General features: G+C 42.9%; 3 protein-coding genes across 5 annotated transcripts; 2 read left to right on the top strand and 1 right to left on the bottom strand.

The window, feature by feature from the left end:
• Positions 1-38112: 38112 nt before the first annotated feature.
• phactr4a (phosphatase and actin regulator 4a) lies at positions 38113-97561 on the top strand. Of its 3 annotated transcripts, XM_079523341.1 has the most exons (16): positions 38113-38474; positions 48093-48129; positions 72963-73133; positions 73707-73787; positions 74942-76129; positions 78006-78389; positions 83413-83547; positions 84992-85311; positions 86168-86409; positions 86920-87209; positions 88037-88199; positions 88474-88529; positions 91217-91278; positions 92166-92303; positions 94475-94551; positions 95276-97560. In XM_079523341.1, the coding sequence occupies exons 2-16, from the start codon at positions 48117-48119 to the stop codon at positions 95289-95291; spliced, it is 3336 nt and encodes a 1111-aa protein (XP_079379467.1). In that variant the 5' UTR covers positions 38113-38474; positions 48093-48116; the 3' UTR covers positions 95292-97560. The 3 variants fall into 3 exon arrangements, with proteins under 3 accessions (XP_079379467.1, XP_079379466.1, XP_079379468.1); XM_079523340.1 differs by lacking the exons at positions 38113-38474; positions 48093-48129 and adding an exon at positions 57751-58037 and having other exon boundaries at positions 95276-97561; XM_079523342.1 differs by lacking the exons at positions 38113-38474; positions 48093-48129; positions 83413-83547 and adding an exon at positions 57751-58037.
• Positions 97562-105791: 8230 nt separating this feature from the next.
• Positions 105792-160057, bottom strand: LOC306937970 (beta-1,4 N-acetylgalactosaminyltransferase 1-like; the record flags this gene model as incomplete). The annotated part of the gene is made up of 3 exons (XM_079521993.1): positions 105792-105797; positions 105979-107504; positions 159949-160057. 3 exons carry the CDS (start codon positions 160055-160057, stop codon positions 105792-105794), a joined length of 1641 nt encoding a protein of 546 aa, XP_079378119.1.
• A 60990-nt stretch (positions 160058-221047) lies between these two features.
• Positions 221048-221716, top strand: LOC306937969 (charged multivesicular body protein 2a-like; the record flags this gene model as incomplete). The annotated part of the gene is made up of 1 exon (XM_079521992.1): positions 221048-221716. The coding sequence occupies one exon, from the start codon at positions 221048-221050 to the stop codon at positions 221714-221716; it is 669 nt and encodes a 222-aa protein (XP_079378118.1).
• Positions 221717-265000: the final 43284 nt, after the last annotated feature.

Genomic DNA, 265000 nt, shown 5'->3' with positions numbered 1-265000 from the left:
TCATTACGTCAGACAGGCTATATAAGACCTTACACCACTCAGTTCACACGGGTGTGATTTTTTTGGAAACGAATGCCCTATCATGCCACAGCACCACACCAAAGCACAAAAGTAGCAGATCCGCAAGCTTGAAACGTGGCGCGAAGTGACACATTTTGAACTTGTAGATCTGCTACTTTTGCTGTTTTTGCAAATCAACAAAAGTATAGCTGATCTACAAGCTTGCACACATGTTGCAGTGCGATGCATTGTGAACTTCTTTTGAAAATAAATATCCATCTATACTGTCATGCCTGTGGGTTTTTATAAATAGTATACCGGTAGTAGTATAGTATGTACTTGGAACGATGCAAGGTGGAAATGCATGCACCACCCAGTTATTACGTCTGACAGTCTGTGTCCCTTTTATGTCCATAATGGAGTTCTTTGTCAGGCCTGCCCAAATATGGAGTCTATGCAGATGTCAGAACATCATTGTGATGTCAGAACAGGCCAGCTCCATATGGAGATATGTTGTGATAAGGTCCAGGGCCCAGGCAGAGGTTTTTGTGCTGGTTCTGGACAACTGGCTATCCGACGGACTCGACACCAGGCACTTCACTCCCTGTGGGGGTGTGGAACGCGCGTGTCGGATTTGAAGTCGGTGTGGCGAACGGATCTCGAGTTACGTGGATTTTAGACGTACGTAGTACACGTACGTCTATACTACACATGAGACTTGGTGCATTTATAGATAGATTGAACCAACGGAAAGTTGACTAAATAATAAAACCATGGATCCATTGGAACACAGGTTCTCTTCATCCCATGATATACAAAGTTGCCACCTGACTGCGACCACACACACACACACACACACACACACACACACACACACACACACACACACACACACACACACACACACACACACACACACACACACACACACACACACACACACACACACACACACACACACACACACACACACACACACACACACACACACACACACACACACACACACACACACACCAGCAGAGTACAGTATCGCCTAATTATGGCGATTTATGGTTAGTGCGAGTGAGAGAATGAAGGCCACTTGTGGAATGTATGGCCGGCTGCCAGGAGTCAGCCACCAGCATTGTGTAACAATGACACTGACCCCCCCCCCCCCCTCCCTATAGAGAGGGAGAGACAAGGTACCGTCACCCTGGCGGGAGGGAGGGGCCAGCCGTGTGACATCACACACTGGAGGAGTATATAAGGAGGACTGTCAATGGTCTGGAACATATTGAAGCACCTGTTGATCTCAGCTCTCTAAAAGGACCTGGCTGTATACACCGACTGACTGCTCTCTGCGTCTCCGTGTGTGTTTCATATTTGAACCTGCCAAACCAATTGGATCTCGTCTGTACATCATATATCTGCATCATGTCTGTGTTCACATGTAACGTCTTGGCTGTCTTCGTCACACTGTGTGTGGTCCTGCAAGAGGGTGAGCTATACTTTTATTTTATGTTAATACATTTTGATTTATAATGCTCTTTAGCTACGAAGAAAATTGCAGAGTAAAAACATTGGCATAAAAAATGCATAACAAACACTGACAGAAAGAACTGCCAATGCTAAAAAATGAGTAAAAAACTAAAAACAGACAGACAACTTCAGTTTGTGCCTAAATTATTATTATATTAATAATAATAATATTATTATTGTTGTTATTATACTTACTAAGACCTATTCATACTCCAGTATTAGGTGATAAGGTGACCACTGAAAACTACAACATGATGCCACGCCGTGGTGATAAGCAACTCACCCGGACACATCTCTTTTTGTTTTTACTAACCACTGTTTCGGTGGTCACTTTATCATCTAAAAAAAACTGGTGTAGGAATAGGCCTTTAGTAGCCTATGTCAAAATATGAAGACAGTACTCTAATCTCTACTTTTAAATAATGACAAATTGTAAAATTAATTTACAGTAGTATACTGAGCAACTTTATTACTTTGATTATTTTGAGAATGTGTCTTGTAAAATTACAGGATCAGTATTTTGAGATTAGCGATTATTTTGAGAAGGTGCCCTGCAAAATCTGTATTCATCACATTATTGGAAAAACGGCTTCATATTGACCCACTTATTTAATTAAAGAAAGGTTCATAAGATAACCACTTGCAGTGGTGATATTTGTGATGGCACTGTGTGCAGTCTGACTATGTATCATATAGTGAACCATTAGTGTGTCAGTATAGAAGCACGCTGTGTGCAGCAGCGGTACTGTACAGGGAGCTGCTGTCAATATTTGACCTACTCTCTGACAGTGGCAGACAAAGTGTTCAACCCCAGTATACGTGAGTCAATGTATAGATACTGTCTTGGTCAAATAGTACTCCACTACAAGTGAAAGTTTGCTCTGTCAAAATGTGTATTTGAGTTACACTACTTGCGTAGTAATTCAAAAGTACATGCTTGGAAAAAGTACAAATTTACATTTATTTGTTCCCCCCGGTGCATTGCTGACTGTTTTGAGATTTAGATATTTAAAATAATTGAATACTTTCCAGAATTTCAACAAATATCAAAAATAGCAGATATACAAGCTCACAACAACATGAGCTTGTAGATTGGCTCAATATTCCATAATGTACTTTTTCCCTTCTAATGGAGAAGAGTCAAAAGTATTCTACAATATTTCTCTGTGAAACGTCATGGACACAACATTCGAACACAAAAGTAAAGATATCAACATTTACTCATAAGTTGCGTTGTTACTATCCAGTATCCACTACTGATGAACACCGAGTTAACAATGCTTTGAGTGGGTGACACCTGCTCAAAGCATTGTGGGTCAAATATTGGGAGTGGGTCAAATATTGACACCTGCCAGGTGTCAATATTTGACCCACTCCCTGGCCTACTGCAGCATTTCAATACAATAGCTTCATGTCCACCTGTCAAGTATGCACAGCGTCTGATAAGCCCGCCAGCGTGCTCATTAAATAGGCTTAATGACTATCAACACATCCAATCTTATTATGCAGCCCGCACGCTATTTAACTTGGATTACTTTCCATAATGAATCACGAGCAAATCCCCGTGAACCAAGTGGGTGTCTGCCACTGGTAGATCCGATCTGTTCATATTTGCATAATGATAATCGTTAATTCCACAGTCATGCTAACCTATGCCAAGTTATTACTTGACACTTTTTAAATTATGGTATTGAATTAGTTGGCACTTTCTTTTTTTAAACTTTGATGCCTTGTATGTTTTCAGGGTTTGGACTTCCCTTATCTAGCCAGCCGGACCTCCCGCCTGTCCCGTCATCGTCGCCGTCGTCGTCTCCACAGCGCCACCGTCTGGTCAGGACCAAGCGCTGCTCGTGCTACAGTTGGCTGGACAAGGAGTGCATCTACTTCTGTCACCTGGACATTATCTGGGTCAACACCCCTAGGTGAGTTTGAATACGAGATAGATTCACACATCAAGCTTGAGTGTTATAGAGTTTTAGTCATTACATTCCCAAAAGCAGAGTTGACCGGAGTCCACCCAGAGACAATACGGGATCCTCTTTTTCTTTTTCTTAATAAAGAAATAAAAAATAGCCCATCTATACACATCTGTAGATGTGTTACTTTTGCCACCCGTTCAGCCAGGGGACGCTATAGGATCCATGTCGTTAATGCACCTTGAGAAAAAAGCTTGTATTATAAATAACACCACTCTTTTTTTCTCTCCGCAGTAAAATCCTCCCGTACGGTTTGGGGAGCCCGCTGTCTCGCCGGCGCCGCTCCGTCGACGACCGATGTCAGTGCACCAACCCGGCCGATCCAAGCTGCTCCTCCTTCTGCTATGACAGGTGAGCTCCCCCCCAAAAAATGCCCTTCCTCCCCTCCCTTCTTGTCAACACGTTCCTCCCTCAGAAGATAGATGGTATCGAACTAGTGTCTGTGTCTCGTTCCGGCATCAGCCATGTGTGAAGGGCCTGTATCAGGGCCAGGAGGAGATGGTTCAAATTGAAATAGAAAGAGGAGGAAGGCTTATTGTGTCTGCAGTAAATGCAGTATCTGGGTAGACGTGGGAAGAAATGCTTACATTTTCTGGAAGGCGTAAGAGGTCATACAGGTTTATTGGTCATGCTGCCATTTTTGTTTTGCCACTATAGAGCGTCGCAGTCCCGCCCCCTATCATGGACCAGGAAATGATTCTCTGTTCATTTTCCTCATAGACATTTCAGAAAGTATTTATTTAAAGACGTTTACGCCGCGGACAAAGCCAACTCGAGTCGTGACAAATCATGACAACAAACACCATTTTTTGGGCCGAACAAATAATTAGAAAGAAGAAAAAAACGGCAGGTTACAGCACTTTTTTTGTTGTTTTTCTTCTTTGTAATTATTTGTTTGGTCCAAAATATTGTTTGTGTTGTCATGAGTTGTCACGACTCGAGTTGGCTTTGTCCGCGGCGTAACCGTCTTTAAATAAATACTTGAAATGTCTATGAGGAAAATGCATTGGGATTCATTTCCTGGGCCATGGTAGGGGGCGGGACTGCAACGCTCTATAGGCAGTTACTTTTAACTTTTAATTGATAATTATGAAACCAAGGGTGCATGGGGAATTACTCACTGTCGCAAAACCTATTCCCATTTCTCTGTAAATTCCTTTGCAGTAATGTCTTTGTACAGTGACCTCTTTGAAGTGACTTAATGTCACTTCACAAATTCCTTGCAAATTGGGCAATCATAAGTTGACATTATAGCCTCAGGCGACATGACAACTGAATGCAGAGCAAATTGCTAGTTTTGCAGAAATTTGGGAAGTTCCCAGGTTTTGGTTTGTGTTTGTTAACATGTTTATGTTATGTGTTCTATTCACAGCTCACAGAATCCCAGCATTGTTGTGGTGGAGCCCTCGGCAGACACAGAATCCAACCTACTGCTGGCCTCTCTCAGGTAAAACCATCGACATGTCTTAATCACCCTTAACCACATGAGTCGGTTGAACAATGGCATGGATGAACCACTTTCAGCATGATTACAAGCAAAACATCTATAAGCTCACAACGCCTCATTTCTCGATGCGTTGTGAGCTTGTCCAGGGGATCGGCTATTTCCGCTATCCGGCGCATGACAAAGTGTATAGGGTTTAAGTGGTGAAGCTCAATGCTTCAACGTAATCTCTCATGGTGTTGAGTTTTAAAGGTAATTTGTAGAGCTAGTGAGCTAACTCTCCCGTTCCCGGTTTCTTTTCATTACAGATCGGTAGTCAAATCCAACATGGCGACTTCACACAGCGTCTTCCAGGACATGGCCATCCACGGCCGCTAGGCTGCAGCACGGGAGTAGGAAGTAGAGACCTGAGTGCACGTCCGACGTTATAATTTTCCATAAGACGTTTTTTGGGCTGATGGTCTCCACAGCAGAATAAGCTCAGCGACCCAAACCCACAACATCACAACCAGCCAAGTAGCAACAAGTGCAATATTCAAAGGGAAGGGTGTGGTAGTAGACCATGTTTGACCACCTGGATTCGAACCCTCGTCTCTCACATGGGGAACCAAAAACACCTACGTACCAACCGCTTGGGCAAAGTGGGTGCAGCAGTGGACCAAACCTACAGAGAGGCCTCTGGCGGTGTTGAGTGTGTGTGGGGATGAAGAGAATGAAGGACAGGTCTGAAATAACTAGGAGTGATTCTCTGAAGTGAATACATACGGGACTGGATCACTCCATCTAAAGAGGGACCCCTCCGCCACCAAAAATCTGATATTGTCTTAAATGACATAAAGAAGGACAGTTTTTGAACAACAAGTTTATAGAACTTTTCACCATGACATGCCATGTTGAAAGGGGTTAAGGTCCAATGCATTGTCCATCCTTAAGACAATGTTCTGAATGAATGGACATTTTTCTTTGATACACCATTGAGCCACCTTGAGGAATTATGGCTTGTACTGCATATGAATGTATCGTTTATCTGTTTACCCAAATGACCTTGATGCTGTTTTTTTTATACGAGTTGTTTGCTATTGCTAGTTTGATTTACGGTTATCTCTTAACAACATATGTATTATATGATTTGGATTAAATATTCCTCTGTATCAGAGCTGATTTTCACTGTCCTAAAATTAGGATAAATGCAGTCTTATCATGTCAATTATCATGCAAAATTGCAGCTTAACACTTAGGCCACTAGCATTTATTGAAAAATTAGGATCTAATTCACGCCAGCATTTTTTTAATTTGAGCTCTTATTTGAAAAGCCGCCATTTCCGCTCCACAAACAGTAGTCCTAAGTTAGGAGTTTTCACACAGCTGGGCGGGCCTTGTTTACATTCTGAATCCTGACCAGAGCTCCGGAGAGCTCTAGATCATCAGCTCTGTGCCGTCAAAGAAACGCTGTTTTGACCAAAAATGCCATCTGGGACAAGGAATAGGAGATACAGGCGATTGAAAGAAATGGATAGAATGGATTCTTATGGCGACGACGATCTAAGATGGGCGATCCAGTGCTGTGCTAACAACACAGCTAGCTAACCGGCTAACGTGAGTAGCATTTTGGCTCGAGCAATCGAACGTGCTATAAAAGCTCAATTGCCGAAGGCCGTCGGCAATGGCGTTAAGCGTCAGTATCAAAATTAGGCTTCAATTGACTTTAATCGTCGGCAATGGCACGCTAAGTGTTAACAATTGAATGAAGAGGACCATCCTAAGCCTTCACCTCCAGCAAACAATTTGTTCTATTTATGTTTTTCAAGATTTACACTACTAATGTCACGCTACTCACGCACAAATGCTTATACAATCAATCGCACAAGGACATGCAGCATACTTTAAGATAACTGTGCTACAGTAAGGTCCATTGTGTTGAGGAATTGCAAGGCTCCAGTTTAATGTTATGATTGAAGTAAAGCCAGTATGTTTTTGAATGAGCTCGCCAAAAAAGTAGCAATTGTTCTTTTTTTCTACACTATACTCATGTCTGTTTTAAACAATTAGGAAAATATCATAATACTGCATGGTCTTCTGTTATGAAATTAAAATATAGACCACTTTTGTCGGTGGCCTGCAAATATTGTGATCATTAATTTATGGATTCACACCAGCTCCTCTGTGTTGCACAAGTCAATAGGAATTGTTGTCCGCTCACAAACGCAGATATTTCATTGTCAAATCCATCATCTTGAAAATGCTGTATATTTAATGTGCATAATAATTGCTGGGATTCTGTTGTCCTGCTGACATCATTAGAGTGATGACATCATCATAGTGATGTCATTCACCCGCACCGTTTACCAGCCACAGGCAACAAGGGAGTTTACCGTTAAATGTTGTTATTATTGTAAAATACATGCTTTTTTATTTATTGTCTAATTTATTCAGGAATATATTTATGTTTGTGTGAATGTCCAACTTGATGACGTGAGAATAAATAATAATAAAGAATAATTCACAATTTCATATTATTGTTCAGTTGGTTTAATTATTTATTTTCCATCTCTTTATATTTCCATGCGGTCATTCCCAATGTTCTGGTCATTTACAATGACAGTCAATGAAAAAGGTGGGTACATGTGTTTGGTCCGACGATTCATTGATCCGATACCCCTAACCCCTAACCTAACCATAACCGCAAGCACGGGAGCAGGCGCTAGTCCGAGGTGCGGACGCATATCGAACCAATGCTCCGTCGGACCATAGTATGCCTCCCAAAGAGGGTTACTACTCCTCTAGAATGTGATTATGAGGTGGTGTAGTTGACGTGTTCAGTAGCTACTGAGTCTGTCTAAAACTATGACGAAAAATGTCCATCGACTATCGACTTTTTTCACTGGTGAAAACTAAATAAAAATTAAATAAAAACGAATCTATGCCTAAAACTGAGATTATAAATGACAATGTCGTCAACAAATAAAAACTAGACTAAAATGTTCAGGAGGCAGTGGAGAAAAGACGTAATTTTATGTTTGCTGAAAATAGCTGGTCTACAAGCTCACAACGTGTCGAGCTGTGGTGCGTTGTAAGCTTGTATATCGGCTATTTTCAGTATGCAAACAATTGTAAAATCAGCCAAGCCCTCCAAAATACATTTTAGTTTTTAGTTTTTTTATTAACCGTAAATTAGCCGTAGATTTAGTCATCTAAAATCTTATTAAATATAAGATTTTAGATCAAACTAAAAATCAAACCTAAACCTTTTCAGATGACTAAAATATGACAAAAACTAAACAGAATATTATTCAAAAGACTATGACAATAAAACAAAATCAAAATGTGCCGGCAAAAAAGCAACACCGGTGGGCTGCCCCCTCAAAAGTGAAAAGTATACTGTCACCATTTGCTGCCTGTCTGGTGGGTGAAGATAAGGATGACTGAAGCAGACCTGATTTAAACAATGCCCCATTTAAACTAATTCAGAGCTGGGTGTGCGCACACCTGTGCATGGAACTAAATTCAATGCACACAGGATGAATCAGCCATCCATCTGAGCTCACCAGCACTCAAAGAATATCTCTTTCATGACTCACGACAGATATGACAGATTGTTTTATATTATTGTGGTGTGGTAACTATAGTGGTGGTTATATAAGATGGCATGGCAAGCGGGTGATGCAGGTGAATGGAGCTTTCTGCTGTTGTACAGAATTAAAGACAACCTGTAACACCCGGATTAATTTCTACTTGCAAAAAAGAGATTTCAACCTTACTACTACTTTTTTACTACTAGGAAATGATGTAAAAAAAAAAGTTTTTTGCAAATTTTATGCACATTTATAATAATTATTAAAATAATAATACATTAATAATTTACATTTGGGGGATATCTTTCACAATAATAAATAAAACATGTTCTAGACATTCTAATGATCACAAAAAAACATATATTAGTTATTTTACTTACTTTTATCAGGGTTAAAGGTCAAAGGTCATAGGTAAAAATTGTTCAAAAGTCCAGAGATTTTTAATTTGTGTGAATTTCAGCCTCTGTGGGGGGTATTTATATGCAAATATCATGACCAATGTATAATATATATTGGTTCCACCAATCCAGAGCCCATTCATAGACACAACTATTTGGGTCACACTTTGTCACACTTAGGTTTTGTAGCAAGTTGTAGCAAATGTAGAAATATTAGACATTAACTGTTATTTGAAAATGTTTATCTGTAGCCTATTTGGCATTTATAAGTACATGTAAATATAAAATAAGAAATAACATACATACAATTAATACATATTTAACCCTTTAGGTCCAGTTGATCTAAAAGGGCTCTGTTTTAAGTTTGAGATTGAATCAAATAAACACCACCAATAGTTGACAGACAGATCCAAGTTATTAACTTTCTTGGCTCAATTGAGCAAGTATTTGTTTAGTAATTGAGTAAAATGTAAAAAAAAAAAAATAATAATCACAACTGACCGCTCTCCACTACCCAGAGGTCTCAGGGGTCCACTGTACCGGTTAGCATAAAGAAATTAGGTTAGCAGTATAGCAGGCTACATGTGGCAGGAGCTCAATCTTCCAAATGGATCTCTTTGTTTGCAGTGTAATACTGAGAGGTTATCTTCATAACTTCTCTGCGTCTCTGCGTCTCCTTGTTGTTCAAAAGCTGATGTTGACTCTAGATATGCTGTTCCTCCAGAGGCAGGTTGCTGTTAAACTGTGTGTGTGTGTGTGTGTGTGTGTGTGTGTGTGTGTGTGTGTGTGTGTGTGCGTGCGTGCGTGCGTGCACACTGTTCCGGCATTGGACCCTGGACTCAACCACACAAATTATTATCTTTAAATTATGTAGGTATTATTCAATGAATGAATAATAAGAAGATAAGAAACATGTACAATGTTGTAGAATACAAGGTAAACATTGCAGGAATCTTGAAGTTACACTATGCAGGTACTTTTCTACCACATTTATTATTATTATTACCAGTAAGACGCGCTGAGGGCGAGAAGCGAACGAGGTCGCGTGTACGCATCCGCCTGGGTGAGGGCAGACTGCTGCTGGGCTGGTCTTTAGCATGGGGGGTCAGATCAACATAAGGAATGAATTCTGTACTGGCCATATATGGAGCATGTCTTGAGTGTACATGGGTCAGATCAACATTATGGAATGTCAGAACAGGTCAGCTCCATATATGGAGACAGGGCCAGTGTCTTGAGTTTACAGGGTTTGATGAGGGCCCAGGTAGGGCCTTAATTTTCTGGCCTGTTGAATGGACAGGTATCAGTCAAAAGGGAGACATCGAAGAGGAAGGACAGGTGGGAAAGTATCAACATATTGAATGTCAGAACAGGTCAGCTCCATAGAGATCTAAGGGTTTGAGGTTTTAGGTCAGATGTAGAGTTGCTGGCCGTCTCCATATATGCAGATCTAGGTGATGATCCCGTCTTCTACATGTATGGCTATCAAGGGTTTGAGGAGGTCAGTGTCGTGATCTTCATATATGGAGATGGCCATATATGGAGCGTCGACCATGTATGGTGGCGTGACGTGTCACGAGGCGTAACGGGCTGACAGCCATACAGTATATATGGTGGCGTGACCTGACGGACGGACGGACGGACCTTGTTTTAATGTGTCAGTGTGCAAGGCAAGCCTCTTCTGTTTTTTGTGGACTTCAATACTGCTCTCTATTATGACTCTATTATCAGACACTACACCACTTAAAATGTGCTTTTATTTGACCTACAGTGGGTTACCGGCCTAATATAATTTACTTTTTCAGTGTTGCAATTGCCCCCCAAATTGTAGCAGTCTGACTAATTATTATTATTAGTTAGAACATATTATAACTTATATGAAACCTATATAAATAAAGTTTATATAAACCGTTAAAAGCGGGAAAGCAATCCATGTCATTTCAGATTTTTGTGTTGGCTATTCAAAAATAGCAGATGTAGGCTACAAGCTGTGTACTTGTACATGATCTATGTTTTCACATATTTGAGAAATCTTGAAAGTGTGAGAACTATGATTTAGAAGTCAAAGTCGACCTCAAGTCTTAAATGGTTACAACTTAAAAGATGACTAAAGTAAATACTATAGGTATGTTTCCAGATTAAGCACCAAGGAGGTGCATGAGAATGTAAATAAAATAATGATACAAACAATTAAGACTATACGGTATTTCAAGTAGCCTGTGAGTTATGAGAGAAACCTTTATTTATTTATTTTCCAATTGACCGGATACTTCCCTAAACATTGTTAAAGTTTGCCTGCTGGACTCTTCAAGTCGGTGGTACTTTTCCACCATGGCTTCTGTGTTACATAAAAAGCAGGCTGTAATTGTACAGCAGCAGAACAGTCAAAACAATGAAGTGCATAATCTTTGTTTCTTTGTTTGTTTATTGGGCAGGGAAGGAGAGGGGGGGCTATGGCAGGAAGAACAGAATGCACCTGGGGTCCCTGCTTATTGGAACTGATGCCATTGTAGCGTCAGACCGTAACTTTCATGTCCGCAAAAGCATCAACATATTAAAATGATAAACGGTACAGTTACTGTAGCCTATGTAAGTGCTTTTATCCAAAGCGCTTTATATTCACACACTGACGGCAGACAAGGCACAACGCAGCGGTTCTATTCTTGTATTCGTTTTTACTGAGGTTAAGGGAGAAAGGGAGAAATAGGCTGATTCATGTACCCTGAATCAGCCTATAATCCTGTCCCAACATACATGTTGGCCTTGAAATGTTTCATAGATGCCCCCTGTTCTCCATTTGCCCCACCCCTCCCACAGTAAAATGCAGTTGGAATCGCGCTAGTTGTCTTCATTCTAATGCAGGGAACTTAGTAAGTCCAAACTCGCTCGCAAGCTAGCAGAGAGACCAAATACAACCACCACACACACAGTAATATTGTATTAACATTCTAAATCAGTGCTTCTCAAAGTAGGGTCTACCGGGGGTCCTTGGGTGGGTTCCAGGGGGTCCCCAGCTAAATGAGTTAATATAGCATCAAAATCCGGGGGCACGGTGGTGCAGTCGTCAGCCCTGTCGCCTCACAGCTAGAAGGTCCATGGGTTAGATTCCCGCTGGGGGCGTGTTCTCTCCTCCGTGTCATCAGCACCCATACCCTACCTAGGTCAGGGGTTCTCAACGTTTTTGGCTGGGGACCCCCGGAAATGCTTTGGCAATGTCTCTCGACCCCCGCCCCGCCCCCCCTTCCCACCCCCAATACAAACTGACTGCAAAAATAACTGAGGTACTTTATACCTCATACTTTAAATGCTTAGTATGAGGTATAAAGTACAGCGGCCTTGTGTTCCTAAAACAGAAAGATTGGGTATTGGGAAAGACTGACGTTATGTATCTTTCAGGACCTTTCACTGCTTTGTCTCAACCATTACTCTATGGCTCTGGTCTCAGCCACCGCGGTAGATATTTTGACATTCGTTTTTTGTTTTTTTGGAATGTTGCCACTACTGTTGGAGCAGCCATAAACTACACAGGTTCATCCTAATGTTCTGGGCATCTTTGTAACGTTAGTGTTAGTAAAAAGCAGGTAAAAGAGTAACGTTTGAGGCAGACTAACATCAGTAACTTTTCCATTCACTGTAGTAGAAGAGGTGTGGGTTTAAACCGCAGATATGTCGTCTCAGCCTACAGGAAATACGTTGCCTGCGACCATATGAGACCCGTTTATGAATCGGTCTATATAGCAGGGGTTCCTAACCTTTCTATTACCACAGACCGGCTGCCAGTTGATGAAATGTTCGCGGACGTGCATCATCGTATTAGAACACGGAAGACAGTTGACTATGGCCTCAAGTAGCCTACCTGCTGGTATCTAACTATAAATGCGCCACGTGTCTGTGTGTGTGTCTGTGTGTGTGCGTGTGTATGGTTGTAATGCACGTAACTCGAGAACCGTTTGCCCCACCGACTTCAAATTTGATACACACGTTCCACACCACCACAGGGAGTGCAATGTCCGGCCTTGAGTCAGTGGCATGCACCGTTGTCCAGAAGCACCACAAAAGGCTCTGGTCAGGCTCTGCCAGTGGACCTAATGGACCCTCACCGGTGCAATTTCCAGCCTCTGCCTCAGCCAATTGATTGCCATGGCAACCCTAACCAATCCACTTTCCACAGACGGTTTGCACTCTTCAGACACAGGCAGACGTCTGAAGAGTGCAAACTTCCCCCCCCCCCCACCCTCCCCCAGAAAAAACATATTAATTTGGGGGACCTTGACATGGCAAATGTTTGAGAACTGACCGCTTAAAATGAAATGTTATTCACAAAGAAACTTACTGATTTCATCTTTATACTGTAGGCACACAGCAGCAGCGGTGCTTGCGTACACTAATGAGTGCGAATAGCTGACTAAGTGCGTGGAAAGGCAAAACAGGATGCTTTTCCCACATTCCTTCCTTTCGCATTCCTTTCATGTCTTTAACACAAGAGAGAACACGAAGAGAAGAAAAAAGAAAAGGAACTAATCCGAAGGAAAAAACAGGCGCACGTCGTCTCCTTGTGAGAGGCACTGATATGAGCTGGATGCACAATGAGATTGTGTGGGAGGCCTAATCACACGCTGGCTTGTCAAAGCATTAGTTCATTGTTTTTACTCCCTTTTTTATTTGTGCCCATGATGTTGTTTTCCCCCGTGCACCACTCCTCCTCTCAGCTATGAGCTGATGGTAAATGATGACTGCACAGCTGTGACTGTAACTGTTTTTTTTAAATGATCATTATTACCGTATGTGCAGTGGTGGACAGCAACAAAGTACATTTACTTGAGTACTTTTTTTTTTGTATCTGTACATGATCATATTTTTGCATACTTCATGGCTGACTTTTACTGCACTACATTTCAAGGACAAATCTTGCACCTTTGACTACACTACATTTCTAGGAAGGGAAAATGGCACATGAATATGAATTAACCACGTAGTGTAAAGCCCTATTTCAAATAGTGAAAATAACAGATCTACAAGCTCAAAAATGTCTAAATTCCAATACAGCAATGTTATAAAACGTGTACATTGTCATTTGTATCTTTTGAATACTCAAGTATTTAAAAAAAAAAAGACTCCAGTACTTTAACTCAAGTGACTAAGGCCTCACTCACACGGTCGCAACAGATTGCTGTATGCTTGTTGTATACAAAGGGTGTGACACAGCTTGCCCCAATGCATTTCCAATGGGAGTCACATGGTTTGACACAACATTTGTGTTGTATGAGGGGGAGGGGCGCTGTCGAAACACAGCCGAAAGCCATACAAAAGCCTGTAGTCCAAAATGTGGACTACAAACCATGTGACTTCCATTGGAAATGCATTGGGGCGGCCATGACACTCACAACATTCATACAACAAGCATGCATCAATGTTTTAAAGGTCTGAGTGAGGCCTTAGCAATATTCACTTGTAGTTGAGTAATGTACTTTGACTCAATTAAGTGCTAGCTTGAGCACTTTGTCCACCACAATGTGCTCCTGTGCATTGCAGTGTGTACTGTTTCACATCAGTGGCGCCAGTAGCAGTACATCAATGCAATAAACCCGTCTAAAAGGGATTATTTACAGCTCTGTAGTTCATCTTGGTTCATCACCTCTTTAGACAGACTCCACCTCACCCCCCTTAGCACTCATCTCATCTCTGCAGACCTTCTTCCAGATAGATGCAAGTTTATATGCAGAGTATGTATTGTATGTATTGTTTTTTTTTTATTGTTAAGTTGGTTAATTGTTTCACTGGTATCCTATAGTTTATGTACAATATTGCTTTTTATTTACAAATAATATGTTGTTTAGAAAGATGCACCTGGTATCCTATAGTTTCAGATGTAATGTTATTTAGATTTAGATTGCATGTTGTTTAGACCAGTGGTGGGTGCCCACAAGACTTTTGGGGGTCCCCAGATGACATTAAAGTGACAATTTGAGGACTTGAAGACCTTTATAATACCTAAAAAAGAAAAGAAAAAAATAACATGACTGCGTCAAAAGTAATTGACAAACTAAAACTGGTCAAACTGGTCAAATTGTCAAATAATAAAAAGAGGCAAACATTGTGAAACTAGTTGATCTACAAGCTTATCGAATAGTGGAACCGAGTCAAACTAAATGTAATGCCTCAACTCCAACAATTCCAAGTGCTTGTGAGGTGTGGTGGTCCCCAGTTCAAATAGAATTATGCTGTGGGGTTCTCTTAATTGTGTAGACTTCTTTAATGCAAATGTTTAATAATAATGTAACTATTGAGAGGTCCATTTGGTTTAATTTTACACTCTCAAGAGTTAAAGATCTACAGTAAGGGTCCATTTGGTCATTTAGCTTGGGACCACCTGGAATCCCTTCAAGGACCACTGGTGGTCCCCGACTCCCCGGACCGCTGGTTGAGTACCACTGGTTTAGACGGATGCTAGATTAAATGTTTATCTGGCAGGCCTACAGTGTATAGTTCATTTGAGACACTGTTCTCTCTTCCCTCTACTTGTGTGACTACATTCACCTGGTTGTTTATTGGCTACAGTTCATGTTTACTCTGCTTTAGCCGATCTCGCACTTGCGAGCTGCATCTGGTTAAGAGCATCTGATAAATGCCAAAGTTGTAACTTGGAAATTAAGCAGCCAGCTGACACTGTGTAATGCAAAGCTGTGATAGTCAACCAGTAATAACACCTCAAGACCAATGACGGCCAGATTCAACTGTGTGTTGTGTTCTGTGTGTTGTATGTGCATAGTCAGCCTTGGAGCTGCGCGCATGCATGCTCACATGTGATTACAGTAAAAAAAAAAGCTGGTCAGCCTATCTGTACATTCCTGCTCTTCCTGGTTTTGTTTGTGGGGGGACTGGAGGTGATTTGCTTTGTGGGACGTACGGATCGTTTAGGTATATTTTAGGATAAAATTCACCTTTTGCATTTTTGAAAGAATTTGTTTGGGTCATTTTCAAGTCACTGTGCTTTCGGCTGGGCTAGGCAGAACAGAAGCAAGGGCCAAAGGTCAAGCAGTAAAAGTCAAGTTGGCTCAGTGATAGAAGCCCTCAGCAATGTTTGTCCAGTTTCACTCCCTTCCATAGCACCACAAACAAAAAAATGCAATTACTCTGCCACAATGCCATGCATTCCTGATGGCTTGTTCACCAAGTCCAAAGGTGTTCGGCTCCTCAACCGAAACCACAAAAGTCATCATTCCACTCACCCCACACTGGATCACGGTGTCAACATCAAGACCACTGGGAAAATTAGCCAGACGATGCCAATGACCTTAATCTGACTCCGGCGAGTCTCTCAGACATTCCTTTGCTTTAATCCGTAAACAGACATCCTTATTCCTGCAGCCATGTGACGACATGCCCATACGAGATGGCATTCTTGCCATTATATGCTTTAGATCGCCATCACAGCTCGTCCTGTTGTGTGGGCACACGTACGCCGAGATGTGCCGATAGATATGGCTCTACTGTGCCATAGTGCAGTGGTGGAAAAAGTACTCCCATGTTTTACCTAAGTAAAAGTATCATAAGGCTGCAATGTAGAAAAGTTCGGAATTCAAAATGTACTTAACAGCATAAAAGTATGTACTGTACATCAAAATGTACTTAAAGTACCAAAAGTAGAAAGTACTCATTGTGCTGAATGTCCCATTTCACAAGTTTTCAAATGTATAAAAGTCTTTTGAAAATTGTATACTATTTTCTATTTTCAAAAGGCCGAAATGAGGTGGTTAATGTAATTATCAAAATCTACAAAGTAACTAGTAACTAAAGTTTTCAAATAAATGTAGCGAGTAAAAGATGATCCCAGATGTAGTGGAGTAGAAGTACAAGTATTGGAAATTGGAAATACTCAAGTACAAATACCTCAACATTGTACTTAAGTAAATGTAGGCTACTTAGTTACCTTCCACCATTGAATAGGGCGCCGGGCGGCCCCCACCGTGCCGTATAGTGTAAACAGTCTGTGAGAGCTCTGTAAACAGTGACAGTCTTTTTCGCCCACACACACACCGCAAGATGACGATCTTGATTTGCCATTCAAATGGCGATGTCCTTCTGCTATCACACACACCACTGCAGCCATGCTGGTAGAACAATGGACGGTACGCAGAGGGGACAGCGTACGTGTGGAGCCGCACCGTAGGGGACACTAGTGTATGTGTGCAGGTCCGCTGTGTGGCCACCCTGGGTTGACCGTGAAAACATTGCCCCCAGTAAATTAAATATGCTTGTCAGGGCATTATTATAGTTATGGGTAACATTGATAGTCATGTAGTCAAGTTGACCCAGTCTTTCCAAAGGAATGTCATTCAGCTCGGAGCTCTCTCAACCTGCTACCACAATTGATATACTGTATACGTCTCACGGTCTCAGCAATACGTCTCAGCAATGAATCGTCTAACATAATGATCATAGTGAAGTGACAAAAATCATTAGAATGGTTGTCCTGACTTAAGACCTAACTTGCAACTCCTTGGGTCCAAACGGTTGCAAGGAGTTGCGTGGTGACCCTTTGGTGTGGTTTGGCCGTTTGGGCCGTTGAATTCCATGCATGATTCACTTGGGACGACGTGGGTCAACGTGCATTCGTGCAACAGGACATATCACACCGCTGGGACAACACTAAAACCGTCTCGACCCTTTGATGTGGTTAGGGCTTTAAAGCGGCATGTAACTTATTTTTATATGAATATAACGTAATTTTGTGAGTATAGCCTATAATACAATATAACTTATACACAGGGCTGCACATAATTATTTTGGGCTAGTTCTCAATTAAAGGAGCACCTGGACATTCAAGTTGGTGCGACGGACGGACGTCTCTACACTGCCACAATGTTATGCTGCCCACACAGCCAGATGCAAAAGATACAAAGATGCTAAACTACAGTCACAAACAGTGTGGACGTTAAGCAGCAGGAGGTTTGTTAGCATCACTGAAACGTCCTACACAGATAAAATGAATTACTCACCTACTGCTGCAGGTTCCATGTTTAAATAAAGTAATTCCAGTGTTGTTCAAGTGACAGATGCATGGTTTTCACATTGTAAATATGGTTGCGTGGTTTAGCGACTAACACTATGACAGGAGCACCGTAAACTTTGGGAAAGTGTCATAGTAGCTTGTTTACAACTGAAACAGACTTCCTGTGCTCTGACTTCCTCTTCAAAATAAGAGTCACATGTAAAGATTAGTCAACACTAGTTTTATTTCTAAGTCTACTTACAGGACATAACATCATATTTGAGTTCCTTTTGAATACCTGTCAGATTCTCTACATATAACTATCGCAGCTCTTGGTGCGCAAATGCGCCTTGCATCCTCTGATCTACCGCGCAGAAACATTTTGATGACGCATGCGCACTGGCGCACCAGTTGTGTGCAGGCCTGCTTATACAAACCTGCATGGAAGAGTATGTTAATACTATATCACTTATTTGCGTGGCTGTATTCTGTCTCCCTGCTCTTCATTTAGATAATTTCAAAGAAAATGTCTCACCTAGACACAGGATATGACACAAAGTTTGACAGGGGCGTGCATAGACAGCACCTGACCTTTTGCCCTCTGGACAGCAATGTGCCCTTTTGAAAGTTTGTTTTTTGAACAGTTTTATTTTTGTTTTGTACAGTACAGTACAGTATGTGGCCCATGGTGACATTGATCAATTCTGGATTAAAAGCATCAAATATTATTTATGCCACAAAATCTATAAATCTCACACTATTAAGGCAGACGGCGGGTCCACACGCTGCACAAGGTGCCCTTTTTTCTCTTGAGCACCTGCCCCTCAAAATGTCTGTGCATGGCGCACGCCACTGATATTTTGACCTAAAAAGGTCAAGATTCAATTTATCCCCCGAGCAAGTGGCAGGCTCTAGCTCAATGGTAAAAATGTCAGCACTTCAAATCTGGGATAGCAGAGGAAAGTGACATTTAGGGCTGCCATTATACTGTAGAAATCAGGCTTTCTCAAACTGTGGTGCGCGCACCCCCAGTGTAGATGATCTTCTTTTTTGGATTCATTGAATAATCGAGAAGCATGTTTTTCATATGAACGAATCACACAGCAAAATTCGAATACGTATTTATTTATAGTCGAATTAAGCCCTGTTTATCTCATGCAAAAAATGCTAAAATAGCTACCAATCTACAATACTTATTTTTTGGCTATTTATATTCTTATTAATTTAATTTAATTTAATTTAATTTAGGGATGCAACGATATATCCGCCATATATTGGTAATTTGGTATCGGCCGGTATTTACAGTTATCGGTCAACATCGGTATATATCAGCAAAAAATCTATGGTGTTTGTGATATGAAATGTAATGTAATGTAATTTCCATATCGGCGACGGTGAATAATCGGTGATAATTAAATTAACCAATTTGAAATGATTAGTTTTAACTTCTGCACAGCTCCATCCATGACCTTTGCACGGAAGGCAGCGAGCTTCTTTGTATACTTTGGAAGGTGTGCAGTCTACCACAGACTCTCGTTGATTTGCAGTTTCCTCCAAAGGCCTTTTTCATAGTGTGTGAAAAAAAAGTAATCAACAGCCTGTATCACCAGAGGCTGTGAACCATGCTTTCTTTGGAAAGCTCTCCGAGGACATTGAACTTCTGTCGCAGAAACCTCGAATCTCCACAGCATTGTTTTTTTGTTTTGTTTTTTGGAATTCCCTACTACTTCAATATACTACTTCAATCATCATACAAGAGTGGCGTACAAAAGCTGTGACAATAGCCAAGCTACAAGCTCCCAATGTGAGCATGTAGATCGGACATTCACTATTGTAAAGTCTTTTTTAGAATGATAATTAAAAAGGAACGGTTTTGGACATACAAGGCCTGGCAAAATAGGATTTAGATTTTGTTGACTAAAATCATATGATATTCAGTCGACTACAACTATAGACTACGGTAACACTAAATAATTTCAGGTGACTAAAATGTGAAACTAAATGAAATTCTATTCAAAAGATGATGACTAAAACAAAATCAAAATTTGCTGTCAATATCAACACTGCTTCAGAGGAGGGCGAGGCTGCAAGGTCAGACATGTCTTCCTGTTTCTTTTATTTGTGTGTTATTTTTTGTGAGGGCAGCAGTTCACCCATCACAGGGCAGGAACCTGGCAGAAAGGCTCGTATCAAGTCCCAGGTTTTGTTTTGTCTGGTGTGTGAGTGTTATTATAATCAATACCTTATCATAATTAATTGATCGTATCACTGAGAGCGGCTTCCTATGAGATATTGCCCTTTGTGTTGACGCCTGTGAGCATGCGGCTGACTCACTGTTATCTTCTGGTGGGACCATTAACTACTAGATATGTATAGGGACGCCATTCATTGGCTCTTTTGCAGGAAAAAGTCTGTTTCCCATTGGTAGATTTCACTTTTATTTAACCAGTAATAAAACCACATCAAACTAACGTCTCTTTTACGGGTGTGAACTGGCCAAGAGGCATGCATATTGCATATAACACAGCTTTGCAATAATAAATTCATAATCCAAATGTACAGACATAACCGATTAACCAATGAAAAGTATCAACACAAGCTTGTGATAAAATAATAACTATACTGAATCCATTCTCCTAAAAAAAGTAACAGTGTTGGATATGGCCTAGATGGTTTCCACCCAACAGTGACAATATGCTTTATATTTACTCTTTGAGTGCGAGGACCTCGGTTCTAATCTGAACACCATCTCGTCTCTCCTCCTCTCTCTGTCCATGTTTACCTGTCTCTCTACATGACCTGCTTGCCATAAAGCATTGCCAAAAATAAACAAAAGGAGAGAGAAATAGTCTTCGAGTACACAACGTGGCAGCGTTGTTTGATTTAGACTTAGACGTGTGTACATTGCTCGAGGAGGGTGTACTTCTACAGAGAGATAATGATCAAATCCCGCCTTCGCACCTTAAGGTGACATTTCTCTTTTTCGGAGAAAAGTGAATAATGTTTACACTACTCTTCCCAGAATGTTGAGATGGTTGTTGTTCTTTCCCCCTTGGCGCTACTAAGGCACTCGGCGACGGGTAAACAGAAAGTGAATTATAGCTAACCGTCAGCTGCTTATCATGATTTGTGTTTGACTGAACTATATGATAAATTACAGTATCATTTTAATAATCTTATTGACACCCAGAGTGAAAAAACTAAAACAAAACATGCTGCTCAAGTATGAAAGTTACATACTTGTGTACATACTTGCACTTGCGTACTCAAACATATGAATTACATGAAAGTATGTTTTCCCCTTTTTATATAAATGCATTCATTGATTTATTACATAATGACATTTAAAATATATCAAATGTACTGTAGTGAAAATATCCGTAACACAGGCTCACAACACGTCGCATCGCTCAAGTGGTTCATTAATAATGTAGGCCTACGTTTTTCCCTACCTAGAAATGTAGAGGAGTCAAAAGTACAATATTTGTCTTTGAGATGTAGTGGCGACAACGTTGTGAGTATACAAAAATGTAGTAAAGTAAAGTGTAGATACCCAATGAAATAATTTACTGTACAGAAAATACTGAATGTACAATAGCACTTAAATGTACTTTTTAGTTGCTGTCCACTAGCTGATTGTATTGACACATGCAGTGAAAAGAAAAAGGAGGGAAACAAGTTTCAGAAGTGAGGAAACAGCCATTTGTCTGGGGGTTTCCTCCATACCGGTCATAGCTGCAGTTCAGCCAGGTGTAACCAAAGTCACGGCTATGACCAAAGAATGCTATTTTGATAAACCAGGATGCCAATGACATCATTTGTTACAGAAAAGGTAGGGGGGGCATACCATAGCTATGAAACTAGAGTAATATTATAATAGGCATGCATGTGTTAGTCCGACATCCCGTTAGTCCGACATATGGCCGGTTAAGACTCACCTAGGTTATGGTTTGGGGGTAGGCCTAGCTCCATATAGGCCTATAGGGTTAATAATGTCAGATTATTGGGACGTCGGACTAACGCTATATACGCATCCATGCACAGCAGCCATATTAGAAAGACAGTGTGTGAGAGAGAGAGAGAGAGAGAGAGAGAGAGAGAGAGAGAGTTAATTGGAAAAAAGAAAAGCAAATTTTGCCACGTTTTCCATCCATTGATAAAATGCGATTCTTGGGAACTTTTGCCAGTAAAGTGAGACATTGACATTTATTTTACTTTTTGACGTTCTTTTAGGCTATACAAAAATATTTTTATAGTCTGTTATATAAATAGGCGTATGTTGACTTGACAGAGACTGGTTAGGTTTAGTTTTCAAGCACAGGGACGAGGGAGCCCTCCGACTTTTGTGAATGGCCGCGATGACCGCGAATTTACATTTAGGCCGTGTTGATGTTGTTTCTATTGTTGACTATAGTCTCCCCTCTTCCTTTCCGAGGTGTTTTGGAAAAATATATTCACCGATAACTTCCATGATCAACACACTGTTTGGTGCAGATAGGGGGCCTGTGTGACATCCCTCATCCATTGTCCATCCATTAGGCAATATGAATATAGTATTATTATGTACGTGGATCATTTTACAATATTGGCAATAAATATAATACAAATCATTGGGATTTCAAGCATATTGTAACATCGTTATGCAATACATAAATCCACTGTATTGTTGTTATCGTGGAGGAGATGTGTAGTCAACAGATTTCTGTAGTCAACAGATTGTATTTATTTCACACCTGCTGAGGGTGTGGTCTCTCCTGAACTGATGAAGCCAGACTCTAAATTAAGGACAGGACTCATGATGACTCATATCTCTGCTCCTCATAGACGTGTGTGGAGAACATCCAAGTATTTAAGCTCTATAGCGTTTAATGGCCTACATGCATATATTACAGATCATTACACATTTAATTTGATTTAATTACACGGCCATTTATGATGATACCGCTGAGGCCCTTTATTTGTGCCACAGCGTCAACCAGAACTTAACACCATTAAGCAGTTAATGGTCTGGTCTCATGTTATCATCAGATAGACGTTGACATTACCATGACCCTCAGCGTGAAACGTGTGTTGAGCTCATGTTCTGCGACATTAGCGGTTAATCTCTCATTTTAATACCATCAGGATTCCCCTAGCTCCGGCCGGCCGGTCGGTATGTTTGTATTTCCTTGTTGTACACTGATAACGCCTCACCAGTGGTGGAAGAAGAAGTATTAAAATGTTTTGATTAAATACATGTAGCGATATACTATACATTGGTGTAGAAATTACTCAAATTATACTGCAGTAGTCATATTATATGCAATAAAGTACATAGCCTGATTTAAAACACACATTTTCAGATCAAAATGTACTTACTGTACCAAAGTAGAACTGGTCACACATTTTGACAGATTTGATCCAAAGAATAAAATAGGGCTTAAGTGGTTAATGTATGTTTTGTATTAATAATTGAAATCTGCAAAGTAACTAAGGTAGCGATGAATTGAATACACAGTATGGAAACAAGCCCTGGGCTTATTTGGGTTATCCTTTTAGCATTCCTTTGAATACATCTGTACCACCGTGCCTTTTTTTCCCTCCTTTTTTGTTGTTAACTGTTAATAAAATATGCAATCAATCAATTAAGCAATCAATGCATAGTAACCAAAGATGCCAAATAATTCTAGTGGTAAAAAGTACGATATTTGCCTCAAAGATGTAGCAGAGTTAAAGTATTTAAACTATTGACAAATGCCAAATGGACATACTCGAGTAAAGAAAAGGTACCTCAGAAATGTACATGCAGTACTTAAGTAAATGTACTTATAGTTACAATCCACCACTGGGCCTCACACCTTCCTTAAGCCGTCATGTCAAACGTTTGGGTGGAATGTACGCCGCGACAAATGACGCTATTCATACAGTGCAACAAAAGAGAGACAAATTCCACTTGACGCCTCGATGGGCCAATGCTTTGATGATGCATGAGGGTGAACTTATCTGATGCCTGCTGCAGAATGTTTATCCTCTTAACTAACATTCCATTACGGACAGAGTAGAGAGGGGGACTGGATAACATCAACCTTCACTCCTGACACCAAATATCTCCTCTATTTTGGCAGCCGGGAGGAACGCCACCCAAAAATACTCAACGGCTTCCATGCGAGGCATTGTTTTATTGTCTTGCCGGTGGATTTATCTGACGTTTTCCAGACTCTCTGGGTGTCCATTTATAGACTTTTTTCAGAATCTATCCCCTGAATAGAAAAAGGCCCATCCTTGCCTCAAACAACCCATTTATCTAGGTTCCATGATGCTACGGTGGGGGGCCACAGGATACAGGTCAACTTCCAGGTTTTATCGAGAAGGAAAAGCCGGGAGTCGGACCACCAGTCTGTGTTCATCACTCACAAAAAGTGAGGGGGGTTGGAATACTGGCTATGCCCTAGGTTTCAATGGTGGAAAATGTACTCATCCTGGTTTATCACTCAGTATCAATAGAGAAATACTCAGGCTCAAGTAAAAGTCCGGAATTAAAATGTACTTGAGTAAAGTACAAAAGTATTGGTATAAAAATGTACTAAATGTACAAAAAGTAAAAGTACTCATTATGTAGAATGTCCCATTTCACATGTTTTCAAATGTATAAAATTCACTTGAAAATAGCAGATTTACAAGATCACAATGTGTCCCAACGCGACACTCGCAATGTGTTGTATTGCGACGCATTGTGAGCTTGTAGATCGGCTATTTTCAAATTGCCAAAATAAATGTCTGTTTTGTAATAATAATCAAAATCTACAAAGTAACTACTAGTAACTAAAGTTTTCAAATAAATGTCATGGAGAAAAAGTAGGCCTACAATATTTGGATCCGAGATGTAGTGTGGAGTAGTAAATGTAATTAGTTACTTTCCACCACTGCTAGCTTTACAGTTTAACCCACTGCTGATGTTGCTATACTGCTGTTATGCAAACTCTTCACCAGGCAGCAGGCTCCTTCTTATCTTGGTTTTTCATTAATGTTATTGTTATGTTGCACAGTATTTACTATACTGACCTACTTGTATGCTGCTGCTTGTGTCTGTACTCTGTATGAATAGTGGCGAATTAGTGCAGTGTGGATAGAGGTGGACATGATGGTCGTGAAAATGATGCCATTTAACATGGGACGCTTGGGTGAGAGACCATGGAGTAACAGCTAACATGTTTGTTTGTAGGCCTACTCTAAAGGCCCACGTATACTCCAGTGTCAGGTGATAAAACAGAGAGATGTGTTGGGGTGAGCGGTGAGTCGCTTACCACTGCGGCGGGGCGTCATGTTGTAGTTTTCCCCAACCACCGCGGTGAGTAGGTAGGTATTATCACCTACCTACACCAGCACGTCGCCCTTAAGTCACTTCACAAAATGGTAAATTGGTGCATTTATGTATACTAGACCTGTACGTGCCCGTTGGCCACCAGCCTACTTGAGAGCGATGCAACTTGGGAACCTAATAAATACCCACTGTCAACTTGTCATAGCACCCGTTTTAACTATCTGTCTGTGTCCCACATGGAGATCTCTGTATTTGCCTGTCTGCCTGTGTGTGAAGTGTGCAAACTGACTGTGAAAAGTGGAGTGGTTAAGTAATCAATTTGCAGGTGTGGGGTTGCCATGGCAATCAATTGGCTGAGGCAGAGGCTGGGAATTGCACAGGTGAGGGGATTTAGGCTGATTAGGCCCACTGGCAGAGCTGACCAGAGCCTTTTGGGGTGGTTCTGGAGAACCGTGGGTCCGACCGACTCGATACCGGGCACTGCACTCCCTGTGGAGGGGTGGAACGCGTGTGTCGAATGTGAAGTCGGTGGGGGCAAACGGTTCTCGAGTTACGTGCATTACAACCATACACACACACAAGCACGCACGCACGCAGACACACAGAGACGTGGCGCATTTATAGTAGGATAGTGGGTCATTCCGACCTCCCATTATAGTCAAACAAAATTTGTTAGAGTGAGTTTAGGTTATAAGGATAGGGTTTGTTAATTTGTACGCTTTAGAGTGCGCTTTAAAAAAGTTTAGATTAACCCATAATTCATTCACACACATACTGTATTCCACACACGTGGGAGCCACTTTCAAAACGGACGACAGTCACCTAAATGGGGACAGTAGCAATTTCGCTTACTGCATTTGAATGGAACGCACAAGCAATGATCCGCCGCGGCTCTGTGTCCATGTCTGCTACCAGAATGATGAATCAGATGTCACTACGTGCTGTAAAATGGTCGCTGCTATAATAAATCTCACAGGTGTGCAAATGTTGTGTCAACCATGTCTATCCATCATCGTCAGAGAGTGTTTGTTATTAGCCCCACTCATTCCTGGTTCCCACACGCCGACACACTGACTGGCTCATATTCCAGTCCGACGCTCTTGTCTCAGTCTGTAAGTCCATGTTCAGACCATGTGTCATAATTACAGCAACGGAAGGATTCCATTGATACTGTGTTGAGAGCAAACACTATACTATATGTGACACACGTGACCTTTATATGAATGTGTTTACCCCACATAGCTTGGTACATTTCCTCGAACCTTGTTCAACATTTGGAAAACATACCAGAAAGTCTGCTGTTGACAGTGGTGGAGGAAGGTAACTAAGTACTTTTACTTAAAGTACTGTGCTTATAGCCAACCCATTTAAACCTGAGGCCAATTCTAAAAAAATCCTACGTTTTCTAAAACCGTTTTTTCGAAAAACGTATGATGCTATATCAGTGGTGCTCAAAAAATGTTTTTCATGTAAATTTGGCCGTGGACCTCCATCTCAAAATATTGAATTGAAGGCACCCCCAAAAACAAAGATTTGAGTTAAAAATGTTCGCTTCAAGGTATATTCAAAGATTTGCACACCATGCTAACGATAAAATAAAATAAAAAGATCTACAGTACATGAGCTCATATAGTGCAGCACAAAGTGGCACGCTATGAGCTTATATCTGCTATTTTTTAATAGCCAAAGTATAAAATAATAGTGGTTCAAATTAATGTGATGCTATATCAAGTAAAATGATGAATCCAATCCGGACTTTTGCTTTTAACAGACTATGGCCTGACTCACACCTTCGCAACAGATTGATGTATGCTTGTTGTATGAGACTTATTGACTGATGCAAGCTCACAATGCATTTCCAATGGGAGTCACATGGTTTGACACAACATTTGTGTTGTATGAGGGGTGGGGGGCAGTAGAAACACAGCCGAAAGCCATACAACACAAATGTTGTGTCAAACCATGTGACTTCCATTGGAAATGCATTGGGGCAAGATGTAAACATACCCTTTCATACATCTAGCATGCATCAATGTTGTATGCTAGATGTAAAGGTGTGAGTCGCCCCATAGTCTGTGCTTCTACTTTTAAGAACTGTACGTATGCAGTGGTGGGAAAAAAACCTCACATATCTTACTTAAGTCAAATGATCAATACTGCATTGTAGAAGTACTCTGTTACAAGTACAAGTGGGTGTGAGCTTGTAGATCGGCTATTTTCAAATGTCTGAAATGTATAGGGCTGAAGAGGTTTAATGTACTGTCTTGTATGTTTTGTAATAATAATCAAAATGTACAAACTTGTAACTTGAGTTTTCAAATAATTGTAGTGGAGTAAATGTATAATAGCCTACTTGCCTCTGAGATATAGTCGAGTATAAAGTACTGAAAACTGGAAATACTCCAGTAAAGTAAAAAATACCTCAGAATTGTACTTAAGTAAAGTACTTGAGTAATTGTACTTAGTTGCTTACACACCTCTGTGTAAAGTATGTGACAGGCATGACCTTCATCCTAATGGGTTTTCCCCACACAGTTGGCTCTGTACTTTTCCTCAAACCTTTAACAAGTGTATTAAAGATACAACTTTACTTACAGTAAGTCTATACTGTTTGTTGACCCACCAGGTCATAAAGCCTGCACAGTCTAGACTCTAGTTCTATGGAACTTTCCTATCTTCCTACCATGGATTTCGGTTTCCTGCACAAGTGCTGACATTTTTACCATTGAGCTAATAGACTAGAGTCTGCCTGCTTGCTCAGGGGATGAATTGAATCTTGACCATCAGGTCAAGGTTGAGTCAGACCCTTTGTCTAGGTGAGACATGACCTTTGACACAATCTAAATGTCTCAGTAGAAGAGCAGATGAGACTTAAATGCAACTACCCCAATTGCATATTGTATTAACAAACTCCATTGGACAAAAATAAATTGTATTCATAAAAAAAAGAAAGTTACACGCAGTAGTCAACATATGAGTTGGGACACCAAGTGTGGTCACATGAGGAAGGTTAGGTAAAGGTGATTGCTCATTGCTCATTGCTCATTGATAACTGAAAAAATAAAAATGTACAAACTATTATAAACTATTAACACATGAAATGTTCTTCTATTATAAGGTTCTGGCTACAGATGTAGGTTATATTATTTTCCAGAGAGTATGTTGATGATGAGGAATCAGAAATGGACCATCTACATTGTAGATGGTCCATTTCTGATTCCTCATCAGAAAAAGTGTGGGCACCCCTGATCTACAAGCTCACAATTGCGTTGCGTTGCGACATGTTTTGAGCTTGTATATGGGCTCTTTTTCGCCAAATGTTTCGCCCCAGGAGGAGGCTATATGGGTTCATTATAAATAGTCATTATCTGGTAAAATGGTATGGAACTCATTCAACTCAAAGGGTGAGTTTCTGGTACTTTGTATAGAGTTCAGTGCGGGCCGTTCCTTCAGTCAGTCTGGGATCCTGCTCATGCATTGTGCCAGCATTACAGACTATTATGGGCTTTGTGTCCCGAAATATCACATAAAAATGTCTGTTTCTTTTAACAAAGAGCCACATCCCCACCCACCCATGGATGCACGTGCACACGCACGCACACAGTGTTGATTTTGACAGAAAATTTGTTTTTTTTTACTTTTAGTCATATATAGTCTGATTTAGTTTTTGTCATATTTTAGTCATCTGGAATGTTTGCTTTTAGTCTAGCCTTGTTCGAGTTATAAAAGGTAGTCAACGAACATTTTTCGTCATAGTTTTATAGTCCTCGAAATCAACACTGACGCGCATGCACGCACGCACGCATGCATGCACGCGCGCAGCCGCGCACACACTAGTCTCTCTCTTTCTTTCTCTGTAATCTGTAGGCAGAGCTTTAACGAGGCAGTGAGGGTATGTGGGCAATAAAGTACACATATTGTAATGCCTTGTTTTGTTTGGATGAAATGAGGTTTTTGTTGAATTGATGATGAAGATTATGCATTTATCTTGTTGTGTCTTGATATATTCTGTGTTATTGTATATGATGTGTTGTCGTGAAAGTAAGTAGCCTTGCCGAGCCATGAGGCCCATAGGGCAGGAGCCTATCTCCTGTTTCTGTAGCGTGAGGCAGCTTGATGTACAAGTACACCCCCTGGACATGCCGCTAGTATGTCGCAGGGACTTACCCCCAATCCAACCCTTGATGCTGAGTGTCAAGCAGGGAGGCACTGGGTCCCATTTTTAGAGTCTTTGGTATGACCCGGCCGGGGATCAAACGCCGACCTCCCAGTCTCAGGGCGGACACTCTAACCACAAGGCCACTGAGCTGGTCGTGTTGTCGTGTAAACAGAACTATAAAAATCACACCTGTATGAAGTGAGCGGTGTAACTATACAATTATTTATAGTCACTGTACTGTACTGTGTTCTGTATACTGTATTGTAGTGTACTGTGCTCTCTACTGTACTTTGATTATTTTTGGAAGAAATCGTCAAGAAATGACAGTTGACAGAAATTACGCGTTTTCAGATTTTTAGCTGTGTTTTTCCGTCGGTTTTCCCAAAAACGCATCCAGTGTGCAACCACCTTTACCGTGTGGGGGACTGGGGGTCCCCGGGGGGTCCCTGGAATATTCAGACTCACAGGAACGTGCCCACTGCCCAGGGTGCCGGCCCGGTTCTGGCAAGCCGCCCTGTGTCCGAAACGGTCCATAAATTACAGAGTTACCATGTGGGGGTCCCCGGGGGGGTCTGGAACATCCAGACCATACAGACGCGCCCAGGGCTCATACTGTAGTGTACCATGTGCCACTTTACTCTGTGCTGTTCTCTAATGGTCACTTTAGGTGTTGCAGCTGTCCGTCCTCTGACAGACCCGTACAGGGACACGTACTGTATAGTATAGGGACATACAGGGACATACACACAATTACACAGGGGCACACATAGCTGCGTAATGGAGCTGATTGCCACACACATGGAATTCCATATTGTTGTTCTCTGCGAGAGCTCCACAATGGAAATAAATGCTGGACATTGTTTAATCCTCAAATGCTTTTTTACCTTTAATTGATGATTTGTGATTTAAACTAAAGTAAACTAAACTAAACTAAACTAAACTAAACTAAACTAAACTAAACTAAACTAAACTAAACTAAATTTACATAAGTTCATAATTACAAGACTCAGCGAGTGGATAACGGTGTGCCTCAATAAATAAGGTCAGGTTCAAGTTCAAAATGTTAGTTCTACCTTGTTAACAGGTACATATAAGGGTAAATAAATATTGATTTTGTTTGCATCCGCAGACATTGTGAGCAATAAACAATAAATGTAAATATTAAATTTACAATACAGTGTCAGTTTAAAGTAGCAGCAGTACACACTAGCAAATAAAATAGCACATGTTATAGAGGCTCTTTTGCATGATAACAAGACAGGTGTACCTTGACATTTTGACTCGTCCTTTGACGTGCCTTGGGGACGAAACGTTGCCAACCACAGTCGCTGGACGTATTCAATATATCGCCCACTTCACTCACAACAATACAAATGAATCCCGTCATCTCCACAGCTGAAACAGCTATAGCCAAATACACTGCTATATTGTATGTTAAATGTTATTGTTAGTCAAATGGGAATCAAAGACAATCCACTACAAAAACAATAGTTACATCACGGTACCACCTGTACAGATAAGGCTTTTGAATATCAGGTTGTGGACAGTGGCTTAAATGTTTTTTTTTTGTTTGTTTGTTTTCTAAAATGTGTTAAATGTCTTTCTTTCTTTCTTTCTTTCTTTCTTTTTTATTAGCTGATCTACAAGCTCACAAAGCATCACACTGTGACACGTGAGCTTGTAGATCAGCTATTTTCACTATTATTTTAAATAAGTTAAATGGTTAATTCATAGTTTCTTTTCCTTCCCCTTCCTAGAAACAAGTATAGACTGTATAGTGGAGTCAAAAGTACAATATATACAATTCCATGCCAGCCTAAATAGACCGCTATAGTATTATTAGTCAAATGGGACTCAAAGACAATCCCACTCCAAAAACACATCACGGCACCACCCGTACAGATAAGACCTTTCTGAATGTCAAGCAGTGGACAGTGGCTCCATTGTGGTTGATGTCACTGTAGTCTAATCTGCTCACACATGGATGCTATTGTCATTTGGCTCCATAAGGTCATTGTGTGAGTCATCCACTGTCACTTTTTTTGGAGAGGGCGGGGGGGGGGGGGGGGGGGGTACCTTTACTTCAATACTTCTACGGCAATACACATCGCAAATATTGCACTTTTCTATTCCCCCTACATTTATTTAATTTAATTGCATGTTACTTTGTAAGTTTTGATAATTAATGGTTGTGAGCTTTTATATCAGCTATTTCTGTATGTCCAATAATATGATACTGTATCATTTGAAATATTCTGAATAATGAATTATAATGGTAAATGGTGCATTTATATAGCATATAATGCACATAGACTGTGCATTACATTCATTCATACACTGATGGCAGAGGAAACCATGCAAGGCACCAACCTGCTCATCTGGAGAAATTAGGGGTTCAGAGTCTTGCTCAAGGACACTTCAACACTAACTCTGGGGGAGCCCGGGATCGAACTGGGAACCTTGCGGTTGCCATGTGGCCACTGCACCAGCCACTCTATACCCCTGAGCCGCTGCCACTCCATCAAATTGTTATGCTAATAGCTTTGTACTTAAGTAAGATTTTGAATGCAGGGCTTTAACTTGTAGCAAAGCATTTTTAAACAGTGGTTTTGCTACTTTTACTCAGTCCAAAAGTTCTTCCATTGCATTTATGGAAGTACTGTCACTTAGCTCCATGAAGGTCACTGTTGTTGTGAGTGAGTCACACAGTGTCAGGTTATTTTGGAGGCCATGGTAAAGGCTTATCTAAAGTTTCAATGGAACTACGTATGATAATGGTCACATAAACCACCGTTCTGTCCAACAACCATGAGTATTGTTTCCACCATCTGTCTGTCTGAGGTCCACTCTGATGAGGGCGCAGTAGCTTCAGCTGCAGGGTTTTCCCTAGTACTAAATTTAGCTAACTTGCCCTTGTCACCATCAGTGCTCATCCACATCAACCCCGCCCCCCCCCACCCCTTTGTTGTTGTTCAAATTGTGTGTTCTCAAATACTGTTGAAACGAGAAATCTATCCGTTTTCTTCAGTTAATGAGATATCATAGTGTGCTGAGTGCTGTTGACCATGTTGTAATTATTTTAATGTGGCTGTTGAAATTCAGACAAAATCTATTATTTTTTTCATGTGGTTTCTAAAGTCACCTATTGAAGCTGAGCACTGACTTTTAAGCACAGACTTTCATATTAGTTCCAAAACAAGTTTTGTTCATATAGAATTTAAGGATTGAATGACTTATGTATGTCAGCAGGATTTATAGGAAAAAGATAATTGCAATTATCTTCAGTAGACTTTACTTAGACTATTGTTCAAAATAGTGCTGTTCGAGTCCTAATTAACAAAGAAAGTGAAATACGCCAGTTCTTAGATCTTTACACTCTGGCTCCATATGTCAAATAACTTATATCATCGCTGTCGTGCAGAACCCTCTTATCTCCAAATTTTAACTATTTGTGTTTTTTTTTTTGCTTTGTTTTGTAAATGAACGCCTTATTTGATCATACTGTACTACAGCAACACACAAAAGTAGAAGATCCACAAGCTCAAAACACATTTTGAGGTTGAATGCTGAGTGAAAAGTAACAGTTTTGGACATAATTATGAGGTTTCAACCCGAGATATTTCCACATAGGCTACTACTATTTGGTTTATAAAGCAGGTTTAGGGGCCGAAATACATTTCTGATATTGTACGTTGCAAACAATCCAGACCTTCCTGTTCTGTTCTTTGACTATAAAGAAGTGTCTATTTGTACGTCTCTAAATGTTTTGATGAATTGAACATGGTGGACCCTCTTGTAAAGAAGAAAAAGTGTAATGCTTAATTGCGTCGTCCACTCACAGTTAACAGTCTTTGTATTGAGTTTGTGCTTGAAATGTACTGTAATTCTGCAAACTGTTAATAAATATTTCAATCAATCAATCAAAAAAGCCTCTCAGGTCATCTGGGACAGGTCTGCTCTATTGTCAGAATCAGAACTAAATGTGGAGACACAGCGTTTTATTCCTTTCCTTTCCTTTCCTTTCCTTTCCTTTCCTTTCCTTTCCTTTCCTTTCCTTTCCTTTCCTTTCCTTTCCTTTCCTTTCCTTTCCTTTCCTTTCCTTTCCTTTCCTTTCCTTTCCTTTCCTTTCCTTTCCTTTCCTTGTCTGTCTGTCTGTCTGTCTGTCTGTCTGTCTGTCTGTCTGTATTCACATTTATTTTGTGGCAATTATGACTCAAAACGACTATATTGGTATCAGGGAGTGTCTGCCAGACGGACTGACTATTTATAGAGGTGAAGACATGGGCGTGGTCAATCACACATTAGACATATTGTCTAACATATTGAATATCAAGCATTATTTATAGAACAACAGTATGGCCTTTTCAGGCTTTCTGTTTCCTTTCTTTGTCCTCTGTTTCAACGTTTTAGACGAGGGTTTTCCGATTGTTCCATACGGGATCACAAGGTTACTGTAAGTGGTCCAATCGTACTTTACAATTGAAAATCTTCTGTGGAACAAACCATCTTGTTGTATCCCTTGTTGATGTTAGTTTACTGTACTATGAAGATAATATCTTGGTCACTTGTTCTCATGTTTTGTTTTGTAGATTTGTTTTAGATTTGTTAAGAATGTGATTTATGTAGATACTACTAGCATGTTGTTTAGGCAGATGCTATAGATTCATTGTTTACTTGGTATCCCAGGCAATACATTGTTATCTACACCAGGCCAGCGATGATGTTTTCATCCCTGTCTGTCTCATGGGGATACTATAACAGGCCGCTTCACGATTTTGGCCAAAACGCACATACATTGGTTCACATTATGTTTGGAGTCATGCGATCAAGATGTCTTTTTTTAACTTTTATTTAACCAGTAAAAACCACATTGAAACTAAATTCTCTTTTACAAGAACTGGCCAAGAGATGAGGAAAAATAAGTAACACAGCTCTGTCTCAATCAATCAATCAATCAATCAATCAATCAATCAATCAATTAATTAATCAATCAATCAATCAATCAATCAATCAATCAAAATAAATGGTTAAACTGATTTCCATGCTATATTTGCAAATTTCGCTGGGGACCCCCTAGAACCCCCTCAAGGACGCCTGGGGGTTCCGGGACCCCGGGGCCCACTTTGAGAACCACTGGTTTCCACACACATTTGCACTCAAGGGAGGGAGCACAATCATGACATGTTTGATCCTTTTAGACAGATTATGTACAAATATTATGTTCACGTGTATGCATTTCTGTCAATAGAAAAACATAAATCAATCCAGTTTTGAAAGGCTTTGGCGTCCAGAGGTGACAGATACAGTAGCTATTATTAGAATATTGGGTGAGACTGAGAACCTCGCTTATTATGACTGTCGGAGCAGACTGGGTGCATGGAAAGGTCAGACAAGTGTGAGACCAGCTATTATGAGCTCCCGTTCTATGATACAATACAAGCACTGCAGTGTAAAATACCCGGTGTTTATTTAGCCCTTACGGGTCGATTTGGTTCCATTTGTGCAATCTCAGAGTCACACAATGGATAACTTAATTTAACGCTGAGGAGTTTAGCGTGTTAGCAGAGTTGTGCCCTTTAGAGTGGGAGTGAATCAGGGCAGATATAGTTCTCACAGCACCAGTGTTGCATGGCATGAGTGTGTGTGTGTGTGTGTGTGTGTGTGTGTGTGTGTGTGTGTGTGTGTGTGTGTGTGTGTGTGTGTGTGTGTGTGTGTGTGTGTGTGTGTGTGTGTGTGTGTGTGTGTGTGTGTGTTTGCGTGCATGCACATGCATGTGTGTGTGATTTACTGCCTAATGTTAAACAAAGGAAACATTAAACTTATTGCAGTAAGATGACTTGAAGCGCCTGGTTATCAGCTCTGGCATCAATAGGTTCTTAGACAACAGCAGTGGCAAATGCTTGGCAAAATGCCAACATTCAGACTCTGAAACCAACAATTCTGATGATAATGGCACTGACACACCATGCACCCTCCTTGTGAAGTGCCTCAGTAAAAAGACCCCAGCCTGGCCACAACAGCTGCCAATCAGACTTAGTGACATTCCTGGTTCAGATTCTCGATAACTCCATACTGAGCTTCATAGTGCATCTTGCAAACTATCATTGAATGACATGACATGTTTCATGACATGACATGACATGACATGTTTCTGGACAAAATGTACAGTACGTTCTTTCTTTCTTTCTTTCTTTCTTTCTTTCTTTCTTTCTTTAAGCCAGTGGTATAGTCTTAAGAACTGGTGTGTGATTATGGTCTTTGGAGTGGGTACTGAGCAGACTGAGTTTGGAACATATTGGAGTTTATTGAGGGTTTTGGAGGTGATGCCATAGAGGAGGTTTAGTAGGTCTAAATAATAATACAATGGCATCCTTGACAGGGGACAGTGCTGCAGGCTTGTGGTTGACATCGTTGTCAATTTTTTTATTTTTGCCACGGTTTTCCCTATACTTTATACTTCTACCTCTTGCCCTAATGTTTAATTTACCCTTCTACAATTATTTGACAGCACATAATAGCCTACTTTAGCCACGGTCATATGTGTAGGTCTACACAAACACATAAAAAAACATCACAGGTCTGTAACTCTGGGAGTGTACACATTGTTTAATTTGTATGCTCTCAGAGTTATGGGGGTCCTTGAAAATAAAATATTTGAGAACAACTAGTACAAGGCCAAGTCTAGCCACTGACACGTTTGGGACATATTGATGATTGAACAATTCTTTGTTTCAGTTCCCCCCCCCCCCCCCCCCCCCTCTCTCTTTGGGAAGTAGGTTAATAATCCCATTCTAACAGTCCAGTTTAAAGTAAAATGTGTTATTCAGTGAGATGTTTTTCAATCACATAGAAACAGAATAATATACAGTATACACTGACATACATTTTCAGAGCAAGAACATTTTAAATGGGTGTGGGATCCTGGCTATTAGATAGGGGGCGCTGCATGGCCCAACAAGGTAGGACAACGACTGGTTCTGAATAACATTACTGGTGACAGTGTCTTAATAGCCCAGTAGGTGGCAGAACATGAACCTATAAGGCAATTATAACTGACAGTTATAAGAACTATTCGCCCCTGTCTCTCAGGGCGGACACTCGGAGCACAAGGCCACTGAGCTTGTATGAGGCAAAGTAGACTTGAGACTTTTTAGTGTGGTAAAGGGCAACCAGACTAGTTTTAAATGTGATTGTAAATGTGTGTGTGTGTGTGTGTGTGTGTGTGTGTGTGTGTGTGTGTGTGTGTGTGTGTGTGTGTGTGTGTGTGTGTGTGTGTGTGTGTGTGTGTGTGTGTGTGTGTGTGTTTGCGTGCATGCACGTGCATGTGTGTGTGATTTACTGCCTAATGAAATGTTAAACAAAGGAAACATTAAACTTATTGCAGTAAGATGACTTGAAGTGCCTGGTTATCAGCTAAATGGTAAATAAATGGTGAATGGTGCATTTACTGAATAGTCTATAGCACCTTTATCCAAGTGTGTGTGTGTGTGTGTGTGTGTGTGTGTGTGTGTGTGTGTGTGTGTGTGTGTGTGTGTGTGTGCGTGCGCGCGCGCGCGCCAGACTATTACTCAACCATGAGTGGAAAGTTAATCTGCCAAATTTGTACTTGAGTCAAAATACTGGGATACTTGCTTTTAATTTAACTTTAATTTATCTATTCTGTTATGAAATTTTGAACATTTCTAAAGAATTTTCAGAAATGTTCAAAGATATTTTTGTACAATGAAAATACACGATCAACCAGCTCAAACACAGAAAATAGAGATGTTTGTTTATTTGTATTAGGTTGGGTCCCGCGCTAGAAATGTAGTGGAGTCAAACGTACAATATTTGTTTTAAATGTAGTGGAGTGAAGTAATGTGTAATAATGTATCAATCATAGCTACATCAACCCAATCTGGGAACCCATCTGCAAAACAAAGGAAAGAATAATCTTTTGTACAAACATGTAGTTCACCAAAGTGACCAGCAGAGGTCAACGTAGTCAAGCTTTTGTAAACTTTAGCAGGCAGTCACTTTAGGAAAGAGCTCAGGCTTTTCAGACAGTTCATTCATGCTCTGAGCATGAATGACGCTCATGATGACAGTGCAGTTCACTGGCTCAGTAAAATGCATTACACGGGCCTAAACTAATTTACACCTTTCTACTGCACATTCATCTAGGATAATTATATATTTATGGAATGTATAATTCAATTACATTTTGGGTTTCCCCTATACTTTATACTTCTACCTCTTGCCCTAATGTTTAATTTGCCCTTCTACAATAGCCTACTTTGCCGATTTAGATGATGGTAAATGGGTGTAATGATAATAGATTGAGCCAGAGCTACTCAACAAGTAATTAAACTCCTTATAATCAGCCCCACCCCACCTTTACCAGTTGCAACAATACAATGATGATTGCATTAGTAATTACATGCAATACATACAATACAATTGCGGAATTTGCGGAGCGAAGTGAGTGCATACTTTAGCAGGCCTGCCCTACTGTGAGTATATTTAGACGCCAATTATTTCGTTAATTCGCCCGACCCCCAAATAAATGAATGCGGGACTTTTACCTGTAACAAAGTATTTCAAGTTGTTACTTTAAGTTAAAAACTTACCTCACATCTTAGTCATGACAACCAAACAAGCCAATTACAGCGTGGCCGTCCCTCCAGGATATGGAATGTACGTTGCTACATGGCTCTCTGTTACTGGTGGTGGTGGGGCTTTGCAGCAGGTGTGGACAGTGCGCATGCGTAGCAGCAGAGCACTTTAATCCCAGGCAGTGAGTGTAGTGGAGTTGCTGCGCTAACCTGCTGCTGCAGCAACATACATACAGCACACATTAGTTTGTTTACCAAGTTAATTCACCGAAACACCGCTTTAACGGCCGTTTTACCAACCCACCGCTGCTTTTTGTCTGACATTAGTCCTTGCTCGGTAGCGTAAAGTTAGTTTTAGAGGCGTATTTTGGACGTTTAAAGTAAACACAGAAGGCAGAAGTTGGTTGTGATTGCAGTGAACAGGAGGCGGAGATCCGTGTGTGAAGCGACGTTCAAATGTCAAGAAGCAACTGTGTGGTCTCTTACATCTGACCTGAGACCTGTTGTCTACAATACCAGTGAGTGTGATGTGTTTATCTGATGTTTATTGCCATTAAACTACTGTTATGACCTGGATAAAGTAAGGCTATTAAAATGCCTAAATCCGACACTGGCTGACTTGCAATGGTTAGCCACCTGTTGCTGCTATGGCTCTATGTTAGCAACTATCTAGGATTAGCAGCTATGGCCAGGGAAAATAGCTGATGTACAAGCTCGCGCATATCAGCTATTTCCCTGATTTGATATCAGCTATATTTCATATTTTAGTGTAGATGTAGCATTTGGATCAATTACTATCATAGAGGTATTTTATCGAGTCTGACGTGATGATAGATATGCCAAATGTCAAAATGGATAAAAAAAATACATCTATGATAGTCTTGATCCAAGGTTAGTGTAGAGGGAAAACCATGTAGAAGAGAGCCCAGTTAAGAGCCATGGGGAACTTTCCAAGTGGCTCCAGTAGTCCTTGTCATTGACATTTTGTCTTTGCTAGCTACAATGCTACCACACATTATGAATGCTGATGTTTAAACTTAAGTCATAATGGCCCATAAAGTGATCACAATAACACGTCAATGTCAAATGCAGTGTCATTCGTGACAAGGAATAACCAACTGTCCGGTTACAACCTCCAAAGCCTGCATTTTAGAGTGTTTGTCTTTGTTTATTTATTTACACATTAAACCTGAACCTGTTGTTCGTTCCCACACTGTTAGGAAGTAGGTCAATGTTGAGAGTGAGACGAGATCACAGGGAACCAGTTTTTAGATACTAACCAATTTATTAATGAATCAATGGTTTTTGATTACACACAATTTATTTTTGCATACACACATGAACCTGTTCATCTGTAATACTCATGTAGAGTAGATACTGTAAATCTATGACTAGTTAGGTAAGTGTAGTTACATGATATGAGATCACAAGAAACCAGTCTTAGATGGGAAACTATTCAACTTGAAACAAGGACCACCGGACCACTCAAGTGGTCCTTGTTTCAAGCTCAATGCAGGTTCCTCATCTAATCTGGTTTCATTCACAACTTGTCTGGGGAAAACCGAGTCAAATTGAATAATTTAAAGTGAATACATCAATTTACATGGACCGTGGGAAAATGGACACTCCTGCTTCCTTCCTTGGTCATGCTTTGTTTTGAGAGCACTGAGAATGTTTGAACTTGAAAATGTCAGTTTTGTTTGCACTCTTCTTTGAGGTGCCAGCCTGTGCCTATAGTCGGTTGTGGCAAGTTTTGTTCAAGGTGTTTTTTGTTTTAGTTATGTAGCATTTTAATTTGCCTCCAAGCAAAGCGAATTCCCCACGCATTCCAATGCACTTGCAGCTACTTGTTTCAGCAGGTACCTTAGCGCAGCTATTTAGTAGAAGCACGCCCCATAGAACAACAGAGGTACTGAGGTGTGTGTGTGTGTGTGTGTGTGAGTGTGTGTGTGTGTGTGTGTGTGTGACTGTACCTGTGAGGGCCAAATGTCCCCACAAGTATAGTAATTTGAGAAATACAGTAGACATTGTGAGGACTCTTTTTCTGGTCCTCACAAGATAGATGCTAGTTTTATGCTAAAGGAAAGTTAGGAGTTAGAATTACACTTTGGAAAAGATTCTAAGTTGGGGTTAATGTTATGCCTCATTTACATTTATACATAGTTGTACATAGTATTTGGCTGGTGTCCTGCACCAAATACATGTTACATGTGACTGGGGTTGTCCCGATCCGATCACGTGATCTGACATCAGGGCCGATCACATCATTTTCAAATGATCGGGAATCTGATCGGAAGCAAAAAAAACATGATTCGGACATCCGTAGTTATCAATATTATATACATATCAAGATATTAGACTGGATATTGTCTGTGATTTTGTACTATTGTGACTGTGATTGTGTCAGATACTCAAAATCAAACGAGGATCGGGAGCAAAAAAACGTGATTGGGACATCCCTAACTTCGACATGTTGTGACTCCGGAGCTTGTAAATCTGCTGTTTTCAGTTTAGGGTTAAAAATGGCATTCATGAAATTGCCTATGACGTCGATGTCCTCACAACTGTAGTAATACAAACATGTGTGTGTGTAGAAGAAAGTCAAACACAGCTGCTGCTTTATTGTATTGACTCTAGAATGTCTAGATAGACCCCATCGAAATCGGCTCAGTTGTTATATTGTGGTTTATATACAAATTAACTTACATTCCTCAGATGCCTTCCTTAGAACTGGTGTCTGTGTGTTTATACACACAGACACCAGTATGTGTGTTCTACAGTAACAGGATGGAATCAATCTATTCTAAGAACTAAAAAACATCGCTAGGATGCAACTGGGACGTATTCTCAGTGATGTATCCCAAGGTCCTCGGGGTTTCGGGTCTTCCAACATCATACCCCTCACTCGGGTGACCCAGCCGGGGTGATCAAGTCCCGACTTACGTCCCAGTAGCTACCCTCGATCAGTCCCTTAGGGAAAAACCAGGGACCAGGGATCAATTCTGATCTATATTACAAATCGTTGCTGGCGGGCAGATAACTATTATTTACATTTTGACTTTTTTTTTCTTGTTTTCTTTTTTTGTAAATTAATGCCCTAAGTTGACCATACTACAGCACCACACAAGCATCAAAAGTAGCAGATTCACAAGCTTAAAATACGTGCGACACGTTTCCGAGCTTGTCGATCGGCTACATTTGATGGTTTTGAATTTGAATCCTGAAATGTAACAGTTTTGGACGTGATGAGGTTCAACCTGACAGAGACGAAATACTCTTACATATAGGTTATTGATTTGTATAAAGACCATAGGGAATGTTTGAGAGAAATTCAAAAACACAGGCAGGCCACCATGTATCAACACAGGTTTACTGTTAATTCCCTTTTTGTTTTTGCACAGTCTCAATGTAGTTCAAGTTGTCACAGGAAAGGGAAGAAGTATAGAGATAGAACAAGATTGCGGAACAAGTTCCATTAACATTTTTCTGCGTGTGCTTGTATAAGTTGGTGACAAATACAACCTCTTGATAGAAAGAAATAACACAGAAAACAAGGATTCCTGATATGTATAGAGTTAAAAATGCATCTGCATACTGATACTGTATACAAGCAAGTCAGATATTGCAGATATTCATGGCAAGCATTAGCGGTAGCTAATACAGTAGATACTGCTTTCAGCAAAACAATAAATCTCAACATTTACACCAGCAGTTCTGAAAGTGGTCCTGGAGTGGATTCCAGGGGGTCGCCAGCTAAATGAATGAATACAAAGGTTAAACAAAAAACACTTTAATAACCCTATACATTAGCTAATTGAAAATAACCAATATACAAGCTCACAATGTGTCGGAGAACGACACTTTGTGAGCTTGTTTTACAAAAAAAATCTAACGGCACAAATGTTGTATTTCCAGAAGGTGGTCCACCCACGGCCAAAATTCAAATACGTATCAATGTATGTCCTTGACATGAAAAGGTTTGAGAACTTCTGATATAGATAGCTGAATGCAGCTATGTGGGTCTTCAATTGAGAGAGAATGTAGAGGCTGTGTTGTCACTGTCCTATTACAGGCCTGGTGATGACAGCCGGCTCATTGAGACCTTTAGATGCTGCTATTTTCCCAAAACAAACCCCAACTTGCTTCTTTGTTTAGAGAATGCCAGGCCTGCAGAATGGAGCCTGTACAATGGATGATTGTATCCACCCCCCACTCCAACCCATCCCGTCCTGCAGTACTCTGTCTTTTTGTCCCGGGTGTGTATTGAGCTCCATTAATGAGCTCTTTGGGGTGTGCTGAATGAATAAGCAGGGCTGGTTGTCTATTATGCATTGCATAATGAGTGCTATGCCTGCTTGTGTACGTGTTGTCTAAATAATTTTCTAATCTCTACCTACGAGTGAGACAACCACTTAAGCCAGGGGTGTCAAACGTAATAAGTCTTAAGTCATATACTGCTGTCAGGCAGAAGTACTAATATCTCGTATTCCCTTCTTGTCGTTTTTGCATTTCAAGGACTCCTACAGTGATGTAAATAGGTTTTCAATGTAATGAGTCCCGGGATGCAGGGATGGTCTTTTGGATGAGGGACATTTGATGAGTCTCACTTCAACGACGTTAGGAGTCATACTTTTGACATTTTTACAAATTGCAGCATTTAACTCCCATTTCATTTTATATGGTTATAATGTGGTTATTTTCATGTAGAAAACAGAAGAAGAAATTATATAAAGATAGCAAAATAAAGTAGAATAAATAACTGTACAGTAGTAGAGTAGTGCATCCCATGGATGCAGAGGTCGTAAACTGTGTTTTGGGATGCAAAATGCACCCTATTTTAATCTCTGCTCCTATAGAATGTTTTTATCACATCTTCATCTTCCAACCTGTATGTAGGATAGTGACTCACCGACTTTGGTTCCCACAAAAACAAGTCTTTTTTTGGTCCCATTTCCGAACCCACTTTTGGGGTTCTGAACCAATTAATGCAGTGTAACACTCTGAAAACAGAACCGGTTCAACCTCGGTGGAAAACGGGCCAGGTCCAGGGACATTCTTGACAGCGTTCCAAATGGATGGATTGTTAAAGGGATATTTTACATTAAAAAATAGTTTGGGTAATTTTATCATCTACTCTATTCTCTATTGTGAACACCCCAGATAAACCAATGTAACTTCAAACTCCATTTTAACCATAAGTTGCTCGATACTGAATTGAGAAACTTAAAAACTGTGTTCACAAAAGCCTGAGTAGATGATAAAATGACAGTTTTTTTTAAAGTGAAATGTCCCTTTAACAGGTCTGTAATCTTGAGTTGAGAGTGTACAAATGGAACCAGATATGGACCCGTAAGGTTCCATCTGTACGCTCTTGTCTCTATCGGAGTCCTTGAAATGTAAAGGTTTGAGAACCAATCCACTGACTGACTAGTCAATATCCAATTGCGTATGAGCTACCGGTGCTATGCAAGTAATGCAGGGTGGAGGTCTTGTCCTGTCTGGCGTGCACTCTTTCCAGCCGGTGCACCGCTGTGATCATTTTGCATTATAGTGAGTTCAGGTAAAGGGCACAATCGTGAGGTTGTTGTTACTTTTTCTAAGCAAATCTGAAACTGGGGAGGGGAATAGAATGTAGAGGTCTAATTCAAAAGTTATGTTTTATGCACGCATCCATCCATATGTTTCTGTGCAGGGCGAAGACCACATGATGAGAAGAAAGCAGAGCCTCCACATTTGTTTTACTATGCAGACAGCATACTGACTGAGTTTGGACAAGACATTGTTGTTTATTTTGCTGTTTGCTTGTTCGCATAGCATAGCTATTTGGAGCATCCAGCTATTTGTGCAGACCGTTATTTCATATTTGAGTGGTGGTTACCAAACCTTCTAGCTCGAGATGGACCCAAAAGAGAAATTTGATGTCTCCCTGGGCCCGGCGACAGAAACTAGTGAAAATACAAGCTTGAACTAATTGATGAGAACCTTTTGATAAAAGAAGAAAATAATTATATGCGTCAATAGTGATTCATACAAATGTGGGTCCTCCTGACCCACGTTTTGGGAACCACTGTATTGGAGGAATCTGCTGGGTCAATTTGTCATAGTGGCAGATTTATGCAAATCAGTCTTCCTCCTGACTAACATATTCGTAAATTCAAAGAATATAGGCCATGGCAATTCGTCGTCTGAAAAATAAATAAATTCGTTTTCTGTCAGTGTGCGGGCTAGATGCACTTTTACCATTTTAAATGTACAGTGGACACCAATGTACATGAAAGGTAATAGGTATGCCGCGTCTCATTCACTTGCATTGTAATGAAAGTACATAAATGTCATGGCCCGATCACCCTACCAAACCTGAATATCTGGCTTCCTTTTAGCCGCGTATGTCTTTGTGCTGCACTCTGCTCTTATAAGAGAGAGTCATGTCAGGGTACTGAATGAAAGTCGAACGTGAACATGGAAACCAGACCTGGTCAAAAAGCTAGTGGACGTTGACTGACTCAGCCTTTGAACATTCAGTGAAATTGTGTCAGGACCAGGTGTGTTTGTATTGCTAATATAGTAAAATTTGAGAAATAGACATTGCAAGAACAATTTTCCTGTTCCTCGCAAGAGACATGGTTGTTTTTATGGTTAAAGCAAGATTTGCACTACTGTTTGGCTTAGAGTTAGGATTAGACATTTAGAGGTTAAATGTTTAGGGGTTAGGTTTGTAGGGTTTGGAGTTATGTCAGATTTTTCATTTTTGTTAGCCAACTAACTCCTATAACTAAATAAATAGCCAATTTAGATAGCAAATCTACAAGCTCACCAAGCGGTCATGCTGCAATGTGTTGAGAACTCGTAGATCTGCTAAATCAAGGCTCAAAATGTGTGTGTGTGTGTGTGTGTGTGAGAGAGAGAGACTGTGTGAGTTGTACACATAGCTTGTTGACATGGTGTCCTCAGGGCATAAACGTTGCATTGTGGGGCCAATGTCTCGGGTGCTCCAGTTTACTCTTCTTGTGTTTTGTGCTTGTACGTGTGCGTGCACAACAGTTAGGGTGTACATTAACCCTGCTCTGTGTTTGCTCTCGTGGCTGGCCAGTGGGCTTGTTGTTGTCTGTTGTTACTTAGAATGAAATAGGGCTGCAAATATCGATTTTTCTTTTGCGATTATTCTTTCCATTAGTTTTTTGGTTCATAAATATTAGTCAAGAAGTGTGTTTTTAAGATATTTTTGTAAATTTGTTGTACATCAATGAATCGCTTAACTACTATTAAGCGTTACTTTGTCAAACAATGGTGTTGTGCAAAATAGTGAAAATCACCGATCTACAAGCTAAAAAAAACGTGCACGTTTTTCACTATTTATTAATATCTTTTTGCCTAGATCAATTATTAATCAATTTATTTCAGAAAATAGTTGTTTTCTTTGGCGGTTAATTGGCATGTTGTTGTCCTTCAGAGAACAGAGTGCCAGCCTACCTCTGCCTCCTGAAAGAAGAGCAACTAGACATCTGAGAAGTGAGCCACACTGGAGCTCACCTTTTATGCAGTGAATAATTTAACCACATCAAGCGTCCATATTCTGGGGGCGAAAATAGCTGATCTACAAGCTCACCATTGCGTCACAATGCAACACGGTGTGATCTTGTAGATCTGCTTAATTTCCCTACATTTAGTGTAACGTGATATACATGTGAACAACATTCAAAATGTTATGTGATCCATCCATCTGAATCTTTGGCAGCCGTTTAGATACTGATTTGACAAGGGGTTCAAAGATGGGTGACTGTCACTTAAAAACGCAATCTGGGAAATGAATGGTCCTCTCCCACCACATCCATAAACCTCCTCTTTGGCCTTCCTCTTCTCAGTTTACCTGGCAGCTCCATTTTCAGCATCCTTCTCCCAAGTATCCCTCATCCCTCCTCTGCACATGTCCAAATCATCTCAACCTCGCCTCCCTTTTTAAAAATCTCCAAACCTTCTGAACCCCGGCTGAGCACCCCTCTTCACACGAGTGTGATTTGTTTCACAGAATGTTCACTATATATGTTCAATATATTCGTGAGCATGAGAAATGACAGTTAATCCTGCCACTCATATTTGGAAGGTGTTTTGTTTTTATTTATTTTTTGCTTTATTTTGTATTTTTTGATCATGCGACATGCGTGTCATATCGGCAAACCTAACCTAATTCATTGGCATCATTTAGAGATGGGCCTAATCTGCAGAGCAATTCATATTATAATAATCCATTTAGCTCTTTCAGACTTTTGGGCACTATGCTGAGGTGAGTCTTCCTGTAGGGTGAATTAAAAATTCCATTCAAGCTGCCACTGCAATGTAAACACTTGTAAAGGACCAGGGGACCTTTGGTCAGACCAAACATTACAAAGTGTGAACCGATACTGGACTGGCATGATTCCCCACCCCTGTTTTGCATCATCCTGGGTTTTACCGCCCCTACAGTCTGCACAGCCAATAGCAAACGGTGGTATCTTTTGAATTCCTACTAGTAAGATCAGGGAGCAACACGTGTAGCGTCCGTTTATGCTTATCGTCATGAGTCACTTGAGTTTGGGTACTATGAACTCTCTAAGATCCCACCACTAGACTTTACTCAACAAGGCTATCTTTACCTGTAAAGTAGTGTATTGATTATTTTCTTAGCGATTGTTCTATCGATAATTCTTTCGATTAATATAATCTTTGAGAACCATGTTTCTTTTCCCTCCAGTATATTTTGTTGTTGCTGTGCAGAAACCTCCCCAGATTTCTTCCCTGTAAATTAATGCCCTACATTGCCCTTCATTATAATGTAGTGTCACAAAACGCTATTTTTACATTAGAATCCTGAAAAGTAACAGTTCTGCACACATGAGGTTTCCACCCGACAGCAGCGATATATCAACAAATACGTCTGCTAGCCTTGTCCTCATTGGAGACAACCTGAATGTGCCCAAAGACGTGCGCTCGTTCCCACAGCTGAAAGTTAACCCGGCTGATGTTAAAACCAGGAAAACGGTATTTAGAGCTGAAACCGTGCTTGACCTTGTGACCCCCATCATGTCAAGACAGGGACACTGTGTTTCCTGGAGCCTTTCAACTTACTGCTTGCTCTCTCAGGTGTATCACCTGGTGTCTGACCTGCCACGGGGGTCTTTCCACATGGCACTGTAGCAACTTAACTCTTAACTTTTCTCAACCTTTTTTCCATTTCATTGTTGGTTTCTGGGCGCCCAGAAACCTCGTATCTCCATGTTCAACTTTTTAGGATGCAATGCGATGTGTTGTGACTTGTGAGCTTGTAGATTTGCTATTTTTACTAGTATTTTTAAAATATTTTTTAAAATGATAATAATAAAAGGAATAGTTCTGGACATACAAGGTCTCCACCTGACCGGCAATGTCCACTGAGAACCCCATTTACTAAACTATTTATGTCTGGGACACCAATCTACACTGTACAATCCTCAGTGTTCATTTAATCTCTCAACTCCAGGGCTCCAGGGGTCAACTCCAGGGGTCCTAATTGGATGATCAATTTTGATTTTGATTATTAAAGTTGATTCCAATTCCATCCATGGCCCAGCAAAATATCTTTTGCACTATGCTAAATAGGACAGACTTGATGTCTGCACATTGCTTTTAGATTAATCAATGTACAATTATATCATAGCTGAGTAAGCAGACACAATCAGTTTGTCTCTGCAGCTCTCTGTGTTAGCTATTAACTAGACTGTGTCTGATTGGACTGGATAGCTCCTCATCCATTCACACTGTATCAGAGTATTCTACACTCTGTTGATGAATTGGTGTGTGTGTGTGTGTGTGTGTGTGTGTGTGTGTGTGTGTGTGTGTGTGTGTGTGTGTGTGTGTGTGTGTGTGTGTGTGTGTGTGTGTGTGTGTGTGTGTGTGTGTGTGTGTGTGTGTCACTTTGCTACAGATAATACATAAAGATATTAATTAATACATAGGCCCACTTTATACATTTTATAATTTATACACATTCTAAAGCATTTTTTATGCCTTGTTAAAAGCACTTTTGATTCATAAAATGTAACTATACAATTGCATGTGCCTCGGCTTTGTCATGGTTTCATTGAGACTTTCATTGATGGTTAAATTTTGTTTGTTTCATTCAGGAGCTGACTGGACGGGACCCTGGGATGGAAAACCGTGGTAAGATAGCTGTACTTTTAATTCAATATACTGTACCAGTGGTTCTCAAAGTGAGTTAATCGTATAGAATCAAACTTTGAGTTCAAAGGTGCTGAAAACTGTCTATATAGTATATTGTGAATGATACATTACTATATACAGTAGTTTGTTTGTGCAGTAACATGGATCTCCCTGTCTCTCCAGCATATATATATATATATATATATATATATATATATATATCAAAAAGGGAAAAACCTTCCAAGGAAGGGACTGCACACTCCAGGGAACAAAGACGGACAACTTACTGCATCAACTTATTTATTAGCAGTGCTAATAGTGCTAATAAATAAGTTGATGCAGTAAGTTGTCCGTCTTTGTTCCCTGGAGTGTGCAGTCCCTTCCTTGGAAGGTTTTTCCCTTTTTGATGTCTATGCCTGCTAACTAGACTTGCACCTCCCACGGGTCTTGTTGGATGTGCAGGAGTCCTTTTTCGTATCATTATATATATATATATATAAAACGAAATACACTCCAAGCAGTTATTTGGACAATTGTGCACAACCCAGCGCTGCAGGGCAGGCTCCCAACTCGTTAAGAGAGGAATTAATTAAACTAAGCCTGCCTGATAAACTTCATCTGGCATGATTCCAACAGTCCTCATTAACGATAAGGCAATTTAGCTTGATGCATTATGGAGCAGATTAGAGCTCAGAGTGGATTCTAAAGTGGTTGACAAAATGCTATCTCTTTGCAGTGTAGGGCAGTGGCTCTCATTTGCATGTCAAAGACCCCCAGATTGATATGTAGGCTATGTATTTTTGTCGCGGATCCCACTTGGAATTTATTTAGTGTCAAGGACCCTCAATTTTGTTGTTAAAATGTTCAATATAAATGTTTTTTTATTTTTGAGGAGCGGTAGCCCCCTCCTATATTCAGCTTTTAATGTAGATTAGTCTGGTTGTGATTGGATCTCCCTGCCCCCGAAGTTGTTTATCACCAGAGGCATTTAAAAAAATCCGTCCCAAATGCAGATTCCACACAGAGATGCCAGACTAACATCTACGGCTACTAGTACTACGCAGTGATATGAGTCTGTTCATGCCTGGCTCATTTGTTATTGCCTAGTGACTTGTTTTTTTAAATATTTTTTATTTTTTAATCACAAGAAAATGTAATTTAGGAAAACAAATCAAACTGGATTAAGACACTCCAGAAGTCATTTGATATAAACCTTCCGGGTGAAATGATTAAGCAATATCACTTTTTGTATTTTATTGTAGTGACGCGTTGTTAGTCTTTATGGGGCTATTTCGAGTTCTAATGAGCTTCTTGTCATAGTATCACCATGGGAGCAGAAAGCGGTGAGTCAGTCATTGGCCTTGGTGTTTACGTTATGGACTTGGTTTTGTTCTAAGGGGTTGGCTTAGTGTTGAAATTATGGAGTTGTAATCTTAAGGGATTGGCTGTGTGATAAAACCCAGTGTTTCTCCCAAGTGTGTGGCTTTGAGGTTAGGTTTTTTAGGCATAGTTATACTTAGATTAAGGGTAGAGTTAAGGTTTTTACTGAGGCTAAGGTTAGGGTTGGTTTAGGCATAGTTTTACAGTGTGTGTGTAACCACGCCCACCGAAGCGAAACGACAAAGAAAAAGGTCTTCCGAGGTGTTGACACAGCAGGCTATCTGATTGGGCCTCTCCCAGAGGACACACCTGTAGGTTAGTGAGGCCTCCCGGTGTTCTGTTCCCCTCTGAGACACACACACACACACACACACACACACACACACACACACACACACACACACACACACACTGCCACACACTGCCACACAGCCTCCAGTCTCATTTCAACACAGTAGATCGGAACACCGGACCTCACTCAACTCACGTGGCTCACTCACTGGATGCTGTTACTTGTTCAGTTGGTCTTCTGGTGACATCTCTGGATAAAAAAAGACCTGTAATGGCCGTACAGTCTGAACATACGAGTGAGTAAAGGAACCGTTTTCTCATTACATTACAATTCATTTTAATCTGTGGGTGAATTGACTATATAATGACTGACTAGTGAAACATCATTTGTTTGTATTCTAGTATCACACTGTGAACTGAAGTGAGATGGTGATTGATTAGTGAAGTTGTACTGTGTCTTTAACCCAATCTTGGGGCTCAAAGAGTTGATTAAAGTACTTGGTATAGGGCTATCGATGATTTTTTTCTTGTCGGTTATTCTATTGATTACTTTAATTGTACATTACGCCCTAATGAAATTATTAATTTTATGTCAACAAATCGAAGCGAAGAAAATATTAAAATTCAATTTTAATAATCCACTGAATAGGTTGCGTCACATTGTCAGCTTGTATATCTGCTATGTTCGCTATTTTCTTTAAGATATATTCTTTGGGGTCTTTCTGCATTTATTGATATATTATCAGTAGGCTGCAATGGGGAGAGAGAGCTGACACGCAGCAAAGGTCGCCGGGATCGGGAATCGAACCCGCGACACGCTGCTAGGTGGTGCCCAGATGGCTATGCCAACCACCCGTGCCACTGTTCGCTATTTTTGTTTTTTTTCAATAATCAGTTTAATAGATTCACATTTGCAGCCCTGGCCTCCAATAGGATGGACCGACAGTGCTTTTCTAAACAAGGAGGCCATAGTTCAAACAGATTAGATTGCTTGATCTTCTCATCTCTGTCTGGCTCAGTGTGACCGCACGCTTTAAAAATAAACTGTCACTTCCTCTCTAGGATTTATGCCCTTAAACTGATACGTTTCTGGCACTAAAAATGGGACGTTTGAGTCACTCAAAGGCTTTCAGAACCTTGTATTTTGGTTCTGGCTGCATGGGGGCTTAGTCATTCATGATGCTTTTCTATCTCTCGGGGGCTGTCATTTCATTTTGTATGAGGCCACCGCTGTGGTATGTTTCTCTGAGTCATCAGGTTATTTATTTATATTGTGACAGCCTTGCATGTTTGCCCAATTAAGCGGAAGGACATGATAAGACGGAAGCGAAGGAAACTGTGACAAAGTTCTGAGGCACATTTTAAGTTTCTCTCTATCTGCTACACGTTGTACTGTCTTATCTAAAAAAATACTGGTTATAAATAGTGCATTTATATAGCACCTTTATTCAAAGCGCTTTAAAATGTGCATTACATACTCCCATTCACACACCGACGGCGGAGGAAACCATCCAACCTGCTCATCGGGAGAAGTTTAAGGTTCACTGTCTCGCTCAAGGACACTTGGGCACTAACTCTGGGGTAGCCCGGATTCGAATATGGGAACCATTCGCTTCCCAAGCGGCCGCTCTACCTACTGAGCCACTGCCACCCGGTGTAGTTGTAGAACAACAAAAAAATCTTATGTATTCGGGTATGTGTAACTTGATCTCTACATTATTGTGATCTGATGATGATTGACAGCCTGTGGTCACTATTATAATGACATACCTGTCATATTCAGTGGACCGTCCCTGTCTGATGAAGGCCTTTTCAGCTGAAACGTGTTGGTACTGGTACTCGTTTTTTCGTCTTTGCCAGCCAATGATATCATGAAGTTGTCAGTGTTTTCCACAAAGGAAAGGAACTTCCATTTGTTAGCTGAAGCTCTCTATCAGGGTTTCTGTTTACTTATAATGAGCAGCCAACATCCATCTATGTGACAGTGGTTCTAATTATTTTCCATACCCCACAGTCGACCTACAGTCTCGCATTCCACGCATACCCCACTCATTTTGGGGTCTCGTGCCATAGCCCTGGTTGTACACTAGAGGGCACTGTTGTATTGTTAGCCTGCAGCTGTGTCTTTGTCAAGCAGCTTTGTTGATGCTTTGAATGTCTAGGGCTGTCATGATAACACATTCAAGTTGACCATTAATTGTCACACAAATAATTGCAAATAATTGCGATTAATGATTTCATTGTGTATTTCTTTTTTTTAATGTTTTTTTTTTTGTGGCTTTTGCCTTTTATTTTATATTTTTTATGGAGGGACAGACAGTAGGCTGACAGGAAATGGGGGAGAGAGATGTGGAGGATGACTCCCGATCCCCGTCGGGATCGGGAGTCGAACCCGCGGCACACTGCCAGACTGGATTACCAGCCAAGGTGCCTGGACCGCTGAGCCACGGCCCAGGCCATTGTGTTTATTTCTGTTTGCCTTTTAAGCTTCAAAATGCACAAGGCAGAATGCCAGATACATGATTAATAACTTAAATATACCAGTGAGACGCCTGAGGGAGAGAAGCGAGGTCGCGTGCACTGGCCATATATGGATTGTGTCTTGAGTGTACAGGGTGTGATGAGGTCAGATCAACATATGGAATGTCAGAACAGGTCAGCTCCATATATGGAGATCTAAGGGTGGCAGCGGGGGCAGTGTCTTGAGTGTACAGGGTTTGATGAGGGCCTTAATTTTTGGGCCTGTTGAGAGCTCTAGTTTTCGCCGATTGCCGGGCACGGCTGCACTAATCTCTTTGGGGTGGGCTCGTCTAGAGTTTAAATGGACAGGTATCAGTCAAAAGGGAGACATCGAAGAGGAAGGATGGATGGGGAAGGATCAACATATGGAATGTCAGAACAGGTTCATATCCATATACTAATATTGATGACATCAGGGATTTCCATATAGGGAATGTCCACCATATATAGGGACATTCCCATATTCCCCTATATGGGCTTAATATCCCTGATGATGTCATAGTGATGTCACGAGACCTGGGCACAATATATGGGGGCTTTCCCCATGTATGGGGATTTTGAGTGATGAAAAACGCCCCATGTATGGGGATTTTGAGTGACGAAAAACGCACAATTCCATTGTTAATTCAATTATGAAAACTTAATTGATTATCTCAAATAATTGCGATTAGGCAATTATGTAATACTTGTGACAAGCCTGACGTGACAAGACACCAGATTTATGCAACAACATGCTGTGAGTGAGTGTTTAAATGTTTCTTATCTAAAGACAACTTCCCGTTAAATGAATCCATGCTGCTGATTGCTTCGTGCATGTCGAACTCACAGGGACCTGTGCCGTTTAAGCTTGTTTATTGCTATTAAATGCAAATTAGGAAGAGATAAAATCTTTGTCAAAGCCTTTGGTTAAAAAAACAGGAAGTAGAACAGGAAGAATATGATGCAGCGAAAAGATAGCCTGTATCTAAACAAAAATACTGCAAAAAAGCCTAATATGATATTAGTAAAGATTCTAAAGCCCTAACCACACAAATGCAACTCCTTGCAACTCCAGGAGTTGCATTGGTGTGGTTGACCGTAAAACAGTTTTGTCCCAAGGAGTTGCAACTTGTGTGGTTTGGGCTTTACTCAACCAGGAAAAAAAACATTGTATACTCACTGTCTATTCTAAATAGATGCTATTTGCACAAGAAAAGTCTAATGATTCTGGGACTATAGTGTATATATATATAAGTCCAAAATAGATCAATGTTTAATTTTCCTACGACCTATACTTTGTCTGAAGACCATCTGTTGACGAGGCATGAGTAATGTTATGGGTCCCGTTATTCTTTTCAAAAATACATTCCCAAAAAAAAAGTAAATTTTCATGAATTGAAATTGAAAACAAATTCAATGATTTGTTTTGTAATGTCAATGAAGAAAGAAAAATCAAAAGAATGAGAAAAGAAATGTTAAGAAAATAGCCGATCTACATGCGGTGCGAAGTGTTGTGATCTTGTAAACCAGGGGCAACTTTTCTAAGAGGAGATTGCGTGCACACCTTGTAGTTGTACCTGTATTAGACCAGGTGCAGAACATCCAGGCATTGCAGGCAAGAATTAAAACATCTTTACAGTCACACTGGTGACGGTTGTATTAATGACATGAATAAAATGGTCATTCATAAAACTGTTTGGGAGCTTTAGACCTGTGTTGCGAAATCATGGATTTTATATATATCACACCTCATGACACGTCACACCACCATATATGGCTGTCAGTCCATCACACCTCGTGACACGCTCCATATATGGCCGTCTACATATATGAAGATTACGACACTGACCTCATCCAACCCTGGATAGCCATACATGGAGAAGACTGGGTCATCACCTAGATCTGCATATATGGAGCTGGCCAGCAACTCTACATCTGACCTCAAAACCTTAGATCTCCATATATGGAGCTGACCTGTTCTGATATTCCATATGTTGATCCTCCCCACGTGTCCTTCCTCTTCGATGTCTCCCTTTTGACTGATACCTGTCCATTGAAACTCTAGAGACTGTCCCACCAAAAGTTATGGGCGAGACTGAGTTCTCAACAGGCCAGACAATCAAGGCCCGGCCCCAACTGGGCCCTCATCAAACCCTGTACACTCTAGATACGCTCCATATATGGCCAGACCTCATCAAACTCTGTACACTCAAGACACTACCCCCGCTGAAACCCTTAGATCTCCATATATGGAGCTGACCTGTTCTGACATTCCATATGTTGACCTCATCAAACCCTGTAGGCCTACACGGAAGACGCGCTCCATGGACAGTACAGAATTAATTCCATATGTTGATCTGACCCTCCATGCCAAAGCGCCAGCGCTCACCCAGCATTCTACTGTCACCCAGGCAGATGTGTGCATGCGACCTCGCCCTCAGGGCGTATATATATATATATATATATATATATATATATATATATATATATATATATATATACATACATACATACAGTTGGGTGCCACCGATATTGTCCCTTATCATTTGACCCATTTAGGCCTGACCTCAAAATTTAAAAAAATCCTTCTAAATCCTCCAGTTTTCTGAAATAAATATTTTCACGATATTTCAAAAAATAGCAGACCTACAAGCTCGTAGCGCACCACTCGGTGGCGCGCTATGAGCTTGTAGATCTGCTATTTTTCAATAGCTAAATTATAACATAATGTTTAAAACACCAAAAGGGGTTCCCGCCCAAAATGGGTTAACTGTCCTTTTGCGCAGATCACGCAAACCTCAGCAAAAAGAAAAGGACAATATCGATGGCCTCCAACTGTATATATATATAGTGTGTGTATGTTTAAATGTAGGAAACAAAACAAAGGGGAAATTTCTCGTGACCCTTTTATAAAAGTACGTCTGCGACCCAAACATGGCTCGCGACCCACTGTTTAGGAGCGCTAGCCGCTAGTCCCACCCTGAGTGGCATGGGAAACCACAGTGTGTGCATTCTTCCTTTCCTGTTTCCCTCCTTATCTGTCACACCATGCAGGAGAAGGCCACTTTACTCCCACACACTGATTACACCAACACACTGCTTCACAAACAATGGCTCCCGACCCATTTCTAGGTCAAGTAATTATCCGCTATTTCCCCCCGCTACAATTTGTGCTTTTGAAATGATTGTTTCAAAATATTACAAAAAATAAATACATTCACGTAAAGAAATCTGAAAAGTTTCGATACATAAACATCAAATAAATCCATAACATAAATACAAATCCATAAAATTAAATAAGGGAAATAAGCTCACAGCCTGCCACAGTGTGACGTGTTGTCTCTGACTCTCTGTATGTGCGTACGTACGTGCGTGTGTACGTCTGTAATCCATGTAACTCAAATTCGACACACGCGTTCTAGTGCCCGGTGTCGAGTGTGTCGAGCCCGGTGTCGAGTCCGTCCGATAGTCGTTGTCCAGAACCAGCACAAAAGCCTCTGCCCGGGCTCTGGACCCGATCACCCCTATATTTCCATATATGGAGCTGCCCTGTTCTGACATCACAACAGTTCATATTTGGGCATGCTTGACATAGAACTCCATTATATCGGGAATAATGGGACACAGAAAGACGGATACAGAAATCTCCATATATGGGCATAAGACAGATGGGTGGAACGGGTACTGCATAGTCGGGTGGGATCTCCGATCTCCATGGATGCTCTACAGCCGGGCACCGGTCTAGTACATATAGGGCTTAACTGATTCATTCATGAAGGTTTTTTGTAAGTTTCGGTCCCAGACGGGAAACAGTTTTGGGAACCACTGCACTAAACTAACTAAACTAAGTCTCTGATACACATGATACACAAATCACTTGAGATTTATTGCACTGTATCTCATCATGTTGCTCACTGATGTCGTCTGTTGATGGTTGATGCAGCTGACGAAAAAATTGATACAGTACGTCTACCATGGCCTTTTACGCCGCAGCCTTCCATGCCCCTGTCTGTGCAGTGCGATCCACTGGGATTTTCTGCAAGATTAAACATTCAGCCTACGGTTCTGGTCTGTGTCAGTTCAGTGCACTCTCCACAGTACTGCTAATGCCCAGGATGAAAGCACATAAGCCTTCCGCGGACCGTTTGTTATGGAGAAGTCACTGAAATATTGTGTCTGTGTCTTCGATGCTGGACTGTTAACTGAAACTTGTTCAAAGGAACTACTGAGATTTCTTTTACTACTTGAACCTTACTACCATATCCATATTCTGGGGGGGGACGTTAGCCAAAAATAGCAGATCATCAAGCTCACAACGTGTCACGCATTGTGAGCTTGTTGATCGTCTATTTTTAGCTATGAGATTTGGTGTGGAGGGGGTCCAAGTACCGAGCCAACTCTGGTCCAGTTTACTAAGTCTAGACTAGCACTGGGAAAGTGTTGTGAGTATGATGCAGCTAAAATTGTTTAAACGGATCTACTGTATACATGAGAACAGAACAAAACAGAAGCAGATATACAGCAATAGAACAGTAACAAATCTAGAACATAGACCGGCTTGTGCATATAGATATATTCTGGGGTGAATATTTGGTGACAATATCTGATCTACAAGCTCACAAATCACATTGTGAGCTTGCGTAGACAAGCTATTTCCTCAGAGGATAAGTAGAGGGCAAAAAATAGGGGGCCTGACATTGACCCCGAGGAACCTGGTGAACTACAGTATTTATATACAAGGTTTAAGTTGTTAGAGTCATCTCTCAGCACTTAGTGGTTAAAACAAATAAAAGCCTGTTTCGCAGAATGATAGCTACTCGCTGCGTCGCTTTAAACCTGTATGGCCAAGTATGTAAACAAAGCTTACATGCTAACAGTGCTGTTAAGTTTACTCATGCATGCATGTACCAAGAAGCTATGGTTCCTGACAAGTGTCACCAGACACCTCTGTAACGTCACTTCCTCCCCCCCCGCCCCCGGGTGCACTTGAGCACCGCCCAGCGCCGTCTCACCTTGCCCCCGTGTCTCGGGTTTCCTCTCTCCGTTTAGACCCCTCCCCCTTGCCCTTCTTCTGGGAGTCGGCCTGTGTGTGCGTGCGTGCGTAAGTGGGCCTGTGTGAAGCCAGGAACCACGGCATTGGCTAAACCCCTCCACACCGGTTGACCAGGCCCACGGACACTTGTTGCAGCTCTCACCGGCTGTGCACTTTGCCCCTGAAAAAAATGTTTGCCCTGAAGGAATGACAGGCATCTGAGACTGGCCCTTTTTGCCTTATTGCCCTACCTTATTTATGAAGACAGACAGGCAGACATGCAGGAAGGGTGGGACTTAGAGAGAGAGAGAGAGAGAGAGAGAGAGCAAAACACACACAAGCTGAAGGGAGGAAGAGGGGGGGGGGGGGGGGGGGGGGGTGAGAGCGAGAGTACAGACAGCCGGGGAGAGACCAAACGAACGAAGCACACAGTGAGCAGGCAGTTCAGTGTTGGGTTACAGGAGTTCTAACGCTACTTGGAGAGAGAGAGAGAGGAGAGGAGTTAAGGCGCCTTCAGTTCTCCTTCCTCTCCCCGTAGCCTTGCTTCCCCGCTGCGGGGCCTCCCCTCAGGAGAGGTAGGGGCCTGGCAGGGCAGGCAGGCAGGCTGGCAGCGGGGACAGGGGCAGCGCTAGTAGCATGGGACAAAACGTCAGCGCGGAGAGAGCCGTCCAGCAACCTGCACCACACAAACACCTAAACCACACGGGTGAGTCTGCTGCTCCACGGCCCTCCACACGCAGGGCTGAACGCATTCATAATAATAACGAGAGCCGGGTTTTTCAATGACTGCAGTCGGTCATGTATACCTGTGTTGTTCGCGTAGGGAGGGACCAGTCAGCTGACTGTAGACGCAAACTACACAGGTATGACACATGCCTGTGTTGATGGCACAGAAGTGAACGGTCATACTGTGTTGTCCGCGTACAGACGGCCTGTCAGCCTGTGTTGTTGCCTTTGAAGCGAGTGAGTTGTGTGTGTGTGTGTGTGTGTGGGGGGGGGGGGGGGGGGACTGGCGGTTGGTGGTTTGTGTGGCGGATACCTGAGCAGGTGTTTTCATATAAAAGAGACGAGAGCGAGGCGGGCGGGAAGAAGGTGGCAGGCACAGACAGGTGGAAGGAAGAAAGAATGCAGACCGGGCTGATGGAATGTGGTGATTGTGAAACATCTACCCCACGTAGCCCCACATATACTGGCTCTCTGTGTGTGTGTGTGTGTGTGTGTGTGTGTGTGTGTGTGTGTGTTGCACATAACTCTTACCTCCCACTTCTGTACGGGGAGATGTGGGTGCCTGGCACCATGCAACTGCTCACAACATGTGTGGATGTATCTATTCTTTATCATACAGTATGTTGGAAAAGGATGAGGTCATATTGGTTGTTTGTTGTTTACCCAAGCCCCCGTCTGTCTCCTTAGTCTAACAGAGAGAACAAACTATAAACCTGTTTTTAAGTGTGCGTGTGTAAACCTTGAGTTTGGAGAGACACATACACACTCGCACACAAATACTGTACACACACACACCTACATGCTGCTTATTATGCGAAATGCTTAACAGACAAAAGACAGCATAGCAAGTGGATTTATGGATTATGAGTTTGCAATCCACCAAGCTCTGCAACACTCAGCTTTGTTCCTGCTTGGTTTACCCTGTTAAAAAAAAGAAGAAAATGCTAAGCCACATGACACGGTTGCCATTTACAGCAGAATCTTTATGGACTTTGATTTGTTGGCGGCGTCTTGCAGTGGACTTCGCCTGTTATGCTTTAGCAGAAACAAAACCTTGTTAAGCTGTAATTTTCTGGAAAACGTATTTTCTCAACTCCGGCTTCAGGGACCACCAGGGTTGCAAATGGACCTTCTTAAGTCACTCTCTAAATGAAACACTGACACTTTTGCAGTGTGTAGATTGGGGTCCCACTAGGCATGTAACAATTAACATTACAGCTGTAATAGTTTCCATATTGAAAAAAATATTCATATATTTACCATTATTTTGTCCAAAATAATGAAAATAGCAATAGCATAAAGCATATCTACTAGATCAGCTATTCCACTATTAAAGTTAGTACAGTCATTAATTTGTATATTTATTTGCACAGTACAATGTCAAAAGTGTAAAAGCCAAACATCTATATTCATTATGATCCAGTGTTAAAAAAAAAAAGAAAGAAAAAAAGATAATTTCAATTGAGTGACAATTAATCGTCATGCATAATATAATCGTGACACGTCACGGAGATTAAACAGATATTCCTTGAAATTGAAAAAAATGTAAAACACTGCACTGCAGGCCCTTGGGTGTTGGGTTAACAGGTTTAAAGCAGCGACTGTGGCTCAGGAGGTAGAGCAGGTCGTCCAATGATCCATGGGTCGGCGGTTCGAATCCCGGCTCCTCCTGTCTACATGTCGAAGTGTCCTTGGGCAAGACACTGAACCCCAAATTGCTCCCGATATGCTGGTTGGTACCTTGCATGGCTTCCGCCGCAATCGGTGTATGAATGGGTGAATGTAATGCACAATCTATGTAAAGCGCCTTGGATAAAGGCGCTATATAAATGCACCATTTACCATTTACCATTTTGTATTATGATAGTAATCAGTGTTTGTTCAGTAAGACTCCCCCTGTCTCTCCCGCTCTTTAATAAACAGAAAATAAATGTTCAGGGTAGGTGACACAATGTCAGCCAATGATGTAACCATTTATCAGCTTCATTTCTTTGTGCCATCACTCCCGATTTCACTTGTTCAATCTGTGTCCTGTCTGAGTTCTCTACACCAGTGGTTCCCACACTTTTGCATGTCAAGGACCCCCAAATTGACACTAATTACTAGCCCACGGACCCCCATTTGAAAATAAATGCCAGGGACCCCCATGAGAAAAGATGTGTAAGGCTCTAGCAGTGATTCTCAACCAGTTTAATATCAAGGACCCCCCAGTTTGATATGTATTAGGCTTCAGACCCCCCATTTAATGGCATTTCCATCTCTGAGACCCCAATTTATATTGTAAAATCAATGTTTATTTAACTATGAGAGTGTACAAATGGAACCAAATAACGGGTCCATTTGGTTACATTTGTACACTCTAAGAGCTACAGACCCATAAGGGTCCATTTGGTTCCAAACTATCATTCAGCTGGGGGACCCCCTGGAACCCTCTCAAGGACCCCACTTTGGGAACCACTGCTCTACACTGCTTGGATGAAATTGGTATCCTGTCCTAAAAAAATGCATGTTCTGTTTAATAAAGAGCTGGACAAACACACTATAACCATGAGTACTATCAAGAATAAAATAAAGTGTGCCATACTGCCTTCTTTCAACATGTACTCTTCTAGCACAACAAGGGGGTTTCACTGGGCCACATGTTATGCTCTGCACGTCGCAGAATGTATTTTTGCCTCTCGCACCTTGCAGCTGGTGTCAGAGGGCTTGTGGCTGTGGACATGCTTACTGCATGCCATTGGCATGGGTCATCATGTTTGCCACAGGTCACGTGTGCTTTCAAGCAAAAAAGGTACTCACTGAGTCTGACCTGTGGCTGCTTTTGGTTTCAATTTCTGAGGGGTTTAAGGTGTATCTGTTATGGTTTCAATTTCTGAGGGGTTTAAGGTGTATCGGTTATGGTTTCAATTTCTGAGGGGTTTAAGGTGTATCGGTTATGGTTTCAATTTCTGAGGGGTTTAACCCATTTAGGCCTGACGTCGAAATAAAAAAAAAAGGTTCGCTCTGAAAGAATATATACCTATTAAAGATTTGTGCCGCATTTTTATGATTTAAAAAAAATAGCAGACCTACAAGTTCATAGCGTGCCACTCGGTGGCGCGCTATGAGCTTGTAGATCTGCTATTTTTCAATAGCTAAACTTAAGTATAACAGAATGCTTGAAACACCAAAAGGGGTTCCCCACTTCCCGCCCAAAATTGGTCAAGGTGTATCGGTTATGGTTTCAATTTCTGAGGGTTTAAGGTGTATGGGTTAGTCGATTATACAAAATGAATGTTTCGGTAATCAGTAATTTCATAAAAAATAGATTAATAATTGATCTGTATTTTGGGCATACCATTATATGCAAAACAAAGTTTCAAAAGATACAACAAAAAGACAAAAAAATAAGCTGCTCTACAATCTCTCATCACACCCTGTGAGCTTGTAGATCAGCTATTTTGATTCTGAACAGCACCATTGTGCAATGTGCATTGATGTATACTATAAGATCCATGTGGTTAATCAATTCACAATCACGATGTATTTATCGGCAAAGCAATCCTTGGAATAAAGAACAAAATCGTTGCACACAACCCTACTTATTGATTTTGATTTCTGAGGACCTTTTCAAGGGAAACACAAATCCGTCCCATTATTGTCTTTGTCCTTTTCATTTCAATTTCCCAGGACGTGTTGCAGCCTGTATGGAAACTAAACTATCTTGTTGCATTGTTTGATTGCGATTGGTGTGAAGACCTGCTGGAGCCTGTAACGTTAACAGCGTTGTGCCATTGTTTACCCCCATTTAAGTGCTGCTAGGTTCGCTGTTGGGCGGAAACCTTGTATGTCAAAAAACTGCTTTTGCTTGATTCTTGTATTACGAAATTGGGGTGTTAAAAATTACAAAACAAAAACAAAACAAAAGTTTCAAATGAGATGGAAGGTTTCTGCTCGATAGTGGCGATATTCCAACAGGCGGTATCTAGGTTGAAGAATTGGTGTTTAGTATTGTAGCCTGGTGTGTCGCTAGTACTCGCTACCTCTGTCTTTATATAGCTCTCCAGCCCTTTGATGTCAGTCTCACTTTGTCTTTCACAGCTCGATGCGTTTTCTTTTTTCTTTTTAAATCCCACAGTAGTTTTGATATATTCACCACCTCAGATTGTTATGTGCTGTTGCAGTGGTTCGCAAAACATTATCACATGAAGACTATGCATAATTGATGCAATTCGGTCGCGGACCCCCTTTTGGAAAGATTTGGTACCAGGGATGGACCCCCATAAGAGAGGATGTTAGTTGTTAAGATTAGATTAGTACAGTACAGAATTCTACAACTGTCTACACTGTAGGTGGGGAGAGAGAAACCTATGATTTGATTTCATACATTCCCTCATTGGATTACCTTCTAGATGGCGAGATTATAGTGAAGTTGGCCACTTTTAACCAGGTGCCCATATATTGGGCGACAAAAGTCGACAACATAGTGAAAATTGCCGATCTACAAGCTCAAAACACCGCTCACAAAGCCGATCTACAAGCTCACAATCTTGTAGATGCTCTCTATTTTTGGAATAGCCATTATACAAGCTCATAATTAGTGCTTTTAGTGATTAATTGATCGATTAGTGCTGCACGATTAATCGATCTAGATTCAGACACCTATGCAATCTCATTTCTAAATTTGAGCAAGAATCGTGCAGCACTAGTTGGCTGTACATTTCATTTAGTTACTCTTATGTTTTTGCTACAAGATACAGTAGATAGTAAAGAGAGGTTTAATAATAATAATAATAATAATATCTCAAGCTAAACACATTAGAAAGACAGTGAGAAAGGTTAGCTAGGGAAGTCAATATTGAAGAGGTGGGTCTTGAGGGCGGTTTTGAAAGTTTGGAGGGTGGGGGCATCACTGAGTGCCTTAGGGAGGGAATTCCACAGGGTTGGGGTAGCAAAGGCAAAAGCTCTGTCACCCCATGTACGGAGTTTGGTTTTGGGGACGTCGAGGAGGTTTGCGTCACCAGACCTGAGGGAGCGGGAGGGGACATGCAGGCGTTTGAGGAGGTCACAGAGGTAAGGGGGAGACAGGTTGTTTAAGTCAAGAACTTTGGTGTTGTCCGTTTAAAGCCACAGAGGTTGTCTCCAGGTGGCACATTTTGAATGTAGTAATGTTCAGCAACTACAACAGACTAAAGACAATACATATTTTCATAGAAAGAATTAGAATCGTGTGAGAATCGTGATCTCAATAATTCATGTGGAGGAAAATTGAGATTCACATTTGAGCAACAATCGTCTATTTTTAAAACGGGGCTTAAGTTGTCAAACTGTTCCTCATCTTACTGGGAACCCCCATGAAACACCCTCAAGGACCTCGCTTCGAAACAAAGCACTGTTGTAGCACAAGGTGACTAATAACAGCACTACGACCACCACACGCTGGCCCCCCAAGTTCAGCGTCAGCCCACCACGCCTCCCACTTAACGCCCCCCGTGGTGTCTTAAGTGTCTGAACAGCTGCCTGCGTGGTTCCATGCTTCACACACAGTTCACGGGCCGGGCCGGGCCGGGCGCCCCCCTCTTTCCTGCATGGATTATTTGTCAGCAGGCAGTCAGCAGCGGTGTGGGGCGGAGAGGAGGATCAATGAGGATCTGATTTACCTCTCTGAGATGAATGGGGCGAGTAGGAAGGCGTGAAGAACAAGGGTTTACCGAAGAACAGGAACGCAGGGCAGAGAGAGAGAGAGAGACAGTGAGGGAGGGAGGGAGAGAGAGAGCAACAGCCCTTTTTGTCATGTCACCTAAATTAGTGGTTCTCAAACCTTTTAGTGCCAAGGACCCCCAAATTCCTATATATTTGGCAGCGGATCCCCCTATCTGAAAATGTTTTGTGCCTGGGTGACCCCCAGAAGTGAATATTTGTGTTTTAAAAGGAGCTTTCAAGATTTTTCCAAAAATATCACATAAATGGCTAAAGTGGTTAAAATTATTGTGATGCCGTATTAAGAAACTTTACTGGAACCTCCCCAAGGACCCCTAAAACACAAACGCTGTCTGAATATGGAACGATTGTTGATGTTTGAAAGCCAAAGATCCAAGGTTAAAAAAAAAAGACATCTTGAAAAAGCCCACAGGCACTGACTTTTCTTCTGTATAATGCAAAAAAGAAACGTTTAATACCTTTCTGATACGCGTCCTTTCCAGCATGTTACTAGAGACGCCGAGTCTCAAACACACAAAAGGCTTAAAAGTTGCTCCTCGGGCAGCAAGGATTGCTGCTTTTGTGACTCAATTTGAAACACACTGCGAAGCAGTCTGCACGTTTTAAGCTTTGTGTGTGTCCTTGGAAAACGCTGTAAAGGATACATACATAATTTTCTGAAGGTATTCAGAAGGTATTATATATATTTCTGCAGTCAGAGATCTCCCACCTTCATCTTTTAACTTTTTTACACTTGGGTCAGACATTGTTTGTACATTTTACCACATTCTATCACAAGACTTGTGACACTTTTGTTACGTCAAAGACAGAACTGTTTTGTTCTCCCGTGTGTGCTGTAAAATCCTTAGTGTTGAATTAACTCTTTGAGTGTGCACATGTAACCACATGGACCCGTGCATCTCCAGAGTTAAATCTACAGGAGCTTACTGTCATTTTAGATTTACAGTTTTTCAGAAAACTTAGGATTTAGGAACTAATTACATTTATCTCAAATACTGTACTTCACTACACTTTGTTGTAAATGTTTTACTTTACTGAAGTATTTCTGATTTTCAATGCTTTTACTTTTACTCTCAGAGGCAAATATTGTTAATAACTTTAGTTACTTTGTAGACATGTACAGTAACAACAGGGGTTTTACTGTGTATGCTGTCCTGAAATGCTACTTGTGTCCCGACACTGGCTGCTTGTCTTTTACCCTCGTAACCTTGAGAGTGGGTGTCCTCTGACTCCTCTTTGCTCGGGACAGAGGGCTTCTTCTCAGTCAGGTTGTAACATTGCAGAATGGCAACAATATCTCCTCCAAGCGTAGGCTGTTTTGTCGCATTCTGTGCAAAAGAAAACTGTTGAATGGATTGGCACACAACTCTCTGATCTCTGAAACTCATATTTCGTAATGCTTAAACCTGTCTTTATTTGATTTCTGTGTGTGGTGCTTTGCCGCAGGCAGGGCAGGGCAGGCTGGTCTCTCTCTCTCTCTCTCTCTTTCTCTCTCTCTCTCTCTCTCTCTCTCTCATATTGAGGAGTGTTTGTAGTGGTGGTCATGGCGCTTGCCAGGGGCAATATCAGCGCTCCCATCTTCCCTGGCCTCATCTTGCACAGCTTTGCCCTGTCTTGTATCTCCTAACCAAAGCCATCTAATAGAAGAGTTGCGATATTGAGGGGGCAGAAAACCGCACGGTCACGTGGTTCATGTACTCGCACGAGCCCATAGACTCCAATGGGCATTCCGTAAACTTTCGGTTGTCCCTATTAAATTGAAGCCTTCAAATAGGGACAAACCAATAGAAGTCTTAGTCTATGTAGAAGAGCCGCCATTGGACTGGCCCCATGAAGTGAACAGGGTTTGCGTAACTCTGTCTATACTCTATGGCTCTGCTCCTAACCAGCTCTGCCTCTTGTTTTCTGTACTCTCATTTGCATTATACATTTTCCATGCGAGTCGGCACGTCGCCGGCTAGGACCCTCTGCCACCCAAACGCGTTATGCTGCTTTGGTCGTTTGTATTGCTCGCGTTTTAGATTATTGGGCGCACTGCCTGCTCATTAAACTGTGAGAAATGGCCAAAGAGGAATTGCCTTGCTTAAGGGCACAACAAGCATCCTTTATGCGTCTATCTTGTCAAGATGCCAGAGAAGTGATTTCTGGGCTCACAGACTAATATTTTACACAGCTGTCTGACATACTGACAGAGCTGCTGCCTTTTTAAGTTGGAGGCAGTAGAAAGTAAATAAGTACATTTACATTTACTCAAGTAAACCAGTTGATTGCAGTTGTTGCAGTTGCAGTTGTTTGTGTGCAACAGTGAGGACCCCCGACTCCCCAGACCCCACTTTTGAGAACCACTGTACTATACTATACAAGAGATTTGCAGACTTTGGGTTATGCAATATGCACTGTGTTGTACATGCACTGCATTTGTATTGCTTATTGTAAGTACACACACACACACACACACACGCACGCACACACGTAAGCACGCACACACGTAAGCACGCACACGCGTAAGCACACACCCAGCGATTGATGTGACTGTCAGAGGGAATGGGGAGAAAATGTAGATAGTGGAAAGTATTTTATAAAACATTAAAATGCAGTGACGTGAATGAGTGAGTGTGATGACTGCTTGGTTGTAGGAAGTCTGTCATGTCCTGTGGTGATGGATACCTCGTATCTCTATCTGTCAATTTCTTTTTTTTTATGTTTTTTTTTGTGGCTTTCGCCTTTATTTTAAATTTTGTATGAAGGGACAGACAGTAGGCTGACAGGAAATGGGGAGAGAGATGGGGGATGACATGCAGTAAAGGCCGTCGGGATCGGGAGTCGAACCCGCAGCACACTGCCAGACTGGATTACCAGCCAAGGTGCCTGGACCGCTGAGCCACGGCCCAGCAAATCCTTGTTTATTTATCTATTTATTAATTGTTTTGTAAATGAATGACCTACTTCATCATACAAGAGTGTCACACAAATGTAGTGACAATAGCAGCTATTTTCACACTTTTGTAAATGTTTTTAAAAATAATAAGGAAAGAACGTTTTCTTTTTTTTTGTCTTCAGTGACGACTTTTTACTCTGTATTCCTAAAAGGAATTTAGATGAGGTTATATTTCTGTAGATCAGTGATGGGTTCCTTGAGGGGGGTCCAGGCAGGGGGTCCCTAGCTAAATTAGTTAATATAGCATCAAAATCAGTTTAACCACTTTGTCCCTGTAGAAAACTTGAAAATAGAGCTGATCTACAAGCTCACAACACCTCGCTCTCGCTCTCGCTCGCTCTCTCTCTCTCTTTCTCTCGCTCTCGCTCTCTCGCTCCCCCAATGGGGGAGAGAGAGATCAGTGCATCTGCAATGCACTGATCACATTTTATGCACTGTACTCCTGGCTCCAATGAGGCAAAATGTACCTGCTATCATTTCTTTTCTTCTAATAGAGCTCTCTGAGTTATTACTGTCTCTTAAATTGGCATCAGCCTTTCATATAATGCTTCCTCCAAATTGAGGTTTTGTCCAAATGCTTTATTTCTTGCATTTCTTCTGATTTCTTTCACCATTTGCGAAGGAAATGGGATGAGCAAATGGAACGCCTCATCTCATTTTCTTGTTTCATTCGAATAAAAGGTATGACAATAATAAATGTGTAATGGGACAAAGCCAGCAGCTGTTTTTCCCACTGAGCCATTATTTCCAAATCTAAATGTAATCATCAAGCTTTTTCACCATGCCTGGATCAGCTGGATGTCATTTCAACACTACCAGCCACTGTTCACCCCAAAATATTGCCAAATGGCAATTTAATTACGTGTGTGTGTGTGTGTGTGTGTGTGTGTGTGTGTGTGTGTGTGTGTGTGTGTGTGTGTGTGTGTGTGTGTGTGTGTGTGTGTGTGTGTGTGTGTGTGTGTGTGTGTGTGTGTGTGTGTGTGTGTGTGTGTGTGTGTGTGTGTGTGTGTGTGTGTGTGTGTGTGTGTGTGTGTGTGTGTGTGTGTGTGTGTGTGGTATTCTGTTCGGTATTCTGTTCGGTGAGCCGATGACGTAATCAAAATGTAATCATGTCTTTTGTTGTCATCATGTAGCTCTACAACAAAGGTGCGGCCATGACAGCAATGGTATGGAAACTGGTAATATACAACATAAATAATTGGTATATAATACCAATTGTATTATATACAATTATATAGGTCCTCTGGCCTATTCGTATATAATCATCTTATTCGGCTATTCGGTTGGTGCATTCCTACTCACAATGTAATGGATGCATGGCGATGCGTTGATGTAGTGGAGTAGAAGTAAAAGTATTGGAATTTGGAAATCCTCAAGAAAAATAGTACCTCAACATTGTACTTAAGTACCGTACTTAAGGAAATGTACTTTGTTGCTTTTCACCACTGGATAAACAATGTTTATGTACTGTATTCTTTACTGTGTTCTTCAGAAACTAATTGTAAAATAGCTCGAACCAGTGCTGATTATTTCGTTAGGACCCGCTACAGTGGTGTTCGATACGAACTTAACCGGGATGTGGAAACCTCTACTTCAATGCTCTACGAGTTGCTTAGCCATTAGCCAGTTATTCTGTCTCATCTAGAAGACTCGTACCCAAGGTAATACAAGCCATTCAAGGTATATGGGTTGTAAAGCCAGATACCTTGATTCGTATATGTTGACCTGTTGGAGATACCGCGTGCGTTGCCTGGAATCAGGTTTAGAAGCCATGGGAGCCGCCTTTTATGCTGTGCAAGTCTAGTGTTACGATGATGTCACCACAGTGTATATCCATCTTTGTAGTTTCTACATTAATCTGATGTCAGCGCTGCATATCGCTGTTGTCTCCATATATGGAACTCTAAGTGAAAGCCTTCGCAACACTAAGCGTGTTCTTGTTGTGTTGTGCTGCTGTCTTTGCACTTTTCCACAGTGTGGACCTCGCCATACTGGTATTTGTGCTACTTGTACGAGTAGCAACAAACATGCTTGGTTCTTGTTTGTTTGCAAGATAACGTGTTGAGAGAATGGAATGTTTTATCTGGTGTGAGACTTAACTGCAGGTCACATCCTCTCACTATCTAACTCATCACTAAGGCATAGGGCATATAGCAGTGGAGGCCATTTTGTGGTTCCACAAACCAAAAGCCCATTCATTTCAAGTCCTGGTGAATCATGACCATAAAACATTTGATCCTGATATGTTTTTGTATGGCCTTTGGATGGCACCACAGAATGGCTGCTATGACTATAATGTGTAACTTTGCCCTGTGTTTACAGTTATGTACACACTATAACCAGTACCTGTGGTGTACATAATACACACTAACCAGTACCAGTGGTGTACATAACTAAGTACTAAGTTACTCAAGTAGTGTACGTAAGGTATTTTCAATTTCCAATAAAAAAGAAATCGTACCTTCGATTATGCAATTTTCTTTTGGGTCAGCCCAGAGTAATGTAGTAAGAGAGTGGTGACACGCTTTGATCTCGCCGCAAAGCGGGTGCCTATGGGCGATAGTTCCAAACATTGCTCCTATGGCTGGAACTATTCCATTGAGATAGAATGAGCACTTCCACATTCCATTGTTACAATGCGAGTCAACGGGAGTGTCATTACTCTCTTACTAGATTACTCTGGGTCAGCCCTAGCGCATTGTACACGAGATGCAGCCAGCTACCACATGCATGCATGCAAACATTCACACTATTAATCTAATGGACCACAAGGGGTGCGCGTACCACAGTTTGGGATCCGCTGATCTAATGCATACAGGCTGTATTAAGGATACAGACTACTGCATACAGACTGTATGCATTAGGATGTATGTAGAATGTATGTCTGGTGTCAACCTGTACATGTCTGTGTGCAGCGGACCGGTTATGTCAGCTTGTTTCTTCCCCTTTAAACCCCAGCCTTGTGCATGCACACACACACGCATAAGTGTGTGTAACCGCTCGCCCTGGCTGCGACTCATCAGCAAAGAATGTCAGTGTACTGTAGGTTTCACACCCACCACAGCACACACGCTAGTGTTTATTTCGTTGACTATTAATAGTATGACGAAAAATGTTTGTCGACTAACTTTTTTTCACAGATAAGTAAATGGAAAACTAAGCTATGATGACTAAATATACTGACAATTTTGTCAATAAATACAAACTAGACTAAAGGGACTAGTAGAGAAGAGAATCCAGTAGAACTAAAAGACAAGCCATTTTACACTTTGTTGCATGCTGAAAATAGCCGATCTACAAGCTCACAGATCAGCAAGTGTAAAATGAGCCATTATGACGGCATCAAGGCGCGCCAAAATACATTTCAGTCGTCTAAATCAACTGTAGATTTAGTCGACTAAAATCGTATATTTAGTCGACTAAAACATTCCAGGTGACTAAAATGTGACTAAAACTAAAACCATTCAAGAGACTAAGACTATGACTATAGGCTTCACAACAGAGTATCGTGGACCATCGCCCCGCCTGCGAAGACGTGACTCATGGTTTCTGGCAGATACAGTAATAAGCTGCCATCACCATGATACACTGTGCATAATATTACACACATAGTCGCTGTTGAAATATGACTGATACCGTACCTAATATTATAATACAGTGCACCGGTGGTTTTTCAACCAGTGGTCCAGGGACCGCCTGTGGCCCTTTTTTGTGGTTCCAGGTGGTCCCCGTCTAAATGATGGGAGAGTTGGAAACCAAATGGACTCTTTATAGCTCCTACGGTACAAACATCAATACAGCATGGAATTGTGGACAAAATGGTATTCAACGACAACACAATATTCAAAGTTTTGCGTCTGAGATGCTAATTAAATCGCATGGTCTGACAGGTCTGTGCCTGTGGGGCTTAAGTGGTTAAATTCAGTAGGAGAAAGGTTATTGCTATTCTTCTATTAGTGATGGAGTGTTGAATGTAGCACGACATCACCGGCCCTGTGTTTGTGATGGAGATAAAGTGAGTCAGAGCGCGTGCGTGCGTGCGTGCGTGCGTGCGTGCGTGCGTGCGTGCGTGCGTGCGTGCGTGCGTGCGTGCGTGCGTGCGTGCGTGCGTGTCATCTTGAAGATGATAAGTGGATCTTCAAGATTTGTATATGACTACCCTTTAGATATTTGGTTTAGCGATTAGACATAAGAGTTAATTATGCCTGACTTAGTTGCTGGTATCGTGCGCCAAAACAAAATGCTGATCTACAAGCTCACTGGGGCTTGTACCGTAGATCTGCTATTGTTGTATTGTAGGATTATGGTTACAAATTGCACGAAAATAAATGGCATTCTTAAATTCATTGATGGGTATTTATTTATTTATTTGACAGGGACAAAGCTCATTAATCAACATGTCAGTTTTCACCTCAATGTAAATGGGCCAGAGTTAGCCAAAGCTAATTTCCATCTGTAGTCCCTGGGCAGGCTCTTAAAAAATGAATGATAAAAGAAAGACAGTGTATAGTGTGCCAGCACACAACACCATGCGTTGATGCCATGTGTGCAATGTGCCAGCACCCAACACTGTCCGTACAAAAACACAACACAATACAATACAGATAAAAGAAAGACAGAGTGTAGTGTGCCAGCACACGACACCATGCGTTGATGCCATGTGTGCATATGTGCTAGCACCCAACACTATGTCCATACAAAAACACAATACAATACAGATAAAAGAAAGACAGAGTGTATAGTGTGCCAGCACACAACACCATGCGTTGATGCCATGTGTGCATATGTGCTAGCACCCAACACTATGTCCATACACACACACAATACAATACAGTACACTACAGGAACAGATCAACATGGTACAGGGGACAGAACAACTACATAGTGAAGTGAATAATGACACCGGTGAGAATACTAAATAGTGCTGATAGTTACTCATGATTACAGATTACAGGTATAAAAAAAACGTTGATGGGTATAGGAACCTGTGTATGTGTGTGATGTCTGACAGCTGGCGACGCTCAGAGAGGGCAATGAGAACAGGAATTCGGAGCAACCTTCACCCCTTTGCTTCCAGGAGAAACGTAGCACCGTCTCTAGCTTACAGGCTAAGTCCTGTTGTACCCATACACGTGTCCACATGGCCCACCGGACACGACCACTATTATTTCAAAGAGGCCTAATCCCTGGGGAGGGGTCAATGGAAACAAGTGGCTACATTTTCGCTGTGTTTTTGTTCCCCCATGCAGCAGGGTTGTAGTGGGGAAGAGGAGCGCTTTGTTTTTGTTACCGGTTAAACGTCATTGAACCCCCTAGAGCCGGAAATAGCCAAACCACAAGCTCACAACGTGTGGCAAGTTGTGAGTTTGTAGATGTGGACTACCATCCTGTGTGAACCTGACGTGGTGATACTCTTTTGCACATTACTGTCTAATCTCATGTACATACCTGCTGCTATGTGGAACTACCGAAGTGTCCCTTACTGTATGTCTCTAACCTCATGTACATACTGTACCTGCTGGGAAAACAATTTATTTTAATTGTGGAATATTTATTACATTTAAATTAAATTTAAATTAAATTAATTTTAACACAAATCTTGTATGGGGGTCCCTGGCACAAAACATTTTCCGATGGGGTCCATGGCCCAAAGTACTACTATTTGTGTCACATACATTGCTGTATGTGAAATTTGTTCTCCGCATTTGACCCATCTCTTGGAGCGGTGAGCCGCAGCCGTGCCGCTCTCGGGAATCATTTGTGGTTGATTTAACCCCCCCAAACCAACCCTTGATGCTGAGTGCAAAGCAGGGAGGCATTGGGTCCCCTTTTTACAGTCTTTGGTATGGCCCGGCCCAGTTTCAGGGCGGACACTCTAACCACAATGCCACTGAGCCGGTGGTATGAGATTCACAGCCTTACAGAACTCTTAACAGTGGTGATGTACATTGGGGCGACTGTGGCTCAAGAGGTAGAGCAGGTCGTCCAATGATCCATGGGTCGGCGGTTCGAATCCCGGCTCCTCCTGTCTACATGTCGAAGTGTCCTTGGGCAAGACACTGAACCCCAAATTGCTCCCGATGTGCTGGTTGGTACCTTGCATGGCTTCCGCCGCAATCGGTGTATGAATGTGTGTGAATGGGTGAATGTAATGCACAATCTATGTAAAGCGCCTTGGATAAAGGCGCTATATAAATGCACCATTTACCATTTACCATTTAGCCTTCTTTGTCTAACTCCATCTCTCTTATCTTGTGTGTGTTCCAGACGATGAAGTGGACCTGCAGCGCATCTCTACAGGCAGCGACGGGGGGCACTCGGGAGACGGGACGCCTCCGTCCAAACGCAAAGGCAAGTTCTCCAGCCTGGGGCGCATCTTCAAGCCCTGGAAATGGAGGAAGAAGAAGCCCAGCGACAAGTTTGCGGAAACTTCTATAGGTACGTCTGGCCAAGAATTCATTCATTGTGTGTGTGTGTGTGTGTGTGTGTGTGTGTGTGTGTGTGTGTGTGTGTGTGTGTGTGTGTGTGTGTGTGTGTGTGTGTGTGTGTGTGTGTGTGTGTGTGTGTGTGTGTGTGTGTGTGTGTGTGTGTGTGTGTGTGTGTGTGTGTGTGTGTGTGTGTGTGTGTGTGTGTGTGTGTGTGTGTGTGTGTGAGTCAGTCAGTCAGTCAGTCACAGAATGAAGCAGGATAGAGGGGTGTATCCTGCTGTCACTCAGTAATGTGTCCATGAAATGTGACATAGATCACCCTTTTAACTTTAAAAGAGAACTCACTGTGTTTGACAAAACATGGTCGTTGACTACCTTTTTTCCACTAAATACAAAAAAATAAATACAAACTAAGATATGATGACTAAAACTAAATACATTGGAAATGTGTCAGTAAATAAAAAGTAGACTAAAATGTTAGACAGGGACTAGTGGAGAAGAGATCCAGTAGAACTAAAACGGTCATTTCATGTTTGGTTGTGCACGTTTTCTTTTAATCCTTATCTTATGTCATCTCTTGCAGTTTTAGAGAGAAAGATCTCGGTGCGGAAAACCCGCAAAGAGCTAATTGAAAGAGGGGTGCTGAAAGAAATCCCTGAGAATGGTGGGTATATATATACACTGTATTAATAGCAAGGTCGTTATTAATATGAAGTCATGTAATTGTGTACTGCAGGCAGTGGTGGACCAAGCACTCGACTCCAGTACTTGAGTCAATGTATTGATCGATTGATTGAAAATTTTATTAACAGTTTGCAGAATTACAGTACATTTCAAGCACAAACTCAATACAAAGGCTGTTAACTGTGAGTGGACGACCCAATTAAGCATTACACTTGTTTACAACAGGGTCCACCATGTTCAATTCATCAAAACATTTAGAGACGTACAAATAGACACTTCTATATAGACAAAGAACAGTACAGGAATTCATCATAATGGAGGTAAAAAGGGAAAAGAAACATATAGCTACTCCTGGTCAAGTATTACTCACAACTACAGGGGAAAGTTGCTCTGTCAAAGTTGTACTTGAGTTAAACCACTGGAGTATAGTTGCTTTAAAAAATATTATACACTTAAGTATTCAAAAGTACAAATTACAGTAACAAACATTAGCCTTAGCATGTAGCACTTGACCGAGCCTTGGCAACGGTATTCAGACTGAGGCTAGGTTCCATTGTTTACTTGGCATCCTAATAGTTCCTATAGTTTCAGTTTACAGATTATAACTTGATATTATTGTATTGTTTAGACTGATGCTACTGTACGTGCTTGATTTACCTATGATCCTAGATTGATGTAATTACCTGGCTTACTTTAAGTCTATTATTGTAATCATTCACCACTTATAGGTCTGTCACGATTACACATTTAAGATGACTAATTGCGATTAATGATTTAATTGTGTTTTTTGCATTTAAAAACGTTACAATTTGTATTTCTATTTGCCTTTTAGGCTTCGTAATCATAAATTGCACAGGACAGATATGACAAATAGCCTAAATAACAAAGAAATCACTGACACATTTAATCATTTTTATTTTTTAATAATGATTTCTTTCCAAACAATTGTGAAAATAGTTTTCACAATTTCACAATAAAAGTAGTTGATCTACAAGCTTACAACATGCCACAAACTACAAAGTGACATGTTGTAAGACAAATAATTGCGATTAGGCGATTATGTAATAATTGTGACAGGCCTAAATTGTAATCATCCACCACTGACTGCTGGTTTGTGTTTGATGGGGTTGGCAGAAAGCAACGAGACGAACCACGCCAAATCCCAGGCCGTGAGGAATGGACACCCGGTGCCCATGGACGTTGACAGGGTTTCACAGTCGGGCGTGCGGGTGTCCAGGGGCGAGTCGGACATCAGGGCCAACCCCGCCTGGCTGCCCCAGCCGCACGGAGACGAGCGCCGTGGGAGCGGCGGACCCGCAGAATCGGACCGCCGGAGCAGGATGCCCTCCGACGCCTCGGGCCGCAACCGGGCTCCGCTGGACGTGGACTCTCACACCCGGCTTGCTGTCGACGCCGACAGGCGGAGCCGCCTGCCCTCGGACATGGACAGGAGAGGAGGGGGAGGGACTTTACCCAGGGGACATGCCCCCGAGGAGGGCAGACCGCCGCGGAGAGGAGGGGAGGACAGGAGGGAGCCCCGCGATGACAGGGAGGACAGGGGAGGGAGGAAGGACGAACGAGAGGACGGTGAGAGGAGGGAACCGCGGCGAGATGACCGCGAGAGGGAGGACAACAGAGAGTTTAGGGAGAGGCGGGACAGGAGAGACGAGAGGGAGAAGAGAGACGATAGGACAGACAGAGAGGACAGGGAGCGGAGGGACAGAGACGAACGGGAGAGACGGGACAGAGAGGACAGGGACAGGCGGGACAAAGAGGACAAACGAGAGGACAGAGACAGGGAGGACAGGGAGCGGAAGACGGACAGGAGAGAGAACCGGGGAGAAAAAGAGGAGAAGGACAGAGAGGAGCGGGAGAGGAGAGAGGAAAGGGAGAGGAGGGACGGCAGGGGAGGAGGTGGAGAGAGGGAGGACAGAGACCGGGAGAGGAAAGAGAACCGAGGGGAAAAGGATGAGAGGAAAGAGGAGAAGGACGACCGCGAGAGGAGGGACGGGAGAGGAGGAGGAGGAGGAGGAGGAGGAGGAGGAGCAGAGCGGGAGGACAGGGAGCGGAGAGAGGATCAGCGGGACCGGCGGGAGGACAGGGACAGGCGGAACGACAGGGAGCAGCGGCGGGAGGAGCGCGACAAGAGGGAGAAGGAGGAGGCGCGGCGGCCCGTTTCCGAGATGGACATGAGGCCCAGCCTGCAGAAGAGCTCCTCAGAGGACAACAAGAAGGTCCGCCCGGCCTCGGAGGCCGACCGCAGGTGCACCACGCTGCCTCGCTACTCAACTCCTCCCACCGAGGAGCACCGGGGACGCGCAGGTAAGATGTTCACCGCACGGTCGACAATACACCTACTGTACCTAGGGCTTAGACCATTTGGCACCAACAACACTGACATGTTCACCTTCTCCATTCTAATGCTTGGTTTGAACTGCAGCAGATCGTCTTGACCATGTGTGAAAACTGTGAATGCACGAATGCATCGAGTTGCTGCCATGTTATGCGGCTGATTAGAAATGTATCGCAAAAGTAGCGAATTCACAAGCTTCCACCATGCGTTTCAGCCTTGCCGATCTGCTACTTTAGCTAAACTAACAGTTTTGGACATTTTTTTTCCTTCTAAAATAGCTGATCTACAAGATCACAACACACCATAATGGAACGCGTTGTCAGCTTGTAGATTGACTGTTTTAGAGAGAGAGAGAGATTGATTGATTGATTGATTGATTGAAGTATGTATTAACAGTTTGCAGAATAGGTACATTTCAAGCACAACTCAATACAAAAACTGTTAATTGTGGACGATACCATAAAGTATTACACTTGTTTACAATAGGGTCCACCATTTTCAATTCATCAGAGAGAGAGAGAAGCAGAATTTGTTTTCAATTCATCAGTGAGAGAGAGAGAGAGAGAGAGAAGCAGAAAATTGAATTAGGGCCGAAGTGGTTGACATGACCTTTGGATTTCTAGGCTCGCTCGTTAGCTAATTAAGAGCTGATTCTCTTGATAGATTATGTTGTTTCCCAGGGCAGCGGATATAAACAGGAAGTTTATAAAGGTTACAACGGTCAGGAACAGTGCCGTTATTGTTTACACAATTAAACCCTTTACGTGTACTGTAGTCAGCAATGATCTTTCTGCCTGCAGTATCCACCCCCAACGATGTTTACTTTAATTCTTCCACTGGGCCTTGGCAGAAATATACAATTTAATGCTGTTTAAATGTCATAGCACCAATGTCAATAGCCTACTCTATAAACGATGATTTAGATCTGCCACTGAAATGTCCCCAAGCTCGGAGTTTCTCTGCTAATTGCATCGGGTCACGTCAGAGATGGTGGAGAAATGAGCATTGAGCCAGTCATTGATCTCAAGTCAGCCACTGGTATAATCACCAGTCCCATCCCATGCCAAGAATACAATGTCACACGCCCCTAAGGGATGGATAATCATACTTCAGAGTCTAGAGCGGGTTAATTTATTTCATGTAGTGAAAGCTTCCATAAAACGAGATGGAAACGGACAATTAACGGACCGTAGTTCTCAAAAGTGGGCGTGCACTTTAAAATCAGCTTGAGATCCGCTGATTTTAAAATGCCGTTGTGCCATTCAGTCAAAGACCTCAAACGGCAGACTCTTATGAGAAGGGTTTATGTCATGCAGTGGGATAGCTCCCAGGCTGTGAGTCACTGACGGAACAGCAGGAGATAGAAACACACGCGTAGAAGATCAGACAAACCTTCTACTGTACTGTGAGATCCTAGTCTGTGCTTTCACTGCTATCAAAGGCACCAGAATGACAGCTTTACCCTCGTCTTTAAGCTCTGAAAAAAGCTGCTTATTCATACACGGTTAAGCTCAGCTCTGTGTGTTCTGCATTTCTTTGCACTTTTAAAACGTTCCGCTTTGTGCTTCTTGCTCCTTAGAGCTCTGATAAAATTATGGATATTTAGGAGCCAAATGGACCGTTACTGTCACCGCTGAGAGCGTACAGATGGAACCAAATGCACTTATTATCTTGGTCTCAGTCCAAGCTATAAAAAGCTTGTATGAAATGGGGTCCCTTGTCTAATGCATTTCAAACCTAGGGGTCCTTGAAAGAAACAAGTTTCAGAATCACTACCTTACAGAGCCAGTGGAATCCTTACGTTGTTGTGATCTTCTTTGTGTGTGTGTGTGTGTGTGTGTACAGAATCCACTGGCGTCCGCTTCACCCCGACCCCCGACTCCGACGACACGGCACTGCCGCCACAGCAGCGGGACTCCCTGCGGGAGCCTCCTCCCCCGGCCAAGCAGGCCATGATGCCCCCAAAATGGATGACGGACCCTCCCTCCGAGCCGGCCGCCCCCAACAACCCCCCGTCGTCGTCGTCGTCCTCCTCCTCCTCGTCGTCTTCGTCCTCGGCGCCGATAGCGGTGGCCAAACCCCCGAGGACAGTGTCCCTGATCAGCGAGGACCCCCCACCGCGACCCGCAGCCGGCTCGGAGACTCCGCCCCCCGTCCCTCCCCACGCCAAGCAGCCCCCCGTGCCGCCGCCCAAGCCCACCAACCGCTTCAGCAACCCCGCTGTGCTCGGTGAGTTGTCCATATTTTCTTTTTTATTATATTTTTCTTTTTTAAATATATATATATTTTTTGGCTTTCGCCTTTATTTTATATTTTTTATGGAGGGACAGAGAGTAGGCAAAATGGGGTGACATGCAGTAAAGGCCGTCGGGATCGGGAGTCGAACTCGCAGCACACTGCCAGACTGGATTACCAGCCAAGGTGCCTGGACTGAAAATGTTTTATTTCATTTTTTTTCTTTGATTTGACGTGTATTTATTAACCGGTGACGTCCCTTTTAGATATGAGATATTTTTTACAGGGCAGGACATGTTTAGCGTAGCACCTGTACAAAAAGCTTCCAAAAAATATAAACAAACACATACTTAAAATATAAACATTTTAAATAATACAGCGCAGTCCATAATCTTTTCTTCTGGAAGGGCGGTCACAGAACCTTTCCTCAGAAGCCTTGCACATCCTCCAGATGTCCCGATTCTCCAAACTATAGTTGATGACAGAAGGTTGGCCTTTAGTTTGATGAAGATGTGTTCATGTATGTACCGAATCAGATCAAAATGTTGACGAGCAATAGCACCACAGAATCGCCAGTGTGCAGACTGTTCTACATTTTGGCCTTTAGTTTACCACTCAGAATCCCCAGCATCCATGTCCTGGATGCGTGTAGATTCACGTTTAATGTAGGTTTGACAGTCATAGTAATGCTCTGGGTTGTGTATATATAAATAGGACTTCAGTCAAGACCGGCATATGTTGCATTATGATTGAAGCTTCTATAGCAATATGTACGTATGTACATAACAGAATGCAGACATGTGTTCAGCAGTATGGCTTGGTTTGTTGGAGGAGACAGCTGGCTTGCACACAGAAATGAAGGCAGGGAAATGTTTGTTGCCAGATTTTGTGAAAGGAACTGAGCCCAAAAGAAGTGACAACAGTCGCATGATATCAAACACAGGGGTCCCCCCCAGCAAAATTACTTTTACCACGTTCACTTTAAGAGAAGGAGTTTGCCCACTCAATACACACACTTTAGTATCATTAGCACAAGCACACACTGTTTACCTCTCGCCATAAACGTTTACATGTCGGGAGCGACACAGTACAAAGTCACAAATTACATCCACCATGGACAGCTCTCCTGGATTCCGACTTATGGAGGTTTGAAAATCCTGCTCGTAACCGAGGCAAACGGACATCAGATTTAACATCCCATAGCTGGTGGTGACTGAGGCGTTGAATAGCAACCGGATCCGTGTTAAAAGCTGCTGTGGGGGTCAACCATTATATACACAGAGTATACGTTGGGGTCCGTATATAGCAAATGGCAAATAATTAATGTGGGCGCCTGCCGACAAATCCAATAATTTGGGGGGGTCTGACAAGCCCAAATAACCATCTACACTTTAAAAACAAACCCCCCCCAAAAAAACAACTCACGACCAATATGTACAAGCAACCTCAGACCGTGGACATGGCAACAACACAGGCTGCTGGCACAGAGACGTGGAGGCAGGGACATTTGTGCACAGTCACACAACCGTATGCAAGTTAAGCACAGCAACGCTGTAATTTCAGCTACTTAAGAACATCTGTCAGCAAGCCTTCCCCGCATGGCACATATACGGAGAATGACAATTACAGAAAAACGACATGCTTCAGGGTGTTAATTTCTGTGGAATTATACCTCACGTTTGCCAAACTGCAGTTATTCGCATTTTCGTGAAGATGCAGTGCAGTCAGCAACACCAATGAAGTACTTCCAACCCCAAATATTGTAATTTTTGTCCAGAATTTGTAAGTATAAACACTGACTTCGAGGTTGTTTTGTTTTTGTTTGAATTTTCTAAAGTTTTCAGCCTCAATTGAAACACTACAACTGTTCGTTGGCCGACGGATTAGTTGCAGAATCAACGTTATCATCACATCACAGGCTTACGTTACGGGTGTAAAGAAGTGTCTGGAATATTTTTTTCGTACAAGCACCAGTCATCCATTCTCGAATATCCATAATTGTGCATGGATTTGGCACCTTAATTTCTATAGTAAAAAGCAGAAGGCGTACATTCTTATGCAGTAACTTTTTTAATACATTACTTGAGCCTCAAGTAATGTGAGCCTGCCATAATTACATAATCACAGTAATCCTTAATCATATTCCATCATATTCAAGGGCTTTTGGATAGAAATGAGACAGACTCTAGTCACTTTCAGTTAACTGCAGAGGGGAAGTGTGTTTCTGTGACCCGCTGATGGTTGTTGACGTGCGTTGCATCAAGGAAGGTAATTATGTTTCTGCACTGTCAAATAGCCAGCGCTTGTGTAGAGTGTACATAAGATATTAATAGCTTGGGAGGGGCCAGTCTGGCCCCCGGCCCATTGGGTTTCTGACAATGTTGGCCCCCTGAACAATTTAGTTGAGTATCCCTGTAGTAGTTGTTGAAATTACTTTGATTGAAAAGTTTTTAATACAAATAGTTCCAATGGCATCTAAATGTAAGGTTGTAAGTATCGGTGTTGTGAGGATGAGGGGGTACTTGGAAATAGTTCTCCCCTCCGAGGGGTGCCTGGTCCAAAAACGTTTGAGAACCCCTGGTTTAGGAAACAGAAACACAGCACCCAGGGGCTCCTGGCACGGTGTTTCCCATATCACAGATTGGGGTGTGTTTTTTTGTTTTGTTTTTTTGTCACATTCCTCAGCCAATAATGTGACAAATGAAAGTTGACAGGAGCAAAACCAAATTTAAAACATTGACGTTGAACCTGGGACTCATCAGTGATTACACAGTGAGAGTTGTTTTTGAGTTTAAAGTATAATTTTTTAATATAGTTTTGCATTGGTCTCGTACACCGCAGATATTGCATTTTTGGCCCAGGAATAACACAAAAACAGCCAAACAAACAAACACAAAAAACTTGTGGGTGAAACAAGGAAAATAGTAATTTTGGGGCGTGAAGTATTCCTCCAAGAGAGACAGATACAGAGAGAGGGAAAGACAGACAGAGAGAGATCTGAGAAAGACCAACAGAGAGAGCGAGAGAAGGCAGGCATGCTCTGGCTTGTCTCAAACCGTGTTTTGTGCAGCGATGGCACCCCTCCTCGCCCCAGTTCATGAGTCACACTTCACAGCGTATGAAATGAACCGTGAGTGTGAGTGTGAGTGTGAGTGTGAGTGTGAGTGTGAGTGTGAGTGTGAGTGTGAGTGTGTGTGTGTGAGACTGTGTGTGTGTCCTTTAACCCCCCTCCCTGATGTCTGATGTCCTTGTTTACATCCTTGTGCACTCTTCTCATGCACACTCGGTGAAACCCGACTCCCCCCCCCCCCCCCCAACACACACAAACACACACAGTTCACACAGTGTGCCGCTCACACATTTCCAAAGCATTTTGTCATTAGGTGCCCTTCCCATAGATACAGTCTGCATTCCCATGTGGACAATTATGAAAGCTGTGATATATTTTGTTTCAAGCCGAAAACAGCCAATCTACAAGCTCACAACACGTTGCGCTGTGAGTCTGCGACGCCCTGTGAGCTGGTAGATTGGCTGTTTTGGGTGCGCAACACCGGCACCCAACTTGGTATAAATCTCGGGCTTGAGAGCTCAGCTCATTGGCTCCCTGACTGCCTCGGAGATGCTTTCTGTGTATGCCACAGGGAAGGCCCTGTGTTTTTCTGCGTTGTGTAATGCTCTCCTAGGATCACACACTGTGCTGGTACAGTACATTGCAATCTGAGCAGCAGGCTGTGGAACCACAGCTGCCTTGGTCTCTCGGTTTGTATCGACCGAGACTGATGTGTCGGTGTTTAAAATGTATTGACTCCGCAGGGCAGTATTTGATTACGTTTAGTTTTGAAGTGTTATCCAATCATCTACTGCATAATGTTGTACGCCGCTGCTTGTGTTTACACCACAGCAGAATGTAAAGGTGGGTTAAGGTTCTGCAGCCCAAGAGCTTTAAAACTCTGTAACTGTTTTATTAAGTAGAACATAGTAGAACAATAGCTCTGAGGTTTCAAATCTATTGCTCTGCAACTTGTTATTCAGGTAATCAGTTGCTCAATGAGGTAGAGCGGCCACTTGGGAAATCAGAAGGTTCCCTGTTCGATCCCCGGGTCTTCGTGGCTTAGAGTGCAAGTGTCTTTGATAGGGATTCAATGATAACAAAAAACTCACGATAACGATATCACGATAAAATGTAACATTTAAAATAAATGATGTTCAAAATGTTCATGTATTAAATAAATAAACTAAAGTCCAATGTATACTCCGCTAAGGCAGACGAAAAAGGTTCGGCTGGGTCCAGGCGACAATGTGATGTCCTTCAGGGACTCTGTTGCCGCTGAGATGTTGTACTTGTAACCACCACCAGAATCCAGTTCAGCTGTTCCGCATTGTTTTCCTCATCCATTCAGCCCGGCGTCTAGTTCATTCTGTTAGCACTAGCAGGTGAAAAGCTAGGGTAGTTTGCAAGAGACCTCTGAAGTCCCGTTACCATTCATAAACACAACCTGTCACTGAAAGGGAAAAACTCCACATGCGCCCGTCACAAATTCCCCACAGTGCGTTGTGGTCGCAGTATCCAGGTATTAATTTAACCACCTGTTCCACTTGCAGCCCACACACTGCTTTAGTGAGGCTCCACTCGCCACCATCAGCGCATGTGTTATTTTTGGGGGGTGGCTTCGTGAGCTTAAACGAACCGAGCTCACGTCAGCTGTTCTGCTGGTGTGTGTGTGTGTGTGTGTGTGTGTGTGTGTGTGTGTGTGTGTGTGTGTGTGTGTGTGTGTGTGTGTGTGTGTGTGTGTGTGTGTGTGTGTGTGTGTGTGTGTACAATGTAAAGCGCTTTGGAGAAAGGGTGATATACAGTACATGCATTCACAGTACCATTACACTTTGCCATTAGGAGTTATTTTTTAACGTACAAACTCTAGTCAGAGAGTATGCCTGAGGTCTTCCTGTCCTAGCTGGTATACGTCCCAGACAGCACCCCTCCCCTCCCACCCTGACCGTGTGAACTCATCTCTGGCAGCGTCCACATTGAACAGGGCCTGTAAGGGCAGACAGCCCGGCCACTGGACCAGCTGGCGACGCCAGGGCGAGCTGGGTCTCTACCTGTCCCTGCCCGTCTACCTGCGCCACAGGGCCACACCACAGCCCTGCCCAGGTACCACCCAGAGAGAGAGAGAGAGCTGGCATGGTGCCACGTTTGTGCCACCCGCACCCAAACCTAACAACCTCAATCCACCACATCAAGTGGCTTCCATTGCTCCCCCTCCCCCTACTTGTGCATTGCATGTCATAGTAGTATGTGTGGCACAGAACATGACACAACCCACTAACTTGCAAACGTTTGCATGGGAATTAACCTTCATTTTGACAGACCCTGTCGGTCTGGTTTGGTTTGTCCGTTGACGCTCCTCATTGGATGTTAGAGAAAGGCTGAATAGACAAATTATCGTTTCAAAATAGTGTGTTGCTTTCGTGTAATTTTGGAAATGACTAATGCTCCAATGTTGCACGACAGCTTAGGAGTGAGCACAGTGACGCAATGTTGTGTGCATGTCAGGCGCTAATGGAAGAAGTTCAGTTGCGCAATAATACAAAGTCTGCCACACTCTGTCTTAGCAGCCAACATCGAGTGATAGAGGCATTTGCTTGTTGACAGTTTGTTGTGAATATTTTGTAAGATTTACGCTCGTTTTTGTTTTTGCTCCCTTACTCTTCCATCTAATTCACACCCTGAAAAATCATCGCTGTCGGGCAGAAACCTTGTGTCTCCATATTTCAACATCTCACGTTGTTTTATTTTTTTGATAAATGAATGCCCTGCTCTGTTCTACAAGATGTGCAAAAGTAAGCAAAATAGCAGATTTATATGCTTTTGCGAGCAAGAATAGCAGCTCTACTATTTGGTCTTTTTGATAACAATATTTAAGTGAAAGTGTTTGGGTTTTATGGATATTGAACCAATTAAAAGAGCTTGTGATAATAACTACATTGGAACGTCTGGAGAAACAGGTTTTTCCTTACATTTCCTGAAAAGAAACAGATTTGGACATACCAGGTTTCCACCCGACAGCGACGACATGCATTTTGTTCCAACTAAAAACCAAAACAAACTGTGACTCCTTAACTCATGTTTACTGACGCACTTGCAGCTCCAGCGTCTTGGAACTTCCATCACACCACCTCATCATTTGATGTAATTGCTGCTTGTAGTGAATCAGATCTCATCTAATATAAAGAGTTTGATTATTGCTTTTCGGGGTCGAAAGGTAACAAACAAGGTTATTATAGTTCAGGAAGTTTTGTTTTTGTGTGTGTTTGCTAGGTTAGTTTCTTCTTCTTTTTTTACTTAATGAAAAGGCTTAGTTTTTTATCTAGTTGTGTTTTTTTATTTTTTTATTGTAATATGGGGTAGTCAGGGGTGAGGCCATAGAAATGGCAGAAATTGCCTATCTACAAGCTTGTAGGTCTGCAATCTTTTAAGGTTTTGAAAATGCCAAAACTAAGGACATCTATGATTTCAGTTCCTTTTATCCTGTTCTATAAACGCAAAACAGTTATCGTTTATTTATTTCTAATAAACAATGCCCCGATCTTCACAGCGGAGCTGTCCCAGCCTGCCAGTGGCGGTGGCATCGTGGTGGTGGCGGCGCCTGCCAGGCGCTCTCCGCCCACCCCGCCCAAGAGGATGACCCCCGTCACCAAACGCCACACCGCCGTGGACCCGCCCCCCAGCCAGGCCCCGGAATCCCCCACGCCGCCGGCGTCTGACCACGCTCCGGTGGACCAAACACCAGAACTCCTCCAGCCGCCCTCGGCCGCTGACCTTTCGCCTTCGCCCCCATCCCACATCCCTCCGTCCCCTCCCAGGGGTCAGTCGCTGCTGCCTCAGCCCCTCCCATCCTCTGACGCCACTGTGCAAGTAAGTCCGTCTGCCATTATTTCGCGATCGCAATTATTCGAGGTGATCACAATTACAGGTTGCATAATCTTCGGAATCGGTTCCATTCATCTGTAGGAATTCATCTTCTTCGTCTGTTAAGACGATCTACAAGCTCACAAAGGGTTGCTATATGATAAGACGATCTACAAGCTCACAAAGGGTTGCTATATGATTGCCTATTACATTAAAAAAAGTAAAAACGTAGGTATATGTTTGGCCATAACTACATTATTTATTTGGATTACTGGTACTGGTCATTGTCAGTCATTTCTTTGTATATTTCAGTTATTTATCATTTTGTGTGTTTTGCAAAGACTAAAAGGAAAAACAGAAATCTGAAATGTCATTTTTATTATTATGTTCCAAAAACATAATTTAAAGATGGAGTGCCGTGATCCCCCCCCCCCCCATCTAAAACATGATCATTAGGTACTATGATTATAGTAGGAGGAAGATATATATATATATATTTTAAGTGTACAGAAAGTGTTAAAAGGATGTTTTTATGTGACCATACCCACCAGTTCATTAAGTATGCCTGGTTTTCGCCTTAGCACCACCCACCTGAACTTGAGCCTCGCCCACAGCTGTGTGTTATATGATAATGGGGGAGGTGTTATGGTGTCACAAAAATGGTGTATTTTCAAATGGGCCTTCCTTTCAGGAAGAAACCAAAAATGCACAGAGAAGACATAGTATTATTTGAATATTCTAACCACACCTGGGGGTCGATTTGAGCAATGTTAACTCCATAGACACATACAAAACAGAAAAAGTACAAAAATCACAGCACAATTTAATCTAATAAAATGTATTTTTTTTATTTTTTTTGCAGGCCTCTGTTGAAGTGAACCCCCCGACCCCGACAACGGAACCCCCCAGCGCGCCGCCCCCCAGCGCCATCCCGCTCCACATCCTGATCCAGCGGGCGCTAGCCAGCCCCGGCCCGGCGGTGCCCAAACCGGACGGCTCGCAGAGGGCCCACTCCATGCTGTTCGAGTCTCCCGTGGAGATACTGGCCGATGCCGGAGGAGGCTCCCGCTACTCCCTGCCCATCACCATCGAACCGCTCAGACTGTAAGCCTGACGTAAATAACAGATAGCAGATCTATAAGCTCAGAACGCATCGCAGGCTATTTTTGCTATGACAGTATATGCAATGTGGCCCTCTGGAGTGAGTGTGGATCTATAGTGGCCCTCTCCAGTTGCCCATCCCTGGTCTAAAGCACCAAGCGGTTTTAATAATAAGATGATAAGATGAGTATACGCTCCAGACAAATGGAAGAAAATCCAGGACTATCTGAAACTGGACAAAAATCATTTAAGGCACTACTTGAGGATGCAACACATACAGTAGCGACTGTACTTGTTTTTTGTAGCTCCAGTGTATTAGCATTATATGTTCTTTTAATATTATCTAATATCTATACTTCATCTTATGTGAAATTGTGTTATTTGTCGTTTTTTATGTGTATATTGTACTCGGGGCGTCCTTGCAAAAGAGAGCATGCTCTCAATGGTCTTCCCTGATTAAACAAATGACAATACAAAAAATAATAATAAAATGTGTTTGCCTCTCCTCTCAAGGCAAGAAGACGATGACTTTGACATGGAGGAGGAGTTACGGAAGCTCCACCCCCACCAGCCCAGGGCGGCAACGGCAGCCGTTGCGGCGTACCGGGGGGGTCCGCGGGAGCTGGAGCCACGCAGCCGCAGGGGTCTGGTGGAGGACCCCCGGGTCAGCGTCATCCCAGAGGGCGGTGGGGGGCCCGGGGACAGCGAGGAAGACGAGGAGGAGGAGGAGGAGGAGACAGACTCTGACGGGCCCATCCTGTACAGGGACGAGGATGATGATGAGGATGAGGATGTACCCACCGGTAGGTCATTTTATGTTATTGTTTTGTATTTTTTAACTGAAATCCTATCAGGGCAGTCGTTTTCAAACGTTTTCATGTATTTGTCTTATGTATTTGCCAGTGAATCGCCACTGTTCACATGCTTCACACAGACTGCATTCCTTTTGGGCTAAATACTTCAATTCATCATTGAATCACATCACTATAAATGAACGAATATCGTCCATGTATCAAATCGTCAACCATGTATCGAGAATGCGTATCGTATCACCGTCAAATCGCTAACACCCCTAAAGTTACAGGACAGTCCGTTTCAAGGTCAAGGCCAGATTATTTATAGGGGTTGAGGTTCAGAATCCTGCCTGATTTAGTTTCACACCGAAAATATCTTGCAGATCAGCTATTTTAGGGTTAAGGGTTGAAAATGGCAAACATGTTATACAAAAAATGTGTAACCTTTACCTTTTCTGTAACCCCAAAAGTCCCTTTTGTGATATTTTGTCACAATATTATGGCAAGACAGAATTCATCAAGAACAGAACTTTCTAGTATAAACTCATTTATACATTTATACAAGTGTGCAAATGGCTTTTTACTTCCCACATGAAAAAGAATGAACACAAGACAAAATACATGAAAAGGTACAGGGCAAATACATGATACAGGAAGAAGATTAGGGTAAAGAGGCACACCATCTCTGAAGAGGCGAGTAAAGCTATTGCGTTTTCCAGGAAGACACAAAATAGTGCAACCACACTGGCAATTTCGCAGAATTGCAACTTTCTTCTAGTCGCAAGTCACTCTGGGTAAGGAGTGTCTGCTGAATGTGCCTGCATTGTATGTGACAGGTGGTCTCGCTAGCCGCATAAGGAGGAAGGACACGTTGGCGCTGAAGTTGGAGCGAGAGGAGCGGGAACAGCGCGACGCCCAAGAGGACCAGGATAGCAACAGCTGGCAGAGCAGAGAGCAGTGGCTTGCTGTGAGGAACAAGATTGGCAGCGCGCTGACACGGTAAAAAAAAAACACATCTGGAGTTGTACCCCTGTCTGGGGTTTCTAATTTTTCTTGTTCAATTTGAGTTTAGTTTGAATTAGTTTTTAGTTGGGAGAGTGCTTTGGACTGCATCCACAATACTAGATAGACAAATGTAATCTAATTGAATTCATTTAGTTATGTTAAGTTAAGTTAACCATGATAACGTTGCTTGGGATGCTGAACTGTGTGTGTGTGTGTGTGTGTGTGTGTGTGTGTGTTTGTTTGTGCGTGCGTGCGTGCGTGTTTTAAGGAGGTTGAGTCAGAGACCTTCGCCACACGAGTTGGAGCAGAGAAACATCCTTCCATGTAAGACATTCCATCAATCAAAACTTTCTGTCACACTAAAGGTAGCCTTACACTAGCCGATAATCGGGCATTTTTGACGCTCGGGGGGTGCCCGACCACTCAAAGCGCGATCGGGATCGCAAGAATGTTTGATATTTGCTCTGCCCCGCTCCGATTATCCTGTAGTGTGTGGTGCTATCAGATTTCAGATTGAAAAAAATCGGCTAGTGTAAGGCCACCTTAACACATTTATCAATATCAGTGGTAGAAAGTAACTAAGTACATACTTTCTGATGCAAATGTTGTCCAAAAATGTCACATTATGGCGGATAAATTTGGTCTGGCCGATATCAGTCTCATCTTCCTCCCTCATTCCAATCTTCCCTGGCTTACCAAGTCAGTTATGTCTCGTCTATTTATGGAATGTCTTAGAAAAATTGTAATAATTAAAAACAAGATGTAGAAAAGAAATGGACCCATAAAAATGTGACCGCGACCCAACCATGGGTCCCGAATCCGACCCAGTGTTTGGGAACCAGTGCTTTAGTGGGAGCGGTCCAAGGATCCAATCTTGAACATCCTTATCTGCTCACATGATGGGGGTGGGCCGCACTGATCATTTAAAAATGTGTTTGATATCCATCTGGATGATATATCACTACTGGCTGTGTACTTCTGCATGTGATCATGTGAGAGGAGATCACCTGAGGAGCTGTGATCATCAGCTAGGCATGATAATTCCACCAATATTATTTTATAAATCTAATCTAAATATTGTAGTGTGTGCAACTGTGCACATGCGTGTATAAGACTAGGCAAATCGAGTTTATTTGTATGGCACATTTTCAACAAGGAAATTCAATGTGCTTTACATAATATATTAATCAAAGGAACCGCATACACATTAGAATACGATACAAACTAAAGAAGTAAAAGGATGTTAAAATTACAGTGCGGAAGAATAATTTACAAATCTAGAGAGAAGAGAAACTGATAGACTCTTCAGTAATGTGACATGTCCAAAATGGGGATGACATGTTGAAAGTGGTTCATGTGGACTCTATTATGCCCCCTTGTGGTCCGTTTCAGAAATGCACAATAGCTTGTATATGACAATTGACAACACATGTCATGCATGCTGTAGGGCTGGCAAAGAACAACGAAATGCCAGCTGCTGATATACGTTTGTCCCACATCCATAGCCTTAGATATTCACAATGACAGCAATACAATAGGGTTTGATTGATTAATAAATTAAGATTAGTTAGTTATTTGTTTCAGCCCATTTAAAGGAGAATTCCGGACCAGTGCTTTAATTACTGTAATATGATGTTATTATATCCAACAACCAGTGGTAGAGTTGAAAAGACAAAACAAAACAAAACACCATCCATCGTATTTGGTCCTTATGAAAGACAGGTGTGTAGAAAAAAATAACAATAAATAAATAAATCTAAATAAGTGATTTAGCATATGACCCAGCCTGCACGGAGCTCAGAGCTGCAGTGCGCCATGGATGTTATGTAATTTTCCATCTGTACCACTCGTTATTGGATATATCATCACATTAAGGTAAAACAAATGGTTAATATGTAATTGTCCTTAACATACATAGTACTGATGCTAGTGGCCTGAAAAGGTGTAGGCTGAAGCAGAGGCTTATTTTGCCTAATAACACATACAGTTTCAAACATTAAGATTACTGTCAGTGAGAAACTGCCCTGTTGAATGCAACGGTACAGTCCTGCTGGGATTGTTCCAACAATGTGGGGAGCGGGTTAACTGAGCTTACTTGGTACGCAGTCCTTCTGTGAACCATTGGACAGATAAGATGCATAATTTCAGAAAATAATAAGGGGTGTCATAAATAATTTGCCACCATTTCCAAAATAGCGATCTGCTGCTATTGGTGTTTTAGAAAATAATTGAATGTGAAAGTGGTCAATTATATGTATTAACAAGAGCTTGTGACTAAATAATATCTGCAATGGATCCATTAGAATGATTAGATGGATGACAATTTTCAGTTTTGGACATACAAGGTTTTTGCCCGATTGCGGAGTCGATCATCAAAGTAATGAAAGCAAAAAAAATCCATCTGCACCATTTTATCACCATGCTGTCTCACTTTGTCCTCAAAGCACCGGGTCAAAGTGCCGGTGCGAAGCCATGCGTTGAGACAAAGCAAGGCCTTGTGGGGGGAGAGAGAGAGAGAGAGAGAGAGAGAACGCAGGTGGATTAAAAGCACTCATGTTACTACACCACCATGGTATGCAACAGTGGTGGACAATATACTCGAGTATGCAAAAGTACAAATTATGAAGTAGGTTTTCGTTTTGATAGCAATGCAATGTTGTGTTGACATTTAGAGCATTCTCAAAAAAATAAACATCAGAAATGTTCAAAAATAGTGACAAAATGTACATCCTCACAACATGTTGCACCGTGAAACATTGTGAGCTTGTTGATCACTATATTTTATATGGGGTGGTTATTTCATAATAGATTTTTGTAAGTTTAGGTCCCTTCTCAGAAATGTAGTGCAGTCGAAATGATTTGAAATGTAGCAGAGTGAAAGTGAACGCTTGCAAAAACATACCGTACTTATGTTCTGTCCTCCACTGGTATGCGAGCATCAGAAACCTGGCTAAGCTGTGCACTGCAGTGTGTTTTTCTCTCTCTCACGGAATGTCTTCTCTCTCCTCCAGCCAAGAACGAAGACGACCGACGAATGGAGAGAAGTGAGATCAAACGCAGACTCACCAGAAAGGTCAGGATTACACACACACACACACACACACACACACACACACACACACACACACACACACACACACACACACATATCCAAACGCATGTGCACACACACACACACGCATGCATGCTCACACGCACGTTTGTATTACTATACTTATAAATTAATATTTAATTAGGACTGGTTGTCTTAGGTGCTTTCCACACGAACGGCTCGGGCTGTTAGTCCAGACGAGAGCGGTAGAGCTCCGGACACCCAGAGAAAGCTGCGTGTATTGTAGGCTAAATGCATATGTGGCATTGTGGCATAATCATTCAGTAGGCATGCATGGGCATAATCAACTGTAGCTGATGTTTTTCTTTCTTTTCATTACAAATCATTACAATTTTAATGATTTTACATAGGCCTACTAATATTCTCATATATCCTCTTCTGCCAGAAGTATACATAAGCATGAGATTAATAGTGTGCAGATCTTAAAACTCACAACGAGGGGCGGCATGATGCATTGTGAACTTATGAGTTTGACTTTGGAGATTGAATATATATTCGCTGGTGCGCAACACCTCTGAATGTCAGATAATTGCTCGTTTTGATTGATTCCATTCACTTCCTGGCTTACGGCCCGACAAACTTCCTTATTTTCTCTGAATCTACGCTGCCTCCATGCAGATTGATCATACCGCTGATGTTCTGTCCTAATCTCTGACTTCATCATGCATCTCGGTTAGAATATTAACGCTAAAGAGAGATCAGACTTATGCTGGGGGTGCATGGAAGTTTCACCCGGTTCTCCCGGTTTTGGGGGGAAATGAAAGGCGGGGATTTTCAGAATAAAATGTCCCTCATCTGTTAGTGTTAAAGTTCTAACATTGTGTCCCGTCTATCGTCACCATCATCAGTTGTCTCAAAGGCCGACGGTGGCTGAGCTGCAGGAAAGGAAGATCCTGCGTTTCCATGAGTCCGTAGAGGCCACCCACGCTCACGACTATGACCGGCGAGCCGACAAGCCCTGGACCAAGCTCACACCTGCCGACAAGGTGAGACCACACACCACCATGTCATACACTACACACACACGCAAACACATGTAAGCGTAGTGATTCTCAAACTGTGGGTCTACTACCACTACTACCCTCTACTGCCCATTGGCATCACAAGGGTGGTCCCCAACATGTGTTAACATATATAAATTGTCTATTAAAAAATTAAAATGTCTTTGACATGAAAAGGTTTGAGAAGCACTGCCTTAGCGTGTTGTGCTGTGGTCCACCATGAGAGGATTGAAGGTTTGAGAAGCACTGCCTTAGCGTGTTGTGCTGTGGTCCACCATGCGAGGATTGAAGGTTTGAGAAGCACTGCCTTAGTGTGTTGTGCTGTGGTCCACCATGCGAGGATTGAAGGTTTGAGAAGCACTGCCTTAGCGTGTTGTGCTGTGGTCCACCATGCGAGGATTGAAGGTTTGAGAAGCACTGCCTTAGCGTGTTGTGCTGTGGTCCACCATGCGAGGATTGAAGGTTTGAGAAGCACTGCCTTAGTGTGTTGTGCTGTGGTCCACCATGCGAGGATTGAAGGTTTGAGAAGCACTGCCTTAGTGTGTTGTGCTGTGGTCCACCATGCGAGGATTGAAGGTTTGAGAAGCACTGCCTTAGTGTGTTGTGCTGTGGTCCACCATGCGAGGATTGAAGGTTTGAGAAGCACTGCCTTAGTGTGTTGTGCTGTGGTCCACCATGCGAGGATTGAAGGTTTGAGAAGCACTGCCTTAGTGTGTTGTGCTGTGGTCCACCATGCGAGGATTGAAGAATCCCAGAAATGTCAAATGAAGGCAGCATAATGGCTCTGTTGAGTTCTACACCGGGGTATTACCTGCTCCACTGAAGCCTGTTCGACTGCGATGTTGAAACGAAACAAAAATAGTATTGGTTCGGGTGAAAACCTTGTATGTCCTTTTTTGTATGTCCTTGTATGTCCAAATTAACAATTTGAAAATAGCCGAACTACAAGCTCACAACGCGTTGCGATTCGACACGTTGTGAGCTTGTAGATGCCACATGGCATCAACGCATGGTGCTGTGTGCCGGCACACACACTCTGTCTTTCTTTTATCTGTTGTATTGTGTTTTTGTATGGACATAGTGTTGGGTGCTGGCACATATGCACACATGGCATCAACGCATGGTGTTGTGTGCTGGCACACTACACTATGTCTTTCGTTTTATCATTCATTTCTTAAGAGCCTGCCCAGGGACTACAGATGAAATTTAGCTTTGGCTAACTCTGGCCCATTTACATTGATGTGAAAACTGACATGTTGATTAATGAGCTTTGTCCCTGTCAAATAAATAAATAAAATAAATAGATTGGCTTACTTTTGTGTGACACTCTTGGATGATAAAGTGGGGCAATCATTTACAAAAAATACAATTTAAATGTTAAAATAATTGATTTATTTTTATTGATAAGAGGTTTTGTCAAGAAATAACTGCTTCTGTGAGAGCTCTTATGTCTACATGTTTGTTTAGAGATAATGGGTACGGTCGCAAGTCGTGGCTGAAACCTCACAAACCATTTATTTTCAGGAGAAGGAAAGTGTCACAAATTTCACACGAATCACACATCGAAGGGCCTCTGGAAACATGTCCCATGGACGTTGTTGTGTCCTTTGTAGCCTTAATGTCTTACTGTACCACGTGCTGTTTACATTTCTGACTAATAAAGTCTTCAAGAATCTAAATATTCATTTGTCACTTTCCCCATGTACTTAGTACTTACATACATAAGAATGTGAAATACTGTTTCCCCTCAGTCACTTGTGGTGCAACATAAAATATCAAACCCATCTTTCTTTTTTTTTGTATGTTGGCAAATTAAAATTGTATAATTTAAAGAAAGCTGATTAATGTTTTTGTTTGTTTGTTTGTTTATATAATAAAAGATAATGGAAGCACTTTGTTTACTAGTCCCACAGTGAGGGAAATAATATTGGAATCGAGATGCATCGGTAATCGATTTATATTCTAATCGTAGCCCTGGAGATTTCCACCCCTAATACTGTATAGAATCACATCAGTTGCCATTATGAATTCATAATTACTGAACATTGAGTTTATTTGTTGGTTACTTGATCAACTCACTCTGAATCCAGTCATACCAATGAAACAAGCCAACGTTTTGTTTTCCTAACATTTTCTTCATTAATGTCCTCTCTCAGGCTGCCATCCGCAAGGAGCTGAATGAGTTCAAGAGTTCCGAGATGGAAGTTCACGAGGAGAGCAGGATCTACACCAGGTCAGTGTCAAGTGGCTCTTTTACACCTAACCAAGTGAACTGTGTTGTGTTCATGTATTTCATAGCCTAGAGAATCGTTCAAAAGCATCAAATGTAGCAGATCTGCAAGCTCGAAACGTGGTGTGAAGCTACACGTCTTGAGCTTGTAGATCTGCTACTTTAGCTTTTTTTATTTAATTTAATTTTTATTTGTTTTAATCCTTACAAGTAACAGAACAAACAGAAACAGGGAAAAACTCTAAAAAAATGTGTTGTACCCTGCCTATTAGTGAAGTTAGCCCCCCATAAGATAATACATGAATAGAATTGGTGTCATTCTTTAGTGCTGGATTTGTACTACATTGTGTAAAATGTTAAATTTGTGCTGGTATCATTTTATGAGCTTTGCTCAGCCTTGCACCTCCTGGTGGTGGGGTGGAGAATGACGTCATGACCTCATTAAATACCTCCTTTTAAATGTAAATAAATATTTAAAAAACAAAACAAAAAGCACAATTAAGGGGGTGCAAGGCTCAGCAAAGCTCATAAACATAACTTAAAATATATCAAAAATGGTACCAGCACAAATGATACAATTTACAGCACAATGAATCCAGCACTACAAAACATCACCAATGTTTTTTTCATGTGGGGTGCTAACTTCACTGAGGCACGCAAAGCCTGTCTGCCCAGGCCTGACTCCTAAACAACTTTTCACCTTTTTGTTTTGTCCATGGTCCTCCAGATTTCACAGACCGTAGCCATGTGGACACAGAACTCACAGCACTTAAACACTGGAGGGCGACGGTTAATGACGAAACGGGGTGCAGAGGAGGGAATATCTCTTCAATATGACGGAGAAAGAGAAAGAACCAGGGGACTGACTGGACTGGCTGGAGATTTCAGTCCCACTACTGCATCATGGCCTGCAGCCTGTCTGACTCTAGCGGGGGGCGAAAAATAACTACTGCTGAAAACACTGAATGTGGAACCACTGCAACGGACCCAACATGTCGGCTACAACCACCACTGTTGATTCTAGTAAAATAAATAAAAGAGAAAAACCCTCCGGGCTTGCTGTACTGTACTATAAGGAGTTCCAGACTGTTAGGCCAAAACGTTGGGAGGGTTTTTTCTGTTGGTTGTAAACACTGTATTTTTGGACCTTGGCCATACTGGAGGGGGGTGTCCTGTCCTGTCCTGTGCCAACACACTGTGAGTTGGGAGGCATCGATTCCACGACCGCGTTCCTCTGGAAATGTCCCGTTTCGACGCGAGAGAACGGAATGTACATGACACCGGGGCGATGATAAACGTGATGGAGGTCGACAGATCAAACGCCGTCCTCCTCCGTTTATGTTTCTTTTCTCATGTCTTCCGCAGAGGACAACAAAAACAAGGTTCAGACGAGGGCTTTCCCTGCCTTTCTTTTTCTTGATTTTTTTTCTTTCTTTTAACAGGATATACCATATATAAATATATTTTTGTACACTCGAGAATCGGAACATGCACAAGAAATTGGTTGAGGTGATTCTTCAGTTTAGCATCGGTGGTACTTAGACCACATTAAGCCTTTAGAAAGCTTTCAGAAATGGCGAGAGAGAGAATAAAATAAATTGCCGATCTACAAGCTCACAACGTTTGTCGTTCCACGGAGTGTATAGGGCTTGCGTGGTTAATATTGGACACAACTTCTCTGAAATGAGACCATATTACTGTTATTTCACATTGGTACTCCGTATTTCACACTGTTCATGGGCGATTATAAATATCAGTACCGCATCTAAACATGTGTCAGTGTGGGGCGATCACTGGTGCCGGCCTTAATTCTGATGAGAGAAAATATTTTGATATAACAAAATGTGAAATGGTTTGTAACGCGACATTTTACAGTTGCTGGGATATTTCCATGTTAAAACAAAAATGTTCTTCGTTAAAAGAAAAGTTATGAATGACATTCTGAATCATCGCAATGGAGTTTGTTCAGCTCTCATGTCTCTCCAGCTCTATAGTAAACAGAACACCCATGTTCAGGTCGGTCACCACTTTTATCCAATTGGGATAAAATTGGTGAAAATGTGTCTGGTCCATGTTTTTGTTCATCACTTCCCATTTCACTTGTTTGTGTGCTCTCCCTTGATTCGATGAAATTGGTATGCTGACGTGAACGTGGTATTTTCTTTTTTTATTAAAGAGCTGGAGAGACGGGGAGATCCTGTTACGGCACAACGACAATTATTATTAGCAGACTATAGAGCTGTTTAACACTTATTTTGACAGAATATCACTCGCAGCACCTTTTAATTAAAAGTTGTAACCTGTTCTGGATCAAGTGTTCAGCTCTGTGCACAGAACCAACAACAGAGTGTCGATTTGCACCCCGCCACCCCCTTTTGCGTGCATTTTTACTGTGTATTGTCATTATTTAAATGATTTTTCTTGCAGCACATTTTGGTTCATTAATCTGTATCGAAGCACCTTACTTAACTTACTTTTAAGTGGGAGTACAGAAACGTTTAGAATTTCCACAGCTTTGAAATTAATTTAATAAACAAAGTCTACGATTATTTTGTCATTAAAATATTGCGGCAGGAAAAATTATGTTTTTATTTTTCATAATTGTAAGGTACTTTGTAAATGCGAGCCACCCTGCTGGCTGCCACTGTATAGATGAATCAACTTTATATTGTACATCCTCTAACACTGACAAAAAATGTTTTAATTGTAATTTAAGTATTTCACCGTGGTATTTTCTAGTTTTACCAATGTTACACGAAAATAGCTGCAGAAAAGAAATTACTTCACTTTGAAGATGTATAGATGTTTTTTTTTTCTTTTTTTTTCTTTTTTAATATAATACAAAAGATCTTTAAGGCTGACCCACTGTACAAATGAGCTGTTCACTTTTCAAATTAAACGATTCAAATTAAATCTAACTTTTTTGATTTTCATGGGAATGTTTTAGTTATTTAAAAAAAACAATCAACTACTCTGTTTTGTACAAAATGTCATTAATTTAATTTATTTCTGATTCAGTTCAGTCATTAAAGCTGTAATCTGTTAACTTTTTAACTGAATGAAACTTTTAGCTTTAGCTCAAACTTTTCTCAAATCAAGGACCGCCATATTAAATTAATATGCATTTGACGGCCCCCATCAGAAAATATTTTGTGCCAGGCAGTGGCACCACCATAGCCTACAAGATTTGTGTTGATAAAATGTTTCAGAGCATACTAGCTGGTAACCTGACTCCGCCAGACTGGGGGGCCAGCACCAAAAATTTGAGAGGGACCTGTGATGTCATGACATACTTTTAATTTGTGTTTTTAAGTGGTGCAAACCACTTCCTTAAGTGACTATGTGTGTGGGTAGCTGGCTGGCTGGGTATGTCTGAGCACGAAAACAGCATGGTTGTTTTCACCACCTGTGCGCAACCTAACAAACACACAAACGCACATTAACTGTATATATGGTGATTTCAGGTGTGCCAGTACAGTACAGTACAGTGTACTGTACTGGCACAGATAATTACTTTATTGACCTGACGAAGATCTATCAAGAACCCACTAAAGGACCCCTGGGGGTCCCTGAACCTCACTTTCAGATGAGGCATCATTGTTCTCCCTGCTGTCTTTACATTGGTCTCTGTTCAGGTCTTCAGTGTTTGGCCTTTTAAAACGCCCAGAAGGGGGCAGTGCTTCTTCTGAAATTAGATTGAGTCATGATGCTGCCATCAGCTAACCAGGCTAGCCATCAGCACCCAAACACTTAAATCCAATTAACTGCTTTCAAGCCAACAATACACATTATTTAATGTATTGTTCTCTTCTTTTTTTTGAGAGAGAGATGAGAAATGTGCTTTGTCCTAAATGTGCTTTGTCTACCTCCTGCTCTACCTCCTGAGGCTGTGGCTCAGGAGGTAGAGCAGGTCGTCCAATGATCCATGGGTCGGCGGTTCGAATCCCGGCTCCTCCTGTCTACATGTCGAAGTGTCCTTGGGCAAGACACTGAACCCTGCATTGCCTCCAATGAGTCGGTCGGTGTGAGCTTGCCACCATTGGTGTGTGAATGTGGGAAGTGAGGACGCTGGCGTTGACTGTTCGCCGCTTCACCTCCCAATGTATGAATGAATGAACCATTGTAAAAGCGCTTTGAGTAGGCACGTAGTGCATAGAAAAGCGCTATGAAAATGCAATTCATTATTATTATTAAATCTAATTAACCGCTTCCAAGCCAACAATACAAAGAATAGAATTTCCCTTTTTTTCTTAGAAAGAGAGAGAGATGAGAGAAATACTGAGGCTTTGTTATTTTCTTGTGAAATATAATCCGTTGCAGATTCATTTGATATGAAGTAAGCTCCACCAATGGCCTCTGTTCCGTCTCCTTTATGTAGCCAGTCACAGTGAACTGCTGATTAAAAATGTATAGATATAACTACAACACCCCCTTTCAATTAGATGAAACCAATTAGCCATGGTACATTGACTAACGCTAGTGCAGATGTCTAGTCTTTTACACAGCAACATCCTCGATGTTCATTTAACCCCGAGAGCATACAAATGAAACCAAATGGACCTGCAAGGTTTAAACAATTCAAATTAAACCGCACGGGTCCATTTGGTACATTTGTAGATCTCTGGCTTAATACAACATGGATAAATGAACACTTGGGATTTTAGCGTGCATGTTTTTAGAATTCAGAATAAGTTCGGCGAGCGTTCTGATATTTGTGAATTCTATTTTATGCTCATGGATTTGGAACATTGGATCTTTACCCACATATACTTATAGTTATATACTGTTAATGTATAAACGTGTGTTGCATTATCCAGCAATATATGATCAAAATATTATTTACCAAAAAAGTAATTTACATTGAAGGTCATCATGCACCATACTGTATACCTTTGCATGTGGTTGGTACCAGTTGCTACAGTACCTTTACTTTTGCACAGTGATGGAAAGTAACAAAATAATTTACATAATCATCTCCTAGTAATGAATCAAACATCCTAGGATACCCTGGGACTAGTGATGTGAGATTAATCGGCAAACACATCGGTATCGGCCAATTCTAGTTGTTTTTAGATTAATCGGCATCGGTTCGATTAATCAATCAGACCGATTGATTAATCGGTCTGTCTTTACAGATAAACAAGCCCAAAGTAACAGCTTGAACAGATCTACAAGCTCACAATATTAAATGTAAAGGTATTAAAGTTAAATCTGACTTGCCTAAGCCTGCAGTGCAGACTATTTCAGAATGGACAAAATTATTATACATTTTTATAGAATGAGATCATATCGACATCGGTAATATCGGTTATCGGCCATAACAGCAATTCATTATATCGGATATCGATATCGCTATCGGCCACAATGTCTCATCAGCACATCCCTACCTGGGACACATTTATCACTGATGTTCCTGAGATCATTGGCGGGTCTTTCAACATAATTCCTCTTCCCTCAGGTTGTCTCGTGAGACAAACTGTTGCCTCCCACATTTTCCAAATGCTTCCGCCATAGTCTGGAGCAGCAGAAATAATTCCAGGTGGAAGCTGCACGTGGGTGAAATCAGGCGCCACCGGCTTCTGACATATGTATATAGCCTACATAGTAGGGGCGAGGCTTCCCTCACTTTGGGCCAGATTCACAAAGGAAATGTATGACTAGGTGTAAATGAAGTGCGTAAATGAGTGTGTATATTCCTATCTCACGTGTCATTCACAAAAGGTGGTGTAATGGCTTAATTTAAGTGCGTATCGCGGGTGTAGCTCATTTCGCGTCTTTCCCAAGCGTTTCGCCTGGTATAATAGAACATCCACGCCCATTTCACACCATATAAGGCAACAGGAAATATCTCACCTCCGGTGAAAAACAACATATAACAGCCTGAAAAATGCACAGATCTCCAAGCTTACAATGGTGAAGGCGGTGCTCCACGATGCACCGCACCGCAATAAATTGCAAATCAGTTTATTTTGACAGGCGATTCTCCCACAATGTCAACTGACTGAACGTTATAAAGTATAGGCTACTCTCACTAATCTCACTAATGCAACTCTAGTTAATTTATTTATTTAAGTTCAACCTCATGGCAATACTTATATTATAAAAGCACTTTCTATTGAACAATTGGCTCACTCACCTTTGCAGAGGTAAAAAAAAAAGATATCTGATATTTTTTTTTATCAGAGCTGCCCATTGATTAATGAGGGGAAGACTGTCTTTTGATTTGTCTGAATGCCTGGGGAATGGATTTGTTCTGAATCTGCACACGTAGCTAATTCAATTTTCAACCATACGGCGCGTAGCCTATATATATCCTTCATCGTCAGATACAGTAGTTGGCTAGATAGTATGAATGGTTCATTTGATGATGTCGTCAATTATATTAAAATGATTCGTGGGACATTTGGAGTTGCCACTTGGCATGATGGAAGTTCGGTGCTGAGGCATGTCGTTCATGATGAGATCAATATAGTAGCCTACAGTAGCCTATTATAATTAATACCACGAAAAAATGTGGCACATCATTCTGTGCCCAGCGAGGCAGTCGGTGTTTTATCATTTAAGGCATGATTTGGAGAGCGCTGGAGAGCTAGCTGGATTAGAACTTTGACTGGCCCACTTGCAAACACGCCGATGCCATTAATTTGGACTTCTATTTGTTATACTTTATAATTAGCCCTAGTGACTTTCAGTCTGTTTCTGTCAGACCGTCATGTGAACAATAGAATATGCATAGGCCTACAAGCGCAAGCTGGCTATATTTTTTATGTGTTGACCAATGTTGGGCACATAGTCTTGTATATTTTGTTTGAATATTCTATTCTATTCTATTCTATTCTATTCTATATATACTATGATTCAGCATGAAGACTAAAGCATTGTAAATACATATACGCAAGCGTGGATCCCTGTAGGTCAGGGTCGGACTTGACTTGAGAATGGACGTAGTTTACGGCCAAAGTCACGGCCAATTTCAAATGATGAATTCCACGCGTATAACGTATAGGGATGGTCGTAAATGTCCGTAGACTCAAAATATGAGCTTCTTGAATCTGGTCCTTTGAAGGAAGCCACAGGTGTCTTTCTGACCGAAATATCAGTCTGGTAACAGCCTTTCTGACAGAAATACCATCTGATTAATGCATTTCTGATAGAAATACAGTGATATATTTCTTTCTGACAGAAATAGCATTCTGGTAACTGCATTCTGACAGAATTACCAGTCTGGTAACTGCCTTTCTGACAGAAAGGCATCATCTGATTAATGCATTTCTGATACAGTGTGATGAATAGCGATGTATGTCGGACATTACTACCTAACCCTATACCCTAACCTAAACCACGGGTGAGTCTTAACCTGCCACATCGGACTCGATGTTGTTTGCGGTTGGCACAAAAATAGTGGTGCAGGATTCAAACCCTATCTGACTAATGAGCCATATGCTACGAGCTGGCTGCCAGAATGGGCTTTCACTGGGCTGTGGTAGACTATGACAACGCCCAACTCATGTATAGAATGCGCTTACTGGGTGGGACTTTTCTTTCTTTTTACCTCCCATTATTTTCCCTTCCCTCTTTTTCCCATATTTATGGCAGAAGCCGTTGGCGATGTGACTCTTATAGCCCATACAGGTCAATCTACCCAGCAGCACTATGAAGTCATTGAAATCAGTCCCACCTTTAGCTGTGGCTGCAGCATTAAAACGATGAACACATTAACACACTAATGAAATGGACCATTGATTCCGCATAATGAGTAAGAGTAATGCAGGTACTGTATACTTAGATGTCAGTACTTTTTTACAGGAGTACTTTTACTGAAGTGTAGTTTTGAATACATTTAAAATACTTATTCCGCCACAACTCGTTCAGAATGGCTACACGGAACAGATATCAGACATATTGACAGAACGGGTCGTTTAATCCTGCAGAGACTGAGAAGTAATCAGAGTAATCAGAGTGAGTCTCTGTGCTGAACCTACAGGGAACATGGTGCAGCCTGCGGATCCATAACGTCTCATTTTTGAGTGGTGTAAACCACTCCTACAACTGGCTTTTGTGTGCATAAAAAAATGACCATGGTTGCTATGTTCAAAATAATTTCTGACGTAATTAAATCACACCCGGGTGAACTGGATGACCGTAGCAACCGTGGTCATTTTCTCTGCACAAAAAAAGCCAGTTGTGAAATCACATCCGGGTGTGATTTCATTACGTCAGATCAGAGCTGATCAGGCTATATAATACCTTATTACGTCAGACCACAGCTGATCATGCTATATAAAACCTTACACCACTCAGTTCACACGGGTGTGATTTTTGATTAATGAATTCTCACTGGTGGATAAATATTCTGGACGGACCGAATGCAGATAGACATTTACTTTCTTAAAGCCTTTATCGTTGCTGTCGTTGCTGAAACCTCTTATCTCCATATTATACCTTTTGTGTTTTTTCGTAAATCAAAACCCTACTTGATCATTGCGACTGTAGTTGCGACAGTAGGTGGCATTTACTATGAAAACTTGCATTTCCGTGTGTCACGTGACGTCACACCTCCATATATTGTCACGCCTCGTGACATCACGCCTCCATATATGGTCACGCCTTATGACATCACACCTCCCTCTCCATATATGGAGCTGACCTGTTCTGACATTCCATATGTTGATCCTCCCCACCCGTCCTTCCTCTTCGATCTCTCCCTTTTGACTGATACCTGTCCATTCAACCTCTAAACGGGCCCGCCCCAAAGTTATTAGCCCGGCAGCCGGCGAAAACTAGAGTTCTCAACAGGCCCGGCCCTACCTGGGCCCTCATCAAACCCTGTACACTCAAGACACTGCCCCCGCTGCCAACCTTAGATCTCCATATATGGATCTGGCCTCTTCTGACATTCCATAATGTTGATCTGACCTAATCAAACCCGGTACACTCAAGACACGCTCCATATATGGCCAGTACAGAATTGAGAATTCATTCCATGTTGATCTGACCCCCCATGCCAAAGTGCCAGCGCTCGCCCAGCAGATTAGACACTAATGGATAGGAACTCTAGAGAGCAGAGACCATAGTAAAAACATGATGTACTGAAATGCCTTTAATATGTGTGTTGAATATTCATGGCCTCAATGGAGAAATGAAAAAGTTAATTGAAGTAATTCCTCATTTGCAGTACCTCCTCGTTTCATTCATTCCAGTGTGGAATGTGTGGGCTGTACTCGAGGGCATTTTGAGTATCTGTACTTCACTTGAGTATACGTGTAATTCTGGATACTTAATACAAATATTGAAAATCTGCAGTCAATCAAAGCATTCTAGGTATATATATATGTATGCAGATGATACGTGTGCACCAACGCTTGATGTGGCTGTAGCAAATTTGTCGTCCGATTTCACCTCCCTACAGCAAGAATCGAAAAGGTGCGAATTGTTGTTAAACGAAACAACAAAACCAATTAAGGTAATGTTGTTTACTCCACGTGTTATTCGAGCTCCTGGCAATAGCACCACTCTGGATGGAACTCCCATTGAGTGGGTGGAGCGTTACAAATACCTTGGTTTCTGGTTGGAATAAACACCTACATTTTGAATGCCATTTATAGGTTTTCCTGTTCTTCTACCTTAGCCAAACTTGACCCCCTGTACCATGCCGCACTGAGATTCATAACAAACTCACCTTTCAGAACTCATCACTCAATGTACAGTACACTGCATGCTGCAGTGGTCCTCCTCATTGACATCTTGCAGGCTGCATCATTGATACATTTTCGAGTGGTGCAGCCACTCCATTGCCCAGCATTGTGTGTCACTGGCTGACCGGGTCCGTCCGAGCCTAAAACACACACACACACACACACACACACACACACACACACACACACACACACACACACACACACTAAAAGTACAGTACAAGTACAGTACAGCACCACTCAGGTACAAGTACAGTACAGCACCACTCAGTTCAGACGGGTCTGATTTTATTTACAAAGCAATTCTCTGTAATCTCCCTTCCTACATTTCATCCTAATTCAATTTGGTCAAAAACGGTCTAAACCTCAGATTAAAGGTGTGTAGTACCCTCATTTTCAACTGAGGGGGGAACTGAGTGGGGTAAAATATGTATTGCTTTCTTTCCCTGGTCGTGGAACGACCTGCAGACTAGACAAAAATTAGCCTTGAAAGTTCCCTTGAGGCGTTTCAAAAGGATCCCCTCTTATACGTACACATGTTCGGACAGGTAGGCCTACTAGCTTATAGGTTAGGCTCATATATTTATTCACTGTACATTCCTAAAATAATGTAGCACTTTGTAGCACTTATTTTATTTTCAGGTATTCTGGAGGATACACATGGATGTATTACTTCCCACTCATCTCAATGTGTTTTTACTGGTTTAAATAAATAAATAAATAAATAAATAAATAAATAAATAAATAAATAAATAAATAAATAAATAAATAAATAAATAAATAAATAAATAATCCTTTTAAATGCACTCCATTTCTAGGAAGGAAATAATAATAAATATAGCTGCAAGCAGCGATACGGACGGGGTCAAGCCACTCTAGTGGAGTGTTTATGTCTGACGGGAGGGGGGGTCAGACATAAACACAAAGACACATGTTGGAAGCGGTTAGCAATGTCATTGCATAGGCCTAAGCAGTAAACATAACATATTAATCCCTTTTAAATCAACATTAGAAATGCCCTCTCTGGAGCGTGGGTTGTTTAATTTGTAAACAGCACATCAATTAAAAGGGTACATAAGGGAAAAAGGCTGGTTGTAGGTAGTTCCTGCACTTGAATCTGTTCTTGAAGTAGAACAGTTCGTCATGGGCTTTGTCTTCAGACACAACGTAGCGGAACTTCTCATAAGCCTTGTCATCGGGTGTCATTTTGGTCCAGGGAAGTCGGATCTTCGACGCGTGCCCCACGACGACGTCATCGCAGGAGCCGACGTGGAGGGAGCCCAGCCCGTCGACAAAGAACGCCAGATGCCCTCTCCGCGCCAGGCGGGGGTCAAACCCCACCTCCCGCACCTTGTCCGTCCTCGCCATGAAGAAGTTGACGACTCTGGTTTAAATAAATAAATAAATAAATAAATAAATAAATAAATAAATAAATAAATAAATAAATAAATAATCCTTTTAAATGCACTCCATTTCTAGGAAGGAAATAATAATAAATATAGCTGCAAGCAGCGATACGGACGGGGTCAAGCCACTCTAGTGGAGTGTTTATGTCTGACGGGAGGGGGGGTCAGACATAAACACAAAGACACATGTTGGAAGCGGTTAGCAATGTCATTGCATAGGCCTAAGCAGTAAACATAACATATTAATCCCTTTTAAATCAACATTAGAAATGCCCTCTCTGGAGCGTGGGTTGTTTAATTTGTAAACAGCACATCAATTAAAAGGGTACATAAGGGAAAAAGGCTGGTTGTAGGTAGTTCCTGCACTTGAATCTGTTCTTGAAGTAGAACAGTTCGTCATGGGCTTTGTCTTCAGACACAACGTAGCGGAACTTCTCATAAGCCTTGTCATCGGGTGTCATTTTGGTCCAGGGAAGTCGGATCTTCGACGCGTGCCCCACGACGACGTCATCGCAGGAGCCGACGTGGAGGGAGCCCAGCCCGTCGACAAAGAACGCCAGATGCCCTCTCCGCGCCAGGCGGGGGTCAAACCCCACCTCCCGCACCTTGTCCGTCCTCGCCATGAAGAAGTTGACGACTCCGTCGGCCACCACGCAGTTGGGGAAGCCGTCGGCGGCGTGATGGTAGCCTTTCCCGATGCGTAGACAGTCGCCTTCCTCTCCGCCCTCGTCCACCGAGATGGTGTGACGATACGTGGCCGCGAAACCCGACACCTCTCTGACCGCGCCGCCCACCACGTCCAGGGTGGTGTTCTCCAGGATGTCCACCATCTTCTCCAGCTTGGTGCTCGCAGTGAAGAGGAAGTCGTCGTCCACCCAGAGCACGTACTTGGTGCTCACCTGCGACACGGCCAGGTTCCTCCCGGCGAACCAGCCCTTTCCAAACGGCATGGTGTAATGCTCGATGTGAGGCCCGGCGATGGGTTGGGGGTGCTCGTTGTCGTCAGCCACCACTATGGTGACGGTGGGGTAATACGCCCGTATGCTGTCGATGAGATCCCGCAGTTTGTCGTAGCGCAGGAAGGTTTTGGTGGCGATGGTGACGAGGGCGCTGATGTCGTACTCTCCACTGCTGGCTCCGGAGTTGTAAAGCTTTGGGCGCAAGCCGTGTCTGACTTTAATGGTGAAGACGGACCGGTGTCCGTCGGTCTCAAATATAACCGTGTCGGCGGTCCTGGGGTGATACTGGGTGTTGGTGTAGGTGACAAGCTGCAGTTGCCTGTTCAGACCAGAGAGAATGGGACTAGATATCTCCATAGCCTTCTCTCCTGCCCCCGTGACAGTGACTCCATCCACCATGGCAGCCATGTCAAATACGCCCAGCGCTGCCGTCAGTTTAACCGCGTGTCTCGATCCTGGGTTCTCTTTAAGACCCAAACCCGGCACAATGATCGTTCTTAGGGGGCGCACCTCGACCCCCTGGGTGGGGTACTGAAGAGGACTGTTGGCCTCGGCGACAACAAGCAAGTCTGCTGAAGTGTAGGTTCTCCTTTTGAAATCCTCATACTCTTGCAATCGGCGACTTTTCACCTCCTCTGGGTCTTTGTGATTGCCTAAATAGGCACGCTGTAGGTTGTAGGCCAATACGGACGGAAAGAGTAGGTGGGAGAATGGTAGACTGGTCCCCTCGTCTGCAAGACACTTGCACGTATCCTGTGACAATTGACCTGCCACCTTGTCCTTTATGTGATAGGACTCCTTGTAGGTCTTCTCCAGAAGCATCTTCTCCAGAAGCGTCTTCTGAAGCGTCTCCGTGGCGGCCCTCTGTCTTATCCAGATGTCCACTGTGGACTGGCCTGCGGGGACCCACCAGTGTAAGAGGATAAACAGCAACACTCCGCCGACCACACCGAATCCAAGTGCCCTCTTTAATGTTCCACGCAATCGCATGTTTGAACAACAGGTCACAATAGGCACTTACTTCTTACTTAGATTGACAATGCATGACTGTAGTCACTTTATGGAGGGGGAGTTGCATGTCCTCAGCTTAAATAACGTATTTCTCTATATGAATATGAAATATCGATGACATTATTTTCATCTCCAAATTTGGGCAAGTTTTAAATCCTGATCTGAGCCACATTGGCCATCCATCTAATCTAATATTATTATAATAATAAGTAATCCGTGTATAAACTGATCTACCGCTGTGATTGGAGAAAAATCGCCATGTATGGCGCCGAAATTTGAGGACGGAAAAATTACCATGTACTGTATGGCATCGAAGGTGCCATGAGAAGAGCGGTAGAGGACAGAGCCCGGACCCTCCTTCACCTGGGTGGAATATTCACAATATACTCAACCAAATTAGCCGCATTCAGCAAAGGAAAGAAAACAATTAAGAGTCATATCCCCAAACTGGTATGCACTAGTAAAAATTAAAGTTAAGTGTAACCTTTATCCGTCGACCACGCAATCGCCCACATTCCCGGGAGCGGGGGGCACTCCAGAAGGAGGTCAGACCACCACCGATTGGCTCGGCGCTCCCCGCCACCAATGAGCCATTGTTCCAGGCATGCTCACCGCTCACTCCAGAGGCAGCTTCAAGCCCGCGGAATAAGTTTCCCCCACTCCACTAACAAAGCCGGGTTATTCCAGCTGTTCTCCAACACTACTACAGCCACAGCCCACAACAACATCGAGCTGGGTGCCCACCCCACCCAGTGATGATGTCACGCACTGCGCTACACCCATAGATACATGGGTGGAGCGAAAGGCTAGATGGCTCACCCGCGCTCTGGCCAATGGAGAGTGACGTTGCTACGTGGCGGCCATCTTACCGAGGGGCAGCATAACATTGTGGGGCATGTACTTTTTAAATATCCATAACTTGCTCAATTTTCAACCGATTTTCAAACGGTTTGGTTTGTTATAAACGTCAGAGACGTCCGCATACGTATATGCTTTTATACAACATAACGCAGATAAGCGTCCTGAATCATAGCCACGTTGACAGTGTTTGTAATAAACCAACCAGTTTGTAAATCCGGCAAGGGAGTTATGAGTATTTTAGTTTGAGCTGCCATAGAACATACTGTACTGTAGCCCCTCAGCAAGATGGCTGTCGGGTGAACTACGTCAGAGACTCCACCTTGACTCCATCTAGCCTTTATGGCTATACACCATCCAGCGCGGCGACTCCGGATGACATCACCCGCCAATCCGGAGGTCCCAGAGCTGTCCCAGTTCCTCCATTTTCGGACATCATCTTCCCCTAAAACACCCTCTCCGCAATCTTATCCTGCAGCCTGTGCTGCAGCGCAGTAAACCACACCTTCCTCCCCGGCAGTTACTCCTCACTGTAGAGATTCTATGATCCTGCGATCCTGCATCCACACACTTCGATTTGGCTATGCCAACCAAATCCTCAACTCCACCCTCGAATACATGTTCTTTAATGCTAGCCTTCTACGGCTTCCTCAGATACTCAGTCCAAATTCACAGCAGCAAAGTCCAAGTTCAACTCCACTATCCACCCTTTTTGACCTAGCCGTCCATGACAATGACATGCTAGTCTTCACCATCAAAAATCCCAGTACCACCTAACTCCCATCTATCTGTTCCGTATCAACTCTCCAGTCAGTCCCTTTGAACCTCAGAGTATATATTAATAGAGACGGCTCCGAGAGGAAACACTGAAGCGCAATGGACATGGTGGTCGAAAGTGGTATTGCAGTTTCGAGCGGCACCGGGCCATACGTGAACGCGCTGGCTTGCGCCGCGAGCCAATACACAACAACGGCGGCGCTCGTTCATGACACGCTCACACACGCTCGCACGGTACTGGTTCATGTTTTCGGCTCGGCACGTTCACGTATGGCACTCTCTCCCTCTTTCCTGTCCATCTTCACTTGATACTATCAATAAAGGCAAAATAAAAAAAATAAAAATAAAACAGTCCACACCAGACAATCCCAACATGCCCTATATCAGACATGCACCATATTCATTAAGGAAAACAGAACAGTAGCTAGTTGCTACACTGAGAGTCCATGACTGAGAGGTGTACATTGTGTTTAATAAATGGAACTCGGTTTATAAAGTTACCAGTATTCCTTGGTCATTCTACAGTTTCTACTCCACCTTCAAATCCTCACCATTCCCAGCAGAGAACTTTTCAGGCCATTCCTTCCATATCAGCGCCGCATCCACTGACACCAGCCGAGGCCTCCAGGACTCGAGGCCACTGCTCACGCATCGATGTGTTATTTTTCCTGACATGTGGTTTGAACCGTCAAGGTATCCTGTGGTGTCCTGTATGACTAGCCCACTGCGCCATTGGTACCAGCAAATTCACACTGACTCACTGATCTACTTGCAACCTGCCACAATGTATAGTCTTCCTTTGCCTTTGAGTACAAAGGCAACATTGATACAAAAAAAATAAAAAATAAAAAAATAACAGGAAATTTGTCTATAGTTTCTTCTGCTGTTGTTTCTAGACGTTCAAATGTTTATGAACCACAATTGAAACAAGCCTCTGGCTGGCTCTTCTATCATTATCTATTTGGCTTTTTGCACAAAGCAAGCACAGTGGCTCGCTGCATGGGTAAAGAGCCTGCCTGCAGGGAATCAGGAGGCCACAGGTTCAAGTCCCGGCTCCGACTGTGTGTCCCTTAAGACTATGTGACAAGTTTAATGGCTTCAACAGAGAATTGCTGAGAAAACGAATCTTAGTACAGACAACCGAATTTGATATACAAAGTTAATCCTTAGTAATATATAGTATGTCGATTTTTCATGATTTTCATCATTTCTTTTAATCGTCGAAAATCATGAACTATAGTGTAGTTTTTCATGATTTCCATCTTGCTTTCAAATTTGAGAAATTCATAATGGGGGTCAATGGCAGATTTTGGCACGTCAAAAAATCACGTTCACCTAGAAACTTCATTCACACCTTTTATAATTCAGCTTACTGTGGACTCACATGCTGGAACTTTTTACTTTGAAATGATTGAAAAACTTTGGCATGCTACTAGTCCTAAATACTTACACCTAGAAACCCCATTCAAACTTTAAAATGTTTATCTTACGGTGGACATGTTTGTCTGAAAATGAATCTTTGAAATGTAATATATAATAATATATATAATAATATTATTGCTTATATTATAAGCAATAATATTAAACCGTTCAAGCACTGCAGTCACTCATTAAAACTATGTACAGTTGGACAGTTGATTTTATATTGACTATTGTTTACTTTATATGATGTATTTTTTATTACTTTTATTATGATTGTACAGTAATCTTCATTTCAGTGTTAGTGTTACTGTTGTTTTACAATATAATGTATAATGTGACAAGATTATGAAGGGGGGCGGACTAATAAGCTTCTCTCCGGCCCTTATTGAACAAAAATGGTTGTTGTGCTGATGATGGAGTATGGAGTGTTCTGTACTGTTATTTGTTTAAAAACAATAGAGACAAGGTGAGCTTGTAGATATATTTTCAAAGGATTTTCATTTGTATTTGAGCTTGTAGATCGGCTATTTTCAAATTGCCAAAGTGGTACATACAATACTGTAGGTCTGAACTCTGAAGTAACCTGACTCTGCCAGATTGAAGAAGCTTGCTTCACACTCGTTGGTCTGACGTGGTTTTGTAATAATAATCCAAATCTACAACTAATGTTTTCATTTTCAAATAATTATAGTGGAGTCAAACTACAATATTTCCCTTTGAGATGTGCAGTAAATACTGGAAATACTCCTGTTAAGTAAAATCAAAGTACAATCAACATTGTACTTAAAGGGCCATTCCACTCATTTTCAACATTTTACTATGTCATTAATATACCTTAGAGCTGTTGTGTGGAAATAATCAAAAAGTCCCCCCATTCTGTGTTTCCTAGAACTAGAGGTCTGAAGAAAACCATTAACATGGTGAAATACATCTTGATGATGTCATCAAGATGTGTTTCACCATGTTAATGATTTCTTTCATAATTACAGTTCTAGGAAACACAGAATGGGGGGACTTTTTATCATTTCCACACAACACTCTAAGGTATATTAATGACATAGTAAAATGTTGAAAATGGGTGGTTTTCCCCTTTAAGTACAGTACGGAATCTCTCATTTGCTCCTTCCTGCCGTTTTTGCTACACGTCATGCTGAGGTTGGAATCAGACTTTAATGGCTCTGGAAATGTACTGTGAATGAACTGCAGGTCAATACCGGACCTGTTCCAAACACATCATCAGCACACATTACAAACCATTTACAGAACGTAATTCTACAGAGAACCGCAGAGGGAATGGTATAGGATAAATAGTAAGTGGCAAGTGCCAGTGGTGTACTTTTACTCAATCACTGAGTAGTTTCGAGGTAGGCTACTTTTATTTGGCCTGAGCATTTAAAGTATGTTTTATACTTAATACATTTCTGAGGAATACTTTTCACTCCACTGCAATTTGAAAACTTTAGTTTAGTAACTTTTCAGATTTAGATTCTAAATATAAAACATACCGAACCACTTGTCTAACCTATTATAATTTGGCTTTTCAATTTTTTCAATTTTAATTTTTTCACTTTAATGCTTTAAGAATCATTTTGATGCCATTACATTTGTACATTTACTCAAGTGAAACTTCTACCTTATGCTTTAGTAGACTTCTTTTGTTCAACCAATGCAACGGAAGGAAGGACTTAATGGCTAAGTGCTCATTTAGCACTACTCTCAGTAGAGACCAGCGGGTGGCGGATTTAGCCGCGGTTGCCGCGGGTGAACCGCAGTTTAGGGTGGATTAGGGTCAATTCAATATATTATAAATTAATATCGGATAAACCGCGGGTGAAATAATGCTGGAAATAATAAATGAATGGCAGCCATCTATCTATAGGCTTTATAACTTTTAAAACGGAAATAAATTAATGATATCATTATCTATCTATAGTCTTATAGGCCTAATATATTTTTTAAAAGGCACAAAATCTCAGCATGCGTGCGTTAGTAGTATTTTAATATTTTCCATCAGGCACAAATTAGACGCCTATATTGGCTAAGAAGGACCACAACAACGAGTGGGCTGCTAGCTGCTAGGCTAACAGGCAGCTGAGAGTATGAAAGAAACTTACAACTAACTGAAACAGAAGGGAAGAATATAAGTTTGGCGTGGGACTCGGTGCCATGGGACTGCATGGGAGCGAGGGCTGGATATATGCCACATGAAAAGACGTTCGTTGCGATGTGCGAACGTGACTGACTGAACGGACGGCAGCCTTGTTGCCATGGAAATGGGAATATACAACCGTAACTTTGGTGAACTGTCGGCAGTGGTGAGTGACACAACTTATAAATAGCCGATCTACAAGCTCACAACGCGTCGCAGCGAGCCAGCGACGCGTTGTGAGCTTGTAGATTGGCTATCCCTGCAGCGGATTTCGGGTGGTTGCGGATATATAAATTGGATTAATTAATTAATGCGGTCGGATAACGGGCGGATCATTAATATGTACGGGCGGATTAGGGTGACAAAAAAGCTCATCCGCAGTTCTCTAACTCTCAGTCTTCTAAAGCAGACCTTGGGCTGTGTGATTGCGTGTAGTGTCCAACACTGTTACTTTAATTCAAAATAGTAAAAGTAGCAGATGGACAAGCTTTAGTATGATCGCGTAGGCCCTTTTAATTCTTTTTTTAAATAATAGGCCTACCCACATTTGTTTTGACCAATTTCTCCTCCAATGATTTTGATGATTTTAGTTGACTAAATCTTTTGATTTAGTCGACTAAAATGTATTTTTAGTGGGCTGTGATGCTATCGAAATGGCTGATTTTCACTTTAGCTGCATGCCGAAAATAGCAGATCTACTTTGTAGACCAGCTATTTCCAGTTTGTGACACCTGTAACGGACCCAGAGTGGAAAAGCTTTTAATTTGAAAGGTCTTCCGGAAACACAGGACAAACCTACTGGGACCAAATGACTATATTAAAGCCGGCCCAACATCATGAAAATGTACACAATGGAGAAGGAAACAAACGGAGATGGACAAAACTGATATTTAGGCCTATAGACAAAATAAAGTTCCTGGTGTTTATCGCAATGGTGATTAACTGTGCGGTGGGGATGCAGGGAAAATCCGAAAGGATTAAGATGTTGTTGGACGCGGCAAGGAGATTTTTGGACATTGATGACATAAGCGGAGAGGATCTTGATAATACACTAAGGGAAGGATTTGTACCCACTCATCACTGGGTCTGCATGGGTAGAGTGGAATATGTAGCACAAGAAGGGGATCACTATTCCCCTTTTTGAAACCAGTCCCTTGACTTGAAGTGCTCTCGGGAGGTTCCCTTGTCAGGAAGTGCCCCTCCAGCTGAATCAAATTCCCTTGATTAGGGCCTGGGTATAAAAACAGTTTGGAAATGCACTCGCCCCTTCTTGTGCAGAAACAAGGAAGCTTTGAGAAGGAAGAGAAGTGGTCACATGACTGGGCTGCGCGGCTGCGCCATGACACTTCCATGGACACTTTCATGGGAGCCAAACTCACACCGGAAGTGCAATGAATACTAGCCGCAATTTGCAACTCTAGATTGTTTTATAATGGGATGAATCTAGAGTTGCAATACCCTCCATTGACTCCCCACTCATCATTTTGCGTTTGCGATCTGCTCGTCTTAAACGACGTTAAACTCACCAACATTGCAGCTGTAGTCCAAGCTTGAATTATTCTCTTTCAATCTGCAAAGCTTGTTTTTCATAAAAATCCCCCGTAGACATGTTATGAGCTACTTTATGTCAAGAAGAAGAAATGTTGGAGTTTGGAAGCGCTCGTTTTTATTAAGGGGTCGCGCTGCTGCCTCCTGCATTATGTGCAAATGCGAAACAGATGCATGCAGGGACGTTCAGGGACTTACGACGAGCGCTTCCAAACTCCCGCACTTAGAAAAAGAATCACTTGCACAGAATTTCTTGACATAAAGTAGCTCATAACATGTCTACGGGGGATTTTTATGAAAAACAAGCTTTGCAGATTGAGAGAGAATAATTCAAGCTTGGACTACAGCTGCAATGGTGAGTTTAACGTTGTTTAAGACGAGCAGATCGCAAACGCAAAATGATCAGTGGGGAGTCAATGGAGGGTATTGCAACTCTAGATTCATCCCATTATAAAAAAATCTAGAGTTGCAAATTGCGGCTAAATGAATACATGACAGTGAATGGAGCCTTTGTCATATAATCGGTTCAGGAATATAAAAGAAGACATATCACAGGTTGTTTTCTAATCACTTACTTTTCGATGTGCACATGCACAGAGTGCACAGTATATCATTTTATCTGAGGATCTAAACAGCAGCAGGTATCGTTTCTGGCTCCGAAGTATCGTGAGATTTGGCTGCCAGACAGGAAACGGTGGGAAGTATCGCGATACTTGGTACGTTCAGAAAGGTACTTTGTGCTCTTTAGATACCATACCTTACACAGTGTACACATCCAAAAGCAACACAGCAGACAATAATGTGTTACATGTCTTCTGTTATTTTCCAGAAGTGATTACTTTACAAAAGGTCTCCGTCATTCATAAATAATGTTTGTTCATGAGCTGGTCACTGAGCTCTCATTGACTCCAGTGCATTCTGCCAAACTTCCGGGTAGTTTGCCTCCCATGAAAGCATCCATGAGACTCATGGCGCAGCCCAGTCACGTGACCACTTATCTTCCTTCTCAAAGCTTCCTTGTGCAGAAACAGGAAACAGACACCATTCGTTGCCATGGTTACCATCACGCCATTGTGTTACCTGTTATTTTGTTTGTACAGTTATATTGCATTGCATCGTGTATATGTTTGTGTGACATGTGGATTTCATTAATATGGACATTTAAAAGGAATTACAACGTGACTGTCAAAAAGGACATTTCATATACATCCATGGTGTTTATAAATCATTGTGTTAAAAGGTGTTTTGTTTGTGTGGTTTCATTTATAGTTTTTCACGGTGGGGTAAAAACCTCAGTGTGTGCATCAGATGAAGATTGTTTAGGAGTCTATTTATCATTTATTTGTGGTGGTACTTACATTTGTAGGACGCGACTTCCATTCGGACAGAGAGCAGGGCTGCACAAGGCAATCAAGTCTAGATCGGCATAGACTCGCTCTTGAGGGTTTTATAAACCATTTCCACTCAAGGCTGCTTAATTCGGACGGCACTTAATATGGCGTGTGCAGGGCGAGTGGCGAGGAGGCGGTTTCAAAAAGGGCTTATGGGTGGATTGTAAATAGTATTATTATTTTTTTCATTATTAAATGTGGATAAAGAAACCAGTAGGTGGCGGTACTGCACAAATATGTTTGCCAACCGCCAATAAACCCAAAAAGAAGAAGAAGAAGAGTTGAAAATGTTTGTCAGTGACAAAAAGGTATAGTCGACGAACGTTTTTTTTGAGTGGTGCAACCACTCCTAGAACCAGCAATGTCCGTCCGTCCGTCCGTCCGTCCCTTTGTATGTTTAGGGTACCAACAGGGGGTGCTGTTGCACCACTCACTTCAGACAAGGTCTGATTGTTTTTGTTTTTTGTGAACTGATTCTCACTTCATCCACACATAACCGTACGTTGGCTATATGGCCAACGTACGTATATGGCCATCAAAGTACGGTATATGGCCCTCAAAGTGTAGAAGATGCTGCTGCTGCCAAACGAATATAAAAATAATATATATTATAGTAGGCCACTGATGAGGAGTGCGTGAGGTGAGAAATATTAAATATTTATACAACCCTCAGTTGTCTTAAACCACTTAAACCACTTAAAATAAATCAATCCACAAGCTCACAACGCCTCGCGGCATGTTGTGAGATGGAGATAGGCTATTTTCACTACTTTTGTGCGACACTGTGGTATGACAAATAGGGCATCAGATTACCAAATACCTCATGTTGGATTTACGGGGGACTGCCCATAAGTTAGACATCCCGTTAGTCAGACCTGCGTGGCCGGTTACGGTAAAGTGGAACCATGTGTTTGTGGTCTTGACACTCAGTCGGGCACACAGACAGACTTAAGCATGCACTGCATGTCCTGGCTGTCTGCTACAGTATGGGTGGGACTGAGGAGGATCTACTTACCACAGCTTTCATCCTACAGAGCAGGGGTTCTCAACGTTTTTGGCCGGGGACCCCCGGAAATGCTTTGGCAATGTCTCGGGACCCCCGCCCCGCCCCCTCCCAACCCCCAATATAAATTGACTGCTACAATAACCTTAAACCATTTTGGGCGGGAACCCCTTTTGGTGTTTTAAGCATTGTTATAATTTAGCTATTGAAAAATAACAGATCTACAAGCTCATAGCGCGCCACCGAGTGGCGCGCTACGAGCTTGTAGGTCTGCTATTTTTGAAAAATCGTGAAAATAAAATTTAAAAAAAATCTTTATTTTATTTTTTTATTTTTTTTAATAATTTGGGGACTTCCTAAAATAATTTGGCGACCCCCCCGAGGGGTCGCGACCCACGGGTTGAGAACCCCTGCTACAGAGTATCAATGATCCTCTCTATGCTGCATGGGAAGACGTGTCTGACTCAGAACATGGATGTTATTAAATGACTTTTTTTATTATTATTCAGACAGCCAGCATGAGTAAAATGCTCCCAAAAATATTTAGTGTCTGTGACACATCTAGGGGCCACAATCTGCATTCAAAGATGTTCCTAGAAGCTTTGTCATTGGTCGAAAAAAACCTAGTCGGAATGACTAACCAATCAGGAAGTAGACAAGCAAATCGACCAATGACAAAGCTTCTAGGAAAATATTTGAATGCAGATTAGATGTATCACAGAGAGAGAGAGAGATCAAAGCAAGAAACATGCAGCAGTATTGATGTACTGAGATGAGGTCATAGACATAGGGAGAGGTGAAGGATGAATTCTAGGTTTGTTTATTTCTCTCCCTCCACGAGACGGACTGAACAGAGAGGCACGGATCCTCAATGACAAGATTCGAGGTTATTCATTGTTACATCTTGTGAACGGGTATACACAGCACACAGGAGTATAGCACTTGTCTTTGTTCGGCTTTGTTCGACAGCATATAGCACCACAGGTCATAATAATAACAGAACAGTTACAGAAACAGAACAGAAGAGATAAACAAGAGCACAAGGTTTTATAGGCTAAGGATAGAATGCTGTTCTATGTAGAATGTACGTACATTACAATACAGTAGGTCACTGATTGTATCAGCAAGGACATTGTGGTAAGGCAGGGGTTCTCAACGTTTTTGGCCGGGGACCCCCGGAAATGCTTTGGCAATGTCTCAGGAAATTGACTGCTACAATAACCTTAAACCATTTTGGGCGGGAACCCCTTTTGGTGTTTTAAGCATTGTTATAATTTAGCTATTGAAAAATAGCAGATCTACAAGCTCATAGCGCGCCACCGAGTGGCGCGCTACGAGCTTGTAGGTCTGCTATTTTTGAAAAGTCGTGAAAATAAAATAATTTTTTTTTTCCTTTTTTTTTAAAATAATTTGGGGACCCCCTAAAATAATTTGGCGACCCCCCGAGGGGTCGCGACCCACGGGTTGAGAACCCCTGTGGTAAGGAACAGTTTGTTTCCTTTCCTTACAGCACATTCATATACTCTGGTATAGTCCCCCGCCCTCATACTGTGTATATCATGTTCTTTCTTTTGATTTCTTACCGGATATGATTTTTGAGTGGTGCAACCACTCCCTTACGGAGCTATGTGTGTGGGTGGCTGGCTGGGTGGGTGGGTGGGTATGAGCACGAAAACAGCATGGTTGTTTTTCACCACCTGTGCGCAACCTAACACACACGCACGTATTAACTGTATATATGTTTTTGGGTGTGCCAGTACAGTACAGTACCGCCACACGGTAACTCTGTCATTTCTCAACCGTTTCGGAGCTCACTACCTTAGCCTGACTGAGTGAGATTTCTGGGCACTTTTATCTTCTTTCTTCAAAGTAAAGTTTCAGAGTAAAGACCACAGTGGGATTTGAACCCACAACATCTGGATCATGTGGACAGCCACTTAACACATTGAGCTACCTGGCTTTCTGATTTATCTTGTGGTTTCTCCTCTGTATTATCTGATTAACAACCATGATAACACTTAAAGCACTAAAGACACCTTTGATGCACAGCAATTACCAATGAAAATTTCATTGGGGTCACTTTTCAAAGGGGGCCTTGGGATCATGTACAGAGCATTATGCTCTGTACATGATCCCAAGGCCCCATTTGAAAAGTGACACCAAGAAGAACAACTTAAAACTTAAAATCTCAGAGAGCTCAGTGGCACCCTTGTTAAAATGACATCCATGTGAGCCAGAGCTTGAGAGTTCAAATCCAGCTGAGTTCCTCCTACTTTCACTCTGCAGCATGTTTTGGAGAAAAACATCCAGAAGAACACTGGAAAGAGATGGAAAGCTGAGGAGATTCCCAGAGAGCATGGTGGCACTAGGACGGCTGGGGCATACTATAGCATGCTGTTTTTCTACATTTTTGAGGAATTGAAAAAAAGACGAAAATCACTCCGAGACCATGGGCTATAGCCCATTGTCTCGAACGGCATACTATAGCATGCCGTTTTTCATAATTTTTGAGGATTTGGAAAAAAGACGAAAATCACTCCGAGACCATGGGCTATAGCCCATGGTGTCGGAGTGATTTTCGTCTTTTTTTCAAATCCTCGCTTTTCATCATTTATAGCCAATGGTCTCGGACGGCATACTATAGCATGCCGTTTTTCATAATTTTTGAGGATTTGAAAAAGAGACGAAAATCACTCCGAGACCATGGGCTATAGCCCATGGTCTTGGACGGTATACTATAGCATGCCGTTTTTCATCATTTTTGAGGATTTGAAAAAGAGACGAAAATCACTCCGAGACCATGGGCTATAGTCCATGGTCTTGGACCGCATACTATAGCATGCCGTTTTTCATAATTTTTGAGGATTTGAAAAAAAGACGAAAATCACTCCGAGACCATGGGCTATAGCCCATGGTGTCGGAGTGATTTTCGTCTTTTTGCCATTGAACCCCATTATAAATGTCTCAAATTTGAAAGCACTATATTTCTAAAACAATGAAACATTTCAAAGATTCCTTTTCAGGCAAACATTACCACCGTAAGATGAACCTAAATAGGTTTGAATGGGGTTTCTAGGTGTAAGAATGTAGGACTAGTAGCATGCCAAAGTTTGTGCTATTGCCATTGAGAATGCATTGGGCGTTTAAGTTAAATAACTCAGAAACTACAAAACATTTCAAAGTAAAAAGTTCCAGCATGTGTGCCCACAGTAAGCTGAATTTTAAAAAGTGTGAATGGAGTTTCTAGGTTTAAGTGACTTTTTGACGTGCCATAGAGCTGCCATTGAGCCCCGTTATAAATGTCTCAAATTTGAAAGCACTATATTTCTAAAACTATGAAACATTTCAAAGATTCCTTTTCAGGCAAACATGTCCACCATAAGATGAACCTAAATAGGTTGGAATGGGATTTCTCGGTGTAAGAATGTAGGACTAGTAGCATGCCAAAGTTTGTGCTATTGCCATTGAGAATGCATTGGGCGTTTAAGTTAAATAACTCAAACTACAAAACATTTCAAAGTAAAAAGTTCCAGCATGTGTCTCCACAGTAAGATGAATTTTAAAAATCAAACCCGTGTGAACTGAGTGGTGTAAGGTCTTATATAGACTGATCAGCTGTGGTCTGACGTAATGTCTGACGTAATGAAATCACACCCGTGTGAACTGGGTGACCATAGGAACCGTGCTCATTTTTTGGTACGAACAGGCAGACAGACAGACAGACATACACGTAAACTAACAAAGCCAGTTGTAGGAGTGGTTTACACCACTCAAAAAGTGTGAATGGAGTCTCTAGGTGAAAGTGATTTTTTTTTAACTTCAAGCTCCTTTTTTTTTTTACCACAATCACTACCTTAGCCTGACTGAGTGAGATTTCCGGGCACTTTTATCTTCTTCTTTCTTCAAAGTAAAGTTTCAGAGTGAAGACCACAGTGGGATTAGAACCCACGACATCTGGATCATGTGGACAGCCACTTAACACATTGAGCTACCTGGCTTTCTGATTTATCTTGTGGTTTCTCCTCTGTATTATCTGATTAACAACCATGATAACACTTAAAGCACTAAAGACACCTTTGATGCACAGCAATTACCAATGCATTGGTGTCACTTTTCAAATGGGGCCTTTGGATCATGTACAGAGCATTTAATGCTCTGTACATGATCCCAAGGCCCCATTTGAAAAGTGACACCAAGAAGAACAACTTAAAACTTAAAATTGCAGAGAGCTCAGTGGCACCCTTGTTAAGATGATGTCCATGTGAGCCAGAGCTTGAGAGTTCAAATCCAGCTGAGTTCCTCCTACATTCACTCGGCAGCATGTTGTGGAGAAAAACATCCAGAAGAACACTGGAAAGAGATGGAAAGCTGAGGAGATTCCCAGAGAGCATGGTGGCACTCGGAAGGCATACTATAGCATGTCTTTTTCTACATTTTTGAGGAATTGAAAAAAAGACGAAGATCACTCCGAGACCATGGGCTATAGCCCATGGTGTCGGAGTGATTTTCGTCTTTTTTTCAAATCCTCGTTTTTCATCATTTATAGCCCATGGTCTCGGACGGCATACCGTTTTTTATCATTTTTGAGGATTTGAAAAAGAGACGAAAATCACTCCGAGACCATGGGCTATAGTCCAAGGTCATGGACCGCATACTATAGCATGCCGTTTTTCATACGTTTTGAGGATTTGAAAAAAAGACGAAAATCACTCCGACCCCATGGGCTATAGCCCATGGAGTCGGAGTGATTTTCGTGATTTTCATCCCAGAGAGCATGGTGGCACTCGGAAGGCATACTATAGCATGCCTTTTTCTACATTTTTGAGGAATTGAAAAAAAGACGAAGATCACTCCGAGACCATGGACTATAGCCCATGGTGTCTGAGTGATTTTCATCTTTTTTTCAAATCCTCGTCTTTCATCATTTATAGCCCATGGTCTCGGACGGCATACTATAGCATGCCGTTTTTTATCATTTTTGAGGATTTGAAAAAGAGACGAAAATCACTCCGAGACCATGGGCTATAGTCCATGGTCTTGGACCGCATACTATAGCATGCCGTTTTTCATAAGTTTTGAGGATTTGAAAAAAAGACGAAAATCACTCCGACCCCATGGGCTATAGCCCATGGAGTCGGAGTGATTTTCGTGATTTTCATCCCAGAGAGCATGGTGGCACTCGGAAGGCATACTATAGCATGCCTTTTTCTACATTTTTGAGGAATTGAAAAAAAGACGAAGATCACTCCGAGACCATGGACTATAGCCCATGGTGTCGGAGTGATTTTCATCTTTTTTTCAAATCCTCGTCTTTCATCATTTATAGCCCATGGTCTCGGACGGCATACTATAGCATGCCGTTTTTTATCATTTTTGAGGATTTGAAAAAGAGACGAAAATCACTCCGAGACCATGGGCTATAGTCCATGGTCTTGGACCGCATACTATAGCATGCCGTTTTTCATAAGTTTTGAGATTTGAAAAAAAGACGAAAATCACTCTGACCCCATGGGCTATATCCCATGGTGTCGGAGTGATTTTCGTGATTTTCGTCCCAGAGAGCATGGTGGCACTCGGAAGGCATACTATAGCATGCCTTTTTCTACATTTTTGAGGAATTGAAAAAAACACGAAGATCACTCCGAGACCATGGGCTATAGCCCATGGTGTCGGAGTGATTTTCGCCTTTTTTTCAAATCCTCGTCTTTCATCATTTCTAGCCCATGGTCTCGGACGGCATACTATAGCATGCCGTTTTTCATAATTTTTGAGGATTTGAAAAAAAGACGAAAATCACTCCGACCCCATGGAATATAGCCCATGGAGTCGGAGTGATTTTCCTGATTTTCGTCCCAGAGAGCATGGTGGCACTCGGAAGGCATATTATAGCATGCCTTTTTCTACATTTTTGAGGAATTGAAAAAAAGATGAAGATCACTCCGAGACCATGGGCTATAGCCCAACGACCTATCAACCAACACATTCAAAGGCATATCAATCCCATTAATCCGTTTTCTTATCAAGTTGAAGGCATCCCGGATTTTGTTGAGGGTGGGTTGGGTGTTTCACGGTTTCTCATCAACTCCATGTTAAATCACCCAATTACCCCCCAACGGACACTAGCCCTAACCCTAACCCTAACCCTAGTTGTACCAGATTGGTTACCATATGGTACCAGAACAAAACAAACAAGAAAGCAGTGTGAATTGTCTGGAACCAGTGGCGCAATGTGTTAGAACGCTGCCACATGATCGGGAGATGGTGAGTTCAAAACCCACTCAAGTCTTTACTTTCAAGACCGATTTCAGAAGAAGAAAACCAACAAAAAAGCAGTTGAATTGTCCGGAACCAGTGGCGCACTGTGTTAGGACGCTCCCACATTATCGGGAGATGGTGAGTTCAAACCCCACTCAAGTCTTTACTTTCAAGACCGATTTCAGAAGAAGAAAACCAACACAAAAGCAGTGTGAATTGACTGGAACCAGTGGCGCAGTGTGTTAGGACGCTGCCACATGATCGGGAGATGGTGAGTTCAAACCCCACTCAAGTCTTTACTTTCAAGACCGATTTCAGAAGAAGAAAACCAACCACCTATCCACCAACACATTCAAAGCCATATCAATCCCATTAATCCATTTTCTTATCAAGTTGAAGGCATCCCGGATTTTGTTGAGGGTGGGTTGGGTGTTTCACGGTTTCTCATCAACTCCATGTTAAATCACACAATTACCCCCCAACGGACACTAGCCCTAACCCTAACCCTAACCCTAACCCTAACCCTAACCCTAACCCTAGTTGTACCAGATTGGTTACCATATGGTACCAGAACAAAACAAACAAGAAAGCAGTGTGACTTGTCTGGAACCAGTGGCGCAGTGTGTTAGAACGCTGCCACATTATCGGGAGATGGTGAGTTCAAACCCCACTCAAGTCTTTACTTTAGAGGCCGATTTCAGAAGAAGAAAACCAACAAAAAAGCAGTGTGAATTGTCTGGAACCAGTGGCGCAGTTTGTTAGAACGCTCCCACATGACCTGGAGATGGTGAGTTGAACCCCACTCAAGTCTTTACTTTCAAGACCGATTTCAGAAGAAGAAAACCAACAAAAAAACAGTTGAATTGTCCGGAACCAGTGGCGCAGTGTGTTAGGACGCTCCCACATTATCGGGAGATGGTGAGTTCAAACCCCACTCAAGTCTTTACTTTCAAGACCGATTTCAGAAGAAGAAAACCAACAAAAAAGCAGTGTGACTTGTCTGGAACCAGTGGCGCAGTGTGTTAGAACGCTGCCACATTATCGGGAGATGGTGAGTTCAAACCCCACTCAAGTCTTTACTTTAGAGGCCGATTTCAGAAGAAGAAAACCAACAAAAAAGCAGTGTGAATTGTCTGGAACCAGTGGCGCAGTTTGTTAGAACGCTCCCACATGACCTGGAGATGGTGAGTTGAACCCCACTCAAGTCTTTACTTTCAAGACCGATTTCAGAAGAAGAAAACCAACAAAAAAACAGTTGAATTGTCCGGAACCAGTGGCGCAGTGTGTTAGGACGCTCCCACATTATCGGGAGATGGTGAGTTCAAACCCCACTCAAGTCTTTACTTTCAAGACCGATTTCAGAAGAAGAAAACCAACAAAAAAGCAGTGTGACTTGTCTGGAACCAGTGGCGCAGTGTGTTAGAACGCTGCCACATTATCGGGAGATGGTGAGTTCAAACCCCACTCAAGTCTTTACTTTAGAGGCCGATTTCAGAAGAAGAAAACCAACAAAAAAGCAGTGTGAATTGTCTGGAACCAGTGGCACAGTTTGTTAGAACGCTCCCACATGACCTGGAGATGGTGAGTTGAACCCCACTCAAGTCTTTACTTTCAAGACCGATTTCAGAAGAAGAAAACCAACAAAAAAACAGTTGAATTGTCCGGAACCAGTGGCGCAGTGTGTTAGGACGCTCCCACATTATCGGGAGATGGTGAGTTCAAACCCCACTCAAGTCTTTACTTTCAAGACCGATTTCAGAAGAAGAAAACCAACAAAAAAGCAGTTGATTTGTCTGGAACCAGTGGTGCAGTGTGTTAGGACGCTGCCACATGATAGGGAGATGGTGAGTTCAAACCCCACTCAAGTTTTTACTTTCAAGACCGATTTCAGAAGAAGAAAACCAACAAAAAAGCAGTTGAGTTGTCTGGAACCAGTGGCGCAGTGTGTTAGGACGCTGCCACATGATCGGGAGATGGTGAGTTCAAACCCCACTCATGTCTTTACTTTCAAGACCGATTTCAGAAGAAGAAAACCAACCACCTATCCACCAACACATTCAAAGGCATATCAATCCCATTAATCCATTTTCTTATCAAGTTGAAGGCATCCCGGATTTTGTTGAGGGTGGGTTGGGTGTTTTACGGTTTCTCATCAACTCCATGTTAAATCACACAATTACCCCCCAACGGACACTAGCCCTAACCCTAACCCTAACCCTAACCCTAGTTGTACCAGATTGGTTACCATATGGTACCAGAACAAAACAAACAAGAAAGCAGTGTGAATTGTCTGGAACCAGTGGCACAGTGTGTTAGAACGCTGCAACATGATCGGGAGATGGTGAGTTCAAACCCCACTCTAGTCTTTACTTTAGAGGCCGATTTCAGAAGAAGAAAACCAACAAAAAAGCAGTTGATTTGTCTGGAACCAGTGGTGCAGTGTGTTAGGACGCTGCCACATGATAGGGAGATGGTGAGTTCAAACCCCACTCAAGTTTTTACTTTCAAGACCGATTTCAGAAGAAGAAAACCAACAAAAAAGCAGTTGAGTTGCCCGGAACCAGTGGCGCAGTGTGTTAGGATACTGCCACATGATCGGGAGATAGTGAGTTCAAACCCCACTCAAGTTTTTACTTTCAAGACCGATTTCAGAAGAAGAAAACCAACAAAAAAGCAGTTGAGTTGTCTGGAACCAGTGGCGCAGTGTGTTAGGACGCTGCCACATCATCGGGAGATGGTGAGTTCAAACCCCACTCATGTCTTTACTTTCAAGACCGATTTCAGAAGAAGAAAACCAACCACCTATCCACCAACACATTCAAAGGCATATCAATCCCATTAATCCATTTTCTTATCAAGTTGAAGGCATCCCGGATTTTGTTGAGGGTGGGTTGGGTGTTTTACGGTTTCTCATCAACTCCATGTTAAATCACACAATTACCCCCCAACGGACACTAGCCCTAACCCTAACCCTAGTTGTACCAGATTGGTTACCATATGGTACCAGAACAAAACAAACAAGAAAGCAGTGTGAATTGTCTGGAACCAGTGGCGCAGTGTGTTAGAACGCTGCAACATGATCGGGAGATGGTGAGTTCAAACCCCACTCTAGTCTTTACTTTAGAGGCCGATTTCAGAAGAAGAAAACCAACAAAAAAGCAGTTGATTTGTCTGAAACCAGTGGTGCAGTGTGTTAGGACGCTGCCACATGATAGGGAGATGGTGAGTTCAAACTCCACTCAAGTTTTTACTTTCAAGACCGATTTCAGAAGAAGAAAACCAACAAAAAAGCAGTTGAGTTGTCTGGAACCAGTGGCGCAGTGTGTTAGGACGCTGCCACATGATCGGGAGATGGTGAGTTCAAACCCCACTCATGTCTTTACTTTCAAGACCGATTTCAGAAGAAGAAAACCAACAAAAAAGCAGTTGATTTGTCTGGAACCAGTGGTTCAGTGTGTTAGGACGCTGCCACATGATAGGGAGATGGTGAGTTCAAACCCCACGCAAGTCTTTACTTTCAAGACCGATTTCAGAAGAAGAAAACCAACAAAAAAGCAGTGTGAATTGTCTGGAACCAGTGGCACAGTGTGTTAGAACGCTCCCACATGATCAGGAGATGGTGAGTTCAAACCCCACTCAAGTCATTACTTTCAAGACCGATTTCAGAAGAAGAAAACCAATGACCTATCAACCAACACATTCAAAGGCATATCAATCCCATTAATCCGTTTTCTTATCAAGTTGAAGGCATCCCGGATTTTGTTGAGGGTGGGTTGGGTGTTTCACGGTTTCTCATCAACTCCATGTTAAATCACCCAATTACCCGCCAACGGACACTAGCCCTAACCCTAACTCTAGTTGTCTGTTACCAGATTGGTTACCATATGGTACCAGAACAAAACAAACAAGAAAGCAGTGTGAATTTTTGGAACCAGTGGCGCAGTGTGTTAGAACGCTCCCACATTATCGGGAGATGGTGAGTTCAAACCCCACTCAAGTCTTTACTTTCAAGACCGATTTCAGAAGAAGAAAACCAACAAAAAAGCAGAGCGAATTGTCTGGAACCAGTGGCGCAGTGTGTTAGGACGCTGCCACATGATCGGGAGATGGTGAGTTCAAACCCCACTCAAGTCTTTACTTTCAAGACCGATTTCAGAAGAAGAAAACCAACCACCTATCAACCAACACATTCAAAGCCATATCAATCCCATTAATCCATTTTCTTATCAAGTTGAAGGCATCCCGGATTTTGTTGAGGGTGGGTTGGGTGTTTCACGGTTTCTCATCAACTCCATGTTAAATCACACAATTACCCCCCAACGGACACTAGCCCTAACCCTAACCCTAACCCTAACCCTAACCCTAACCCTAACCCTAGTTGTACCAGATTGGTTACCATATGGTACCAGAACAAAACAAACAAGAAAGCAGTGAGAATTGTCTGGAACCATTGGCGCAGTGTGTTAGAACGCTGCCACATGATCGGGAGATGGTGAGTTCAAACCCCACTCAAGTCTTTACTTTCAAGACCGATTTCAGAAGAAGAAAACCAACAAAAAAGCAGTTGATTTGTCTGGAACCAGTGGTGCAGTGTGTTAGGACGCTGCCGCATGATAGGGAGATGGTGAGTTCAAACCCCACTCATGTCTTTACTTTCAAGACCGATTTCAGAAGAAGAAAACCAACCACCTATCCACCAACACATTCAAAGGCATATCAATCCCATTAATCCATTTTCTTATCAAGTTGAAGGCATCCCGGATTTTGTTGAGGGTGGGTTGGGTGTTTTACGGTTTCTCATCAACTCCATGTTAAATCACACAATTACCCCCCAACGGACACTAGCCCTAACCCTAACCCTAACCCTAACCCTAGTTGTACCAGATTGGTTACCATATGGTACCAGAACAAAACAAACAAGAAAGCAGTGTGTATTGTCTGGAACCAGTGGCACAGTATGTTAGAACGCTGCAACATGATCGGGAGATGGTGAGTTCAAACCCCACTCTAGTCTTTACTTTAGAGGCCGATTTCAGAAGAAGAAAACCAACAAAAAAGCAGTTGATTTGTCTGGAACCAGTGGTGCAGTGTGTTAGGACGCTGCCACATGATAGGGAGATGGTGAGTTCAAACCCGACTCAAGTTTTTACTTTCAAGACCGATTTCAGAAGAAGAAAACCAACAAAAAAGCAGTTGAGTTGCCCGGAACCAGTGGCGCAGTGTGTTAGGATACTGCCACATGATCGGGAGATAGTGAGTTCAAACCCCACTCAAGTTTTTACTTTCAAGACCGATTTCAGAAGAAGAAAACCAACAAAAAAGCAGTTGAGTTGTCTGGAACCAGTGGCGCAGTGTGTTAGGACGCTGCCACATCATCGGGAGATGGTGAGTTCAAACCCCACTCATGTCTTTACTTTCAAGACCGATTTCAGAAGAAGAAAACCAACCACCTATCCACCAACACATTCAAAGGCATATCAATCCCATTAATCCATTTTCTTATCAAGTTGAAGGCATCCCGGATTTTGTTGAGGGTGGGTTGGGTGTTTTACGGTTTCTCATCAACTCCATGTTAAATCACACAATTACCCCCCAACGGACACTAGCCCTAACCCTAACCCTAACCCTAACCCTAGTTGTACCAGATTGGTTACCATATGGTACCAGAACAAAACAAACAAGAAAGCAGTGTGAATTGTCTGGAACCAGTGGCACAGTGTGTTAGAACGCTGCAACATGATCGGGAGATGGTGAGTTCAAACCCCACTCTAGTCTTTACTTTAGAGGCCGATTTCAGAAGAAGAAAACCAACAAAAAAGCAGTTGATTTGTATGGAACCAGTGGTGCAGTGTGTTAGGACGCTGCCACATGATAGGGAGATGGTGAGTTCAAACCCCACTCAAGTTTTTACTTTCAAGACCGATTTCAGAAGAAGAAAACCAACAAAAAAGCAGTTGAGTTGCCCGGAACCAGTGGCGCAGTGTGTTAGGATACTGCCACATGATCGGGAGATAGTGAGTTCAAACCCCACTCAAGTTTTTACTTTCAAGACCGATTTCAGAAGAAGAAAACCAACAAAAAAGCAGTTGAGTTGTCTGGAACCAGTGGCGCAGTGTGTTAGGACGCTGCCACATCATCGGGAGATGGTGAGTTCAAACCCCACTCATGTCTTTACTTTCAAGACCGATTTCAGAAGAAGAAAACCAACCACCTATCCACCAACACATTCAAAGGCATATCAATCCCATTAATCCATTTTCTTATCAAGTTGAAGGCATCCCGGATTTTGTTGAGGGTGGGTTGGGTGTTTTACGGTTTCTCATCAACTCCATGTTAGATCACACAATTACCCCCCAACGGACACTAGCCCTAACCCTAACCCTAACCCTAACCCTAGGCCTAGTTGTACCAGATTGGTTACCATATGGTACCAGAACAAAACAAACAAGAAAGCAGTGTGAATTGTCTGGAACCAGTGGCGCAGTGTGTTAGAACGCTGCAACATGATCGTGAGATCGTGAGTTCAAACCCCACTCTAGTCTTTACTTTAGAGGCCGATTTCAGAAGAAGAAAACCAACAAAAAAGCAGTTGATTTGTCTGGAACCAGTGGTGCAGTGTGTTAGGACGCTGCCACATGATCGGGAGATGGTGAGTTCAAACCCCACTCAAGTTTTTACTTTCAAGACCGACTTCAGAAGAAGAAAACCAACAAAAAAGCAGTTGAGTTGTCTGGAACCAGTGGCGCAGTGTGTTAGGATACTGCCACATGATCGGGAGATGGTGAGTTCAAACCCCACTCAAGTTTTTACTTTCAAGACCGATTTCAGAAGAAGAAAACCAACAAAAAAGCAGTTGAGTTGTCTGGAACCAGTGGCGCAGTGTGTTAGGACGCTGCCACATCATCAGGAGATGGTGAGTTCAAACCCCACTCATGTCTTTACTTTCAAGACCGATTTCAGAAGAAGAAAACCAACCACCTATCAACCAACACATTCAAAGGCATATCAATCCCATTAATCCATTTTCTTATCAAGTTGAAGGCATCCCGGATTTTGTTGAGGGTGGGTTGGGTGTTTTACGGTTTCTCATCAACTCCATGTTAAATCACACAATTACCCCCCAACGGACACTAGCCCTAACCCTAACCCTAACCCTAACCCTAACCCTAACCCTAACCCTAACCCTAGTTGTACCAGATTGGTTACCATATGGTACCAGAACAAAACAAACAAGAAAGCAGTGTGACTTGTCTGGAACCAGTGGCGCAGTGTGTTAGAACGCTGCCACATTATCGGGAGATGGTGAGTTCAAACCCCACTCAAGTCTTTACTTTAGAGGCCGATTTCAGAAGAAGAAAACCAACAAAAAAGCAGTGTGAATTGTCTGGAACCAGTGGCGCAGTTTGTTAGAACGCTCCCACATGACCTGGAGATGGTGAGTTGAACCCCACTCAAGTCTTTACTTTCAAGACCGATTTCAGAAGAAGAAAACCAACAAAAAAACAGTTGAATTGTCCGGAACCAGTGGCACAGTGTGTTAGGACGCTCCCACATTATCGGGAGATGGTGAGTTCAAACCCCACTCAAGTCTTTACTTTCAAGACCGATTTCAGAAGAAGAAAACCAACAAAAAAGCAGTTGATTTGTCTGGAACCAGTGGTGCAGTGTGTTAGGACGCTGCCACATGATAGGGAGATGGTGAGTTCAAACCCCACTCAAGTTTTTACTTTCAAGACCGATTTCAGAAGAAAACCAACAAAAAAGCAGTTGAGTTGTCTGGAACCAGTGGCGCAGTGTGTTAGGACGCTGCCACATGATCGGGAGATGGTGAGTTCAAACCCCACTCATGTCTTTACTTTCAAGACCGATTTCAGAAGAAGAAAACCAACCACCTATCCACCAACACATTCAAAGGCATATCAATCCCATTAATCCATTTTCTTATCAAGTTGAAGGCATCCCGGATTTTGTTGAGGGTGGGTTGGGTGTTTTACGGTTTCTCATCAACTCCATGTTAAATCACACAATTACCCCCCAACGGACACTAGCCCTAACCCTAACCCTAACCCTAACCCTAGTTGTACCAGATTGGTTACCATATGGTACCAGAACAAAACAAACAAGAAAGCAGTGTGAATTGTCTGGAACCAGTGGCACAGTGTGTTAGAACGCTGCAACATGATCGGGAGATGGTGAGTTCAAACCCCACTCTAGTCTTTACTTTAGAGGCCGATTTCAGAAGAAGAAAACCAACAAAAAAGCAGTTGATTTGTCTGGAACCAGTGGTGCAGTGTGTTAGGACGCTGCCACATGATAGGGAGATGGTGAGTTCAAACCCCACTCAAGTTTTTACTTTCAAGACCGATTTCAGAAGAAGAAAACCAACAAAAAAGCAGTTGAGTTGCCCGGAACCAGTGGCGCAGTGTGTTAGGATACTGCCACATGATCGGGAGATAGTGAGTTCAAACCCCACTCAAGTTTTTACTTTCAAGACCGATTTCAGAAGAAGAAAACCAACAAAAAAGCAGTTGAGTTGTCTGGAACCAGTGGCGCAGTGTGTTAGGACGCTGCCACATCATCGGGAGATGGTGAGTTCAAACCCCACTCATGTCTTTACTTTCAAGACCGATTTCAGAAGAAGAAAACCAACACATTCAAAGGCATATCAATCCCATTAATCCAGTTTCTTATCAAGTTGAAGGCATCCCGGATTTTGTTGAGGGTGGGTTGGGTGTTTTACGGTTTCTCATCAACTCCATGTTAAATCACACAATTACCCCCCAACGGACACTAGCCCTGACCCTAACCCTAACCCTAACCCTAACCCTAACCCTAACCCTAACCCTAGTTGTAACAGATTGGTTACCATATGGTACCAGAACAAAACAAACAAGAAAGCAGTGTGACTTGTCTGGAACCAGTGGCGCAGTGTGTTAGAACGCTGCCACATGATCGGGAGATGGTGAGTTCAAACCCCACTCAAGTCTTTACTTTAGAGGCCGATTTCAGAAGAAGAAAACCAACAAAAAAGCAGTGTGAATTGTCTGGAACCAGTGGCGCAGTTTGTTAGAACGCTCCCACATGACCTGGAGATGGTGAGTTGAACCCCACTCAAGTCTTTACTTTCAAGACCGATTTCAGAAGAAGAAAACCAACAAAAAAGCAGTTGAATTGTCCGGAACCAGTGGCGCAGTGTGTTAGGACGCTGCCACATGATCGCGAGATGGTGAGTTCAAACCCCGCTCAAGTCTTTACTTTCAAGACCGATTTCAGAAGAAGAAAACCAACAAAAAAGCAGTGTAAATTGTCTGGACCCAGTGGCACAGTGTGTTAGGACGCTGCCACAAGATCGGGAGATGGTGAGTTCAAACCACACTCAAGTCTTTACTTTCAAGACCGATTTCAGAAGAAGAAAACCAACAAAAAAGCAGTGTGAATTGTCTGGTCCCAGTGGCTCAGTGTGTTAGGACCCTGCCACATGATCAGGAGATGGTGGGTTCAAACCCCACTCAAGTTCAAACAAAAGAATAAAGTTCCAGGGTGCAATCCCACCCCAGTATTTACTGTGACACTTTGCTTTCCACACTGACATCAAGTAGCACAGAAAAGCTGTGTTGTAGTAACCATCAGTTAGCTCAGTGTGATGAGAGGCTGTCCTTGGGAGCCACAGGTCCAGGGTTCAAATCCCACATTAGTCATAATTGTGACACTTTGCTTTGCACACTGATTTCCAGAAGGACAACTTTAAAGCAGCCCAGAAATTCAACATGATTGTGTGCCGGTAAGTGGCCCAGCGGATAAGTCAGATGATATCCGTAGTATACCTAGTAGAAGTGTGCCGGTTCAAACCCGACATACTCCTAGTAGGCAGTGATGGTTCAAATCACTGACACCTAGAGTAGGAGTGGCCCAGTGGATAAATCAGATGATATCCGTAGAATACCTAGTAGAAGTATGCCGGCCGACATACTCCTAGTAGGATGGTGCTAGTTCAAATCACCAACACCTACAGTAAGTAGGAGTGTGTGCAGTTAAGTGGCCTGGTTGATAAATCAGATAATATCCATAGAATACCTAGTAGAAGTCTGCTGGTTCAAACCCGACATAGGATGGTGCTGGTTCAAATCACCATCACCTAGTAAGTAGGACCGTGTGCCGTTAATTGGCCCGGTGGATAAATCAGATAATATCCGTAGAATACCTTGTGGGATGGTGCTGGTTCAAATCACCATCACCTAGAGTAGGTAGGACCGTGTGCCGTTAATTGGCCCGGTGGATAAATCAGATAATATCCGTAGAATACCTAGTGGGATGGTGCTGGTTCAAATCACCATCACCTAGAGTAGGTAGGACCGTGTGCCGTTAATTGGCCCGGTGGATAAATCAGATAATAGCTGTAGGATGGTGCTGGTTCAAATCACCATCACCTAGAGTAGGTAGGTGGTCAGTTAAGAGTATGTAGGGGCAGAGTAGGTTGAGGGGGAGAGTAGGGGAGGGTTGGTCAGTTAGGGGGAGGAGTAGGTGAGGGGGGTAAGGTAGGGGGAGATTAGGCGAGGGGGGTGGCAGGTGAGGTGGAGAGTAGGCGAGGGGGGGGCCAGGCAGGGGAAGAGTAGGTGAGGGGGTGGCAGGCAGGGGGAGAGTAGGTGAGGGGGGCCAGGCAGGGGGAGAGTAGGTGAGGGGGGCCAGGCAGGGGGAGAGTAGGTGAGGGGGGCCAGGCAGGAGGAGAGTAGGTGAGGGGGGCCGGGGAGAGTAGGAGAGGAGGGAGGCCAGGCAAGGGGAGAGTAGGTGAGGGGGGAGGCCAGGCAGGGGGAGAGTAGGTGAGGGGGGCCAGGCAGGGGGAGAGTAGGAGGGAGGCTAGGTGAGGGGGGAGGCCAGGCAGGGGGAGAGTAGGCAAGGGGGGCCAGGCAGGGGCAGAGTAGGAGATGAGGGAGGCCAGGCAGGGGGAGAGTAGGCGAGGGGGGCCAGGCAGGGGTAGAGTAGGCAAGGGGGGCCAGGCAGGGGTAGAGTAGGAGATGAGGGAGGCCAGGCTGGGGGAGAGTAGGAGAGGAGGGAGGCCAGGCAGGGGGGCCAGGCAGGGGCAGAGTAGGAGATGAGGGAGGCCAGTCAGGGGGAGAGTAGGCAAGGGGGGCCAGGCAGGGGCAGAGTAGGAGATGAGGGAGGCCAGGCAGGGGGAGAGTAGGCGAGGGGGGCCAGGGTCTTCCTGACTTTTTTTTAATAATTATTAAATAAGTTAAAAAACATATTTTTTTTATAAAAATATTATAAATATTTTATTATAATTTTTTCTAAAATTATTTAAAAAAAAAAAATAGGAAGAGCCCTGCTGCCTACTCTCCCCTTGCCTCCCCCTCTCCTACTCTACCCCTGCCTGGCCTCCCTCCTCTCCGCCTGCCTGGCCTCCCCCCTCACCTACTCTCCCCCTGCCTGGCCTCTCCCCTCACCTACTCTCCCCCTGCCTGGCCTCCCTCCTCTCCTACTCTCCCCCTGCCTGGCCCCCTTCACCTACTCTCCTCCTGCCTGGCCCCCCTCACCTACTCTCCCCCTGCCTGGCCTCCCCCCTCACCTACTCTCCCCTTGCCTGGCCTCCCTCCTCTCCTACTCTCCCCCTGCCTGGCCCCCCTCACCTACTCTCCCCCTGCCTGCCACCCCCTCACCTACTCTTCCCCTGCCTGGCCCCCCCCTCGCCTACTCTCCACCTCGCCTGCCACCCCCCTCGCCTAATCTCCCCCTACCTTACCCCCCTCACCTACTCCTCCCCCTAACTGACCAACCCTCCCCTACTCTCCCCCTCAACCTACTCTGCCCCTACATACTCTTAACTGACCACCTACCTACTCTAGGTGATGGTGATTTGAACCAGCACCATCCTACTAGGTATTCTACAGCTATTATCTGATTTATCCACCGGGCCAATTAACGGCACACGGTCCTACCTACTCTAGGTGATGGTGATTTGAACCAGCACCATCCCACTAGGTATTCTACGGATATTATCTGATTTATCCACCGGGCCAATTAACGGCACACGGTCCTACCTACTCTAGGTGATGGTGATTTGAACCAGCACCATCCCACAAGGTATTCTACAGATATTATCTGATTTATCCACCGGGCCAATTAACGGCACACGGTCCTACTTACTAGGTGATGGTGATTTGAACCAGCACCATCCTATGTCGGGTTTGAACCGGCAGACTTCTACTAGGTATTCTATGGATATTATCTGATTTATCAACCAGGCCACTTAACTGCACACACTCCTACTTACTGTAGGTGTTGGTGATTTGAACTAGCACCATCCTACTAGGAGTATGTCGGCCGGCATACTTCTACTAGGTATTCTACGGATATCATCTGATTTATCCACTGGGCCACTCCTACTCTAGGTGTCAGTGATTTGAACCATCACTGCCTACTAGGAGTATGTCGGGTTTGAACCGGCACACTTCTACTAGGTATACTACGGATATCATCTGACTTATCCGCTGGGCCACTTACCGGCACACAATCATGTTGAATTTCTGGGCTGCTTTAAAGTTGTCCTTCTGGAAATCAGTGTGCAAAGCAAAGTGTCACAATTATGACTAATGTGGGATTTGAACCCTGGACCTGTGGCTCCCAAGGACAGCCTCTCATCACACTGAGCTAACTGATGGTTACTACAACACAGCTTTTCTGTGCTACTTGATGTGAGTGTGGAAAGCAAAGTGTCACAGTAAATACTGGGGTGGGATTGCACCCTGGAACTTTATTCTTTTGTTTGAACTTGAGTGGGGTTTGAACCCACCATCTCCTGATCATGTGGCAGGGTCCTAACACACTGAGCCACTGGGACCAGACAATTGACACTGCTTTTTGGTTGGTTTTCTTCTTCTGAAATCGGTCTTGAAAGTAAAGACTTGAGTGTGGTTTGAACTCACCATCTCCCGATCTTGTGGCAGCGTCCTAACACACTGTGCCACTGGGTCCAGACAATTTACACTGCTTTTTTGTTGGTTTTCTTCTTCTGAAATCGGTCTTGAAAGTAAAGACTTGAGTGGGGTTTGAACTCACCATCTCGCGATCATGTGGCAGCGTCCTAACACACTGCGCCACTGGTTCCGGACAATTCAACTGCTTTTTTGTTGGTTTTCTTCTTCTGAAATCGGTCTTGAAAGTAAAGACTTGAGTGGGGTTCAACTCACCATCTCCAGGTCATGTGGGAGCGTTCTAACAAACTGCGCCACTGGTTCCAGACAATTCACACTGCTTTTTTGTTGGTTTTCTTCTTCTGAAATCGGCCTCTAAAGTAAAGACTTGAGTGGGGTTTGAACTCACCATCTCCCGATCATGTGGCAGCGTTCTAACACACTGCGCCACTGGTTCCAGACAAGTCACACTGCTTTCTTGTTTGTTTTGTTCTGGTACCATATGGTAACCAATCTGGTACAACTAGGGTTAGGGTTAGGGTTAGGGTTAGGGTTAGGGCTAGTGTCCGTTGGGGGGTAATTGTGTGATTTAACATGGAGTTGATGAGAAACCGTAAAACACCCAACCCACCCTCAACAGAATCCGGGATGCCTTCAACTTGATAAGAAACTGGATTAATGGGATTGATATGCCTTTGAATGTGTTGGTTGATAGGTGGTTGGTTTTCTTCTTCTGAAATCGGTCTTGAAAGTAAAGACATGAGTGGGGTTTGAACTCACCATCTCCCGATGATGTGGCAGCGTCCTAACACACTGCGCCACTGGTTCCAGACAACTCAACTGCTTTTTTGTTGGTTTTCTTCTTCTGAAATCGGTCTTGAAAGTAAAAACTTGAGTGGGGTTTGAACTCACCATCTCCCGATCATGTGGCAGTATCCTAACACACTGCGCCACTGGTTCCAGACAACTCAACTGCTTTTTTGTTGGTTTTCTTCTTCTGAAATCGGTCTTGAAAGTAAAAACTTGAGTGGGGTTTGAACTCACCATCTCCCTATCATGTGGCAGCGTCCTAACACACTGCACCACTGGTTCCAGACAAAGCAACTGCTTTTTTGTTGGTTTTCTTCTTCTGAAATCGGCCTCTAAAGTAAAGACTAGAGTTGGGTTTGAACTCACCATCTCCCGATCATGTTGCAGCGTTCTAACACACTGTGCCACTGGTTCCAGACAATTCACACTGCTTTCTTGTTTGTTTTGTTCTGGTACCATATGGTAACCAATCTGGTACAACTAGGGTTAGGGTTAGGGTTAGGGTTAGGGTTAGGGCTAGTGTCCGTTGGGGGGTAATTGTGTGATTTAACATGGAGTTGATGAGAAACCGTAAAACACCCAACCCACCCTCAACAAAATCCGGGATGCCTTCAACTTGATAAGAAACTGGATTAATGGGATTGATATTCCTTTGAATGTGTTGGTTGATAGGTGGTTGGTTTTCTTCTTCTGAAATCGGTCTTGAAAGTAAAGACATGAGTGGGGTTTGAACTCACCATCTCCCGATGATGTGGCAGCGTCCTAACACACTGCGCCACTGGTTCCAGACAACTCAACTCCTTTTTTGTTGGTTTTCTTCTTCTGAAATCGGTCTTGAAAGTAAAAACTTGAGTGGGGTTTGAACTCACCATCTCCCGATCATGTGGCAGTATCCTAACACACTGCGCCACTGGTTCCAGACAACTCAACTGCTTTTTTGTTGGTTTTCTTCTTCTGAAATCGGTCTTGAAAGTAATAACTTGAGTGGGGTTTGAACTCACCATCTCCCTATCATGTGGCAGCGTCCTAACACACTGCACCACTGGTTCCAGACAAATCAACTGCTTTTTTGTTGGTTTTCTTCTTCTGAAATCGGCCTCTAAAGTAAAGACTAGAGTGGGGTTTGAACTCACCATCTCCCGATCATGTTGCAGCGTTCTAACACACTGTGCCACTGGTTCCAGACAATTCACACTGCTTTCTTGTTTGTTTTGTTCTGGTACCATATGGTAACCAATCTGGTACAACTAGGGTTAGGGTTAGGGTTAGGGCTAGGGCTAGTGTCCGTTGGGGGGTAATTGTGTGATTTAACATGGAGTTGATGAGAAACCGTAAAACACCCAACCCACCCTCAACAAAATCCGGGATGCCTTCAACTTGATAAGAAACTGGATTAATGGGATTGATATGCCTTCGAATGTGTTGGTTGATAGGTGGTTGGTTTTCTTCTTCTGAAATCGGTCTTGAAAGTAAAGACATGAGTGGGGTTTGAACTCACCATCTCCCGATGATGTGGCAGCGTCCTAACACACTGCGCCACTGGTTCCAGACAACTCAACTGCTTTTTTGTTGGTTTTCTTCTTCTGAAATCGGTCTTGAAAGTAAAAACTTGAGTGGGGTTTGAACTCACCATCTCCCGATCATGTGGCAGTATCCTAACACACTGCGCCACTGGTTCCAGACAACTCAACTGCTTTTTTGTTGGTTTTCTTCTTCTGAAATCGGTCTTGAAAGTAAAAACTTGAGTGGGGTTTGAACTCACCATCTCCCTATCATGTGGCAGCGTCCTAACACACTGCACCACTGGTTCCAGACAAATCAACTGCTTTTTTGTTGGTTTTCTTCTTCTGAAATCGGCCTCTAAAGTAAAGACTAGAGTTGGGTTTGAACTCACCATCTCCCGATCATGTTGCAGCGTTCTAACACACTGTGCCACTGGTTCCAGACAATTCACACTGCTTTCTTGTTTGTTTTGTTCTGGTACCATATGGTAACCAATCTGGTACAACTAGGGTTAGGGTTAGGGTTAGGGTTAGGGCTAGTGTCCGTTGGGGGGTAATTGTGTGATTTAACATGGAGTTGATGAGAAACCGTAAAACACCCAACCCACCCTCAACAAAATCCGGGATGCCTTCAACTTGATAAGAAACTGGATTAATGGGATTGATATGCCTTTGAATGTGTTGGTTGATAGGTGGTTGGTTTTCTTCTTCTGAAATCGGTCTTGAAAGTAAAGACATGAGTGGGGTTTGAACTCACCATCTCCCGATGATGTGGCAGCGTCCTAACACACTGCGCCACTGGTTCCAGACAACTCAACTCCTTTTTTGTTGGTTTTCTTCTTCTGAAATCGGTCTTGAAAGTAAAAACTTGAGTGGGGTTTGAACTCACCATCTCCCGATCATGTGGCAGTATCCTAACACACTGCGCCACTGGTTCCAGACAACTCAACTGCTTTTTTGTTGGTTTTCTTCTTCTGAAATCGGTCTTGAAAGTAATAACTTGAGTGGGGTTTGAACTCACCATCTCCCTATCATGTGGCAGCGTCCTAACACACTGCACCACTGGTTCCAGACAAATCAACTGCTTTTTTGTTGGTTTTCTTCTTCTGAAATCGGCCTCTAAAGTAAAGACTAGAGTGGGGTTTGAACTCACCATCTCCCGATCATGTTGCAGCGTTCTAACACACTGTGCCACTGGTTCCAGACAATTCACACTGCTTTCTTGTTTGTTTTGTTCTGGTACCATATGGTAACCAATCTGGTACAACTAGGGTTAGGGTTAGGGTTAGGGCTAGGGCTAGTGTCCGTTGGGGGGTAATTGTGTGATTTAACATGGAGTTGATGAGAAACCGTAAAACACCCAACCCACCCTCAACAAAATCCGGGATGCCTTCAACTTGATAAGAAACTGGATTAATGGGATTGATATGCCTTCGAATGTGTTGGTTGATAGGTGGTTGGTTTTCTTCTTCTGAAATCGGTCTTGAAAGTAAAGACATGAGTGGGGTTTGAACTCACCATCTCCCGATGATGTGGCAGCGTCCTAACACACTGCGCCACTGGTTCCAGACAACTCAACTGCTTTTTTGTTGGTTTTCTTCTTCTGAAATCGGTCTTGAAAGTAAAAACTTGAGTGGGGTTTGAACTCTCCATCTCCCGATCATGTGGCAGTATCCTAACACACTGCGCCACTGGTTCCAGACAACTCAACTGCTTTTTTGTTGGTTTTCTTCTTCTGAAATCGGTCTTGAAAGTAAAAACTTGAGTGGGGTTTGAACTCACCATCTCCCTATCATGTGGCAGCGTCCTAACACACTGCACCACTGGTTCCAGACAAATCAACTGCTTTTTTGTTGGTTTTCTTCTTCTGAAATCGGCCTCTAAAGTAAAGACTAGAGTGGGGTTTGAACTCACCATCTCCCGATCATGTTGCAGCGTTCTAACACACTGTGCCACTGGTTCCAGACAATTCACACTGCTTTCTTGTTTGTTTTGTTCTGGTACCATATGGTAACCAATCTGGTACAACTAGGGTTAGGGTTAGGGTTAGGGCTAGTGTCCGTTGGGGGGTAATTGTGTGATTTAACATGGAGTTGATGAGAAACCGTAAAACACCCAACCCACCCTCAACAGAATCCGGGATGCCTTCAACTTGATAAGAAACTGGATTAATGGGATTGATATGCCTTTGAATGTGTTGGTTGATAGGTGGTTGGTTTTCTTCTTCTGAAATCGGTCTTGAAAGTAAAGACATGAGTGGGGTTTGAACTCACCATCTCCCGATGATGTGGCAGCGTCCTAACACACTGCGCCACTGGTTCCAGACAACTCAACTGCTTTTTTGTTGGTTTTCTTCTTCTGAAATCGGTCTTGAAAGTAAAAACTTGAGTGGGGTTTGAACTCACCATCTCCCGATCATGTGGCAGTATCCTAACACACTGCGCCACTGGTTCCAGACAACTCAACTGCTTTTTTGTTGGTTTTCTTCTTCTGAAATCGGTCTTGAAAGTAAAAACTTGAGTGGGGTTTGAACTCACCATCTCCCTATCATGTGGCAGCGTCCTAACACACTGCACCACTGGTTCCAGACAAATCAACTGCTTTTTTGTTGGTTTTCTTCTTCTGAAATCGGCCTCTAAAGTAAAGACTAGAGTGGGGTTTGAACTCACCATCTCCCGATCATGTTGCAGCGTTCTAACACACTGTGCCACTGGTTCCAGACAATTCACACTGCTTTCTTGTTTGTTTTGTTCTGGTACCATATGGTAACCAATCTGGTACAACTAGGGTTAGGGTTAGGGTTAGGGCTAGTGTCCGTTGGGGGGTAATTGTGTGATTTAACATGGAGTTGATGAGAAACCGTAAAACACCCAACCCACCCTCAACAGAATCCGGGATGCCTTCAACTTGATAAGAAACTGGATTAATGGGATTGATATGCCTTTGAATGTGTTGGTTGATAGGTGGTTGGTTTTCTTCTTCTGAAATCGGTCTTGAAAGTAAAGACATGAGTGGGGTTTGAACTCACCATCTCCCGATGATGTGGCAGTGTCCTAACACACTGCGCCACTGGTTCCAGACAACTCAACTGCTTTTTTGTTGGTTTTCTTCTTCTGAAATCGGTCTTGAAAGTAAAAACTTGAGTGGGGTTTGAACTCACCATCTCCCGATCATGTGGCAGTATCCTAACACACTGCGCCACTGGTTCCAGACAACTCAACTGCTTTTTTGTTGGTTTTCTTCTTCTGAAATCGGTCTTGAAAGTAAAAACTTGAGTGGGGTTTGAACTCACCATCTCCCGATGATGTGGCAGCGTCCTAACACACTGCGCCACTGGTTCCAGACAAATCAACTGCTTTTTTGTTGGTTTTCTTCTTCTGAAATCGGTCTTGAAAGTAAAAACTTGAGTGGGGTTTGAACTCACCATCTCCCTATCATGTGGCAGCGTCCTAACACACTGCACCACTGGTTCCAGACAAATGAACTGCTTTTTTGTTGGTTTTCTTCTTCTGAAATCGGCCTCTAAAGTAAAGACTAGAGTGGGGTTTGAACTCACCATCTCCCGATCATGTTGCAGCGTTCTAACACACTGTGCCACTGGTTCCAGACAATTCACACTGCTTTCTTGTTTGTTTTGTTCTGGTACCATATGGTAACCAATCTGGTACAACTATGGTTAGGGTTAGGGTTAGGGTTAGGGCTAGTGTCCGTTGGGGGGTAATTGTGTGATTTAACATGGAGTTGATGAGAAACCGTAAAACACCCAACCCACCCTCAACAAAATCCGGGATGCCTTCAACTTGATAAGAAAATGGATTAATGGGATTGATATGCCTTTGAATGTGTTGGTGGATAGGTGGTTGGTTTTCTTCTTCTGAAATCGGTCTTGAAAGTTAAGACATGAGTGGGGTTTGAACTCACCATCTCCCTATCATGTGGCAGCGTCCTAACACACTGCACCACTGGTTCCAGACAAATCAACTGCTTTTTTGTTGGTTTTCTTCTTCTGAAATCGGTCTTGAAAGTAGAGACTTGAGTGGGGTTAGAACTCACCATCTCCCGATAATGTGGGAGCGTCCTAACACACTGCGCCACTGGTTCCGGACAATTCAAGTGCTTTTTTGTTGGTTTTCTTCTTCTGAAATCGGTCTTGAAAGTAAAAACTTGAGTGAGGTTTGAACTCACCATCTCCCTATCATGTGGCAGCGTCCTAACACACTGCACCACTGGTTCCAGACAAATCAACTGCTTTTTTGTTGGTTTTCTTCTTCTGAAATCGGTCTTGAAAGTAGAGACTTGAGTGGGGTTTGAACTCACCATCTCCCGATAATGTGGGAGCGTCCTAACACACTGCGCCACTGGTTCCGGACAATTCAAGTGCTTTTTTGTTGGTTTTCTTCTTCTGAAATCGGTCTTGAAAGTAAAGACTTGAGTGGGGTTCAACTCACCATCTCCAGGTCATGTGGGAGCATTCTAACAAACTGCGCCACTGGTTCCAGACAATTCACACTGCTTTTTTGTTGGTTTTCTTCTTCTGAAATCGGCCTCTAAAGTAAAGACTTGAGTGGGGTTTGAACTCACCATCTCCCGATCATGTGGCAGCGTTCTAACACACTGCGCCACTGGTTCCAGACAAGTCACACTGCTTTCTTGTTTGTTTTGTTCTGGTACCATATGGTAACCAATCTGGTACAACTAGGGTTAGGGTTAGGGTTAGGGTTAGGGTTAGGGCTAGTGTCCGTTGGGGGGTAATTGTGTGATTTAACATGGAGTTGATGAGAAACCGTAAAACACCCAACCCACCCTCAACAAAATCCGGGATGCCTTCAACTTGATAAGAAAATGGATTAATATGCCTTTGAATGTGTTGGTTGATAGGTGGTTGGTTTTCTTCTTCTGAAATCGGTCTTGAAAGTAAAGACATGAGTGGGGTTTGAACTCACCATCTCCTGATGATGTGGCAGCGTCCTAACACACTGCGCCACTGGTTCCAGACAACTCAACTGCTTTTTTGTTGGTTTTCTTCTTCTGAAGTCGGTCTTGAAAGTAAAAACTTGAGTGGGGTTTGAACACACCATCTCCCGATCATGTGGCAGCATCCTAACACACTGCACCACTGGTTCCAGACAAATCAACTGCTTTTTTGTTGGTTTTCTTCTTCTGAAATCGGCCTCTAAAGTAAAGACTAGAGTGGGGTTTGAACTCACCATCTCCCGATCATGTTGCAGCGTTCTAACACACTGCGCTAGGGTTAGGGTTAGGGCAAGTGTCCGTTGGGGGGTAATTGTGTGATCTAACATGGAGTTGATGAGAAACCGTAAAACACCCAACCCACCCTCAACCAAATCCGGGATGCCTTCAACTTGATAAGAAAATGGATTAATGGGATTGATATGCCTTTGAATGTGTTGGTGGATAGGTGGTTGGTTTTCTTCTTCTGAAATCGGTCTTGAAAGTAAAGACATGTGTGGGGTTTGAACTCACCATCTCCCGATCATGTGGCAGCGTCCTAACACACTGCGCCACTGGTTCCAGACAACTCAACTGCTTTTTCGTTGGTTTTCTTCTTCTGAAATCGGTCTTGAAAGTAAAAACTTGAGTTGGGTTTGAACTCACCATCTCCCTATCATGCGGCAGCGTCCTAACACACTGCACCACTGGTTCCAGACAAATCAACTGCTTTTTTGTTGGTTTTCTTCTTCTGAAATCGGTCTTGAAAGTAAAGACTTGAGTGGGGTTTGAACTCACCATCTCCTGATAATGTGGGAGCGTCCTAACACACTGCGCCACTGGTTCCGGACAATTCAACTGCTTTTTTGTTGGTTTTCTTCTTCTGAAATCGGTGTTGAAAGTAAAGACTTGAGTGGGGTTTGAACTCACCATCTCCCGATCATGTGGCAGCGTTCTAACACACTGCGCCACTGGTTCCAGACAATTCTCACTGCTTTCTTGTTTGTTTTGTTCTGGTACCATATGGTAACCAATCTGGTACAACTAGGGTTAGGGTTAGGGTTAGGGTTAGGGCTAGTGTCCGTTGGGGGGTAATTGTGTGATTTAACATGGAGTTGATGAGAAACCGTGAAACACCCAACCCACCCTCAACAAAATCCGGGATGCCTTCAACTTGATAAGAAAACGGATAAATGGGATTGATATTCCTTTGAATGTGTTGGTTGATAGGTCGTTGGTTTTCTTCTTCTGAAATCGGTCTTGAAAGTAAAGACTTGAGTGGGGTTTGAACTCACCATCTCCCGATCATGTGGCAGTGTCCCAACACACTGCGCCACTGGTTCCAGAAAATTCAAATGCTTTTTTGTTGATTTTCTTCTTCTGAAATCGGTCTTGAAAGTAAAGACTTGAGTGGGGTTTGAACTCACCATCTCCCGATCATGTGGCAGTGTTCTAACACACTGCTCCACTGGTTCCAGACAATTCACACTGCTTTCTTGTTTGTTTTGTTCTGGTACTATATGGTAACCAATCTGGTACCAGACAACTAGGGTTAGGGTTAGGGTTTTGGCTAGTGTCCGTTGGGGGGTAATTGTGTGATTTAACATGGAGTTGATGAGAAACCGTGAAACACCCAACCCACCCTCAACAAAATCCGGGATGCCTTCAACTTGATAAGAAAACGGATTAATGGGATTGATATGCCTTTGAATGTGTTGGTTGATAGGTCGTTGGTTTTCTTCTTCTGAAATCGGTCTTGAAAGTAAACACTTGAGTGGGGTTTGAACTCACCATCTCCCGATCATGTGGCAGTGTCCTAACACACTGCGCCACTGGTTCCAGACAATTCAAATGCTTTTTTGTTGGTTTTCTTCTTCTGAAATCGGTCTTGAAAGTAAAGACTTGAGTGGGATTTGAACTCACCATCTCCCGATCATGTGGGAGCGTTCTAACACACTGCTCCACTGGTTCAAGATAATTCACACTGCTTTTGTGTTGATTTTCTTCTTCTGAAATCGGTCTTGAAAGTAAAGACTTGAGTGGGGTTTGAACTCACCATCTCCAGATCATGTGGCAGTGTTCTAACACACTGCTCCACTGGTTCCAGACTATTCACACTGCTTTCTTGTTTGTTTTGTTCTGGTACTATATGGTAACCAATCTGGTGCCAGACAACTAGGGTTAGGGTTAGGGTTAGGGTTATGGCTAGTGTCCGTTGGGGGGTAATTGTGTGATTTAACATGGAGTTGATGAGAAACCGTGAAACACCCAACCCACCCTCAACAAAATCCGGGATGCCTTCAACTTGATAAGAAAACGGATTAATGGGATTGATATGCCTTTGAATGTGTTGGTTGATAGGTCGTTGGTTTTCTTCTTCTGAAATCGGTTTTGAAAGTAAACACTTGAGTGGGGTTTGAACTCACCATCTCCCGATCATGTGGCAGTGTCCTAACACACTGCGCCACTGGTTCCAGACAATTCAAATGCTTTTTTGTTGGTTTTCTTCTTCTGAAATCGGTCTTGAAAGTAAAGACTTGAGTGGGATTTGAACTCACCATCTCCCGATCATGTGGGAGCGTTCTAACACACTGCTCCACTGGTTCCAGACAATTCACACTGCTTTCTTGTTTGTTTTGTTCTGGTACTATATGGTAACCAATCTGGTTCCAGACAACTAGGGTTAGGGTTAGGGTTATGGCTATTGTCCGTTGGGGGGTAATTGTGTGATTTAACATGGAGTTGATGAGAAACCGTGAAACACCCAACCCACCCTCAACAAAATCCGGGATGCCTTCAACTTGATAAGAAAAGGGATTAATGGGATTGATATGCCTTTGAATGTGTTGGTTGATAGGTCGTTGGTTTTCTTCTTCTGAAATCGAACTTGAAAGTAAACACTTGAGTGGGGTTTGAACTCACCATCTCCCGATCATGTGGCAGTGTCCTAACACACTGCGCCACTGGTTCCAGACAATTCAAATGCTTTTTTGTTGGTTTTCTTCTTCTGAAATCGGTCTTGAAAGTAAAGACTTGAGTGGGATTTGAACTCACCATCTCCCGATCATGTGGGAGCGTTCTAACACACTGCTCCACTGGTTCCAGACAATTCACACTGCTTTCTTGTTTGTTTTGTTCTGGTACCATATGGTAACCAATCTGGTACCAGACAACTAGGGTTAGGGTTAGGGTTAGGGTTAGGGTTATGGCTAGTGTCCGTTGGGGGGTAATTGTGTGATTTAACATGGAGTTGATGAGAAACCGTGAAACACCCAACCCACCCTCAACAAAATCCGGGATGCCTTCAACTTGATAAGAAAACAGATTAATGGGATTGATATGCCTTTGAATGTGTTGGTTGATAGGTCGTTGGTTTTCTTCTTCTGAAATCGGTCTTGAAAGTAAACACTTGAGTGGGGTTTGAACTCACCATCTCCCGATCATGTGGGAGCGTTCTAACACACTGCTCCACTGGTTCAAGATAATTCACACTGCTTTTGTGTTGATTTTCTTCTTCTGAAATCGGTCTTGAAAGTAAAGACTTGAGTGGGGTTTGAACTCACCATCTCCAGATCATGTGGCAGTGTTCTAACACACTGCTCCACTGGTTCCAGACTATTCACACTGCTTTCTTGTTTGTTTTGTTCTGGTACTATATGGTAACCAATCTGGTGCCAGACAACTAGGGTTAGGGTTAGGGTTAGGGTTATGGCTAGTGTCCGTTGGGGGGTAATTGTGTGATTTAACATGGAGTTGATGAGAAACCGTGAAACACCCAACCCACCCTCAACAAAATCCGGGATGCCTTCAACTTGATAAGAAAACGGATTAATGGGATTGATATGCCTTTGAATGTGTTGGTTGATAGGTCGTTGGTTTTCTTCTTCTGAAATCGGTTTTGAAAGTAAACACTTGAGTGGGGTTTGAACTCACCATCTCCCGATCATGTGGCAGTGTCCTAACACACTGCGCCACTGGTTCCAGACAATTCAAATGCTTTTTTGTTGGTTTTCTTCTTCTGAAATCGGTCTTGAAAGTAAAGACTTGAGTGGGATTTGAACTCACCATCTCCCGATCATGTGGGAGCGTTCTAACACACTGCTCCACTGGTTCCAGACAATTCACACTGCTTTCTTGTTTGTTTTGTTCTGGTACTATATGGTAACCAATCTGGTTCCAGACAACTAGGGTTAGGGTTAGGGTTATGGCTAGTGTCCGTTGGGGGGTAATTGTGTGATTTAACATGGAGTTGATGAGAAACCGTGAAACACCCAACCCACCCTCAACAAAATCCGGGATGCCTTCAACTTGATAAGAAAAGGGATTAATGGGATTGATATGCCTTTGAATGTGTTGGTTGATAGGTCGTTGGTTTTCTTCTTCTGAAATCGAACTTGAAAGTAAACACTTGAGTGGGGTTTGAACTCACCATCTCCCGATCATGTGGCAGTGTCCTAACACACTGCGCCACTGGTTCCAGACAATTCAAATGCTTTTTTGTTGGTTTTCTTCTTCTGAAATCGGTCTTGAAAGTAAAGACTTGAGTGGGATTTGAACTCACCATCTCCCGATCATGTGGGAGCGTTCTAACACACTGCTCCACTGGTTCCAGACAATTCACACTGCTTTCTTGTTTGTTTTGTTCTGGTACCATATGGTAACCAATCTGGTACCAGACAACTAGGGTTAGGGTTAGGGTTAGGGTTAGGGTTATGGCTAGTGTCCGTTGGGGGGTAATTGTGTGATTTAACATGGAGTTGATGAGAAACCGTGAAACACCCAACCCACCCTCAACAAAATCAGGGATGCCTTCAACTTGATAAGAAAACAGATTAATGGGATTGATATGCCTTTGAATGTGTTGGTTGATAGGTCGTTGGTTTTCTTCTTCTGAAATCGGTCTTGAAAGTAAACACTTGAGTGGGGTTTGAACTCACCATCTCCCGATCATGTGGCAGTGTTCTAACACACTGCTCCACTGGTTCCAGACAATTCACACTGCTTTCTTGTTTGTTTTGTTCTGGTACTATATGGTAACCAATCTGGTACCAGACAACTAGGGTTAGGGTTTTGGCTAGTGTCCGTTGGGGGGTAATTGTGTGATTTAACATGGAGTTGATGAGAAACCGTGAAACACCCAACCCACCCTCAACAAAATCCGGGATGCCTTCAACTTGATAAGAAAACAGATTAATGGGATTGATATGCCTTTGAATGTGTTGGTTGATAGGTCGTTGGTTTTCTTCTTCTGAAATCGGTCTTGAAAGTAAACACTTGAGTGGGGTTTGAACTCACCATCTCCCGATCATGTGGCAGTGTCCTAACACACTGCGCCACTGGTTCCAGACAATTCAAATGCTTTTTTGTTGGTTTTCTTCTTCTGAAATCGGTCTTGAAAGTAAAGACTTGAGTGGGATTTGAACTCACCATCTCCCGATCATGTGGGAGCGTTCTAACACACTGCTCCACTGGTTCAAGATAATTCACACTGCTTTTGTGTTGATTTTCTTCTTCTGAAATCGGTCTTGAAAGTAAAGACTTGAGTGGGGTTTGAACTCACCATCTCCAGATCATGTGGCAGTGTTCTAACACACTGCTCCACTGGTTCCAGACTATTCACACTGCTTTCTTGTTTGTTTTGTTCTGGTACTATATGGTAACCAATCTGGTACCAGACAACTAGGGTTAGGGTTAGGGTTATGGCTAGTGTCCGTTGGGGGGTAATTGTGTGATTTAACATGGAGTTGATGAGAAACCGTGAAACACCCAACCCACCCTCAACAAAATCCGGGATGCCTTCAACTTGATAAGAAAAAGGATTAATGGGATTGATATGCCTTTGAATGTGTTGGTTGATAGGTCGTTGGTTTTCTTCTTCTGAAATCGGTTTTGAAAGTAAACACTTGAGTGGGGTTTGAACTCACCATCTCCCGATCATGTGGCAGTGTCCTAATACACTGCGCCACTGGTTCCAGACAATTCAAATGCTTTTTTGTTGGTTTTCTTCTTCTGAAATCGGTCTTGAAAGTAAAGACTTGAGTGGGATTTGAACTCACCATCTCCCGATCATGTGGCAGTGTCCTAATACACTGCGCCACTGGTTCCAGACAATTCAAATGCTTTTTTGTTGGTTTTCTTCTTCTGAAATCGGTCTTGAAAGTAAAGACTTGAGTGGGATTTGAACTCACCATCTCCCGATCATGTGGGAGCGTTCTAACACACTGCTCCACTGGTTCCAGACAATTCACACTGCTTTCTTGTTTGTTTTGTTCTGGTACTATATGGTAACCAATCTGGTACCAGACAACTAGGGTTAGGGTTAGGGTTAGGGTTATGGCTAGTGTCTGTTGGGGGGTAATTGTGTGATTTAACATGGAGTTGATGAGAAACCGTGAAACACCCAACCCACCCTCAACAAAATCCGGGATGCCTTCAACTTGATAAGAAAAGGGATTAATGGGATTGATATGCCTTTGAATGTGTTGGTTGATAGGTCGTTGGTTTTCTTCTTCTGAAATCGGTCTTGAAAGTAAACACTTGAGTGGGGTTTGAACTCACCATCTCCCGATCATGTGGCAGTGTCTTAACACACTGCGCCACTGGTTCCAGACAATTCAAATGCTTTTTTGTTGGTTTTCTTCTTCTGAAATCGGTCTTGAAAGTAAAGACTTGAGTGGGATTTGAACTCACCATCTCCCGATCATGTGGGAGCGTTCTAACACACTGCTCCACTGGTTCCAGACAATTCACACTGCTTTCTTGTTTGTTTTGTTCTGGTACTATATGGTAACCAATCTGGTACCAGACAACTAGGGTGAGGGTTAGGGTTAGGGTTATGGCTAGTGTCCGTTGGGGGGTAATTGTGTGATTTAACATGGAGTTGATGAGAAACCGTGAAACACCCAACCCACCCTCAACAAAATCCGGGATGCCTTCAACTTGATAAGAAAACAGATTAATGGGATTGATATGCCTTTGAATGTGTTGGTTGATAGGTCGTTGGTTTTCTTCTTCTGAAATCGGTCTTGAAAGTAAACACTTGAGTGGGGTTTGAACTCACCATCTCCCGATCATGTGGCAGTGTCCTAACACACTGCGCTACTGGTTCCAGACAATTCAACTGCTTTTGTGTTGCTTTTCTTCTTCTGAAATCGGTCTTGAAAGTAAAGACTTGAGTGGGGATTGAACTCACCATCTCCCGATCATGTGGCAGCGTTCTAACACACTGCGCCACTGGTTCCAGACAATTAACACTGCTTTTGTTTTGCTTTTCTTCTTCTGAAATCGGTTTTGAAAGTAAAGACGAGTGGGGTTTGAACTCACCATATCCCGATCATGTGGCAGCGTTCTAACACACTGCGCCACTGGTTCCAGACAATTCACACTGCTTTTTTGTTTGTTTTGTTCTGGTACCATATGGTAACCATCTGGTACCAGACAACTAAGGTTAGGGTTAGGGTTAGGGTTAGGGTTAGGGTTAGGGTTAGGTGATGGACAAGATGGAAGTGATGATGAATGATCATTTTAACTGACAAGAAAGGAAACGGGTAACAATCAGTAGTGCAAAAAAACCAAAGGCATAATCAGACTTAAGCCGCGTTAACACCAAGGAAGCTAGAAGCAGCTTCTTGCTTCGTGCTCCCATGTTATCTCTATGTATACCAGCTTTTTCGTTTTGAAGCTTGGAATGAACAGCTTTTTTTTGCGTGCTTTTTTTCTCCTGAAAACTCAACTTTGACGCAGCTTTTAAAAGCTGGGTTTTGGCTTCGAGTTTTCACATTTTTCAAATCTGAACAAAAAAAAGGAAAATAATTCTGTTTGCTGGACTCAAACAGAATTATACTAAGGCACCACCATTTTTGTGATTTTTCGTTTAGTGTTTTCCCGTTTTTCAATTCTGAACAAAAAAAGGAATAAAATAGCAATTTTCTTTTTGCTGGATTAAATTGAACAAACATACTTATACTAAGGTCCCTTGACCAGTTTTTGTGATTTTTCGTTTAGCTTTTTCCCATTTTTTCAATTCTGAACAAAAAAAGGAAAAACTAGCAAATTAAACGAACAAAAATCACAAATATGTTTTTTATATGTTGGATTCAGATTCAAATAAGGCAATTATACTAAGGTCCCCTGACCGATTTCTAGGTGTAAGAATGTAGGACTAGTAGCATATACATACAGAGCATTATGCTCTGTACATGATCCCAAGGCCCCATTTGAAAAGTGACACCAAAAAGAACAACTTAAAACTTAAAAACTCAGAGAGCTCAGTGGCACTCTTGTTAAGATGACATCCATGTGAGCCAGAGCTTGAGAGTTCAAATCCAGCTGAGTTCCTCCTACTTTCACTCTGCAGCATGTTTTGGAGAAAAACATCCAGAAGAACACTGGAAAGAGATGGAAAGCTGAGGAGATTCCCAGAGAGCATGGTGGCACTAGGACGGCTGCAGCATACTATAGCATGCCGTTTTTCATAATTTTTGAGGATTTGAAAAAAAAAACGAAAATCACTCCGAGACCATGGGCTATAGCCCATGGTGTCGGAGTGATTTTCGTCTTTTTGCCATTGAGCCCCATTATAAATGTCTCAAATTTGAAAGCACTATATTTCTAAAACTATGAAACATTTCAAAGATTCCTTTTCAGGCAAACATGTCCACCGAAAGATGAACCTAAATAGGTTGGAATGGAATTTCTAGGTGTAAGAATGTAGGACTAGTAGCATGCCAAAGTTTGTGCTATTGCAATTGAGAATGCATTGGGCGTTTAAGTTAAATAACTCAAACTACAAAACATTTCAAAGTAAAAAGTTCCAGCATGTGTCTCCACAATAAGATGAATTTTAAAAAGTGTGAATGGAGTCTCTAGGTGAAAGTGATTTTTTTTTAACTTCAAGCTCCTTTCCTTTACCACAATCACTACCTTAGCCTGACTGAGTGAGATTTCCGGGCACTTTTATCTTCTTCCTTCTTCAAAGTAAAGTTTCAGAGTAAAGACCACAGTGGGATTTGAACCCACAACATCTGGATCATGTGGACAGCCACTTAACACATTGAGCTACCTGGCTGTCTGATTTCACTTGTGGTTTCTCCTCTGTTTTATCTGATTAACAACCATGATAACACAAAGCACTAAAGACACCTTTGATGCACAGCAATTACCAATGAAATGCTCTGTACATGATCCAAAGGCCCCATTTGAAAAGTGACACCAAGAAGAACAACTTAAAACTTAAAATCTCAGAGAGCTCAGTGGCACCCTTGTTAAGATGATGTCCATGTGAGCCAAAGCTTGAGAGTTCAAATCCAGCTGAGTTTCTCCTACTTTCACTCTGCTGCATGTTTTGGAGAAAAACATCCAGAAGAACACTGGAAAGAGATGGAAAGCTGAGGAGATTCCCAGAGAGCATGGTGGCACTCGGAAGTCGGAAGGCATACTATAGCATGCCGTTTTTCTACATTTTTGAGGAATTGAAAAAAAGACGAAAATCACTCCGAGACCATGGGCTATAGCCCATGGTGTCGGAGTGATTTTCGTCTTTTTTTCAATGAAAAGTGAGGAATTGAAAAAAAGACGAAAATCACTCCGAGACCATGGGCTATAGCCCATGGTGTCGGAGTGATTTTCGTCTTTTTTTCAAATCCTCACTTTTCATCATTAATAGCCCATGGTCTCGGACGGCATACTATAGCATGCCTTTTTTCATCATTTTTGAGGATTTGAAAAAAAGACGAAAATCAAAAAAATCACTTCGAGACCATGAGCTAAAGCCCATGGTCTCGGAGTGATTTTCTTTTTTTTTAAATCCTCGTTTTTCATCATTTTTGACCAAAAAATGCGTGACGAAAAAGCGTGACGAAAAAGCGTGACGAAAAAGCGTGACGAAAATTGATAACAATGCCCCACCTGCTGTCTCTGAGTCCGAATGTCGTCTTGGGAATAAAACTACACAACATTTGATGTGCTATGACATGCCCATGGGATTTTGGCATATGTGTGATTGAAAATAATGTGAGAATGCATTGGGTGTTTAAGTTAAATAACTCAGAAACTACAAAACATTTCAAAGTAAAACGTTCCAGCATGTGTCTCCACAGTAAGATGAATTTTAAAAATCACACCCGTGTGAACTGAGTGGTGCAAGGTATAGCCTGATCTGTTGTGGTCTGACGTAATGTTGCTAACCATAGCAACCATGCTCGTTTTTTTGGTACGAACAAGGGTAAACAGGTACAAAGCCAGTTGTTGGAGTGGTTTGCACCACTCGAAAAGTGTGAATGGAGTCTCTAGGTGAAAGTGATTTTTTTTTAACTTCAAGCTCCTTTTTTTACCACAATCACTACCTTAGCCTGACTGAGTGAGATTTCCGGGCACTTTTATCTTCTTCTTTCTTCAAAGTAAAGTTTCAGAGTAAAGACCACAGTGGGATTTGAACCCACAACATCTACAGATGTACAGAGCATGTAATGCTCTGTACATGATCCCAAGGCTCCATTTGAAAAGTGACACCAAGAAGAACAACTTAAAACTTAAAATCTCAGAGAGCTCATTGGCACCCTTGTTAAGATGATGTCCATGTGAGCCAGAGCTTGAGAGTTCAAATCCAGCTGAGTTCCTCCTACTTTCACTTGTTTTGGAGAAAAACATCCAGAAGAACACTGGAAAGAGATAGAAAGGAGATTCCCAGAGAGCATGGTGGCACTCGGAAGGCATACTATAGCATGCCGTTTTTCTAAATTTTTTAGCCCATGGTGTCGGAGTGATTTTCGTCTTTTTTTCAAATCCTCGCTTTTCATGCCTTTTTTCATCATTTTTGAGGATTTGAAAAAGAGCCGTTGGCACGTTGCCCATGGGCCTTTTTCCCCAAAGAGACTTTTTCCCCAACGGGACTTTTCCCCCAACGGGGCTTTTCCCCCAACGGGACTTTTTCCCCAACGGGACTTTTCCCCCAAAGGGATTTTTGGGACTTTTCCCCCAAAGGGACTTTTCCCCCAAAGGGCCTTTTCCCCAAAGGGACTTTTTCCCCAAAGGGACTTTTTCCCCAACAGGACTTTTGGGACTTTTCCCCAAAGGGACTTTTCCCCCAAAGGGACTTTTCCCCCAAAGGGACTTTTCCCCCAAATGGACTTTTTCCCCAACGGGACATTTGGGACTTTTTCCCCAACGGGACATTTTCCCAAAAGGGACTTTTCCCGCAAAGGGACTTTTTCCCCAACGGGACTTTCCCCCCAAAGGGACACCATGGGCTATAGTCCATGGTCTTGGACCGCATACTATAGCATGCCATTTTTCATAATTTTTTCAAATCCTCGCTTTATTATTTATAGCCCATGGTCTCGGATGGCATACTATAGCATGCCGTTGGCATGCCCTTGCCACGTGGACCATGGGCCTTTTTCCCAAAGGGACTTTTCCCCAAAGGGACTTTTCCCCAATGCGACTTCTTCCCCAACGGGACTTTTGGGACTTTTTCCCTAAAGGGACGTTTCCCCCAAAGGGACTTTTTCCCCAACGGGACTTTTCCCCCAAAGGGACTTTTCCCCAAAGGAACTTTTGGGGCTTTTCCCCAAAGGGACTTTTCCCCCAAAGGGACATTTTCCCCAACGGGACTTTTGGGACCTTTTCCCCAACGGGACTTTTCTCCCAAAGGGACTTTTGGGACTTTTTCCCCAAAGGGACCTTTTCCCCAAAGGGACTTTTTCCACAAAAGGACTTTTCCCCAACGGGACTTTTTCCCCAACGGGCCTTTTGGGACTTTTTCCCCAAAGGGACTTTTCCCCCAAAGGGACTTTTCCCCCAAAGGGACTTTTGGGACTTTTTCCCCAACAGGACTTTTCCCCCAAAGGGACTTTTGGGACCTTTCCCCAACGGGACTTTTCTCCCAAAGGGACTTTTGGGACTTTTCCCCCAAAGGGACTTTTTCCCCAAAGGGACTTTTCCCCCAAAGGGACTTTTGGGACTTTCCCCCCAAAGGGACTTTTGGGACTTTTCCCCCAAAGGGACTTTTCCCCTCAAAGGGACTTTTTCCCCAAAGGGACTTTTCCCCAAAGGGACTTTTGGGACTTTTTCCACAAAGGGACTTTTCCCCCAAAGGGACTATTGGGACTTTTCCCCCAAAGGGACTTTTGGGACTTTCCCCCCAAAGGGACTTTTCCCCCCAAAGGGACTTTTCCCCCCAAAGGGAATTTCCCCCAAAGGGACTTTTCCCCCAAAGGGACTTTTTCCCCAAAGGGACTTTTTCCCCAACGGGACTTTTGGGACTTTTTCCACAAAGGGACTTTTCCCCCAAAGGGACTATTGGGACTTTTTCCCCAAAGGGACTTTTCCCCCAAGGGGACTATTGGGACTTTTCCCCAAAGGGACTTTTCCCCCAAAGGGACTTTTCCCCCAAAGGGACTTTAGGACTTTTTCCCCAACGGGACTTTTCCCCCAAAAGGACTTTTTCCCCAAAGGGACTTTTTTCCCAACGGGACTTTTCGGACTTTTCCCCCAAAGGGACTTTTAGGACTTTTTCCCCAACGGGACTTTTCCCCCAAAAGGACTTTTTCCCCAAAGGGACTTTTTTCCCAACGGGACTTTTGGGACTTTTCCCCCAAAGGGACTTTTAGGACTTTTTCCCCAACGGGACTTTTCCCCCAAAAGGACTTTTCCCCCAAAGGGACTTTTTCTCCAAAGGGACTTTTTCCCCAAAGGGACTTTTCCCCCAAAAGGACTTTTCCCCCAAAGGGACTTTTGGGACTTTTCCCCCAAAGGGACTTTTGGGACTTTCCCCCCAAAGGGACTTTTCCCCCCAAAGGGACTTTTCCCCCAAAGGGACTTTCCCCCAAAGGGACTTTTCCCCCAAAGGGACTTTTTCCCCAAAGGGACTTTTTCCCCAACGGGACTTTTGGGACTTTTTCCACAAAGGGACTATTGGGACTTTTTCCCCAAAGGGACTTTTCCCCCAAAGGGACTATTGGGACTTTTCCCCAAAGGGACTTTTCCCCCAAAGGGACTTTTCCCCCAAAGGGACTTTTCCCCCAAAAGGACTTTTTCCCCAAAGGGACTTTTTTCCCAACGGGACTTTTGGGACTTTTCCCCCAAAGGGACTTTTAGGACTTTTTCCCCAACGGGACTTTTCCCCCAAAAGGACTTTTCCCCCAAAGGGACTTTTCCCCCAAAGGGACTTTTGGGACTTTTCTCCCAAAGGGACTTTTTCCCTTAAGGGACTTTTGGGACTTTCCCCCCAAAGGGACTTTTCCCCCAAAGGGACTTTTCCCCAAAGGGACTTTTGGGACTTTTTCCACAAAGGGACTTTTCCCCCAAAGGGACTATTGGGACTTTTCCCCCAAAGGGACTTTTGGGACTTTCCCCCCAAAGGGACTTTTCCCCCCAAAGGGACTTTCCCCCAAAGGGACTTTTCCCCCAAAGGGACTTTTTCCCCAACGGGACTTTTGGGACTTTTTCCACAAAGGGACTTTTCCCCCAAAGGGACTATTGGGACTTTTTCCCCAAAGGGACTTTTCCCCCAAAGGGACTATTGGGACTTTTCCCCAAAGGGACTTTTCCCCCAAAGGGACTTTTCCCCCAACGGGACTTTTCCCCCAAAAGGACTTTTTCCCCAAAGGGACTTTTTTCCCAACGGGACTTTTGGGACTTTTCCCCCAAAGGGACTTTTAGGACTTTTTCCCCAACGGGACTTTTCCCCCAAAAGGACTTTTCCCCCAAAGGGACTTTTCCCCCAAAGGGACTTTTTCCCCAAAAGGACTTTTTCCCCAACGGGACTTTTCCCCCAAAAAGACTTTTCCCCCAAAAGGACTTTTCCCCCAAAGGGACTTTTTCCCCAAAGGGACTTTTTCCCCAAAGGGACTTTTTCCCCAACGGGACTTTTTCCCCAAAGGGACTTTTTCCCAAAAGGGACTTTTTCCCCAAAGGGACTTTTGGGACTTTTCCCCCAAAGGGACTATTGGGAATTTTCCCCCAAAGGGACTTTTCCCCCAAAGGGACTTTTGGGACTTTTCCCCCAAAGGGACTTTTTCCCCAAAGGGACTTTTGGGACTTTTTCCCAACAGGACTTTTCCCCCAAAGGGACTTTTCCCCCAAAGGGACTTTTGGGAGTTTTCTCCCAAAGGGACTTTTTCCCCAAAGGGACTTTTGGGACTTTTCCCCCAACAGGACTTTTCCCCCAAAGGGACTTTTGGGACTTTTCCCCCAAAGGGACTTTTCCCCCAAAGGGACTTTTCCCCAAAGGGACTTTTGGGACTTTTTCCACAAAGGGACTTTTCCCCCAAAGGGACTATTGGGACTTTTCCCCCAAAGGGACTTTTGGGACTTTCCCCCCAAAGGGACTTTTCCCCCCAAAGGGACTTTCCCCCAAAGGGACTTTTCCCCCAAAGGGACTTTTTCCCCAACGGGACTTTTGGGACTTTTTCCACAAAGGGACTTTTCCCCCAAAGGGACTATTGGGACTTTTTCCCCAAAGGGACTTTTCCCCCAAAGGGACTATTGGGACTTTTCCCCAAAGGGACTTTTCCCCCAAAGGGACTTTTCCCCCAAAGGGACTTTAGGACTTTTTCCCCAACGGGACTTTTCCCCCAAAAGGACTTTTTCCCCAAAGGGACTTTTTTCCCAACGGGACTTTTCGGACTTTTCCCCCAAAGGGACTTTTAGGACTTTTTCCCCAACGGGACTTTTCCCCCAAAAGGACTTTTTCCCCAAAGGGACTTTTTTCCCAACGGGACTTTTGGGACTTTTCCCCCAAAGGGACTTTTAGGACTTTTTCCCCAACGGGACTTTTCCCCCAAAAGGACTTTTCCCCCAAAGGGACTTTTTCTCCAAAGGGACTTTTTCCCCAAAGGGACTTTTCCCCCAAAAGGACTTTTCCCCCAAAGGGACTTTTGGGACTTTTCCCCCAAAGGGACTTTTGGGACTTTCCCCCCAAAGGGACTTTTCCCCCCAAAGGGACTTTTCCCCCAAAGGGACTTTCCCCCAAAGGGACTTTTCCCCCAAAGGGACTTTTTCCCCAAAGGGACTTTTTCCCCAACGGGACTTTTGGGACTTTTTCCACAAAGGGACTATTGGGACTTTTTCCCCAAAGGGACTTTTCCCCCAAAGGGACTATTGGGACTTTTCCCCAAAGGGACTTTTCCCCCAAAGGGACTTTTCCCCCAAAGGGACTTTAGGACTTTTCCCCCAAAGGGACTTTTGGGACTTTTTCCCAACAGGACTTTTCCCCCAAAGGGACTTTTGGGACTTTTTCCCCAACGGGACTTTTCCCCCAAAGGGACTTTTTCCCCAAAGGGACTTTTTCCCCAAAGGGACTTTTGGGACTTTTCCCCCAAAGGGACTTTTCCCCATAGGGACTTTTCCCCCTAAGGGACTTTTGGGACTTTTTCCCAACGGGACTTTTCCCCCAAAGGGACTTTTGGGACTTTTTCCCCAACGGGACTTTTCCCCCAAAGGGACTTTTCCCCCAAAGGGACTTTTTCCCCATAGGGACTTTTCCCCCAAAGGGACTTTTGGGACTTTTTCCCAAAGGGACTTTTTCCCCAACGGGACTTTTCCCCCAAAGGGACTTTTCCCCCAAAGGGACTTTTTCCCCATAGGGACTTTTCCCCCAAAGGGACTTTTGGGACTTTTTCCCAAAGGGACTTTTCCCCCAAAGGGACTTTTGGGACTTTTTCCCCAACAGGACTTTTGGGACTTTTTCCCCAAAGGGACTTTTGGGACTTTTCCGCCAAAGGGACTTTTCCCCCAAAGGGACTTTTTCCGCAAAGGGACTTTTCCCCCAAAGGGAATTTTCCCCCAAAGGGACTTTTGGGACTTGGGATTTTGTTGATTGCGTTTTATTATATTATAATAAATATATTATAATAAAATATCAAAAGGAAATCTCCCCTGTGTTTTTCTCAACGTTTATAAATTAGATTAACTTTCAGCCTATGCAGAATAGTCGTCAATATTATGCTAAAATGTTGATTGCCATCTTTTCATAACCCTTCATCCGTGAACCCCATGTGTCTGCAGTGCTAACCGAGTGAATTTTGCCTTCCGTCTCTGTCGGATGGAAACCCCATATGTCCAAAATTGTATACTTTTCAGGATTAAGATAAAAAAAATGCAAAAGTATCAAATCTACAGGCTCAAAACGCATCGCTTCTCGCTGCATTCCGAGCTCTTAGATCATACTGATGCTGTAGTATGATCAAGTGGGGCATTAATTTATGAATAAACTGTTGAATATGGAGACAAGAGGTTTCTGCCCGTCACCAACGCTTTGCTAATGGGTCCCATACCCCCAGTAAAGAGCTGAGCTGTGCTCGACAATGCATGATGGGGAATGCGGTGCTTATTAGAGGATTCCATTGCATGCTTGGCAATACACTAATTAGCTAAGGCTGTGTTGACTTCCCAATCCACAAGGGCTTTAATGGAACCAAGCTATAATCATGGAGAAAAGAGTAGAACACTCACTATAATGACACACTGTATAGTTGCATGGTAATGCGAGACAATTTAACTGAAATAATGCTCACTTGTTTATATTTACTTACACACTTTCTAACTTTGTTAGGCCTACTTCTGTTGAATTAGTCATTTTGTATACTTTGTTTCATAGCATAACACAACATAATATCCAGGTCTTTGTGAACTTATGGTTGGATAAAGTCGAATAGGCTATGTGATAACTATAGTCAAGACTTCAATGAGTCTTAATTATGAAGCCGAGGTTGGCAATGCTGGGAGTTTGATTAGTCGTGCTACGGGTCGCGTGTACAGTAGGTGCGGTTGTCTATCTGCACCACGGCTGTTCTCACACGGCCATCCTCCCCTAGCAGAACCTCCGTCACTTTTCCTATTTGGCAGAATGCTCTGGGGAGCTGCATCCCGGCGAAGAAGTAGCGCACGTAGTGCTTCCAGAATTCACCCTTTGCCAGACCTCTGATTGGTCCCTGACTGACTAACCAGCAGGTTCTTCTGCCTTGTTCCGCCCTGGTTCCGCCTTGTTTATGTTGAATTTGCTATAACATCATTTTTGGAAAAAACTAAAAACGATGATATGCCCAGTCACCATGCTGCGCCTGTGATGTTCCTTTTTACTGACACAAAGTTTAAAATAAGAATTGAACGCACAGAATATCAATACGAAGCAACTCAAAAACATGTTATTTCAATGGTAGTGGAGGGAGAGAAAGGATTTTTGTCCAACCACGAAACAGCAACCAATGGGTGCGAAGAGGGGCACAGCCATGGGCGGGACTTGACAAAGGGTGAATTGGTCGGCTAGGACCTGAGAATGTCGCCATCTACTGCAACTGAGCAGTAGATGGCTTCAGGATAGACGACTTGCGGCATCGAGGCATCGGGCCAGCCCATGAGAAGGTGATTTGGTGTTGCTGGGTCGAGGTCTGAAGAGACGTAGCCCAGAGGCCTGGAATTTGTAGGGGGGCCATCTTTGCTCTGAGGCTTCTTTCAGCCCTCTGCTCCCTCCAACGTTGCTTTTAAGGTCTGTTGCTCCGCTCCCTCCCTGCGTTGCAACGCAGTGACCTCGATGTGCCTTTTGCAGGACAAAGGTGGAGGATCGCCTGCTGCGATTAGTAGTTGTCTAGGGCGGGCCATGGCCACGCTGGCATGATGAACAACCAGGGCTGTCAATAAGAATGCGAATATGACGAAACTTAAGGTGGTCAGCTTGACTCCGTTTGGTTTCATCTCGTTGATCTGCAACGGTTCTTTCTGGAGCAGGTGGCGGTCTTGGCGTGTATGCTCCGGATCGGTGCAGCCATCGGGCCTCTGCGGTAAATAGCGCCGGCAGGTCGGTTCGCAGACGGATCCACCGATGACAGCTGTAGATTCTCTGTCTGAATAAGCTCGCCCTGTGGCGAGTCTACACAAAGGACAAGATGGAGCGTGGTAACTTGGCCACTCATTGGGGCTAAAGTGCTGCTCTCCTTGCTTCTTGCTAGCTTGGGCACGTATGCGACGCTAGATTTGCGTTGTTGATTCTTTGATTCTTGCAGACGGGACTCGGTCCGTGTTAGTACTGCAACGATCAGAGCTGGTTTGTTCGTGCTTGAAACGGAGGCAGTTGTCATCTTGACTGCTGGCACTGGCTCTGCGACGTCCAGGTCGTAAGGCTGGACATGGTGGGGCTCAGTAGTCGCCTGGCTGTCTAACAGGTGGCTTCTGTCAAAGGGTTTGGGGCCTTGCAGAGGTGCTATTGTCGTCCTCCTCCTTGCTGATGGGCTTGTCGGACGTGTGGGGACAAAAGCTGTTTATAGAAGGGGCTAGCCCCTTCACTTGTGTGAAGTGAGGGGCATCATACATCACATTCCGTGCTCAGCCAATCAAATCATCACAAATGTTATTCGGGCCAATCACTTTTGGCGTCTTTTCTGCCTTCACTTTTAATCAAAGCATCGCTATGGGGTGATCAGCCAATCAATAGGAGGGGCTAGTGCCACACCCGTGTGAAGTGAGGGGCACTCTTATCATCATACATCAACTCATTCCGTCCAATCATAATTTGCGTCCTCACTTTTGTCTTCAATGTTTGTGTACAATGTTTGTGTTTACACAAACACTCAAAGCTGCCCATTCATTGTCAATGGCATTCAATGTTTGTGTTAACACAATGTTTGTGTTTACACAAACCCTCAAAGTTGGACATAGGAGGAGGGGCTAACGCCTAGCGCCCCTCAAAAAATATATATGTTAAACTATGTAGATAAGAAGTTTCTGCCCCGACACTGCCGACAGTGACAAACTCGAACTGGGGGTCCTTGAAATTCAAAAGTTTGAGAAAAACGTTGGCATCAAAGGTTTGTTTTGCTGTGTGCCTCCTCCATTAGCCTCCAGATTAATTGGAATAATAAGTGCTTGGCTTTCAGTTGTAGCTGGCGGAACATTCATGAGCACTCAAGCATTGACGGAAAAGGGCCTCACAAATATTTCAATTACCGCTTCGAAAATAACCTTTTGGAAAGGTACTCTGCCTAGCTAAATAGTTATTCATGTAAATGAGCTTGATACCACTACAGGCTCCCATATTGTAGAATTGGCATTTTATATGCATTTTTGCACAACAGCTGTCTGAGCAAGTGTTAATTAAGTGTAACTATTTGCTCCCTTACGGAGATGCTTTAAACTACAGTAATAAAATCACTCCCGTGTGAACTGAGTGGTGTAAGGTCTGTCTGACGTAATGAAATCATGTCTGACGTAATGAAATCACACCCGGGTGTGATTTCATTACCTGGCTTTGTTTGTGCAGAAAAAATGAGCATGGTTGCTATGTTCACCCTGTTCACCCGGGTGTGATTTCATTACGTCATTACAACAGGGTGAACATAGTAACCATGCTCATTTTTTCTGCACAAAAAAGCCAGTTGTAGGAGTGGTTTACACCACTCAAAAAAATACTGATATTTTATCATTGTTCACACATTTGTAAATCCTTTGAAAAGCGTCGTCAGATAGTTTGTAAAATGTTTTCTGTAAGATATTCTTCCAAGTAATATCTTTTGTTGCATGTGTATGCCATGTTAGATGAATAAGTGTGTGTGTGTGTCTGTGACCTTCCAGGCCACATGGGAACATGAAGATTCAAGTTCTTTGTGTGTTGCTGCCTTAAGGCTGTGCATGGTTCATGATCTGTAAGTCATACAAAATGACAGTATTAAATCACTGCTTCCAGAAGGATAGCAGGTTACTTATAACTTGTACGACAATGTAAAAAACACACACCCCAGGACAACAGTATATACAATACACCGTATTGATTTAACCACCGCCCTTATGTCATCAGGACAATATATACTACTGTACCCACAAACTCTGGCTCAAAGATCAGTTTGTCCTCTCTCAAGTATAGCACTTTACAACAAACATGCATTAGAGCCTAGAGGTCTTCGGGTAAACAAATAAATACAGTTCCATCCACAAGAAGTGACTTCGGGCCCGGGTCGGAACTGCTACCGTAGGGTCTCCGGGCTGTGACAGTGAAATGACGGTTCCACTAATACCTGTGTGGACCCGGGGAATGGCTGTCACATCTGTCAATCACTCCCCCCTTTTTCCGGCCAGTGGGAGGCGAGCTGAGGCGACCTTGCGTCACATGCAAGCGCGTGTGCGTGCGAGCGTGCGTGTGACCATAATCCACTATTAGTTATTAGATGGCAGGCAGCCAAGCTAACGGCCCATAGAGGCATTGTGAGAAATATGTTTCATTGATGTTATATGATTGGTTGTTAGGCCATAATAGGTCTATTATTTATGTTGCCTAAGGCTGCGTACACACCTAAAGAACAAATGTTCGGTCCGTGTGCGATGCCTGATTGCTATTTGATTGCTGCTCCAATTCATTTTCAATGAGATTCACGTCGTTTGATCGGACAAACCTGTCCGATGTGGGGGCGGAGGGCACAACAAACACATCGGACACCTTGTAGTCAAAACAGCCAACTAAAGTTTAAAAAATACTGTATGAAAATAACAGAATAACAGAAGTGTAGCGTGGACACCAGACAAATCTGCCAGTGCAATAAATAAATAAATAAAAAATAAGGCCTCTGCAGATTTGGTCTGGCCCTGTTCGGTTGTGATTGGATATCAAAACCGTTCATTCTATTTATTTTCTTCAATTTTATGTCATATTATGTAAACAATAAAGAAGGCATTTTCTGCCGAAACGTTGGTCATCTTAAAATAAAAGTTTATTTTGCATCATGACTACGAGTTGTGTGACGTCCCCTCCTTTCTGTTCAATATTATGTAAAAAAGTGTTTTGTTCAACAAGTGAATGAAATGCCTCAAGTTTGTATATGGTTCGGTCCTTGAACTGGATCAAGGACCATGTTTATCTGGGTTATTAAATCTTGCTCCAGCTTTTATGACAGCAGATAAAGGGTCATGGCAACCGTCATGAGTCCATTTAGATTTTATTCTAATGTAATCGAGGAATGTCAGTCTGCGGCTGGTCTTTGATGCATCAACATGGCTTTGTGCTATATTCTCACGCTCATCCTCCTGGGGCTTAATGGTAAGTATTACACATATCTTTGGTGATGATATTACTCAGATGTGTTCCTTAGCCTACAGTATAATACCACAACACAAACACAAAAAGGTCCCGTATTCAAAATGGTACCTAGAACTACAAAAACATTGGAATCATGCAAAAATATACTTTCACACCAAAGTAAATTCATTCATTATGAATGGCCTATTTAAAAAAAAAAAAAAAAATGAAGGAAAAAAGTGGTTTAAGTAAATGTTGCAGTATAATATTGATAATCTAATCTGGAAAGTAGCTTGTTATTAGAGATTTCAAATAATTCTACTAGAGTAAACTACTCTGAGGAGTAGAAGTATAAAGTATTGGAAAATGGAAATGTACATATTTACTCTTACAGTCTTTGAGTAAATTAATGTAGGCCTACTTAGTTACTTTGCACCACTGGTCATTTTGTCTTGTGTAAAGACATTTGAATCTAAAGACACTGATATTATATGTTTCCCTTATTGTTTACTTATTGCAGTGGTTCTCAAAAGCCCACTTTCAACTGGGAGATGAACCGATTCCGTTCTTTTTCCCCCGCCTAATTCTGAACCAGTTCAGATTGTTTCCACTGAAAATTATTTTTTTCTCTTGCCCTGTCCTGAGAACTAAAGTGGGCATGTCACTATTCCACAGGTTGGAAGATGCAGATGTGATAAAAACAATGAGAAATGGGAGAAATTCGGTCATAATTTGTATAGCTGGCAAGGTCTGGAATTGAACCTGGTGCAGCTGGTGATTCCTGCTCACTGTGCTGCAACGGCGCTCTAACCATGCCGCCCGCCCCCAATTACAATGACTGTTCTGTGAAAGCACCAAGGTTCCAAGAATCTAGAACAGAACCAGTTCGAGAACCGGAGTTATTTTGCTGGAAAAGAGTCCTCATGTTTTTTTAAACATTTTAACGCCCCAAAATATTTTCAGATGGGGTCCGCAGCCAAATACATACTAATTTGGATTTGAGAACCACTGACTTATGGATTATTTAAAAAAGAACATATTTTACAAGTATCACTCATCAATCATTTGTTTGTTTGTCTTGTAGAAATTGACAGTATAACATCGGTGGATCAGATCTCAGTGCAGCCGGGAGGCTCCCTCTCTATCCCGTGTCTCTATGAGCCAAAACACAAATTAAACGTCAAGTACTTGTGTCAAGGACACCTTTTTATCGGCTGTACCTCACTAGTAACGACAACTGCATCAGACGCCACCAATAAATGTGTAATCTCTGATGACGTCAACAGCACCATCTTCATTGTGACCATCAATAACCTGGTACCGGGCGACACTGGAGTTTACTGGTGTGGTGTGGAAAAACGAGGTGGTGATGTAAAGAAAAGATTGGACTTGTCCGTCAACACAAGTAAGAGACAGCATTGTTAATTTTGTTGACTAAGAATAAAAAACTAAAAGACTAAGGTTTTTGATAATTAGTCGACTAAGATTAGACTAAGACTAACCAATTTCAAATGACTAAATAGGACTAAAACAAAATTGTGTGTTCAAAAGACTAAGACAAGACTAAGTCAGAATTTGCAGTGCAGCACACAATTCCGTAGACCAGGCAACAATGACTAGGGGAGACGAGATCCTAAAACTTTTCAGTTATTTTTGGTTGTGCATGTGTCGTAATCAGAAAATCACCAATCTACAAGCTCACAATGTGTCACACTGCGGCGCCTTGTGGGCTAGATCGACTATTTTCGGCATGCAGCTAAGTATAAATCAGGCATTATGACACCATTGAAAAGTGGTATAGGCTACTTTAACCTGTTTTTGCTGTTTTGTTTTGTTTTTGCTTTACTAATAAACTCAAACCAGAACATAATGTAGAAGTGAGAGGAAAGGGAACAAGACAGCTTTTCATTCATTCATGCATTCATTCATTCATTCATTCATTCATTCATTCATTCATGCATTCATTCATTCATTCATTCATTCATTCATTCATTCATGTTTCAGTTGGGCGAGGTATGCTCTCTGTGGACGATGCCGGTCAGACGATACGGTCAGACGATAACAGGATATAAAGGGGAGAACGTGTCTGTCATCTTCAACTACACTACGACAGCCACTGGATATGCAAAGTGGTGTCGACTGGGCCAGCCTCCTGCCTCTTGTGTTACGGCCTCGGGGCAGATGGGTCAAACTTCAGTGGCTGTGGATACCAGCGTTGCTAATGTGATCGCTGTGACAATGAGTGGACTGAGCATGGACAGCACTGGCTGGTACTGGTGTGAGACTAAGGCAGGCCTGAAGGCCTTGTAGATGCCAGTGCACATCACTGTTACTGAACCACCACCGACCACACCACCTGCCACTACAATGAGTAAGATTCAAACCCTTTCATCTTTCATTGACCACCACACAGTGCCTCAGGGCTCTATATACTAGTATGTTTTCACCAATTTCCGATTGTAGATGGTGCCATCATTTCTGTCTACTCACTCTGTGTCTCAGAAGTGGGACAGTTCAGAAACTTTATACCAATGACATCATCGGTAGGCAGGTTTGGTCATTTAAAAAAAAGGGAAAAACATTAAAGTCTATTAATGCAAGAAAAATGCCTTCTATTTCAGCATGCTAACTTCCCAGGAAGAGAAAGGCTGTAGACTGTAGTAGTATTTAAAGGGTACTTTTCTAGAGGTTTGGGTTGTGTAGAGGTAACTCCAAATGTGGACAAGAAAATAAAATTAATAATAATAATAATTGCTCTAGTGATTAGAAATTAATAATTGTAAATATGCTCCTCATTGACTTACATGGTACACTGAAACAGCTCTCAAAGTCTCAAAGTCTCTTTTAGTAAATAAACAAGCACAAAGTTGATTCAGACAATAGGGCCTATAGAGCATCAACAAAACTCATACTTTTTATTTTTTGAGGGGCGCTAACCCTATTTGCTGTCTACCCAGCTCTTCAGTGAACATAAAATGCATTAGCAGGTTGGGATACCCGTTTGATCCAATCAGGAGAGAGATCTCACACAGGACACCCGATAGACAAGTGAAATTGGAACTGGAACATAATCAAATTTAGGCCGATACATTTTCCTGATTTGCTGAAATTGGACATTCCAGCTTAAATGTATTTTCTGTATAAAGAGCTGGATAGACAGGATGGAGACCCTAGCTGTTACTGAACATATACACTCTATATACAGTAGCAACAATTACTATCAAAATGATAGTGCTTTAACCTTTTCACAATTCCGCCCGTTACCATAGGTGGTAACGGGAGGCCAGGCCAGTGCCAACAGACTCATGCACGACATAAGCAGAGACGGAAGTCATAATCGTCCATTGTTGTGCCATGGTCGCGGCAGTGTACTAGCGATTGGACTATTAATATGGTTTGTGCGACCTCTAATTAATGTTTTATTAAGCATCGTACTTTATCCCATTATGAGCACTAAAACCACTAATGACCACGTCTGCACGCACATTCACGTGCACCAAGGATTGGAATTTAGGCAGTTTCTACCATGGGAGGCCTATGGGGGCTAGTAACAGAAGCTAAAATAAGGTAAAAAATATTATTTTTAATGCTGGATTAATGCTCTTTTATCAAATCTCGTGTTCTTGCGTTTGGCCAAGATGGGTTACTTGAAATGCTTTCCAAGTCGAGGTTGCCACAGATTTAAAAAAAAAAATATATATATATATATATCACTTGCCCTACTTTCAAGATTGGGATTATGATGAAAACCTGGCTCTTTACAGGCACACAACCCGAAACCACGTCCACACCTTCCACACCTTCCACCTCACCTTCCACCTCAACACAACCCGAAACCACGTCCACACCTTCCACCTCAACTACCGGTACAGCAACGGCCACAGTCACGCCCACAAGCTCGACCACATCTGGAACCAATGTAGGGCAAGTAGGACTCAGGTCAGCATCACTTAAAATAAAACACATTTACACTGTATGTAAAGAGGTGGTATGTCAAATCTGGCGGTTTCATGATACAATTTGCATTTGCTTAACAGACTTTAATGCTGTAATAATGATGCATAAGAAATAATATAATTTCATACTGTATGTGGGGAACCATCCTTTATAACAATCCACAAGCTCCATTAACACGTTTCATGGTTAATGATCTATCATTACCAACATACCGTATATTCTTGCAATAAAAGTGACAGCCACTTGATGAAAAGGTTTTGAGAAGCACTGGTCTAATCCAATCTATTTGATGCCGTGTTCATTTTGTTGTCTAAAACTATGATGGAAAATGCTCGTCGACTAATGTTTTTTTAGTGACGAAAACTAAATAAAGCAATGATGACTAAAGCTATGACTAAATACATTGATAATTTCGTCAACAAATAAAAAGTACCCTAAAATGTTGGGGATGCACTAGTGGAGAAGTGATCTAGTAGAACTAAGAAAATAGCCAATCTACAAACGTGCTGTCTCGTGCTGTGAGGTGTTGTGAAGTTGTAGAACAGCTATTTTCGGCACACAGCTAAGTGTAAATCACGCATTAGGATGCCATCACGGCCCACCGAAATACATTTTAGTTGACTAAATCAACTGCACGTTTAGTCGACTAAAATCTTATGATATTTAGTCAACTAAAACTAGACTCAAGTACAGAATTTCAGATGACTAATTACGACTAAAGCTGAATGGAATTTTATTCAAAAGACTCACTGAAACTAAATATTTGCTGTCAAAATGAACACTGATTTTTCTCAATCATCATGACTAGGTCCATGGATGTAATAATTCCTGCCATCTCCGCAAGTTTGCTGACGGTGGTTATAACTGCTGCCTTGTTCAGTTTCGTGGTGTTCATAAGAGCTAGTAAGTATTCTGTCCGGTTTGTTGAACAACCTTTACATCTCTGTGTTGGTTAAAAAAATCACACCTGTGTGAAGTGATGGGCGCTTTACCAACCCATATCATCTTACATCATCGCGATATCATAACATAACATCATATGCCGATTTGCTCAGTGACAGACAAAACAAACATTAAACCCTGTTCATTGTTAATGGCATTTAATGTTTGTGTTCGTGATTTAAAAAAAAATAGTGAACCAATGGAAACTATTAAAAAGCGCTTCGACAAAAACCTTCTAACTTGAGCTGTTTTTTCATTTTCTGAAAAATGAACATTTTGGAGTTATAGACACCATTCCGGACATCAGAGATATACTCAATTCATGTCCAAAATATTTCTGTTATTTCGACTGCAGGTCGCAGTTAACTATGAAATCGTGCATTTCCCATTTTCAGTCACGCCCCATATATGGTCATGCCTCGTGACATCACGTGATGTCATCAATATTATGCCCATATACAGCGTGGAGATCCCTGATGTCATCAATATTGTCCAGCAACTCTACATCTCACCTCTATAACCTCAAACCCTTAGATCTCCATATATGGAGCTGACCTGTTCTGACATTCCATATGTTGATCCTTCCCATCCTTCCTCTTCGGTGATCTTTTTTTTCCTCCCATGTTTAGAGAAGGCCAGTGGTGGAACATCTGTGGTAAGATCAACACCTTTGTTTTCCTTTTAGCCATGCATTTACATATCACTCTTTGATGATGAGAGAAAAGCCATAGTATTATATTAATGAAGACTTTTCTAACCCACTTTTATTGAGCCTTAATTATTGGCGAAAACAGAAAATACCCTAGACAGAGCATTCTTGTACAGAGTAGCTACTTCTTCCAGCCCTGGTAATATCCAGAGCTATAAAGGATAGAGACCGAACCGGAGCGCTAGCCCCGCCCCCAAGCTATTCATTTCAGTGGAAGTTGCTCAGTGGTGTTTTCAAGCACCCGGAAGAGTGCCGGAAGTATAATTATAACTCAATGGCTCGAGCGAGCGGAAGTTTAGCCTAGCCTAGCCCCGGACCTCAATTTTGAGGTCCGGGCTTACGCACGTGACGTCATGAACGTCCGTCCATCTCCATGAAAGTGCTGCCATTCCACATTTCGCCAGTAGGTGTGGCATCTTCAACGTTGGTTAGCCTTACTGGGGGCTTGGTAATATCCCGTTCTCATCCAATCCACCACACAGATTCCTCCACCTGCTCCTTCAGATGGTGAGCTGGTCTACACCACTGTGGCTTCATGGCACCCATCCGCACCCAAAGTAAGTGTGTGTGTGTGTGTGTGTGTGTGTGTGTGTACCCCACTCTGAGACCCACTGGTGCAACAGAGTGTTTCCACTGGTGCAACAGAGTGTTTCCAGTGAGCCAACATGCACAATATCAGCATACTATGGCACGCCGTTTTAACATTTAATAGCTAGACTGGATGTGTATTCCAGATATCTGTAATTTAGTTCTTCCTAGTCAAAACTAACGTTTCAGATATCCACAATGACATTCCTCCTATCCAAAACTGTAATTTAAGATATCCACAATGACATTCTTCCTATCCAGAATTGCCATTTCAGATATCCATAACGCCATCCATAATAAGCCATTTGAACTTTTAATAGAACCACCCTCCTGTCTGTAATATATGTTTTAGATATCCAAAACCACATTTCTCCTAGTCAAAACTGCATTCTCACTAGTAATAATTGTAATTAAAGATATCCATAGTAACATTCTTACTAGTAGAAATTGTATTTCAAGATATCTAGAATTCAGTTCTTCCTAGTAACAATTAACGTTTTGGATATCTACAATGACATTCCTCCTATCAACAACTGTCATTTCAGATATCCATAACCTCATTCTTCCTAGGAGGAATGACGTCACGTTTCCCATTCATGTGTATGGGGCTTTTAGTTTCAGATATCTGTAACTGCATTCTGGATATCTAGAATCAACATTCTGGATATCTACAATTTAATTCTTACTAGGATAAACTACTATTTCGGATATCTACAATGCAATTCTTACTAGGAGAAACTACCATTTCAGATATCCAAAATTACATTTGTACTAGTCATAATATGAATTGTGGATATCCATAATTAGATTTCTACTAGTCACAATGTATTTTAGGATATACAAAATGTAGTTATGGATGTCTGGAATGTTTATTTAATTTTGTATATCTGAAATGGCAGTTTCTAGTAAGAATTGCATTGTAGATATATTAAATGGTAGTTTCTCCTACTAAGAATTGTATTGTAGATATCTGAAATGGTAGTTTCTCCTAGTAAGAATTCATTGTAGATATCCATAATGTGGATTTTAGATATCCAGAATGCAATTATGGATATCTGAAACTAAAAGCCCAATACACATGAATGGGAAACCTGACGTCATTCCTCCTAGGAAGAATGAGGTTATGGATATATGAAATTACAGTTTTGGATAGGAGGAATGCCATTGTGGATATCTGAAACGTTAGTTTTGACTAGGAAGAACTGAATTACAGATATCTGGAATAAATATCCAGTCTAGCTATTAAAGGTTAAAACGGCTTGCATGTGTATTAGTTTCAGATATCTATAACTGCATGCATTCTGGATATCTAAAATCCACATTATGGCTATCTACAATGAATTCTTACTAGGAGAAACTACCATTTCAGATATCTACAATACAATTCGTACTAGGAGAAACTACCATTTAATATATCTACAATGCAATTCTTACTAGGAGAAACTGCCATTTCAGATATCCAAAATGAAATAAACATTCCAGACATCCATAACTACATTTTGTATATCCTAAAATACATTGTGACTAGTAGAAATCTAATTATGGATATCCACAATTCATATTATGACTAGTACAAATGTAATTTTGGATATCTGAAATTGAAATGGTAGTTTCTCCTAGTAAGAATTGCATTGTAGATATCCGAAATAGTAGTTTCTCCTAGTAAGAATTCAATTGTAGATATCCAGAATGTTGATTCTATATCCAGAATGCAGTTACAGATATCTGAAACTAAAAGCCCCATACACATGAATGGGAAACGTGACGTCATTCCTCCTAGGAAGAATGAGGTTATGGATATCTGAAATGACAGTTGTTGATAGGAGGAATGTCATTGTAGATATCCAAAACGTTAATTGTTACTAGGAAGAACTGAATTCTAGATATCTTGAAATACAATTTCTACTAGTAAGAATGTTACTATGGATATCTTTAATTACAATTATTACTAGTGAGAATGCAGTTTTGACTAGGAGAAATGTGGTTTTGGATATCTAAAACATATAATACAGACAGGTCCGGAGGGTGGTTCTATTAAAAGTTCAAATGGCTTGCCATAGACGTCCCTGACTCTGTATGACCAGAACAGAGCCTTCATTAGTATCATTGGCAACACCTGTGAAGGAAGTATGGAAGAAGCCCAATTTCTTTCCAATATGGCTGCTAGAGCCAATTGTTATTCGTTTATCACAGCAAACTGCTTTTGATATTACCTCATCCACTGCCATCATCTGGTGGCTGAATTTATATATTTATCGAGAACTGACACCGTTTTAAAGGGAGTAACGTGTCCCGCGAATGAGATTTAATTCACCCAAAAACCAGAACCTTGTTTTGATCAAAAACGCAGCCTGGAAAAAGAATCCGATTGAGTTAAATGGATTCTAAAATAATCACACCCGTATGAAGTGAGGGGCGCTCTCGCTCTTATCATTATACATCATCATACATACATACATACATGATTGGTTGGATACATTTATCCATTCTAATAGACATAAGCCATCTGTGATATATGATGATGAAATTAAGTCCAGACTAATAATGGGTATTATATACCCATAAGTATATTACTTATTATTAATAAGTACGTATTAATAATAACTCAGAACAACACAATTTGGACAGTTCAGAAACCTGCCTACCAATGACATTCCATGAGGATTCCAAGCTAATAGGAACTGCAGCATTTCTCTTCCTGGAATGTTAGCATTCTGAAATAGAAGCTTATGCTCTTGCAATAAAAAAAAAACAAAAAATCACATATGTATGTGTGAAGTGAGGTCACCTGATAATGTTTGATTTGATGTTTTGACAAACATTAAAAGTCCATAGACTTGGCTGCCAAGTAATGTCACCTTAAAAGTGCTCAAAAAAACATTACCAGGCAAAACGTTCTCTAGTCTAAACAAACAAATGAGCACTATATGTTAGTCCGATGTACCAACAATCCGACATACATGGCCTGTTAAGACTCACCTGTGGCTCCGACATGCGTGGCCGGTTAAGACACCGATTCCGGTTAGGGTTAGGTTAAAACTATTGGGTAGGGTGTCGGACTATTGCGTGTGACTGTTTGCACCCCAAGATATTATACGTTTGAAATGGCCAAATCTGCCTATATTGATGTCACTGGTAGGCAGGTTCCCATAGCCTTCCTCTGAGACACAGAGTGAGTAGACAGAAATGGTGCCATCTAACGCCAGGGCTCCACCGGACGCGTTGCGTCTCCGTCGCGTGCGTAAAAAAATGCACCGGTTCAATTTGAATGCACGCGTCACGTCACGCAACGCAACACGGGCAGTGGAGCCACCCTTCATTGATTAAAAAGGGAACATTCCCTGACGGTGACGCGACGCTGACGCGCCCGGTGGAGCCCTGGTGTTACAGTATAATGAGCTTTAGTGAGGTGTCGGACCAATGTTTTTTTTTTTTTTTTTTTTTTCACAGTATCATATTTTTTCTCCCTTACATTTCAGTGAAGGTTCATAGTGACACCAACGTGCATTGTGGAGTAGCTATGTAAGACCACCGACATCATCAACCATTACAGTATTCTTTCTGTGTAATAATGAAATAATCTATTTTTAGTGGATCTGGTGAGAGTCAAAAGTTGAAAAAGTTAAAAAAGTTGACTGTGAAAAATGTATCTGAAAGCGTCCTAAGTGAAAACGCTTACTCTCTCAAATGTGGACATGTCATAGACCAGTGGTTCTCAAACCAAGCAGACCCCCAAATTGATGGCTGTGGAGCCCCATCTGAACATCTCTTTGTCCCCAGAAGAGAATATTTGAGTTAAAACACACACACACACACACACACACACACACACACACACACACACACACACACACACACACACACACACACACACACACACACACACACACACACACACACACACACACACACACACATTTTCATGATTTCACTAAAATGTTCTATAGCAGATGTGCAAGCTTGCAGAGCTGGTATATCTGCTGTTTTTTAATTAACATGATTCAATCAATGCTGTATTTGCTGGGGATCCCATGGGGCTACTTGGAACCCATTTTGAGAACCACTGGCTTAAGACACCTTGCTAATTAGGCTAAGAGGCCACTGCCTTTATTTCATATAAAGACAACGAGGGATAATCTTATTGTTTATTATGTAATCCAGCAATCCCTTTGATTTGGCTATAGTATTTAATCATATTATTTGTTGTACTGTAAGCACTCTACTACCCTAATAAAATGCCTAATCTCACTCAATAAAGCAGTAACCTCGAGAAAAGATATGGCTAAGTTAATGAATGAGTCAATTGAAAGTTATTCCATCATATAACCATTAACGCAGGACTGTAATGGGTCATGCTGGATCAGCCATTTCCAACGTTGGGCACTTGAGCTTTGGTATAGTGCAGTCAACCCTTTTCATATCAAGGCCCATTATTTATTCGCCATTTGAGCCACGTACCACCATTTGATGAGATTTACATTTTACTTAAACCCTCTCAGACCTAAAACTAAAGAATATTTTGTTGTTGCAAAGATTTTGTCCACAATTCCATGCTGTATTGATGTTGGTGCCATAGGAGACATAACAGGCAAACATTGATCAACATAACATTTGTTCTACATTCTCTAATTGTGTAGACTTCTTGTATTAAGTGATGCAGATATTTAACAATAATCTAACTCTTGAGAGAGTCAAATTAAACCAAATGGACCGTTCATTTCACATTCTCAATATTAATAGATATAAATATATAAAGATTAACAAAAAGCAGAAACAAAACACGTCAGTGCGTTGTACATGGGATAGGTGCAAAACGTCAGTGCCCGACAACAGAAAAGACGAAGAAAAAAAGCCAAGTCACATGTCTGTATAATCATCCACAGAGGTTCAAAGTAGAGCTAAAAATCAAAGTCACTTGTCTCTGGTATTATCCAGCCTACACCGCCTGGAATCAGGCTGATAAACTCGGCTCATGCCTCGTTCAGCAGTCTGACGACAGGCAGGTGAAAATTGTCAACGTTTGGGGGCAAGGTAGTTCTCCTGGCACCAAAGTGCCAGTGAGTGGGTTAGTGGAGTATAGAGACCAGGATTACTGCATGTGTTTTGTGAGGGTTCCTACCGGGGACTCGGGGGAGAATATACAAACCCCACCTATAGGGTGGTGATGACGCAGAGGAGAGAACACGCCCCCAGCACCCACAGCGCTGGGGGCGTTGTGGGTATCAAACCCAGCAGATTCAAGCTGTTACCGTGGCCCCTAAATATGAATATTTATTAAAATATATATATATATATATATATATTGAGTACTGGCGAGGCAGTGGACTGAAGAGCAGGAGAGGCCGGAGGGGCTGCCTCTTGAGATGGAAATTGAGGAAAAATGGCACCCCGACTCTCCCATCTGAAAAAGGCCATGTACTGGGCAAATTCTGCATCCTGCCTCCAATACTGAGCCAGTTTGTCCGCTGGGTCCAACTGGTCAGTTCATTCTGTCACAATGAAAGGCAGGAGAGTTAAGACCCAAATGCAGACAGTCAAGTCGAGACAGAGGAGCTCAAATGCAACCAGTTTATTACCAAAACTCAGGAACATACAGAACACTGCTGACTACAATAATGAACTGAAAAAGAGGGGAGTATAAATACACAGGGAAAACAGGGCACTAACAGGACAAGGTGGAAACACTAGGCTAATCACGGTGAGACAACACAGGCAACAAAAGCAACAGAGGAAACCAAGAGACAAAACATACTACAAAATAACAGTACACAAGTGCAAATGAAACTCCAACTGGAACTAAGACACATAACAAAAACATAGGAAAACAGTGAGGAAAAGCACTAACTAAGTACAGAAAGTGTCACGGACCGTGACAGACTTAACCACTTACGTATTGTGGGGAAAGCTTTCGCAGAAAATAGCAGGAAATATCATGCCGCGTCGCGATGTGAGCTTGCGATCGGCTATTTTCAGCAAAAGCATATACTGTACCCATGTCCCACAGTAACAGAAAATATACTAGCATAGAGCCCTGATTGACTCCGCTCAAGCATAATTAAGACCTGCAACTTAAGTTAAAGGTTAAATATTTTGGCAAAATAAACATACCAGTATAGGCAGTATGCATTCTTTTTAAGTAGATTTGAATACGTTTTGCAGTCCTGTTACTGTTACTGTTTTTCTTTTCTTTTTTTGCACTTAAACCATTTTATCCTAGAGTTAAACCAATCTTATCCTATGCGCTCTCAAAAAACTGCGAAAGTCAACATTTTTATCCCTTAACTTATAAGCTCCTATGAACCTTTGTATTCCAACTCCAATGTGGTAATGTATATTTTTTAACTATCACTGGGTTTTTTTGCTGCATACCGTCAAAAGTTCCTCTTTTACCTCCAGGTTGCAGGAAACGCAGCAGCTATTATTCTGAATAAATACAGTATCGTCGCTGTCAGACAAGAAATATCCGATCTCCATATTTTAACTTTCAACTATCATATTACAGCCTCACACAAAAGCATCAAAAGTAGCTGATGTCGATCTGCTACTTTTGAACAGTTTAGTGTGTTTTGGACATATGAGGTTTCCACCCAACAGAGACGATATCCCAACCCCACTGTCAAGTTATTATGTTAATGGAGTCGGCAGATTTGTTTGCTTCCCCTCAACTGACTTGCAGATAATAAATTTGTTATGAACATGAGTTATTACACTGATTGAGCTGAACCTTTGCATGCACACTGATTCATGGTAATTGTGCTATTAAAATGCAAACTATGCACATTACATTATTGATGTAAGTAATCCACTGATTACTGTTTGTTATATTCTTATGAGTACAGTGGTGGAAGTACATTTACTTGAGCATCTGTCCTTTACTTGACTATGTAACTTTTTTTTGAGTGGTGTAAACCACTCCTACAACTGGCTTTGTTAGTCTGTCTGTCTGTCTGTCTGTCTGTCTGTCTGTCTGTCTGTCTGTGCACCAAAAAATGAGCATGGTGCATTGTGATTGGCCGGAATGAGACATTGCGTCACTGACATTACGTCAGACCACAGCTGATCAGTCTATATAAGACCTTACACCACTCAGTTCACACGGGTGTGATTTTTTTATGAATACAATGTAATGTTGTCCAATCTGTATGGTAGAGTATGTTAATAGGCTACAATATAACTTATAGGCTACAAATGGGATGGTTGTATTTTGTCTCTGTGCTCTTCTAGACATCATGTAAGGACACACATTTTGACCTGATGGTCAAGAATAAATGTATCCCCTGAGCAAGCAGTCAGGCTCTATTTTCTCAATGGTAAACATTTCAGCACCCAAACCAGTTCAAATCCGGGGTAGAAGATAAAAGTTGCAACTTTGAATATTTTGATACTTAACTTTCACTTCACAACAATACAAACATTGTACATGAACTCCACTAGGTATTTAAAATGTAGTGAAAATAGCATTATTATCGACAAGCAAGATTCTCTCTGAGGCCACTTTGTTTTCCAGGCTTGATTGTTCCTCAGATTCTTCAAGATCACAACATTTTTGGAAAGATCTTGAATCATTTCTCTTTTCTTTCTTTCTTCTCTTCTGGAGATCCCTGGCAGTCAGAAAACATTTTCAGATTGGGGTCTGCAGCCAAATCTATATGAATTTAGGGGTCCTTGACACAAAAGAGTTTTAGAACCTCTGCTTTAGAAGGGCATTTGTAGAATCTGCCTCATGTCTTAATGGGTTAATCTGTGTTTCTTTTGTCTTTTCTCTGTTTAGTTTTATTGAGTTCAGTGGAATCTCTTGCTCACACAATTTCATCATCTCTGCCCACCCCAGGCAGCCGATTCATCGTCTAGTTTTATTTCTCAGGCTTTGTGAGAGCTCAGTGCATGCCGCCCTTCCCTATTCACAGCTTTAGTGTACTTATGGAAACGGTTACAGGAGCTCCTTTCTCCACTATAGCAATAATGTACATTGTTCAATATTGTACACTTGGAGGTTGTATTATATAGAAATTTCACGAAATACCTTTCGTTTATGGGTAGGTTTCCTTCAAAACCTAGCTGCAGAACATTATTTTATGTACTCCCAGGACAGAAAATTCTAGAATTTTCGCTGTCCTGGGCTCTAAGGGTGACGTAGGAAGCCACGCCTATCCCGTATAGATACCTGCGTGGCTACGTCAGCCCTCATTCAACTTTTCTTCTGCTAAGCTGCGAGAACGAACTTTAACATTCCAGTGTGTGCAGGGTAATATATCTCGCAAACTCGGCCGAGAGATTAATTCTTTAGGACCGTGAGATCTCTGGCACACTCTCGAAGCAAACAGAAGGATACTTCTCGAGAAAAAAAGCCGAACTTCGACACAAGTGAGTTCTAGGCAACTTGTTGCTACGCTAGCTTGTCGGAAAAACAGCTCGCGCCTCTTTTCTCTCTCGCTAAAGCTAGCGTTTGTTAGCTTAAAGCTATCGATAGTTAGCTTAGCGCTACTAGGCAGATACGCCTGTGGTCTACTATTACACGCCACGAGGAAGATAAACCTGTGGCTGTTAAGCACCCGGACTCCTCTCTCTACAAGCAACCATGTCGCTGACGAGGGAGACCCAGCCCGGGGAAAGACGCCATCGACGACAGCCGGTGCCCGCCGACTGTCAAGAAGGCCCCAAACAAAAGACGTGCTCCACCTGGGGATGCGAGAACACGATGTCGGGCAAAGACGGGCATGACGAGTGCATGTATTGTCTCGGCCTCACCCACACCCGTGAGTCCATGGAGGAAATCGGTCCCGTTTGCCTCCATTGTGAGGAAATGGACGACGACGTCCTAAACAACAGGCTCGGACGTGTCCAAAGGTATTATGACAACTTTGCCGCCCACGGACTCCGAGAGAGGAGCCCCACTCCTCCCCCGCGACGAGCTCGCATACAAGTCCCGCCAAAGGGACAACGAGCTACCCCGAGACAGAGGCTCGACTACTCGGGCAACAGAGCCCCAACCGGAGCCTCTTCTTCAAGAGCAGCACCTGCCAGCGCTAGCCGAGACAGGTACGCTACTTCAGCCTCTGCAACCAGGGCTCACGAGGCCACTGATTACGAGGCTCATGGCGCGAGGCCAAGGGATACCTTCGCACCGCGCCGCTCTTCCCCAGCTCCACGTGCTCGACAACACGTCGTGCAGGCCACCATTGAGTGCCCGCCCAGACATACAGCTAGACGCAGACAGCCTGCTGTTGCACCCAGCTATATGGTGGACCGCCTGGACCCTTCCCCAGACCGCGCAATGTCTCCCGGTGGGGAGCATTGGACTACCAGGGAGGAAGGGGAGCTTCGTGATGACGAGCTCCCTTCCTTCCAGGAGCAACTCCAGGACTACCACGTCCTGGACGAGGCCTACGCGGACGAGCGAGATGGCCATGATGACCTCTCCCCCGGGGACTACGTCAGCACCACTCGTCGCCCCTTCGACGACCTGGATGCCATGGAAATACAGGAGCACCAGCAAGCCAGGGCTCCTGTCCCCCCGCCTCCTGTACCCCCCATGGATGACTCCAATATTTACGAGATATACAGGAAGGCTAGTGCACGTTGTAACCACACATGGCCTAAGTCAACTGTCAAGGTACTACCATGGGAAGGCAGGACTGATGAGTCCGCCCCCCCCCCTGCACCTAGAAGACAGAAGCTCCCTATGGCACAGGGCTTCGAGGAGGCCATGATGCACGCCTGGGACGAACCCCTCCTGAAGGTGGATTTTCCCAAGGCCAGCGCCAAGGGGCCCAACGACATACCAGATAAACAAACCCTCGCCATAGACTTCATGCCAGCTATGGACAAGGCTATAGCGGCCTACCTGGCCAACCCTGCAGCTCCTAGAGTGGATCACCACGTAAAGGAACCGCAGCTCCTGTCCAGCAGCGTGAGGGAAGCCTCAAAACTGAACAAGTGGCAGTATGCACACATGTCATTCGTGGCGAAGGCCCTCAATGCAGGAGCACTTCTCCAGGGTTCCATGAAGAGCCTCCTCATTGAGATGGGACAGAAGTCCATTAAAGTCCAGCTAGCGGAACTGCCAGAAGACCTGGCCGAGTTACGCCGCTTGAATCACGAGATGGCCACCCTCCAGAGGGACTCCACTCTCCACAACGCCAAGGCAATGGCATGTTCCATCCTCCAGGAGAGATGGCGTTGGGTCGATCAGACCAGCGCCATCTCCCTGGAGACAAAGAAAGAGTTTGTGGCTGGAAATATCCACCCAGACAGTATGTTTAAGGACGCTCTGGCCAAAATGTCAGAGACCATCCAACAGCTCGAGTCCTCCACCAAGACGATGAAGGCGCTCGAACCGCTGGCCAACCAGGCCGCCCCGGTAGGCCGCCCCAAGGCTAAGAAGGCACCCTGGAAGGCCAAGACCGATGACAAACCCAGGTCCCAGGACCGGAGCGGAGATAGACAGCGACAGCCTGCAGGCCGAGGCAGAGCAGACCGCCGCACCTCTCCGCCGCCCTACAAGGCCAGGAGCGCTCCCAGAGGCCGAGGCCAGGGGAAGCGCAAATGACCTGCCCGGGCCGGGTCATCTTCCCCACCACACTCAGAGTTCAAGGCCAGAGGTGGGGATCACAGATCTCACCTCAGAGCCTGCGCTGAAGCGCTTAAGGGGGCCTGTACACAGTGCTGTGAGCACCGTTGTACAGACCCCCAAAATTGTTATGTGCAATTCACATGTGTATGTTTTTCCACGTTGTTCAATAAAGAAAACAAAAAAAACAAAAAACACAAAAAACAATAAAACCAACTCTGAAGGGCATAGGCCCAGTGGGAAAGATAACCCACACTGTGACAGCTTTAGCTGTCACAGTCCAAAAACTCCACGCCAATTTTTTCCAAACTCATTACCGAAAAAATTCACTAGAGGGAGACATTTCACACAAAGTAAGTCTTCCCCTAGGCAGGCCAGGCACCACGCTGACAAGCACAGGGAACCCTTTGTCACGTCATCTGTCACAATGGCGGATATCCGGGGCTTCCCCGTGGATAATCCGTACAATTCAGACAGGATACAGGCTTCAGTTCGCCTCGAAACCGCCCACTTCCAGGAAAATTATTTTCTCAGAAGCGAGCGGGCAAAAGGCCGCCATTCTGCAAGAGGAAATCAATTCATTAATGCAGAAAGGCGCCATCACAGAGGTGGCCCTCGACCAATCAATGAACGGTTTTTACTCCCGCTATTTCTTGGTAAAGAAAAAGGGGGGCGGACTCCGTCCCATTCTAGACCTGAGGGCATTGAATCGTCACTTAAAAAAGCTGCGATTCAAAATGCTTACTCCACCAGTCCTCCTACGCCTAATTCGCGAAGGGGACTGGTTTACGTCGATAGACCTGCAAGACGCATATTTCCACATTCCGATTTACCCGCCGCACAGAACATTTCTGCGCTTCGGGTTCAGAGGAAAAGTGTACGAGTACACAGTCCTTCCCTTCGGAATGTCACTGAGTCCCAGAGTCTTCATAAAGTGCACCGCGGCAGCTATCGCTCCGCTCCGACAGCAAGGGATCCGTCTCGCTACATACGTAGACGACTGGATCCTACTTGCAGACTCTCCACGAGAAGCACTGTCGCACACACATCGTGTGCTCAGCCACCTCGACTCGCTTGGGTTTATAATAAACCACGAGAAGAGCATGCTTATGCCAACACAGTCAATAGACTTTATAGGCATAACACTGAACTCAATCTCTTACACGGCCCGCCTGAGCCAAGAGAGAATAGACGCAACACTGCAGTGCGTGACGTCATTCAAAAGGGGACGCTCGATTCCTTTTCATGCATGCCTCCGGATGGCGGGGTTAATGGCCTCTGCGGTCTATTTAATCCGCCTAGCAAGGCTACATATGAGACCTTTCCAACGATGGATAGGCTCTCTACATGTACCAATGCACCGTCGGCACCAGAAGGTAACAGTAACATCACAATGCATACTAGCCCTTCAATGGTGGTCAGACAGGAAAACCCTCTCAGAGGGCGTCCCCATGGGAAAGCCTCTGATCAGGAAAGTCATCACTACAGACGCCAGCATGACAGGCTGGGGAGCCACGATGGAAGGACTCACAGCCAGAGGTTTATGGTCGGGGCCACTACGTGCCCTTCACATAAATTACTTAGAGCTCATGGCAGTCTTCCTCGCCCTGAAACACTTCGAGCAGCGCATCCTGGGTTGCCATGTCCTAGTCAGGACAGACAACACCACGGCCATGTGCTACATCAACAGACAAGGTGGACTCAGGTCCCCTCGTCTTCATCAACTGGCTCAGAAACTGATCCTGTGGTGCAACACACGCGTCCTCTCAATAGTAGCGTGTCACGTCCCAGGTCTTCTGAACACAGGGGCAGACCTGCTGTCCAGAGGACCTCTCCGCTACTCAGACTGGTCACTACACCCTCATGCAGTGGCCCAGGTCTGGAGCAGGTTTGGGAAATCCAAGGTGGATCTCTTTGCCACAGAGGAGAACACGAAGTGTCCCCTCTTCTTCGCAATCAGGGGACCATCAACGTTGGGGCTAGACGCTCTGTCACACCAATGGCCCAAAACCCTTCTCTACGCCTTTCCCCCGCTATCCCTCATCAGCCCCACTCTGGACAGAGTGAGGACTCAGGGTCTGAAGGTGCTCCTAATAGCCCCGTCGTGGGGGGTCTGGAGGTCGGAAATAACCCCTCTCCTCTACGACCAGCCGTGGAGAATTCCCCTTCGAGCGGATCTCCTCTCTCAAGCGAGGGGGGAGATCTTCCACCCTCACCCCCAGGACCTAGACCTATGGGTCTGGCCCGTCAAAGGGTGATGTTGACTGCCGTGGGTCTACCTCCGAACGTAATCGAAACGATTCAGAAAGGCAGAGCCCAGTCAACAAGGGACCGTTACGACACAGCCTGGCGCGTCTTCGAGCATTGGTGCTCACGAAGACCAGACCAAACAGTCCCCTACCAGGCCTCAGTGATCGACGTCCTGTCATTCCTGCAGGAGCTCCTAGACAGGTGTCTAGGCCTCTCCTCAGTCAAGGTCCATTTGGCGGCAATCTCTGCCTGCCACCCAGGCTTTGATAACCAGACGGTGTGGAAGCACCCGCTGGTAAAACAATTCATGAAGGGTGTACGCAGGGAACATAGGACATGCAGATCCCTCGTTCCCTCGTGGGATTTGTCCCTGGTTCTAAAGGCTCTGGCTACAGCACCCTTTGAACCACTACAAACCGTGAGCCTCAAGCTCCTAACCCTGAAGGTGGCTCTCCTGATCGCACTCACGACAGCAAAAAGGGTCAGCGACCTACATGCGCTCTCGATCTCTCCAGACTGCATGAGGTTCGATGAGGGGTCGACCAAGGTCACCCTAAAGGCAAACCCCGCCTTCATTCCCAAAAATGCTCTCTCAGTGTGTGTGCCAGTGAACCTACAGGCTTTCCATCCCCCGCCGTTCTCCTCTGACGAAGACAGCAGGCTTAATTGCCTCTGCCCAGTCAGAGCTTTACGCATATACGCGGATAGACTGGCTCCCTTCAGACAAGGAAGCCAACTCTTTGTGTCCTGGGGTGCCAGGACCAAAGGAAAGCCCGTCACGAAGGTCACTATCTCTAACTGGATAGTGGAAGCCATCCGTCTGGCCTACACTAGCCAAGGCGTGGATTCCCCTCAAGCCCTGAGGGCCCACTCCACAAGAGGTGTGGCAGCTTCCTGGGCACTCTACAAGGGTGTCTCCATTCAGGAAGTCTGCACAGCAGCAAGCTGGTCTACACCCTCGACTTTCGCCACATACTATAACCTAGATGTGGCAGCGCCTTCGCTAGCGCACGCGGTCTTGGGGGCCGCTGCTCAGTAAAGCATCAGGGCAGCATAGCGCTGCCTCCTGCTCTCCACAAGGACTAGGTTCTGGACCCAAAAGGGTCCGAGCCCCTCCCAAAAGGTTTACCTGGGACCCACTGGAAGTTCAGGTCACGGGAGTTCATAAAGTCCCATAAACGAAAGGTATTTCGTGAAATTTCTATATAATACAACGTTAAAGGTTACTTTAGTAACCACGGTTGTATATATAAATTGAACGAAATACCTTTCGTGGAACGCCCTTCTGTTCTCTAAAGCAGAAGAAAAGTTCCGAATGAGGGCTGACGTAGCCACGCAGGTATCTATACGGGATAGGCGTGGCTTCCTACGTCACCCTTAGAGCCCAGGACAGCGAAAATTCTAGAATTTTCTGTCCTGGGAGTACATAAAATAATGTTCTGCAGCTAGGTTTTGAAGGAAACCTACCCATAAACGAAAGGTATTTCGTTCAATTTATATATACAACCGTGGTTACTAAAGTAACCTTTAACGTTATAAGCAGTGTATATATAACCTATTACTATAGTTACTTAAAAGGAATTTTTTTTTATATATATATATATATATATATATATATATTATTACATTACATATTACTGCATGACAAAAGTAACACGTTACTTTTTTCCCCTTGCCCCCAGTAATTGCATCTTTTGTCCCCAAAAGTGTCACACTCCCCAGTTTATTCCAGACGGTCTAAGGACCATCCTTCCCAGTCCATTGCCGTAGGTCTGCGGCAATGGCGTTAAAAGTGTATATAGGCCCTACACCAGTGGTTCTTCTCAACCTATTCAGACAGTGACCCCCCCAAAATAATCATATTTGAACTGGGGACACCTATAGCCTGGCCACAGCCCTGAATCGCTAGCCACGCCCATTAAAAAAATATGCTGAAGTGAAACTAAATGAAAATTCAGTGTCAGGCTAGGGGAGTCAAGGGGACACCCTGACAAGCACTTGGAATGTAGGAGTTGAGGCATTATATATTTAGTTTGACTCGGTTGCACAGATAAATATGTCAATGCTTTCCAGCAGTGGTGGAAAAAGTGCTCACATGTTCTACTTAAGTAAAGGTATCAATACTGCGATGTAGAAATAAGTAAAAGCCCAGAATGCAAAATGTACTTGAGTAAAAGTACAAAGGTTTTGGCATAAAAATGTACTTAAAGTACCAAAAGTACAAAAAATGTTTTGAAAATAGAAGATCTACAAGCTCACAATGATTTGCGACACATTGTGAACTTGTAGATTGGCTATTTTCAAATGGCCGAAATGTATAGGGCTGAAGTGGTTAATGTATGTTATTTGTAATAATAATCCAAATCTACAAAGTAACTAGTTATTTTTTTTTAAATGTAGCGGAGTCAAAGTAAAATAGGATCTGAGATGTAGTGGAGTAGAAGTACTCAAGTAAAGTACAAATACCTTGAAATTGTACTAAGTAAATGTACTTAGTTACTTTACAGTTTACACCAATGCTTTCCAGACTTTCAAGTGGGCTCTTGCTCTCATCCAGAGAACGAACCAATTGGTATAGAGTATCTTCATTATTGATGATCAGGCCTAGCTGGCAACAAGATTTATCTGCAACTGCAGGCGTAGCGAATCAGCACACTCAAAGTTTTCCATCGTTTGGCAACTCTCCAGACATTAAGTAAAATTTGACAGAGCAACTTTTACTTTGGCCAGTAGCCTATATCTATATATTTTGACTTATAGTGAGGCAACATATAATCCACCAATTGTCCACCAATGGAACCCTCTCCGCAGTCAATTCCATGCTGTAGAATGCGTCCATAATAACTGCAATACGCCTATAACAAAGACTTTTGAATTAACATTTGTTCAATGCAAAGACAGAGAGTGGTATTTGTGCAAAAACCCACAAAAGAGTTTTCATAAACGAATAATGAGCAACACTCGAGAAAAGAGGGAAGGCACTTTGACACATTGGCCTTTGAGGTTAATTGGACTAAAATTCATATTCCACGTGAAAAGCATTGAACTCCCAAACAATTCTGTTTTGTTATGAATGTTTGAATGAGCTGGAATTCGACACGTAAGCGGTTATAGCTTCTAAAAGCAGCACTTCACCCATGTTAAACGGTACCTTATATTCATCTAATTGTTCCAATCCTTACTATTGCTAATTATAAGATGGCACCATTTCTGTCTACTAACACATGTGGTCTCTCATTGGAGTGGACAGTTCAGAAACAGGTTTGGTCATTTCAAACAAGATTTCAAAGTTATTGTTATTTTTTTTTATTAATGCAAGAAAAATGTCTTCTATTTCAGCATGCTATATTCCAGGAACAGAAAGGCTGTTAGTGTGGTATCCACATCCACACCCCAGTGACCTATACCCACCAATAATGAGGACTTATGAAGATGGTTGACAATGGGTGAAAATCTGTTAAGCTACTGCATATCAATCAACTACAAGGGGGGCATTGAACAAATAATAAATGTTGTCCATTTCTATTATTGGAAACAATTGCATTGATAAATATCAGAATTATTTTTTAATATTAAATATTAAATATTATTATTATTAATTGTATTGATTTGTTGTCTTCCTATGAAGGATTCATAGCATTTTGGACCTACAGTAAACCCTTTTGACTGTTTGTACAGCCACGGTAACAAATTCCCTTCTGTTTTATGCATCTTTTATAGAGACATGAAATGCAGGTTATGTAATGTAGTTCAGGGAGAAAAAAAACATTGCAAAATGAGACGTTCTGGTGGTTGCCATTGCGGTTACACATTAATTATAACCAGATGCCTGCAATGTTATCTTGACTTGTGGAAGCGCTACAGTACTTAAATAAAACCAATTGGAGTCTGCATTCTATCTACCCTGCAGGGCTCTGTTGTGATTTGTGTCACAGGGGCGTGCACAGATGACACCAAGTGGTGCTAAAGCACCTGCCCTTTTGCCCTCTGGACAGCAAGGTGCCCTTTTGAAAGTTTGTTTGTTTGTACCGTTTGATAATTTTATTTTTGTCTGTTTGTCTTTGATAACTTTGATTGTCCTAATGTTGTTGCTAAATAATTTGGGCACGCATACAACTCAAGGACCAGTCAGTCAGTCCGCTGCCCCCCCAGGTTGGCAGACGAAGTGTAGCGCCCAGGATTACATTAGATAATTGGCACTGGGTGAAAAAACTGGGTTGCAAAATCGTGGGATAAAATTATATAAAAAATTTAAATTGCTGGATTCAATTAAATTAAAGAAAGACGAGTTCCCTTGTTTTGGCACAGGCGGGTCGTTCTTGGCATACATTCGGTGGCAGAGCTGCAGAGAAAATTATCATTATGAGGATCGGCATGGCGCATTGTTGCTATTTTAGATACATTTCAGTGTGTCTGTGAGTTGTATGACTATATTGAACCAATGAAAAGTATTAACACGAGCTTGTGACAATAAATAATAACTACATTGTGTGTGTGCGTGCGTGTGTGCGTGTGTGCGTGCGTGCGTGCGTGCGTTAAACGCCCTACTTGATCATACATAACATCACACAAAAGCACCAAAATCACATTTTGAGCTTGTCGATCTGCTACTTTTGCTGTACCCTATTTGAGTTTGACTCCTGAGTAACAGTTTTGGACATATGAGGTTTCCACCCAACAGAGACAATATTCTAATGCTAATTCCATGTCAACGTAATGGAGAGCTTTCAGGGAGAGTGCTTTTTGAAGTGCGCCTGCATCTATTAAACCTTATTTATTATTTGACATTCAGGCGGCACATAAATTACATAATTATGTCAGTATAGTTACGTTGATATTGGTGTAACTACATTTACTCAAGTACTGTAGTATTAGTATTGAGGTACTTTTTGGCGCCACCACATTTATTGAAAATGTTAGTTAGCGTACAAGTTCATTTAGATTTGTATTGTTTATACTATCAGTTAAGGCCTACTTTATATTTCAGATATAGCAGATCTACAAGCTCACAATGCATTTGACCTTTGGTTTGACATGAATGTCAAAATTCAACTTCTCCCCAGAGCAAGCTGGCAGGCTCTATTTTGACTGTCGTCTCGCGTAGCCAGACAACTATTCCACAATCTCCAAATGCTATAGTCTGGAACTATACACCTCCCGAAATCAGAGCAAGGAAGCTGCCATTTCCGTTCACGAATAGCCTATATATTTTTTCCATTTTATTTCCATTTCTGCTAAACAGCAAGCTATATGCTTTTAGTTGGACATAATTTTGATACTTAAAATAAAATATATACCAAATGTATACTAATACTTTTGTACTTTCTATATTGCAGTATTGTTAATTTTACTTTTTTCACCACTGCTTATTGATCTGCTATCTTCAGCGAAAGTGTTCCGCACAATTCAGATTCTGGTTTAAGTGGTTAAACGTGTGTGTACTTCCACCACTGCATGTAAACAGGAAGAAAAACATCAAGTTCTCAGAATCAGGTTGATTCCATGCAGTTGTGGAAGAAGAGCTATTCATATAGTAAAAATCACACCCGTGTGAACTGAGTGGTGTAAGGTCTTATATAGCCTGATCAGCTGTGGTCTGACGTAATGTCTGACGTAATGAAATCACACCCGTGTGAATGTGAACTGAGTGACCACTTTCCTAGATCTAGGCTATTGAGTTCAGTGAACTGGGTGACCGTAGCAACCATGCTAATTTTTTGGTACGAACAGACAGACCGACAGACAGACAGACACGTAAACTAACAAAGCCAGTCGTAGGAGTGGTTTACACCACTCAAAAAGGGAAAAAAGGGAAATAAAAATAAAAAAGAACAGTAGGTTATTCAAAATTTTACCTGATTTCAAGTAAAAAATCACACCTGTGTGAACTGAGTGGTGTAAGGTCTTATATAGCCTGATCAGCTGTGGTCTGACGTAATGTCTGACGTAATGAAATCACACCCGGGTGAACTGGGTGACCGTAGCAACCATGCTCATTTTTTGGTACGAACAGACAGACAGACAGACAGACACGTAAACTAACAAAGCCAGTCGTAGGAGTGGTTTAAACCACTCAATAACAAAGCCAGTCGTAGGAGTGGTTTACACCACTCAAAAAGTATAGGCATTAAAATATACAAAGTATCACAGTGAAAGTACTCACATATTTATAAATTTGTTAAACTTTCTTGTTTTAAATATCTAAAAGCTCACAACATGTTGCATCATGACACGCTGTAAGTCACTCAAAATCCCCATACATGGGAAAGCCCCCATATATGGTGCCCAGGTCTTGTGACATCACGTGACATCATCAGGGATGAAGATCCCTGATGTCATAGTAAATGCGACTTGCTGTCGCAATTAAACCCATATATGGAAATTCCTGCATGATGTCATCAATATTGGCCAGCAACTCTACATCTGAGCTCAAACCTCAAACCCTTAGATCTCCATATATGGATATGTCAGAACCTGTTCTGACATATGTTGATCCTTCCCAATCCATTTTTCCTCTTCGATGTCTCCCTATTGACTGATACCTGATCCATTTAAACTCTAGACGGGCCTGCCCCGAAGTTATTATGCAGCCGCGCCCGGCAGCCGGCAAAAACTACAGTTCTCAACAAGCCCGAAAATTCGGCCCTACCTGGGACCTCATCAAACCCTGTACACTCAAGACACTGCCCCCGCTGCCCGTCTCAGATCTCCATATATGGAGCTGACCTGTTCTGACATTCCATATGTTGATCTGACCTCATCAAACCCTGTACACTGAAGACACGCTCCATATATGGCCAGTACATAATTTATATATTGATCTGACCCCCCATGCCAACGCACCAGAACTCGCCCAGCAGTCTGCTGTCACCCAGGCGGATACGTGCACGCGACCTAACCCTTTGGGGCGAGGTCGCTTCTCGTCCTCAGGCGTCTTACTGGTAATGTAACACTTTAAAGTAAGTAACTGAGAAAATAAAGCTGTCAATAAATGTATTTGCAGTGGAGTAAAATGTACTATTTTGCCATAGACAATAAAGAGAAATGTAATGTTTGTTTTGAGGACTTAAACAAACATTAGCACCCGTTGCTTAAACAAACATTGTGTTGTAATTTATGTTGTAAGATGATAAGAGCGCCCCTCACTTCACACGGGTGTGATTTATATTATGTTGATTTATTTTTATTTTTATTTTTTAAGAATTAGCATCATTGTGCTTCCCTGTCCTCCCACTGCTAATGGAAAAAGAATAGGCTAATCCACCACCGTGCCACCGTCTTGGAATGTTGCCTCTCTATTGTCCACCATTACGGAATGTTGCCTCTCTATTGTCCACCATTATGGAAGGTTGCCTCTCTATTGTCCACCATTATGGAAGGTTGCCTCTCTATTGTCCACCATTATGGAACAACTTGTCTATTATTATTCTATATTTAATATTATATGTGTGTATGTATATATGTATATACACTTTGTGTGCGTGCGTGCGTGCGTGCGTGCGACAGACAGACAGACAGACAGACAGACAGACAGACAGACAGACAGACAGACAGACAGTATATACCTTTGAATAAAAAAAATGTTTATTTGGGTATTAGTCGGGTATTAGTCAGAGTCTAATTGTCAGTAAGTGCCTTTCACTGGCAAATGTCAGAGAGATAGTGCTGCGCAGATAGTGCTGCGCTCCTCTGAAGACTGGGTTTCTCCCCAGTGTTGCAGGGCTGAGAGTATGTTCTGCCTGATTCCTTTACTAAATTGCAGTACTTTTACTTCTATTCCACTATATACGAGAGGCAAATATTGTACTTTTACTCCAGTACAATTATTTGAAAGCTGTAGTTACTCGTTGTTATAGATTCTGTTTATTATTACAAATACAAATACATTAACCACTTCAGCCCTACACTTCTATCTAAATTAAGCTCACAATGTGTTGCAATGTGAGAGGTTGTGAGCTTGTAGATCAGCTATTTTCAAAATATTTGCATAGGCCAACATTTTGAAAACTTGAAAGGGGACATTCTGCAATGAGTACTTTTGGGTAATTTTGAATACTGACATTTTCCTTGTAACAAAGTATGTTAACATTGTAGTAATACTATATATATTTATATACTTATACTTATACTATTACTTAAAACTAAGTGACTTATTCCACCACTTGTAGATAGGTCACCCAGATAAAAAATAAAAAACAGTGTGACTTGTCACTTATGTAAGCAGAATCTCTCTGACATTTCAGGAATACAGCTTACCAAATGAACACTCTTCTCAGGAGGAATTTGGTGTTTATGTGGATATAAAAAAATAAATAACGGGAGAAATAACTGTGGTAAAGTTCAAAAGAACCGTAAAGAATTTATTTCATTATGGTGTGATGAGGTACAGTATCTAGTCTACACGTGTGTGTGTGTGTGTGTGTGTGTGTGTGTGTGTGTGTGTGTGTGTGTGTGTGTGTGTGTGTGTGTGCGTGCGTGCGTGCGTGCGTGCGTGCGTGCGTGCGTGCGTGCGTGCGTGCGTGCGTGCGTGCGTGCGTGATAATCAAACTTGGAGATCCATTGTCAGTGGAGTTAAGAGGTTTGTCTGTCATTGATAAGAACTATCTTGACAGAGAAAAAACACCTAACTCCACTTGAGCTGTATTCGGGTAAAGTGGTGATATTATAATGACACATGCAAGTATCTGATAATATACAGTCACAATACCAACGTTGATGAGGCAGTATTGCTTTGTTTAAAAAATATACAATATAAGATTTCCTGAAAAATGAAGATTTTGGAGTTAAGAGGTTTCCTCCCGACGGCAGAGATATACAGTACAACCTTCTTGATTGATTTGTTCTTCTTACTGATGGAATGGCTCCTTCATTAGCTGGATGACAGATCAATTGTCCCTAATGAGGCTGGAGGTTAATTAAGGGGCCTCTCACCTTCAACAGCAGCAATGACAAATGGAATTGTTCCCCCTATGGCGCAATCATAATGAACCGTGATAACCAGGAGCGTGCACACATACTGTTGGAGACCAGTGGTGTAAAGTAACTAAGTACACGAGATCAAGTACCGTTATACTTACATGTAAGTACAATTTTGGGTATTATTCTTTTTTGAGGGGTGCTAGCCCCTCCTATATTCAGCTATAGTGTAGATGTTTCATGTTTGTCCTAACACAAACATTAAATGCCATTGACAATGAATGGAGAATTTACGTCATGTATGTGTCTGAGCAAATCGGCTATTTTTGTCCTAAACAAACATTAATTTCCCATTGACAATGAAAGGAGAATGTACTTGTATATTTATATGTGTGTATGTATATTTATATATGTGTATATAATCAATCAATCAGAGGCAAATATAATTTTACTCCAGTTAGTAAGTTACTAGTTACTTTGTAGATTTTGATTATTATTACAAGACATAGGGCTCCATCTTGCGCCACCCTTATCCCTAAACGTATTTGCCATTTTTTACTATTTTCAAAAAACATTTTAAAATAGTTCAACTAGCCAATCTACATCGAGACATTGTGAGCTTGTATATCGGCTATTTGAACTATTGTAAAAGGTTTTTTTAAATAGTAAAAAATGGCAAATTAGTTTAGGGATTAGGGTTAAGGGGTTGTGCAAGATATAGCCCATAGGCTACATTGGCTTCAGCCCTATACATTTCGGCCATTTGAAAATAGCTGATATATTCAAATGATTTTTGTATGCATTTGAAAACGGGACATTCTGCATAATGAGTAGCCTACTTTTACTTTTGTACTTTAAGTATATTTTGATACCAATACTTTTGGTTCAGTGGTGCAGTGGTTCTCAAACTTTTTTCATTAAGCACCTCCAAATTATTTTAAGGTTTCTTCAAAACACACTTTTTGCTACTACAGATTCTGTCCAAAACTCACATTATTCGATACACATTATCTCTGGGGTCAAATGATGAAGATCTATCACTCAGATATTCCAGATTCTATTCCATTGTATAACTAATGAATGGATACACGTACAATACACATGTATAATCACACGTTACAGGTGCACCGTGCACATATCAATGTTTGTGTTAACATTTTGTCTATGACTCATATCCTTGAATGTGATATCAAACAGTTTTAAAAGAACATCCTTTTCGAACAAGAGCTCTTTCATGTTTCAAGGTCTCTTCTTAGAACAGAAATAATCAATGTATTGTTTAAGGTACTTGAAAGTTTTTCAAATAATGGAAAGGGAACTATGGATTGATCCTAGCCGATTTCTGTCCAGTGTGTCCACCCTATACCTATATGGCACTGCCATATATAGGTTATGGCTATTGCTGCCATAATGGCAGCAATAGCCAGATGACGTGTTGAGTAATTGCCTACCACTGTCCTATTTATCGTATTGTCTCTGACGGGTGGAAACCTCATATGACCCAAAAAAATAGAATAATATGGAGATAAGAGGTTTCTGCCCGACAGCAACAACATTCTGTTCCTGACAGCAGCGTGAAAACCTAGGGGGAAAAAACAGTTGCTGTTTTTCTGGACACTCTCTACATTCTCTCTGCTCGACACTGGGAGGACATGACTCATCTCTGACCTTCTCTGAGGAAGAAGATGCAACATCTAGTACGTAGAGCACAAAAACAACCTGCAGTTGCCTGTGATATTTGCAACAACAGACTGTCAACAGCCTGAAATATGCCAGCCCAGTCCCAAGGCCAGAGTGCAGTGCATGATGCAACGCATATAGGAATAGTGTGCACCTAAACCAAACATTGTGGGCACGGATGTGAAAAATTCCAGGCAAAGGTTTTTCCTTGGCCTCTAGGGAGTGTGCATACAAAGTTTTACACAGATCCGTGCAGGTAGAGGTAAAAACACTAATTGGCCAGTTATAGCGCCACCATGAGGCCGAGCTGAAAATGTTCCAATGGCATTTCTTCCTCGGCCTAGTGGGAATGTGTGTGCACAATTTCACGGAAATCACACAAAGTGTTCATGATTTGCGGCATTTTGTTTGAAACCGTGCACTCCTGCGAACTTTGGTAGCCAATCATAGCCAATCAGGATGGAGTCTGAAAAATCTGAAAGACCCGTTTCCTTGAATGGCTCCTGAGAGACTGTGTTCCAATTTGCGTGATGTTGGGACCAAATTTGTAGGTGTACTGTCCAAAAAAAATGCCTCCTGGTGGCACTATAAGAAAACCTAATGTTTTAGGTTTTCTGCCCTTTTCTCCCCTTGGGGCAGAGGTTCAGCTTTGGCATTCAGGGAGTGTGTGTGCAAAGCTCATGGCTTTTGATTACCTATGACGTAAATCGTTTGCCAGCCAAGTCTATGGACTTTAATGTTTCTTTAGGGCACAACGTAAGGTGTCATGTGGCCTGCATGCATGCATGCATACATACATACATACATACATACATACATACATACATACATACATACAGTATGCGGTCTAGTCTAACTTGGACTCAGGGGGGTGGACGCCTCTGCCTTGCATAGTCCCCAGTGAATAGGCATGTTGCCCTTCACTGGTAACCTTACTTTGGATTTTAAATATATGAAGGTATTGTAGGCTGGGATTTTACAAAAAAGCCACCCTTTTAAATACATACATACATACAGTACATACAGTACATACATACATACATACATACATACATACATACATACATACATACATACATACATACATACATACATACATACATACATACATACATACATACGAGACAGAAAACTATGTACAGTATAATCTGTCAAAAAAGAAACGATCCTTGTGTGCCCAAATTAGAGCTGGCATACTTGGTCTGCATCTTGAGACAGGTAGATATGTAGGTACGGTGGAGGAGGATAGACTATGTAGTCTGTGTGATCTAAATGAAATCGAAAATGAAATGCATTTTGTTTTTTATTGTCCTTTCTACAACTCTATTAGGGAAAGACTTTTTATTAAGATAGACCCATACCATGAATTTGTATGGTTGGAGGACTTCGAGAGACTGAGGCGCCTGTTTCAAAAGTACACCTTTGCATTTGCCTCATTCCTTGAAAAGGCCTGGTCAATGAGGAGGAGGGCCATTTACATGTAAAATGGCCTTATGTTTATTTTCGTTTTGTTTTGTTTTTTTGTTTTAATAATATACAAATATGTATGAACAGGAAGGACTGTAGTGTCAGTTGTATCCAATGTAATCTGTGAAATGTGTCATATAATCCCATATGGGATGGGCCAAAGTGGCATGACACGAAAATAAATATTTCATTCATTCATTCATTCATTCATTCATTCATTCATTCATACATACATACATACATACATACATACATACATACATACATACATACATACATACATACATACATACATATAAGGTATGCCATCTGGTGCCTAATGAACCAAACACATTCTCAGAAGTTGAAGCAGTTTTAAGGGACCCACTTTTAGGCCAGTGCAACAGATATGCTTTTGCCTTTTTTTAAACCTTACCCATTTTAACCAAATACATACATACATACATACATACATACATACATACATACATACATACATACATACATACATACATACATACATACATACATACATACATACATACATACATACAATAACCTTGCGGCCCACCAGTGGGCCCCGGGCAACAGGTTGAGAACCACTGTGGGGGACAACAGGAGAGGCAGAAGGATGACAGGGCAGAGTGGAGGAGGTGAAGTGAAGGGTTAACAGCATCGAGGAGGAGTCGTTTCCCCAGTGACGCAAATCCAAGGTCGAAACTCGACCACTGAAGTTACGGTGTAACACTGAAACAAACAAACGTATTCATTCAACACAACTTTTGCAGAAACACAGATAACTTAAAGGTCGGGTGAGTACAACAGATATCTATTTATTATCAATTATTACACAGACTGATTCAGACTGGTTCTGCGGTATGTTATTTATCCATATTGCAGATTGTTGCTACTGTATCAACAGCAGAAAATATAGCAGCTCATTCAGCAACACCTGTGGCAACTGTAGAACCGAACTGACTGATTTATATATTTTCTTAGGAATGTAATCTTTTTTTACATAAATATACAGTAGCCTACATTTTAGAAACATCTTGAAAGTGTTTGTCGGACAAAGTTTGAATGACTTTGATTTTTTCGCCCTTGGCGCGAAAACTGATTGATATTGAAAATACTGATTTAGAAGGCATTATTTTGTAGAATCGGCCTCTGGTCTTAACGGGTTAATCTGAGTACGTATTCAAGAACCACATTTCTTTGCCTTTTATTCTCAGTGTGTAGAAATGGCGTCCGCCAGCAGCAGTCACCTGTCTGAAGAGCACTTCATGTGTCCTATCTGCATGGATGTGTTCACGGATCCGGTCAGCACTACTTGTGGACACAACTACTGCAAACGTTGCATCACACGTTACTGGGACTCTACTTCTGTGTGTTGGTGTCCGCAGTGCAACAGAAGATTCTTGGTGAGACCACAAGTATCTGTCAACACTTTGATTTCTGATATGGTTCATCAGTTCAGGAGGCACAAGGGTGATGCTGAGCTGAGGAGGATCCAGCAATATGCAGTGGACATAACTCTGGACCCTGATACAGCACACCACGCACTCCTGCTGTCTGAGGACGGGAATCAAGTGAGTTATGATGACGCAGAGGGATTCTCTACATGTGTCTGTGTCTTAGGAAAACAACGCTTCTCCTCAGGAAGGTTTTACTATGAGGTTCAGGTTAAAGAGAAGACAGGCTGGGATTTAGGAGTGGCCAGAGAGTCCATCAACAGGAAGGGACCAATCACACTGAACCCTAACAACGGTTACTGGGCTATAGTGTTGAGGAATGGAAATGAGTACTGGGCTGCTGCTGACCCTGCTGTCCACCTCCCTGTAAGAGAGAAGGTCCAGAAAGTGGGAGTGTTTGTGGATTACGAGGAGGGTCTGGTTTCCTTTTATGATGTGGAGAACAGAGTTCATCTCCACTCTTTCACTGCATGCAACTTTACTGAGAAACTATATCCATACTTCAGTCCTGATCTTAATGATGATGGTAAAAACTCTGCTCCCCTGATCATCTCTCCTGTCAATCCCACACATTAGACCAACGATCCCCAAGTGGGTCCTCAAATAATTGGCAAAACACTTTTCAAGTTTTTATTGATAATATGAAAAATGAATGTATATACAAAAATAGTTTTCATTGTGATAGGGATAAAGTTTCAATTGAAACGGGCCCCGTCCTTAGCCCCCCCGGTCGGGCACATAACTTCTCTTTCCCTATCAACAAAATATTTAATAAACAAAGGGTGATGATTATATATTTCCATTCTGTAGGGCTATACTTTCTGTAGCTTGGAATGAGCAGGTTTAGTTGCTGTTTACATTGGGAATCCATTTACTACTGAATGTATTGATGTATGAACTAGTGTTAAAGTCAAGTGATTACACCGATTGACCCCTGGAACCCCTTCAAGGACCCCACTTTGAGAAACATATTGGACTGCTATGATTCTGAATCTGATTTTAATAATTCATTATGTAGGCTAGCTGTGTGATGGAAAAATGTGATTCTTCATAAAAAATCAGCAGCAGAATTGTAATTATGGGCTATGCCTGTGTGCACGGAAATAAAATAAATGTTCAAGAATTACAGTCATTGGGGATTTTTCTGTGACTTGGACAGGCATTCAGGCCGGGTTCAGATGGTTGATACAAGTGTTGCAAGTAGTGGGCAGTATGTGTGTGTGTGTGTGCGTGCGTGTGAGTGAGAGAGAGGGGAATCATGCTGTGCACATCGTCCAGGAGTCAGGACTGTAAAACATTCATTTGATCTGTGTCAGGATTTTTCAAAGCTTGACTCAAATGCAGGGAAACTCTTTCAGACTCCAACTCACACAAAGTGCACACAAAGTTTATTTTTTGTGTTTTTTTTTAATATTCTCCAGTCCTCATAAACAAGAGGATGGCAAAACTGCAGCAAACAAAGAAACGGACACAGTTGACACAAATTAACACTAACCACACGTATGTGCGTGTGTGTACGTAGGCTACACTGTATAATTTTACCTTTATATCTAACGAGCACAAAGTACATTTCTGAACGTGCTAAAGTATTCCACGAAAAACAACTGATTAGAAAACAACCTGTGATATGTCTTCTTTTATATTCCTGAACCGATTATATGACAAAGGTCACAATCGTTCAGAAATAGTGTTTGTTCATAAGCTGGTCCAGCTGCCTCTTATCGACTTGTCTTTTCACAGAACCTCTGGTGCATTACAAACTGGAGGTCCTTCAAAGTTGAGAATCGCTTCCATAGAGCATTTTTACAATGGCTTTAAACTCGGCACAGACAATCACAGTGAAGGAGCAGGTAAGCAGAACAATTTGTTCTGTAAGTGAAAACGTAGAATTCTCTGTTATTTACCTCACAAAATAACTGCAGGGAGTGCATGGGCCCCCATTAACCTCATGTCGGGCAAACTGTTTGGGGCAGTGATGAATGGCTGCCCTGATTCCACACCGCACAAAAATCCCATGATGACTCTAAATCCATCGCAGCACTTAAAACACAAAGGAGTTGTGACAAATCGTTACAATTGATTGCAGGTATGGAGGATTGCGGCAGACACCTTTGTGTGGCTCTCTATTTGACAAAGCAGGTGGGAAGGGATGGATGCCTGCAGAATGGAAAGCAGGCTGCAAAGCAGAGCTCAGAGCTGTACATAGTAAACTGTGTCCACACCGGGCTATTCTCCAGGTGTGTGTACCGGACTACTGGCGCTGGCTGCAGCACACAATTCAATTCAATTAAATTTAATTCAAACTTTCAAAGGGCTTTATTGGCATGAGAAAACATACGTTTACATTGCCAAAGCAAAGGAAATGGAACAATAAATCAAAACTGAATGTAGCCTATGTACAATTGAAAGTCAGAATATCCAATGTGCCGAGGTCACTCGATGCCGATAGTGCAGGTGCACACAATGAGTAGTCTTTAATTTTTAAGGTGGAGGTGGTTGTGTTCCATTTGATATCCCTCCTCTATCACAGCAGCTCACACATCTTGCTGCTGTACATTACATGTGTTTGCACATTGTCCACATTGCCTAGCGGATGTCAGTTTTTTGTCATTTGTCATGTTTTCAAACTCTCCTTGGGTGATTCTAATCTGTGGGAAGTATGTGTCTCTCTCTCACACACAATTTACAATTTAGGCATTTAGCAGATGCTCTTAGTCCAGAGCGACTTACATTAGGCAAGAACAAAAAAGCATGGGAATACATCACATATATAAAATGCATTTATCATGAAACATGCGTAAGCTAAGAACGTAACTAGAACATATCTATATAATGACACTGTACTATACATAAACTATACACTATACTATGCTATACATATGTACTATGAAGTGCTATGACTACATACAATGCAATTATTGTGCTGTCTACATGACATGCTATAAGTCTGTTTCAAATGCTATCTAATTCTAAAAAGTGCTATTTAAGGGGGTAGGGTAAGTGCTATGGGCCATGATGGAGTCTGAAATGGTGGGTTTTCAGACTACGGCGGAAGATTGGGAGTGATGCTGCAGTTCTGATTGCAACGGGAAGTGCATTCCACAGTTTTGGGGCCAGAAGGGAGAAGAGTTTGGGACGTGTGGAGCGTTGTCCCGGCGTTTTTAGTGAGGGTACTTCCAGCTTTCCTGCCTTGGCTGATCTGAGTGCGCGGGAGGGTTTGTAGGGATCAATCATGCTTGCAAGATATGGGGGAGCCATACCTTTGGTTACTTTGAATGCCAGCATCAGAGTTTTGTATTCTGTGCGGGCAGCGACCGGGAGCCAGTGCAGGGAACAGACCAGGGGGGAGACATGTGAGAATTTTGGCTGGTTGAAGACCAAGCGAGCTGCGGCATTTTGGATCAGTTGGAGAGGCAAGTGATTGCATTAAACAACATTAAACAATGTTAAACTCACTTTTCCTGTTGCTTTGCCACTTGATTTGCCACTCGATGTGCCATTCACTTTAAGCATGCACATACTCTCTATAGTCAAGTTTTGACAAGACTGTTGTCTGGATTAGGAGCTGGGCTGATTCCTGGGTGAGGAACGGTCTAATTCGTCGTATGTTATAGAGTGTGAACCTACAGGATCGAGTGACAGCTGTGATGTGAGTTTTGAACGAGAGCTGACTGTCCAGGACAATACCATAAGAAAGCACACTGCGATACACTGTGAGCTAATAGTTACTATTTTCAGCATGAGGCACACAAGCGTGTGTGTGTGTGTGTGTGTGTGTGTGTGTGTGTGTGTGTGTGTGTGTGTGTGTGTGTGTGTGTGTGTGTGTGTGTGTGTGTGTGTGTGAGACAGATAAAAGGCCATAATTGAAACTGCCTCCCCCTGGCCAGCCGGGGCGCCTGATGGAGGGGAAAGGAACTGGTTGGAATAACATGTTCCTTCCAAGCGCTACGTCCAACCAGGGAAACTCCCCCCTGTCATGTGTAAAGGAGCAACTTGGACACTCATGCATGAAGCAAGCATGAGTTTAAGTCCGTTGCTCTCCCCAGTTTGGCGGAGGGTGTGTAGAGCCCAGGATCACATTAGATAATTGACACAGGGGTGAAAAATGGGTTACAAAATCGTAAAAAAAATAAGAAAAAAAGGCCACAATTGTTCGTTTCCATGGTAATAAATTGCACCATGCAATGATAGTCACATTAGAGTGAGGTTAGTCTCGCATAGCCACTAGCCATGACTATTCCCCAATCTCTGAATGCTACATAGAGTCTGGAACTATAAGCCTCATGAAAGCTGATTCTTTGTACTCTATTTCAAACACAGCACGCACGCACGCACGCACGCACGCACGCACGCACGCGCACGCACGCACGCACGCACGCACGCACACACAGTCCGCAGCAGAACAACACAAGACTACGTGACTGCGCATGATAAGGTGGGACGATCGATGACAATGCTACAGGGTTAGTCTAACACAAGCATTATTCATTACCGTTGCGTTCCAATGCTAATTAAAAAGTCCACTCTGTGATTGTTGTACAACTTGTAGGTCAGTGGTTCTCACACTTTATGACCCATTAAGATGAGGCCGATTCTGCAACAATGTCGTCTGAATCCAAATAGTTTTCTGGAAAACGTATGTTGCTTTAGTGGGGCTCAAACTTTTTAATTATTTTATTGCCATCTACGCTTATAAACGTAGCTAGGCTATTGGGACCTATCTATGCCTGGTACGCTTATAAGCGCATACAACCATTTAATCCATATGAACGCGCCGTCCGTCTGTTTACCTTTTAGCATTGCTCCGGCTAGTAGAGACCTCCTCCGTCCCCATCAGCGATGCGATTTGCCACTCACTTTATGCATGCATGTGCATAATATAGGCTATAGATACAATCTAAAATGACACAGATGCTTTCCCAGTTTTAATGGGTTAATTCCAGAAGGACCTCATTTTATGGGGGATTTTTGGGGCGGCCCCACACTTGATAGTGCAACTTCAAAGTTGAAATAAAGCATAATTACACATAATTATTAGTAATACCATGCATTCATACATTATTAGAATAACCAATTTAAACGCTGAACGTTATGCTGATATTGTGTCTTATCAACATCATTTAAAAGAAGCCCAATTATACAATGGCATTAGGATGCATAAAACAAAAGGTTAAAACAAAGAGAAAGAAAAATAAAAGTAACTCAATCAAAGGCAGCAGCAAACAGACAAGTCTTTAGTAGTTGTGTTTTAATAAAGAACGATTTTGGACACACAAGGTTTCCACCCCACAGCGACAATATGCTCACAGCAGCCTGCAGATGCTTAGAGAAGAGAGAACCTTCCTGGAGTCAAGTGTTCCTGAAACTGCCCTCATCAGCCACCTGGGGCAACCAACAAGCACCACCAGGTATAGATGGAACTTCATTTTATTTCCCAGGGGAAATTGACTTCAGTCATTGCTTTATCCACAGCAGTGCCGTAAGAAGGAAACACATACAGTAGTGCAGAGATATTGAATAAAGTAAGGTATAGGTAGCCTACAGATTTGTCGTTTGAGAACTTCACATGTGTCCTGCCATTGGCAATTCAGTATATTGTCAGTGCATTGTCAGAACATTAGAATGTTAATTCTATTCAGATTCTTCCCTGAATAGATATAGTTCCTGTGCTGGACACTTATTTTCGGTATAGCAAAGCAGTAGAATTAACATTAGGTTAATCAGTGATCATCTGTAGGTAGGTAAGGTACAGTACATACAGTATATAGGTAGGTAGGTAGGTAGGTAGGTAGGTAGGTAGGTAGGTAGGTAGGTAGGTAGGTAGGTAGGTAGGTATAGGTAGGTAGGTAGGTAGGTAGGCAGGCATATAAATTAATACATTGAATGATTGAATGATTGTTTCTAAACACATTTTACTTAAAATGTCACGGCTCAAAACATACGTACAGATTCTGGGAACTAGAATACTTCAAATTAAATCTGCACTGGTGTCCGCGCACCAAAAATAAAAAGACAACCTACAAGCTCACAACATCTTTACACATGATCTCTGCAGATGGAAAAACCCTCAACAGTTCCTATCCAGAAACCTGAAATAAATAACTCCATGGGTGTGGATGTATGCACAGAAACACAGTACATACATGGTCTTACTATTTTACATAGTTTCCTCCTTCAACGTGTGAATGGGTGAATCATGTAATGCACAGTGTAAAGTGCATGCCTTGGATAAAGGTGCTATATAAATGCACCATTTACCTTTTTTACCATTTACATAATGCATGGATAAGTGCCATCATACATTCGCATCCATGCATCCATACTGTATGCACATATAGGCCTACATTCACCTTCCCGCTCATGGAGAGAGAGAGAGAGAGAGAGAGAGGTACTATTACCCACCCGACGAGGATTGTAACATCCGTGGCTCTGGGGCGAGCACTTTATATTTGAAATCTGAACATGTATGTAGACGTTAACGTTTTAAATGGGAAAAGTGCATAAAACAGGTTGAAGTTCCGCCATGACAGACGAGCGCCATGTGAACCATGGCTAAATCGTCTCGTATACGTAATAATAAGTCAACTTTCCGAGGGCGAGTGTTCCAGATGTCCTTCTGATGGATTTTTCTTGGCTGTCAATATTTCTATCATCCAACAAATCGCTCCGAAAGTGATCCAAAGGATCGTACGCTATTATAACTCTATGGGGAAGACCATTTTGTTTACCCCGGGCTAAAACCGGATGTGACGTTTGTGGGTGTTCCTGTCTACAATCCGACGATCGTGTCAATGTATGGGGAGCTTGTCATGCTTGTCATTTCCATTCTCGCGATGCTACAATATATTTTAAAATAGCTTCATCTTCATTGCTGCTAGCTATTAGCTATTAGGCTATGCATCGATTAACTTGATTTACAGGACTCATTTGCACAACCGCAAAGGCAAGTGTGTGCATGGTGTGCGTGTGTAGTGTGTGTAGTGTGTGTGTGTGTGTGTGTGTGTGTGTGGATGTGATGCATCACATCGTGATTGCTTCTGGTGACTGATATGGCCTTGTAATGAATGAGAATCATACATTCACGTGCGATCGCGAAGACAAAAAGAAAGTGTGAGGTGGAGTGGCAAAGAATAAAGATTGCAATCTGGGAACCCGTTCACTGTCCTTCAGCCCTCCTTGGTGGAGCGTCTTTATTTGCATTCCTAATAATAACAAACTCTACATGTTGTAACAGGATCGAGTTGCTGACAGATTTAGCTGCGGAGCTCTGAATCCGTCTTGAGAGATTAAAGAGACTAGTGTCACTGCAAATACACAAAGTCAATAAATGTGTCCATACACAGGTTGTGCTTCGATGCACACATGATAAATCAGCCATCATCCCCACACACACTCAAGGTTCAAGGTTCAAGGTTCAAGGTCAGCTTTATTGTCCCTTGCGGGAAATTGGTTTGCAGCCAGATCATAGTAAAAAAACACAACAACAACATTCAATACAAGACTAAGATCTAAGAACAGGGCACTAGAGACAGAGAATTCATGACATTCAAAGTAGCAAAGTCAGCAAAAGTGCATTAGTGGGCAGTATGTGCAAAGAGGCAAGAATAAAGTGCTATCTGCTGTTCAGCAGTTGAATAGCAGCCGGGACAAAGGAAGGATAGTTTGAACCGATTAGTCTTTGTAGTGGAGCACCCTCAGTAGACCTGAGGGCAACAGTTCAAACTCAGACCGAAGTGGGTGATCCGATACCTCCAGGAGGGAGGAGGCTCTCTTAAGCATCTGCCTCTTGTACAGTTCTATGAGTTGGGCTTGGGTTCTCCCAGAGATCTTACTGGCCACTTTGACGAGGCTGCTGAGCCTGTTCTTGTTTGCCAGGGTCAGATTACCGTACCAGGCAACCATACAAAACATGAGAACAGATTCAATAAAACTTTTTTTGATGTAGAGGCAACATGAGAGTCAAAGGAGAGTTTGTTGTCAAGAACGACACCCAAGTATTTATAGCCCTCTACAACTTCAATTTCTGTGCCCTTAATGAGTGTAGGAGCAGGACTGGAAGGAGTCCTTCTAAAGCTGATGATTATGACTCAGACAGAGGCTCCACCCAGACAGTCCATTACATCTCCCCTGTAGCACTGTGTGTAGGTCAGGGAATAGGGATACAGTTTCATAGTTTATACCACTGCATGGTAAGCAGCATCAATTAATAATTGATTTCGTAGCAGCTCTGCTGATAATATTAATGGAAGAGATAAAATATGTAATACTGTATGTCATGAGCTTGTACATCTGCTATTTTTGACAGCCCATAGGCCTACACCGGATTCCAAACATAAAAGTCCTATCTGGTTTATTGTGTGTGCATGTTGCCATTTAATCCTCTGGCGTCTGGCATTTTGTTTTATAAGGTAATTTTGGGTCATGCGTGAGATGTCAACCTGGAAGAACTCTGCATGATACCAAGCTATGTATGAATGAATGTACTGGTCTTTCAAAGAACACAGACATTTTGAAACGGCCTTCTTTAAAGCAGTGGTGTTCAACCCTTTTCATAGCTCCATTATTTATTAAGCATTTTAGTCACAGCCCACCATTTGATGAGATTTAGTCTCTCAGACCCAAAACATAGAATATTGTGTTGTAGTTGGATAAGATTCCATGCTGTATTGATGTTGGTACCATATAGCCAGGAGAGATAACAAGCAAACGTTGATCAAAAATATAAATTCTTCTACATTCTCTAATAGAGAGTATGCGCGTGACATCATCATCAAACCCGGAAGTTATGCAGGAATGCCTACTGAGTGGCAAAAAACTACTTTCTGGCCTTGACAGCCCATGCATCCAAACAGAAAAGTCCTATCTGATTGCATTAAACAACATTAAACAATGTTAAACTCACTTTGCCTGTTGCTTTGCCACTCGATTTGCCACTCGATGTGCCATTCACTTTAAGCATGCGCATACCCTCTATTGTGTAGACTTTGTGTAAATTAAGTAAATTCATTCATAATGTAAATTCATAATGTAAATTCATAATGTAAATTCATAATGTAACTCTTGCGAGGGTAAAATTAAACCAAATCAACCCGGTCCAAAGATCACAGAGGAACATGCCACCTTGTTTTTTATATCAGAGCCCAGCTACAAATACTTTAATGCTTCATTTATGATCTAATTTCACATTATTCTGGAGCAGGAGCAGAGCAAGGAATGTAATGAGAACTGGGATAGGCACAGGGGTCAGTCCGGGAGGTCCCAGGTGAGGAAACACCCCTACCAAAACTCAGAAAAGATTCTTCTGAGTTCTGACCAATAAATCAACTCAGAATGTTTTAAAACATACAAAACAATTCTAATATTATGAAAATCGTTTTCTCATAGTTTCTCTATAGAACCAAGATCTGCAAAAAAAAAAAGAATAGCACAAAATTCCTACGGGAGCTGTTTTTTTGACGCATCGTACCACACTATTGTCTGTTGTAAGCTAGTTTGTTCTCCGCATTTGACCCATCTCTTGGAGCGGTGAGCTGCAGCGTGCGGCGCGCTCGGCAATCATTAGTTGATTTGACCCCCAATCCAACCCATTGATGCTGAGTGCCAAGCTGGGAGGCATTGGGTCCCATTTTTACCGTCTTTGGTATGACCCGGCCGGGGATCGAACGCCCGACCTCCCAGTTTCAGGGGCGGACACTGTCTTCCTTGCCTTCCCCCACTGTCTTTGCCTGTGTGTTCCCAGCTGGATATCAGAACAACTTACACGTACAGTATGTGCTCTCATCCAACTCCCACATGTAACATCATTGCGTGCGTGCGTGCGTGCGTGCGTGCGTGCGTGCGTGCGTGCGTGCGTGCGTGCGTGCGTGCGTGCGTGTGGGGTGTGCGTGCGTGCGTGCGTGCGTGCGTGCGTGCGTGCGTGCGTGCGTGAGTGCGTGCGTGTGTGCGTATGTGCGTGAGACATACAGTAGACATTGTGATTGTCCTGGCCCTTACAAGAGAAATGATTTTATGGTCTAAAAAATATTTTTTCTTAAAACAATTCTGGTTGGGGCTAGAATTAGATCTGCAGAGATAAGAGGTTTCTGCCCGACAGCGACAATATGCAATAAACAGACCTCCATTTCACTGTTCATTACTGTACCGACAGAGGAAGCAACTATAGAAAAGGCACCTTGCAAATTTATATTAGCCTAATATTTGTCAGGCTTAGAGAAAAATGGGGCCACAGACAAAGCAAATATAGGCCAGAGTCTATTCAAAAAATGCACTCTCACACCAAAAACTCCAAGATGGGATTTTTGTGCAACAGGCCTTAATTTGAATATAACGTATTAAGAGTTCAGAATGTGCTAATTAGTCCCTAGGCACACATTATGAAGACTGTGAATGGGTACGTGTGCCTGCCACTCAAAGTGTGCATGTGTGTGTGTGTGTGTGTGTGTGTGTGTGTGTGTGTGTGTGTGTGTGTGTGTGTGTGTGTGTGTGTTCCTGTTCTACCCCGGATATCTCCAGTAGAACTAAAAGGCAAGTCACTGTTTGGTTGCACTTGGGTGTTACACTCTAAAAATAGCAGATCTACAATCTCACAACATGTCGGGTTGAGATTTTACATTTTAGTCATCAAAATAAACTGTAGATTCAGTCGACTAAAACTAGACAAAAACTTTTTGTTGGTCAAAAGACTGTGACTAAAATTAATCAAAATGTGCTATCAAAATCAACACTGCCAAGCAACGACGGCATCTATTATACCTCCTTGCACTGCACTATAGAAGACCAGACAGATGGAGGCTCAGATGCACTGTGGGCCTAATGAGACAATGAGCTGCGTGGGAATGAGGTGATAACAAGTGGGCGTGACGGGATGTGCAATGAAAGTTAGTGACCATGAAAAACCTAATGATAAGCTCAATGAGGCTTGACTGCAGGGAGATCAGGATAAGGATCCATGCTAGTATACCTTCTGTTTGACTGAGGGACGGAAGGTTATTTCCCCATTACCCTTAATTACGCAAATGGATAATGGACATCAGTGTGATGAAGGCTGGATTCACTAGTAAGAAACCACACCCCTGTTCAAGATTAGTAGTATTTATTTGCACAAATGAGATGTGGGTGTAATGATGAGGAGCCCGGGGAGGGCGAGACTGAGGATGGGGACGTAGTCTCGAGAGCTTGACGACCGACCTGCTCGCCCGGGAGCGGTCGGTCGCCTCTGCTCGGACGCTGCCCCCCCGGGGGCTCCTGGGAGAAGGAGAGAGAGAGAAGTGTTAGCGGGGCAATGCTGAGGATGGAGGGGGTTAGTTGGGGAGGAGGGGGGGGAATTTGACAGCGCGAGGCGGTATCAAACAGGTAAGTAATGATATGAGGTGTGTATTTATGCTGTGGGTAATGTTACGTGATTGGCTGTGCGGCCGTGGAGACGCAGGTGGACTTGACGAGGAGATATGGGATGGGAGTGATTAGGTTGAGCAGTGGGTGGTATCTACTCCTGAATCTACGTTGAACACAACTACATTTCACTAGTAAGAAACCACACCCCTGTTCAAGATTAGTAGTATTTATTTGCACAAATGAGATGTGGGTGTAATGATGAGGAGCCCGGGGAGGGCGAGACTGAGGATGGGGACGTAGTCTCGAGAGCTTGACGACCGACCTGCTCGCCCGGGAGCGGTCGGTCGCCTCTGCTCGGACGCTGCCCCCAAAAAGTCTGATACGAACCGTGGGGGGGCCGGAGGATGGAGAAGGTCTCTAGCGACCGGCGCGTGGAGCCTCCCGTCCTTGGACCCTCGGTCGGGCGAGGAAAAAACTCCCTCGAGGGGAGTGAGGGAGAAACCTCGGGAAGGACCGCGGAGGAGGGGACCCCCTTCCTGGGCGGACGGGCTAGGCGGAGTGTGGCCGTTACGGTCTGCCTAGCTGGAGATGGGCGTTGCGTACGTCGTGGAGGTTGGACCGGATGTAGGTGTGGTATGCCTGGGAGGACCATCTTCCCAGGACGCGGATGAGGTGGTCGGAGAGGCCTCGACTGGAAGCGGAGGAGGCGGCGCCGATGCGGAAGGAGTGGCCGGAGTAGAGGTGAGGGGGGAGACCGGAGAGGGAGAGAACCTGTCGGAGGTGATGGTGGAACCAGAACCGGGTGGCGACGGAGCCGGACTCGGTGATGAATAGGGGGTCTTGAGGGTTGGCGTGGCAGGATCGTCTCGTGGTGACGTAGCGGAGGAGGGGTTCGTAAGGACTGAGTGGTGAGTTTGTCTTGAATAGGTGGATGGAGGAAGAACGCCCTAGCTGGTCAGTCTTGCTCCGTTTGAGCGTGAAGGTGAGGGTTTCGGAGGAATGGAAGGTGACGTCGGACAGGCTCGGGTGGAGTGAGGGGTCGTACCGGGACGAAGAGGACGTGGAACCCTCGGAACGCCGCGGGAAGCCGAAGAAGGCGAGCAGGGACGTGCGCTCCTGCGTGGGGGAGATCAGGGTGAGGTAACCGGCGGGGGAGAGTTGTAGGCGGAGACGGAGCAGGTCTGACGTCGGGGGAAGGCGACGTGGCGGAACCAGCGCGTTGTGGCGCTGTAGGCTGCAAGGCGGCAAGGAGATGAGGGGGCGAGAGGTGGAGGCTTGGAGATCCGTCCGGCGGGCGGAAGAAGTAGGTGCCGCCGAGAAGGACGTGCGGGTTAGGGGGGCGGAGATGGAGGCGTGAATGGCAGTGGGAGAGGAATGGGGCGATGGTGGAGACGTCGGGGGAGAAGCTTTGGAATCTGCCTTTGTCGAGGGTGTTGACTGACTGTGTTGGCCTAGTGAATTAGGATGCTTCGTGCAACCATTCTTGGCCCCAAAAGAACGTGGCAGAGGCCACGAACGTGGGTGGACCGCACGTGATGCGGTTGATGGACGGGCGAGGTGCGTTGACGCGCCTGCCGGCATGCTCGTAGGAAAGGTGGGAGGAGGCGGCGGGTTGTATTAACCTGGGTGAGACGCGGAGCGCCTGCCTGAGTGGGGGTAGGAGGGGGAGGTTGGGAGTGGGCGGGATGCGTTGCCACGCCCGTCGGCGTGTTTGTTAGGTGGGGAGATCAGGAGGTGGGGGGGGTATCTGGGAGTGGCCGGCGTGCTTGTGAAGTGTGTGTGATGGCTTTCAGCATGCCTGAAGGAAAATGTGGGGGTGATGGGTTCCCGAGAGCATGTGGTGTGGGCTGTTTGAGGGACGCCCGATGGTGATGGGTCGGAGTGATCGTGGAACGAAGGCTGCTTGGGGAATGGTGTGGTCTGCTTGGAGGAAACCTTGGGGCGCATTGCGCTGGTCGACTGGAGGATGCCCATGGAGCTGGACCGGGGGAGGGGGGGCCGTTGGTGCTGTGTGCCGGTATGCTGAGGGCGGAAGCGCGTGGTGCTGATCCGGGGGAGGGGGGGGTGGGTGATGCACTGGTCGACTGGAGGCTGCACGTTGTGCTGCGCCGGGGAAGGGTGCAGCACGACGCAGCGTGGGCGGCTTGCCGCATGGGCGCGATGTGCTGGTCGGTTGGAGGATGCGCTTAGTGTGCCGGGAAGAGGTGGAGGGTAAGGAGGGTGGGAGATGGAGAGGGCGCGTTGGGCCGAGGCGAAGGAGGCTACGTGTAGAGCTGGCTACGTGTAGAGCGAAGTGCTGAACCTGGTGCGAGGTTTGCGCGATGCGCTGAACCTGGTGCGGAGGCTGCGTGATGCACTGAACCTGGGCAGAGGCTGCGCGATGCGCTGGGCCTACGGTCTGATGGGGGAGGCGCGTGGTGCCGTTCGGGGGGGGGGGGGGGGGGCTGCGCGATGCGCTGCGCCTATGGTCTGATGGGGGAGGCACGTGGTGCCAATCGGGGGGGGAGGCTGCTCGTGAGCCTGGGTTGGGGGAAGGGCGGGCGCGCTGCGCCTACGGTCTGATGGGGGAGGCACGTGGTGCCGATCGGGGGGGGGGGGGGGGGGGGAGGCTGCTCGTGAGCCTGGGTTGGGGGAAGGCCGGGCGCGCCTGCGCCTACGGTCTGATGAGGGAGTCACGTGGTGCCGATCGGGGGGGGGGGGGGGGGGCTGCCCTTGAGCCTGGGTTGGGGAGACCGGAGGAGCGCTGCGCCTACGGTCTGATGATGGAGGCCGTGGTGCCGATCGGGGGGGGGGGGGGGGGGGGGGGAGGCTGCTCGTGAGCCTGGGTTGGGGGGAGCGGGGGCGCGCTGCGCCTACGATCTGATGAGGGAGGCACGTGGTGCCGATCGGGGGGGGGGGGGGGGGGGCTGCTGGTGGGCCTGGGTTGGGGAGGCCGGAGGCCCGCTGCGCCTGCGGTCTGATGGGGGAGGCACGTGGTGCCGTTCGGGGGGGGGAGGCTGCTCGTGAGCCTGGGGATGGCCGTGGGCCTGGGTTGGGGACGAATGGGGGTGCACGTGGTGCCGATTGGGGGGGGGAGGCTGCTCGTGAGCCTGGGGATGGCCGTGGGCCTGGGATGGGGACGATTGGGGGTGCACGTGGTGCCGGTTGGGGGGGGGAGGCTGCTCGTGAGCCTGGGGATGGCCGTGGGCCTGGGTTGGGGACGAATGGGGGTGCACGTGGTGCCGATTGGGGGGGGGAGGCTGCTCGTGAGCCTGGGGATGGCCGTGGGCCTGGGATGGGGACGATTGGGGGTGCACGTGGTGCCGGTTGGGGGGGGGGAGGCTGCTCGTGAGCCTGGGGATGGCCGTGGGCCTGGGTTGGGGACGAATGGGGGTGCACGTGGTGCCGATTGGGGGGGGGGAGGCTGCTCGTGAGCCTGGGGATGGCCGTGGGCCTGGGATGGGGACGATTGGGGGTGCACGTGGTGCCGGTTGGGGGGGGGAGGCTGCTCGTGAGCCTGGGGATGGCCGTGGGCCTGGGTTGGGGACGAATGGGGGTGCACGTGGTGCCGATTGGGGGGGGGAGGCTGCTCGTGAGCCTGGGGATGGCCGTGGGCCTGGGATGGGGACGATTGGGGGTGCACGTGGTGCCGGTTGGGGGGGGGGAGGCTGCTCGTGAGCCTGGGGATGGCCGTGGGCCTGGGTTGGGGACGAATGGGGGTGCACGTGGTGCCGATTGGGGGGGGGAGGCTGCTCGTGAGCCTGGGGATGGCCGTGGGCCTGGGTTGGGGACGAATGGGGGTGCACGTGGTGCCGATTGGGGGGGGAGGCTGCACTCGGTGCTGTCCGTGCGGTTGGGGGGGGGGAGACGGGGTGGGGGGCGCGTGGCGCCGGGGAGAGGGGGAGGGGGGAGGAGGGTGGTAGGGGGAAGGGGCGGAGGGCGCGAAGCGCTGCTCCGAGTGTGGATACGACTCTGAGTGCCGATCCGGGGAGTGCGGGGAAGGGGGCGCTCGGCGCCGGGAGGAGGGGGAAGGGAGAGGAGGGAGGGAGGGGTGGTGGGAAGGAGCCTCCAGGGGACTGGAGGCGGAGCCGGTGTGAGAAGCCCGGGTGGGCGTGGCCCCGACGGTGGCTGGGCGCTGGGAGCGGAGGTGAGCCAGGTAGGCCTCGAACGGGTCGGCTTAGCTGGGCCGTCAGGCTGACGGGAGCTGGCCCTGTAGATGACCGATGCTGTCCGGTGATACCCAGCAAACGGGCAGTTAACTGTGGTATAATTGCCCGGTTCTAGCCCGTGCCCGCTTGGTACCCATAAAGTATACATGCACCCCACATGGGCCCCGGGCGGACGTGTTAGCTGGTGCCCACTTGGTACCCATACAGTATGCATGCACCCCACATGGGCCCCGGGCGGACGTGTTAGCTGGTGCCCACTTGGTACCCATAAGTATGCATGCACCCCACATGGGCCCCACGTGGACGTGTCAGCTGGTGCCCACTTGGAACCCGTAAGGTACGCATGCACCCCACATGGGCCCCACGTGGACATGTTAGCTGGGTGGGTAAAGCATTTTGCCGTAGAGGCTGTTAAGTCTGGTTGCGCTCGATGTAGATGGCTGCTGCGTCGGACATCTAGCTCGAGCCCGTCGGCCTTGGCGGCGACGGACAGAACGAGCGGAATGGACTTTATAAACTACCCGTTATGAACTCACTTGCACTGCTGGACTAGTCTTAACTTTAGCTGTGTTTAGCAACAGTGCTGGGAATGTGACAAATGAAGTGCATCGACCGAACGAGAATGAGTGGAACGTAAATGAGGAAATGCAAAGAGGCTTTACCTGGCGGTTTGACAGCGTGAAGCGTATCAAATGGTTTTGGGTTGACAGCGCGAGGCGGTATCAAAAACGGAATTTGACAGCGCGAGGCGGTATCAAACAGGTAAGTAATGATATGAGGTGTGTATTTATGCTGTGGGTAATGTTACGTGATTGGCTGTGCGGCCGTGGAGACGCAGGTGGACTTGACGAGGAGATATGGGATGGGAGTGATTAGGTTGAGCAGTGGGTGGTATCTACTCCTGAATCTACGTTGAACACAACTACATTAGCCGAAACGTTTTTCCCTGTTCAAAAATTAAATAAATGTTTTGAACTGAAGTCTTGGTGTGTGCGACCCACTACTGTTATTTATTGATTGAGTTAATTATTCAGGCATATTTCAGCCACCTCTTTTGCCCATTAGGACCACTCAACACAACATCATCAAACAGCGACGCCACAGGTTTCTTTTCCCCCCCTTTTTTCGTGGCGCTAGAGCATGAAGACGAGCAGTAAATTTCCCCAAGCTTAAATCTAATTTGACAATCAGAGCACGATGCTGTAGCAGTTATTTACAGTGTGCAGACAGACACCGGCGGGTCTTCCTGTCATTATGTAGCTGTCAAGACGTTAATCTATTCTAAATGTTCACCTTAAACGGTGTCAGGACGTTTTCCTAGAACAGCCCGTCGGACTGCAGCAAGAAGAACTGTCGGCTGATGTCCTCCTGGCACTTCTGATGTACTAAAGACATGCCATAATATGTCCCAGATGACAAATGACAGACAAGCTCCCAAGGGTGTCACTCAGTAAATAATAATAAAAGCTACACAGTACATATTTCAGCTACAATGGTTCCTTGGCATTCAAAGAGGTAACCACATGCCCTGCCTCATCATGCGTTGAATCACGGAAATAGCCGAACTACAAGCTCACAATGTGTCACCATGCGACACATTGTGAACTTGTAGATCGGCTATTTTGCCGAATGCTAGCCCCGTCTATAAGAAGATAGTGTTTAATCACAGAGACATCTGTGCCTCAGTGCTGGTTGTTTCATTTCTGACCGAGACACATCAAGTGTAAAGTGGGCACACTGGTAACATCTCATCTCTACACACGTCTCTTTACTTTTCCTGATATTTCACGCCACGGAAAAGTATTTTTCCCGCACCTTTGTTGTGCCCGATTTGCATCAGTCATCCGTGTCATCTCTTATCTATACGATGAATTATTTTGTCCTGTCAAATTTTCTCCCAAAAAACAAAACTAAAATATAAATATAGATCACTATTTGTCACGTGAGCTGGTAGATAGTTATTTTTGCTATTTTACTAAGGGCTCAAGAGGTAGAGAAAATGTCCTCCATCAGTTTTGTTCTACAAAATGAAACCCCTAATGAAGCGGCAAGGAGGTGAACGGAAGAGAAATTCTTCATGCAGTTGTTGCATTTCCTTTGAGTATAATTGAATGTCTCACAAACAACAAAGCCCGTTTTCTGTGCTGGAAGAAATTAAATTAAACCTTTTTAACTTCAGACATATGGGCAGAATAGAATTAAGTAAACATGTAATGCAACATAACACATAAAAAGAAAAAGTAAGTATAATCGAATTCCAACCAGGAGAGTAACAGAAGGCCCAGAGTTTATTAGGGTTTCAGGGTCATGCTAGAGTACATGCAATACATTACATGAATGATTAAGTGTTGATAGAAGCTGGCAGGAGTGGTAATTGCTTTTCTGTGTAGCAGCAGCCCAGATGCTTCTCAGAGCACATTTGCAGCCAAAATCAGTTTTATGACAAAGCCTACAGTTGGATTGAGAATGATGAGGACATTTATTGTTTCCTTATGCAAGTTTGTAGGCTTTATGACAGAGCAAATGCCAGAGGGGGGGTAAGAAAAGGGTCTGAATGTCCCCGCAGAGAGAGAGAGAGAGAGAGAGAGAGAGAGAGAGAGAGAGCAGAACGGACAGACGGATGGATGGACAGACGGACGGGCGGACTGACGGACGGGGAATGAGAGCATGGTGGCACTGGCTCTCCTTGATATTATTTTTAATTATTTTCATTACAAATTAAACTGTCCCTCATGCATACTACTGACTCTAATACAAAACATATAAAAATAACTTACTAATACCCAAAAGAAAATGACATGCACAAAGGCAACAGGTGGCAACCTGATGGTAATATAAATGCTTCCTCCTAGTTTGTTGCTTCCAGCTGCACCGAGGAGGCCAGCAGGATGATTAAACATGGCACTGCATGGTCCTAATGACTCCTCCTTTGGCTCTGGGGCATGTGTATCTCAAGAGTAGTCAACGTGGAGGCAAGCTTTTGCCGTGTGCGTCCAAGGAACGTAATGGTGCGTCACAAAAGGGAACTTTCGGTAGGCCAATCAGAGCAAAAGTGTTGTGTGGATTTGTGTGTGTGTTTGTTTGTTTGTTTTTCTAATCTACATTTTTTATTGTGTATTTAATTGAATTGAATTGTAAGTGCAATATTGTAGTGTAATGGTGAGGTAAGCCTCCTAGGGTTTCTAACTGTAGGATCAACTGTACAACATTTTTTGAGGGGCGCTAGATTTGTGTCCAAATAAACATTAAATGCCATTGACAATGAATGGAGAATCTACATCATATATAGACAAACAAATTGGCTATTTCCATCCTACACAAATATTAAAATCTCATTGACAGTGAATAGAGAACCTCACTTCACACGGGTGTGATTTCTTCTTTTCATCTCATTCTTATGAAAGTATAATTGCAGTATGAATGATGCAGTATAATTATGAATACCATCCCTCGTTGTGTAGAAATGTGGACATGCAACATTTTGGGGGATAAGAACAAATAGCAAACAGAGACAGGGGGGGAAAAAAACAGTTCACCTTCAGAAATGGTCAAATCACCCATTCGCAGTATATACGCCTCAGGCTGCCAGCCCACCTGTGTTGAAATAGAAACACTCCACTACTAGCACCGTCATACCCCGCCATACCGAAAGGACAAATAATGCTCATTAGTGACAGATGGATAGACCTAAACCACACAAACACCACTGTAGCATCCATATTCAGGGCAGAAACAGAAAAAATATTGGGTTAAAAGTAAACACCACAAATGAAAATAGGCGCACAGTCAGTGATAAAATAGTTGATCTACAAGCTTACAGTAGGTCGGCTGTCTCCCTATTTAATGTAGGCCTACATCATACAGTATAATGTACAAAGTATACGGTTTAAAGGAGCATTCAGTGATTTGGGTGATTTGGAAAACCACCCAGTCCGCCCCGGTAACAAAATGTTCACATGCACGCTCTACAGTGGGGGGAAGTGCAACAGGCCAACAGCATGTGCACCAAGGCACCAATGATTGGAGGAAGGCCCCTCTCATCCTGATTGGATGAAGGCTTTGCCACCCACCACCAAAACTGAAACTAGGGTTTTTTGACCCCAGGGGCTCACTGGGGACAGGGAGGAACTCCTTATATGGTCAGCACACTCTATAGTAGGGAGGATTATCCAGAAAAAAATAAAAAATAAGTGATATTTCAATTAAGTAAAATCACTGAATATACCTTTAAGATGTTTTGGGGGATCAAGGACGGATGGGCTGACGCTGAGCATCATTTACATGGAATGATGCAGGAGTTGCATGAGCCATGCGGTTCATCTGCAGGTACAACACTTGAAACAGCCAGATATTTGCTGCAGGCCACGTTAACTGTCGGCCCGGATGAGGTGAACGTTTGGGGGTCATTTAAAACCACATATTATTTGCTTTCATAATAATGTGTACAACTGGTTTCACTGTGAGATCAATGCATTTGAAAGCTTCTCCACCATACTGCAATTTGTCAACTAAAGAGCCAGTAATCTGAGGGATAGATTATTAGATTAGTCAGAGTGACTTTTATTCTCCTCATAAACATTGTTTATAGTCTCTTCTCTGTGGATTATAAATCCATCATTAAGATGCTGACAAAAGCGTTTAGGTTTAAATGTGTTTGTCTCGCACTATACTGTTCACTATGCATTTTAATAAATAATCTAAAACATTATAGGTTTGAGAGTACAAATATCTGTGCTTTGATTAAACTACAAAACGCTTTAACACAAAAGTTTAGTTTTTTTTATCCTATGCTTTAATGATGAAAATGTATGTATGTATTTATGGACATATAAACTCGCATAAATCATAATGATTGGATTGTATTTGGGGTTTTAATAGGAGTCAAGTCAATGTACCAAAAAAATATTACTTCCAAAACCCAGTATAAGCAATAAAACGAATAAATAAAACGGTAAAACTAACTTCTCAGCAGAAATAGGCATACAGAAAACGCAATAAATAAAACTTCAGTTAATTTAATGGCAAGGTGAAGAGCTACATTTTGCACCAGTTAAAATATCTCCTGCCTGTTCCTCTGTAATATGTTTGGACAGAGTGTTGCATAATTCAGGAGGCAGAATCCTCCTTTAACTCAGCTTGCCCTCAGGAATATTCAGCTTTGGAAAATCCCACTTTACAAAGTGAGACGTAAAGACAAATGTTACTGGTGTGAAACATCAAACACTATTACACTCCTGTGAGCAGGATACAGTAGTAGCTAAGCCAGCATCTATCAAAGGACCACTTCACCACTTTTCAACCTATCTTCATATAGTAGGTCCTCACAAATAATCATGAAAAAATGGCGCAATTATTTTCTACTCTGTCTGTGTCCCATGGGAGGGCTGTGGGCAGTTCAGAAACCGTCTTCCAGTGACATCATCGATGGGGAATACAAGCTAATAGAAACTGCAGGCTTACTGCCGAAATATGTCCCAAACCGCCCCCTAAGGTCTTCCACTGCTGGCCTGCTCGCTTTGCCTAAAAAAATGGCAACTAAAAAATACGGGGAAGCAGCTTTTTGCTTCTACGGGCCGACGGCGTGGAACAAACTCCCACTGTACCTTCGACAGGCAGCCTCTGTAGACATTTTTAAAGCTCAGCTCAAGACCCACTTTTACACCCTTGCTTTTAATTGATTTATCTGTCTTTTAAAAAAAATGTTATTCATGTCCTCACTGTATTGTTTATGCCCTGCTTTTCTTTTCTTTTTTGTGTAAAGCACTTTGAGCTGCATTTCATGTCATGAAAGGTGCTATACAAATAAAGTTTTATTATTATTATTATTACTAGTCCTGAAAAGTTGCAATGCGAAAATGGAAGCCATCGTTCTCACGATAATGAAAATCTAAACATTTTTGTAAAAAGAATCTTGTTTAAAAAAAAAATCTGCCTAATGATGATGTCACTGGAAGACGGTTTCTAAACTGCCCACAGCCCTCCTATGAGACACAGACTGAGTAGAAAAAAATCGTGCCATTTTATCATGATTATTAGTGAGGACCTATTATATGAAGATAGGTTGAAAAGTGGTGAAGTGGTCCTTTAAGTACATACAGTGGTAGTACAGAATAGGCTAATGGCAGTGGTGGAACTGGCAGTTACTATAATGTGTGTATCTATCTATCTATCTATCTATCTATCTATCTATCTATCTAATACCGACAACCTACCTCAAACCCTAATCTAACTATAACCACAAGCACGGGAGCACCGCATGTCCGACCATTGTTTCCGCAGGTCAGACCTTTGGTGTGTCGGATCTGTGCGTGCATCCCATATCTGTCTATGTCCATCTATCTTATGCACCATGTCTCTGTCTGTGTGTACGGCTGTAATGCACGTAACTCGAGAACCGTTCGCCCCACCAACATCAAATTTGACACACACGTTCGACACCCCTACAGGGGATGCAGGAGCCACAGTTGTGCCTCTGTCTGGGCTTTGGACAGGGCCCCTGTCCAGGGTCCATATATGGAGCTGGCCTGTTCTGACATCACAACACTCCATATTTGAGCATGCCTGACACTAGGAATAAAGGGATACAGAAATCAACATATATGGGCATAAATGGGACACAAGACAAATGGGTGGATTCTGACACAGGTACAACAGGTACTGCATGGATCTCCAACTTCCATCGTTACGGTTACGGACTCGGTGCTCTACAGCCGGGCACCAGTATAGTAGTTTCAATGTACAGATTATTCATCTTTTTGAGTGGTGCAACCACTCCAAGGAACAGCAATGTCCCTATGTCCACGTACCTGTCTGTCCCTATGTCTGTCCCTATGTTTAGAGTACCAGTAAGAGCAAAAGTGGACAACTGCTTTGAATTACTATTATTGTTCACACACACAACAGAAACCAATGGATTATATATTTCAAGAGTGAGAGAATACAATACAAATCCTAATCATTCTTCCTCCACACTGGGAGAAAAACAGCATCTGAAAGTTTGATGGGACATTTTCTTTACACGTGAGTGTAGTTAGAACTTTTCCATTGCATCTTATGAGAGGCAGGGTTCTTCTGCTGCCGGTATGCGCGTGCATGCTGTTTCTTATAATTCCACTCAGTTCACACGGGTGTGATTTTTGATATTACTGTATACTGAATATTATACTTGATGTGAGTAAAACAGATGTTTGGTTTGTTGTTTCTTGTATTCTATAGTTTTGGTGTTAAGTGGGATCCTACAGTACTACACTGTCTCTCTGCATTCTTTGTCTGATTATCTTGCATATTATAATGCACTCTAGAATAAGAGTCTCTGCTATAGGCCTAATGGTGCATTTATATAGCGCTTTTATCCAAAGTGCTTTACATAGATTGTTCATTATATTCACACACACACACATTCATGCACAGATGGCAGAGGAAACCATGCAAGGCACAAATAAAAAGAAAGAAAACAAGAAGAATAAAACATATCTACATAATATACACTATAGCATTAGACCAGCAGAATGAGCAGATACAGTATGTACAGTACATGAGGTTAAACATATAAGGTGTGAAAGTGGAAACACATCGGAAGGTCCACTCCACAAATTATAGGCAGGTGCGTGCGTAAGATCAGACCTGTAAGACAGGGGTTCTCAACCCGTGGGTCGCAGGTTTTTTTTGCAAGTGAATGGCTGGAAAATGGAAATGAAGAGTTTACATAGTACACAGAGTACATGCATCCTTAATGACTATATCTGGTTTCAGTATTTATTTTCTCTATTATTAAGGTTATTTTTGCAGTCAGTTTGTATTGAGGGTGGGGAGGGGGGGGGGGTCCTGAGACATGGCCAAAGCATTTCCGGGGGTCCCCAGCCAAAAACGTTGAGAACCCCTGCTGTAAGATGCAAAAAAAAAAAGAATAAATAGGGCAGAAACTTCACAGGTAAATCAAATCCACACCATGCTAGGTGTCACTAACACACCATATGAGCTTTTTGATTCCATCAGTGACAGTTCAGGACCAAGGTTTCACCACACTTGATGACAAACATATATCATGAGCTCTTTGATTGAATCAGCGACAGGCTTTTCGAACTGGAACTCTTCTAGATGCGACACCCTGACCTCATGTAATGCGAGTTTGAGGAAAGAACATGGTGCTGCCTGCAGACCTTGATGTCATGATGACTTGGCGTCCCAATTTTTACCTTTGAAAGTTTAATAAACCAACATTTCTGTCTAGTGGAGTTATTCTATTACCGCACGCACGCACGCACGCACGCACGCACGCATGCACGCACGCACGCATGCACGCACGCACGCACGCACGCACGCACACACCACCGTTCTGCCCCAGATAAACGGAACCGTCTCCAGTGTGTATAATGGGCACCAGTGATTTTACAACAACACATACCATCACCTCCCAGTATACACCCAAGCCATGCCACTCATATTATGCTGAGTTGGTGGTGATGAAACTCAGTGATGAAACTCAGTGATGAAACTGCCCTTGTGGTCCCAAGGTGAGTGCCCTACCGAACTGACCTATCCGGACACGGGGTATTCATTACATGTACAGTAAATATCATGTGTCAAATCTGAGCTCTGACACATATGACATCATAGAGATCTGACGTCACAGGCTGGTCACATATATAACATACTTTAGATCCCACTCCTTTCAGTACTTGCTGTTTCTCATGATCTTTTGTTCCAAAAATGCTAAGTGGCACTTAGGTCTTATTGTGGAAAACAAATCGTTGTAACTGTCAAGTAAAAATCAGTAGTGCATGGTCTTATAGCGATTAAAATACCTGTTTGACTGGCGTCACCCTCCCAACAGACTCCTTACAAGATGGATTTTATGTTTGGGAGGAAGAAGACCCCACAGAAGCTACTGAAGCAGAACCAGCAGGTGCTTAGAAAAGCCATTAGAGATCTGAACAGGGAACTACAAAGACTGGAGCAGCAGGAGCAGAAAATCATTGCTGATATAAAGAGAACATCTAAACAGGGGAAAATGGACATCATCAAGATCATGGCCAGAGACTTGGTTCGCACTAGGCACCACATCAAAAAGTTATACCTTCTGAGAGCAAAGGTCGAAGCAGTCAGTCTGCACATTGTGACGCTGATGTCAAACAACAGCATGACGCAGGCAATGAAAGACATCGCCAAAGCCATGGCCAGCACGAACAGACAGCTCAATATGACGCAGATTAAAAATATCACGGTGGAGTTCGAACGACAGAGTGAAGTCATGGACATGAAGGAGGACATGATGAATGAGGCCATGGATGATGTGATGGGCGATGAGAATGACGAGGAAGAAAGTGATGCCATCGTGTCCCAAGTGCTGGCCGAATTGACTCTCGGTCTGTCGGATCAGGTATGGAACCTCCCGGCCACCGGAGACAGCCTATTGAAGACTACCGAGTCCCAAGCTGCTCTGGCAGACGCTGACGTTGACCTGGAGGAGCGACTGAACAAACTCAGGAGTGATTATCGACTCCCAAAGGATTGAAACATTTGGCAGACCAACATAGAATACGAACCGTGAAACATTTGGCAGACAAACATAGAATACGAACTGTGAAACATTTGGCAAACAAACATAGTATAGGAACCGGTTGGGCCTCCGTTTCCCAGGCAGCTTCTCTACCCAATCACCTATGGCTGCCAAAACTGACATCCAAGATCCACATTGAAGCCATATGTGGATTTCTACACTATTCCATTTATTTTGACGAAGAGTTAAATAAGACCTGAGGTCACAATCAGTGCATCCAAAATGTTTTGAGGGGCACTCCTATGCCCAGCTTTGAGGGTTTGTGTGAACACAAACATTGGCTGATGATTGGCTGATCACCCCATAGCAATGATTTGATTGGCTGAGCATATTCAAGATAATAGTGAGGGCAGAAAAGTGAAGACGCCACGCCATAAGTAATTGGCCGGGATGCATTTGTGATGATTTGATTGGCTGAGCACGGAATGTTGTGAGTTTTTATGTGTGTTTGATTGCGACCGTAGGTCCCAGTTAAAGGAACACTTCACCCTTTTTGCAAAAAGTATATGTTATCGACGTTTAGAAGATTTTGAACACCTCATCTTCAAAAACCCACTGAATTGGGTGGACTGAACCTACCCGTGTTCAGACACTATTACTGGGCATGTAATGCCAGGGCCCTGACCTACTGGCAATGGGGACTCTCAAAATGAAATGGCTTGATATAGAACTAACAGCATCAACTACATATTCCCTTTCTGCCATGCTTTTCTCAAGAATGGTCACCAAGCAAAATGGTTGGGGAGGATTTTATGGTAAAAAACTCATTGAAGATTTGGAAACAAATAAAATCCACCCTCAAACTGCCCGATGTCTATCTATACCCCTATTTGTAAAAAAAAAATCACACCCGTGTGAACTGAGTGGTGTAAGGTTTTATATAGCATGATCAGCTGTGGTCTGACGTAATGTCTGACGTTAAAGATCTTTGGCTAGGTAGACTCGTCTTCTGATGTGATGATTTGTGACCATGAAGTTGATTCAGCTGGAGTTTTTGTCCGATGTGAGGTATTATATAAGGCAAGGTATTATATAGCCTGATCAGCTCTGATCTGACGTAATGAAATCACACCTGGATGTGATTTCACAACTGGCTTTTTTTGTGCAGAGAAAATGACCATGGTTGCTACGGTCATCCAGTTCACCCGGGTGTGATTTAATTACGTCAGAAATTATTTTGAACATAGCAACCATGCTCATTTTTTTCTGCACACAAAAGCCAGTTGTAGGAGTGGTTTACACCACTCAAAAACATCATTTCCACCATCAGGTATTCACTGACTGGGCTACTAAAGGGCTTTCCAATGTTGGAGATGGAGAAACGCTTTGCATCATTTCAACAGTTAAGAATTACATTTGAGCTACCCCAGTCATACTATTTTCGTTATCTTCAAATTAGACATTACGTCAGAGAGAATATCCCACAATTTGAAAACATACCAGAGAGCAATGCTTTTAATAAGCTTCTACAACTTCCCCCTGACTCTAAGCAAATGATTTCTCGTTTTGTTTCTGTCTTTACTACTCCTGTATCTACCAACCACTTGAGGGAAGCATGGGTCTCTGAACTGGGAATGGAGATGAATGATGAAATCTGGAAGGGTTTATCGAGAATACATTCTTGTTCCATTAATGCCAGATATCAGCTAATACAATATAAAGTCATGCACAGATTGCACTATTCTAAGACAAAACTGTGCAGGATCTATCCTACTACAACTTCTCCGATGTGTGATAGATGCAAAACAGCAGAGGGCTATTTTGGCTCTGTCCACATTCCTAATTATTATACTGGTTGCCCTTTTGGCAAACAGACTATTCCGGAGTAATCTAACTTCCGCTGTGATTGGCCGAGCTTTGCATAACGTTTGTAGTAGCTAATTTATTCCGGAGTAATCTAACTTCCGCTGTGATTGGCCGAGCTTTGCATAACGTTTGCAGTAGCTAATAGGCTGTTGTTGGTTACGTATAACCAATCTATGTTTTACAATCGTTTATAAAGACATAAAAAGAAAAGAGAGGAAAAATAGAATCTTGTGTTTCTCGTGTTTGGCGCACTGTGGTAAAGCTCTATCCATGATCCTGTGTGAATTCTTCCTCTGTGACTCAACTCAAAAGAGCCTTCAGACCACGGCAAAGAGATAAAAGAATGCCTTGGTAACCACTGTGCTGCCTGCCAAGTGGAGAACAGATTTATAAATGTGTTTTTTTCAAGTGTCAGTCAGTGTCATAAAGCCATATGGACAGGTTTGAAAAAGTGTCACCACTCCAAACACTGCTCTGTTAGCCTGTAGGCACAGTGACAATTGTGCTTCTGTTGCTGGATAATTATTCTTGGTTGAATGCTTGGTTCTGATTGGCCAACCTCTGAATTCAATAACAGGCCTGTCTAATCAAAGACTCCAGAGCACCTGGCTCATATCAATCTGTCCTGCTTGATTTTGTGCCGTATCCAACATTGTAAATTGCCTTGAAAACAAACACACAATGGCCCGGTTTCCCAAAGGACACGGTGTCCTTTTTTGGGAAACACTGTCAAACACAACAACATAGAAATACACAACCTAGTCTAGACCATACCTGTCCTCATTGCGCACGTAAGGCCTCCTGCATGAATACACAAACCTGTTTCCCTAAAGCCTCTTTAGCCTACACACACCTGTGGCAGTATTAAAACCATTCGCAGAGAAATGTGTGGTGCGAGTGGTGACTTTCTTCATCTCATTTAAAAACTTTGAAATTAAGGCCTACTTCAGCATCAAATACATTAAATTGAATTACATTTTTTAAAGAGTGAAGAGAGCCTACTGTCAGCTGTCCAAATATTATTAAATTAAATTTCAGAATGGTAGACCTGAGACTGAGGCCTACCATTGCGTGGCACATCTATGCACGGAATGTCTATATGTTCACAGGCTTCATGTGCGGCCTAGAGGGCAACTGAGCATGTGCAACACCGGTGTCGTTTGGGAAAAAACTGGCCAATGTCATTTACAGCTATAAACATTGCTTGCAAGGAAGGTTTTGAAAAAGCGAGAAATATAGACTTTTCCAAATATTGATTATGTTATCAACACTTTCCCCTTGTTTCACTTTCATTACCGTAAGCAATGGAATCGTTTATTTATTACTTTTGAGTTCATTTATAAGTAGCCATGTCATCCTTCAGAGTCTAATCACCCTGTCAGGGTTTATTTCTCAATAATGACCCACTCACCATTGATTATCCCTTACATATGGAATCACTATGAAGACAAGAGGACTTTGAACCTCATTTGATGCTTTGGACACACTGATTGACATTTAAAAGGACAAAACTATCCAAATGTGGTATTACTATAATATACTCTATATTATAGTCATACCAATTTTTGCCATTCCATGCATGCACATATCCTCTATATTATAGACGATAAGCCTTGTATTTTATATTAAAACAAATCACACCTGTGTGAAGTGAGGGGCTTATCATCATACATCATCTCATTCCAGCCAATCACAATGTGCGTCCTCACTTTTGTCTTCAATGTTTGTGTTTACACAAACACTCAAAACTGGCCATTCATTGTCAATGGCATTCATTGTGTTTGCACAAACACTCAAAAGTGGCCATTCATTGTCAATGGCATTCGATGTTATATACCTGGCCTAGGGGTGCCAGATACACAACAAAAAATCACACCTGTGTGAACTGAGTGGTGTAAGGTCTTATATAGACTGATCAGCTGTGGTCTGACGTAATGTCTGACGTAATGAAATCACAACTGGGTGACCATAGCAACCATGCTCATTTCTTTTTGTACGGACAGACACTTAAACTAACAAAGCCAGTTGTAGGAGTGGTTTACACCACTCAAAAATACAGGGGAGACACAGTACTCAAATTAAATATAAATGTATTAAGTAATCAAAATGAGGGATTAAATGGTCAAATCAGGAGCAAACAGATGAGGTGTGGAAATCAATAGTCAGTAGTGTAGTGCGTGTATGCATGAGTGAAATGTATGTGTGTGCATGTTGTTTGTTGTATGTATTAACCGAAATGCTGAAAAAGGTGCATGGTGGGAGAGGAGCAAAGGAGAACTGAAAACAACAGAACTGAAGAAAGGACTGGGGAGGCAGGCTTATATAGGGTGTCGGCACCAGGCCCAGGTGCCGACACTTGGCTGATTGATCATCATCATCATCCTTAGCTCTGCTCCCCAATCCTCTGAAACACAAGGAGAAAGGGAATTAGGAATAGCAAAGCAAATGACCTACAGAAACCATAAACTAACCAAAGTGAATAATAAATATAATATCATGGGACCCTGACGAAGGCTGAGTGCCGAAACGCGTTGGTCCTCTTTGTAATGATCTTTGCCATGCCTTATAACCAATAAAAAAGGCATTTTTTCACCTCACTGGAACAGAGTGCCTTGGATCCTCTTATTTTATGTTATATTCTAACCTCGCCAACGAGCACCTGTATTCAGTTCAACAAACAACGGACCACGGCAGCACTCCCCTCTTCTTCTATTCAACAATAAATATAATATATTTAAAGCTACACCAGACCACCTAATATAAGATACCATACTTCAATATAATACCATATCCTATACCATATACTATATACAGGGAACCGTCACACACTCAAAACTGGCCATTCATTGTCAATGGCATTCGATGTTTGTGTTAGGACAATGTTTGTGTTTAAACCCTCAAAGCTGGACATGATGGGACTCTTCACTCTTCCTGAAAAGGTATGTTTTCCCTGCAGGTTTTATTCACTGATTAGCCTTGCTAATAGTACTAATTTCTAATTTCAGTCCAAGGGAAGGTCACCTTATTTCACTTTGAGTCCAATGGAGGGAGGGTCATACATATTTGAATTAATAAATAAAATAGTCAATTTGACAATGACGGTTGTTAAAAAGCCAACACACTGCGAGTGTGAACGACCCAGTCAAATCTCTCTCTCACAGAGAAAGAGAGAGAGAGAGAGAGAGAGAGAGAGAGAGAAGGTCATTGATTTCTTTTTCCCAGTCAGATGGAGGATCAAGACATTTTATACCAGCTATATACATTTTCTCCAGGGGTACACCACATCTGTCTCTAGTTGTGGTGTGGTGGATGCTACCATCCACTTGAGTTTGAATGATTATCGTTATTGTGATAATTACCGTGCTTTGGTAAGAATGGCTCTTAACTCATTGTCTATCCTGCTGCCAGCATTCAGAGAGTTTTTCACTAACCTTTGAAAAATCATAGAATATTATGTGTCGCGACAATCCACCCACGGGTGGTCTCAAAACACACGTGTGGCTCTCCTGCAATTGGGAACCAAAATTCCGGTTTGGATAATCCAGTGCAGAGCTAGACGGAGCGCATTGGAGGCTGCTCCAGTGACTCATGCCAATGGACCATGCAGACCGTGGCCATCTTACCATATCATTTAATGGAAAGGTGCTAACAAGCTGCAACTTCTCATTGGCAGCCCATTCATCCAGAACAGAAAAGTCCTATCTGATTGTATTACACAACGTCAAACTCACCAACATTGCAGCTGTACGAAAAGCTTGAAATATTCTCTTTCTATCCTCAAAGTGTTTGTTTCATAAAAATCCACTGTAGACATGTTATGAGTTCTTGCAGGTGATTATTTTTCTAAGTGTTGCAGTTTGGAAGTGCTCGTTAGATATCACTCAACTGCCCTGCGTACCACCTGTTTTGAATTTGCACATAATGCAGGAGGCAGCAAGACATTGCTTTACTGAAAACGAGTGCTTCCAAACTCTGATGGCAATGGAATGGTGTCATGTTTCTCCCCTTTCCCCTGTGGGCGTCATTGGCTGTGTGGGCTTTCAAAAAACAAACTGACAGGGAATGAGTTCATAAATGATAAAAGGCTCCCACTGGGAGTGGAATGAGATGACCCTCAAAGCTCCTTCAAGTAAACGCAGTCTTTGTACATTGTACTGTATGTCTGTGTGTCCTTGAACACTATAGACACACTCACTCTAGATATGAACATGAAACGTTGAAATTCATCAGAGAGCAGAAGCAACTATGTGAAATGTCGGCTACATGTGGATTGCATGATCTCCCCCATGGCAATGATGCAAAGTGCCATAAACTAATTGAAGATTTTGGCACATTGTCAAGACTACAATGCGTGTGTCTCAGTGGATGGAAGACTCACCACGTCACGTGGCTCAGAGTGATGTGATAGCCTGCTGTACATAGAGAAGAAGCCGAGACCTCAGAACCCAATTAAGCTGTGTCTTTCAGTCCTTCAGACCACAGGTTCTCAAACTATGGGGTCAGGTCCCCAAGTTGGGTTGCAGAACTGAAAAAAAGAAGAAAAAAAGGATCTTTCCCATTAAGGAATCTCCACCCACCCCATTTTCCCCTCGCTGTATATGTTTTTCCCCCTTTTTACCTCCTCTATGATGATTTCCTGTTTGTGTATATTTGTATGTCTCTAAATGTTATGATGAATTGAACATGGTGGACCCTATTGTTGACAAGTATATGCTTTATGGTGTCGTCCACAGTTAACAGTTTTGTATTGAGTTGCACTTGAAATGTACTGTAATTCTCCAATCTGTTAATAAATCAATCAATCAATCAATCAATCAATCAATCAATCAATCAGCCTCATACCCATTACCAGAGTAATCGCTGTACCCGTTAATGTACCCAGTGGTACCGTTACCACGGTACTACTAATGGCCCGGTTTCAAGGACACCTCTTACACCATGGTGTATGGTATGGTGTTGCACATGCTCAGTTGCCCTCTAGGCCGCACATGAAGCCTGTGAACATAGACATTCCGTGCATAGATGTGCCACGCAATGGTAGGCCTCAGGCCTCAGGTCTACCATTCTGAAATTTTATTTAATAATATTTGGACTGCTGGACAGCTGACAGTAGGCTCTCTTCACTCTTAAAACAAATGTAATTTAATTTAATTTCTTTGATGCTGAAGTAGGCCTTAATTTCAAAGTTTTTACATTTAAATGAGATGAAGAAAGTCACCACTTGCACCACACATTTCTCTGTGAATGGTTTTAATACTGCCACATGTCGACAGGTGTGTGTAGGCTGAAGAGGCTTTAGGGAAACAGGTTTGTGTATTCATGCAGGAGGCCTTACGTGTGCAATGAGGATAGGTATGGCTGTGCTCTAGTCTAGGTTGTGTATTTCTATGTTGTTGTGTTTGACAGTGTTTCCCAAAAAAGGACATAGTGTTTGATTGGCTGCCATGCCAGCCAATTAGGCCGCACACAGGCTTCATGTGCGGCCTAGAGGGCAACTGAGCAAGTGCAACACCATACCTCTTACACCATGGTGTAAGAGGTGTCTTTTGGGAAACCGGGCCAATGTTAGTTCTATATTACAATCAATGGGTTATTTATGAACGGGCACCGGCCTACTCAGGAACGATGCAATTTTGGAATGCCGTTTATGCAATACCCATTGTACTTGTTGTACTACCCGTACATTTGTCAGTGTACCCAATGCAATCCATCAGAAACTATGGCGTCTTGTTGATGAGGCACATGTGAGACAGACTGACCTTAAACGGACAGACACAGACATTCTGGGCTATATCTTGCCCAGAATATCTTAACCCTTATCCCTAAACTAATTTGCCATTTTTTACTATTTTAAAAAACCTTTCAAATCGCTGATCTACAAGCTCACAATGTCTCGATGTAGATTGGCTAGTTGAACTATTTTAAAGGGTTTTTCAAAATAGTAAAAAATGGCAAATTAGTTTAGGGATAAGGGTGGCGCAAGATGGAGCCCCAAGTGTCCTGTAAAAGATTGGATGTATATTTGTGCACGCTACAACTTTTGGTTCCTCCTCGGAACAATTAAGCCATCCGCGACACGCATGCCAAGTTTAAACTACAAAGTACATTGGTCAGATGGTGCCCGAGTTATGCCTGGGACAGTGACACATACATAGGCCTACACACATTCAGGTTCTGCTGAACTTGCTCTATCAAGAAAAGAAATATATATATATATATATATATATCCCCAATGAGGTCCCAGTATTAAAAAAGTCTGAAAATGGCTGCCTCAGACCATTTGGTCAGCAGGTTCCTCATCAGTGACATGCTTCTTTTATAACTGCTGCGCCTGACAACTCCTGCCTCCATCTGAATAGATTCCATTACCAATGTGAGTGATGACTGACCTTTGTAACATAACATGTAACTGTAAGTGGGACATTAATTTAGTCTCTGTCTGTATGCGGGGTGATTAAGCACATGCATCCTAGTCTCACTATAATGGGGCGAACGTCCAGCGAAAATAACAGATCTACAAGCTCACAATGTGTACATCGTCATCGGCTAAAGAGATTTGGTGGGGGGGGGGGGGGGGGGTAGTATAGATCTAGTATAGATCCCTGAGGGACTCGATCGATGAAGTATATTGGGGGCTTAAATTGAGCCAGAAGGCATTGAACCTCTCAGTCTACCGAGCAATCTTCATTCCTACTCTCACCTATATTCTTGAAGTGTGTGTCATGACCGAAAGAATAAGGTTGCGGGTTGAAATGAGTTTTCTCAGACGGGTGGCTGGCATCTCCCTTAGGGTGAGAAGTTCAGTCACCCGAGAGAGACTTGGAGTAGAACCACTGCTCCTACGCTTGGAAAGGAGACAGCTTAGGTTGTTTGGGCATCTATAGTACGGATGCCTCCTGAGCCTCTCTCTGGGGAGGTCCTCTAAGCATGCCTATAGAGTTCGGAATTGCAATTCGAAAAACACATTCAAAGCTGAACAAGACCTACAGAAGGTCATCCCAGGGTTCTGCCTCCACTGACAGGATATTAATCAATGTATTCTCCTGCTGCTTGATACATACATCCACCATTATAAATGAATACATGTTCTATATGCTGCTAAAGGTTTATTTATCCATTTACTTCTATCATGTATTATGCCCTGTTATTTTAGCTTGTTTATGACAACAACGGAACAACCCTAGTATCACCATGGGGCGAACAGCTGATCTACAAGCCCATTACATTGTAAGCTTGTAGATCAGCTATTTTGGGGCCTAGAGAAGAAAAAAGAAGCAAGCCTAGTCTAGCACTGGCAACTAATAGGGTTTAATTAGATAATATTATTTCAGTCAGATAACTCACGCATAGATTTAACCAATATTAATTATAGAAATGAATATACATGTGCATGAAATATATTATCTTGGCGTTCGGCTCTGCTACATTTTCTCCCTGCTCAGCAAATTAAACACCATCTTTAACATTAAGAGCAGGGAGATAGATATACAATAGCAACCCCCCATGCCGGGGAACAACAAATAGCAGAGCCCACTGGTGGTGGGCGGTGGGAGCAGACAGGCGCATACCAACAGTCCAGGGACAAATGACATCAGGAGGATGACAGCAGGAAGAACAGAGACTGAGGTGAGCTTAAATAACCCGGCAATTGGTCAGCTGACTGCCACGTCATTGTAGGCTAATGAGTATGGAACTGTGTAGTACCAATGTAATACGCATGCATGCGACCATGAGCATAGCATGAACACGCTCAAGTATATTATCTGACTTAACTAACTCCGCAAGCTACGTATGATTTCAGTCAGATAACTCACGAATAGATTTAACCAATATTTATTATAGAAATGAATATACATGAAATATATTATCTTGGCGTTCGGCTCTGCTACATTTTCTCCCTGCTCAGCAAATTAAACACATTAAGAGCAGGGAGATAGATACAATAACAAGTAACAACCCCCCCAACACCGCAGATTGCGCAGAACCTACGGTGAACTCACACCGATCCACCCAAGCAGATGTCCCACATGAAGACAGTGACGAAATGCAAGCTATGCATTTATGGATATTCTAATGACAATTTATTACCACCATTACAGAACACTTGAACTCATTACATTTTGGGCCAACACAATCTCTGCCCGGTTTAGGCGCACATAACGTTCATAGGCAGCTGATGACCACCGGCCCAATGATTTTAAGGTGGCGACCGGCACTTTCAGGGATGCAGTAGTGGCCGTTCCAATGCGAAGGGAATGAGGAGAGTATAGCTCAGGAGACAGACCGCAGAACTGGCACAGCAACTTCAGCTTTTCTGCAAACCAGGATCCCATCATAGGTTTGGCGCCGGGGATGAGAAACAGGGGATCATGAGGATGAGCCATGGCTCGGCAATGCAGGTAGGCGGACATGGAAGAGAAGGGGCAAAAATCTGTATTAGTTTTAGAAACCCCTTTTTTAACTTTATCAGTTTTAGAGTGCTTTAGAAACAAGGTGAATAAATTCACATCAAACTTTACATCAGAAATGGTGTGCATGCTGAGGATCAAAAGTGAGAGAACAGGTGGTAAATTCCCCGCACATTAAGAACCCATAAAAAGCGGTGAGAATAATGGCTTCTAACATTTTGTCCTCATAATTAGAGAAGCACCCCAGCCTAAGCTTACACACCAACTGGTGCACCAAATCAATCTTTTATCTTTCCCTTGAGGTTGATCTTTTTTGAGGCCGTTGAGCAGCAGCCGGATGGAAGGATGACTGAGAATACTACATGAAGCAGGGTCCAGGCACTGAGGCACCGAAGATGAAATTGAATGCCGGCTAACATAGCTTTAATAGAAGAGGGTTGAAGCTTACGAGATTCTGAGGAAATCACTATGAAAGCGCATACTATGGTAATGTTTACTGGAGTTGGATGTTTACAGTCACTAGATAGTTCACAAAAGAGTGATTGGGGAGATTCTTGAGAGCCTTGGACAGAGAAGGAACATTCACTGGCATGGATGGATGCTCCTTTATTATTTTGCTGATTTTACAGGCTGGCTGGCTCTCCGATGACAAACTGATCTCGTGTGGGAGATATGCATAAATTTACAATTTTTTAAAGTGCATACCTTCATTAAAGTTATTGCAAATTGGAGTGTGCATCCCTGGCGTATACCGCACGAAAGAGATCTCCCCACGTCTTCTATCAGAAGCTTCTGCATTAGTCAGAATCTTGACCAGGTTAAAAAAGCAAACACTTTTAATTATGATTATGATAGCTATAATAATTTCTCAGCAATTATTTACCTGCAATTATTTGGTCCCTGAAGCTCTCAGAGATGGTGGCAGCAGGAGGGATGAAATTAAGGAGAGCCTGAGAAGGGGTCCGGAACGGCTGATCCCCAGGTTTTGCGAGGAGACACACCGGTGACCACACTAGGAGTCGGAGCGCTAGGTCTGACAGGTTGAGACTGGAATGGCGTTATGATACTAGGCCTACTGTAGCAGCTGCTGGAGGAGCTGCAGATGCCGCTGGGAGAGAGCCTGCATATAGGTAACCTGGATGGCCCTGGACTGTTTTTTGCCATTCTCGAGCGCATTGATCCAGATATATTCACCTGATCTAGCGAAGCCTTGAGGCTTAGCAAGGTAGCCACGATGACGTCATCATTATCTCTGCCGGTCGCTGACGCTGACAGAGATGGATTGCTTTTACTCTTTTTTGCCGCAGCAGCGGGACCAGTGGGGCGGCCTGCTGAACGTTTTTTTCACTGGGCCTTTACCTTTGCCAGCAGTGGCGGTGGTGGGTGCCGTAGTTTGAGATTGATCTTGATCATCAACACGGCTCGCCTGAAGCAGAGCCTCCTCTGTGTTAACCAATAACTGCAGGAGATCTTCGTGACTCAGACCTACAGGAACGGGAACGCTACGAGCATAAAGGCTTTCCAGGATACGTTCGACAGGCCAGTCAGCTCATTTTCTTTGCACCAAACCCGAGCTACGTCTCAAAGACGGTTCTTCTGCTTCGACCGTCGTTGCCGTAGCCAGCGACGGTGTTGCAGGTGTTTCATTAACAGCATCTTGACCATATCGAGAAGAGCATCAGGATCAAATGACAAGCCGTCGTCGTCCGACTCGGAATGAGCAGAGGACATGACGATAATAAAGCTAACTACAATAGCAAACAGGCGCATACCAACAGTCCATGGACAAATGACAGCAGGAGGATGACAGCAGGAAGAACAGAGACTGAGGTGAGCTTAAATAACCCGGCAATTGGTCAGCTGACTGCCACGTCATCGGAGGCAAGTGAGTATGGAACAGTGTAGTATCAATGTAATACGCAGTATGCGCCCATGAGCATAGCATGAACACACTCGAGTATATCTGACTGAACTAACTCTGCAAGCTACATATGATATATTGTTACTACCGGGCATTTCACTGCACAGACAAATAAAACCTCTTTTAATCGATGTAGCAACATCGGTTCAGGTGATATATTTAATTAGTTATTTAATGTTAGTGAATGTAAACAACCTAACCTTAAAAGGAGTACAGTAGGCGGGCAAAATTATTCCAGGAAATTCACACTAACCGTGGCAATTTATGAGGTCAGCGGACTGACCTCATGCTTCCTTCTATATGCATGAGGAGTCCAAACTGCTTCTTTTCACCTGACAGGGGGGAGTTTCCCCGACCGGACGTAGCGCGTGGAAAGAACACTTTATTCCGCCCAGTTCCTTTCCCCTACATCAGGCGCCCCGTCTGGCCAGGGGGAGGTAGTTTAGAGACCAGGATTACTGCATGTTTTTTGTGAGGGTACCTACCCTAGGGGACACGGGGAGAACATGCAAACTCCACACAGAAAGGCCCTTTCGCCAATTCCGCCTCGGGTATGGGCACTGATGACGCGGAGGAGAGAACATGCCCCCAGCGCCCACAGCGTCCCCAGCAGGAATGGAACCCAGGACCTTCTAGCTGTGAGGCGACAGCAATACCGACTGTGCCACCGTGCCCCCTGCACCGTGCCCACACCAGCAGTTGCTGATGATCAGGGATCCCTGTACAACAACAAACACACTGTGAAAGCTCCAGGATTTCCATAATAGGCTACCCACTTAAACATGCACAATGATATGTAACAAAACATAGTTTGGTGGGCAGCAACATTTTACTTTCAGTCATTTTTGTGCGGTTATAATCACTGGGTGTGATTTTTGACCTACCAGGTAGATTCATGTTTTGCAGGAGAATTAAGGCATCTCCTCTGTTGCATTCACACACTTCAATTCATAGTGTTCACTGTATGCTCTGTCTGTGTAATGCAGAGTGCACTACATGGGGACTGACTGACCTGAATGATCAAGCATGGTGTCTGACTGCTGCCCCGAGGCAATTTAGTTTAGTTGCATGATAATACAATATTAACATTAAGCACCTTGTTGTGGCGCTGGACAGACTGGAGGGTTTTGATGAGTCACATAATAGGTGGTCAACTAGCATCTGTTGTTTACTAAATACCCACAACAAACCAACGGTGGAGGAGAGATACTGCATAGCAGCCATACAGAGATCACCCTGTAAGCAGCTGCCCGGCCTATTACATAATGTTGAAGAGTGTAGTCAGATGATCAGGGAGGAAACGGGAATACAGACAAAATTAATGAATGAAATTAATGAATGAACCTACGACTGAATCAGCTTAGTAACTTTTATTCGCAAGAAAGCAAAGCAGAGACGAGACAGAGTATCCACTCGATATGGTAGAAGCAATAAGCTCATCGTAAAATCTGTGCCTTTTATACTATTTTCTAGGTATCTGTTCCAATAATAATGTCATAAATTGGATTCCAAATATTCCCCAATGACCATGAGAGAGATTTCTAAAATTGTGTAACCTCTTCATTTTGGCACTATGACTGGTCTTGGCAATAAACCCCTTGTTTGTTCTGTATTGCCTTAGCTAAAAGGATTGGCTATATCTTCTCCAACTGCAGCCTGCCCATGTGACCTCTGTATAGTGCTGAGTCACAGTACCCATGTGTTGTATTGTTGTATTGTCTTCTTTCCAAAATCAACCCACAGCCCGCATTGGACCTTACTTTTCTTCTAAATAAATAGACTGTTGTTTGGCATTGATACTGCAGTTATTAGTTGAGGGGTTACCGTTTGCGTCACATATACAGGATATACGCGTGACATCATCATACCCGGAAGTTATGCGGGAAAGCCTACTGAATGGCAAAAAACGGAGGGAGAGCGAGTACATTTTCCGGCAGCAGCATCAGCCGCGGAGTATACCCACGGCAGGCGGCAGTGTTTCTCGGCGGCATCAGTCCGACGCCCTATCCAAAACCCTAACCCTAACCGCAAGCACAACGCAGCGCATGTCAGAACGGAGTGTCATAATCCCCCCACCTTCCCCGGCACGGACTGACACTGACGCAGAACGGAGCTGTCATAATCCATCAATCCATCAATTTGGAGGTCCTTGGCGCAAGGCAGTTTGAGAACTACAGATTTAGAATGCTTTTTGTAGAAGTGGGGTCAGATCTTAATGGGTTAAAGCTAGGCAGCACATCCTCTCCATGCAGTCCACTGCCTTCTGTATGGTATCGCTGTCGGGCACAATCCTTGTAGCAGAAATAGCCCATTTACAAGCTCACAATGCATCCATGTGCTTTGTGTAGATTTCTTCCTATTATAAAAAAGTTAAAACAATAGAATTTCACCTAAATATAACTACATTTTATTGTTTTATTTTTTACTTTTCCTGAAAAGTAATGATTTGGGTATACAAGTTTTCCACCCAACAGCGATATCTGAAACATCAAAATGGTAATTACTGATCCTGTATTACAACTGCTGTTGTAAATTATTTAATATACAGCCTCTCCATGCAGTGCTACAGCATGTGACTTCAAAGATGTTCCTGATTGTGACTCTGGGCATTCAGAACATGGCTAGCCTTATAACATTCTCTGTTCTACCATGTCTGACCAAGAATGAGCTGCAAAGGAAGAGCATTACTGAAAGGTGAAACAGCGCAGCAAAGAGAATTGAACATGAAACGCTAGGTTGGAGCAAATGTCAGAACAGAACCATTATCACGTTCAAAGGCGTCACAAATGCACAGTACCGGTTGGGCGACATTTGACTGCACTGCTCTATAAAGCCTCTAAAACTCGTTCACAATGAAAAGGTCACTTTGGTCATTATGGTCTGGGAGTCCAATGCTGTTACTTAGAAATGACAAGATGCATTATAGAACCTGCAGGGCACAAGGAATGTAACATATTCAACAGTTCTGATGGAAGAAGAACATTAACTTTCCAATACTGACTCAGACTATATAGGGCTGTCACGATTTTTTGTCACGTTTTTGACAGAGTGGCGCTCACAACCTTCATGGTAACATGTTGTAACATGATGAAGGACATGGATGTACGTATGTTACCATTAACATCCATCATCTCTGTCCTTCAGCTGCTGAATAATGTAATGATAGTGGAGAAATGAAGCTGTATGTCTTTAGGGGGCTTTGTGGGTGACCGATGTGTAGGTTTCATTTTAGTCACACACACACACACACACACACACACACACACACACACACACACACACACACACACACACACACACACACACACACACACACACACACACACACACACACACACACACACACGGTTCAAGGACCCCCAGAATTGAAAAGCGACGAACGAGGGCGAGGAGTGACAACCGGGGCGGGCACCAGCTACACGGGCCGGCCCAGAGTAATTGTTAGGTAATGAGTTAAAAGAAAAATATACACAACATACCAAGAAAATAAACAAAAAGGGTGCTCCTCGTAATGCAGGTATTTTATTTGCTAGGCGAATAAAAGCATCAACTAGTATGAATGAGGCATCACCAAATTAATAGATGTGAAATGTTCACATCAACACATTTTCGAATTGTTAATAGTCCTGTCTGTAAGGACCTTAAGATGCATGGGTTGTACCTCTGTTCTGCTGATGTATTGCATTATTGACCTGTGAGTTCCAGTTTTAATTAAGTCAAACTAGCATCATGTGTGTAAATGTTCCACTGTGTACACTCACATCTCAGATCTGGGGAGTCAGGAGAGTGAAAAGTGCTGATGGAGCCGCCTGGCTGACTTGTGCCGATTATGGGGATGAAATAAGGGGTGAAGCGGGGGGCTCGCAGCCATTGATTCAACACCCACCAGGAAGGTCTGCAGGGTGGACCACAGATGAAACAAAACAGCTCTCTGTGGAGCTGGGAGGTCAAATGGATGGACACATCAAACGGAGGAATGATCTAATAGCTGTGACAACAGCGAGGACGTGCATGGAGCCAGGAGCTGGAATAGCCAAACACGTGCGTGGAATGCAGTACATAGCCTGGCTAATAAGCCAGACCGAATGTCTGGCTTATTAGCCAGGCTATGCAGTTATGGGGACCAACACACAGGGTTATGGGGACCAACACACAAGTTAATTGGCTATTTTTGGTAGAGCCTTGGGGGATGAATTATAGGGTTTGCTTAAGCAAGAAATGTCCCAGTGTTCCAAAATTGTCACCTGGGACAACCATAACCACCAAGTACAGAGCCTTCCCCAGTCAACTAGTATGAATATAGTATAGAGGGTTAAGTTGTTAAACTGCAGCAGCACTATAAATAAGCCATGATGTACAATCCAACCATGGAGAAAACGTTCTGTCACCACATAACTTTCAACCTGAGTGTTTTATATCTCCTATTCTTTTTATTTTTGCTCAACCTGCATTTCTTCTACACCTGCTGAACTTTGACTATCTTACTTTTCCAACTCAGGTTTCCTCTCCTTCTGTGTATGCTACTGTAGGCTACATCAGGTCAAGTTTCTCCAACTCTTTTCCCTGTCCTCCTCCTGACAAACTTTATCCTGCTAGAACTGCATAAGTAAAAGCTCTCTCTGCTGTCTCATATCACAGACACAAACACAGCTGGCTACTCACACCTTTCCCAAACAAAACCTTCAAACTTCCATGTTTAATGTACTCTTTATTTTGTTTATCCTAGACTACACAGCAGATCATTTTCAGCTGTTTACAAAGGCCACCATAGGCTCCTCAGATAACCCTGACATGGAAACCATAATTACAGGCACAGTGAGTAATGTGTTCATCACCAGACAAGCATTCAGGGCATAAGTTACTCCAGCATCTGTCTCCTCCCAATTATTATAACACCTATGTGGTCTTCATGCAGTTTGGTTTACAATGCACTGAATTCATAAAGCGACAGACAAAGCCACACAAAGACAAGGATGTGTGCCCCCGAGATAGTCGTCTGAAAACACGGGCTGTATGTGTTCCCACAAACAGAAAAAACAGCCCAAAGGGGAAGCATCCTACACTTACACAGCCCAAGGGCCCGATTAAGCAGGTGAAATCTAATTACATATCATATTACAGTTTTTAAGACGTGGAGGCGTGGGCAATGTCATATTACAATTATGGGCCTGGTAAGAAGCTTTTTCGACACCCCGTGGTGTGAGCAAAACGGCCTTGAATTAGTCATGGGAGTGTTTTAGGGAGTTTTGAGGCTTACCCAATGAACATGTCCGTACTATTCTCTTTACGAGTCAGCTGATGTCCTCATACGGAATGCGCCCTTTTCTGCAAGTGGTATTACAATTTACAATTTACAATTTAGGCATTTAGCAGACGCTCTTAATCCAGAGCGACTTACATTAAGCAAAAACAAAAAGCATGGCATACATCACATGTATAAAAAGTAGTTATCATGAATCATGCGTAAACTAAGAACGTAACAGTGGAGTATCTATGTAAACTATACATACTATACTATATAATATATTATACATGTGTACTATAAAGTGCTATGACTACATAAAGTGCAATTCTAGAGCTGTCTACATAACAAGCTATAAGTCTGTTTAAAATACTATCTAAGTCTACATAATGTGCTATCTAAGGGGCTAGGCTAGGGCAAGTGCTACGGGCCATGGTGGAGTCTGAAGAGGTGGGTTTTCAGACTACGGCGGAAGATTGGGAGTGAGGCTGCAGTTCTGACTGCAATGGGAAGTGCATTCCATAGTTTTGGAGCCAGAAGGGAGAAGAGTTTGGGACGTGTGGAGCGTTGTCCCGGCGTTTTTAGTGAAGGTACCTCCAGCTTCCCTGCGTTGGCTGATCTGAGTGAGCGGGAGGGTTTGTAGGGTACGATCATACTTGTGAGATATGGGGGGGCCATGCCTTTGGTTGCTTTGAATGCCAGCATCAGAGTTTTGTATTCTGTGCGGGCAGCGACCGGGAGCCAATGGAGCGAGCGGAGAAGGGGGGAGACGTGTGAGAATTTTGGCTGGTTGAAGACCAAGCGTGCTGCGGCATTTTGGATCAGTTGGAGGGGCTTAAGTGCACATGCCGGTAGGCCAGTAAGGAGGGAGTTGCAATAGTCAAGTTTTGACAAGACTGTTGTCTGGATTAGGAGCTGGGCTGACTCCTGGGTGAGGAACGGTCTAATTCGTCGTATGTTGTAGAGTGTAAACCTACAGGATCTAGTGACAGCTGTGATGTGTGTTTTGAACGAGAGCTGGCTGTCCAGGACAACACCAAGGTTCCTGGCTGTCGGGACAGACTTTACCAGGGCGTTGTCTACGGAGATAGTTAGCTCCCGCATAGGGCAGGACTTAGCTGGGAAGAACAGAAGCTCAGTCTTGTCTGGGTTCAGCTTGAGGTGGTTGGAAGACATCCACTGTGAGATGTCAGCCAGGCATGCAGTGATGCGCTCTTCTACCTGGGTGGCAGAGGGGGGGAAGGATAGAAACAGTTGTGTGTCATCGGCATAGCAGTGATAGGATATATTGTGAGCAGAGATGATGGTGCCAAGGGATTTAGTGTACAGTGAGAAGAGGAGGGGACCAAGTACAGATCCCTGTGGGACCCCAGTTTGGAGGGTGCGGGGGGGTGATAGCAAACCTTTCCAAGAAACCTGGTAAGTCCGGTCAGAGAGGTAGGAGGAGAACCACTTCAGCGCCGTCCCGCCTATGCCTAGATCAGCTAGGGTGCCTAGGAGCAGCTGGTGGTTCACTGTGTCAAATGCCGCCGATAGGTCTAGGAGAATCAGGACTGCAGAGTGGGAAGCAGCCTGGGCAGCATGTAGTGCTTCTGTGACTGCGAGGAGTGCAGTTTCCGTGGAGTGTGCCTTCTTGAATCCTGACTGGTTGGTCAGGATTTCTGCAGACTGGCACCATAGACATGACATGACTTTGTCACATTTGGGTTAATTATTCCTATTGCACTGCATGCTGTCACCTTTATGCCTCAAAAGAACAGATCCACAAGCTGTCACAGCCATGATGTGCATAGCTTGTAGGCCTATGTCTCTATTTTGTTAAGTAACTTGCAGTGTTAATTGGAAAGTCATTACAGCGGCGGCGGCGCAGCCATATGCTAAGGGAGGGAGATATACGCACATCATCACTTCATTTGTTTCTGTTCTAAGCATGAAAAACGGTATGGTACCGAGACGACTCGCCCCTTTTCCAACTCGCCCTCGCGAAAAGTGAAGACGGCTCGCCACAGAATTTCGAAAAGTGATGACGGCTCGCCCCGAGCCGTGGAGAGCCCGCCACCCCATAGTGTGGACAGCTCGCCCCACAGCGTGGATATCTCGCCCCAACGCACGGATATCTCGCCCGTGTTTATTTCATGTTTATTTTACCTTATTTATCATATTAGAACTAGCCCAAACATTTAGACTCTCGTAGAGGTTTTTTTCGATTCTGACGAATCTCTCAACGAGAGTCTAAAAGACTTGGTCCCCTTTAAGAGGGCTCGTGTTTACGTTTGTGCCTCAAAATCACTCTTACCTTGTACAAATGCAAAATCTAAAATATAATCCAGATTGCCCCACATGTCCGGCGGGTGTTCGGAAAACAATTACTTCCGTAGCGACCGTAGTTTTCAATAAAAAAATATTTTAATCCTAGGGGCGCGGCCAATGTTCTGTTGCGCATTTACAATGGAGGAGTATGGACGGAGTGGATTAAAATATTTTTTGTATTGAAAACTACGGTCGCTACGGAAGTAATTGTTTTCCGAACACCCGCCGGACATGTGGGGCAACCTGGATTATATTTTAGATTTTGCATTTGTACAAGGTAAGAGTGATTTTGAGGCACAAACGTAAACACGAGCCCTCTTAAAGGGGACCAAGTCTTTTAGACTCTCGTTGAGAGATTCGTCAGAATCGAAAAAAACCTCTACGAGAGTCTAAATGTTTGGGCTATATTAGAACATTGTTTGTCAAAGGAGAACATTTAGAACCAGTTCTCTGATGATGGCCCATCATCATCTAGGTGTCTTTGTTTATGAGCCTTTCACATTGAAATGGAGCCTGACTGCAGTTAACTGGAGGAGAGCTGTGAGGAGGGTTTTCACCACTCCAAGACAAAGGGGAGGTGTTACTACTTTCAGGCTGCACTCTTCTTTAAAGTGACCTTTTGAGAATACATTGGATTGGAGTAGGATCCTAACTAAATTACTGCACAGTAACTTATCTACATAATATATTTCTGCTTCATTACATCTGACCCTACCAATAGGGTAGGCAATTATGTGTTATTATTGTGACACTGTTGTTATACTGTATTGCTTTTGTGGACCATGTCACACCAACATTATGCTGCAGATAGAAATAAACAAGTCACAATATTCAATTTAAATCTTATTCCTTGTTTCACTGTAATTTGACCTGCAGATTTGCTGTATATTAGATAGTATATTTAGTATATTTATGTATTTGAGCTTTGTGAATTAATCATTTGGTAAATGATCTGCGCAGATAAATATAACGCATTGTGATGTGATGTGTTATCAGCTTAAAGCAACTGTCTTTAACAGTTGCACAGAACATTTGTGAAAATTGTGGAAGGGTCCACAGTTAAATCAAATCAATTAAGTCTTGACATTATATATTTGAGATACATTGTCATGCTTTAGACAATATATGTCCATACAGTTAGGTTACTAGCCTACTGTTAAAATGACTACATTGCTATAGATTGTAAAAATGTGCAATTGTGAATTTGGCATGTGAAGATGAAGAAGTTTAATGTCCAATAATCAAAAACATTATTTCATTCACATAGGGCTAAACCTTTTATAATTATATTGTACAGTGAAGAACTTGATCAATAACTGGAAATTAACTGCTGACATCCCTGGGTTTGCGTTTTTTGGCAAAGAAAAGCACATTGAAATGAACAGATCTCTGATGATGGCCCATCATCATCTAGGTGTCTTTGGTTATGAGCCTTTCACATTGAAATGGAGCCTGACTGCAGTTAACTGGAGGAGAGCTGTGAGGAGGGTTTTCACCACTCCAAGACAAAGGGGAGGTGTTACTACTTTCAGGCTGCACTCTTCTTTAAAGTGACCTTTTGAGAATACATTGGAGTAGGATCCTAAATAAGTTACTGCACAGTATCATGCAAGATAATACACCTTATAATCTTGTGAATTTGTTGGATATTTATTTTCACATAAAGTAATTATTTTAATTGGTAACAAGACTGGTTAAATATCATTCCAACTACCATGTGGGTTGTTCAGTGGTGGAATAAGTACACAGTGTGAATCCACAGAAATACCCAAGTTAAACAATTAATTCAAGCAAAACATTCAATGTATTGATGGTGTGTAGGCTATAGGAGTCCAGTTTGTTCTTGACAATTTCAGTCAGTAACATGACATACTATTTAGTAGATCATAATAACACTTGTAATGTTAGAGGTACAGTATAGGCATTGTTACTATTGCTGCTTTATTGTATGTTTATTTTTAATAAAGGATCCCCATTAGAGACCCATGCATAAGCCTCTAGTCTATGCAATTCGATTAAATTCAATTCAATTCAATTCAATTCAATTCGATTCAATTCAATTCAATTCAATTCAATTCAATTCAATTCAATTCAATTCAATTCAATTCAATTCAATTCAAATTCACATTATAAAATCAAATCTAGCAGTAAACAAATACACAGTTTCTCAGTCCTTGGTCTAATCTTAAATGCTTACCATACTTTTTTATTGTGTGACCACTTTGGAGTGAGTATATCTGTGGGGAGGGTGGGTGGAGGACAGTGTGTTAGACTGTGATTGGTGGAGAGATGGTTCTATTGTTCTCTTAGTCTATCATTCAAAGCAGTTAGTGGCTCTCTGGTATAAGAAGACTTGGTCTGTGCCATTTCTCCACAACTCCTCCAGGATAATTTCTGATCACATCTGACTGTGGACTGCAGACTTCAGATGAAGATGGACTCTCTTGAACCCACCAGGGACATTTCTGCTGAACAGGAGGAACCCAAAGACTTTGGTATGTTACTCAACCTCCCTTTTCACTCCCACTGTTCTGTTTTTATTCCCTCAATATTCTCAATTAAATTCGTCATTTTATTATGAGCTTATTATTAGTAGCTTTGCTGTAGATCATTTGCATTTTGCATCACAGCAACAACCTAATATTTCTAGTATTACTTAAGGATTAAGTAACCACTTAATTCCTATATTTTAGGTAAGGTTATAACAATCAGGCCTATTGGCGTATAAGTCTGAGTTATATAAAATAAAATAAAGAAATAAAGGTCCTGTACCTGCGACAGTAAATCTAGATACTGGAAATGAACAGTAGTATAGAGCACAAGGAAAACGCAAAACTATTTCCTTTTAGGTGAAATGGCTGGTCTTTATAATGTTTACAGATCGAATCAAACCAAAAGCATACAAACTGGGCAATCAATCCCTTCAAAATGTAAATTAAATGTTCCAGTCCCTTCAAATTATCCCCTGCAATGTCCCTTTTAAAGGTGCCCCAAAGTCAGTGTTCCAAAAGTAATCCCGAAAAAATAATCAGAGTATCCAGAGTAATCCAACCGCTGTAGATCCTCTTCTGTTCAATTTAGACAGTCCAAAAAACGTACGAAACAAAAAGGCAATGCCTTGCTTACCGGAAAAATGAAAAAGTATATGCTGCTCACCCAACCTTTAAGTCGGGCGTGGTCCGCTGGGTCCTTTGTTCACCAGCTCTGTTTGTTTGACAGAGCTCCAAGCCTCAGAAGCTGGCCTACCAAACTTTATTTCCTTCCCTTGGTAAAGTTCTTCGGTCAGACCGGCATTTTTTGCGTTTTACCTCTGAATTGGCATAGTATTGGCCTTTAAAAGAGTGTGTTTGGCAAAGAAAACTAGCAACACCAAACTGTCTCCTTACTGCCCAAAATGGAACCCAGGCTCGGCGCCTCACTTCCTGGTCTTTTATAGTTTCCTGGCAATATTTCTCACACACATTTCCCCACAGCTCCCCTTGTGATCAAACCTTGTCATAACAGAAAATTGATGACCAAGGTTCAATTACACACAACACATTATATTGTATATCCGTACACTACATTTCAGTGTTAAATATTCAACCTTGGTTTAACAAACATATTCCCCTGTTATCCCCCAGTATGTTTAATTTTCTTTCATACTCATACCAGGCCAGGAAATACATTGTTTCACATTTCACATTTTATGTGGCAGTGTCACAAGGTTAAGGCTAAGGTTGTTATGGTCATTGTTGGTTAACTACATGCCAGGGATTTGTTGCACAAAAATTACTAAGTCTTTCTACCTATCAACAATCTTTACTTTGTTTCCAATCCAGGGTCACATCATCAGTCTGACTGCCCTGACCTACCAGAGGCGAATGAACAAAAACACCATTGCTGTGATCAGTGTGGAAAACACTTTCCTTACATCTCTGCACTTAAAGTACACGAGATAATTCACACTAGAGAGAAACCCTATGGATGTGATCAATGTGGACAACACTTCTCTCAATTGATCAACCTTAAAACACACCAGAAAATTCACACTGGAGAGAAACCCTATGGATGTGATCAGTGTGGACAACACTTCTCTCAATTGTCCCACCTTAAAACACACCAGCGAATCCACACTGGAGAGAAACCATATGGATGTGATCATTGTGGACAACAGTTCTCTCGATTGGCGCACCTTAAAACACACCAGAGAATTCACACTGGAGAGAAACCCTATGGATGTGATCAGTGTGGACAACACTTCTCTGAAATGTCCAGCCTTAAAAAACACCAGCGAATTCATACTGGAGAGAAACCCTATGGATGTGATCATTGTGGACAACACTTCTCTCGAATGACCAACCTTAAAACACACCAGAAAATTCACACTGGTGAGAAACCCTATGGATGTGATCAGTGTGGACAACACTTCTCTACAATGTCCAACCTTAAAACACACGAGATAATTCACACTAGAGAGAAACCCTATGGATGTGATCAATGTGGACAACACTTCTCTCAATTGATCAACCTTAAAACACACCAGAAAATTCACACTGGAGAGAAACCCTATGGATGTGATCAGTGTGGACAACACTTCTCTCAAATGTCCAGCCTTAAAGGCCACCAGAGAATTCACACTAGAGAGAAACCCTATGGATGTGATCATTGTGGACAACACTTCTCTCAAATGTCCAACCTTAAAAGCCACCAGAGAATTCATACTGGGGAGAAACCCTATGGGTGTGATCAGTGTGGACAACAGTTCTCTCGATTGGCGCACCTTAAAACACACCAGAGAATTCACACTGGAGAGAAACCCTATGGATGTGATCAGTGTGGACAACACTTCTCTCAATTGTCCCACCTTAAAACACACCAGAAAATTCACACTGGAGAGAAACCCTATGGATGTGATCAGTGTGGACAACACTTCTCTCAAATGTCCAGCCTTAAAGGCCACCAGAGAATTCACACTAGAGAGAAACCCTATGGATGTGATCATTGTGGACAACACTTCTCTCAAATGTCCAACCTTAAAAGCCACCAGAGAATTCATACTGGGGAGAAACCCTATGGGTGTGATCAGTGTGGACAACAGTTCTCTCGATTGGCGCACCTTAAAACACACCAGAGAATTCACACTGGAGAGAAACCCTATGGATGTGATCAGTGTGGACAACACTTCTCTGAAATGTCCAGCCTTAAAAAACACCAGCGAATTCATACTGGAGAGAAACCCTATGGATGTGATCATTGTGGACAACACTTCTCTCGAATGACCAACCTTAAAACACACCAGAAAATTCACACTGGTGAGAAACCCTATGGATGTGATCAGTGTGGACAACACTTCTCTACAATGTCCAGCCTTAAAATACACCATAGAGTCCACACTGGTGAGAAACCCTATGGATGTGATCAGTGTGGACAACACTTCTCTACAATGTCCAACCTTAAAACACACCAGAAAATTCACACTGGAGAGAAACCATAGTGTTTATATTATGACAAGAGCTTAGCACGTAAAAGTGTTGTACGATGATCTCTACATTTTTAATTACAAGTAAGCTGGTTTAAATGACCTGTTCTTTTTTGTGGTATTTCTTATTCACTGGGTCTTTCAGAGATTTTTTTTGAGAAATAATTAACACCGAAAAGTATGGTGCATGTGACTTTGGAGTATGTTAGAGCCTCTTTTTTCACCCATTGCATCAATATATCTACATTATTTCTGACGGTCATGATTTATTTCTGCTTCATTACATCTGACGCTACATTTACGTGTCATTATTATGATACTGCTGCTATACTGTATACTGAACATTATGCTGCAGATAGAAATAAAAGTACCGATATTCAGTTTCATGCTCAATCTTATTCATTGTTTTACTGTCATTTGACCTGCAGAGTTTCTGTAAATTATTTTTAGATTTTTTTTATCACAATTGTTGTTCACAATAATTGTTCACACACGCACATATTTTTAGACCACACTTGGTATGTATTTGTTGGAATGTATTAAGATGATCATTAATTGCCTGTGTATATATATATATATCATTGTATGTATATTTATATATACCTTTATACTGAAAGCATATGACCGGATGCCGGATGTGCCAATTGTGTCTGACGTGTATATAAAAAAAAATACACCATAGAATCCACACTGGAGAGAAACCCTATGGATGTGATCAGTGTGGACAACACTTCTCTCAATTGTCCAACATTAAAACACACCAGAGAATTCACACTGGAGAGAAACCCTAGGGTTTACATTATGACAATAGCTTAGCACATCCACGTAAAAATGATTTATGATGATCCTTTTTTCCATTTTGTTACATTTTGTATCACAATTAAATGTGTATACTGTTTAAATGACATATTCCTTTTTGTGGTATTTCTTATTCACTGGGTCTCCCAGATTAATTCTAATTCAGAGAAATTATTAAAACCGAAAAGTATGGTCATTAATTTGAGTTGGAGTATGTTATATTATTTTCACCCATTGCATCAATCAATCAATCTACACTATTTCTGACATGATGATTTATTTCTGCTTCATTACATCTGACGCTGCATGTTATTATGATACTGCTGTTATACTGTATACTGAACATGTCACACCAACATTATGCTGCAGATAGAAATAAAAGTATCGATATTCAATTTCATTCTCAATCTTATTCTTTGTTTTACTGTCATTTTGACCTGCATATTTTCTCTAAATTAGATTTAGATGAACTGTTTCATAGGTTCACACTTGTTCACACAAACAAATTGTATTTTTTAGACCACACTTGGTAGGTATTAATCAACTTTGGAACACTAGAGAACAACATTTGTGCAAGACGACAAAAACGACACCAGGTTGCATCGTTCTGGAGGAATTTGGAGCAATCATGTGCAAATTCAGTTTCTACAGGAACATGGACCCCATTATTAAATGGGATCCATGAAGGCCTATGATTGGAACAGGATTACACACATTAATATGCTCATATGCTTTTCATTAAGCTTTATTCTACACATCCCCATATTCACCCACCCCATAATGTCCAAAATAAACCAGATCACTCACATTCAGATATAAATTCATTGCAATGTGTGTGGTTGTGCTTTTAGTCCATCAAAAAAGTTCACAAGGTTGTATACACTGCATTTAAACTGTCCCCTTGTGGGAGAGTATTACTACTTCAAGCAACTGAAAATGTCATGAGCACACACACATGAAACTGTTTAGCGTGAACAGAATCATATAACTAACTAGCCTATAACTTCACTTTTCGCGGGGGCGAGTTGGCAAAGGGGCGAGATGACCTGTTACCCACAAGGATGTTCAAAGATAAGAGCTATGAAGTGTATTTACAAGTTTATGCTCTAGGTATTAATTTCAGTCGATGTGTCACATATTCACTACATCCATTGTTTCATAGTAAAATAACGGAACAAACACATCCAACACATCCTCAAATAGGTACCGAGACGACTCGCCCCTTTTCCAACTCGCCCTCGCGAAAAGTGAAGACGGCTCACCACAGAATTTCGAAAAGTGAAGACGGCTCGCCACAGAATTTCGAAAAGTGATGCCGGCTCGCCCCGAGCCGTGGAGAGCCCGCCCCCATAGTGTGGACAGCTCGCCCCACAGCGTGGATATCTCGCCCCAACGCACGGATATCTCGCCCGTGTTTATTTCATGTTTATTTTACCTTATTTATCATATTAGAACTATCCCAAACATTTAGACTCTCGTAGAGGTTTTTTTCGATTCTGACGAATCTCTCAACGAGAGTCTAAAAGACTTGGTCCCCTTTAAGAGGGCTCGTGTTTACGTTTGTGCCTCAAAATCACTCTTACCTTGTACAAATGCAAAATCTAAAATATAATCCAGATTGCCCCACATGTCCGGCGGGTGTTCGGAAAACAATTACTTCCGTAGCGACCGTAGTTTTCAATAAAAACAATATTTTAATCCACTCCGTCCATACTAAGGTCCATACTCTGTCTCGGAATCTGGCGGCCATCTTGGTTTTCTCTCCATTGTAAATGCGCAACAGAACCCTGGCCACTAGGGGCGCGGCCAATGTTCTGTTGTGCATTTACAATGGAGGAGTATGGACGGAGTGGATTAAAATATTTTTTGTATTGAAAACTACGGTCGCTACGGAAGTAATTGTTTTCCGAACACCCGCCGGACATGTGGGGCAATCTGGATTAGATTTTGCATTTGTACAAGGTAAGAGTGATTTTGAGGCACAAACGTAAACACGAGCCCTCTTAAAGGGGACCAAGTCTTTTAGACTCTCGTTGAGAGATTCGTCAGAATCGAAAAAAACCTCTACGAGAGTCTAAATGTTTGGGCTATATTAGAACATTGTTTGTCAAAGGAGAACATTTAGAACCAGTTAGAACCCGTTCGTTTGTTGTTGGTCAAATTCAAATTATGCATGGATAATGAATGGCTTACTCCCCTCCATTGTTCTGGAAATTCCATTCCAAGTACAGTACTTGAAATTATATGCACTCATGTTTACATAAGTACAGTACTTGAAATTATATGCACTCATGTAATAAACATAATGTTATCCAGTAACATTCGTTTTTGCATGGCATGGTATGGAGTTGCTTATTTCATTGTTTAGCTGGGGACCTGGAGCCTGTGAAATCTTTCACAGACTTACAGTGCCACCAACAGGTGGCATTTTTGAAAATGACTCAAATCATGAAGGCAATTTACGTGGAATCTTTCACAGACTTTCATACTAGTCTACTACTACTAGCCATATGCACTCATGTTGCATGTCATGGTAGACCTACCTGCAATTTTGTTGTTGTACTAATATACATAATAATAATAACATAATAATATAGGCCTACCTGCAATTTTGCATTTATTTCAGCAGGTGGCACTAAAGTTCTTGTTGCTTCTCACTTACATAAAATTGTATTATTTATTTCAGCAGGTGGCACTAAAGTTCTTGTTGCTTCCCACTTACATAAAATTGCCTGCCTGTTATTGTATGCTGTGTGTGTGTCAAGTTCTTGTTGCGTCCCACTTACATAAAATTGCCTGCCAGACACCTTTGATGATGGGCCATTCTGTAGAACAGGTAGCCTACAGAATGCAAATGCACCAACCTCAATACAGGTCCATATAGTAAAAAAAGGGTGGAGCTTAGATTTGATCTGTTGTTGTTCTTGTTGTAGTAACGACCCAGCACACTCAAACAAAAGAGGCTGATGACCCCCCTTGGGCCCCCTCCACTCTCACTATAACTAGACACAAACCCCCCCCCTCTCTCTCTGTTTAAAAGTACAGGAAAAATCTCAAAGTACATGTACAAATATAGTACAGGTAAAAATCTCTCTCTCTCTCTGTTTAAAAGTAGGCTACTATTGTGAATCAGTGGACCATGACAGCTTAAACACAACTCTTCTTTACTTTCAAAACTCAGAGTCAATAATAAGGCAAAGCAACATCATCACACATCATGTTGTATGTCAAGACTGAAGTAGTCGATCCCAGATAATCCCCCCAATCATCACAAACAACACAGGAATATGCAAGAGCGCAGCACAATCAAACAGCTGTCAGTGAGACATAACAGCTACATGTAAAAAATCTCTCTCTCTCTCTTTGTTGGGGCGACTTCTCCAGGCTTTTGGGCGAATTCTCCTGACTTTTGGGGGCGAATTCTCCGCGCGTTGGGGCGACCGCTCTTCCCGTTGGGGCGACCGCTCTTCCCGTTGAGGCGACCGATCTTCGCCGCTTTGGGCGAATTGGAAAAGGGGCGAGCCGTCTCGTATTCTGAAAAACAGCTGTAAAAATCTTTATTCTAGTTCATTTGATTCATAAATGAATAACTAAGCCTTTGAAATGGCACCTACCTATACCTTTCAGATCGGAATGGAACTGCGAGTAGATACGCAGCATTGGCTGGCAAATTGGCAATCCATGCGTAATGTTCCCAGAATCGTCTAACCCCCGAACATACAAGTTCGTTTGATATTGTTTAATTCGATAAAAATAGAACCATGTACCATATAGCGAATGAAAGCAAGATTCCTAAGGAATATGGGGATTTTTACATTTTAAAAAACGGTTGAGAAATGAGAGAACCATGAGTGTTTATAATATCAAATATTATAAGAATAATATGAAAGACAGAGCTGTAAAGAGCTCACATCCCGACAAGGAGGAAATATAGCATATAGTGCATGCACGTATATGCACTGTTGCACACACGCTCTTTATTTGTTTCTATTGAAAAACACCAGTCAAATAACGTTTATTTTATTTCATTCGAGTCACGACGAAGGAATGAGTTGAAATGCCATACGTGCGCCATGCGTATTGCTGCGGCGGCGCGGCCCCAATGTTATGGTCTTCGCTCGTAGCATTTTATTGAAGAAGTGTGATACAGCGTATGAAAGCAAACTTCCCAATGATTATGGAGATGTTTTAATTTTTAAAAAAGGTTGAGAAATTAGCGATATATGACCCTTTACAATCTCAACAACAGAAAGCCAGAAAGCTCGCTGTTGCCATGTCTCATAGAAACAAGTAAATAGGTCTATAAACATACTCCCAAAAGAATCGCATATAACAGGGGTCTGCAACCTATTTTAAATGAAGTGCCATGTTTTTATTTTCTAGATAGTGAGTCTGCCATATCAAGATTCCTTTTAATGACACCACATTAAAATTTCCAGCATATTTTGATTGTCCACAAATGTAAAAATCTTCATTCTTTTTACATATTTTCTTGCACATTGTTATAATGATCATTATAAATATATATCCCCCTGCAGTCAGAGTTCATAGTTTTAATTAATGAATGTGATGCATTGTGAGCTGGTAGATCTGCTATTTTCAAAAGTAATCTTTGAAAAAAGTGACAATTGTGGAATATTTTTGAAAAATGTTATTGAAACATTTAAAAACACAAATCTGTCATGGGGGTCACTGGCTTAGTTGGGCAAATGCATTCATCTGGGGGTCCTTGACATGGGAATGTCGCTGTGTGAGGATCACTGGTTTAAACAACATTAGGAGAAAAGCCCAAATAAGCACTTTAGAAACAAGAAAAGCAACCACAACTACCAATATTTACAAGCAACTTTGCAGAAAAAGAAGCCGCTTATAATAACAGCAATAAACAGCAAACAGACATGGCAACACTCCAGAGCCGCTCAAGTGTAAAATCAAACAGTGCTTTTTGCTTTTAAGACGTGGTCAGACCCAGGTGGAATCGGTATGCGTGTTTTTAGGTCAAGGGGCTTAATAGCAAATAGCGCAAAGCGAAAATAATTAACATATGGACACTCCCCCAATGCTAAAATATTCAGGAACGTGGTATTCCATATGAGTGAGCGTTCACCACGGCTTCCATAATACGAAAAGGCGCAGAGCGAGGCCAAAATCTGTATTACCGCATGGGTTTTTCGACTTGCTTAAATCGGGCCCTTGGCAAGTGTTTAAACATGTGTGTACAGCGGATCTGCAGTAGCACCTGCACTCTGAACAGAAACAAAGGATGAGCCAAAAGTAAAACTGTTTCCAGGAAAAAACAAAAAACATAATTATGATGAGTCAAACCACAGCTGCTCTGGCAGACTAAACCATCATGAATCAACACCATTCTACACACTACACTAACCTTTAACCTAAACAGACCATCAAAAAAAGTCCTGTCTTTTTTGTCACAACAGATGGGACACAAGTTGAGGTCTAATGAAAGATGTGACTTTATCAGTGGACTGTCCACAGACATTTTCCTTTCTTAGTCAAGTGTACTGGAGTAGAGCATACAAGCTCATTTTATAGACACAATTTCTCAGAGACAGCCGCAGGTACACACAGATGTACAAAGACTGTGTCTGCTCGTGTCCGGGCGGACCCCGATATGTCCACATAGTTTATTTGGGCTTATAAACTAGGTTGTACACTGATAAATGCAACCAGTTCCAGACATATTAACTGCATTTGTTATCTCCTTCTGTCACCAACCTGTGAAGCAAAGTAAGGTGGACCCAGGTGCAGAGACCGAGGCATGAGTTATACTGATTAAAGTTTTTCACTGACTATTGTGTGCACGACCGACCCCGAACACAATAGAACACAATAAAGAATAGGCGTAAACAATAAGCATCAATAATAAACAGACTTGGCAACCTGACTGTAGAAAGTAACAGTACAGTAAAGAACTTGGGGGTCATTATTGATTCTGAATTTAATTTTAATTCACACATTACGTTACCAAGATTGCATTTTTCACCTTAAAAATATTGCACGAATGAGAGCCTATCTGTCATTGGACGATGCAAAAACGCTGATCCACACCTTTGTTTTTTCTCGGCTTGATTACGGCAATGCACTTTTTCTGGACTGCCAAAGAAAACAACTGACAGAATACAACTTGTTCAAAATGCGGCAGTCAGAGTTTTAACTAAAACTAAGAGAACATTGATTGATTTTAAAGTTATTTTACTTGTTTATAAAGCTCTCAATGGTCCCGCACCTTCCTAAATATGCCCCAAACCGCCCCCTCAGGTCTTCCACTGCTGGCCTGCTTGCTGTGCCTAAAAACATGGCAACTAAAAAACACGGTGAAGCAGCTTTCTGCTACGGGCCGACGGAGTGGAACAAACTCCCACTATACCTTCGACAGGCTCTGTAGACACTTTTAAAGCACAGCTCAAGACCTACTTCTACACTCTTGCTTTTCATTGATCTTTTAAATTCCTTGTTATTCATGTCCTCACTGTATTGCATTACTGCTATTATTTTAATGTTTTAAGCCTAGCTTTTCTTTTCTTTTTTTCTCCATTGCTCTGTAAAGCACTTTGAGCTGCATTTCACATCATGAAAGGTGCTATACAAATTATAAAGTTTATTATTATTATTATTATTATTATACTGTATAGGTCTTATAACATTTTCAGCAGCAGTTGGCACAGCACGTACAGCTCAGCCTGGGCCGGCCGTAAGAACACAATACAATGCAATAATAATAGTGAGGCAATAAGCATGCATTGAAGTGCCCTTGAGCAAGGCATTGAACCACTACCATGAAATGTTCTATGAGCAGGGCCTGGCTGTAAACAAGTATGCTTAGTCCAATTACCCTGGGTAAATATAGTAACTTTGCTTTGCTTTGCTTTGCACATTAGGCCTAATGTTAGCTCTGGTCCCTGCCCTGCATTAATCAAAGCATTAATTATCCTGAACCAGGATCGAACCCAGTACAATAAATTACATGAATGCAAACAGAATATGATTGGATCCACCCATCCATCCATCCAGGTAGCGAGGCCACCTGGGAATCAGAAGGTCCCTGGTTCACGGTGGGCGATATGGAAAAATATAATATCACGATAATTGTCTAGCATCAAGATACACAATATCATAATATTTTTTAATGCATCTTATGGTTATTTCTCAAGTTACTTAACCTACCATCGCGACTTAGCGAACAGCTGTTCTCAAGTGACGAGGGAGGCGCTTGCTGTCTGTACAAGCCTATCCGGAGCCATGCACTCATTCACAGTCCTATGAGCGTGGGCGGTTCTTAGAAGCCCACACGGCCAGGTTCTGTTTGTACGCAAATCAAGCGCTTCCCTTCCCTATAGTTCAGCTACAGAGATGCTGGTTAGGATGGTTAATTCATTAATTAATATCACCCACTGCTCCCTAATAGTTAGGATGGTTAAATGTATTAATATCACCCACCGCTCCCTAATAGTTAGGATGGTTAAATGTATTAATATCACCCACCGCTCCCTAATAGTTAGGATGGTTAAATGTATTAATATCACCCACTGCTCCCTAATAGGATGGTTAAAATATCACCCACAGACCCACTGATCCAAATGGGTTGGATGGTTAATTGTAATAATATCACCCACTGCTAGTTAGGATAGGTAAAGGCAAAGAGAAAATCTCAAATGTACATGTACTGTGAAGAAAACAGACACTGGGGGGACTAAAAAGATACGATACAACTGGAGTGGGCAGAAACAACAACAACAACGATGACATGAGCACTAGCTGGGTAACAAGATGGACAGACTGGAGGGCGGAGGGGTACAGGAGCACATATTACACAAACTACCAGATGGAAACACACTCCAAACATAAATCTGTTCCAGGGGCAGTCAGGTGGCACAGAGGTAAGTAAGTACCTGTCCATCTCGGCAGAGGCAAATCCTCCACAGGGATATTTAAAAAAAAAAATACACACTGACATGCTGTGAGCCAGCTAGAACAGCTATTTTCACAATGTTGTATTCATTTACTTTTCGAGTGGTGTAAACCACTCCTACAACTGGCTTTGTTAGTTTACGTGTCTGTCTGTTTGTCTGTTCGTACCAAAACATGAGCATGGTTGCTATGGTCACACAGTTCACACAGGTGTGATTTCATTACGTCTATATATTACGTCTGTCTATATATATATATATATATATATATATATATATATATATATGGTGCTGTGGCCAGAGGCAATGGGTATTTGGAGGTCATTGGCTGTTGCGGTCTCCAAACAAAGTATGTAAAACAACAAGTGGCTCAAATTGGAGACCTCAACATAAGGACGGACATCACAACGTGGACAAGTTAACGGTTTTTATTAACCACTTCCCCACAGAAGCATTAAATCAACAAACAAAGTACATTTTACTGTCGGGTACTTTACCAAATCAGGAGAACAAAGGGAGAACAAAGGAGACGCCGGCCAAAACAGGAGAATGAGGGGGGGGCCAGGCCACCCCCTATAGGGACGTCGAAGCTGTTTCCCCCCTCCCCTAACTTAAACCAACTAACTAATAACAACGAAAACTATGACTGCCGGCCATCCCCAGGCCAAACTAAACTAAATTAAGTTTAACTGAAAGGTATTGCCATGGTATTGGGACTGAGTTGTTGCTGGGTCTGTGTCTGCCTTGACACTGAGCTGGCATGGCTCTTATAGCAGAAGGCTGCAGCAGAGGATAATTGGGGAATCTGCTGCAGGTGTGCCAGCCTGGGTGTGTCAGTCTGAGTGGGGAGGAGAGACAAAGATTAGGCACAGACAATGATTGAATGACTGAGTGTGTGTGTGCGAGTGATGTCATGGCCACACGCAACATTGGCATAGAAAGGTTTGGGAATTAATCCAATCACTTTTCCACGGCTTCTCACTCAACTGGATCTTTCCCCCCCAAATGGCGGTGCTAGAGCAGGGGGTCCTCATGGCAAAAGCGTACACACGCACGCACGCACGCACGCACGCACGCACGCACGCACGCACACACACACACACACACACACACACACACACACACACACACACACACACACACACACACACACACACACACACACACACACACACACACACACACACACACACACACACACACACACACACACACACACAGCTGTATGTCTGAAACATTTCTCCTTTGGCACAAAACGAGCCTATATTGACAGCTAGGCATAGCATACTATATTGCAAAAGATGCCATCCAAGTTTCATTTTTATGCAGACATTGGCTGGGTTTCCCAAAGGAAATATGCACAGTGAGTATGCGTGTGGTTCTTCTCAACACCCCTTTTCACTGTGAACATAGATATTCCGTGCATAGATGTGCCACGCAATGGTAGGCCTGAGGTCTGGTAGGCCTGGCTTTAGGGAAACAGGTTTGCTTCTAAATGTATTCATGCAGGAGGCGTTACATATGTGGATTTGGACCAATTTTTATGAAATCAGGGTTTGTTCTGTTGGAGTGTTGAGAATGTATTTGTATCTGGCTTAGATTAAGACTCATACTGTAGATGTATTTTATTTTTTGACATTTTCTTATCTACAAGAGTCTTAGTCACTGCAGGGGAAACAGCAGAGCCTGCATGATCACGTTGCAATGCTGGTGTTATTGTGTTTTTTTACTCTACTCTTCAGTAAAACACACACGCCGAAACCACAATAACAGAGTCATGGCATTTTATGGGACTTCTCTCTAGAGAGAGAGAGAGAGAGAGAGAGAGAGGAAAATAAAGGAAGTGAAGTGCAGAGTTGTGAATACAAGCCCATTACCAGGCCCTCTCTGACAATGACCTCACAAAAGCATTACACACTGTTCATTTAAGTGCGAGAGCATACAAATGGAACCAATAGATCCATTTGGTTGATGGTGAAACAAGACTGGAAGTTCCGTCTCGGATCTCTTCACAGGGTTGTAAAGTTGCCTTCAGTAAAAGCATCAATTTGTTGCCCTATAAGCCGTGTAGCCAGCGGTTCACACGAAGGCGTGCAGGTGTGCAGTGAAAATACTTTTTTCAACAATGGTATCATATTTTATGTCATGTGAGGTTCACTGAGATGTGTTTATTTGATTTATGTCAAGGTCATGGTCAGCTTTTATTGTCAATCCAATGTAGACATAGGGCTGACATTGTTTCCCTCTCATGTAATTCTAGTTCCACCACTGGGTAAGGTAGGTAAGGTTACATGAGGTAAGGTGAACTGAGGGGAGGGGAAGCGAGGCAACGTACAGTAAGCTAATAAGGCAGTACGTGATTCTCACTTTTATCAGGCCCGCAACCTCCATATACCGCCTTCGTTATGTTGACATATACTTGGCACTGAAGTGTAAACAGTAAAAACCTAGCTTCCATCAAAACTCTGTTCTCTCTTTAGTCATCAGGTTTATTGACTGTCAGAAGTGTAAAACTGAAAGTCTACGGTGTCTAAGGGTGATTTTATTACATTTGAAAACGTGAAATGGGACATTCTGCATAATGAGTACTTTCTACTTTTGGTGATTTAATTAGTCTACATTTTTATATCAATATATTTTTTACTTTTACTTTACTTTTACTTTTAAGTATTTTTTTTATTCCAGACTTTTACTTGAATAAATAATGAGAGTATTTTTTCCCACCACTGCTGACTTACGGTGGACCAAGATCATTAACATTTATGCCAGTCAAGTTAAAGCACACGTCAACTTGTCAAACTTTTAAACTAGAAAAGAAAGTTCCACTGAGAAAGCCATGTTTCCCAGTGAAGCTGGACATTAAAGTTTAAACTTCAGTCACCTATGGAAGAGGAGAACGGGTCAAACGTTTTGGCAGAATAAATACATACATAGAAAGAACATGAGTTATGCTCACTTACTAATGGTAAAGAAATAGACTCTTTGGCAGTGGAAGGTTGCAAGTCATATTGAATGAACCCGTTACATCTCAAAGTGATCCACACCTTGCATTCTGAAATGGATCAAAGGAATCATCCAAGCAAGGTTGCAACAGAAACATTCAGCTGACAGTGCTGAGAGTAAACAGTATCATTGTCAAAGTCTGTAACGTGAGAAATAGTGTTGGGGTGCTTTACTTACTTCAGTGAAAAGCCTGTAAGACCCATTTCATAGCCTACTTTAACATTTTAAAATGGCTACAATTATTGGAAATAACTTCACTACTCACGAGTCACGGTGCATCGGAACGCAATGTTTTTTCTTTCTTTTTTGCTATTTGTGAAATGCGTTTTTTTAAATATATATTATTTTTTAAATTGTTGATTTTGTTGCATTATTTTTTGGGACAATACATAAATAAATACAAATTATTTTATGTGTATTTACTATTTTCAATGTGTGTTACATCAAAGGCAGAAGGACATGATTAACGTATTTGTGACCTCAAGAATGAACTTGAGAACCATTTCAAAGCAATATAATCATTCAAAGTAAGTTAGCTGTCCTGACCCTCTGAAGAATGAGAATAGATGATGCCTGCAGCCTAGGAGATGAAGAGATTGATTTATGATGTGATTAACTGGCTTTGTTTGTACTTAAATTCTTTATCCCACGATTATTGTAACCCTTTTACCACCCAGTGTCAATTGTCTAGTGTAATCCTGGGCGCTACACTCCCTCTGTCAACCTTGGGAGAGCAACGGACTGACCTCATGCTTCCTTCAATACATGAGGAGTCCAAGCCACTTCTTTACACCTGACAGGGGGAGTTGCATGTGGAAGAAACACATTATTCCAACAGTTCCTTTCCCTTCCATCAGGCAGGGGGAGGCAGTTTTATCATTCATTATACTCACAAGCACAGATTCATATAGTATAGTAAGTATACAATAAAAAAGTATACAACACAATACACAATATTACATCAAAAGGCTTTCACTATTAACAGTGGAAGAATTGTTTTCAGAAAAGCACCCATTTTGTAGATTACTTTTTGTTTTTCACATTTTAGCAATGAAATTAATTTGAACATAGATGGGTGTTGATAAAGTAAATTGGCAGGAGACCATGACTACGACTGCTGTTTTTTTGTGAGGGTACCTACCCTAGGGCAGGGGTTCTCAATGTTTTTGGCTGGGGGCCCCCGGAAATGCTTTGGCCATGTATCGCCAGATACATGGCCTATTCTATTCCCGTAGGTCTGATAATGGCTCTGACTGGACGGTAGGTGAACCACTAAGGGAAGATAATAGAGATTACAGTTTGAATAGGAAATAAATACAACTGACCCTGTTTATAGATTACCGAAGTCTGACGTAATTTATGTCATATGGATATGAAGAATCAACTGACGGCAAGAAAACGCTAATGTTACTGCAGCCGAATTAGTTATACATTTATCCAGAAACAAAGCAAAGCAAAGCAAAGTTCTTTGTTTACCCAGGGTGAATGGACTAAGCTCGACGAACTTGTTTACAGCCAGACCCTGCTCATAGAACATTTCATGGTAGGGGTTCAATGCCTTGCTCAAGGGCACTTGAGCGGTGGTAATTTGAACGCGCCGGTCCGGGGAACCGAACTGGCGACCTTCCGATAACAAGACCGCTCCGCAAACCGTTCGGCCACCGCTGCCCCAGACTATGAAATATGGGTGACGGACTACCGTAAATGATACAGAGCCACCTCCCTGACAATATCGCTCAGACAGTTTGTTTATTTTTGGACCACGCTTATATGAGACGATTCTAAGATGACCCAATGTTATTCTCTATAGAGGAAAACTTCCGCAACCCAGGCGATGAACGAGTGACGTCAGGACTGCGGTACACTATTCAACGGAAATAAAAAAAAAACAAGGACAAACAACAAAGAAGACACATTCAATGAGTCATCAGTGACGTCTCCAGGCACAAATCAGCAGGGGGGCATACCTTTTTCCAAAGGGGGCACTTTATTTTTCAACCCCCCCCACCCCCCCCCCCCCCCTATGTACAACAAATAGTCACCTATAACAAAGTGATGCTTGAAAAAGGCTACAAGTATAGGCTATAATTATGCAGCAGCACCAACAACAAACAAAGAAATACTTATATGTTGAGCATTATAATGTCTTCTGCATGCATATATTACCTTGTATTTCTATTAACTATTCAATTAATTTGAACATGTACAATAATCATGGAGAACAAGAATTTGTAAAACATGAAAATATTGGTAGGGTAGGGTACTACTGGCCAATCTGGACTGGAGGGGCACAAAATCCAATCTGGGGGGGGGCAATGCGCCCCAATGCCCCTCTGTAGAGACACCACTGTGAGTCATGCATGCGTGTGGCATTCATCTGACTTGGAAAATGTTGGGCAGCTATAATTATTTAAAAGATTTCGCAAATCATATAGGCTACACAATTTCATAAATAATCAGAGATACATGTATGTAGGAGCAGTGGCGTATCCAGGAATTACGTTTTGGGCAGGCAAGATAAGTGTTAATTGCCGTCTCCCCGCGCACAATCGTAGCACTAAAGGTTTTCAAAGAGATATACCTGCCAGACGAGTAGGATACAAAGGCTGAAAGGCATGCATTTACATTCCAATGGGTGATTGAGGGTCGTGCTCTACCGCAATCAGCTGTCCATTATAGTTCTCAGGTCTTGTTTTTGTCGTCTTTTTTTCTCATTGTATGGATTTTGGCCAGGCCAGAAATGGATTTGGACAGGCGGACGCCTGCCCTCGCCTTATTGTAGATACGCCTCTGTGTAGGAGAAAACAGTCATTATTGTTCCTTAAATTATAAGGTGGAAGATAAAAGCTAATCAGAACTGCTTGCTGTTAAGCGAGATAGCACTGCAGATTGGCTGTTACACAACTTACATCTTTCTTGAAAGTAAACTCAATCAAAGTTGATTTATTTATTTTCTCCTTTGGTGTTACGAAGAGCAAAGAGCAGAAAATCACACAGGCAATCAGTTCATAAAGTAAATTGGCTTCCTGGCAGCACAGTTTGACTGTGAATCATGGCGATAAGAGTAATTTGGTGTCTAGATAAATATTGGCAAAACCTTGGCTGACTCGATCAACATCACAAGTGCATTCTGATTGTTGAAAATGTTTTCCTATGATAAAAATTATTTGCCCTTTTCTTTTACACGTTGTGAGCTTAGAATGGCTATACCTAAGTATTGAACTATTAAAAAAAAAAAATCAAAATAGTAAAAAAAAGGCAAATAATTATAGGCAATTCACACTGAGACGGACTGAATCCGTTTCATTGGAACCGTTTCCGAATACGGTTGCCTGGTCCCCAATGGCCATGATTCACATTGCCCGAGATTCAACAGCGCACCCGGGTACACTTGCATAACACACTTTGATCCTCCAGATGGTGGTGTGCTTGATGGCTGGCGCGCACGGACACTGACCATCAACTCTGCGACGTTATCTCCAATAAATCCAGACACATTGCATTGCATTGCCTCTTTTGGCTATTTGCCGTTATACTACTTCACTGTCAGCCTGCCTGCTATTCACTGTGTCAGTCAGTTCTGTTCTCCAGTGTCGTGTTGATATTAGTTTGCTATGGATTCTACTTTAGCATTATTATTATTTTGTTTTACTTTGGAAACTATGCCAAGCAAAGCCCAAGAGCCACGTGTAGTCCAAGATCAAGATCAAGATCAGCGCGTACTGCGGTGCTGCGAGTATAGCAGATTCAACAGGAGACGGGCGGCGTTGAGAAATGCGCTGGTGTTACGCGTCGTGCAGCGTCTGTGTTTTTTTGTTGTTGACGCTTGGCTCGTCGACTAGAGATCATGTCACGTTCTAAAAAAAACAGTCCACTTCTTTCTTTAGGTACGCATGTATTCACATTGGAACGATCCGTATCTGAATACACTTCAACGGTCCAGAGACCCGCCCCCCATGCGGTCTCGGGGACGGTTGGGCGATCCGCTCCCGGGAACGGTACGCATCATTCACACTACCACAAGATCTGCCAAGTGGTCCCGAGTGCGCACCCGGGACCATAGTGTGAATTGCCCCTTAGACACTGGCAAAAATAGGGCCCCATGGTGTTGAACCACATGAATCCTAGCATCCTGGATGCTGCACCCCTATCCTGGAGTCAAACGTTCAGTGAAAATAGCAGATAGGGCAGGCTCACAAGGTGGTGCATTGAGCTATAGTACAGCTGCCATTTTCACCAAAGATATTTTGTGTAGAGGGGGAAAAGGAGGGAGCCTAGTTCAGACCTCTGTGGGACTCCGGTCAATGCAGTATGTAGGGTTTAAGTGGTTGAAATGGAGCCAGTGGGACACATTGACACTGAGCCAGTGTGTGGTACACAGTCCATCTGCAGGAGCTGGCTGTGTTCTGTGTTTACAAAGTGAACTCAAGCAGCTCACCATCAAACGCATCGTCTGATAGGAGTCATGAACTGCAATATGGTGAAAATAATATCATTTTTGCCTCTGGGGAATTGTGTTGATGTGAAAATCTGTTTATAGACTGTTTCAGACTGTAAATAATAACACAACTGAACTAAACCACTGCCCAACATCAGCAAAATAATACTAATGTTGATGACATTGCTGAAATAGGGTAATGTGGAATTCCAAAAAGCAAAACATGAAATGCCTATGTTCTTCTCTACAGTATATAAAGCATTCATTAATACGTACTGAAGCCATAAACAACATAAAATACTGAATGCATCTACCCGCTTTTACCAAACAATTTTACATTGTTAACTTAAAATATGAACTATTAAACTAATACAGGCCTTCTGTATTGACATGTCTGTAACAACTTCATATCAAAAAATGAAGTTAAATAATAATTGGTCTACAAACTCACAGCTCACAAAGCATCATGATGTCATGTTCAGGTCACAAGAAACCACGCATGGTCACTCAAACATGTTCTGTAATTCCCAAAGAATTACAGAACAACTTCTCCCTGACATCAGACGACATTCTCCAGGGTGGGATCACTGGCTTCACACTTCAGAGACGTGCCTCCTTAGGCTGTAGAACAACTGACTTATAGACTCACTTCACATGATGCTAATTGGAAATGTATCAATAGGCTACTCGACATCACAGATCCATGGAACACAATTACTGTTCGTTCATAGACTTGACTGGCTTATTATGGGGTGTTACTCATTTTTCTAACCATGGCTTTTGTTTCTGACACTTCATTAAGATGAAAAATGCTTTGGATGTGAACGAAAATGCTTCATTGCACAAGAGGCCTCTGCTTACTGCACCGTGCAGTGCTGTAATGGACCCAAATAGACCCTGAAGCTGTACCGTGCAATGTTAGGATGGACCCAACTAGACCCGGATACTGCCAAACCATGTGGGTGCATGTGGACAATACTTTTGTACTTTTACTTGAATAAATGTGCAGAAGTATCGGCATCAAAATATACTTAAAGTAAATTAAATGTTTATTTTTTCCCCAAATGTTTTCAAAAACAGTTAACAAAAAACATGCTGGGTCTCTATACTGCCTCCCCCTGGCCAGCCGGGCGCCTGATGGAGGGGAAAGGAACTGGTTGGAATAACGTGTTCCTTCCACGTCCTACCGGGGGAAACTCCCCCCTGTCAGGTGATAAGAACCAGCCTGCTCACTCCTCATGCAAGGAGCTCAGTTCGGGCCTCCCCCCAGGTTGGCAGAGGGAGAGTAGTGCCCAGGGATTGCAGTTTAGGCAATTTGCACTGGGTGAAAAATGGGTTACAAAAATCGCTTGACAAAATAATAATAATAATAACCAATAAGACGCCCTGATGGCGAGAAGCGACTAGGGTGAGGTATAGGAGCCGTGCGGCCTGAAAACCGTGGCACTCTGAGTCAATAGCGCCATCTAATGGTTATCATGAGACTGTCATGCATATGGCCATATGATATATTGACATTCCCATATATGGGCTTAATATTGATGACATCAGGGATCTCCATATATGGGCATTCCCCGCCGATGCCCTAATATAATCCCTGTTATGCCCATTTGCCCATATATGGATTTATTTTTAAATAGATGTTTTCAGGCCTGAAACAACAGAGCTTCTTAATACGGCACAATTGAGAAGCACGAGTTAAACTATTAATCTGGTGTCAGTGAGGTCAGATGTAGATTTGCTGGTCGGCTCCATATATGCAGATGTAGGTGATGATCAGTCTTCTCCATGTATGGCTATCATGAGGTCAGTGTCGTGAACTTCATATGGAGATCCAGGTGATGATAGTCAACTCCACATATGGAGATCCATGTGTTGTTTACCAACTTGGTTCATTTGCAAGTCTGAGTCGCGTCGCCGCAAC

The sequence above is a fragment of the Electrona antarctica genome (genome assembly GCF_951216825.1).
Source record: "Electrona antarctica genome assembly, chromosome: 15".
NCBI classification, from domain to species: domain Eukaryota; kingdom Metazoa; phylum Chordata; class Actinopteri; order Myctophiformes; family Myctophidae; genus Electrona; species Electrona antarctica.
Note: the sequence above shows the minus strand (reverse complement) of the source record. Positions and strands in the feature narration are given on the sequence as shown.

Coding starts and splice junctions, on each gene's coding strand:
- phactr4a (XM_079523340.1), top strand. CDS start 57,968: ATGGGACAAAACGTCAGCGCGGAGAGAGCCGTCCAGCAACCTGCACCA. Junction 85,312..86,167: donor CCTCTGACGCCACTGTGCAA/GTAAGTCCGTCT, acceptor TTTTTTTTGCAG/GCCTCTGTTGAAGTGAACCC. Junction 92,304..94,474: donor AGCTCACACCTGCCGACAAG/GTGAGACCACAC, acceptor GTCCTCTCTCAG/GCTGCCATCCGCAAGGAGCT.